Below are 288,358 nucleotides of genomic sequence, written 5' to 3' on the forward strand. Positions count from 1 at the left end.
GGTCAAATGATGTTGTTTGTAGCATGATCTCCTTCAACTTACTCTAGTCTCCTTGTTATGCTATGGCTCTGTTGAAAATAGCTGGAATGGAGGTTAGCTTCAGCTGTAGCCATTTTGTTTTTAGCAGCCATTTTAGCTAGCCATGTGCTCGCCATGTGCTTTCTCCCTCTTCACTGTTGCCTGCCCTTGTATTCTGCTTGTGTCATCTGTTACAGTTAACTCCTTCAGTACTGAGCCAGAGCCTCCAACCGTGGCCTGAGGGTACCGTATTGACGCAGTCTCCCTCATGTGAGGTTAAGGAATGCATTTTCTTTGATATTACAGCTTCCGTGCCAATCTCTTCTTTGCTGGTTTAAGGACAAGTACATCAGTGAACCCCTTAAAAAGGTTTTTTTATTCTACAGCTCGACAAAGCAGCTATTGCCAGACAATTATGTGAGCATCACTAGAGAGGGGCTTTGGCTTCACCCACATGCTCGCCCATCTGTGCCTGGCTACGCTGCGTGCCAGAAGAAATGCTCCAGTTCCCCCAGATAAACCCTGCAAATAACCTTTTCTTCGTAGCCATATAACTGTTGCTCCCACACACCTTATATTACTGCCCTCCATTTTACCTTCCAACCTGAGATTTCACACTAGTTGCCAGCATTGAACATGCAACAGACATGTATAGCCTCACGTATGACCGTAATCTGGACTCCCTGTTCCTGACAAACACGTGGATGATGGACAGCTGTGGGCCTGATAGATCCCAGATGGCTACTACACAATATACAGAAACAGAGTAGGGAGTAAAGTGAGTGCTCTGGACTCTATTGTTCCACTTAAAAGTGTTTCTGATAAACATTATTTACCTTGGCTTTGTTGTGTTCCTTAGAGCTCCAAAACTCCATTCTAATGCATTCGAGCACGACGGGAGCTCCCAGTATGACACAAGTAAACCTAAAACGTTTTATAAAAAGCTTGCTGTAAGCTCCAATTAGTTATTATGCACAAAAGATTGAATGGCATAATTATTCCTCTTGGGAAACCTTCTGTATTTTAAAAACTTTATTGATCCGACAAGGCTTCAACGAGTCTTTCACTTTTTGAAAATTCTATGATAGCTGGCAAGGGTTTGAAAAAAAAAATAGAGAAAATGCACGCCCTGTTTATGTCATCATCGGATTTGTAAGCGGTCACATGATGGAAGCTCTCTTATCATTCCCTCAGGAGCTACTCTCTCATCTTTTTTACCCCATCACGTCAATAGAAATTACGGGGCATATTAACAAGGGCAGTATTGCCGCTTTAGCTGCACTTTTTGCCGCTAATGCGGCAATATTTTTATCGCCCTCTTTACAGAGTGGTGCTAACATACATTAGCTCATGTTAGCAACCGTTTTCCCAACGCCTCGCTTTGTATCTCTAATAAGATGCAAAGTGGCATCACTGGGCGTACCCCTGACAGACTACCTTGTAAAATATCCCTAAATGTAAATCGCAATATTTACAAGGTGGCCGACACATTTCAGCAGACATTGGTTTTTGGCGAAAACTGCGGTTTAAAATGCTGACTTACCTATACCTAACAATGGGGGTGGATTATGCTGATACAACCAAGGGTCGTATCAGCAAGGTTGTCGCCAATTTCAATTGAACATTGCTGGAAAACCAACGATGTTCCATGGAAAACACCACTATCTCTGGAAAATTGTCACCATTGCGCTATGCGTTGTTAATACAGCAATAGCATGGCGATAATTGCCAGTGATAGCCGCAATAAATACGTTTTCGCTATGATCGGCCAGCGATAATTATCGCTGCCGCTTGATAATATGCCCCTACATCAGGTTAAAAGCAGGCGGGAGTGACTCTGCTCCATGCTGAGGTTGATGCTGACAGATCTTTTCAATTGTTCTTTAGTTATGACCACTGTGCCTGAGAGTTGCAAAGCAGCAGCTGTAAAACCTCTCTTTAGGAAACCTACTCACTTCAGGCCAATCAATCCATCAATCAACTTGGATTGATAGACTGCAGCTAATCATCATCATTGTAACTTTATTTCTATCACTCAGATCTTATAAGTACAACACACATAGATATGCATATAATCATATTAAAAGAGAAATCGCAGAATTGCAAATACACAGACTAGGATTGCATAGCTCCCAACATAAAAATAGACTCTCAGTATAGACACCTCACAATTACATGTGGATGTACATATGTCAGACCTCACACCCGTTTACTTTATCAACAATACAGTAGACGTTCCCCCTTAGACATAATATTTCCCTATAAGGCAACTTAAAAATCGATTGGCTCAAACCCGGGTTGCTTCCATTGCACCAGTTTACACAGAGCATCAATGAAGTGGTATCCTCTGCTGACGACACACTGCTCATCTTGTCTCTCTCAGCAGACCTCAGCACCATGAAGACAAACTTCCACAATCGTCCAAAACTGTGAGCTACGCCAAAGGCGTATTGGCTATCAGTATACACATTCACTCGTTTTCCTTTTGCCAACACACATGCTCTTGTAAGTGCAATTAACTCTGCTGCTTGCGCAGAATTGTGTGGGATACGTGCAGTTTCTACAATCGTGTGCAATGTTGTCACAGCATATGCTGCAGTTGTATCACCATTTGGCAACTTGAAGCATGAGCCATTAACCCATAAAGCATCATTACATTCAGGAAGGGGAGTATCCTGCAAGTCTACTCTCCCTTTTGTCTCTTCTTCTGTCCTAAAACAGCAATCATGTTTTTCGACCTCATCTGTATCTGCTGGAATGGGCAATAACATGGCGGGGTTGAGTGTATCGCACCTCTTTGTGTGTATGTGACTCGCTAATAGTGTCAGTACATAACTCGACAGTCGAGCACTAGTTAAGTGCTGTGTCTTTGTCCTGTTTAGCAAAATGTCTACTGCATGTGGGACCATAACGATCAGAGTGTTATTCATTACTAATCCAGCAGACTGTCGAATACAGACAGCTGCTGCAGCAGTGGCCCTCAAGCAACTTGGTAATGCCTTAGCTACAGGATCTACAGTCGCGGAAAAATACGCGCATGGACGCTGTTTGTCCCCAAAGGATTGTGTCAGGACTGATAATGCGCAACTTTCCTTCTCATGGACATATAATGTGAAAGGTTTACTGTAGTCAGGGGTGCCCAACACAGGAGCCGAACACAACGCATCACGCAACTCGTGAAAAATCTTCTGACAATCTTCAGACCAAGGCACAGGATTGGGTGTATCTTTACAGATTAGTGCCAGAAAAGGTTTAGCCAACAGTGAGAAGTTTGGTATCCATTGCCTGCAATATGATGTAATGCCCAAGAAAGCACGCACTTCTCTCTGTGTCCTTGGGACACTCAATTTTGCAATTGCCTGTATTCTCTTTGGGGTCAGTCTCCTTCCCTCCTTCAATAAGATGTGACCTAAGTAGGTCACTTCTTGTCGACAAAATTGCAATTTCGAAAGAGAGACTTTGTGCTTCATGTCACATAAATGACGCAACAACGCCAATGTGGCTTCCTTGCAAATCTCTTCAGTATCTGCAGCGACTAACAAATCGTCTACGTACTGAATAAGAGTTGCACCATCAGGTAGAACAATCGTGTCAAGTTGTGATTTCAGAGCCTGACTGAATATAGATTGACTTTCACAGTAGCCCTGAGGAGCGCGTATGAAGCGGAACCTTCGTCCTCCTAAATTGAAGCCAAAAATATCTCTGCTCTCCTCGGCAATAGGGATGCTGAAGAAAGCGTTCTTCAAATCAATCACCGAGAACCAAGTGGCTGAAGCTGGAACCATAGGTAACAGGGCAGTAATGTCAGGAACAACTGGAAATTGTGGCACAACAATCTTATTAACTTCTCTAAGATCAATCACAAATCTGTACACAGGTGGCTGAGACGGATAAGTACGCTTTAAAACTGGCAAAATAGGACTGTTACAAATCTTGCCTGTTGTCTCTTCAATGACATCTTTCTCAATCAGATCGTAAATGATAGCTAACAAAGCCTTTTCACATTTGCTAGAGATCTTGTATTGGGGAATACGTGGCAACCTAACATTAGCTCTCAAAGTTATGACATATGGCGCTATCTCCAAAAGACCCACATCATTAGAACCAGTAGCCCAAAGTATGTCTGGAAGAGATGATAATTCTGTTGGAATATTCTCCTTTGACAAATACATTGGGGAAATCACTTTCTTCCCTAAGGTAAGTTGTACTCCCGAAGGAGAACAGTACAAAGTCGCATATAATCTCTTTAACAAATCCAAACCTAACACATTTTTGCCACAACCTGTTGTAAGAATGAGGGGTGCTTCTAATTCATATGGGCCAACAGAAAGGGGCATAGGACTAGAAATCGGGTTTCTAACCGGGGCGCCAGAAAAACCTACTGAAACATTCGTTTCGCCAGACAAAGGTGCGCCAGGAAGTTTTGAGTGCATAATAGAACTTTTTGTAGCACCAGTATCCAGCAGAAAATGTTCTGACACTCCTGATGCAATCACCTCAACATAAGGTCCATTCTGATCTACTGGAACTGAAACAACTCCCTCTCTTTGTCCATGGCTGTACTAGCAATTATTACCCTCATTCTCGTTTTCTGCGTAATAGTCATCGGCATAGTACTGAGTTGTCCTAGAAGACGCATTATTCTGTTGGTCAAAGCTATTCATAGAATTTTGAGGCGGAAAAGAAGTAGCATTCTGGGGAAAATTTCCACAGCCCCTACCCCTAGGAGCCTGTTGAACACCTCTAACTTTTGCACCAGAAACACCATTTAAACGTCGCGATGAAGCTGGACAACTATTCTTGAAATGACCCTCTTCCTTGCAATACGCACACTGATTCGGACCATACGGTAAACACTGTTGAGAAGACTCATTTCTGTGTGAGTTTCTCGAATATTGCTGATGTTGCTGATAATCAGGCTGACTAGTAGTGCGAGGCGGATAGGCTTGCTGGAGAAGGATTTTAGTTTTCAAATCTTTAGTCTTTTTGTCTGCTTTATCTAGCTCGTCTTTGTGCCTATTTTCGTAGTACTGGGCTGTGGCTAAAATCTGCACTGACGTGGAAACAGCCCAAGCACTCTCTGAATCTTTCAATTTATTACACAGTTCAGGAAGCAGATTATGTACGAACTTGTCTACAAACAATCTTTGGCCACCCTCAGTAGCCATATCCTGACCACTATGATCAACGAAAGTCTCTTCAAACCTCGTGAAAAAGTCAGACACATTCTCATCTTTCTTCTGCTTGCACGCAGACAACTTGTCCCAATTTACACGTAATTCAGGCATTAAAGTCTTCATATATGTGATAATTCTACCAGGAAGTTCAGCTACTAAAGGCTCAGGCTTAGAGCCACCAACTTGTCTAGCATCAGCAGCAGTAATATTAGCCCATGTGTCACCTAATTCTTGATCATGATCTGTATGACGAATCTTACTCCATAAGGGCTGTGGAACAACATTCCCAAACAACATGTCTACATCTGCTAAATTCATTATATATGAGCTGGCAGTCTGTGATAACTCCTTATAATACCCTGCAGGATTTTTACGGGGATCAGGCAATGTCTGCTTTAACGCTAGAACTTCAGATCTCTTCCATGGAACGTGTACCCATACACACTGGAAATGCGGCGGAATCGCTGGATTCGCGTTCGCATCACCTTCCCTCCAAACCGGAGGAACTTCTCTCATGGGGTACTGTCGTGCCTTTTTCCTACCTAACATGTCATCCTCATACAGTGATCTAGAGACGTTTCCCTTACTCCTATAAGATAACAACAAATCTATTGCTCGTTCAACATCGGCACCTACAATCATGCCTTCATAGAACTTGAATCGCATACGGAATAATTCCTGCATTTTGCGTTTTGGATCATTGTCTTCCAAATCTTCGCAGAGATATACGATCATCTCTTCAAATACATATCTCTGAGTGGGCACATCCCACTGACGGAAGACTTCCATAACAGACTGAACATCATACTTTACAGTATCAGTAACCCATTTACGTGCTAACTCATTCAGCACTACTCTTTCCTCATAATCAGGCAGTTGACTACGCAACTGTCTAAGTCCTGTTTTAGGGGTCGTCTTAGGCGACCCAAAGAAAGGTGAGAACAGACCAGAGACAGTACTTGCCACTCTCTGTCGAACAGAAGGAGAAGCTTGCGGAGAGGCAGATGTGCCAGAAAAGACAGGCTGATGTAAAGAGGAAGTCGAGGCAATGGCAGAGGAAGTCGAGGCAGTGGCAGAAGTAGTATCATGATAAACAGTTGGAGCAGTAGGCAAAGTCGCAGAAACAACAGATGGAGTATGTAGCAAAGGCGGCGGCCCTTGAGAGGGCTGCGCCGGAGAAGTAGGAACCAGCTGAAGAGGAGCTGGTGTTTGTGTAAAAACTGGATTTCGTGCACCGGGGCGCGGTATAACAAAGCGCTTCGGGGGTGCAGTAGCACTTGGTGCATATGGGGGTGGTGAACTCAGTAAATGGGACATTAATGGATCCTTCTCTGATGTCTCTTTCGAACCTTGTCCTTCATGTGGTAACATTGGATAGCATTTATCTATTGCTAATTTCTTGCTTCTGAGCATTTGTTCACTCTCTTGCTCTTCCTCATTATCCCTGTATGCAATGGTGGCTTGCACCATTGACATACCTCTTTTATTTTTCTTTGCTAATTTCATTTCTTTCTGTTTGGCTTCTTTGCGCCACAAGCGAAAAGAGTCAAACATCGCTGGCCGGGCTTGCTTCTTGAACAGTTTGACATCGAGATTATATAAAATTTCTGCGTCAAAGCTACCATATTGGGGCCATTTTAAAACACCATCCTTTCTGGTGTACTTTATCCACACTTCATTATATGTGATAGGGCCTACTCCATGCTTTATATAGAGCTCATATGTTGGAGTTCCAATCGGAGGAACCGGACACGAATCCTCTAATCGGGAGTCCTTACTACAACCAAGACAAAACAAGTTTCCAAGTCTGCTAAGACCAGGCATCTTCGCTCACTAGTCTAGCTTCAAACTTCAAAGGATTATCAAATATGATATTTTTGTGAATACACGAATCCCTTGGTTTTAGCGCTTGCAAGTTCCAAACAAGGTGTATCTCAAGGATACCAAAACTAAGAATCAAACTAAGGACTGGGAGACGCTCCATTTATACTTAACTGAAGTATTGATGATCGATGACGTCACTAGAAGACTCGTCTATCATTTCGCTCTACCAAGGATCACTGGGTCCAAAACAGGGCGATAGTCAGGGCAGCAGTCCTTCGTAGCCGTCGGGACGCGGGAAACCTCGCAGCAAAGACCTTCGGAACCACGTCGACATACAGGGGTCGCTGAAGTGGCTGGCCGTCCTCTGGAATTTTCACACAAAGCTCCTCACGAACATCTGGCTTGGACCGTCACCGCTTGATACCGCCCCGAGTTGGGCGCCAACTGAGGTGCCGGGTTTTTAGGAACCCGGTGGTGCCAGGGGATAACACCCGAAGACCTCTGAGTTCTCCCTGTTCCGGACCACAGAAACACAGAGTCTTCTAGGTGAAGTCAGAGATCGAGTTTTATTGGCTGCAACCAAGTAACAAGTGTCCTAGAAGTACAACAGCACGGGATGTAGATTCTCAGGAGACTGTTCGTTTTTACAGAGCCAGCCTTCTCCTTTTATACAAAAATAACAGCTGCAGGCAAGAATTCTTCAGTTTACAATACGGTCATATACATATTTCTTTAATAATGAAAAAGCAAAGTCATGACGGCAAACCCACATTTTAGATGTCCAGTTTGTGACGGATGACCCAGCCCGGCCCAGAACTACCATCAGATATCGACGAAACCCCAATAAAATCGGGCACCTCCTCATCGTAAAACTGGCCATAAACAAGAAACATGGACAGGTGTATGTGTGTGGATAACATGGTTTGTATGTAGTGAATAGTTTATGGCATGTTGTGCCTTGATGCTATCTTACTCGGCCACTGGGCGAGGGACTGCCCGAACAGGTTTGGCTGGGGGCAGTGGAGTCAGTTCGGCCAGGTCATAGGGAAGTCAGCTAAGGTGGACGTGTCCTTTCAGATCAAACTCGGCCTTAATCAATTGACTATATGAGGGCAAGCCACAAGATGGATGTCGTTCACAAAATGGAGTCCGAGGGTTCGAAACGGAAACCATGATTTAAGGGTGATAGCATCACTCAATCACGATGCAAATGCATAGGGATAATGTCCTAATCATTACCGGTCTGTAGACACCAAATTCGTCATGATACGATGATATTTTGTGACACGAGTGTTGGGCCTCGGTACCATATTATGGCAGGGTCCAGATTTTCAGAACCACATATCCTCGATCCACTAGACGTTGAATTAGCTCTTCTGACTCGGCCATGTAGTTCTCTTTCATAGAGCAATTCCGTCTTATGCGTAGAAATTGCCCAAAGGGCAAGTTGTCACGTAGAGCTCTGGGATGGTGGCTGAAATATTGTAATAAGGAGTTCCTTTCGGCTATGACAACTAAGGCCCATTTTCGTTCCCTTTAGGTGTTCAACGATAATGAGGACCTACTGATCACCAGTAAGGTAAACCAACTCTGTTTATTCCCATTTCAAACTGTAAGATAAGAATTTTAGGACATAGACCTTACAACTAGTGTCTATATAATGTTTTTCAGGAAACTTGATTCTGAGGCAGCTCCATGATTCAAACATAAGGTAAATCTTAAGAATCATACCAGCGTTCATATAGTGTTTTCCACTAAGTACATAGTGGAGTCCGTCCCATGTTCAGAAACCAGGTATATCTAGAATATCTCCGTTCAGACTGTCTTGGATGACTTTTTTCAATCCTATTTTCTCATTTGTACTAATCAATTCTTTGACTCAGGTGACCGTGGACAGTACTCAGTCAGCTCGGGCCACATCAGACAGCAGTCTAACTCTTTTATAATCCAATTTAACATGGTCGGGCCTGTCTTGTACTGCTGTATGATGTATCACAATGTACCTCTGTGTACATTTCCCCATTAAGTGAAACTTTAATAATTTTAATAATTTTTCCTTCTAGGACATGCCCACCCCTTCCCCTTTGTCCTGAAGAAGACGCGCCATGTAAGGGGCAACATCCCTACAACTAGGGTCGGAACGTTGACTTTTATAATTGAACACATAACCAGAGTGTGATTTTGGACACGGGTTGCAATGTGATGTTATCATTATAATAATGCCAACAGATCTCTGGATGTACTCCTGTATGGCTCTTTCTAGAAGCCACTGTCTATTGTTAAAAGGAATTTATAATTGACTTGTCACTTCACCTATCTACACCTATCCCGATCACTGCACAACCCATTCCCCCCTCCTTTTATAATGGGCATGAATAAACAATAATGTTTTGTCAAATTCTTTTGCCATTGATTGTTCTTTAGAAGCTTTGTATTAATTCTAATATGGTCAGGGACCACTCTATCTATATCATATAATGACCCAGGTCCCTCTGACCCTCTGGGTTAACCCCCCTTTCTTTAACCCAGGTGTGGGACAGAGCGCATGGGGAAAGTTGTAGTGCAGGCCTCCCACCCCTAAAAACCCCTCCCAGGGAAGATGGCTACCTTCCTGTTAGTTTGTTTCATGTACTGCAATGGCTTCCAAGTGCTTCTGGGGTGGGGGGGGGAGTGCTCCATCCTGATCAGGTGTGGGACAGGGTGCATGGTGAGAGTTGTAGTGCAGACCTCCCACCCTTAAACAGCCCTCCCAGGGAAGATGCCTACCTTTCTCTTAGTTCGTTTGGTGTACTGCAATGGCTTCCAAGTGCTTCTGGGGGGGTGCTCCATCCTGCTCAGGTGTGGGACAGGGTTCATTCATGGTGGGAGTAGTAGAGCTGGCTTCCCTCCCCCAAACAGCCCTCCCAGGGAAGGTGGCTACCTAGCTGTTAGTTTGATGAAGGCAATGTGATGGCTATCACATGCTTCTGGGTGGGGTGGGGAGGTGCTCCATCCTGCTGGGGTGTGGGACAGGGTTCATGGTGGGAGTAGTAGTACAGGTCTCCCACCCCTAAACTGGCCTCCCAGGGAAGATGGCTACCTACCTGTTAGATTGATGAAGGTAATGTGATGGCTGTCACATGCTTCTAGGTCGGGTGGGGAAGTCCTCCATCCTGCTGGGGTGTGGGACAGGGGGCCTGGCGGGATTTGTAGTGCTGACTGCCTGTACATGTGCCCCCATGGTAATGTTGGTAGCTACGTTTGGGTTGAATGGGGGTGGGGGAATGTTGGACGTGTGAGACATATTTATGTGAGTTTGTGTTGCAGATGAATGGGATTTGTCCTAGGTGGTGTGGCTTTGTAGTTGAGCAAGACAGTGTATATCAGAGTGGTGGTAGTCATTTATTTGTACTTACCAGCCTCCACTCCCTCGGCTACTCCTGTGAGACTCTCTGGATGCAGTATGGCAACCACCTTTTCCTCCAATGGTGTGAATGTTTTTGGTGGAATGGGAGGGCCACCACCTCTCCTCTCAGTCAGCTCAAGGTTCTTGCTTTTTCTCTCTTTGAAAACCCTCTTCAGATCATGCCACTGCTTTATGATCTCCTTTTTTTGGATCGCAGGGTGGTCCCTACTGCATTGACCCTTTGGACTATTTTTTCCCACAACAGTGTCCTTGTGGCTAATGGTGTCAGTTGGTCCAGGCTTCCAAACAGTTGTGGTTCCACTCTGACTATCTCATTTACCATGACTGTCAACTCACTCCCTGTGAATTTGGGCATTTTTTGTTTTGACATGGTGTGTGGTGTGCAAGGTGTTTGTGGGTGCAGGGGTGTAAGTGGTGGGTGTGGTAGTGATATGTATGGTGTGTGATGTGCTGGGGTTTGCCACTTTGCCTATCCTTGGTTGTGAGGGTTGGTGGCCTTCAGTTTTGGAAAATTGCAAAGGATTTTGGTCAGGGAAGGGGCTGGTTTTATACTCTGCTATGTGGGTGTGTCCAAATGGGGTGTTCCTCTCAGGTGTGTTGTGTGTGTTGTCCTGGGAATTGTAATATTTGTTTTCCCATGAGTTTGTGTCATTGGGATGTGTTTTGTGTATTTGGGGGGGGATTGGTACTTTGCTTTGTGCACTGTTCGGCATTACTGTGTTTTTGTTGCTTCGTCCGCCATGTTTTCTATGGTTCATCCGTAGCGGTGGCTATGCTGCAGATCTTCTGCTGGCTCATTCCAGTGTGCGACCGCGGCGGTCAGAAACAGCGGAACGTACGGCTGGACCATGGGGAATATCCTAATTTCCCATGCGGTGTCTCCACTATGCCTGCGACGGGTTGGTGTTTTTCCGCAGCGTATCCTACCGCTGCGGACTGTCTTTTTACACCACTGCCCGCTACGGGCAGTTTTTCTTTGCTCGGTTCCGCTGCGGTCAGTATTTTTTGGCAGATTATCCTAATTTTACCACCGGTTTTTCCATGGTCCTGGCGGGCGGTTGTTTTACACTTCCATGGCGGTCAGGGTGGTTTTCTGACCGCCATGCTAATAGGCCCCATAGTTCTAGAGAATGATTTGTGCACAGTCTTCCACACTAATGCCTCTGCAAGCATTTTTTATCTGGTAATAAAATGTAAGCTATAGAAAGCATATTTTTTAAGCTACGTCTAGAAGAGCCAATCTAGGGAATAGAATTAAAACTGCAAACAACTCCTCTAATGAACTTTAGAAAGTGCTTAAAGATTTCACGAACCCTATTTTGGCAGCTCATCCACTCTCTCTTCCCAAACATTCTGTGATAATCTTGCAGACCATTTTGAAAAGAATAATAATATATTTATAACTTATTTCACAACAAGGACACAAAGAGACCCTCTAATACCACTGCAGCTGAGTCAGAGCACAATCGCCTGACACTAGAAATTTTCATCTCAGTTACTTCTGACCAAGTGTCAGCCCAGCTTAATAAGATCAAAGCAGGTTCATACCTATGGATCTGGCCCTAATTGCCTGTATCACCTTTCCCTAAAGACTGTCACCCTTCCACAGAAATGGAAGTCAGCACAAATTAAACCTATCCTTAAAAAACCTTCAGCCAATCCTATGGCTATGCGGAACTACAGACCTATTTCATTACTTCCCTTTTTATCTAAAATCTTAGAGTCTGTAGTGAATGACCAACTGACACACTACTTAGAGTCTAATAAACTATTAGACCCCTCTCAGTTGGGTTTCCGTGCTTCTCATAGCACAGAATCAGCTCTGAACGAAGTCACTGATACCATCAAGCTAGCCCTAGACAAGGGGACGCCATACATGTTGATGCTCCTAGACCTAAGAGAAGCACTTGATACCATCTTCTTTCAGATCTTAGTGCAAAGACTGAGGGAGTGTGGTATCTGTGGAAATGCACTAAAGTGGTTTGAAAAATTCCTATGGGAAAGTACACATGTAGCTCAGAGCCTTAACCCTGTATCCGCAATTCTGGAAGCAGCTCAAAGCTCATCTGTTCACGAAGTCCTTCAATTAACACACTAGCAGTTTGTTTTTCCTTCATCCAGCTCCCGCCCCTTTGCCCAGATCTTTTGTTAGTTGTAGTGCCATGAAACCGCTGGTGTACGTGCGCTTTATAAATAATTTTAAATTCAAATTCAAATTCATGTAGTGTAGCTGGACTCTTTCACCTCAAAGTCTATAACCCTAGACACAGTGGTACCTCAGGGTTCGATACTTAGTCCCACTCTTTTTAACATTTCTGTATCCTCCTTGACTAGGCTTGTCAAATCATGTGATTTGCATACTATTTCTTATGTGGATGACACACAAATGATAATCCCTATGCACACTGATCCTTCGATTAACAAGGTCGAATTAAAAAAATTGCATGTTCAAGATTGAGGTGTGGATGAATCAAACTTCCTCCAACACAACACAAACAAGACTGAGATTCTCTTCTTTGGAAAATCCCCCAAAGTATGGTCTTCTGACTGGTGGCACCCAGAATTGGGACCCCCACCCGATTCCTAAAAGGTGCCCAAAAAATCTAGGCATCCCATTAGATGATTGCTTATCCATGGATGATCATGCTAAAAGCATATCGGGCACATGTTTTGGCCTGATGCACATGCTTAAGAAAGTGTTTCCTTGGATTCCTCTCTCTGCAAGAAAAAACATGATTTAGGTTCTGATAGTCAGCTGCCTGGATTATGGAAACGCCTTAATGTTCAGCATGAATGAAGGCCTCTTCTCGAGGTGGTGCAAAACTCAGCATATCACCTTGCCCTCAACCTCCCTCCACGATCCCAACCTGAACATCTATTGCGTTGGCTCCACTGGCTGCCCGCAAAAAATGTGCCCTAATTAAGCTCTTATGCCTGGTCTTTAATAACTTGCAGGGAAGGGGTCCAGACCATCTGAAAAATAAACATCAGCCATATATTCCCATCAGCTACTTGGATCTAGTGGGCAGTTATTCTGTGTCCCAAACATATTAATAAAATCAGACTGAGTGGTTGCGCCTTTTCATTTCTGGCACCCCACCACTGGAGTAAGCAGCCAATTTTCATTTGCTACTGTTCTAACCTTGTTCAGTTTAGAAAGCGTCTTAAAACCTGGCTGTTCAACCTTTAACCAGACTGTGCTTGGCTAATTATTGACTGTTTCTGTGGCACGAGAGATCCCCTGAGGATGATACGTTGCACTTAATAAATGGTAATAATAATAATAATTCTAGAGCTATCCTGATGACCTTGATTAACCCCTTGCATGCTCCCGCGATTCTGCGCACGTGCGGCAGATTCCAATCGCGGGTGCGGCCATGACGGCCATAGCCATTATCAGCACACGAGCACTGTGCGCCATGATGGATCCCGGCCATCATCAGCATGCAAGGGGTTAAAGTTCTGTACTATTCTATGGAACATTTTAGATTTCTTGAGACTGTTTATCAAAACATATGACCACTGGACTATTGAATAGCCGGGCCACATGGCTTTTAAATACTACGGTAACCTACCCCTGAGACCATGCATCTGCCCACGATCACGTTTGCACTTTAGAGTAACTTTTAAGGGGATTTTATCTATTGTAGTATTAAAATGTAAATGTATCACACAAATAGCTAACCATTGTTATATTACCTGTTGTAATGATTTTATTATCAAACAATAAACATATACATTAACATTGATGGGCACAATTGGGGAGAGCTACATTTTGACCAGAACCCTTATAGCAGGTAATCACAAGAAAATGGAAAGTCTAGTCTAATAGAGTGAATTTCTAATCTCTAAGAGGCATTTCAATCAAGAGCTTAATTTTCCAAACAATAAAAATGATTATAACTTCTGCACATCGTCGAATATCAGACTGGTTTTCAAGTGGAAAATACCTTGTGAAAATTTTTGAGTTTTGTAGTTAATGGTTCATTTGTTGTATTATAAGTTTTGTAATGCTGTGTTTACGTATGTTTGTACAATGCAATAATGTGCCTACATTTTGAGGTTTCTATAGCAGTGTGTTTGTTCTTCTCGACATTCTACCACTGCCTGATAATTCTAGTTTATCAGCAAGATACCTTGGACTGTTGTAGTGCAAGGTTTTGTGTGTCATGCAAGCAATTTTTAGTTGTGTTCTTGCTTCATAAGGGAGTCAGTTCAGTACCTTTGGTTCAGGGATGATGTGGTTGTTCTTTTCGGAGCCGGTGACAAGTCTTGCAGCTGCGTTGAGGGAAAATCTTAGTGGAGCCAGATCTCAGAAAACCACATAAGGTTGTATTCTAACTGGTGGCAAGAACTCCGCTCCGCCCTGCGGAGTGTGTGGTGTTTTGCCTACTCTGCGTTCTGCGGAGTAGGCAAAACTCTGCGCACTCCGCAGCAGAGCGGAGTTGGCCCGCCGCCCGCCTCCACCCCCATATTAGATACAACTTACAAGTAAAAAAAAACAATTAAAAAACCACTTACGTTTAACTGCTTCGTCCCTGGGCTGCCCTCCACCTCCTTCTCGCCATTTGGTTCGACAGTTTAAAAAGACTGCACATGCGCGCACAACTGTGCATGCGCATTTCTTGTGAGAAATACGCATGCACGGGAGTGTGCGCATGAGCAGTCTTCTTAAGCTGCATCCAAATGACAAGAAAGAGGAGGAGGGCCGCCCGGGGAGGCCGTGGTTAGAGGAAAGTGTTTTTTAAATTGTTTACATTTTACTGTTAAGGTATATTTTAAATAGGGGGTAGCGGTGGGCGGCGTAGCAGTGCTACGTGGAGTTCCACTGAGCTTGTTGCCAACTCCATGGCACGCTATGCACACTACGCCCAGGGTTATAATCTATACCCATAGTCTATTCTGGGTATCACTAGAGCTTGCACGGCTGATTTGAGGTCATTGGTGGGGAGAAAGGATTTTAGTTTTCTAACAATGTTCATATGAAAGTTTATACCTCTGGTGGCTGTGCTGATGTGTTCCTGCATGGCAAGATTCGTGTTGAGTGTTATTCCAGAGGTCTGCGGAATCTATGGTGTGCAGTTGAAGGCTGCTAGGTGTTACATCCAATTTCCAATGTCGCTGTGTCCTTGTGGTGGGGAAATTAGGAGGAATTCAGTTTTGATCATGTTAAGTTTGAGGTGGTTTTTTGTCAGCCAGTTGAGTAGTGTTGAGTAAACAGATTTCATCCATGGATGATATTTTTAGGTATAGCTGGATATTATCCTCATACACGTGGTAATGAACATTGGAGAGTTTCGGAATTTTGGTTAAGGGCTCCATGAATAGATTGAAGAGGGTAGGTGATAAGGAGGAACCCTGAGGGACTCCCAGGGTGACCGAGTGGCAGTGGACAGCGATTGGTTGATCTCGATTCTTTGAGTTTGGTTTTTATGAAAGAGGCTAACCACTTTAGGACAGCCCCTGATAAACCCATTATGTGTTCAAGTAAGTCCAAGGGACTGTTATGTTTGACCGTATCGAAGGCAGAGGATAGGTCTAGGAGGATTAGTAGGCAGGATTTGTGTTTATCCAGTATTCTGAGCGCGTCATCGACAATGTGTGTCAGGGTTGTTTCCCTGCTAAGGTCCTGGCGGAAGCCTGATTAGAAATGGTCACTAGGGTGAACTTGAGCTACGTGGCTGCATATTTGGGAAGTTTTGCGAGGGCAGAAAAAGTGGATATTGGGTGGTAGTTATCTGGGATTGTGTATCTGGGGTATGTAAAAAGGATGAATTTAAGGTTAGGCTAAGGGTGTTAAATGTCAGGTTGAGCAGGCAGTGAAGCTTGCAGTGGCAATCCTGGGAAAGGTTTAAATGGGCTACTTTTTAATTTTTTTATTTTATTTAACGTGAACTCAACCGAAGTATCAGAGAACTTTGCATGAGCACCAGTTGTATTACAGACGGGCAAATTAATTTTTATGTACAGGGAGATTACAGTGATTTGCCAGGGATTACAGGATGTTGAGCCTCCTGCCGAGACTCAAACCCAGTGCCCCAGCTGCAAGGTTGGCTGTTGTATCCGTTACACTGCATCCTCTGGGTGATACAATCAGTGCTGCAGACCCACTAGTAGTAGTAAAACCGCCAAAACTATGCAAGTGGAGAAGTGTGGCTCACTGGTTAGAGGAGGCAGACCTGGAAGCAGAGGTCAGCCCGGGACCAGGGTTCAATTCCCAGCTCGGCGGGTTCTTGAGTCCTAAAATGTCCATGGACTCGACAATTCTCGCTCCGGTGCCAACTTGATTCACGGGTTCACACTCTGCGACTCTGGGCAATAGCTTGCTTAATCTCCAAAACGACCCCTCACGGCAGGATGCCTGGCTTTCACCTTGCGGATACCCTGCCGGGGTTATCTCACAGGGGAATACCAGGACGGATTCCCTAAGTAAGCGCTTAGAAACAGCTCGGTGATTTGCGCTATATAAATTCCTGTACAAGTACAGGAAGGACTCAAAATCACCCCGAGCGGATGTCCTTAAAACTATCTTTTTTTCTGGAGGTATTAATGCTTCCCTGCAGGCAGTCAAATGATAATACATAAGGATGATACATTTCTTTCAAACCCTCTAGAAATACAACATTTTGATATTAAATTGGATACATTTTGAACTCAAATATTAACCTATAGAGGACTATGTAAGGTTAAATGTCCTCTGGTGTTGATATCTGGTCTGAACAGGATGATGTAACATTTGAGAATGAACAAACAGCCCAGCAGTCCAGCGCTGGAAGCTAAGATGGCAAAGATTTCCACGGCCACCATGTACCTGCCTTTAGTGCTGATGTAGGCTGGGAAGAAAGAAACCCAGACACTGCAGAACACCAGCATGCTGAAGGTGATAAGCTTGGCCTCGTTGAACTTATCAGGGAGGTTCCTGGCTAAGAATGCTACTATGAAGCTGGCAAAGGCTAGGAGTCCCATGTAACCAATCACACAGTAGAAAGCAATCACCGAACCCTGGTCACACTGCAGGATCATCCTCCCAGTCTCAGACTGTGTGTCCGTGCCAGGGTGAGGTGGAGCTGTGAGCAGCCAAGACAGACAAATTGTCACTTCTCCTAGTGTGGACAAGAGGACAATAGAGCTGGACACTCGTGATCCCAGCCATCTGCTTAAACTGCTCCCCGGCCTGGTGGCATTAAAGGCAATGACAACAGTGACAGTTTTTGCTAACACACAAGACACAGCAACAGTAAAAATAATTCCAAATGCAGCTTGTTGGATCAGACAGGTCCATGCCGCAGGGCGTCCAATAAAAAGGAGGGAGCAGAGAAAGGCCAACATTAGGGCAGTGAGGAGTGCGTAGCTGAGATCCCGGTTATTGGCCTTCACTATGGGTGTGTCCTGGTGTTTGAGAAAGATTCCCAGGACTCCAGCAGTGATAGCAGAGAAGATCATGGCCACAGTGGCCAAAATCACACCAAGGATATCACTGTATGAGAGGAAAACAATGACCTTCAGGAGGCATCCAGACTTTTTGAGATTCGGCCACTGGTCCTCAGGGCACTGCATACAGTTTTCCATGTCTACAATAAAATGCAAACACAATCAGTCATTTCCACTGGTTTAAACATTTTAGAAATGTGTATTTGATTGTGCAATAATACATTTATTTCCCAACTTATTTTAAAAATATTTTACTTTTAATAGCAAGTTTGGCTATTTGGCAATTTTAGATGTAAGGTGCAGGGTTTGAGTTAAACTCTTGCTACTCAAATGCAATCACTTAATGGCCACACATTTCACCTCTCTTTGACATTAGATCATTTAAAACTAGACTATGACGAGAAACATGGATGCTGATCTATTCCATCGTATCAGTATATAATGCTGATATTGCAAGTTCTATGACCTAAATGCACCATTCCAGGAGACCAAGATCCTTAAGACAATCACCACCATTAAGTGGAGGTGAGAATATAGGCTACCATCCCTTCTGAGGACCTGAAGAATGCTAGCTGTCCACTGGATATTACATGCCCACCACCATTGCTACTGCATCAAACTAAGGGGGTACCGTGATCGAGCAGTGTGGTCAGATGAATGAAATGGGCGATGCACCCCCCAGAGACCATTCTACACAGTAATGTAGAGCAGCACCACAGCCAGAGCTGGTGCTGGGATGACACAGTGTGTGTGAAGCCTGTGCTGACTGCCATATTAAATTATGGAGTGATCAACAGTGGAGCAGTGAAGAGAAAGGCATTGCTGCTCCTCCTGCTGTAAGAGTTAGCCCATATGGAGTGTGAGGCAGTGGAGAACTGTCACTACAGATTCCAAATATACACACACCAAACACAGCAGGAATCTCCCTGCCTGCTTGCACTTTACACCGTCCAGGTCAACAACTAATTTCTATGGATAATGCTTGACAATCCTGCTGAATACAAATAATGCAACGAGCCTGTACCTAAACAGCTGGAGGTAGTGTTTATGCACAATAGGAAAATGATTCTAGGGCTGGGGATAGGGCAGATATCATGTAGATTACTTTGTCTCTGGAAGTAGACAGAGCCTACAACAACTGCTTTAAGGCACCCTGAAATGTGCCCGGCAGCAGGGCAGTGAGAGTACATCAATGTGACTCATTTTCTTGAGCGTAGACTGGCCACATGAGATTGCCACTTCTCCATAGACTACTGCACACACTTTATACTGAAACTGATATGGTCCAACCCCCACCTCACTGGCCTTGATTGCTTATTCCACTGTCAAGGCTGATGCTTAAAAGCCATAAGTGAGACCTAGCATTGGAATAAGGCCTAAAATTTTTCATCCGGTCATATACCTTCTGAAAAGAGCAGTGCACCATCCCCTCTGTGTGTATTGATGCATGAATGCATAGAGGCTTGAGTACCACTGGGACCTGATATCCTGTAGTGGAGATGAGGGCTATGTGGAATAGTGAAAAGGTGGTGGTTGGTTAGTAACATACTATCTATTCTGAGCTCTAAGTCTAAATGGGATTGACTACCATACAACTGCAAACTTAATGCCCAATGTAAAAAGATTGCAACCACATATGCTCACACATACAAACTTACTTCACTACCTGTCACATTACTGGAACTTATCCCAGCTGCAACATATGCAAGAACAGCACTTCAGCTTCTGTTTCCAGAAGCACTTCTACACAATAAGCAGGTGACTAGAAAAACATCACAAAAGATTCTTAGATTTACATGAGAATTCATCATGAAAGTAATTTCATTTTTTGTCCCAACTATGGCTAATTAAGAATAGAAAGTCACAGAAATGATGAATGAGCTGAAATTCATGGAACTGTGATTCCTGCATCAGTGCAAGAATGGACTTGGCTGAGAAATGTATGAAGGCCAACTACAATCAAATGCGTAAGGTGCTAGACTGGGGTCATGATGTCCACTTTATAAAATTTTCAATTACTGACATGGAAGACGGGTCATGCTGTAATAACATTAGGACATGTGGTGTGACTGAAACCACAGTAAAAGATGTCATGTCAAAATCCCTGACAAATTTCTTCCCCTGTGTGCTACACAAATGATTCAAACCCCCAGTGGAGTTCAGGAGGTCACTTTAGATCCAACAGAGATCTTTAAAGGCCTCAAGCAGACCACATTCCAAAACTGTCAGCTTCAATACAAGGACACTCTAAAAAACATCTAAAAACAATAATAACTAAACCTATCTCTTCAGATTGCTCTGTTGACGCCCATCACACGATATAGAAGTTCTGTGACCATAGGTCATGCAACAAGAAATGGGAAATTAATGATGGTCTCTTAGACCCGGCCGCAAAGCTTATCACAAGGATGATGAGTCATCAGAGCATCAAAGTTCAAGATAATTCGGAGTATTTTATGGTCTCTCTTGAATCTGCAATCGTCAATCCTGCACTTCCATGATAGGGCTGTTCAGATGGAAACTGTAAACTTATCCTCTGACCAGAATTGCACTGAACACCTAGATAGCATTCCCACTGAGAGTTCAGGCAGACACAATTTGCAAGAGGAAGGACTGAACAGAATCATTCAGGAACTAATTGAAGACAGAGTTAAATCTGGGCCCCATTTTTAGAACAACATTCACATTAGTCAGCAAACAGCCAGAACATCTACTCCTTCATATTCAAAACCATGCTTATTGATATTTATATAGAACTGAGAAAGCATGTCAGAGATACTTTTAACAATCAAGCACTTGTGTATGGGGCGATCGTTGAAGCATGGGCCATGACAATGTAGTTCTGATAATAACCAACAGTAAAGCAACAAACAGTAACAGCTCAGCAAGGGGGAGAGGGGAGTCCCGATTAGTTTAAAATAATATATGAAGAGGAGCAGAGTGAGATGGAGGTGGCTGTGGATACAGCCCGTAGGGACGGGGCTGTAGCGTGATATTGTACAGTTTTACCGTGTAGAATAATAATATATGAAGAGCAGCAGAGTGTGATGGAGATGACTCTGGATATGGCTCGGTGGACAGGGCTTTAGCCTGTTATTGTAAAGTATTATAGTTGTGTAGATGTGGGGCAGTGAAAGTAAGAAACCAGATCCACTTGCAGAGTGTGCAACAGGGAGATGAAGGGGGCAACTGTGTCAGGCAGCACCTCCTATTAGGTGTCTATTCCTTCATGGCAGGAGATGAATGAATGAATGAATGAATGAAAGGCGTCTTATCCTGCGCGAACTTAGCCCAATGGGCATCAAGGCGCCTATTTCAAAATACCAGCTCATATCAAAGGCGAAGCAGTTCATCCTTAATAGGCTCTTGAGAAGCACCACGTTTTTAAGGCCTTTTTGAACAGGTCCATTGAAGGTAGGGTTTTAATCTCCATTGGCACGGCGTTCCAGAGCTGAGGGGCAACGACGGAAAAAGCCCTAGCTCCCCATCTGGTCAGCCTGAAACAAGGGACAACAAGTTGGAGAAATCCCGCAGAGCAAAGGCACCTTGTTGGATAGTAGCGGGTAAGTAGAGATCTGATAGCACCCTTAGAGCCATCCTCGAGTGCTCTATACGTCGGGCACAAAATTTTAAAGTAGATTCTGTGCTGGACGGGAAGCCAGTGGAGATCTCTCCTCGCGGTGGTGGCAGATGATGTCTTAGGAAGGGCTAAGACGAACCGCGCTGCAGCATTCTGCACGATTTGCAGCCGATGTATGAGGCCCTTGTTGGACTCCATGTGTAGGGAATTACAGTAATCTGACCTGGAGCCAACAAGGGCGACTGCAATCTGCTTACGTGCCTGAAGGGAGAGATAACTACGGATTCTGTTGAGTATCCTAATCACACCCCAACAGGTGGCCACGGTCCGATTCACTTGTAGAGACATCGAGAGTGAAGTATCAAAAACCACGCCAAGATTTCTGGCAGATTGAGAGGGGGTGGGGCAGATGGCAAGAGAGGAAGGCCACCACTCACTCAAACAGACATCTTGGTCCTTCCCAAAGACCAATACCTCTGTCTTGTCACCATTCAGCTTCAGGGAGTTGATGATCATCCAGTCTGCTACATGCTGCATGCATGACCTGAAGCTGAAGGCAGATGTGGCGACAGAGGAATGAGTAAGTGACACCATGATCTGGGTGTCATCGGCGTATTATACCACCTCCATCCCCTGCGATCTTACCAGCCTAGAAAGGGGGGCCACGTGGATGTTAAACAGGGTCGGGCTTAATGCCGACCCCTGTGGCACCCCACATTGCAAAGACTTGGCAGGGGAGAGGTGGTTTCCGAGCATCACTCTCTGTTCCCTATCAAGGAGAAAAGAGTTGAGGGGACTCAGGGCCGACCCAGTGACACCTGCCTCCCTAAGCCGAGATGTTAGAATGGCGGGAGACAGGGTATCGAACGCGGCCTTGAGGTCCAGAAGCACTAGAACTGTGGTTTGACCAGCTTCCACGTTGCATCGAATGTTGTCGACCACAAAAGTGAGCGCAGATTCTGTGCTGTGATCTTTCCTAAATCCGTGTTGGGTGTTGTCAAGGTACTCAGAGGCATCCAGAAAGGTAGACAGATGAAAGTTCAGATGTGCTTTTAGTATTTTAGCAGGTGCAGGGAGTAGGGATATAGGCCTAAAATGTTTAAGGAGGCCGGGGTCAAGTGATGGTTTTTTGAGGAGAGGCTTCACAATAGCCTTCTTCCATACCGATGGAAAGGAACCCTGGGCAATCGCCTTATTCATCACCTCCAACATGGAGGGAAGAAGACTGCTTCTACACTCTTTCAGTTTTTTAAGAGGTAGAGGGTCCATAGGGGAGGAGGATTTCGTCCTGTCAAGTAGAAGATTCAGTCCTTCAAGAGACAGAGATGGAAATTCCATGAGTGAACTGGAAGCGGCTGCATCCAAAGAATTCAGAGAACTTATGCCAGGAGGGATATTCTCGTCCAGAGAATGACGTTGTACTTCTAGTGATGTATGGATGTCAAGGATTTTGTTATGAAAAAAGTCTGAGATGTCATTGCATAGATCCTGAGATTGAAAACTTGCCTGATTTTGCTGCCACCGCCACGAGAGTCAGAGGGCAGCCAGCAGCAGCAGCAGCCAGCCACCGCCAAGAGTCCCTGAACACCGGACTCCGCGCCGCCGCTCCGGGAGACCACAAATCCCGGCAGGCCTCGCGGCGGCACGTCTGCAGTGACGCGGGTCGCGCTGCGTGGGGGCGCCAGAGCCCTTCAAAGGAAGGAGAGCCCCGGCAGAGCGGGGGGATTGAAAACTTGCCTGATTTTGCCGCCACCGCCACGAGAGTCAGAGGGCAGCCAGCAGCATCAGCAGCCAGCCACCGCCAAGAGTCCCTGAACACCGGACTCCGCGCCGCCGCTCCGGGAGACCACAAATCCCGGCAGGCCTCGCGGCGGCGCGTCTGCAGTGACGCGGGTCGCGCTGCGTGGGGGCGCCAGAGCCCTTCAAAGGAAGGAGAGCCCCGGCAGAGCGGGGGGATTGAACACTTGCCTGATTTTGCCGCCACCGCCACGAGAGTCAGAGGGAAGCCAGCAGCAGCAGCAGCCAGCCACCGCCAAGAGTCCCTGAACACCGGACTCCGCGCCGCCGCTCCGGGAGACCACAAATCCCGGCAGGCCTCGCGGCGGCGCGTCTGCAGTGACGCGGGTCGCGCTGCGTGGGGGCGCCAGAGCCCTTCAAAGGAAGGAGAGCCCCGGCAGAGCGGGGGGATTTGAAAACTTGCCTGATTTTGCCGCCACCGCCACGAGAGTCAGAGGGCAGCCAGCAGCAGCAGCAGCCAGCCACCGCCAAGAGTCCCTGAACACCGGACTCCGCGCCGCCGCTCCGGGAGACCACAAATCCCGGCAGGCCTCGCGGCGGCGCGTCTGCAGTGACGCGGGTCGCGCTGCGTGGGGGCGCCAGAGCCCTTCAAAGGAAGGAGAGCCCCGCATCGCGGGACGCCCGGGGCGAAGCCCGGGCAAAGGGCGGGCCCTCTGAGGCCCTCAGAGGTCAACAGTGGTCGGGCGGGCCACCCCACCAACATTTCTCTATAAGGTTAGTCTCCCAATAGGTTGTCTACAATGGCTGACTGTACCGCTACAAGTAATAATGTTGACATCCTTACTCAGGACGCTGAGTCCCCTGTAACACTGCTAACGTCGTTCGAGGCATTGATAGACACTGCATTCAACGAGATTGTTGAGACTGAAAGGAGATTTTCTATGGGCCCAATGAGCATTAATCAACCACATGCCACGAGCAGCCTCAATGGCAATACCCATATAAACCCTGAAATAATTGTTGTAAAACCCTCACATCCCGTTGTTGAAGTACCAATTGTCTTAGACGATGATGACACTGTCACGTACATAGCACCAGAAGTGGCTCTTGGCCATGCCCCAGTAATAACATCTACAGAGGCTGCTAACAAGGTATCTGATAAAGTTGCAGCCAAGAGAAAGAGGGGCCCTGCTAAAATAACCCACAGCAAACGGAAGCAGCCACTAAGGACTGTCAACCAACCAACCCCACAAAGTATGTGGAATAAGGGGAAGAGACAGAAGTTGGTCCAACATATAGTACCTACACAGGATCAACCGCATCTGGGTGACGTGGTCGTTATAAATAACGAGGGGTCAAATTACATATCTATCTCCACCCAGACTGAGTCCCCCTACGGAACTGACAAATCCAGTCACTATTCCAAGTCAGAGGGGAACCTTATTGAGACTATTGCAGATACAATTTTAAAAAATTTGGAAGGTCAAATGATCAAACAATTTAATAATATTTTTAAAAGACTTGATAAATTGGAGAATTTAATTAAAAACGAGGATGCAAAGAGAAAAGGTATAGCGAACTTGGACAAAATGAGAGTAGAACGTCTGCTAAAAGACCTTGAATCCACTACTCGTGTCCCCACTACTGGTGACCATGGTAACATCAGGGTAGTGGAACAACAAGCCATTACTAACCCAACACAGTCTGTTACACCTAAGGTGACTAAAAGTAAGGGCATAACAGGCAGTAATCCGCCTGATCGTCAAACCAACACCCCCTTACTCCCATGTAACCCTACACATGGACATGTTACTTCGTCTAAACCCTCTGTCTCCGCTAACGATGCAAGCGGATTATCAATTAATTCTATTAAAAAGAGTAACATAGCGAAGCAGACCACCTTAGCACAGAAGGGCCCTGTTAACCCCAGCCAGCACGACAAAAAGACCACGCATGAGGACAACAGGCCTATCAAACATCAAGGTCCGGCCCTACATCTTCCACCTGAGGCTTGTCCGTATGTTCTAGTTCTGGCTGGAATCCCACCGCTCAAGGAAGGTCAAGGAGAATCATGGGTTCAACTTCACAATAAGTGTATAGACTGGTTAACAAAGCATAAGGGAGTGGGTTATGATATTTCAAAAGAGATCATAACCACACGGCGAGTAACCTGGGTCGGTCCCCTTTACAAAAACATCAATGGGGACTGTATTGTAATTAATTTTAGAAACCCGGGCACTGCAAAATTCCTGTTGAACTACAACCCTGGTCGACACGGCCCATCTACTGTGGTGACCCCTCTACCACAAAAATATTTTTACCGTCCTCCCCACAAGATGATGCAACCCCCTCCAGTTTTTCCATTACAGAATAGGTTTGGAATATTCCAGGACCTGGACACATTGGACTGACTGCCCTCTGAAAGCACCGAACTACTTCCCGTGTGCTTTGAGGCAGCTCAGTTAGTGGAACCATCTCCAGAGGCGGCCCCGTTAACACTGGAGATCTCCCCATCTAGCCCACTATGCGATCAACAGGGGCATGTTACATCTAAATCCGCCTCAAGAATTAACCAGGGTCCTTGTTTGAGGAATAATAAAAACAATAACCTAACAATTCTCAGTTGGAACATTGCGGGCCTAAAGTCCAAGATGGGAATTTCTTCATGGAGGGACTGTGTCAATTGTTATGACATATTAATGTTTCAAGAAACTTGGTGTGTTGAGGACCTATTGTTCGAGGGGTATAGTTGCCACAACAGGACTGTTCCGGTCCCTTTGGCTGGTCGTCCTAGTGGTGGATTGTCCATTTGGATAAAAATTTCTGCTGAAGCTAAAATTGACGAACTACAAACAAATTGTCCTAGTTTCATGGCACTCTCGTATACCCAGAGGATAAAACTGTGTTTAATCAACTTCTATAACAATGATTTTTTGTCCCAACCTAACCCAAGTTTTATTCTATTATTTAATTTTATTAATGAAATTATGGATGGACAGGTACACGGGAAATTTGATGGCATTTGTTTAGGGGGGGATTTTAATGCACATGTACATCCAAGAAATCCCCCATGCAAAAGAGGTATAGAACTGTTAGATTTTCTTGCTACTAGTGAACTTGTTAATTGCATGGAATATGCAGGTATGGAAAACCACGCATCCCCATTCCCCACCTTTATTGGACATGGGGGTGGTACAACAATTGACTATGTTTTCGTTTCACACGCCGTTGCAAAGGCATTAATAAGGGCAGAAGTAGTGTGTGAAATTCACAGCGATCATTACCCAATTGCCATCCATTTATCATTGCCGAAGGGTAAGTGTCCAAGACGTGAAATAGGCGCAAGGGGTCTGGAAGTCTCGACAGACAAGTTGAGGGTAATCTGGAAGGGAGCAGACAATAAGGGAATCCTGGCAGGAGTATGTAAAAAATACCCAATTTTGATCAAAGATTGTCTTACCACAGAGGACCATGGGGTTAACGTGATTAAATCATTTTCTGAACTCTGTACCGTAATTAAAGGTGAAATTTCCAGACCAGCCTCTAGTAAGGCTGAGGAAACGCCTAGATGGTTTGATGCTCCATGCTCAAAATCAAATAGGATGCTTAGAGCTGCCTTAAAAGCTGAACCGAGGGATATACCGCGAGTAAGGCTGCTCAGAGCAGAGTACAAGCGTGCTTTACGCACCAGATCAAATGAATTACTTAAAACCCACTGGGATTCCCTGGCACGATCTGCTGACCTGAAAGATACCACTGGGTTCTGGAAGGAGGTAAAGGAAATAAGATCTATTGGTTCTAATTTGACCGAAATCAATTGTAACATTACTGGTCCTACCTGGGTTGCACATTTTGGTAAAATCTACGCAACACCAGATAATCCTCCTTCGTTGTTACCCCCTCCACACCCAATGTCTATTTCTACATCTGAGGTATTTGATGCCATTTTAGAAAGTGCCGGGAATAAAGCGCCCGGATCCGATGGGCTCTCTATAGACCAATTAAAATGTGAGCCAGATTTTTGGGCCCCATTGCTATGCAATGTTTTTAATAATTTAACCGACGGGCAGATCCCGGAAACATGGTCACGTAGCATTATTGTTCCCATCTTTAAAAAGGGCGACAGGCTGGATCCTGGGTGTTACCGCCCAATTTCTTTAATAGATAACACCTTAAAAGTTTTGGGATGGATCATATTTAAAAGGATAAGAACTTGGACTGATGAGAATAACATCCTACATCCTAGCCAGTTTGGGTTCCGTAGTAGTGTCGGAACGGTGGAACAATGCTTGAATCTGAACCTGATTATGGCAAAATATAATATCGCTAAGAAATCCCCTTTATATTTTGGCTTTATGGATTTGAGCTCGGCTTTTGATTTTGTTAACCGCTCCCGGCTCTGGTCTACCCTTCTTGAATACGGTTTAGATGACCATCTGGTACATTTTTTAGCTTTTTTACATCGTGATCTTAAAGCTTGTGTACGTGTGAATCAAATGGGTGAAGTTTCTGATGATATTAGCATTGGTCGGGGGGTCAGACAAGGGTGTGTGCTGGCCCCTCTCCTGTTTATTTTGTATATTAATAAGCTAAGCGTCACTTTGAGCACCCTAACTAGTGACGTGCCCTACATTAATGGAGTCCCTATACCCACCCTTCTTTATGCAGACGATGCGGTCCTGATGGGCCGCACTCCCAAGGCACTCCGTATTTTAATCTCAGGTTTTGTCCTTTTTATGGCCGATTTAGGCCTAACAACTAATTTTAAAAAATCATTGATCATGAGTTGTGGTCCAAAAAATCACAAAATCCCCCAGATTATTTCAGGGTCAAATGTTTTAAAAAGCACCAGCACTTTTCCCTACCTAGGGCTGCTATTTTCAAACAGTGGTACGTGGCATGCACATGTTTCTTATGCCAGGAATAAGTTGGGCAAGGCCATTAACTGTGTAACCTCCTTGAGACAACCCAACCAAGCTGATGTAATAACTCCCCTGGTCAAGATATATCAAACCCAATGTATGCCAACCGGCACTTACGGCGCTGAGGTTTGGGGTTATACCAACTGCTCCCATATTCAAATAGAAGAAAATAGATTTTGTCGTAAGGTATTGGGGGGGTTATCTGTTCTCCTAACTATGTATGTCATAATGAATTAAATATTCCTTACATAGAGGATTTTGTGAGATCCAGACCAGCATTATTCTGGATAAAGATATGGAACAACACGGCTGCTACCCTGACCCGTGAAATTATTTTGGACTGCCTAAAGTGTGATAGGGGACACCATATACCATGGTTGAAAGCAGTAAAAGAGTGCCTTGCAAGTGTGGGTTTGGTTTCTCTGTTCACATCACCAAACCTAATAAATCGCTCCCATAAGACCATCATTTTAAGGGCATTGTATGACTTATATAGCGAAGAGCGTGACAGAAAGAACCTGACTAAATGCACGGTTGTAAAATATTTGGCCTACTCTGAACCACACACTAAAAAACCTGGCCCACCGTACAGATATTTGCGTTTGCATCTTGGTAGATGGGTAAGGGGTTTACTGTTTTGTTTCCGAGATGGGAGTATAGTTAATCTACTGAACTTCCCGCTGGGATATAATAAAAACCTCGAAACCTTAAACTGCCCTTGTAACCCTGACATGAAGCAAAGTCTCATGCATTTCTTGTTCTTTTGTGGTTTTTATAAAAAACTCACTGTACATTATCTTATGCCCTATTGTAAGAAAAACGGATTGACTAATTTTAAATTGGCACTTCGGTCCTTCTTGGTATTGGGATCAGATGAAGTCATTTTTAGGATGAGTTGTTTTCTCAAAGCTGCTGTTAGATCGAGAATCACCCTTAACATTGATGTATAACTATCGCACACTGCACTTTCTATTTTGCACTTTTTAGATAATTTTTAATCTACCGGTTTTATCTTTTTGTAATATAAAAAAAAAACAAAAAAAAAAAAAAAATTCATGTGTATATAGATAAAATCATGACAATGTGATGCCCATCCTTTTTTAACAATGGTTTTAAAATTGTGTTTTTAACAGTGTTTTTAAACAGCGTTCTTTAAATAATACTGTAAAATATTCTCTTCTTTTAAAAACTTAAAAATCTATCATTATGAAGGGACACATTTTGTATAGCTGTGAAATTGTAAATGGATTTTGATTGTGCTCGTTTGCCCTTGGACTATTCTCCAATTGTAACTACTGAATTGAATGTTTTTAAAATGTTTTTTGTTTGTACTTTTATGGATGTTTTTTATTCCGAATAAAGATCTTTTGACTTGACTTGACTTGACTTGATCCTGAGAGCTGACTACGGGATCTGGGAGTTGAAGGGAGCATAGCGAATCAGCCATTTTGAAAAGCTCCCTAGAAGAAGTGAGTGAGCTAGTAAGATTGGAAAAGTATTCCTGCTTTTCCAATATCACTTTCTGTTTATACTCCCGCAGAGCAGACTTATGAGCCTCCCGGTCCTTAGGATCCCAGGTTTTCCTCCATCTTCTCTCACTGCTTCTGCAGCCCTGTCTTAGTGATCTTAGATGGTCAGAGAACCATGGTGCTGTCGGCTTGCGTCGGGCTACATATCGCAGGGATGCAGGGGCAAGCTTTTCCACTGCGTTAGTGATAGAGTCCATCAGATCTTGGGCTGCCTCATCCGCGTCTTTAGGGGAGAGGACCTCGGGAGACAGAACTAGAGAGGCAAGAGCCTCATCCGTAATGTTTCTGAGGTTTCTTCTAAGAGCGAGAGAAGTTGTATCCTGCTTGGTGGAGCATGAGGCAGAGAGAGCAAGATATAATGGTACTGCAAAATGATCAGTCCAGACCAACGGCAGAGGAGAGCCGCTAGCAAGTCTCGAATCATTAGAAAATACCCCGTCGAGGATGTGACCTGCCTTGTGAGTGGGACTGGTAACAAGCTGAACAAGGTCACAGGCTCCAAGTGACTCAACCAATGACAGGGTATCCTTAGAATCAGCCTCATCAAGATGGAAATTGAGGTCGCCCAATATGGTGAGACAGGGCTTTCCAAAATAAGGTTTGAGAATTCTCAGTAAGTCAGAGGAGAAGCTGGCTCTGTGGTCAGGCGGCCTATAGATCAGTATCCCCGTGAAAGAGACCGATGGAGCACATGTGATACAGAAGTATAGAGCTTCAAAGCGATCTTGAGGCATGGATAGCGGTTTAACCGTGCAGGAAAGGGAAGATTTAAAAAGAATGGCAATTCCTCCTCCTCTACGTACAGGTCTATCCAGCTTATGAAGAGAATAGCCCCCTGGGATGGCTAAAAGAAGATCATGGCCGGAAGAGTCAGAAGCCCAGGTCTCCGTAATGAAGACCCAGTCCGGCTGTCTCTCATCCACAAAATCGTGGAAGGCTAAGTTGTGTTTGATGAGCGAACGCGCATTAATAAGAAAGCCAGTTCATACAGCGGTGAGTATGCAGTATCCCTTCAGGGGAGAAACGATGTAAACAAGGGCGCGCTGAGGGCCTAAGAGCCAAAAGTTCTCATAAGGTGTATCGCCTGGTTACCTTAACGAAAGATGGAGGTGTATGATCCAGGTCCAGCCCGTCCTGCAGCCCGTCCTCAGCGCGGACGGGCGCAGACGGGCTAAACTCTGGCGTAACTCCGGCGTCAGTCTGGCGTCCCCGCACCGCGTCACCGCTGCACGTAGGCATGGCTGGAATTTATGCTCTGCTCGCCTCCTAGAGAGAGGACTAGAGCGCGCAGACTATCCCCACAACAATGATGGCCGCCAACGAGACGTGGGCGCAGGACCCGCAAAGTGCGATGAATTATAACAATTACAGTGCGGGAGAGAGGACAGCAATGTGAGTATGGGTGGCCGGCTTTAAAAACAGGGGATAATATCAAAACCTAGAAACAAAGTAAAGGACAAAAATGGGAGCTTTAAAAACTCAAAGAGCTGCTAGTAAGGTCGCGCTGCAAGTAATGCGCCAAAGCTGATAAGAGAGAGCTGACCTGATTTGCCTGGATTTATGCTCTGCTCGCCTCCTAGAGAGAGGACTAGAGCGCGCAGACTATCCCCACAACAATGATGGCCGCCAACGAGACGTGGGCGCAGGACCCGCAAAGTGCTGTGAATTATAACAATTACAGTACGGGAGAGAGAACAGCAATGTGAGTATGCGTGACCGGCTTTAAAAACAGGGGATAATATCAAAACCTAGAAACAAAGTAAAGGACAAAAACGGGAGCTTTAAATACTCGAAGAGCTGCTAGTAAGGTCGCGCTGCAAGTAATGCGCCAAAGCTGATAAGAGCGAGATCATCATTAGAAATCATACGTTTGTGATCAATTAGCAAGGTGAACAGTATTTGGAATACGGCAGAGCCCCAGTTTCTCCTCTCTACATAAGGAGATACCCTCTTCCTGAGCCTAGGGTTGATGATCATTATCTAAGAGGACGAAGAGTGGGGAGTCAGGGATCTCCAACGCCAGGAGATAGCTCGCCCATGCCTCAACAAAGTAAGTTCCGCCCTTTCAGAGCTGGGGTAGCTGCCATGTGCGATGTCTCCAGGAGAGTGACAGAGTGGCCGCTCAGTAAGCTGTGAGTATGGAAAATGCTCCAGTCCAAAAGTATGCAAAAGAAGCATTGGTGAACGGAATGCTGGACAATACAAACATTCACTCCACTCACAAGGATCTGGGATAAATTCATCACTCTTTTGCTCACCACACCACCACAGTTTAGACCTGGCCATATGCAGATCAGTCTTGACCCTGTTCCTTGTGGGAACAGTCCAGACTGAAATGCCAAGCCAGGTTCTCCCTGGAATGGAAACAAGCATCCTGGGACTACTTTCAGGGCATCACCCTTCATCAGCCAGGCTAGCTTGAATCCAGCGGTGTAGAGTGTATGGGACCCACGTCTCGGCATACCCTTCCCACTTAGAGTGACATATGCAAAAGAAACAATTGATGGATGAAATGCTGGACGATGCAAACATTCCCCCCAGTCACAAGGATCTGGGTTAAAAATCCATCATTCTTTTGCTCACCACACCACCCTCAGGCTCAGATTGTGCAAGAACATATGAGTCCGGTGCGCTGGTGTTGTCTGGCATTGGGGGCAGTTCAGAGAGTCATTTGCAAACAGTGTGTTTAGCTTCATAGGGGGAAGATACACTATATAGAGAATGCATGTTTTGATAAAGTTAAATAGTGCATTGCAAGGTATGTGAGAGGAGTATTGAAGCATTGCAGTGGACAATGTAGTGGTTGGTCTGTAGTCGGGTATGATTGTGTGTATGGGCCTCGTGACAAAGGTTTGCCAGGTATGGCATATTGCCAGGCATATCCAGCTTTAGGGAAGGAACTCAACCACAGGGAGTCTACTTCGAGAATTTATGGTTAGGAAGTCAAGTAGGAGTCCATCTTGAAATAGATCCCTGCCATTGAGTGAGGTCAGGAGAGGAGAGAGCCATAGGGTGGGTAACAATTCTCAGCAGTGTAATTGTAAATGAATTAATCAGACATGTATGCACCCCCTCTAGCAGTGGAGTGAAGGCGGAATGGTCGCAGGCATTCAGAACTAGTACATTACACAGAACTTCTTTTAAATCAAGAATGCTGTGAAGCCCATCTCAGTTAAAGAGTATCCTGTGAGCCAATAGGCAACCATTGGAATTGTGCAGCATAGTAGGAGGCGTGACAGCCAGGTGTCCAAATGCCCCCAAGTCGATAAGAAAGAAAGGTTTGGTCATGTTAATATGGGGACACCGTATTCAAGATTATCTTGAGTGATACAGTATTGAGAGCCCGAACCGTTTTAGCAGGAACTATCACTGGTTTATGAAATGGTATAGTAAGTACCCAAGGACTGCCATCTTACAGTGGGCTATGGACCCTAGCATTGTGATAAGTAGAGAGTTCCAAAAGACTACTTAGGCCAAGATGGTGAATATCACCAAGGTTGCCCGTACAAGGTCCTCCAGAGTGGGAGAACTTTCAATCTTACGGTATTTTAAGGAGTAAGGCGCCCACTGGAGGCAATCGAGTCCACAAGTAGGTTTTGGGGAATTACACCTGGCTGCAGTGGGAAGAGGAATACTTTAGTCATGTTGACTCTGAGGATTTTTCTTCACGGTCCAGAGGAGAGCCCCCATAATTAAGTGGCTTTGAAACGCGTCGACCTTTCTGTTCTTTAGGCCAATCTGTTATTTATTTTCTTTGGAATATAAGAATATAATATGAAAATAAGTTGGATGTCCGTAGTTTTGTGATTCATACGATTCTAAGTAAAATAAATATTAAACAGTAACCCACCACCCTAAAAAAATATAGAACTAACACTTCTAGGTGAGGTACTTCCTTTTCTATTTTTCTACTTTTCTAATTCTCCGTTTTGTGAGTATGAGAGAATGACCGAGGTATGCGTATGAAAGTAACACGGAATGACTGAGCTTGAAGATGGGATAAATGGTTTTTTGGCCCTCCCTTTACTCTTCATTTCTTAAAAAAAAAAATTCTAACTTTCTCTTTTTCAAAAAAGTGTTTTGTAGATATCCCCTTTTCTAAAATAAGGACTCACTTTGTAAATAGGCTGTTTGTCCAATTTTGCTCTTTTTGTCCAAAAATCTCTTTTAAAAAAAACTTTGATAAAAATTAAAATGATTCAATTGAAATACGTAAACAGACTGAACCAGTGGTCTTTACAGAACAATTGTTTTATTCATTGTTGTGTGTGACTAGATGGCCTGCAGCGCTGGTTGTGCCACCTAACATGAGTAGCCCTGAAAAGGTAACTCAGACTTGAAAATGCAAAGTCTGCGTGCACTTTGGAACTGCCATGTCGACTTGGCAAGTGTACCAATCAATCAATCAAACATTTGTAGAGTGCACTACTCACCTCTGAGGGTCTCAAGGAGCTAAGGGGGGGGGGGGTGGAGGAGGTGCTGCTACTGCTCAAACAGCCAGGTCTTGAGAATTCTCTTGAAGGTCAGCAGGTCCTGGGTCTGTCACATGTGGATAGGGCGGGTGTTTCATGTATTGGCGGCGAGGTGGGAGAATGATCTACTGCCGGTGGTTGTTCGTGGATGCGTGGGATGGTGGTGAGGGTGCGGTCAGCGGAGCGAAGCTGGCGGTTGATAGTGTAGGAGGTGAGTCGTTTGTTGAGGTATGTTGGTCCGGTGTCGTGAAATGCTTTGTGAGCGTGGGTGAGGAGCTTGAAGGTGATCCTCTTGTTGATGGGTAAACAGTGCAGGTCTCTCGGTGGACAGAGATGTGGCTGTGGCAGGGGATGTCGAGGATGAGGCGTATGGAGGCGTTTTGTATGCGTTGAAGTCTTTTCTGGAGATTCGCCATGATTCCCGGGTAGAGAGCATTGCCGTAGTCTAACCTGCTGCTGACGAGGGCCGGGTTGACCGTCCTTCAGGTTCTGGTGGGGATCCATCTGGAGATCTTACAGAACATGTGGAGGGTGTTGAAGCAGGAGGAGGAGACGGCGTTGACTTCCTGGGTCATTGATAGTGATGAGTCCAGGATGAACCCCAGGTTGCGTACCTGGTTGGTGGGTGTCTGCGCAGCTTCCAGGGTGGCAGGCCACCAGGAGTCATCCCAGGCGGAGGGGGTGGAGCCGTGGATGAGGACCTCCATCTTGTCCGAGTTCAGTTTCAGGTGACTCTTTTTCATCCATTTAGTGGTGGCCTTCATTCCTTTGTTTAAGTTGGTTTTGGCGGTGGCTGGGTCCTTGGTGAGGGAAAGGATCAGCTGGTTGTCGTCTGCATTTGAGATGACTCTGGTGGTACGCTGCAGGTTATCTTGGTGGTATCGGATCGGAATGGAGGGAGGTGGACTTTCTGGGTTCTGCCGGTGAGGAAGGAGGTGATCCAGTCCAGGGCTTTGTTGTGGATCCTTGGAGGCCTGTGCATAAGAGTGTGGTGGCAGATGGTTTTGAAGGCGGCCGAGAAGTCTAGAAGGATGAGGGCTGCTGTTTCGCCATTGTCCAGCATGGTCCTGATGGCGTCGGTTGAGGTGTTGAGGGCAGTTTTGGTGCTGTGGTTGCTGCGGAACCCGGATTGGGACGAGACCAGGGTGTTGTTCTCTTTGAGGAAATGGGTCAGTTGCCTGTTGACAATCTTCTCAACGACTTTCACCGGGAAAGGGAGCAGGGGGATGGGCCAGGAGCTCTTGAGGTTCTTGCGAGGCCCTAACCTTCTCTTTTCTTACATGTCAGTCAACACTAAGGTAGGCCCAAGGTACCCCTGTGGTCAGGGTGCAGTGTGTGTGAAAGTTCTGACATGCCCTGGTGTGTTGTATGCCCTGACAGTGAATTACTGCCAATTTCGTTTTTCACTATTGCAAGGCTACCTGTTCCCATGGTGAAGAATGGGGAATTTGTTTATAACATCTTATAAACCTAACTACCCCTGGGAACAGGGTAGAAAAATAAAGTTTAGTATGCCCGAACTAAGAATCTAAAGATGCATCTTTTAGTAAAGGTGATTATTACATTCTGTGTTTCAAAATACCCTGTTTAGAAAGTAGGTATTTTCTTGCTTAGCCATCCTGTGTGCCTCTGTTAGGATGTGTATTGACTGTCTGTCTTTGGAGTAACTGGGGCTGGGGAGGAGCAGAGGCTCTAGAGCATCTAGATGGGTTAGAGATGGGCTGAATATACCTGGGCTGCATTCAGAGTAGTGGGAGGAGTTGTCACTTACACCTGAATAGGCTCGGCCTTCATTTAGAGTGGTGGAAGGAGATATCCCATGCACCCTGCTGGGACGCTGGACCAGAGAAGCCTAAACTGGTTTTGACTAAGCACGTACACTCTCTGCCTGAGAGGACAAAGGAATTTGGAGTTTAAATATTGGGGCCCAGACCCCAGAACTTTGGAACTAACTGTAACCAAGGAACCTGCCAAGAAGAAGAATAGCCCAAAGAGTTGCCAGAAGGAGTATTGCCACCTTTGCTGTGTTGTTCCCTTCTTGGGTTGACCTGCAGTTGCTGCTTCTGTCTTGGGCAGTGAAAGGATTCGATGGAATTTTGTTTACTTGTGCTGAGTAGCTCCAAGGGCCTGAGATCGAGCTTTCCTCCTGTTCTGGAGTTTCAGAGACTGCAAAGACTTCACCAACCTCTGGGTACGCTTCTGGAACTGCTGTTTCAGTTGCCACAGAGATGGGAACCACAACCGACTCCATCACCGACTCCGTGGCTGGCTTTGTATCCTGACTGAACCGCTGACCGCACCGCCCTCATCTTGTACCGCAACCCTGGTCTCACCGATGAGGACGACCGAAGCTGCCATCACTGGGCCACTGCTTGCACTGTGATCTGGGGGCAGCGCAGTCCGCTCCGCATCGCTTCACTTCTCTATTCTGTTCTCATCAATGCTGTTGCTGCCTCGACACCCATGACTGCATCGGGGTTGGGGGCTCTGCTCGTAAAGTTTCATAACACACTGCCTCGTCCCACACAGCCGGCTAGGCCGACTGACCCCAGCTCCCGCAAATCGGGTCTGCCACTGCACTACAACCTGCCAGCACCGCAACGCATTGAGCACCATCTTGCCCTGCACCATAAGTGTTGGTCTCATCGAAGCCATCTGGATGATCTTTACCGAGCCACTGACTGCACCACATTGAGAGGACACCACGCCCTGCACCAATTCCATTTTGCAATGCCACTGTGACAGTGAGAAGTGGGGCAATGTTCCTCCGCCTTAGCGGAAGAGCTACCCCTGTTATCACTTCCATTCTTTCAGCTTTCCCATTCTCTCCTTCTATTGTCTCTCTATTATTGCATATCTCTCATGGGGCAGCTTGAGAAATAGAGATATATTTTTCCAACTTTGTTACTTTCTGGCTGTTTTTGATAGGGTTTTTTCATGCCTTCATGCACAAGTTGCAAATAATCTTAGAGGCACATGACAAAGGAGCCAACAGGTTACAAATGGTTTAATATGGTAGCATTTTTTTCCTGAATGTGATTTACAAGGTTACATTACTTGCAGGTGAGAGAAAGTAAACAAAGCTCCCAGAGTCCACTGACTTCAATGCAATGCATTAGATTGAGCCCTGGGTAAAACCACTGATTTATTCGAGGCCGTCTTTGTTTTCAAGTGTGGGATTAGCAGGATGGCCACTGCTGCTTTGCAGAGGCTCCATTTGTCATTATCTTGTCCTCCACTGTCCCTGGCTCTTCCTTTGTCTTCAGCCAAGTCAGGTCTGTGAAGTTGCTGTTGGAGTGAGGGTGTGGGTGCCCAGTGTTAGTTGGGTGCCCATGGGAGGCTGGGTGCAGGGTCTGGGTGGATGTCAGGCCCTGTGGCCCTCCAATGCATATCTCTATTTCTCAAGCTGCCCCCTGGAGAGATATGCAATAATAGAGAGACAATAGAAGGAGAGAATGGGAAAGATACTGCAGCTGAAGCCTATCTGCAGTGGGCGTTTGGCACTCCTAGACTGTTGGGTGAAGGGCCTGATCAGATGCCAGGCCCTACTGCCAAGCCCCGCTGTACTCAAACAAACGCTGTGCACAGTGCAAGGTTGGTAACCCGTGGGAAAATGGGTGCAGGAATTACTGGAGATAAGGCCATGTCCCCTCCGGTTCTACACGGTCAAAGGTAGTGCACAACAGAGGTTGGGAGTCTATTGGCTTTGGATGCCCAGTGGGGGGATGGACACAGGATCAGGCTGGAAACTACTCATTTGTGGGCTGTATGGGTGCCCAGGAGGAGCTGAGTGCAGAGCCAGGTCAGAGGTCAGATCACAATGCTGAGCAAAGCCCTCAATGAAGTACCACCATACTGATATTGGTGCAGAAGTGTCAGTTTTAGTTTTGTGGTGCCTGAAAAGTTTTTTTTTAAATGAGATCAGCCAGGTCACAGTCTAAACAGTGTTAGCCTGTGGGAAAAATCCAGAAATGGTTTACCTGCGCCCTTACCACAGGACCCAGCGATGTCCTGATTGAGATACTGCAGCACCAGTCTTGAAACTGAGGTAGAGATATTTGTACTGTGGTGCCAAAAACATTCATAAAGAAATAGAGAAGGGTTTGCTCATAGCCTCGACTGTGTGAAAATTCAAATCTCTGAAACAAACAGTGATTCAAGTGATGTTTTAGATTGGTGTTGGGGTGAGACAAGAGAGAATGTTAAAAAAAACACTTTTAGTTTAGTGAACTAACAATATTTTCGCCCATAAGCACTGCTTATGACTTCATATATCACTTCACCAATGACATTTTAAATGGCATCATTCATGACATCTAAATCATATCTTCCAGTCAAATACTGCTTCCAATTTGCATCAAAGCTTCAATTCAGTCCCTCAATCACTGGCAACACCATAACTGTGGTTGGGCAGTAGGGGCAGGGTCTCTGGCAATGTTCAGTGGGCATTTGGATGCAGGGCCTTAAAAGGGTCTGTGATAGTTGTGGGCAAAATTCTAATTATAAAATCATAAATTGCATATTTTTGGTAATTTCTCAAAACAAAACGTTCACATAATCTACAAAGATCATGCTGTTACACCATATCTGGTAAAGATAACTTTATTCATGCAAAAATCCTAATGTGACTAGCCTTGCAACAATGTGATGGCCCCATGCAAATCGGGAAGAAGAGATTGGTGTGGACAACTCCAAGATCATCCGCATTGCAGAAGTGGAGGCCACCAGCATGGAGAGCAACATCTACATGTTTCTACATGCACCCCGTTTTGCCCTTATAAGCCCCATTTCTTAGTTTGAACTGATACTGGTGGTTGATGACTCTGATTGTGCTCAGAGCTCTGCCAACCAGGCCCAGGGTCAGTGCTCTTTTTGAAAAGTTTATGGTAATTAGATTTAATTTTCTGACTGCCTACCTGTAACTCACTAGTATATGGTAGGGCAGGTAGGGTTAGAGGCCGAGCGCGGAGTGTGATTTTGAAGATGATTATATTCTCTGACTTTATAAATTACTTGCTTACTGTTTTGGTGATAAATGTTTTACACACCTGTCTCCTACGTTAAGCATGACTGCTAAGAGTTGAGCAAGGAGTACTTGTGGTGTTATTACTAGATGTAGGTACCTACTTGCACCTACTAATAAACCACCTTCCAACAACCCCTTACACTACACCAGGACTTTCACTAAGTCTACTGTGTCTGAGGCAAGCTATGACTGATCCCATTACCAAACATCCTACCTGGAAAGATCACCATGATACCTGTAACCGCTCGGAGGACCGGCAGAAGTTTTGCAACAGAGGCTTGCCAAAACTCATGACATACGACCAGGAGACCTAATGCTTCTAAAAGATCGGTCCACGGTGAAAGTTCCAGTTTCCATTTGAGCCTCAATGGTGGTTGGTCAGCGGAGTAAAGGGGACCATGGTCATCGCAAAATGGAGACGAGAAATGGTTGCCCATAATATCCCCCAGTTTATGAGATTCAGACACACGCAACAGGTCATGACAAGGGTCCAAGCCTTGACTGCAGAAGGCCAATAGAACAAACTTGATGACTTAAGGAAGTACTTCACCCCTAACTCACTCACTCCTCAGCCCCGAAAGAGCAGAGGGGATATCACCTAGACCAATCAGGATGTATAAAGTGCAGCAAATCACTCAAGAGGGTCTCACGGCATTGGCATCGCTAGCTGCTTTGCAGAGAAAGCAGTGAAAAACAAGGTAAATACCAGGGTTCATAAAAAATGGGGGGAAAGGATGGAGAAAGCATTACAAAATGAGAAGCACTCACAAAACGTAAAAGCAGTCGGGGACAAGGGAAGGAGAAAGTAGTAAAAAAAACAAGCAAAAGTAGGAGAAAGCACTTAGAAAAGTGGGGGAAGTAAGAAGAAAGCAGTAAAAAATAAGGGCAAAGCAGAATAAATCACCCAGAAAAACAAGGAGGCGGAAGAAGAGCAGTGCAGCAGCATGAGAGAGCTGAGTCAGGGCATCACAGTCTTGCAGATACTGTTTGCGACGTGATCCAGCTAACATAACAAAAATACAAGGATTTTCTAGCAGAGTGTAGAGGACCTGAGCAGCAGAACGACTGAACCATCACTACAGTAAACGAAGATGTGCTAATGTTTGAGTTTATTTGTGTGTTTCATTTCAAGTTTTATTCAAAGGTTGAGCAGGTAATTAAATCTGTTCTTTTTTTTGTGAAATGAGAGGGATGCAGTATTGCAGGTGCTCTGGGAGATTTCATCAGTGGTAAGAGTGAAGGGCTGTAGATCAAGTACACCTCTGGGAGCATTAACTGTGGTATAGACTACAAGTGAGCTCGCATAGTAATAAAGGGCTGCTCCAACTAGGCAGAAGCAGACATAAACCAGTAAATTGTGTCCTGTGTTTTTCTCTCACCATATAACCCCTCCGCAGCACTACAGGCAGAACAAGCGTTCTGGCCGATGTTTTGACAGAGAAAAATTATATCTCAAAACTCAGTGCCTCATTTATGAGAAGTGACGCATCACCTCATGAAAGCACCGATGCGTCACTTCTCAGTGCGTCCCCCTTGCGACATGCTGGAAACGTCATATTTACAGTAAGACGCATCATGTCGCAAGGAGTTACAGATACGTCAGTATTTCTGACGTATCTGTAGGCGCAAAAGTGACGCATTGCTGGAGTGTGTCACAAAAGTGACGCAACTCCAGCAATGTGTCCTTTCACATGGGGCAAGCCCCATGTGAAAGGGCCTTCATCAGTCTTACGCCTGCTGTGAGGCAGGTGTAAGATATTGACGCTTTTACACCCTAGAAGTGGAGCAGTGAAATGTGGTAGATTTCACTGCATCACTTCTACGAGGTTTACTTATGTGGGAACACCCACCCTACATACATTATACTGGGCACAGGTATAATGTAGCGCAGGGGTTTACAAAGTGATGCATGATGCTTAGATGCATCACTTTGTAAATGGGGCGCAACAGGAGGCATGTTTTACGCCACCTGTGCGTCACAAAAAGTGACGAAACGGAAGCACAAATAGAAGGCCCCCAGAATCTACAGGGAAGCCCATGGAGACTGGCTGAGTGCATTCATCTCTAACAAAAGAGGAGAAAGAGTTTAGACGCCAAAATGGACAATGGCTTAATAGCAGCTAGAAGAGACACCTTGTTAAATAGTGTTCCAAAAACCGAAGAATCACTGTAGAAATCTCTATGGAAAACTACGGAGCTCAAATGGAAAGGAACCGGACCACTGATCCCTTTGAGAATTCTTTTCACTCAGTTCCAAACTAGGAAAATATACAACTCATTTTATGATAGAAATGATTGACTAGGTGCCTGGTTACTGCATGGATAATATAGTAGCAAAACTACAAACTCCATGCATGTCTCTTGGCCTCAAACCGTATACCTTTACAAACATCAGAAATAACACTAAAACTCAAAATCAGAGAAAAAGGCATTAAGATACATTTTATTTATTCAATTAGTTAATGCATCTCAGTATGGGTTCAATTTAAACATGTCCTTGCTGGTAAAACATAACCTTATTATTATGAACGGGAGTGAAACGACTATAAAATACATATCTTTTTACTCTGCACAAAATAGTTTATCAATCAAGCAATCTAACTCCAAGTCAGATGTTTCAAGCCACTCTGGGGCTACAGTGACATAGAAAAACATTACTTTACCTCATCAATACCTAAGGTGTGTGGGTGTATTCTGCAAGAGGCAAGATAACATTTAGACCTCCCATTGGCCTTACAATTGCCACGTTGACTTAAGAGACAGAGTACCACAATTTCTCATTTACGCACTGTTAGAAAATAAAATGAATACTTCTGGCAATATCTCAAAAACTATATAGCTAAAGGAACTATCCATCCTTCCTAATCCCCTACAGCTTCACCATTGTTTTTGTACTCAAGGCTAATGGAAAATTAGGCACCTGTATAGACAATCTTGTCTTAAACAAAATATTATTAAAAACAATTATCAACTACCACTCATTCCAGTTCTTCTGCATCAAATCAAGACAGCCGTTGGCTACACTAAACTTGACCTCAAGGGAGCGTACCACTTAGTTCAAATGAGAAAAGGAGAAGATTGGAAAACCTCTTTTAACATCAGGTAAGAATTGTTTGAATATACAATAATGCCTTTTGAGTTATGTGATGTCCCAGCTGCATCTTTCTGAATGATGTTCTGCAGGAATACTTGGATCATTTCACTATTGTTTATGTTCACAATATTTTTATATACTCATCATTGAAAGAGAACAGAAACATTCTGTATCCACAGTATTCTCCACCTTAACAACACATAATTTAGTCTGTAAGCTAAATAAGTGTGACTTTTGTGTCTCAGATGCTAGGATGCATTTTATCTCTGAAATGATTAGAGTAGCAGATAGAAAAATCCAAACAGATACAGATTGGGCAGTAGCAAAGAACACCAGAGATATTCAATGCTTCCTCAGATTCCTTAACTTCTATTGGAGATTGATTGACCATTACTCCAAAGTAGTTTCTCCAACCCTGATGAACAAAAACCCTGTAATTCCCTCAAAATATCTTTCACCTAATCCTTCATGCTTGCTCTCTCAAATTCTGAGTCATCATTTATTGTAGAACCAGATGAGTCACAATCACCAATTGGAGCAATATTATGTCAGAAACAAGAAAGGTCATCAAAATCTGCAGTTCTTGAAGTCAGCTGGAATTCCTTCTCCAAGACAATTAAGATAGACGATCCATCTCCTTTGCAGAATTCTATTTTTTTCATAACAATCCGACCAGGACTTGATACTCATAAAATACATGTTTTGACCATAAAGGTTTTCTTTATGCTTTCTCAAACGGGGTTACCACAGTCAGTCATAGATCCCTAGTGAGCGATTAATATCTTCTCAACAAAACATTTTCTAGAAATCATCAAAAATAATTTCAAAGTTTTAGATTGATAGAAATGGATCACAGAACAGAAAGGGAGTACAATTTCACATGTGTTACCCATACAAAACTCATCACTGTGTATTCCCACCAAAGCCTTACAAAGAGTAGTATTTCAATGGTGTCACAAACATATTTATGATGGACATCCAGAGCACAAGATCTATTGGAAAAACTCTTCTGGGGGCCTACTTTGGTCCAAAACATTACATAAATTACTTTTGAACGCAAAACAGCTGCCTACGCTATAACTGATCACACTAAATTTAGAGGTCTCTAGCACCCATTGTCCACCTCATCTGTTCCATGGAGTACTTAATCATCAAACTTCCTAATGACCAACGATATACTGTCATGTTTGCGGTAGTGAATAATATCACCAAACTAAGACATTTTATTGCCTGTAAAAACTCCCAATATCCAATCAAGTTGTCAATTTGGAAGCATAGTATTCTTCACTGCGCATATCCTCAGCCAAGTACAGCAATCATCATCCGCAATACATAGAATGAATGAATTCCTAACTCTCACACAGATGCTACACGGATGAAGCTTCTGAGTCTTGGGTGTATCTGCTCTGGTTGGCAGACATTTCATACAGTAATGCTCACTATGCCTTGATCAGTCCTTCACACTTTTCTTGTAATTATAGGTATCATACACAATTAATGCCTGATTAACATCCTAGAACATAAGAGAAAACACCCCTGCAATGCAAAAAAACTCCAACAGATTAAACAGACTCCTGATCATCTTCAGTTGTTCAACACAAAACAAGTTTCTACAAAAAATCAGTCTCTAAACCTTGAATCGCAGGTCTTACATGTGGGAGGTAAAGTCAAGCTATCCACTAAAAACATTATATTTTGACACAATAACTCTTCCCACCTAAAGCTATCACCCCATTCCATTCTATTGTACATCAATCTGGTTTCTTACAAGCCACAAGTTTGAGGATTCATCTAGTATTTCACAGCTCACTTTTAAAACTAATACAGTTAGTCTGCAGGGTATACAGACATAATATCATTTCCAAAACATAGAATAGAACTGATATTGAAGTCAAATTTTAGAACGTACAAAATATCGAATGGGCAGAATATAGTGGCGAAAAATATCGAATTGAAGGTAAGTAATGTAATATCGATTTTTTAAATATAGAAAGTTAAAATATCGAAGTATATAATATAGGTATTAAAATATATTGAATTTTTAATAATATCTAATTTTTTAAGTGTTTTTTAATGTTATATTATTTAATTTTAGCGTAATTCAATTCTGTAGTGGGTTGTAGGTTTATAGGGGAATAGGGTGGGAAGTAATTTAATTGTAATTAATTAAATATGTTAATTTATTTATTGGTATTAATTTTGAATTATTTGTTATTTAATTATTAATTTGTAATTAATTCATTTTTAATTGGTAATACATTTTTATCAATTGATTAATTGATAATTAAGTAAATGTTATTAATTTATTTTCCATAGCGGGTTGTGTGTTTATAGGGAAATAGGGTGGGAAGTAATTTAAGTGTAATTAAATAAATCATTTTTATTTATTTATTGGTATTTATTTTTAACCCCTTCACTGCGGCGGCTATTCCGCCGCAGTGCTAAGGGGGCGGGGCGGAAGAGCGGCGGGCGCATGCTGGTGACGGAACCGCTCCGTCACCAGAGTCGGTTGCGCTGTGGTTATGACGGAGCGGTTCCGTCATGGCCCCGCCCGCTCAATAAAATGCTCAGTGCAGGCGCGGAATTCGCGCCGCGCATGAGCGGCGGGCGGGCCATGACGGAACCGCTCTATTATCAGCACAGCGCCACCGCAGCTGATGACGGAGCAGTTCCGTGACCAGCACACAAGGGGTTCATTTATTGTTAATTAATTGTTAATTTGTAATTCATTTGAATTAAGAGGAAAATATTTTTAATAACTTATATTTATTTGTATTTTTAATTGATTCATTATTACATAATTTGAATTTGCTAATTTATTTTAATTAATATTGTATTGGTATTGATATTTAATTTATTTTTATTAATATATTAAATCTTTACTTCCCCTACTGTTAAACTCACTTGAGTGGGAATAGTAATTTTTCTCCCTACGCTATCCAACGCTTTCCCTACTGTTGCACTATCTGGAGTGGGAATAGTAATTTTTACCCCTATGCTATCAAACGCTATCCCTACTGTTGCACTCTCTGTATTGGGAATAGTAATTTTTACCCCTACGCTATCCAACGCTTTCCATACTGTTGCACTCACTGGAGTGGGAATAGTAATTTTTACCCTCCAGCTATCCAACGCTTTACCTACTGGTGCACTCTCTTGAGTGGGAATAGTAATTTTCACCCCTAGGCTATCCAACGCTTTCCCTACTGTGGCATTCACTGGAGTGGTAATAGTAAATTTTACCCTCCCGCTATCCAATGCTTTCCCTACTGCTGCACTCTCTGGAGTGGGAATAATAATTTTTTACCCCCCCCTATCCAATGCTTTCCCTACTTTTTCACTCTTTGAAGTGGGAATAGTAATTTTTACCCCTATGCTATCCAACGCTTTCCCTGCTGTTGCACTCACTGGAGTGGGAATAGTCAATTTTATTCCTATGCTATCCAACGCTTTCCCTACTGTTGCACTCTCTGGAGTGGGAATAGTAATCTTTACCCCAAAGATATTGAACGCTTTTTCTACTGTTGTACTCTCTGGAGTGGGAATAGTAATTTTTACCCCTACACTATCCAACGCTTTCCATACTGTTGCACTCACTGGAGTGGGAATAGTAATATTTACCCCTACGCTTTCCCTAATGTTCCATTCTCTGGAATGGGAATAGTCATTTTTACCCCTACACTAACGAACGCTTTCCCTACTGTTGCACCCTCTGGAGTGGGAATAGTAATTTTTACCCCTACGCTATCCAACGCTTTCCCTACTGTTGCACTCTCTGGAGTGGGAATAGTAATTTATACCCTTACGCTATCCAACGCTTTCTCTACTGTTGCACCCTCTGGAGTGGGAATAGTAATTTTTACCCCTGCGCTATCCAAAGCTTTCCATACTGTTGCACTCTCTGGAGTTGGAATAGTAATTTTTTCCCTTACGCTATCCAACACTTTTCCTACTGTTGCACTCACTGGAGTGGGAATAGTAGTTTTTACCTCTACGCTATACAACATTTACCCTACTGTTGCAGTTGCTGGAGTGGTAATAGTAAATGTTACTCTCCCACTATCCTACGGTAAAAATATTGTATATTTTTTATTAATAGTATGTTAATATATATATGTGTTAAAAAATCTAAGTGTATGTTTATTTTTTTAACTGAAATTATTTAATAATTTTAAAGGTATTTAAGTATTTTTAAGTATGTTTTAGTTAATTATAGTTATTATTTCATTAATTTTAAATTTCTTTTAAGACATTTTTAAAAAATCGATATTTTGACTACTTATATATATTTTTTTCGATATTTTTGATTCAATATTTTTGTACTTACCTGTTTGTAGATAGGACTTCCATATTTTTGCTTTCTATATTTTATCTTCGATATTTTGGGTATTCTATATTTCTGTTTTCTATATTTTGTCTAAAATTGTCAATTCAGCAAGAACTACCAAGTTGTGCCATTTCTTGGAAAGGCTTATCATGTGCCTCCATTAATAGCAAAGTTTCATGCATGACACCCTCTTTACCCTGACCTCAAAGCCCTCTTGGGAGGGGGGAGCACTGTCAGAATCTCAGCTGTCGTCTGACCGCGTTGCATCTCTAGGGCCACATTGACACAAACACATCCATCTTTTGAGGCAAGATGCATGACAATGATCGGATGGAAATAATGCGTGGGTGCCTTGTTCCTTTCATATTGTTCCATTGAGGTCCGAGGGATAACAAACCTGCTCTTATATATTAGGACTGATGCACACGGGTACTGTTGATACTTGAGGGGTCATTCCTATAAGAGTCTTTGATTTGTGCCAGGAGATGCTGAAAAGGCCTGGAGAATATGCGGATCGATCAAACATTGATGGTGTAATTAAAAGACAAGTAAAGTCAATTTTGTCTTTACTTTCACTTTCTGTCACCACAGTTCTGCAGTCAGGGAACTCGAATTCACAAGATCTGGGCACTGGATGACGGGTGTGGATCCATGAGGTGACTAGTGGTCCTGGTCTGTCGAAAGGAGTGTGTGGAGGGTAAACATGGGACAACAAAGGGCAGGTGGGATGGGTCATGGAAGGGCATACCGGGGGGCCAGGGCAGCAGGGAGACCTCAGAGGGCATCAGGGAGCGACAGGGCAGCAGAATGTCCAATGGAGGGCAGGTGGGAGGTGCTCAGAGGCAGCACACGCACCAGGGAGCACAGGCTGGGCTCCTGAGGCAGCAACTCATCTCTGGAAGTCAAGAGGGCAGCACATGGACGAGAGAGAGCAGGCCTGGATGCAGGAAGCAACAAGCCGACCTCCGAGAGCAGCAGGGAGATGCAAGGGAAACACATTGGTCCACAGATGAGAGGTAGGATCCAGGAGGTGAACCAAGGTCTGCAGCGTGCTGTGACCTCCTGCAAGGGCTGCGTTTATTCTCAAGTGAACACATGCAGAGGCTGAGCACGTTTATAAAAATTAGTAGAAATCAGCCCTCAGAATTACGACTCAACAGATCAAAAAATACAAAATCTGTGGATTTGTATCAGATTGGATAGTGTTTGTAACTAAACGTGTCTTTACAGTGTGAGTCACTGACCACTGCACCAGCTGTGTCTGGATTGTGAGGGGTTGTTCAGGCACAGCTTGGAATATTGGTGCTGGGTTCCTTTCTGCATATTTACAAAGGCATTTTTGAGTATGTAAAATAGTATTCCTGTAGGGCGCCTTTACTTACTCCTAAATGCCTTTGTGAATTGGCCCAAAGATCTAAAATGTGAATAAACTGAGAATATTCAGGGTTATTCATACAAATGTTGTAGAAATGTGTAATCAAAGAGTTGTGACTTTTAGGGAGCTGGATATTTCAGCTCCATTACACAAAGGCACAACAGGCCATATAAAAGAGAGTTTGTGTAGTACTACTTCCTGTGGAGCTTTTGTGAATCAGCCTCTTTAGTTTTAGCTTCATCTAGTAAATACTGTGTATTACCCTCATATCTCCAGTGAGCCATCCCCCACCTCACTTGAAGTGTTTGCCTTTCTGATGTGGTACTTAGATCTCCTTATCTAGTATCTTACTCATTCAGTAACTTAGTAGCATGCCTGTATTTCTAGGTTACATTATATTAGTTATACAGACATGCAATACAAGTCTCTGTCTGCCTTCTCCATGAGTCCTACAAAAGAACTGAGGTCATACACAAGTCACACTCAAACCAGAGCTGATGCAGCTTACAGTTTCTGGAGTCTGTGCGCAGTTTTGGAATCAGGGTAGCCGGGATTGTAATAAGGATGCACCTGGTTCCTGATGAATGCACTTTATACACAGAAGAGTTGAAACATGTTGAGCCGATATGAAGGTTAAATTAATCATGCTCCTGTTTTTAACCTTCTGAAATGAATTTAATGGATTTATCTATTAAAACACATTGATATCCTATACTGGTGATGATTCCGTGTTTGGGAAGATTTTGTTCTTCTAGAGTGATTATATAATCAAGATGCAGAAATACTAGCTGCACTCGCAATACTGTGATCAGTAAACATATAGTAGTGATGCTATAGTTAATACTATCCATCATGTAAGAGGGACATGCTTTTAATAAACATACACTCCTGCATACTTAGCCTATAAAGCTGAAATCACATGCTATATCCTAGTTTATTGCCTCAAGGGGCAGGTGAGTGTCTGCTCTTTTGCTTTTGTATTGCCCTCCATCCACCTTTCACTCCTTAACTGCGGCACTAATTCTGCAGCTGTGCAGGAGTTTATTAGGTGGGCGGAGCTGTGTCGGCCAACGGACGTGCAGTGCACTTCAGAGGTAGTGCTCGCAATGGCCTTTGGCTGATGCGCGCATGCAACGGGTTAAGTGCCCAAAAATGATAGCAGCGCACCTGACCCTTGACTCGGGGCAGCAGCGGGGAAAGCGTGCTAGGGACTCTCTGTCCCAGGAGCCAACAGCGCCACACCAGCCCCCCTCTCCTACCGGCGGTGAAATAGACCTCATGCCTCCCGCTCCGCGGGGGGCCCAGCGCACCGGACCCCTGACTCGGGGCAGCAGTGGGGAAAGCAGCGCTAGTAACTCTCTGTCCCAGGAGCCAACAGTGCCGCACCAGCCCCGCCCCCTCCTACTGGCTGTGAAATATACCACGCGCCTCCCGCTCCACGGGAGACGCAGCGCACCGGACCCTTATCTCGGGGCAGCAGCGGGGGAAGCAGCGCTAGGGACTCTCTGTCCCAGGAGCCAACTGCGCCACACCAGCCCCGTCCCCTCCTACCGGCGGTGTAATAGACCTCGCGCCTCCCGCTCCGCGGGAGATGCAGCGCACCAGACCCTTGACTCAGGGCAGTAGCGGGGGAACCAGCTAGGCACTCTCTGTCCCAGGAGCCAACTGCGCCACACCAGCCCCGTCCCCTCCTACCGGCGGTGAAATAGACCTCGCGCCTCCCTCTCCGCGGGAGACGCAGCGCACTGGACCCTTGACTCAGGGCAGTAGCGGGGGAAGCAGCGCTAGGCACTCTCTGTCCCAGGAGCCAACAGCGCCACATCAGCCCCGCCCCTTTATACCGGATATAACCAGCATTCTTCTTCCGCCACGCGGGACACGCGCGGGCGGCGCCGGGCTAAGCCCGGGCAAAGGGCGGGCCGTCTGTGGCCGTCAGGGGCCGAAGGAGGCCGGGCTGGGCTACCCCTCTAACCAACAAAATGGGTAAGAGAAAGCAGTTGAGTCATGGGTCTCAGGAGAAAAAAGCTAAGGTACCAAAAAAGTCAGAGTCTATCATCTCCTATTTAACATCGGCAGTGGGGGTTCTAAGCAAGGAGACTGCAAACGCCGAAAAGGAATTGGGCCTGGATCTGCCTACTCTAGTTTGTGATGACTTTGACATTTTACCAGCATTGCCTGTGCCTAATGTTCCCCTGGAACCGGTAGTAATGATTACACAGACACTTCAACCTACAACTGAGACTATAATTGTTACTGTAGTAATTGATGGTTCAGACTGCATTATTGAAGGAAATATAGAAGCCCCCCTGCCATTGAACAATCCAGGGAAAGGCAGACGTTCAAAGAAGGTTATTAAACGAGTAAAATCTGCACCATGACTAAAGGTGTTGCCCTAGGTATTCCCAAACAACTGGCCGAACTAGTAGACGATATGTTTACCGAACGATTGGAACTAGTGTTGGTCGGTATAGCCAAGGACATTGTAGACTCTCTTAACTCCTGTGTAGCTGGTCTACTGAAAAAATTTGATCATTTTGACAATTTCATTAGAGAATACAGAGGGCAAAAATCTATGGAGAGAGTGCCCGAGGAGGTTGTGAATCATGATCCTAAGTCCACTAGTCAGCTTAATGGCCCAATTAGCAATATACAACCTCTGGGAAATGGGTTCCTACCGCGAAGGGAATCGCAACGGAGGGAAGTTACTGATATTAGCAGGGATGTCCCCGCTGTGATTACATCTGGTAATATAAATTGTACATATTCACGTGGTACGACCCTTGACCTTCCTTCAGAGGCTGCTCCACTGGTAGCAGTTCTTACAGGGGTTTCCCTCTTAAATGTGGGTGCAGTAGAAACTACCCAGGATCTCCTCAGGAAGTCCAGGATTTGGTGTAGCGAACTCAGTAGTGGTGGCCAAGATATAGGCCCTAACATTATTATGGCTAGATGGGTGGGCTGGGTGGGGCGCCACCCTAAAAGTATAAGGGGAGATTGTGTTGTAGTTACTTTTAACAGGAGCAATGTGGCTGACAGACTGTTCTGGGATGCTTCAGCCATAGGAATTGGACCACTACCACTGGGTTACTTCTAAACCCCCTGCAGCGTACATGTAAATGCGTACCCGTATATCCTTTACTGCCCCTAAAGAGGAGTTCAACACTAGGTCTCAACCATATCTCCCAGGGTAATCTGATTTGTGGGTTGCCACCGAGAGAGGAGGAGGGAACTCTCTCCGCTCATGTTCATCCCACTAGCAATTTGCCGTCCCCTCAAGAAAATGATTTAGCCCTATTGAACAGTTTCTCTCCGTTAGCCAACTTGGAGGAAAACGATTGACTAACTGTCCTAGCCCCGCAGTTGAATGGTGATCCTACGGTCCCATCTGTCGCAACCACATGTACATTTGTAAGCTGAAATGTGGCAGGTACTAGACAAAAGAAAAGCAACGAGATCTGGGTAGATTTTATCACTCAATACCACATTATTGGCCTTTAGGAAACGTGGGACACATCCAAGACCTTTTCTCTGGATGTTTTCATGAGCTTTGTCGTCCCTGCAATACTGGGACTAGGGGGTAGATCAAAAGGAGGTTTAACTCTCCTTATTTCATTAGAACTGCTAGGCTCATTTAAAATGTTGTAAATGTAAATGTATTTATATAGCGCAAATCGCCCACATCGCAGGCATCTATGCGCTTGCTTAGGGAACCCGTCCTGGTATTCCCCTGTGAGATACCCCGGCAGGGTATCCACAAGGTGAAAGCCAGGCATCCCGCCGCGAGGGGCCAGTGTGGAGATTAAGCAAGCCGGGAGTCGAGTAGGCACCGGAGTGAGAATTATTGAGTCCGTGGAATTATTGAGCCCAACCCCCGTCGGGGCGGGGAATTGAACCCTGGTACAGGGCCGATCTCAGCTTCCGGGTCTGCCACCTCTAACCCCTGAGCCACACTTCTCCACTGTAGTCAGGTTCAAGTCATTTTTTAACTGTTGAATGGGTCAACCCTAATCTGTCTAATATTTTACGAATTAATTTTTACAATGCCAGTGAGAGCGAGATACCTAATCAACATTTAGGCTCCCTGGATACTTTATTAGCAGATTATAAGTACAAAAATAACACTTTATCCGAAATTATCATTATGGGCAATTTTCATGTTCACCCATGTAGATGGGATTGTGTTTTAGATAATTACCAAGGGTTTTCAGGTAACGTGGTCCCGCACTTCGAACATAGGAGGCAAGGCAAGGCATTGGAGGACCTCTCAGCCGCTAGTAACCTTTTTGAAGTAGGTATTGGTGAAGATATAGGGAGGGTCCCCACATTCAAAGGTAAAGAACCTGGTACAGTGAAAGATTATATTTTTTTCTCCCCCGGTTTGGATATCAAGGGCATATAAGGTAGTACCCTCTGGATTCAGTGACCATAATCCGGTCACTTTGGAACTGGCCATGGGGGTAGCCTTGGTCCCAAGAGCTAGGGAACATGGAGAGCTGAGGGACATTACCACAAAGGACCAGGGCAGAAGGTTAAAATGGGACAGGGTGGTCCCGGAAGACTTTTGTGATGAGCTCTTTAGTAAGGCTGATGGAAATCTGGCCTTATGTTTAGATAGTACTGTCCCCAGTAGGGTGATTATAGAGGCTTATGTTTCCATATGTGCCCAGTTTGCTGATGACCTAAAGGATAAAAGCAATGTAAGGCCACAGCGCATCCACAGATGGTTTGACACTAGCTGTACTAAAGCCCATGGTGCGTTACTTCTAGCCTTAAAGCAGAGACCAAGAGACAGGGACATTGTCGGCAGGATTAGGAAAGCATATAAATTGGCTATTACCACGCGGAAACAAGAGATTAAAGAGGAGGCATGGAACAACCTCTTATCAGTGGTTGTTCTGTGGGATAGTAGCAAGTTCTGGGCAACTAATAACCACCCTTTTTTCTCGGAGCAGGAGAACCCCATCCTGGATTGTGTATTCCCAGATGAACACTGGCTCTCTCATTTTAGTGAGATGTACGGTTATGGGGGCCAGGGACAAGGTGAAAATCAGAAGGTGTTTACTCAGCAATCACACCCCTTAACATTTTCAGTGGAAGAGGTACAAGGGGCAATAAAAGAAATGTCCAAAAATAAAGCCCCTGGACCGGATGGGGTCCCAGCGGACTTATATAATACCTATCCCAATTTCTGGGCAAAGATCCTCACAAATGTTTATAATGCTTTCAGTGAAAATGGGTTTCCGGCTTCCTGGGCCACCTCGACTATAATTCTAGTGTTTAAAAAGGGGGATAGGAGAGACCCCTCTTGCTATAGACCCATCTCTCTGATAGACTCTGCTGTTAAAATCTTGGGCAGAGTCATTTTAAGCAAATTGAGAGATTGGCTGGATGACAGAGGGGTTCTCTCCAAGCTAAATACGGCTTCAGGGAGAAGAGAAGCACTGTGGATCAATGCCTTAACTTGCACCTCCTGATAAACAAATACACATTGGTAAAAGAGGGGTCCCTGCATATGGGGTTTATGGACCTCTCTTCTGCTTTTGACCTCATTAACCGGGAAAACCTTTGGTCTATGTTGCTGGATCTAGGTATCAACCCTTCATTGGTAAATTTTTTAGCTGTCCTCCATCAGGGGCTTTTAGCTTCAGTCAGAGTCACTCAGGATGGTAGTTGCACTACTCATTTTAGTTCAGTGCGAGGAGTTAGGCAGGGCAGTATTCTGGCCCCCCTCCTTTTTACTTTATAGATTAATGCATTGGAGAAATCATTGCTGGGGGCCTGTCTGGATGTACCGCGAGCAGGAGATACGGCAATCCTGGTTCTTCTGTACGCGGATGACGCTGTCTTTTTGTCCTGTACTGGCCTCGGCCTTTAGAGGCTCTTGTAATGCTTTGGCGAATTTATGGTGTCGCTAGATTTGAAGGTTAATAGCAAAAATCACACATTATGGTGGCTAGTAAGCGCCATAGGAGTATTAAGCCTCGTCCTTTTTTCTGTAATGGAGCTGAGGTTACTAATGTCCCTGTGTTCACTTATTTAGTGGTACTTTTTGATGAGAAGGGCATCCTTGGACTCCAACAGAATTCAAAAAGTAACGCTGTTGCAAGATCCACTGTTGCACTGATGGGCTTTGCCAAACGGTTGTGGGCGAGACCGACGGAGGCGCTCTTGAATGTTTATAAAGCTAAGTGCCTCGCCATAGCCACTTATGGTGCCTCGGTTTGGGGTTACACATCACATGTAAAGATCCAAGTGGCTGTAAACAAATTCTTGAGATCGCTTCTGGCTGTATCCCAATCGACACCTACTTAATCTCTGCACATGGAACTGGTTTTGGGCTATGTCACTGACCAGCTGAAAGTTGCCCCGCTGATATGCTGGTTAAAGACTTGGCTGAATCAAGAAATCTCCTTGAACCATCAAATTCTACTTGATTGTCTTTCACTGGATATGGTTAGTAGGGTCCCGCGGTTAACCATCACGGCGTCAGCCTTAACTTCTTCACATAACGGGGGTATTGACTACGATTTTCCTCCTTTATCCACAGATAGTGATAGGAGTGACTCCCTCCCCCTGTGCCCCGATTCTCTGGACCTTCCCTAGTAGCGATGTAATTATTGGCGCTTTACTTTTTTAATTGTATGTGTGTTTCACCAAGATAATTTTTATATGTATGTCTGTCACTACGTAATTTTTAAATGTATGTGAGTCTCACTGTAAACAGCATATTTGAAAGCGCACTTGTTGCGCATTTGAGAACATGAGCCTATGCAGCCTGTACTCGACTCCTCGGTGGCGCGAGGGCCATTCGCCATAGGTGACGGCACCACCATGGCATAGACACTGGGGGCACTTAAGCTACTGAGAACACCCACCAGGCTCCACATCGCCACCGTATTAGTTCATAGCACAGGCATGGTAGCACTCACAGCATACTGTGCTCTACCCACTGTCACCTGTTTTCTTTGATAGCAGCAACCACCATGCACACCATAGAACACCTGTTGCAATATAGCGAACACACTCTTGCAGAAATCCTTTTAACGCACTGGTGTGCTTTGTCTGTTCTTCCTTCCCACAGGATTTTTTCGCTTCCCCGAAGGTGCCTGTAACCCACAGGCGTGCCTTACACCGCCTTTTTTCCACATACCTTACCGCGTGTGTTGGAGATTTATACACATGGCCTTTCCTTTTGCCACTCACTCACTGGTCCTGAAGAATGTCCCGCCCAGACTCTCCAGGGACTGAAACATGTAGGCCGTTATTAAGCCAAATTAGTAATCATAATTTTTTTACTATTAGTTGCAACACATATTTTTTAACTGACACCCTGGGCCGCCACTAATAAATTATCAGGCAAGGATTCCCAGAGGTGTATTTTAACATTCACCTTCATCCACTTCACACTATTGCACGACACCGGCTCCGCTGTAGTCAGGCGTTGAAGCACAACCAGGCGGCACTCGGCTGCCTGGTTGGACCCCGATGATGAAGCATGACACCAACCAGGTTGGTGTGTGAGGGGTTTTTAAACAAAGACTGCTTGTGCCCAGCTGACACAGCTACACTTACAGGTGACATGGAATACTAATAAGGTTCCACCACTCTAACATAGTGGGCCAGTCCTCGTTGTTTACTTGATCATACCCCAGGGGTAGGGACTCGCCCCTCATAACCCTTGCTCTCCAATTTGTTTATTCTAATGTATATTAAAGCCCTGTTCACTAAACTTGGGCGCCCCTGCGCTCTATACCTCACCGAACTCTATTACCAGGGAAGACATATGCTGGACTAAGAAAAACCTTCTTCTTATGTCGACAATGGAGAGGGAGGAGTTAGAGTTATTGAAACCATCTGTTAAGGCTAACTATGTTTTGCAACCCTCACCTTACCTCGAACCATATTTAATAATTGTCACCAGACCTTTCCATTGCCAGCTTTTAATTAGATTTTGGTTCAACCTTATCCATTTCTCCCTTGGCGTTTTTCCTATATGGTGCAAACGTGAAAATAGCGAGCCCTGTAGCTGTGACAACTCTTCTGCACCTGATACAATGCATTTTATTATGTTCTGTGATTTCTATGCGGGGATTCGTATAAAGTATTTATTGCCAATTGGCTGGCTTTACTCAAGTCAGGCCTGCTCTCATATTTCTCCAGATGCTAAGCAATACGCGTGTTATATTCTCTGTTGCTAGCTTTCTGGTGGCTGCTGTACAAATCAATAGCAAAAAATGAACTGTATAGATGTTCCCTGGCTGATTTTAATTTGATATTTTACTTGGGCTTTTTAATTGATTTTAAATTTCCTATTGTATAATGTTTTCATTATCATTAATTGAAGGATTTTATATATTAACATGAATGTTTTTATATTCTCTTCTTATGATTTTAACTAATCGAATAAAGTGTTTTGACTGACTGACTGACTGATAGCACCGTTCAATAAAACATGCACATCAAGTTGAAAAGAAAGAAAACACAGACTCCAGGGTAGGTAAGAGATGTGTTCTAAGTAAATAATCCAAGTTGCAGACCAGGTGGTAAGTTCCAAGTAGTTCCTTTATTAGTTTCAATTGTAGATATAGAAAGATGATGGTAAGATGGTAAATAAGATTGAAGTATAGCCCCACCAGGAGCAGTCTCCCTCTGCTCAGCCTCTCATCCTCAACTGACACTCTTTCCACCAGTCCACACACCAACATTCCATGACATCATACAGCATCCTCCAGCCATGCAGACTGAACAGAAGAGAGAGCGTTGATGTAAAGAAAGAAGAGGGGAATTAACCATTAAAACAAGATGCAAGGAGCAATCTGTATTAAAGACAAATTGTAAGCACAGATTGCTCCTTGCATCTCTTACCTACCACGGAGTCTCTCTTAGGTTTCTTTGCAACTTGATGTACATGTTTTAATGAACAGTCTTTTAAACATTACCTGTTGATACATTGTTTATTGTTATACACTATTTCCACCCAGGTCTCAACTGGGTATATGGGTGATATCCTGTTGGTTGATTCCAAAAATGATAGGAGGCAGCACTAGGACTAAAGGGTCTTACCTGTTTAACCTAGAGAAGTTCAAGAGATTAGGAAAATCATCTGAGCCCAGCATTATTCACCCACTAAAGAAAAAGATGGATTTACAAGTCACAGTAAATCAATCAATCAGGGTTGATAAGGCAGCAAACAGCCGTAAGGGTCTCAAGGTGCAGCAGAGGAAACATCAGGAGAAAGCAGTCAGTAAAATGGAGGGAAGGAAAGAGAAAGCATTATGAAAAGAAGCAAACTATTGAGAAAGCACTCAGAAAAACAGGGAGAGGAAGGAGAAATTAGTAAAAAAAATTAGGCAAAAAGCAGGAGAAAGCACTACAAAAACGGGAGAAAGGAAGGAGAAAGTAATAAAAAATGAGGCAGAAGAAAGCAGTATAAATGATTCAAAAACAGGAGGTAGCACTCAGAAAAATGATGGAGAGGAAGGAGAAAGTAATTAAAATGAAGACAAAAGCAGGAGAAAGCACTCAAAAAAACAGGGGCAAAGGAAGGAGAAAGCAATAACAAATGAGGCATAAGCAGAAGAAAGCACTCAGATAAACGGGGGTGATGAAGGAGAAAGCACTATAAATGATTCAAAATCAGGAGGCAGCACTCAGTAAAATGAGGGAGAGGAATGAGAAAGTAGTAAAAAGGCAGGCAAAATCAGGAGAAAGAACTAAAAAAAACAGGGGGAAAGGAAGCAGAAAGCAATAACAAATGAGGCATAAGCAGAAGAAAGAACTCAGATAAACGGGGGTGATGAAGGAGAAAGCACTATAAATGATTCAAAAACAGGAGGTAGCACTCAGTAAAATGAGGGAGAGGAATGAGAAAGTAGTAAAAAGGAAGTCAAAAGCAGGAGAAAGAACTAAAAAAAACAGGGGGAAAGGAAGGAGAAAGCAATAACAAATGAGGCATAAGCAGAAGAAAGCACTCAGATAAACGGGGGTGATGAAGGAGAAAGCACTATAAATGATTCAAAAACAGGAGGCAGCACTCAGTAAAATGAGGGAGAGGAATGAGAAAGTAGTAAAAAGGAAGGCAAAATCAGGAGAAAGAACTAAAAAAAACAGGGGGAAAGGAAGCAGAAAGCAATAACAAATGAGGCATAAGCAGAAGAAAGAACTCAGATAAACGGGGGGTGATGAAGGAGAAAGCACTATAAATGATTCAAAAACAGGAGGTAGCACTCAGTAAAATGAGGGAGAGGAATGAGAAAGTAGTAAAAAGAAAGGCAAAAGCAGGAGAAAGAACTCAAAAAAACAGGGGAAAAGAAGGGGGAAATAGTAAAAAGCAAGGCAAAAGCAGGAGAAAGCTCTCAGAAAAATAAGGGAAAGGCAGGAGAAAGCAGTAAAAATGAGTCAGAAAGCAGAGGAATGCACTCTGAAGAAAAGGGAAAAAGCAGGAAGAAGCAGTGAAACGAGGCAGAAAGTAGGAAAGCACAGGAGAGTTGGGCCTGGGACCAGTAGGATTGGCCTGAATGAAGAGATGGAATGGGAACCTTTGCAAACATTGTGATCTTGTGATTAATATTAACTATAACAAAACACAGGTCACATCCATATGTAGTCTCCCAGACTTCCTGTCCCAAGTGCTTACATTGTAATTATGGGGTCAGCCAACATTTACTTTGGAACTCACAAGTGATCTGCCATAAATGTGTATGCAAATACTATCTAAAATATACAAAGCTTCTTTGTTATTTCTTGTAAAAAGACTTGTTTTAATCCATTTTAGTACTATTTGACTGTATGCCAATAAAACGTATTAATCAGTCAGGTTCGTATGACCCCATAGGGCGTCGCAGAAAAGACACTCAAGTTTATATGAAAAGGTTGACAAAGCTAAAGTCCAGGTCTTTCTTCTCACTCCCTTCATGCTCATGACGAGCACCTTATCTGATAGGCGTGTGCATTATGACATGTTAGGTGATGGTAGGACAACCTACTAAAACAATGCCAGTCCCTAAGCAGTGCTATGTGCTTGTAAGGTAATAGATGTTTCAGACAGAACTTAAATTGAACATAGTAGGAACACTTCTAAAATTCACTTCAGGGAAGATTGTTACAGCTTAAACTTCACTACAGTGCATGGAAACATTTTCTTGCATGGAAGCATTTGGAATTCTGAAATAGGTGACATACCTCTTAAGACTTTCTCCGACCCAAACATTGAATGTTCCACTGTGGGTGGACCCCTATATCATATGATGGTGTATCCGACACATCTGCAGTCAAAATGCACACACCGGCATCGATATATTTGTGATAAATACTCACCACCAGTGCAAGATCCCTAGCTCCACACCACCCTCCCCGTGGTCAACTCGTAATACGGTGGTCTTTGGAAATTCGTAATGACTCTCTGTTTGATTTCCTCTCTTTTGAGGTTTTATGTTGCAGACACTGGTCATCTTCTGACACATAACTATTTTTAATACAAAGCTACCCCCGATGAGAGGTAGACTCCCCAGTGCACTGCGAGATGATGACACAAAGGTCTAAAGATTTAAAGCACACTTCATATCAAAGTTCAATCCACAAGGTTCAATGATTCTTCATCTCTAATGCATATACATTATGCTCCATGTATAGGTCATCATAATCCAGACATTGGTAATATATATCATCCACAAAATTATAATCCGATATTCAATGATCCCAATGCATTTCGGGCTGAAACGTAGCCCTTCCTCAGGGGATAGCTCTACAAACAAAGGAAATACCAACATAAGGCCTGATTCATACGTCAATGAAAATTACTGAATGTGCACAAATACTGAACTATCAATGTGTATCAGAAACAAACATTCAAGTAAACCAAACACGAGGTGTTAATCCATACAAAAACCAAACTTCCCAAAGTGCATGCACCAGGTAAGAAAACGTGTAGAAGGTAAAAAAGAAAACAGTCCACGTGAAGGAGTTACCGTGCATGTAAAACAATAGTGACAATGGTGCAACATCGCGGAGAGAGACCGCTAGAACCCCAGACTCCCAGCAAGCGATATGATCAAATGCGTGTAAAGAACGTTTAAAGATCCCGTTTAGGAGCGAAAGTGCACCCAAAGCTGTATGGCGCGTGGTTCAGAAAAACGGACCGTAAATGTACACCCAGCAAGATAGAAAACAGTCCCCACCAAGAGGTACTTACAGGGAACGCTGTCAGCGCGATCACACATTCAACATCGGTGGCAAAGATACAAACGCGCCGAGTGTAATGCCGGTTAATCAACACTCGTAAACATAGAAGATGGACAGTGGGGCGTCCGACTATGGGCGCCATCTTAGAATGGTGAACAATACATGGCAACACTCAAAAGACAACCCTTAGAACAACCATCCACAAAAGTGAAGACAGGAAACACTAACAATAAGAAGTGGAAAATGAACACAAGCTCGATGAAGTATAAACTGAAGGAAACAAACAGAAGAAAAAGCAACAAGATGATAGACTGTGAGTGAAAAACAGATGAACACATAACAGATAATTTAGAGATAACACAGAAATTCCATGCGATCATTGAGCCCCTGTGGCTGCATAGTCGCCATGTACAGGATCCAAAAGTTCTCCCTCTTCAATAAAGTTTTTTTGTTGTCATGTGTCACTGGTACTTGTTCCAAAATTTGATATTTCAACTGGGCAACTGTGTGGTTATGATCCAGAAAGTGTGCGGCAACAGTAGATTTTACATTGCCAGTCCTTATGTTACTCTTGTGTTCCAACAAGCGTGTCCTGACTTTCCATTCAGTGTGTCCAATGTAACACTTGCCACAAGGACACTTCAGTAGGTAGATGACGTTAGCAGAGTTGCACGTGGCATTTACACGTAGTTTGATTGGGTAACCCTTCATAGGGTGATTCACAATGTTCCCCAATATGCAATTGTGACAGTTACTGCAGTTGTAACAAGGACGAAGGCCCTTAAAAGTCGCTGGTTGACATTCAGATTTGGGTTTGCATAGCATCTCTTTAGGTTTCTTCCCCTTGTGTATGCAAACATAGGTTGTTGTGCAAAGGCTCCCTGAAAATCAGGTTCCAAGCTCAGTAGTGTCCAGTGTTTAGAAATGATGTTTTTGAATTGTTTGCTCAATACAGTCTACTTGGACACTACTACCATCCGGGTGTTTTCAGTTCTGGTACGGACCTGTAGAAGTTCATCACGAGTCATATTCCCATAACGGGTGACTGCCTTTTGAAGTGTTTGTGGCGGATAGCCACAAGCCTTAAACCTCTCAACCATATTGTTCATTTCGAGTTGACAGATCTCATCAGATGTAACGATGCGTTTAACGCGCATCAACTGTGAAAGAGGTAAGTTCTGTTTCAACCCAAATCGATGAAAACTTTGATAGTGTAACATTGAGTTACGGTCAGTAGGTTTTCGGAAAATGGTGGTGGTCACTGTACCTGCATGTCTTTCTACCTTCACATCAAGGAAATGAATGCTTGATCTATCAAAGCTCCAGGTAAATTGTATGCGATCATTGATTTGATTCCATGTATTCAGAAACTCCAAGAGAGCTTGTTCTGTACCAGACCATAACATAAAAATATCATCAATGAATCTTAGATAAAGCTTCCCACAATTGATCCAGGCAGTCTGATTCAATATGTAAGATTCTTCAAAAGATTTCATAAAAGTGTTAGCGTACGACGGCGCTGTGCAATTGCCCATGGCCGTCCCGCAGGGAGATGGAACCATTTCTCAGATACTGTGAAGTAACTATGGTACAGGGTGAAGACTAATAGTTCCATCAACAGTACCTGTAAATCCGAGTCAAGATTAGAATGGGAAAGTTCATGTTCAACAGCCATTAAGCCTAGGTCGTGAGGTATCGAGGTGTATAGCGAACATACGTCCACCGTGCATAATATCAGATCTTGATCTTCTAGCGTGCCGACGGCTTGTTGTAACTTGATCAAAAAGTCAGTTGTGTCTTTGACATGAGATCTTGTGTTCAACACGAAAGGCTGGAGATATTTGTCTAAAAACTTCCCAGTATTCTCGTGAATGCTCCCTCTGGTAGAGACGATTGGTCTCATTGGTGGCCTGGTGGGGTGCTTGTGCACTTTAGGCAACATGTATAACACAGGTGGTCTCGGGTTGATGGGTGTCAGATAATGCCTTACTCTGTCATTGATGGTGCCATTATCAAACGCCTGACCGATGATTTTCACAAGGATTGAAGCAAACTCATTGGTCGGATCAGAAGGTAAAGGAGCATATGTGTTAAGATCAGAGGTATGTATCATGATTTGTTCTGCGTAGTAAGTCGCATCCATGATCACCAGGGCGCCGCCCTTGTCAGCCGTTTGGCAGACTATCGAGGAATTGTTAGCGATTTTCTGAATGATGTTTTTTTCTGATTTGGTTAAATTCTCACGTTTGACCTTAGATTGAAAGGGCAGTTTGGCAATGTCACATTTCACTAAATTTTCAAACGTGTCTATTATTTTGTGACTCACGGGAGCCGTGAAGGTACTGTGGGGACGTAGTCCTCTCAACATGTCATCGTCTCGTGAAGGTGTAGCAATAACATTTTGAAAATAGTGTCTCAAACGTACATTGCGTAAAAGTTTAAAGATGCTCACTTTAAGTTCCAAGGTATTGGTCCTAGTGGTGGGAACAAAAGATTGTCCTTTTTGTAATACGCGAACTTCTTCCTCATTCAACTGGGTGGATGAAATGTTAATAACCAGATTCTCGTGATCACTCATTTTCGTCGGTTGCCCCTCTTTGCTTTGACCTGTTCTTTTTCGGCCTCTGCGAGTTTTGCCCCTCCTGGGTCGCTGGTTTGATCCTGATCCTGTTCTAAAAAATGAACCGCAGAGCTTGAGGTGCCAGGTTGCTGTGCTTGTTGTTCAGCAGCTGCTTTGGAGGTTTTACGTGCCGTTGTGTCACCATCCGATGACGAAGTTTCGTTCTCAGAGTAGGGATTATAAGGGCGATTCGGGCGTCGGCGGGCGTACACTTCTGCCCAAGTGTACTTAACCAAATCAGAAAAAAACATCATTCAGAAAATCGCTAACAATTCCTCGATAGTCTGCCAAACGGCTGACAAGGGCGGCGCCCTGGTGATCATGGATGCGACTTACTACGCAGAACAAATCGTGATACATACCTCTGATCTTAACACATATGCTCCTTTACCTTCTGATCCGACCAATGAGTTTGCTTCAATCCTGGTGAAAATCATCGGTCAGGCGTTTGATAATGGCACCATCAATGACAGAGTAAGGCGTTATCTGACACCCATCAACCCGAGACCACCTGTGTTATACATGTTGCCTAAAGTGCACAAGCACCCCACCAGGCCACCAATGAGACCAATCGTCTCTACCAGAGGGAGCATTCACGAGAATACTGGGAAGTTTTTAGACAAATATCTCCAGCCTTTCGTGTTGAACACAAGATCTCATGTCAAAGACACAACTGACTTTTTGATCAAGTTACAACAAGCCGTCCGCACGCTAGAAGATCAAGATCTGATATTATGCACGGTGGACGTATGTTCGCTATACACCTCGATACCTCACGACCTAGGCTTAATGGCTGTTGAACATGAACTTTCCCATTCTAATCTTGACTCGGATTTACAGGTACTGTTGATGGAACTATTGGTCTTCACCCTGTACCATAGTTACTTCACAGTATCTGAGAAATGGTTCCATCAGCTCTGCGGGACGGCCATGGGCAATTGCACAGCGCCGTCGTACGCTAACACTTTTATGAAATCTTTTGAAGAATCTTACATATTGAATCAGACTGCCTGGATCAATTGTGGGAAGCTTTATCTAAGATTCATTGATGATATTTTTATGTTATGGTCTGGTACAGAACAAGCTCTCTTGGAGTTTCTGAATACATGGAATCAAATCAATGATCGCATACAATTTACCTGGAGCTTTGATAGATCAAGCATTCATTTCCTTGATGTGAAGGTAGAAAGACATGCAGGTACAGTGACCACCACCATTTTCCGAAAACCTACTGACCGTAACTCAATGTTACACTATCAAAGTTTTCATCGATTTGGGTTGAAACAGAACTTACCTCTTTCACAGTTGATGCGCATTAAACGCATCGTTACATCTGATGAGATCTGTCAACTCGAAATGAACAATATGGTTGAGAGGTTTAAGGCTCGTGGCTATCCGCCACAAACACTTCAAAAGGCAGTCACCCGTTGTGGGAATATGACTCGTGATGAACTTCTACAGGTCCGTACCAGAACTGAAAACACCCGGATGGTAGTAGTGTCCAAGTAGACTGTATTGAGCAAACAATTCAAAAACATCATTTCTAAACACTGGACACTACTGAGCTTGGAACCTGATTTTCAGGGAGCCTTTGCACAACAACCTTTGTTTGCATACACAAGGGGAAGAAACCTGAAAGAGATGCTATGCTAACCCAAATCTGAATGTCAACCAGCGACTTTTAAGGGCCTTCGTCCTTGTTACAACTGCAGTAACTGTCACAATTGCATATTGGGGAACATTGTGAATCACCCTATGAAGGGTTACCCAATCAAACTACGTGTAAATGCCACGTGCAACTCTGCTAACGTCATCTACCTACTGAAGTGTCCTTGTGGCAAGTGTTACATTGGACACACTGAACGGAAAGTCAGGACACGCTTGTTGGAACACAAGAGTAACATAAGGACTGGCAATGTAAAATCTACTGTTGCCGCACACTTTCTGGATCATAACCACACAGTTGCCCAGTTGAAATATCAAATTTTGGAACAAGTACCAGTGACACATGACAACAAAAAAACTTTATTGAAGAGGGAGAACTTTTGGATCCGGTACATGGCGACTATGCAGCCACACGGGCTCAATGATCGCATGGAATTTCTGTGTTATCTCTGAATTATCTGTTATGTGTTCATCTGTTTTTCACTCACAGTCTATCATCTTGTTGCTTTTTCTTCTGTTTGTTTCCTTCAGTTTATACTTCATCGAGCTTGTGTTCATTTTCCACTTCTTATTGTTAGTGTTTCCTGTCTTCACTTTTGTGGATGGTTGTTCTAAGGGTTGTCTTTTGAGTGTTGCCATGTATTGTTCACCATTCTAAGATGGCGCCCATAGTCGGACGCCCCACTGTCCATCTTCTATGTTTACGAGTGTTGATTAACCGGCATTACAGTCGGCGCGTTTGTATCTTTGCCACCGATGTTGAATGTGTGATCGCGCTGACAGCGTTCCCTGTAAGTACCTCTTGGTGGGGACTGTTTTCTATCTTGCTGGGTGTACATTTACGGTCCGTTTTTCTGAACCACGCGCCATACAGCTTTGGGTGCACTTTCGCTCCTAAACGGGATCTTTAAACGTTCTTTACACGCATTTGATCATATCGCTTGCTGGGAGTCTGGGGTTCTAGCGGTCTCTCTCCGCGATGTTGCACCATTGTCACTATTGTTTTACATGCACGGTAACTCCTTCACGTGGACTGTTTTCTTTTTTACCTTCTACACGTTTTCTTACCTGGTGCATGCACTTTGGGAAGTTTGGTTTTTGTATGGATTAACACCTCGTGTTTGGTTTACTTGAATGTTTGTTTCTGATACACATTGATAGTTCAGTATTTGTGCACATTCAGTAATTTTCATTGACGTATGAATCAGGCCTTATGTTGGTATTTCCTTTGTTTGTAGAGCTATCCCCTGAGGAAGGGCTACGTTTCAGCCCGAAATGCATTGGGATCATTGAATATCGGATTATAATTTTGTGGATGATATATATTACCAATGTCTGGATTATGATGACCTATACATGGAGCATAATGTATATGCATTAAAGATGAAGAATCATTGAACCTTGTGGATTGAACGTTGATATGAAGTGTGCTTTAAATCTTTAGACCTTTGTGTCATCATCTCGCAGTGCACTGGGGAGTCTACCTCTCATTGGGGGTAGCTTTGTATTAGTCTTTGAGCATACGCTGACCGGCACAGACAGAGTTCACCCCTGGTTGCACGCAACATATCGTTACCTGTTGCACCTTTGATTACCTGCAGCTGTGCAAATACCTCCTTCCTAATCTTTGTGAGTACATAACTATTTTTCCCAGTATTGAACATCTATTTAATGTGAGTCTTTAGGGCATCAATCTTCCACATACCGGTCATGTTGGAAAACTCTCCATCTGCACACGGCACACAGTCGAAGCAGCAGACTGGCTTCCCTTCTCTTGGAGCTTTGCGGTACCCTGGGAGGCAGCTCTCACTGCAGACAGAGCGCGGAGCCTGTGAAGCCAAGTAGAAGAAAGAAGAAGCTGGGATACATTTGTTGAGTGGCAGCTGCTAGACAATGCATCATTTACCAAACACACTAACGTCCATGTGGACTCCTCTTTTAGGCACAAAGAAGTAAAATATGTTTTTTTAAATTGCATGATTTTTTTTATTGATTTTAATAAGCTTTACAATGATTTGGAGAATTTGAACATCATTGGGTGTCATCCATTTACTTTTCAGTGTTTGACTGAAACTTCAGATATGTATGTTTTAAAACTGTGGTTTAGGGGGAAATATGATAATATTTTAAATGTATTCCATGGAACATTTCATATTTAATGAGTCAAATATAATGTGATACCTCATTGTAAGGAAATTAAATATATTCCAGAATGTGCTTTTATTTTGCAGTACACTAGGGGGCTTATTAATGCACCCCTTACACGGCCGGAGCCATTATGATGCACAAGCGAGGGAAATTAGAAACTCGTATCTATGAGTCGACGCAGAGCCACTATGCGTGGGTTTTGGAATGCCTCATGGACATGGAGTACGGAAAGGCAGTGCAAACTTCTGCGTTGCCTCACCCTGCGCTCCGGAGGTGTTCCATGGGAACTGCGGGGAGCTTTCCCAACCAACACCCATAGATTTTGACTCAGTCCCAGATTTACAAGATCATGTAAACCTGGCAATGCGCCAAAACATTACCCCTCCCCATGGAAGTGCTGGAAATCACTTTATTTCTCTTTGTTTTTTCCCCTTTTCATGAGTTCTGCATTCTGCAGCAAACATGCGAAGAGGAAAAAAGCTTCCAGGAATGTGTTTGTGCAGGAGGTGTCCCTTCCTTTACAAAAACAATTCTGCAGACAACACAGGCACCCTTGCACATTTGCACACTTGCACCCTTGCACCTTTGCACCCTTGCACCTTTGCACCCTTGCACCCTTGCACCCTTGCACCCTTGCACTTTTGCACCCTTGCACCATTGCACCCTTGCACCCTTGCACCACCATGGTGCACGGTTGCACTTTGGCGTCAGGCAGCGCAGCAAAGTGACTTGCAGAACTGCCCTACGCCAAGACCTTTTAAGTGAGGCCCTAGATATAACAAGGCACATATAAAGAATGAAACTGCATGATGTGTGGACAGGGTTCTGCATTTAAAATGTTGATTCTCACACACTGTAAAGAATCATTTGTAGATAAATGTGGCTTGAACATGAAATACCTTGAGAAAAAAACAAGAAATGTGGCATTTAGCACAGCGGGAACAGTTCATTTAGTTAAACAGTGAGGACAGAAGAACAGCTACAGACATTGGGTCTGAGGGCTGTCTCAATTTACAATTGTTCTGAGATGAGTTTATATGCAGTACATTGAATGCAATAAACAATTCCAGTGACACTTTTTTGTTAAGGAATGTGAGTCGCTGTCTTTGGGGTCATAAATTAATGTATTGGAAGAGGAATCCAGGTGGGGCTCAACCTTGCATGGACACAATGGAGCCAGTTTGTAATGTGTCCAGAGTCTGCCATGAGGGCATATGACCCCTGCGTGCACTGTGTGTGCTGTGTCCTGATTGGCTTTGTGCTACTTACTTTATATCAGCAAGAAACAACTAAGGGCTGGCTCTAATCAATAAGGCTGAGCCGCAATAAATATGAAACAAACAGGGTTGCCAGTACTGATATGAGTTAATTAAAGTGAATAAATAAACGTCCTATACTAGAAGAGAAATTCCAGAAAGGGAAGTGCTAATTAATAGCTTTTTATTTTATCAAATTATAACATCAATATTTCAACACATTTCTTCAGTTTATCATACAAAAGGAGATTGTTATAAAAAAGGACACATAAGACATTAGAATAAAGCTATACATTGGTCATTCATTCAAGATTACATGCATATCACAGTCAAACATTACACATTCAAACCGTCAAGGAGAAAACGCACTGTGTATAATACAATATATATACATTCCCCTACAGAGAAAGAAGGAAAGAAAAGGCCACGGCCTGCAAAGGATTTACAAAAAAGTGAAAAAAAAAAATTAGTTTTTTGCCAAGTACATTCCTGTCTATTACATGAATTAAACAAAGCTCATTGGAATTTTTGATCCGAGGTAATGTACAACGTTGAACTGTGGAGACATTCATTAGATGACCAACAGCTCTCGCAGACCAGTGTGTGGCAGGGCCTACGCGTTTCGAATCCCACCAAGTTCTTGGGGATTCTCTTCAGGGCCTAATGTATTCTCTAAAAGAAGAATAGAGCAAAGAAAAAAGGTTTAAGAGGCATGAATTGAACAACTAGTCTATTCAGTACAGGACCAAACATCGTTGGATTATTTGCTGAGCGACTCAAGCCTACCCTCAAAGGCTTACCAATAAGTATGGAGCAATAGCATGTAGTAGAGACCGTAGGGATTGTAGGACACGTGGGCCAGGGTCTAGAAGAGAACAACGTGATAGTAAAGAGCATTCTCCTTGTCCTAATTAAAACATCTTATCTCCGCATTTTTTATTTTTTCACTTGTTACTCACCTTACGTATATAGTATAGAATCTTTATTTAATCAGTGTCCTTTCGAATTCAGCAAAAAGCCGGTTTGTGAACGTGGACCTGTTTAAAATAAAGAGTAACCCTATTAGGATTGTAGAGACAAAATTCACGTGGCGTGAATGTAGGGAAAAAAAGGAGGAATTCTCACCTCTATGTGTCAAGGATGGCGTATCAGGGTCAGGTAAGGTTCTAAAACTGTCGGGTTGCGAACGTGTGCCTGTTCGAAAGAAAGGGCACCTCTATTAATACTCTGGAGACAGAATTAATTGTCGTAGGTAAGACGGTGACAACACAAATAAATTCTCACCCCTATACGTGACGGATGGCAGTTCAAAGTTAGAAGAAGTTCAACAATAGTTCTGGGGTCTGTTCTGAGGTCTATGGAAAAAAGGGAAAAATCAAGGGAAAAATCAAGTGAGAAAGGGAGTGGGGAATCCCGGGCAGATGCCTTGTCTTATCATAGTGGGATGCATGTGTATTACCGATTTAGGAGCCTTCTCAACCTTCAGGGGCTTAAAGTTGACGATGAGTAAACAACGTCATGCTGTAAAAAGGAGGTGACACAATAGATTAGAACCGCGGAATGGGTTCAATGACGGAGAGTAGCACCCACGGTAAAGGAATTACCTTGGTAAACGAAGTCCATGCATATAGGGTGTCCAAGTTCTTAAAACTATTTAGTTTGGGGGCTCTGAAATAGAATAAAACACGGAATCAGTGATTAGGGCATGTGGAGCATAAAAGAGGCTGTAGTCGATACATGCAGCGTGTGCTTACCGCTATTAATGCCGTCAATCTCCACGGGTCCAACACAATTAAAAGGGGGGAGATAACGTCTTAAGTGAACACTGTAAAGAAGATAGTGTATACATCAATTAACCAAGTCGAGCAGGGGGAGCAGGGGAACAAAGGGAAACAGGGCGCGAAGTGACACTTACTTAGCAGTCTGACGTCCGTGCAGTTTGGTATCGTTCCAACCGGCGCTATACCGTAGCGCATGCATCCTACGGTCAGGACGAAGGAGGATGCCTTATGCCATGGGCTGCCCCTTTGCTTCGGAGCTAGCGGTACTCTTTATGTCTTTGTATGAGAATACATACATACACAACAACAACCCATTTAACCAACATGTCGGAACATGGCTTCGATTTATCGATGATGTGTTCATGGTGTGGACAGGTGACAGTGACACCTTGTCCCTGTTCCACCAATGGTTAAACTCCAAGACATCGGATATAAAATTAAGCCTTGAACAGTCAACTACCAAAATTGCATTTCTTGATGTAGAGGTGTTCCCCATAGCAGGTAAACTGACGACCACTTTATTCATAAAATCCACCACTCGACTTGGTTAATTGATGTATACACTGTCTTCTTTACAGTGTTCACTTAAGACATTATCTCCCCCCTTTTAATTGTGTTGGACCCGTGGAGATTGACGGCATTAAAAGCGGTAAGCACACGCTGCATGTATCGACTTCAGCCTCTTTTAGGCTCCACATGCCCTAATCACTGATTCCGTGTTTTATTCTATTTCAGGGACCCCAAACTAAATAGTTTCATAACTTAAATCATGAAAAATTAACATAATTTAGAAAATTTTGTGGAAAACTACATTTCCCATGATGCACTGCTTCCTGCAATAAAATGCCTTAAGCAAAAGCAAAGTGTCCAATTCTTAAAGGGGTTTAAACATGAGCTTTAGTACTATGTGTAATTACATCTTGCACACCAAGGACATGAATATGAAAATGAAAGCTATTTACAATGTACACTTACCTTGTGAAGTGCCAGCATGCTCAGGGGGGTAGTTGGTGTGTCCTTGGGAGGGCCTCCACCAGTTTTATTTGCACTATTGATCCTTGTCGCAATCCTTTCTTTTGCGCGAGAGCGTAAGTCATACCACCTTTTTTTGCAGGTTGGTGATGTCTCGGTGAGCAACCCCCACAGCATTTACCTTGGCTTGAATGGCCAGCCAATGTTTTCTTGTGACTGCTTCTGGGACCTTCAAAGACAATTTTCCAAAAAGCTCTTCCTGCCTCTGAGCAACCTCCTCTATTAATATCTGCAACTCCTGCTCACTAAACTTCATCTTCCTTTTTTTAGCATGCAGGTCTTGACTTCCACCTTCTGACTCCATTTCTCCCTCTGCAGCTCTCAAAAAACAGTCCTCCTGGTTCAGCAAACAAAGCTGTACTGACCAACTACCACTCCCTATTTCAAACTGGGTCTCAGGTGCATTCAATTAGTGTGTAGGCTTCCTGGGTGTGTCCTCAATCCAATGCATTTTGCGAATTCGCTAAATGTGAAATCGCAATTTTTTGCGAATTCGCAAAGAAAATTCGTTTTTTTTTTGCGAATTCGAGTTTTTGGCGATTCCTTAAAATAAATTAAAAAATAATGATGGATCCCGTTTTGCAATTCGCAAATTCCGATTCCTTAAAAATCGCAAATTACGAATCGCAAAACGGAACAATGATGCATGTGCCCCTTAGTGCTGGTGAGCGAGTTTGCGGAGGTGGTTGGATCCCGCATTTTTTTAACTTTACCCATATGGGGGAGTCATTGCACCTTGAGAGAATGTGCTCCTGGGTGGCGGACTACTGTATGAATGAAGGATGCGTGTATGTAGTTTTAGTTTACTAAATATGTTTTCGGTTTCAAAAGGTTAGAGCATAGGAGGGCCCACACAAGGTTTGGATTGGTCAATATGCTGCTGTGGACTTTTGAATCAAGTCAGTTCAAAGAAAAGGTCTTTTAATATGTGTGTCCATATTTGTTTTTACTTTCTTACGTAGAATTATTAATACGAGGTGGGAAGAAGCTTTATTTCCTGAAGAAAGTGGGGAGATATTACGTTGGACCCACTGAAATGTGTTGATGCTTTGTATTGGAATACATCTCAGATTAATGACGAATGCAACACGTGATTATTGATATTTCACAGGAATTGTTAGGTTCAAGTTGTGTGCATATATATATTTTATTTATCTGTTTGTCTGACCATCGTGATGTTTTCCAGATTTAAAATTATTTTTCGTGCTGCCTCTTTTTGTCTCACTTTGCGATTGTGTTTTTAAACCTGCATTGATTACTGTGATCATCTGTTTTTAAATTTGGATGACATATTTGAATTCCAAATTTGTCCCTGAAATGTATAATTTTAACTCTGTGATTAAGGTGTATATGCATTGATATTTGTAATAAATTGCAAGAACTATTTTTATTTATTGTTATATAATTTTTTGTCACTTACCGGATACTCTAGATCAGAATATATGCTTATTTGAGTAGGCCCACTTTGTCTGAATGAGAATTCTGTTTGATTTGTGTGACAAATAGTGTTGGTGTTTATATATTTGCTCCCAAGGGGATTGTTTTCTGATTTTGATCCCTGATTTCCTGACATGGGGTGTCTATGCTTTTGTTCAACCATCCCTTTTGAGTCTCATTTCTAGGGGTGAGCGGCAAACTCCACTCTGCTGGAGGCGTCCACAGAGTTTTGCCACTCAGTGCCCCTCTTGGAGCACGGAGTTCTGCAAAAACTCCACCAACTGCTGCGTGACAGAGTTTACCAGCATCCTCCCACAGTTAGTATATAAGTTGTCTTTAATTGAGCATGTTTTCAGTGTAATAGTATGTCTGCTAGATTTTAAGATGGCTGCCTTTCTTAACTTGATACTGCGCCGGATAATGTCTTTCTGACTCGTGACTTGTTTCTTAGTTTACGGTGCTGGGGCTGGAGAGTGGTTTGTGCATGTGCGCTTCTTATGTTTGGGATACATTTCACTCTTGGAAGAAGCTTTGAACTTCGCTCTACAGCAGGTCTTGAATGACTCAAGTCACTGTTTGCAAATATACTGAAATTCCCCCATGGTCTAATCCTAATTTCTTGTGTGGCACAACTCACAAAATTAAACAATTAGCCTTCAAATTAGTACAGGGACAATAATATCTTTTCTTTCGTTAGATATATTTTATTTCTTTTTTTCGTTAGTTTATCAAAATTATTTAAAATGTTTCTTTCTTTTTTTGTATCTTTTACAGAAGTAAATGACATAATTTTACATTATATCAAAGAGTACCATATGTTTTAAGAAAAATATGTGGTGTGGCTCACTGGTTAGAGGCGGCAGACCCGAGAGCAGAGAACGGCCCGGACCAGGGTTCGATTCCCCACGCGGCAGGGTCTTGGACCAGGATCAGCGGACTTGATAATTCTCGCATCGGTGCCTACTCCAACCAGAGATCACACTCGGCAACTCTGGGCATTAGCTTGCCTCATCTCCACAACGGCCCCTCACAAACGCCGGGGATGCCTGGTTTCACCTTGGAGACTCCCAGGAGGGACTATCTCACAGGGAAAGCCAGGACGGGTTCCCCAGCGGTCTATAGCGCTACGAGGCTTGCGGTGCGGGTAGAAGTGCGCTTTACAAGACACACACAATTACAATTAAATGAAGAAAAAACTAATACCCTGTCTGACACACACTATCTAACATACATACTACTCATTCATACAGATCTACAGTCTTACAAACTCCCCCAAAAATTCTAAGGTTGAGGTAACACAGATTGTGAATGTGTTATTTCCACGCGAGGTCCACGCGCGTTTCAGTGGATTCATACCACCTTCCTCAGGACCAGTTCAGAAATAGTTTTATTCTCCCCTCATCGTGTGTGTGCAGGGTACCTGAAATTACAAACACATTATAATGTACCTGTAACTAAACCTGAATTGAAGGACATTTAACTTAATTCTAAACTATTTCATTTATAGAATCATTTATACATTAACTTAGGGACATCAAATTACACCAGGAAGGAAGTAGCACCGAAAACTTAACCATTGAGACATGAACACACTGTTACCCTGTCATGATGTTCTTTGGGAACAAGTTAAGGGTTGACTCTTTTAGGATACGCCAAAACAGGTCAAATTGGGTAGCGATATCTATTGCATATTCTATTCTAGGTTCTGGGGTGGTTAGTTTTCCTTATCTTTTGATTTATGATCTCACCTTAGACTAGGTGTTGCCCAGCCGCTATAAGAACTTTTTCAAGTATAGGTAGTGTCTTTTCTTTAGAGATACATCAGCGACACCTAAATAGAAAGTATGTATATATCAGGGGCCTGTTTTAAGCCTCTGTGTATGTAGGTCGCTGTCATAAGAACAAGAAGGATTTTTCTTACCCCGAATTTATCATGAATGCATCAGTTTGGGACTACTTCTTATCTTTGTTTGCGTGACAGATTCCAACGATTGTATTGATGAGGTTCTCCTTTTGATAGCTCTTGATAAAGTAATTTTTAGATTGTATCACTTGTTCTCTAGTTCATTAGATACTAATAGGAGCCTAGTAAGGATTCTTACCTCAAATTCATAATGAATGTGCCACTTAAAGGCCAATGTTCATGAATTGATGTATACACAAGAAAAGATACAAAAAAAGAAAAAAACATTTTAAATAATTTTGATAAACTAACGAAAAAAAGAAATAAAATATATCTAACGAAAGAAAAGATATTGTTGTCCCTGTACTAATTTGAAGGCTAATTTTGTGAGCTGTGCCACACAAGAAATTAGGATTAGACCATGGGGGAATTTCAGTATATTTGCTCATAAGTGTAGTCCCCTCTTTTCCCTGGTCATTAAAGTAATCACAGAGGGGTCCCAAACTCTATGTTATTCAAGTCACTGTTTGTGCAAAAGATCAGAAACAGGAAGCTTGGAGAATGGCAGGAAATAAATGCATCAGTTAATCAGGATCTCTAAGACTGAAGTAAATGCATCAGCCCTGCCAGTGATGTCAAAGTACGGTTTACTTGCTTTAGTATTGTAGACCGCAGGTTGCGCACTGTTTTCCTCAGTGAGCAGGTTAACAGACACAATACACATTGTTATCTCACTTTGCTTGGAGCCCGTGACCTGGAAAGTAGGTCAAATATATATTTGCCGTAGGCACAGAGAGCCACATTTACAAGATTTTGCCATAGGGAGGTGCAGCACGCCTTCGTGCTGTGCTGCTCTATGACAAAAGAAAAGGGCAGAAATGTTCTGTGTCTGTCAGATACAGATAATTCATGTCCTTTTCCCTTGTGCTGGTGCAGAGCACAATGGCTGCCATGCTCCACCTGAGACACCCCTGCACTAAGGGGGTCTGTATTGCAGGGAAGGCTGTTTATGTGCAGGAAAGCACACCTTCCTGCACAAAAGCAATCCTGAGAGGCTTTTTCCTCTTTCTATGTGTGCTGCAAAATGCAGCATACATAGAAAATGTAAAAACAAGGAGAAATAAAGGTATTTATCTTGGTTGCACCTATCTGATGCTTCTTTAGGGGGGAGAAGGCTTTTGACACATTCCCAGGTTTAAGAAATCTCGCAAATCCAGGGATGTGGCAATTGACTTGCGCTGCGTTGCCTCAGTCCAAGTCTACAAGGCCATGGAAAGCCACGCAGGGATATCCGAGGACCGGCCCCTTGTATCAGTGGAAGTTCAGATAGAGTGAAAGGGGAGGAGACTACAAAATAGAACGCCCATGGCACGCCCCTTTATCATAGTGTGAGGCAACACAGCGACTTGCGCTGCTTTGCCTCAGTCCAAGTCTACAAGGCCATGGAAAGCCACGCAGGGATATCCGAGGACCGGCCCCTTGTATCAGTGGAAGTTCAGAAAGAGTGAAAGGGGTGGAGACTAGAGAATAGAACACCCATGGCATGCCTCCTTATCACAGGGCGAGGCAACGCAGCGACTTGTGCTGCGTGGCCTCAGTCCAAGTCTACAAGGCCATGGAAAGCCACGCAGGGATATCCGAGGACCGGCCCCTTGTATCAGTGGAAGTTCAGATAGAGTGAAAGGGGAGGAGACTACAAAATAGAACGCCCATGGCACGCCCCTTTATCATAGTGTGAGGCAACACAGCGACTTGCGCTGCTTTGCCTCAGTCCAAGTCTACAAGGCCATGGAAAGCCACGCAGGGATATGCGAGGACCGGCCCCTTGTATCAGTGGAAGTTCATATAGAGTGAAAGGGGAGGAGACTACAAAATAGAACGCCCATGGCACGCCCCTTTATCATAGTGTGAGGCAACACAGCGACTTGCGCTGCTTTGCCTCAGTCCAAGTCTACAAGGCCATGGAAAGCCACGCAGGGATATCCGAGGACCGGCCCCTTGTATCAGTGGAAGTTCAGAGGGAGTGAGAGGGGTAGAGAGGAGACGGTAGAGAAGTGAAAAGAGGAAGAAGTGAACTTCACAGGAGGGATGGGGCACGGGGAGAGATGAAAAGAGGCCACAGTGGTATACTGATTGAGGAAGGTGCAGAGACAGATTAAAGGAGACAGGGATATACAGGAAGAGTGTGGTGTGAAGTTTAGAAACGGAGTGGGAGCGAGAAAGATAAGACGAGGGAGAGAGAGGGAGTCCATGAAAGCTGAAAAGAGTGGCCGGAGGCATGCTGTGAGGGGGCATTGGGAGTTTTAGAGAGAGAAGAGTGCAAGAGGCAGAAAGTGCTGTTAGTTTTACCCTGGTAGGCACAGAAGGTGCAGAAAGAAATCATTTGATCTGGGCTACCAGGTGTTTAAATGGACCTTTATAGAATATTTTAACTTTGACCTTTAGCCTCCCCTAGGCCAGCTCTCTGCAGCAGTTACAAACACTTCTGACAGATAAACAGCTGAGGTGGTAAGATACACACACACACATCGGAGGCTTGATGTCTGGCAGTAGGAAATCACAACTTACAGGCTACGCCTCAAACAGCAGACGGCACATATCTTACCTGCTCAGCCTCGGACAGAAGACTATGCCTGTGTTACAGGCTCAGCATCAGACAGCATCATATCCAGGCACATCTTACACACATATGTTACAGAATAAGGCCCCAGACAGCATGACACACATATCTTACAGGCTCAGCCTCAGACAGAAGGATACACCTGTGTTACAGGCTCAACATCAGACAGCAGCATACCCACGCACATATTACACACACACCTTACAGAATAAGGCATCAGGCAGAAGGATGCACATATCTTGCAGGCTCGGCCTCAGACAGAAGGATACACCTGTGTCACAACATCAGACAGCAGATTACCCACGCACATCTTACACACACATTTTACAGACTAGGTCTCAGACATCTGGACAGACATATATTACAGGCTCAGCCTTGGACATAAGGATATGCCTGTGTTACAGGCTTAGCTTCAGACAGAAGCATACCCACGCACATCTTACACACACACCTTACAGAATAATGCCTCAGACAGCAGGATGCACATATCTTACAGGCTCAGCCTCGGGTAGAAGGATATGCCTGTGTTATACGCTCAGCCTCATATAGCGATACAGAAGGGGATGATGGACAGAGCGTTTGAGCAATCAAACACTCACCCCCAGTAAACTGATCTGGGTTTAATCAATCACTATTCTTTAGCTCACTCAGCCACCCCAGTTCAGACATGGCCATATGCAAATCAGTCTGACCATGTGCCTCATGGGAACAGTCCAGCCCGAATTGCCAAGCCATGTCTTCCCAGGACCGGAAACAAGCATCCTGGGACCGGTTTTCAAACTCATCAGCCAGGTTATCTTGAATCCAGTGGCCAAGTGAGCAAGGGACTCACGTCTGATCATACCCTGCCAACTTAGGGCAAACAAAGCGATACAAAAGGGGATGATGGACGGAGCGTTTGAGCAATCAAACACTCACCCCCAGTCAACTGATCTGGGTTTAATCCATCATCATTCTTTAGCTCACTCAGCCACCCCAGTTCAGACATGGCCGTGCCCCGTTGTCCCCTCTCCACCCTCAGTCCCACACGGAGCCCATCACTCACCGGGCTCTCCACGGGTGCTGCTCCTCCTCGCGGGGGCACAGACTGGCAGGGCTCTCTTGCTGCAGGCTTGCTTCTGCACATGTCTTCCGTACTCCACCCGGGCCCCCTCCTGGGACCCGGGATTTCTACCTAAGTTTCGCGGGGCTCTCCTCGCCCGCGGAAGCCACGCCTGGACTCCAGCAGCACTCGGGGCTCTCCTCTACCTTTGGAGGGCCCCCACCACGGAGCATAGTTTCCGTTGACTTCCGGGCTGTTTCTTCTCCTTCCGGGCTGCCACGGGCAGCGCAGCGGCCCTCAGTTAATTCCTGGGCTTTCGCAGTGAAGTGCGGCAGTAACTCGGGGTAGGCTCCCGCTAATTTAAATAAGCACCAATACGGGGTAGGCTCCCGTTAATCAGCGCAAAAGCCACGGGGTGGGCACCCGCTGGTTTTCACTAAGCAGGCAGTCTCAAAGCTTGGGGTAGGCACCCCGTGAGAAACAAAGTGTAGATGCGGGATGGGCACCCACTATGGTTAAATCAGCCAAAGAAAAGCAGCACAAATACGAGGTAGACTCCCGCCCTCTTGGTGGAATGGGGGGTAGGCTCCCGCTATTCCTAATTAGGCACAAGAGCGCAATAATGCGGGGTGGGCTCCCGTGGTTTCCATATGGAAAGAAATACTGCTACAACGCGGGGGAATCGAAATGCAGCGTCCACCAGGCGCTAGGAAGCACCAAAAGCTTCAGTGGTGATTGGGTAGCGCTCCCCCTCTGGTAATTAAGAAAATAGTGCTCCCAAGGCACTAGTCAGAATGCAGCTAGGATTGCAGCATTCACAAGCAGAGCACAGTCAATTTAAATATAGCACTCTCGTAGCACAGCGCTGCAGGTGTCAGCTCCTCACCTCCTGGGCAGTAAGGTACAGCACTCTTCTTTTCCAAGTGCTAGCCAGCAGGCAGGGCACAGTTGTAGTGCTCACGAGGGGCTAGGTAGGAGAGCGTCAGGCCCTACTGGACAAGATCAGCGATCAGTGTGCACTCATCAGTACAGGGCTGCAGTTCTTAAGAACAGTTATCCCCCATAAAGTGGCACTCCTCCTAGGTCAGTAGTCTTCACTCCAGTAAGGGGGTTCTCACTACCCCTGTGGACAGCAAAGGGGGAACAGATGGGTACAGGGGCCAGCACACAGGCCCTGGTGGAGGTGCCTCCGCCTGAGCACATGGAGGCACAGCCCCCTTATTTATTTGCCCCTCACTTCACCTACCAGACAGAGCCAGAAGCTTCTAGAAGCGCCAGGGGAAACTGGCCCTAACTGTCTAGGGGGAGGTGTCCAGCACCCTGTCTGCCAGGTTTCCCTCCAAAAGCTGGGGTTGCTGGGCAACAAACAACTAGACTGGTAACCCACCTTAGTCAAGCAGCACAAACACACAGCCATGGCATCTATTTTAAAAGTAGCATTTATTCACCACAGCACAAATAAATCTGTGCACACCATTGCGCAGCAGGTATTTTCTTCCGCATGGTCAAAGGCTAGGGGGAAAAGCAACATTTTTGGGGGGAAAAGGGCCGCGTCCAACACCAGCAATTCATTCAATGCCCCAAAAATGCGATAGATTCCATTGTGTGTCCAGTCTACTTCACCTTTTCACTCACAAGCACTGTCTGCCTCATGCACAGCGAGCACGTGCTATTAGCTTCCACCCCATCTTCTCAGCCCCCAAAGCTATTCCCCCCTTGGTCTACCACACTTTTACTAAGGTCCAGCATATTAGCCTAGATGTTAAAGGGTCCTGAAGATAAATAACTCCATATCATTTAAGCATCAATAGGCATTTCTTTCTACACAACCATTTCACTTCTAGAACCATTTTTAGGGCTCACCTAGGCAGGTGTTGCGCTGTAGACAATTCCATGCTTTGGATTTGAATTGGTGTGTGTCATATAAAATCAGGTCCTGCAAATGGCTGATGGTGGGTGCATGCCCCACCTTTTCTGACACTGCGAGCAGGGGAGGGGCGCAAGAGCGGCTGGTACCTCCTCCCAATCCAGAAACAAACCTGATAATTTATTTACTGTTTCCCCCAGCAGAAATGGCAGCTCTAATTATTCCTTTAAATAAAAAAAAAGATTGTGAGGCCATCATCTACGGGTCACATGGGTCCCGCTGCGACCCTCTGGTGTCACTAACTGAACACAAGCATTGGCAATGTCAATCAGTCCTGCCATTTGGATCCTATATGTATTTAGCTATGCAGCACATTAGCCTGGGTGCTGAATACCTTTCGCACTAGAATTTAGGGTAAGTGAGTATCGATAAGGAAGGCGCTTTTTGAGAATAACAGATTTTTTGGGGGGGTTCTTGGGTACTCCTTGGACTCTGCCCATGCCTGTCAGTGTACTTTAAAACAAGCATTTGCAATGCAATACGACTCTCGAGCAGCCCTGCCTGCCGATCACATAATCTCCCCGTGCCTGAATGTGGCCTTATTTATGCGATTTTATATAGCGCGGACTTTACCCGAAGGTGTCAGTGCGCTTCACAATAGGAACAGTAATGATACATGAGGAGAAAAATTACAAGGGAACAAATTACAAAAGCAAACGTTAAGTTACATGAATCAAAAGTGACAATAGTGAGCAACTAAAATACATGAGGTAGCAATCAGTACATTACAGAAGAAAGTGATATGTGTGCAGGTTAAAAAAGTGTACACAGTACAAGTAGAGGTATAATACTGCAATAAATGGCAGACACTCCAGCACAAGAACAAACGTTACGTAGGCAATGGTGGCACTTGTGCAAGTATCTAAAGCAAACAAAAAGTGAGAGGTAGCATACAGTGTGTTACAAGAGAAAAGTGACGTGTGCAAGTTACAAAAGGGTACCATACCCAGGTACAAGGATAATACTGCAGTAAATGGTAAACACTCAAACTTCCAGAACACACTGGGAAGGCACTTCCATTGTCATGGAGAATAGAATTTTCAATAATGGGAGGTCTTCCTTCAGATGATAGAGAGGGCGTGAATTAGATTTGGAGGTGTCTTTGGAGGAGGAGAACTTTGAGGTCCATATGGAAGGCCTGGGAGGAGGAGGTGGTCCGGAGCTGAGGCGGAAGTGAGTTCCAGATTCTCACTGCTTTGCCTGAAAAGGATTGGGCCATGGATCTTTCCTTCTTGAAAGTGGGAGGTTTAAGAAGTAGATTTTCCGCATTACGTGATGGTCTAGAGCCTCCAGACAGTTTCAGTTTATTCGACAGGTAGAGAGGAGAGGAGGCGTGCAAGGTTTAGTGGGTAATACAGGCAGTCTTGTAGATAGCTCTAGCCTCGATTGGAAGCCAGCGAAGGGTGGATAACAATGGTGTGATGTGCCTGCTGATCACATAATTTCCCCATGCCTGAATGTTCCCTTGTGTATCGTAACCAGTGCTCATGTAAAGCGCTCCAATACCTTCAGGTAGAGTTTTTGCTGTAGAAATCTGCATAACAAAAATACTGTGCCAGCCTGCCTCAAGCAGTCTGTTGTAATCTGTACCTATACTTTATATATTGTACTATCTCATAGTTGGTATCTCCCCTCCTTTTTCTGTTCCATGGTTCCTCCCCTCCTTAGAATGTTGAGAGTGAAGCTCGCCTTAGAATGTTGGTGAACTTCCGTTGCTGCTGGCGCTCGAGGATATGTTGAAGAAACAGCTCTACCTCATATCCTGTCTTTGCTTGGCGATGATTGGCTGCACGGGGCGGCTCCAGATCCTTTTCTCTCCTTCTTCGGTACCGGCTCAAGAGCCGGTTTCATCTTTCTCGAGTGAATCCACGTCCTGCAAATCTGCTGTGGGAGCGCCTGTTCGTACCATCGTGGCTTTGGCGCTGTATAATATGGTAGGATCACTCCATTAAATGAGCGGAAGCACTGGTTATGTAGCTGTGTTTTGCTCGGTAGCAACGCCGCCAACAGGCGCCATCTGGATCGGCTGTTCCTGTCAGCTCTGCTTTGAGGACGTCTCCCCCTGTTTCGCTTCTGCGAGTAATCCTGTCAGCTCTGCTTTGCTTCTGCGAGTCACTCCTGGACGTTTATCACTCTCTGGGTTGTGCCTCGAGGCTCCGCAACCGTCCCACTGACGGACACACGCAGGGCAGTGGCGGCGGGCAGTGGGAGTAAATAAAGGGTGGTGACGTGGGGAGGGGGAGGGTAAGGGTGGAGGTTAGTAATGTATGGATTACGGAGTTTTACAGGTAAGTAAATATTTAAATAAATAAAACGAATTTCGTTGCGCAAACTGCATCGCATTTTGGGTTGCAGTGTACTCAACGAAATTTGTTTTATTTACTTAACTGTTTACTTACCTGTAAAACTCTGTAATCCATACATTACTACCCCCACCCTGCACCTCCCCCTTCCCACGTCACCGCCCTGCATTTACTCCCACTGCCTGCATTGCAATTGCATGTGATGTTAATGGCATCAACCGCAGGTAGTACTTTGTGGCAGGGCTGAGGTGCGTTGGCCGAGGGGGAGATCATACAGACAGGCGAAAGTAGTCTTGCAGCATATGCGCGTGCGTAGTGAAATACGCATGCGCAGATTGTTCGGGGAAGATCATCCAGATGGGAAGATCATAACTACAGTACACCGGCCGTGGCTGACGCAGGGGTAAGGCCGTCAATCACCTGCGCGGACCGTCAGCTACGGTTGACCCTACTAGCCATTCAGAGGACGCGGGGGCTCTTTCGAGTCATACTGGCAGCATTTGTGACCACAAATCCTGTCAGATAACTCTGTTAGGAGGGCGAGGGGCACTTGCAAGTCTAGCCTGCCCCCCCCCGGCGAGTCACAGGGGGGGTTGTTTGCGTCCGCTCTCATTTATATCCCAGCCGTTCTGTCAGGAAAGGCGAAGGGGCCTTTCCAAGGTCTGTTCGCGCCCAGCCTTTTCTCACAGCAAACGAGTGTTCCTCTCCTGCAGTTCAGCACAATTACCGTAATTACAGAGGTACAAGAGCCTTTCCATATGCGCTGCTCCACAGGGTGCTCTGCTCAGCTCTTCACAATCCTTAACACTATATCCAGTCCAGTGGCGGCTGGTGAGTCTTGAAAGTGTGTGTGTGTCCTGTGTGCAGGCGCCTGTCTCCCTGCCCCTCTCTTCTTGGGTGGGGGGTGCAGGGGAAAGGTCAGCCAGCGGCTTAACCTTCTAAAGTGGGTCTGCCCCAGAGAGAGTAAAAGCACAACATGCCCCTAGCTTGTACAGTATTATTTTATAAGACGCTGCTTTCAGGAGCACGTTGTGGCAAATTGGCAATAAACCTGTTCCGCTGCACCATTTGTGAGGGCCCTGAAGAGAAAAAGAAGACATTCTCCAAGACGAGCAGTTGGGGCTGAATGCAGCAGGCAAACAACAATAATTATGACGAAAGGGCTCAAATTAAGAACCTGATGTGAAAGTTCATGAATTCACACCTATGAAGGGTAGGATCTCAATTACCAAATGACTTATAGTACATGCGTATCATTGTGTACTATTTACACAGTCAGCTCCTCATGTAGCAAGTATTTGATTGAATAGTCCTATCTGTGGATGATGACACGTTACCCTTTGTGGCTAAATGTGGATCTTTAGCAACCTTCATATACGACAGTACACCCAGATCTGTTTGTGGCAATACAAAGACTGTCCTCACTTGAACTGTATGGAGCCCTTAATCTTGGCATCTTCATACCACAATTTCCCTTAGTTGTTAACGCCGATGCAGACCAGCATTTCAACGTAAAAAAAATAATCTCATTTCAACATTCTGTACGTCGAGACAATCCTAGTCGACAATTTATTATAACAAAGTTGAAACTTGAAAGCTTTTGCACTGCAGTGCAAATGTGCAGTTCAGAGCTTCCCCCAGTGAAGTGCACAACAACATAACGTCAATGACACCAAAAACAAGCAGATCATTGTACATTCATACCCACCACATACCTCCTTCCAACTTGAGAGTGGACCTAGTTCTCCTAGTGTCCTCCTGTAGTCAGGCACTGTAAGTTGAGCATTCCCACTACTTAGCAGCAGCCACATGGCTGCACCCTGGTTCCTTGCAAGTTGCAACCAAGCACACCAATAGCACATGGGTCGGAGTGCACCCTTCCATAGACAGGACCCGTGCTGCTTCTTCTCACCCTGAGCCTGCCTTGCAGCACACAGTGACTGAACTCACACATGACCAAGTGCGGGAGGAGGCCCTTTCTGCGTGCAGGATAAAGAAGGAAGGATGACACTCGATCAGAGTAAAAGTGAAACCAGCTCTTCCACTCTACTGCGGCAGGCAGCAGAAGTATGATCTATTAGCATTATTACTAACATAGCACTGTATGCAGCCACAAGAAAAATAGGTGTTATCAATACCCAACAGTACTCCTTTCATTACCCTGAGTCAGCCTTGCCACGTTTGAACGTTTGCCCGGTCGCTAGACCCTCTCAACAATCAGCGCTTTATAAAAATGATATTCATGACTAGAGACGGAACTGCGGACACTAGAGCAGGGGTAGGTGATGTGTCCCACTCGTGAGCAGCGGGTGGGAGCAGTCACGGCCGGCATTACGGGCAGGTGGAAATCGGGTCATCGTGCAGCGGAGCGGATGGGGGAGGCCGGAGGGGTTTAAGGGAAAAAAAAGATGAAATGAAAGTAAAACTTACCTTCCTGCTTTCGATTAAGTCCCGAGACTCCCGCTGTCCTTCGTTTTGAATTCCCGCAGACAGTGCTCATCATCAGAAAGGCAGGCTGCAGGCCCTCCCCTCCACCGCGGCGTTGATTGGTGAGGCCGCTGCCCCACCTGCGTCATTTTCTCTCTGTACGCTGCAGCTTACAGAGGGAACAGGGAGAGTGGGCGGAGTTGCTGGATGGAAGGGGGAGTGGCATGCCCACTGTTGTTAATACTGTCTGTTTGGGCAGCCTCAGGCTGCCCAAACAGTCAGTAGGAACAACAGTGGACAAGCCACTCCCCCTGCCCTCGAGCAACTCCGCCCACCCTCAACCAGGAGCTTCTGCTTTCTCGCCGTGCGAGAAGGCAGAAACAAAAGGTAGTTAACTACCATTTGTTTCTGCCTTCTCACACGGGGATAAAGCATGAGGGTGGCGCCCAAATGCCCCTATGGAGGAGCCGCCACTGATCCAGTCTGCTTTGCTGAAATTTGATTGGGAGCGCCTGCCTTAGTTATTTTGTTTCCTGTTGGAATTTCATTCAGAAGGAAAGCATTTCCTTTCAGCAAAATAATCTTGAGTCAGGCCCTTCATAGGAAAATTGGTATCAGTCAAGTGTAACTGTGTGTACAATCTCATCTACAGAGTACTTTACCTTCACATTACGACCAAATGCTGAACTCATATTGTTTTGCCTGCCAGCATATTACATCACTGACAGGCACAGCTCAATCTCTTTAAGAAAACCACTCTTGTTTGTCAGTTTACACAGAAGACATTAACAAATTGTTGAACACAAATTGGTTTGCCTGCGAACCTTTTACATCGCTGACAGGACAGCTTAATCTTTTTGAGGAAACAGTTCTTGCTTGTCAGTTTACAAAGTAGGAAAATTTCATTCTATAACCCTGTCATGTCTTCGCTGACAAGCACAGCTCACATTTTCCAGTGCTCCTAACCTTTTACCAAGGCACAAAGTATTACCATTTAACTCTCAAATTGTCTATTGTATATTATTTTTACTTTATTGTCTACAATATTAGTGTTAACAACTTTATTGTATTTCCTCCCTTCTACCTTCACTTTCCCCTTTCATTCGCTTCTTCTATCGCTTCCTCCTCTTTGTCTTTTCTCCTCCTTCACCCATATGGCATCATTTGCAATGTCTCAACCTCCCCCGTTTTTGAATGAAGAAGGGTAACCACCTATTCCTTGGAAGAGATGGGTGAATCTTTTTGAATCCTATCTTATTGCACTTGGGGGAAACGGATTCTCTTCCGTTCGCAAGCACCATATTCTGTTACATAATTTGGGTAAACAGGCAAGAGAAATCTATGATGATCTCCTTGACATGGTAATTGAGGGTGAAAGCGGTAGTGAAGAGGCACATGCAGATCCTCAACATGATATCTATCAAAATATGCTAAAAAATTTGGAAAGCCAATTTGGAGAGAAAATAAATGTGGTTCTTGAACGCCACAAATTTGTTTCAAGATCACAATGGAAGAATAAAAAAGGGGTAAATTACATTGCAGTGTTAAGAGGACTAGCTTTTACATGCGAGTTTGGTACATTAACAGAATCTCTGATCAGGGATAAGTTAGTTAGGTGTACTTGTGACAAAAAGATTCAAGAGAGATTACTAGCTGATGCCCCTGAATTAAAACAAGCAATTGATATTGCTAAAAGTATTGAGCATACTGCATTTTGTATGAGTGACATGAAAGATACTGTGGAGGTCAAACAAATTAATGATAAGGATGTACTTAAGGTGACAACTAAGGATGTGAGGAACAAGTTGTCTCCTAATGACCAGGAGAAACAAAATACTGTAGTTGCTAAATTTAAATGCTTTTGTTGTGGTAACGCCAATCATTTAGCTAATAATGTAAATTGTCCAGCTAGAAATGTTATATGCAGGAAATGGAACAAATGTGGTCACTTTTCCAAAGCATGTAATAATCCAAGAAGGAATGTCACTCACATGGTTCACAGTGAAACAGTACCAGAACCAAATGAAGATATTGTATTTCAAGTAGCAGACCCTAAAGAATTATCTCACAGCAACTACCCTAAATGTGAAATTCTCCTTGACGATGTTCCTTATGTAATGTTTGCAGACTCATGTTCCCCCTATACGCTTATAAATGAAGATACATTCATGACCAACTCAGGAAGCACGGATTATGAGTTGTTACCCCCTGATGTCAATCCAGGTGGTAATAACCATGATCCAATACCCTTAGTGGGCATGCTTGTCATGCAGATCAATTTCAAAGATAGGGTTACGGTGGGGAAAGTATACATTACGAAAACATGGGTCAAATTTACTAGGGTTGAAAGGCTAGAAAGATCTGGGAATAAAATTGGATCCTAATGCGCCAGAACCTGCGTATTTGGTAGAGAGATCCAGTGTAGGAAAAGAAGTGTGTGAAAAATTTCCAGAGGTATCTTCAGAAAGATTGGGCTTACTGAAAGGGTTCTCACATAAAATCAAATTGAAGTAACAACACAAACCTATTGTCCACAAAGCTAGATGAGTCCCTTTACTCATAAGAGTCCCCTTAAGAGAGAATTGGAGAGATTAGAAACCTGCGGGCTAATTGAAAGAATAGAAATCTCGGAGTAGTTGGCTCCCATAGTGGTAGCATTTAAGGAAGGAAGGAGGGAAGGGCATCCGCCTATGTGTGGATCTTAGAGACCTTAACTCAACCATTTGGGTGGACAGACACTCCCTTCCTAACATTAACGAGATGCTTAGTGTGATAAAAGGTGCCAAGTATTTCAGTGTTCTTGACCTTTCCACAGCATACCATCAAGTTGATCTAAACCACTAACATCCTTCATCACACCCTTTGGAGCCTACCAATTTAACTGAATGCCGTTCGGCCTTGCTTCTGCCGCTGCAGTGTTCTAACGTATAATGCAGCACATTTTGAAAGGGTTGGATAAAGTGCTGTGTTTCCAGGATGACATTCTGATATATGGGGAATCAACAACGGAACACAACAAGATACTCAGAGAAGTTCTAAGTAAACTAAGCAAGGCAGGATTCACCACTCACAGAGATAAATGCAAAATAGGGGTGAAATCTGTAGTATATCTGGGCTACACCATATCTGGGGAAGGAATCAGACCTAAAACCAGCCTAGTAGACTCAGTTAAGCTAGCTCCAGCTCCCACTAACAAGGACGAACTCAGATCCTATTTGAGTCTAGTAGAGTACATGTTCAAGTTTGTAGAAAACTTTGCAGGACATGTGCACTCCCTAAGAGAGTTATTAAAGAAGGAGTCCCCCTTTAATTGGAATGAACAATGTCATAATGATTTTACTTTCATCAAACAAGCCATAATAAAAGCTCCCACAGTAGGAATGTTCGATCCCACTGCCAAGACCACTTTAACAACGGATGCAGAACCTTGAGAGAGCCTGAACGTAACTATTCCACAATTGAGAAGGAGGCCCTTGCCTGCTATTGGGCGATAAACCATTTCAAATTCTTCTTGTGGGGAATTCCCTTTATTCTTCACACAGACCACAAACCATTACTTCCCATGTTTTCCACAAAAAGCATGGAAAGAGCCACCCATGTATCACAAAATGGGTTTTAGGCTTACAAGGATTCAATTATACTAATTGTTATGTTTCAAGTGACAAGAACTTAATTGCGGATTGTTTATCAAGAATTCCCATTGCCAATGTGGATCCACAAATTAGTCCACCAGATGAAACCATTCTGATGATTGACATTCCTGCCATTAACAAAGAAGAATGGGAAAAGGGACTACAAGAGGACTCAGTACTAAAAGAGTTAAAAAACATAATCTGCAAGGGTTGGCCTAGTAACATTAAATATCTTCCTGAGGATCTCAAGCCCTACTGGTTGGAGAGAGATGAATTATCTATAATTGGGGATCATATCTAAGGAGGCAACAGAATTGTCCCGCCGACCAACATGCTAGAACGCATCATAGATATAGCACATGCGGGACATCCGGGAAGAAGTATGACCAAAAGCAAAATTAGATCAAGTTATTGGTTCCCCAACATGGACTACATGAGGAACAGAAAGTAAAGGATTGCTTAGCCTGTGGTTCGTGTGACTAATCCAAAGTCACTCGCAAAGCACCCCTCATTCCTGTGTCAGTCCCTTCCAAACCCTGGGACAAATTAGGCTTAGACATTATTGGTCCAATAAACTTACTAAATGTGTCTAAAATATTCATGTTTCTACTCATTGGTTAACATTCGCATTGGATCTCTACAAAGTTGGTTCCCTCCATCACCACTACATACCTAATTGAATTTTTGAAAGATAAGGAATACCCGGTACCTTGGTCACCCACAACGGGGTTCAGTTTAAGTCAGACAAAATGAAAATGTTCTTATTCAATTTAGTCATCTCACATGTGAAAACTCCTTTGTATTGTGCAAAGGCCAATGGACTGGTGAAAAGGGCTAATAGAACGATAAAGAACACTATTCAGTTGGCTATTACATCACAAGAACCCATTGTGGAAGCTTTGAGACGGATACTGTGGTCAAACCATACAGCTCCTAACGCCATCTCAGGGGTTTCACCATTTGTGTCTCTTAAGGGAAGGAATCCTGGTTCCAAACTCACTCCAAATTGGCTAAATGGTGGAAGCCCCGTCTGGGTAGATAGGGAATCTGTTGGAGAGAAAGTGGGCCATCATCAAGATAACTACAAGGCTAACTACGACAGGGAGTTGGGAACCACCAGGAAGGATTTGGATGTTGGCTAATGGGTAGTTGTCAAAAGACCCCAGATCGGTCAATGAAAAGTATCTTAATTTTCCAAACTTCTAAGAATCCAGCGTGTAAACAACAATACTGTAGTTTTGAGAAGACGGTAGCGGTTGAAGCATGGAAAATATTGCTCGCTGCCCCAACGTGTGTATTCCAAGGCCTAACAGGGAATACGGTCAGAATGACTCTCTTTCCAATATGCAACAGCCTAAGGAGGTCAGGACACGTCAACCCCTACAATGGCAAGAGGACTATGAAATGTGACTCATTTTCTTCCCTATTCAAAGGAAGGTGTGTTGTAATCTGTACCTATATTTTATATATTGCACTATCTCATTATTGTACTATTGCATAGTTGGTATCTCCCATACCTACCACCCCTCCTTTTCCTGTTCCATGGTTCCTCCCCTCCTTAGAATGTTGAGAGTGAAGCTCACCTTAGAATGTTGGTGAACTTCAGTTGCCAGCTGGTGCTCGAGGATCTGGTGAATAAACAGCTCTACTTCATATCTTGGCTTTGCTGTTCTTATCCAACACAATCGTCCCGAGCAGCCCCGCGTGCCGATCACATAATCTCCCTGTGCCTGAATGTACCCTTGTGCAAAGTAACCAGAGCTCATGTAAAGCACTCCAATACCTTCAGGTAGAGTTTGAGCTATAGAAATCTGCATAAAAAAAATACTGTGCCAGCCCGAATTAAGTGCTCCTCCTGAGCATGCCTGCCTGCTGCGTCACCTGACCTCAGAGAGGGGCACTGGCTGCATGTCTGCTGCTGTAGATGAGGATCACGCGCTGTAGGAAGGTGGCTACCTGACTATGGTTACCCCAGATTTTTTTGCCTTGTGTTTAGCTGGTTTTCGACTTAGTTGGCCTGGTTCCCTGCTAATCAGGGCCCCAGGCTATCTGCTCTCTCTGTAAAATGGATTCCATGTACCCTAAGTGCATAACTAGATTGGCTTGGGTCACCTTATCAGCCCCTGTACAGAGCACTATTGGTGCCCAGGGCATAGGTGCATCCAAGGCCTACCAGGGGCTGCAGCATATCTTTTGCCACCCCTGGCTGGCTATCTAAAATTGACACAACTGGCTGATCACTCAGCTGGGGCAAGGTGGTGTAATCACCCCTTGCTTAGATATAGTATGCCTATATCTAAACCTATCTGGACACATATAAACCTGTGAGCCACTCCTATGGCAGGCCTTAACAATCCTGAAGGCAGAGTGCGTGGTTTAATGTGAGATGGTGCTCTAGCATGGGCTGAGCCTGTCTGCAGCTGTCGGGACCAATTCCCTTAGCTGTTCCGCGATAATGCCAAACCATATACTATTAAGTGCATTATAATCCTCGCGGTTATATGTCAACTTTGGTTTGGCTTTATCAAAACATGTCGTGTAAGGTGTCATACGAATTGGAATACTACCCCCTCGCCAGTCCTGGTGACGGGGGTAGCATTTCACCCCTCTAGAGGGGACGACATGTTACTTTTGCTAAAACGCGGTTGATTTTTAAAAGAGCCTCAGATCCACAAAATGGATGCTTCTGCCACAGACACATGTCTGACCTCCTGCTGCTGACCGAAACTCAGAAGAGGAGGCCTGGACTAAGGCTTTCCTGTCGCAGGGAGGTGTCACACCACCCCAGACAGGAGATAGTGGATTGTAGCAGGGAGGTTTGAAAGAAACCAGACAGTGCCTGGAAAGCACCAGGCTTCCCCTTGCATAATCCGGTCAAACCGGTTCTGGGGCACACCAGCCACAGCTCCAATGTGACCTGGACAAAGGAAAGGGGGTGTAACCACCCCCTTCCTGTTTCCACCCATAGGGAGGGACCTAGCAGGAGATCCACCCCTCAGATTGGAATAAGAGTGGGAGCAGTGCCAATGCAACTGAGATCATCCTGAAGAAACATAAGAAACGAATTCTGGACCCTTCAACATCCTACTCAACGTAGAAGACTGAAGAATCTCCCTTGTGGTCAAGGAGTGACCACTCTGTGCAAACAGGCAACATCCAGCCCTCGACCCTTGCTTTGTTGCAGTTCCAGCCGGAACTCGAGCAACAGAGATCAACGAGATCAAGCTTGCCTGCCTTCTCCCAGCCCGATCCACAGTCCCTGCAGAGCTGACACCAGTGGAGGCGACCGGAAGCGCGGGGCACGCCATCTTGAAAAGGCCATGAGACGCTGACCGTGCAGCCCACAAGTGACCCTCGAAGCTGTACCCCGGGGTTTGAGAAGCCCCAACCCTGAGCTACACTTGCACCAAAGCTACCCCCTCCACACTCGACGAATGCTGCATGGGGCCCCTTCTGCTTGTGTTGGCTCGACGCGTTGGCCCAGTCACTTGCCAGCTGGCGTGTGGCCCCTGTGCCGACGAAAACTTGAATACGACTTGCTTTTCTGGTTGCTCCAGATCTGCACCAGCTCCTGTGAAAAGGAACCCCCACTCTGAGCCTCCTGGTCCGAGTGAGAAGCAATCTCCCGGTTCTGCGTGGATTGCTTTTGCCAAGTGCTGTTTGATGCAATCTTGAAGCCGACGGTGCTGACGGCGAGAGCCTGCGTGGGAAAGATCGTGAGCTGCTCCTGGACGTCGCAGATGCCCCTGAGCCCACCTGACAGCGGAGAGAAGCCTCTCGACAACCATCTGATTGCGCCCGACATTGCCTGGTTCCATCCTGGTTCCACCCTGGTCACTGCTGAGTGACCCAGACTCTGTCCCCTCTGCTTTCAGATTCATCTCGACTTCGATCCACCCTTGGATCACACCGGACACTTCTGCTTTCCATCGCCTGCAGCTTCTACAGCTCCAAGCACCAAGAACCTGCGTGTCAAAACCCGACGCCTCTTCGACCCTGTGCACCCAATTCCTGTGGGTGAGGTAACATTGCATCGCCGGTGTCCCTACACTGGTACACACCACTAGGGTCTGTGTCTTAAGTTTTGTTCCTCTAGGTTCAGCGGAAGTATCTGTAAACTAACTTTGTGTAACTTTTACGTGCCATTGACTTTGCATTGGTGCAAGCCGCACTTTACGTGCTGCACCCAAATTCCGTGGGCTACTCCCGACTTCAGCATTGCTAGTCCTGACTGCTCCCAGCGATTCTCTAGGCCCTAGGCCTAACCACTGTTCGATTGGTATCTCTTATACCACTTTCTTAGTATATGGTTTGAGTGGCCACCCGCCCTCATCCATAATTGTGCAACTTTGTATGTTATACTGTGCTTTTGATTTAACGCTTGTGCCCCTTTGCTCATAAAGAGTACTGGGGATTAATTTAGAAATAAACACATATATTTTTATAATATATACTTGTGTGGTGTCCTTTCATTTGGTATTACAGGATTGTATGTGGTAAAACGGCTCGCTTAACACAACCTCTTAAGTTAAGCCTTTAAGGCTGCTTAGTCCATGCTACCCCTAGGATAGCTTGTCTAACAAGGTTGACTTACAACCAGATACCATAAGGGATTGTTTGGACTGATACAAGGCGGTTCCAGAATTGGAAACACCACATATCAGGCCAACTTCTCACACGCGCCGACAACCACCCTATGGGGGGAACCCGGCACTCGTAAACATCTGTGCAGCTGAAAAAATATGTGTGTCCGTACACTATCGCCCGAAGTTTGCACTCAATCAACTTCTCACTCTTGGCTTAAACAAGTCACATTAAATAAAAACTCAACACTCGCACCTTCTACTTCCGCAGCTCCTTCTTACACAATGTACTGCCTTTGCCCACCCCACCCCTCCTCCACAGTTCTTTATGCACCTACTAATCCTATTAAGAAATTTACACGTAACACCACTGCCTCTACCATGCACTGCCATTTCACATGAAGTCCTGAGCCCCGAGTTTTACCCTCCTTCCCCTCTGTACCTCTGCAAACACTGATGCAGCATGATTGGAGCCACACCTCTGACTGCAACTTCCACCTCTGCTGTTGATGACAAGACCCAGGTCTAGCGCCTTGCCAAGCATGGAGGAAACGTCCTCTGCCCAGGACCACTCACAAGTTGACTGCACCTCTAGCCAGTCGCAGGCAGGCAGACAGGCTCCGCTCTCACACGATTCGCCTACCTCATAAGAACAATTGTGCGCACATATCACCAAGTTATAACATGTGGAAAAGTGTGGCTCAACGGTTAGAGGCGGCAGACCCAGAAGCAGAGGTTGGCCTGGGACCAGGGTTCAATTCCCGACGCGGCAGGGTACGGAACCAATGTCAGCAGGATCGATAAATCTCGCCTTGGTGCCTCGCTAACCATGGGTCCCACGCTGCAACTCTGGTTAATAGCTTGCTTAATCTCCACAACGGCCCCTCGATGCCGGGGATGCCTGGCTTCACCTTGGTGATGCCCAATAGGGACCATCTCACAGGAAAAGCCAGGACAGGGTCCCCAGGGTGAACGTGCGCTCTACAAATTCATACCAGCAAAACATAACAATAACCAGAACGCACTTTTTTTCTAATTTTAACACTGAGCGCCGTGTACTTTATGCGGGTGCTGCGCTCAGTGTTAAAGTTAAAAAAAAAACAGAACACTGTGTCCCTGAAGTGGACACAGTGTAAAAACACAAATAAATAAGCAAGAGGCAGAGGCAGACTTTTGGTGCGCATGCGTACGATGTCTAGCATCGAGCCCATGCAGCAGAGGTGGAAGTTGTACTAAAGTTAGGATTTTGTCTCAGTTAATCTTCAGTTTTGGTCTTAAGTTAAACTTAAGACAAACATAAATTTAACAGAGACAAAATTATAACTTTACATAAGTTTATAGTGAGCGCAATTCTTGTCACTCATAAGTCAAGGAAAGCTGCCCAGAGATGCTCTTATGACTGGTGCAACTGTGACTGCCTTTAAGATAAAAACTAAATTAATAATTTAAACAGCAGGTCTTCTCTACAAGTAAATGAGGCTGCACCGTGCTGCATCATTTTCAATCCACAAGAACGCATCGTATTAACAACAATATGACACATCTGTGTCCTTTAACCTGTGCTGATGCACAATTGGCTGCCCTTCACCAGAACAGGCGCCCTTGAGTCATTTTACAAGGGTGCCCCCACTGCAGGGATGTTTGTTTTTGTGCTGGAAGGGACCCCTTCCTCCACAAAAACAATCATTAATGGCATTTTCCTCTTTCTATATGCAAATAAAGAGTACAAAATTTGGAGTAATAACTATATTTCTCCTCCTTTAGTACAGTGGTATCTTATCAATCCACAGGAACCGTTGTTTTTCCTTGTATAACTATTACCCCGGTTCCATAGTGAGTAGGATTCCCCTGTTTTCCTTCCTTAAAAAAAATAAGTTATGCACCGGCGGCGCAATTGGCTTGTAATTAAGCCCAAGCATTTCCAGTATCTGAAGAGTATTTGCTTAGAAGCAGTGATCAATTAAAGCAGGCGGGGTCTACAGATACTCATTTATTGGGATTGACACTGATTATTTCTTTAAAACTTTAAGCCAGAGCTTAAAAGTGTGTGCGACGCTGCTTTCTCATTCATTGAGTCTTAGCGCCTAGACAAAATGTGCTTAGCAGTGTGTGTTCCTCATTTTAAATCTTTAAAGGTGGTATGACACCTCTGACATGTTGGGACATTAGTTGATCCCAAATTAAAACAGTTGAAACCGGTTCCACCTGATTGCCACTAATTGGATATCTGAAGGATATTACACTGACCTGATTCTTTTTGTCCCCACTAACACGCCACAATATGGAGCTCTGGTTGATGACAAGTTGTTGCCCTGGTTGTGCTGTGAGATCTAAATGTCCAACTTTAACAACTTTCAAGCTATTGTAGTCAGTATAAACCCAGTTCAGAATGTCATACTTTGCTGGCACTTGCCCTTTGTCATCAAAAAATATAATATGCCCAGCAGCAGTCCTAAAATGTGTCTTCTGGAGAAAACTGTTCACCTGAAACACAAAACACAAGATCAGAAGGTCACATTCAGGACTAACAGTGTGAGACCAAAATAAAGCATGACTTCACCACACAGGGTGAATTCTAGAACATATCCAAGTTGTTTCCCTACTAATAATTTAAACTTAACTGGGTCAGTAGGAAAGGCACTCCTACACATGGTAATTAGACTCTGGGCCATAGCTTCGGATACCTCATGGTATGACTAACAGATGAACAGCTTAGACTCCTAACTCTCAACATCCTCAGAGCAGGCAACAACATTATATCCAAACATCAAACAACATTCAGGAAGAATGCATGGTTCCCATTCCAAAAACATAGATGCTAAAAAACGAAATCCATAGTGATAGTTGCATTGTTTAATCCTAATTCAGGGTCACTCTGAGCACAATTACTGAATGGATCGAAACTCAGCATGAATGAGTCTAGGTCAGTTTTTCCACACCAGGTTTAAGGGGACCATATCCCATTTTGTCCAGCCGCTAATTCTGGATGGAAAAAAACATGAGGTATTAGTTCAAGTAGCAGCCAAGCCCCATTCCCTAATTTTTGTGACTAGGGGGAGCATACAATGCGCCCACCAGAAAAACAAATCTTTCACTTTTCCTCTCAGCCCCCAATCTCACCCACCAAATGAGTTTACAACCTGTTTGGAAAAGGTGACAAACATGTATTAAATCTATACTCTTAGGGCTTGTTTCACAAAGGTAAACTTGGACCAAAAGTCAAAATTTAGACCTGTAGTCTAAGGTCAGACATAAAGTTTAATTTTATGCCTAAAGTCTTACTTTGCAGGTGAAATCTAAGTTTAGACCTGACTGAAGTCTAAGTTTAGACCAAAAGTCTAGCTTAGACCAAAAGTCTAACTGTACCACATAGGGCTTGATTACGATCCTGTTCGGAATGGCTCTGAATCAGATTCGGAATTACACAAATCAGAAAGACCAATTATGATGCCTGGAAACCGTTAGGGCTGTCCAAATTGATTCCGAAAGGCATTTAGATAGGTCGAACCTTTCAGAGCCAAATCGTACAGCTCCATGGCCTTCGAGAGAGCAATTACAATGACCGAAACTTGAATCAAAATGGCTGTTGGAATCTATCTTTGGGGCCCGTAGCAGGACTCCCTTCACCCAGGGCCTTCTGAATGGGTCCCGTGGCGGTATCCATGGGTCCCATCCTCCCAGCCATGCACAGTGTGGCAGGCACCATGGGGTGCCCGCCACAGGGTGCATGATTTTCCCCAGACACCCTTTCTTCAATCACCACCCCCTTTTCTAAATCGTTTTTGGCCACTATAGGTGTGGCAGGGTATACTCAGACATGAGTCCCTTTCTCACTGCTCCATCAGGATTCAAGCAAGCCGGGCCGAAGACGGCTGAAATGCCAGAAACCGGTCCCCGGTAGCTTCCTTTCTGGTGAAGAATTGGCTTGGTAGTTTAGTCTGCCCTGTTCCCATGATGCACTGGGCCAGGGACAGACTGATTTGCATATAGCCAGGTTCTGAGCTGGGATGAGGCAGTGAGATAAATAACGGTGATGGATCAAGCCCTGATCTTTGGACTGGGTAAGAGTGGTCTGCTTAATTCAGACACTCTGTTCATCACCACCCCCTTTTCTAAATCGTTTTTGGCCACTATAGGTGTGGCAGGGTATACTCAGACATGAGTCCCTTTCTCACTGCTCCATCAGGATTCAAGCAAGCCGGGCCGAAGACGGCTGAAATGCCAGAAACCGGTCCCCGGTAGCTTGTCTCCTTTCTGGTGAAGAATTGGCTTGGTAGTTTAGTCTGCCCTGTTCCCATGATGCACTGGGCCAGGGACAGACTGATTTGCATATAGCCAGGTTCTGAGCTGGGATGGGGCAGTGAGATAAATAACGGTGATGGATCAAGCCCTGATCTTTGGACTGGGTAAGAGTGGTCTGCTTAATTCAGACACTCTGTCCATCACCACCCCCTTTTCTAAATCGTTTTTGGCCACTATAGGTGTGGCAGGGTATACTCAGACATGAGTCCCTTTCTCACTGCTCCATCAGGATTCAAGCAAGCCGGGCCGAAGACGGCTGAAATGCCAGAAACCGGTCCCCGGTAGCTTGTCTCCTTTCTGGTGAAGAATTGGCTTGGTAGTTTAGTCTGCCCTGTTCCCATGATGCACTGGGCCAGGGACAGACTGATTTGCATATAGCCAGGTTCTGAGCTGGGATGGGGCAGTGAGATAAATAACGGTGATGGATCAAGCCCTGATCTTTGGACTGGGTAAGAGTGGTCTGCTTAATTCAGACACTCTGTTCATCACCACCCCCTTTTCTAAATCGTTTTAGGCCACTATAGGTGTGGCAGGGTATACTCAGACATGAGTCCCTTTCTCACTGCTCCATCAGGATTCAAGCAAGCCGGGCCGAAGACGGCTGAAATGCCAGAAACCGGTCCCCGGTAGCTTGTCTCCTTTCTGGTGAAGAATTGGCTTGGTAGTTTAGTCTGCCCTGTTCCCATGATGCACTGGGCCAGGGACAGACTGATTTGCATATAGCCAGGTTCTGAGCTGGGATGGGGCAGTGAGATAAATAACGGTGATGGATCAAGCCCTGATCTTTGGACTGGGTAAGAGTGGTCTGCTTAATTCAGACACTCTGTTCATCACCACCCCCTTTTCTAAACCCTTTCTTCAATGGAAGCATGTTTTCACGTTCAAAACACAGACTCCCATTGAAGTCAATAGGAGTTCGACAGAATCGTATCCAGATGCATCTAAATCACTCAGTTGGACTCCCTCGATCTGTGTTGTTCGTAAAGCATTCTGGAACTGAATCAGACAGAATGCTTTCCGGACAAGATCATAATCATCCCCATTGGAGTAAACTTACCTTTGTGAATACTGGAAACTAGGAAACCTAGAATTGTAGTCTAAGTTAGACTTTAGGTCTAAACAATGGGCCCGATTCATTAAGGTAAACTGAGGAAAAAGTCTAACTTTTCAACTTTTGGTATTCACAAAGTGCATTTACGAGCAGCAAAGTTCAACTTTTTTCTCAGTTTAACTTAAGATTTGGTCTTAGTTCTAACTGAGACCAAAACATAAGTTAAACTGAGACACAAGTCTAACTTTACTTTACCACTTGCAAATGCCCTTTGTGAATACTAAAAGTTGTAAAGTTAGACGTTCAACTCAGTTTTCCTTTGTGAATCGGGCCTTTAGACTTCGGGTGTTGAGTTAGTCTTCGGGTGTAAAGTTAGTTATACTTTAGTTCTAAACTTATACTACAGGTCGAAATTTAGACGGACCCTGAGTGTATTAATAATCAGAAAGATTGGTGCAATAATTCCTCATTCCTCAATCATCTGGGAGTTTATCATTACCCTAGTGTTCTGCAACCAAGCTTTTCGGTTGTATAGCTCATGTTTTGTCCAACTGAAATAAAATCATTTAGGGTCTAGGTGGGCACCAAAAACTTTGGGAGAATTTTTTGGTTAACATTTTACCAGATTACAAAACATGCATCAACAAAGATTTAGGAGTCAGTCTGTAGGAGCACTGCATCCCTGCATGGACACAGGCTGAATTTAATCAATCAATCAATCAGGAGAATTGTAAGCGCACTACTCACCTGTAAGGGTCTCCAGGTGCTGAGGGGAGGGGGGGGCCGCAGGCCTGTTTAGCCGAAGAGCCAGGTCTTGAGGGTCTTCCTTAAGGTGTACAGGGAGAGGGGACGTCTGACGTCTGACGGTAGTTCGTTCCAGGTCATGGCTGCAATGTGAGAGAAAGATCTTCTGCCTGCTCTGGCTTCGTGCATGTGCAGAGTTTCGACCAGTGCGAGGTTGGAAGATCGGAGGTTTCTTTTGTGTACATGGAGGTTGATTCTGTCGTTGAGGTATTTGGGTCCGTTGTTTGTAGGCGTGAGTGAGGATTTTGAAGGTGACTCTTTTCGCCACAGGAGCCAGTAGAGTCTCTGAAGGTGTTTGATGATGTGCTTGTGCCTGGGGATGCCGAGGAAGAGTCTTGCGGCGGTCTACTGTATTATCTGGAGTTTGAGGAGTAGGGACTTGTTGATGCCGGTGTAGATGCATTTCCATAGTCCAGTCTGCTGGTGACGAGTGTGTGGCTGACTGTCTTAATTGACTCGGGCGGATCCATTTGAAGGTCTTGTGGAGGATACGGAGGGTGTTGAAGCAGCTGTAGGTGACGGCATTGACCTGTCGGTTCATGGTGAGTGATGAGTCGAGTACGATGCTTAGGTTTTTAGCATGGTCTGAGGGGGTAGGTGGGCTTCCAAGGGTGGTGTCCACCAGGTGCTGTCCCATGCTGAAGGGGTGGTACTGAGTACAAGGACTTCTGTCTTCTCAGCATTGAGCTTCAGGCAGCTGTTGGTCATCCAGACTGCGACGTCTTGCATTCCTTTCTGGAAGTTTAGTATGGCGGTGGTGAGGTCATTTTTCTACTCCCTAGATATGAATACAACCCTGTTCAACCACATGTGCAACCCTTTTTTCTCTGGACTCTCAGCAGTAGCGAGGTCGACCAGTCACGTCCTTCTCAGTTAAATTAGCTTGGAGGTTCTCAGGCCCAGGAATCAATCCTACTCCACAGCAGCACAATAAGATTAACATTCAGCCAGTGCTTCTCTTTGTCAAAAATGCATATTTTATTCACAGAAAATACAGGATCCCATTGCACATCACTAATGCATGATTTTCATACTTACAGGTGCAAATCTTTGTGCTTTCAGGGGCCTTTGTCGATTAATCCAGTTAGCCCTTCATCTGCTCGAGGATGCCCTTCTCTGGGCTTCTGACCCCCAAGGCTCAGATTCTGAGGTGAGGTTTATGAATGCGGCTCATTTTCCCCCTCAGTTCAGTCTTAGTACTCAGTTTCTTGGGCCTAGGTACATTCAGTCTCTCACCCAGTTCATAGGGAGCAGCACTGGAATGCATTCCTCCCTGCTAAGGCAGCGGTAACTCACCATTAGCAGGAAGCTTCCAGGCAGCACACATTAGTCTTACCAGTAGCTGTGTGACAGCAAGCTGCAAACTGCAGTGCTCGGAGGATCATTTTATGACCAGAGGCTTTAGTTGGTGGCCAGCCCAATTCCAAGTGGCTGGCTGTAGATTGTAGCTCATTTTGGCACTTCTGTGGGTACTTGATTAACAGTGTGGCTCACTCGACACTCCAGTGAGTATTGGGCACTTATCTTGAGTATGTCAGACAAGTGATGTATCTTCAGTGTGAAAGTCCTCAGGCACTATGTTAGGCACACAGTACGTTGTGGCGGTGACCTCAATGTTTCAAAAGTTCCCCCTAGAGCGCCTTTCTAGTCAGCGCTTTTCAGCCGATAACGCAGCGATATTTGCATCGCCCTATTATCAAGGCAGCATTAAGTCAATTAACGTGGCTTAAAGCCATGTTAATTGACTTAACGCTGCCTTGGTAATAGGGCCCCTTTCAAGATAAACTCATCGTGAAAGGGGGCGTGCGGTGCGTGTTGCATTGGGCATTTCAACACAACACCCATTCATTTCGAGGCTGCCACCTATTATCAGGCTTTGTGATAATAGGTGGCAGCGCCGAATTTAAGAACCGGTAAGACCTGTTCTTAAGGTGGCGAAACGAGGAGAAATGCTTCTTTTCTCCTCGTTTTTGGTTTTTTCATGTGTGCTGCCTTGTGTAGCACAAATGGAAAAAGCAAAATGCCTGGGTTTCTTTATGTACAGGAAGGTGTTCCTTCCTGTACATAAACAAACCTCTTTTTAAAAATGCCAATTTGTAACTTACATGTGTGCTGCATAAAGCAGCACACATCTAAGTTACAAAATGGCTTTTAAGGTTTGTTTATGTGCAGGAAGTAACTCCTTCCTGAACATAAACAAACCTCCCTGTTCGCTGACACCCTTGCACTCTGGTGCAAGGGTGTCTGCGCTGGCGATAAGTTGCAAAAAGTACCACCATCGCAAGGAGAAACGCTAGGTTGCACTATATCCTTGGTAATATGGTGCAGTCTAGTGTTTCTGAAGGGGCGAAGAGAGACGTTAACGCCTCTCTTTGCCACTTTGTTGGTAATATGCCCCTTGGTATTTAGGACCGCCCCAGATCAAACCGCCCACTTTTGTAGTTCTGTGGTCATGCAGTCCACTTGTGGGACACACAGGCCCCGTAGCAGGCACTTATCCCAGCCCAGTTGGGATTACCACATAGGCACAACATTTCAGATGCTTTGGTAGCAATGGCAGGGATGAATGAAGAGGACCTCACTGCCCAGTCTGGCAGTACTGAGATACACTAGGTGAGCGAGTCTCTGTTGTCGGACCCTACTCCAGGGCCAATTATGACAGTCACTTCTATGATCAGCAGCTCCTGCAGAGTTGGCACTTTATTCCATCACTGGCAAGCAGGAAGTCTTCACACCCAGCACAGTCTAATAAGTAGTCCTTCACATCAGACTCCAGGCAATGCTACTTCACTTTTGGGGGAGTTGGCTGACAGTTTCGCACCAAGTTTCGACTGCACAGCAGTTCCTGATAACTCTGTGGAACAACAAATGACAGTGGTTTTTGGGATCCCATTTTTATAATGATTTTGCAATGGTGGGTGTTTAGGGCAGGGCTGCTTCCGTGAACTTGTTTGATTCAGCTTGCACTTCCATGTATCCTGGTCAGGTCACCTTCCAGACCAGTCCTCATTATGCAAGGATGCACTGCCCAGCTGGTGTGGGTAAGCTGCACCCAGCATTTACAAAGGATCGCTGACAACATCGATGCATACAGTATTGAAACACAAAAATACCGGAAAATAAATATCGTAACAAAAATAGCAACTACCTATATAATCAAACCTATCAAACTAAGAGGCAGATTACGATGTTGGTTTCAATCCTGACCGGCTGATACAGCCGGTCGGAATTGAAACCCGCTGGTCATTCAGGCTGGCTTCCAACAGGATCAAGGAGCCCATCGGCTAGTTAGAACCAGCACATAATCTATATGGATGGCGGTTTACGTCGTTCGGATTACAATGAATGGTTTCCGGCAGAGTTTCCATGCTGACCTTTCCGCCCTGTCAGAAAGCGTGTTTGGGGGCCCCTAGCAAGACCACCTTCCCTTGCGGTCTCCGGTTGGGGGCCGAAGGGGCACCTAGGGTGCTCCCCTGTTAATTCTTGCACCTTGTTGCAGGCACCTTGAGGTACCTGCCACGGGTGCAGGGATTAACACAGTCTTCCATTTCTCAATGGAATCTTGTGGTATGGCTGTGGTATGGCTGGTTTACAGAATTTAAAAAAAAATATGTAAAAAATCTAATTACAACTAAACTGGCCAATAAAATCAAACTATAAACACCCTTACACAATCAGTTAGATATGTTAGGACTGGCATCCTTGATGTGGTTCCCCCTAACATTTTGCCTTCCGGCCTCCTGCTTTGACTGCTTGCTGACTTAAGGCCTGATTACGAGTTTGGTGCAGCAGAGCTGGTGCCACGCCACCTTTGCTGAGCCAAACCCATGCAAGAACGCCCAAGGACTGCCGATCGTATTACGAGTTGGAATGCACAACTCATAATATGGCAGCTCTTTGCTATTCTCATGGCTAAGCCTGGATAACAGGCACCGCAATGGGAACAGCAAAAAAGATCAAGTACGGCATGGACTCAGACCGATTCACAGAACTAACTTAAGACAAAATCTTAAACTTACTACTTTTGGTATTCACTGAAGCCATTTAGTAGGAGTAAAGTTAGGATTTTGTATTACGTTTGACTTAAGTTTGGCTTAAGACAGACTTAAGACAGACTTAAGACAGATTTAAGACAGACTTAGGACAGACTTAAGACAAACTTAAGACAAACTTAGGACAGACTTAAGACAGACTTAAGACAAACTTAAGACACACTTAAGACAGACTTAAGACAAAACCCTAACTTTACTACTACTAAATGCCTTCTGTGAAAACCAAAAGAAGTAAGTTTAGGGTTTTGTCTTAAGTTTGACTTAAGACAGACTTGCAGCAGGTGGGTGGTGATTAGTCCATACGATCACAAGCTCGATATCTCAGTTATTGAGCTCGCGATCGTATGAACTAATCACTACCCACCTGTTGTGAATGTATCAAGGACCCTAATTAGATATTCCCGATTTATGCCCGTACTTGGTTATAATAAATCATATCCTTATAAATGCATAAGAATCATATGCATATTAAGTCATAACCAATGCAGTCCAAATACAGCAAGGCTACTCCCATAGACTGCTAGAAAGTACAACGCGTACTTAAACAAACCAAGCCTCCATCAGCCCGGGAATTCCCCATGCTTCTGTTTTGATTTGTCCTAGAATTCCTGAGAGTCCTGAAATAACTGCCAGTTCTTAGTAGCGTCTTATGTCCAACCTTACGTCAAACTCGGCACCTTCCAGGTATAAATATACCAGCATCTGCCTTAAGCAACACACAGTGGTTTGGAGCAGATTAGCTATCTACTTGCCCAACGCCGAGCTGATGCAAGTGCCGTTGGAAGCCGACCCTCCCTGCTGATGCACTGAGAGAGACGCTGTCTTTTCTCCTGCCGAGAAAATCCAGCTCCAGTGTTTCCCTGACACCCTCGTGGGTTGCTGGGAGATCGAGTCCTGAGAGAGAGATGCAAGACCTCCTTCATTCTATACCCAAGGTACGGAGCTGATTAGACCCATAGAGAATTCTTGATTCAGACTCTTGGCAAAAAACTGTAACTCATCTACTCCTTCCCACGTACTAGGCTTAGGTTAGGTACACTTGGGTAGGCGTATCTTAGAAAGACCAGTTGAGTACGTTTAGTCATTATTTTATCATTGTATGTATTTTATCCATTTTATGTATCTTATGGCTTAGAAACCATATAAATGCTTTTATAGTATTATTTCATAATACTCCTTTTACTGTACGCACTTTACTTTATGACAAGTATTGCAACTGTGGCAATATATTTCTCTTGCATGAGAAAGAAGACTGCTCAATAAATAACCCTTTTATTGAAAACGCCCGTCTCTCTATTTCTCTGCATTTCTGGTGAAACGAAGCATGCACGATTGACTGAGTAAAATAGCTATCTATTGTTTCCGTGACTCTAGAGATATATTCCTTATTGCAGGGGGAACAAAGTTGTCATGTAAAAACGAATCCCTTCTTGTCTATTCAGGAAAGCTAAACACCTTTTTGTTTATTCAAGAAAGTTTCTAGTGACCTCTGAGCTAGCTGGCACACACAATTAAGTCTAACATATTCAATAGAGACCTAGTCGACCTCAGTCCTACGTCTAAGCTATCCTTTATGTTATTCCAATTCGCAGAGCCTATTGGGAATATAGTAACTACACTACATGGCGCCCAACGTTTGGTAAGGCGATAATTTAACGCTAGATACTGGAGTAACTCAGTCGTGCTTTTCACACAGACCCCTTTTTGCCGTAAAAACTCCAATAGACGTCTGGAGTGGGTAAAAGGCTAATATCCGCCAAAACTTAGTAGGAAGAGATTCCTATGTATTCGTTTTTGGTTTAGTCAATGTTGAAGGATACGGTGTTCCAAAATATTATGCACCTAATCTTTGTTTCCTTGAAATTTGATCTGCAAACTTTCTGTCAGCAAAATGACAGAGAGTGAAAGGCATAGAGCTAGACTAGCAGCTCATCTTTTGACGGAAGACACAAGTCTCCAACAAGATCAACCAGATGCAATACTCATCCCGATAAATGTAAGGAAAACCTTAATCATAAAGCGTATAGAAAACAGAGTATCATCAAGAGGTGGTACAGTCATTTGTCAGTTGTCGAGGCACATGAATATCGGCAGACAGAGGTATTCTATTCATGGATACATTTTCCAGCAGCAAATGCTGTAAGACACGAGTTCCACTACTACAAAGTAGGGGAACCTCCAGTGGAATACACTCCTTTCGAGTAAATTGAAATTCCAATAACTTACCAAGAGCATGAGCTCTGGTTCAATGGTGCCCTAAAACATCAAAATCACATTACCAGGCTCGGTCCACTACGTAGACCAGGAGCCACATGGCCGGTTCTAGCCAGCTATACACCACATCCTGACATTGAAAAAATGTCAAGCGAAAAACTTTTAGTTCAAATAAAAGAATTAACAAATGCATATAGGCAATTAGTTCAATTGACAATTGACGGTACAACCTACTGCCAGAAATTAAAAGCAACAGATATAGCAGATCAACCTTTTGAACTTGCCAGAATAATTGAAACATCCTATGAAGAATTAGGTAGAGATAGTTTGGTTGGGAAAACACTAAAACCACAACTAACTGAAAATCCTGAAAAGACTTTCATTAAAAATAATCTCAATTCTCAAATAAAGAAGTGGGAGGGTAATAAGCAAACAACTCCCAGAGAAAAACATTTCCAGACCAGAGGAAGGTCTCCCCAACGAAGAGATAGATCTCCAGAAGGGGGGGGCAAGTCTACACAACGGGAGCCCTCTGAAAAAAGATATAACCTTAGAAATAGGCAAAATCTGAGAAACCTGATAGATATCAAGACATTGATACACGTCTCTCTCAATCTTTTCAGACTTCCTCACAGAAATCAGAAAGAAGAGGACGGTCAGAACATAAAGAAGAGCGCGTCAAGTCCAAAGACAAAGAAGCTGCTTATCAAAGTAAAAAAATAAAATTTCCCAAAAAGAAGGTAGCCAGTATTAAAATAAAACATGCCAAGTATCCTGAGGACACAACTCAAGAACGGAGACAGCGCAGCAAAAGTGACAATAGCTCGCAAGATCCTGATGAATCTTCTGGAGACAGTGGACACGAATGAATACATTCAGGTAGAAACTGCAGACACCAGAGTTAGCATGCCCCATAAACTATATGAAATAACATTACGTATAGAGGGAGACAAAACTAGGAAAATAAGAGGTCTCTTCTGGGAAAACCTATCTAAAGGCTATGATATCCTTCTAGCAGAAAAAGACTGGCCACCAGAGTTTGTCAGGGAGTGCCCACATGGCGAAGAAATGATTATGCCTGCCTTCTCAAATCACATTCCAATACATATAAAATACACATATGCAAGAAAATGGGCAGTGGCCCAAGCTCCTGCATTATATAAAAATCATGTAGGATGGGATGAGGATTCTCCTCACCATAAAATCCAGTAAAAAAATTAACCAACTGCACAAATGCAGTATCCTGTTAAGCAAGAAGCTAAAAAAACAAGTCAGGTAGATTCATATCGTCTAGTTTTGGACTACAGACACCTAAACTCTTGTTGCAAAACCTTTGCAGTACAAAACTCACACAGTGCAGCACTAATGAATATTATCGTGCGCAAAAAATATAAAATGATATTATATATTTCAAATGTTTTTTTCTGTCAAAACATTGCACCAGAACACAGGTATTCGACCGCTTTCTCCAGCATGGGGGCCCAAAAGCAATTTTGTCGTCTCCCACAAGGATTCAAGAACAGCTCAGGATTATTTTCAGCTAGTGAAGTGAAGTGAAAAAATACTTATATAGCGCGCTACCACTCCAGGGAGTATCTTGGCGCTTAGATTTCTGAAAAGACAGAAGAGGTGTTATAAGGTGGATGAGAGATACACCTGGCTACGTAGAATATCCTAAAAACCTCATACATTCAGGGTTGGCCAATGAGTAAATCCAAGTCTTTAGCAGCTTTCTGAACTTGGGTTCTGTAGTGGCTTGACGTAGACAGGGAGGTGCCTTATTCAAGGCTTTCGCTCCAATGACCGCCATGGATTTGCCTCCTCTTGTTGCCATTTTGAACCTAGGAACATGCAGCAGGTTTGCGTTGGAGGACCTAAGTGCTCGGAGAGGTTGATAATGTCTAAAGTATTTACGCAAATAAAGTGGGCCATGATGGTAAAAGGCTCTGTGAGTAATGACGAGCACTTTAAACAGTATGCGCTTGTGTATAGGAAGCCAGTGTAGTGTGTTCAAAGCTGCGGAGGCTGAGGATTTCCTAGGTAGTCTGAGGACCCGTCTGGCAGCTGCGTGTTGGACCATTTGAAGCTTATGCAGGGCAGATTTATTGAGTCCTGCATAGGGGCTGTTGCAATAGTCCAACCTGGAATTTATGAGGGCTACAGCTACCGTGCGTCTGGCACTCAGGGGAAGGAAATCAAAGAACTTTCTCAGGCTTCTGATGATACCGAAACAAGCACCTGCTACTTCCTTAGCCTGCTGATTGAAAGTAAGGGCACTGTTAAATTTTATTCCAAGATTTCGTGCAGCAATGATAGTATTGGGGGGGGGGTTCTGCTTTTTCGGGCCACCAATCTTGGGGTGTAAAGAAGTAGTTCGGGCCGAAAGGGATGATCTCCGTCTTGGAAGAATTGCATTTTAAGTGGTTAAGAGACATCCACTTGAAGGTTGCTGACAGGCAACTAGACAGCTAGGGTCACAGAGTTACTACAAATATATGATGATGAGGCATTATCCTATGTCGATGACATCTATCTTACAGACAATGACCTGGAGACACATTTGAAAAGAGTGAACACCATCATACTTGGGTTTGCATCTGAAGGCTACAAATTTAACTTTAAAAAATCATGAATTGCCCACCAGACAGTCCTATTTTTAGGATATGAATTATCAAGTGAAGGCAAAAGCCTAGCAGACAACTTCTTAGAGAAGTGTGCAGTACTACAAGCTCCAAAAACGCTGAAAAACTTACAATCAATTCTAGGTTTCCTGAACTTTGGAAGAACTTACATTCTAAATTATGCAGAGAGGGTTAAACCACTCTAGGAATGAATAAAACCTGATTTTAAACCGACTAATTGGACTCAGAAACACACAGAAATTTTGAGATCATTACAAACAGACATGTTAACTAAAACAAAACTGCAAACATGCGCAACCGAACGCAACCTTGTAATCCGAGTCATCCCAGGAAGATGCAGATTTACATACCTGACCTCCAATGAGGGAGAAACTGTACCAATAGCTTACAAATCACAGTTGTGCACACAAGCTGAAATTAAATTCAGTTCTACTGAAAAAATTCTAACTGCTGTACAAACTGCTGTAGCAAATGAAAGAGCCCTCGCACAAGGTAAACGTATAATAATCGTTACATCTGTACCTTCTTTAGAAGCAGTAACAAGAGCAAGAATTCCAAATGCTAAAGCATTACATCCGAGGTGGATAAAATGGGTTAATTCTCTTGCTGCACCAGACGTAGTATACGAATTTGATCTTAACCTAAAAACGCTAGAACATCTAGAATACAAACAAGAATGTCCTCTGTCGATCGAAATTCTGCCTCTGGAACAGTACACCTGTGTAATATACGCAGATAGATTTCCACAACACTACGTCGTGGATAAAAAGGTTTACAATTCAGCATGTGCGATTGTTAAAGGTCGCTGGCGCTTAAGTAAATTCAGACCAATGGTCACTAAAACTGAATCAATCGGAAACTATACAGCTCAGTGAGCTGATTTACGAACATTGAAGATTGCGCTTGAAAATGCAGATCGTGAATTCCCCACAGTAATAGTGCATCGAATCTTATAATAATTCCTTGCAGACCTGGATTGAAAATGGTTATAAAGATGAAAGAGGTGGCACAATAAAACAAAAAAAACTGTGGGAACAGGTAGTTCTTTTGCAGACTACAGAAAGAACTACAAAAGACTCACGTGATACATACGCAGTGTCTTCAACGAGATGGCGATCACGTTGCAGGGAATTCATTGGCTAATAAAGCCACAGCGGCAGCTGGTCAACCGGCTTCTGTAGCTACAAAAAAGCGTTCTAAAAAACAAATAGATGGTGAAACGCTGCTTGCAGTAAAAGCCTCCATGGAAGGCAATTATACTCCGTTACCTCTGAATTATCCACTCGGAAATACATACATAATTGATGCGAACTCCTTTCCATTTGCTCAAATCCCTGGAGTGGGGGATAGAGTAATTCCAAACATGAACCGGAGAGTCTTCTTGATTCAAGAAGCACACATGGGATTGGGTCTGAGGCACCAAGAGATCCTGAAATCTCTGATAGAATTGCAATCACAATACTGGTGGCCGGGAATGAGCGTGTAAATTTATAACTTTGCACAGGATTGTCAGGACTGCAATAGAGATTGCACTCATGAACCAAACCAGGAGACTGACAATAGCACAGACAGTCCAGCCCAGACACCTCTGTTAGATAGCATTAGACTGTCTACAGGCAGGCATCCCAACGGATGTATGCGGTTCCACAACTACTAGGACAAAATTCAATTAGATTTGAGCCCAGCACTCGGCTGTCTCAAGAACTGTTATCGAATGGTCTGCAAGTCTATTATGGCATATACGCAATTGGCTTGCTACATTCTGACCAGGGTCCTGCATTTAGCTCTCGAGCTTACAAGGAGGCCATGGCCAGCATGGGCATTGCGTTGCGGTACTCTAATCCACTTCCAGCCTGAGGGTAGAACGGTAGTGGAGGGAAAAAACCAAGACATATAGCGATCTATAACAGCGAGGGTATTAGGATCGGGTGATGGGTGGGTCAAACATCTAATAAGTGTCCAACGTAGTCTTAACAATATTCCAAGAAATTCTCTGGTTGGAATCACTCTGTATGAACTTTTGTTTGGTACAAGAATGATAATCGAAGATCTTGATTGTCAGACTTCAGTGGTAGAACAAAAAGCTTTTGATATCAAAGATTGTTTGGCTGTTTTACAGGGCTTGAATGAAACATGAAGAAGTCTAAGTAACACAAAACTAAAGCCAACGACCACTGAAGAGAAACCACCTGTCCCAGCAAGACCTGTCTGGATTCCAAAGATTGGGGATCTGGTCAGAGAAAAGATTGCGGTGAAGAAGGAATTTGGGCCTTCTTACGGAAAAGCAGTACCTGTCTTAGCTATCAGCGGAACAAGATCAGTAGTACTACCGCCCCTTGCTGGTAAAAAGGAGAACCGAGTTGTATCAATCGACCTAGTAAAACCACAACCATGTGGCCAATGATAAGTAGTATGCCCAGTGGACTCCCAGAAAGTAGCAGAAGACCAAACCTGGCTACAATCCAAGACGTTCAAACTGAGAGACTAATCGCATTTGATAAACCTGCAGTGAATAAAAAAGGACTATGCAACAAAGCCATGGAACTTGTGCCTCTTGAAACCCAAATTGCAACAGTTGTCAAGAAACACCTGTCTACAATGATGTAGCCTCGGACTATTCTAATATGAAAAAGGAAGAAGCAACTACAAAGATTAATAACAATCCTGATGCCATCCAAACAATTGACAGAACTGCATCTGGCTACTTTATCAATTTCGATGACTTTTCCGATGATCCAAGTGAACATGGAGACAAGCCAGCAAACAAAATTACAGAACTCTTTCATCAACTTGGAGAAACATATCTGATTTCACCGTGGATTGAACTATGAATTGTGTTAGGTGTAATTTTCCTCCTGCTCTGGCTCATTTTAGTTTTAAGCTCAGGAAGAATGATTGATGGAAAATACAGTACAATGGACACAGCAAGTCAGAACATCAACTTGGTTGTAAAAACCTCACTGATCCTCTCATGTTGAAAAAAGAGAACTATCATCAGTGAACATCACAGCCATTCCTATACCTGGTGGTGTAGCATGGGACAACACTGATTACGAAATATATGGCCCGGTTGAACTCTTGAAATATCCACACCAGTTCAAGATTTCTTTAAGTGACTTTGTATCACCTAGTACTTTCTCTGATGATTGGGACTTTGAAAATATTAACAATATGATGTCAGATTTAGAAATGTCAGCAAAATTTACAGAACATGATTATTTACAGGCTTCATCGAATTATGAAGAAATGTATTGCTTCAATCATTTTGGGCATCAATATTTGCATAAATCTGCTAATCCTAGAAATGTGTTCAGTTATAATTAATGGGAACATTGTCCAACTCCGCCAAAAGGTAGTTCGAAAACATTTTATGAGAAATTCCCATACTTCTCAGGGTTTAATGTCACTGATCCAGAAACGTTTTATTTTAAAATTATGAATAAGACAGGAATGAAAAACATGTTGACAAATACTAAACTGATTTATTCTGAAAAATTTTATGAAAAAATGTCTACATTTGGTTTTGAATTTTGGAAAAACAACATTGAGACAAAAACTGTATGGGGTACAAAAGAATGGCAGGTACAAGGTTTAGAATTATTATTCAGAGCCTGCATGATCCCAGAACAAATAATGTTCCTGAATGACACCATTCAACAAACAACCTGTCTTGGTCTAGCCAAAATAAAAGATTTAAACAACCCGTCTATACCAAAGCCTATGCCTGATAGAAATAAAACTACAGATGAGGGGTTAGACGTGTCATATATTTTAAAACAAAACAGAACAAATCCTAATTTGAACAAATGTTTGATCTGGCCCACAGACACGATTAAGGGGCCCATTAGGATGTCGGGCGGATTGCCTCCGCCAGGCTGGCGGTGGCCACCGCCGGCCTGGCGGAGGCAATCCGCCCGACATGCATGTCCTGATTCCCCCCCCGCCAGATTAGGATGGCGGAGGGGACAGCGGCGGACGGAAAGACCGTCCGTCGCTTTACTGCCGCGGTCGCCCTGCGACCGTGGCAGTGATAGAACAATATGGTGGCGGTGTCCAATGGACACTGCCAGCCATATTATGATGGCTAAATTCAGGGGCCTTTCCGTGGCGGCAATGCTGCCATGGAAAGGCAGGTGGTGATTGCTGCGGGGCCCCCCTGTGGGGTCCCCAGATGATGCCAGTGTTGGGGGTGCACATGGAGGGTACCTATGGTACCCCCCCACATTTGAATATGCAAAGTGGCAGGCACCGCGCGGTGCCTGGCGCTTTGCATATGCAAATGCGTGCTGAAATGTTTATCATTGTGGCGGGCGGTGCTGAGTGCACCGCCCGCCACAATGATAAACATGTCGGATGTGCCCGCCACTGTGGTGGGCACATCTTAATTCCATCGACGGGACCCCCGCCCTTATGGCGGCCGGTCCCGTTCTCCGTTAGGGTTGCGGGCGAATGTGCCCCTAACTGTCAAGATAGATTCCTGAGCAAAATACAGGGGTTGAAACAGAATAGGCCAGACCCAAGATATTCCCAGAGACAACATCCAGGGATAATTACAACCTATAGTGTAGGAAAACTAAGCCTCGAATGTCCTCAGAAATCCACACTTCCCGAAATTAAGCAACTCTTGACTTTACTTAAAGAAGGTGCTGACTTGCGAGATTTCTTACTGGGACCTCGCAAACAGCGTCAAAAACGTTTAATATACGCCGGTATATACGCAGCTTACAATGAAGCTTGAAAATAACACAAATTGAAACTGCAGAAAAAATACGAGAAATTGATCGTATTAATTTGGAAAAATCACTTTCTGTAGTGGACAATTGGTTAATGACTCGGACTCTGTCCTCCAGAATTTATTCACTGGATAGCATTGTATCTTCTGCTATTGATATAATAGAAGGTGTGCAGTCTAAATATCGAGTTTTTTTATGGTCTGGACAGAATATCGACTACAGAATATCGACATTGCAGTATTATCGAGGTAAATAATATAGATGGTAATTTTATCGATTTTTAAATGTATTTAAAAATATCGAAGTATAGAATATCGAGTAGTTTATATTGAGTGTAGAAAATATCGAATTGTTGTATATGTAAAAAATATCGAATGTCAAAATATAGACTGTCAGAATATCTAAAGAGAAAATATTGACTGTTAAAATATCGATTTGTGGAATGTATAATGTTAACAATGTTGTATTTTTATTTTGTTTTACTTACATTTTGTTTATGTTTGTTATTTAATGTAATAAAATTTGTAAATAATTAAAAAAAAGAAGAAAAAAATGAAGTTTAAATATAATAAATAATTTTAGGAGCGGGTTGTGGGTTTTTTAGGGGAAAAGAGTGGGAAGTGTTTTAAAATATATAGAATTAAATTTAAATTTTTTTTATAATAATTGTAAAATATAGTACAAATGTATGTTTTAGTAGCCGGTTGTGGGTTATTAGGGGAATAGGGTGGGAAGTGTTTTGAAATAATTTAAAATTACATTTCTAATAGAATTTGAAATAATTTATTTGAAATTTGAAATTGTTTTAGAAATAATTTCGAAATTATTGCAAATTTTTTTATAGGAATTTCAAAATTAATTTGAAATTAATTTCGAAATTATTTAAAAAATAAATATTTAAATTTAGACAAATATTTGAGAATAATTACTAATTTAATGTGTTAATGTTTTTTTAAATTTAGAAAATAATTAGAAATTAAAGTAGAAAATAAATAGATTTATTGTTAAATATTTAGATAATTTTTAATAAATAATTAGGAGATAACATTTTTATATTTTCGTTAAATTTAGAAATAATTTTTTTACATAAAATAGAAAATACATGGAAATTATTATTCGAAATTTGAATATTTAATAGAAATTAATTTATACATAATTTATAAAATATTTTAAATTTTAGATAATTATTTTTTATTAAATTATAAATGTATCTGAAATTGTTATTGAATTTTTTAAATTAAAATTAAAATAATTTACAAAATAATTTAAAAAATGTAATTTATTTGTAAAATTAAAAATCTTTTATTGTATGAAATATATAAAATAATTGGAGTTTTTAAGTTATATTGTTTTAGTGTCCTGTATGTTTAATGAGTTTTTTTTCGTGGTGTGGGAATGGTCATTTGTAAGAGGTGTCTTTTCTCAGTTTATCTTTTGTGGAGTGGTAATAGTAATATATATGAGTTTACTGTCCAGCACCTTCCCTGAGTTTATACTTGGTGGAGGGGGAATAGTAATTTATATGGGTTTAATGTCCAGCGCCTTCCCAGACTTTATACTTGGTGGAGTGGGAATAGTAATTTATATGGGTTGAACGTCCAGCATCTTTTCAGAGTTTATAATTGGTGGAGTGGGAATAGTAATTTATATAGGTTTACTGTCCTACATCTTCTCCGAGTTTATAATTGGTGGAGTGGGAATAGTAATTTATATGGTTTTACTGTCCCACACCTTCTCTGAGTTTATAATTGGTGGAGTGAGAATAGTAATTTCAATGGGTTTCATGTCCAGCACCTTCTGTGAGTTTATGCTTGGTGGAGTGGGAATAGTAATTTATATGGGTTTACTGTCCAGCACTGTTCTAGAGCTTATACTTGGTGGAGTGGGAATAGTAATTTATATGGGTTTACTGCCCAGCACCGTCCCTGAGTTTATACTTGGTGGAGTGGGAATAGTAATTTATATGGGTTTACTGCCCAGCACCGTCCCTGAGTTTATACTTGGTGGAGTGGGAATAGTATTTTATATGGGTTTACTGTCCAGCACCTTCTCTGATTTTATACTTGGTGGAATGGGAATAGTAATTTATATCGGTTGAATGTATAGCACCTTCCCTGAGTTTATACTTGGTGGAGTGGGAATAGTAATTTATATGGGTGTACTGTCCAGCACCTTCTCTGAGTCTATACTTGGTGGAGTGGGAATAGTAATTTATATGGGTTTACTGCCCAGCACCGTCCCTGAGTTTATACTTGGTGGAGTGGGAATAGTATTTTATATGGGTTTACTGTCCAGCACCTTCTCTGATTTTATACTTGGTGGAATGGGAATAGTAATTTATATCGGTTGAATGTATAGCACCTTCCCTGAGTTTATACTTGGTGGAGTGGGAATAGTAATTTATATGGGTGTACTGTCCAGCACCTTCTCTGAGTCTATACTTGGTGGAGTGGGAATAGTAATTTATATGGGTTTACTGTCCAGCACCGTCCCTGAGTTTATACTTGGTGGAGTGGGAATAGTATTTTCTATGGGTTTAATGTCCAGCACCTTCTCCTATTTTATAATTGGTGGAGTGGGAATAGTAATTTATATGGGTTTACTGTCCCGCACATTCTCTAAGTTTATACTTGGTGGAGTGGGAATAGTAATTTATATGGGTTTAGTGTCCAGCACCTTCTCTGAGTTTTGTACTTGGTGGAGTGGGAATAGTAATTTAAATGGGTTTACTGTCCTACACCTTCTCTGAGTTTATACTTGGTGGAGTGGGAATAGTAATTTATATGGGTTTACTGTCCAGCACCTTCCCTGACTTTATACTTGCTGGAGTGGGAATAGTAATTTATATGGGTTTACTGTCCAGCACCTTCCCAGTTTTTATACTTGGTGCAGTGGGAATAGTAATTTATATGGGTTTACTGCTCCGCACCTTCTCTGAGTTTATACTTGGTGGAGTGGGAATAGTAATTTATATGGGTTTAGTGTCCAGCACCTTCTCTGAGTTTATACTTGGTGGAGTGGGAATAGTAATTTATATGGGTTTACTGTCCTACACCTTCTCTGAGTTTATACTTGCTGGAGTGGGAATAGTAATTTATATGGGCTTACTGTCTAGCACTGTTCTAGAGTTTATACTTAGTGGAGTGGGAATAGTAAATTATATGGGTTTACTGTCCCGCACCTTCTCAGAGTTTATTCTTGGTGGAGTAGGAATAGTAATTTATATGGGTTTACTGTCCTACACCTTCTCTGAGTTTATACTTGGTGGAGTGGGAATAGTAACTTATATGTGTTTACTGTCCTACACCTTCTCTGAGTTTATACTCGGTGGAGTGGGAATAGTAAATTATATGGGTTTACTGTCCCGCACCTTCTCAGAGTTTATACTTGGTGGAGTAGGAATAGTAATTTATATGGGTTTAGTGTCCAGCACCTTCTCTGAGTTTTTTACTTGGTGGAGTGGGAATAGTAATTTATATGGGTTTACTGTCCTACACCTTCTCTGAGTTTATACTTGGTGGAGTGGGAATAGTAATTTATATGGGTTTACTGTCCAGCACCATCCCTTTGTTTATAATTGGTGGAGTGGGAAAAGAAATTTACATGGGTTTACTGTCCAGCACCTTCCTTGAATTTATAGTTGGTGGAGTGGGAATAGTAATTTATATCGGTTGAATGTCCAGCACCTTCCCTGAGTTTATACTTGGTGGAGTTGGAATATTAATTTATATGGGTTTACTGTCCAGCACCTTCCCTGAGTTTATACTTGGTGGAGTGGGAATAGTAATGTATATGGGTTTACTGTCCTGCACCTTCCTTGAATTTATACTTGGTGGAGTGGGAATAGTAATTTACATGGGTTTACTGTCCAGCACCTTCCTTGAATTTATAGTTGGTGGAGTGGGAATAGTAATTTATATCGGTTGAATGTCCAGCACCTTCCCTGAGTTTATACTTGGTGGAGTGGGAATAGTAATTTATATGGGTTTACTGTCCTGCACCTTCCTTGAATTTATACTTGGTGGAGTGGGAATAGTAATTTATATTGGTTTACTGTCTAGCACCTTCCCTGAGTTTATACTTGGTGGAGTGGGAATAGTAATTTATATGGGTTTACTGTCCAGCACCTTCCCTGACCTTATACTTGGTGGAGTGGGAATAGAAATTTATATGGGTTTACTGTCCAGCACCTTCCTTGAATTTATATTTGGTGGAGTGAGAATAGTAATTTATATGGGTTTACTGTCCAGCACCTTCCTTGAATTTATAGTTAGTGGAGTGGGAATAGTAATTTATATCGGTTGAATGTCCAGCACTTCCCTGAGTTTATACTTGGTGGAGTGGGAATAGTAATTTATATGGGTTTACTGTCCAGCACCTTCCTTGAATTTATACTTGGTGGAGTGGGAATAGTAATTCAAACTCCAGGCGCTCACTCCACATTGTGTTCCAATTTCTCTTCTTAATGTCAATGGACCCACCACTGGCGAACCCCTTTTTTGGGCTGAGTTTTCTCCGCATATCACCCAATTTATGGATGCAAATATAATCCTCGCTGGGGATTGTAACCAACCCCTGGATACGTTTATAGACAGGAACTCTGACGCCACTTATGTCCCCACTAAGTTTCACCCAAGCCATATGCGAACAAAAACTTGTTTCCTCTTGGAGACTCTGTAATCCGACCCTAAGGGAGTTTACCTTTTACTCTCCGTTCCACCGATCCCAATCGCGGATAGACTACATATTTGTCTCTCACAATCTTGCACAAACACTCACTACAGCTTAAATTGGTCCGATCTTACTTTCGGATCATGCCCCTGTTGTAGTCAGCCTTGACGTGATCCCTAAGGTTGACGGACCTAGGAGATGGCATTTTAACAATGCCCTCCTCTTGGATCCCAAATTTTCTTCTTCCTTCACTGCCTTTTTTGATGAATTTTTTCTGTTAAATTATGTTCCGCCCATTTCGAAACACATGGTTTGGGACGCTTTAAAGGCAGCTGCGCGCGATCTCATCATTGACTATGTCGCAAAGACACGCAGGACTGCTCGCCAAATCACTAAAAATCTCCTTCATGACATTAAGCGATTGCAACACGCCTATTTCACTTCCCATTCCCAAGATAGTCTGACAGCTTTGGTCGCTGCTAAGATTAAGTATAATGAAAAGTCTACAGAAGATGCTTCCTTATATTTGCTAAAATCAAGTGCTAAGTTTTATGGTGGTAGGAATAAAGCTGGGAAAATTCTTACCAATTATTTAAAGATCAAGCATAACAAGATGAATATTTATTCTGTTTTTGACACCAATGCTCACTTACAACACAAAGATGCCGATATCCTTGCTACATTCTCCTTCTTTTATGAAACTCTATACACCTCTGATACCCAACCTTCCTTTCACTCTCTCACACATTTCTTCTCGACTATTCAAAAGCCTGCACACTTTGATCTCGATCTTTCTTCTTTAGATGCTGACCCTCATCCTGGGCTCTTCACCCTCCGCCTGGGACGACTCCTGGTGGCCTCCCGCCCTGGGCACCGCGCCCAAACCGACAGACCATGCACGAAACCTGGGCTTCATCCTGGACTCCTCCCTCTCCATGACCAGGCAAGTCAACAGCGTCTCCTCGGCGTGCTTCAACATCCTACGCATGCTACGAAAGATCTTTTGGTGGATCCCCTCAGAGACCAGGAAGACCGTCACCCAGGCCCTCGTCACCAGCCGACTGGACTACGGCAACGCCCTCTACGCCGGGACCACCGCCAAGCTCCAGAAGAGACTCCAGCGGATCCAAAACGCCTCAGCCAGACTCATCCTCGACATCCCACGATCCAGCCACATCTCCGGTCATCTGAGAGACCTTCACTGGCTCCCCATCAACAAGAGAATCACCTTCCGCCTCCTCACCCACGCACACAAAGCCCTACACGACCAAGGCCCGAGCTACCTCAACAGCCGAGTCAACTTCTACGCTCCCAAACGCCACCTCCGATCAACCAACCACGCCCTCGCCGCCGTCCCCCGCATCCGAAGAGCGACTACAGGAGGAAGGTCCTTCTCCTACCTGGCCGCCAAGACCTGGAACTCCCTCCCGTCCGACCTGCGCCTGACCCAAGACCACCTCTCCTTCAGGAAGAAGCTGAAGACCTGGCTGTTCGAGCAGTAGCGGCACCCCCCTCCCCAGCGCCTTGAGACCCTACGGGTATGTAGCGCGCTTTATAAGTGTCACTGATTGATTGATTGATTGACCTATCACAGAAAGAATTGTTTACCGCGCTCCATCGTCTCAAACTCAATAAAGCCCCTGGACCAGACGGTTTTACCATTGAGTTCTACCTTCACTTCTCCAAGCTGTTGATTCCCAAATTGCATTCCCTTCTTAATACTTTTGCTTCACTAGTTGCGTCATCCGGGACCTTTTCCGACGCACACATTTGTTTAATACCCAAACCCAGAAAAGATGTGCAGCACTGCAAAAACTACAGGCCCATTTCCCTTGTCAACATTGACTATAAACTTTTCACTATGTCATTGGCGATCAGGCTGGATCACTTACTATCTGATCTCTTAGGCGAAGAGCAATCTGGTTTTGTTAAAGGTCGTTATATCACTGATAACACCAGACTTTTATTTAACATACTGTTGAAATCATCCCACTTCCAACATTCCCTTGCAGCGATTGCCCTGGATGGCGAGAAGGCGTTTGATAGGGTTGAGTGGCCATATCTCTTCCACACTCTCGGTTGGTTTGGATTTAGCCCTAAATTTATTTCCCTTGCCTCATTATTATATTCTCACCCACAAGCAGCTGTTTATGCGAACGGTCAAATTTCTCCTTATTTTGACCCCGGTAGAGGAGTTCGCCAAGGCTGTCCCCTTTCCCCCTTCCTTTTCAATCTCGACTTTGAACCTTTCCTGTCCAAGCTTCGCCAGAACCACGACATTCACGGATTTCAGACTGCGAAGTCTTCCATTAAACTTGCTGCCTACACCGATTATATTTTGCTCTTCATCTCGAATCCCGCTGTTTCCATCCCTGCTTTCTCAGAGGAAGTCCGGAATTATTCCTTAATTTCTGGCTATAAGCTCAACAACGATAAGTGCGAAATTTTGCCCCTGTCACAGTTCACCTATAAACCTGATTTCAACGCCTCCAACTTTGCCTGGAGTCCCTCCCACATTAAGTATTTAGGATTGCACATCACCCCTTCCATCCCTGATACTATCTCTCTGTGTCTGACTAAATGTACTCAGAAAATATCTGACCTCACAACTAGGTGGCATCCTCTCTACCTGTCTTGGTGGGGACGTTTAGACACCATTTAGATAATGTTATCCTCATCATTCTCTATACAATTTCTAATATCGCTGTCCCTAACCCAACCAAATTTTTTAGGAAAATTAATTCGGTCCTTTCCTCCTTATTATGGCAGAACAAAAAACCCAGAATGTCCCTTGCTAGGCTCATTTGCCCCGCTTCTGAAGGTGGGGTCAATTTTCCGGATTTCCCAGCCTACCAGAAGGCATTTTTGTTACGTCAAGCTTCTTTTTGGCTACAGGACCCTGCTTCACCATGCCCTCTGTGGACTAAGGTTGAGCGCCTCTTTCTTTCCCCTTTCTCCTTTGCTGAATATATCTCTTTCTCACGCAAACCCTCCTCCATTCCTACTCTCATTCATAAATTCACTGTCAAACTCCTCTTATCCTCCAGTCCTCCCGCTCCTACGACTGTTGCTGATTTTCTCTCATCCACTATTTGGCATAATAAGTACCTTTTAATTTGTGGTAAACCCTTTTACTGGAAGTCTTGGAGATCCAAAGGTTTGATCTGGATTTTGCAACTCTTCTAACACTCCACCTTTTTGCCCTTTCACACCTTATGTTCCACCTTTGCTTTGCCCATGTCCTTTTTCCCAAATACCTCTTACTCAAGGTAGCGGTCATGGAGGTTTACACAAAACTCACGCAGGTATCATCCTCACTTTCCCCTATTCCTCCTGGCCTTCCTCTCCAACTTCATTCTACCTTGCACGCTGCTCCTAAAGCTTCTACTCTATACAAACACTTTCATGCACATGCAATTCCCAGGCCCAAGTCTAAGGTGGAGGAGCAGTGGGAACATGACCTTTCCATGTCTTGGCCGGTTTCCTTTTGGGACAAGATTTGGACAAAGGTCCGTAAAACATCCAGAGCGGCGTCTTTGACGCAATCCATGTTTTTCATTTACAATCGGATGCTCCTCACTCCTTCTACCCTTAACAAGTGATTCTCTGCCACTCCGGATATTTGTTGGTCTTGCTCCTTGCCTAATGCTACCCTGTGTCATATGTTATTTCTTTGCCAGCATATACATGTTTTTTGGTTACAGGTCTGGGCTCAAATTAATGTTATTTTTCATACCAGTATTCCTTTGTCTCCCACTCATCTCTTTTTGGGGATTCTTTCCCCTTGTTGGGACGTCACTGATCTCAATGTTCGTATTGTTGTTACTGGCTGTTGCGTTTCAACAGATTACTATTAACTGTAAGTCAGCCTCTACCATTTCTTTCAGGAATAATGTATGTTATAATCACAGGCTTGATACCGCTTCCATTTTTCCTGCCCAGATGGCAGCCAAACGGGTAGATCTATGGCTTCCTGTTATGCTGTATTTAGATAATTGTACAATTTGTTCATTTTGTCCATGACCTGCTCAGCAGGAGGTTTCCAAACCCCCTTGATGCCCTTGTCATTCCCTTTCTTTTTCAACATTATTACTTGCATATTCCCATTTGCATTTGCTTTGTTGTATAATTATTATGTTCCTTCTTCTTACTTATTAATGCGTTTGTTGTCCTTTCCTCAAACATAAAGTTCCTTCTGATTTTTCTTTCCCTGCTCCCCCTTCCCTCCCCGTTTTTCCCCATATTTCTTTTATTGTATTATGTATTGATGCCTTATATATTATGCTTAATAAACTTCTATTGAAGTTAAGAAAAAGGGAGAAACAACCCTAACAATGCAGGCATCACATCGCAATGCCATTACAACGCAGTCATAACAACGACTGCGTAGTAAGCAAGCACTGCCATCAGTATGCAAGTTGTTACATAGACTTGCAGGAGCCGGCGCGCTAACATTAGAAATTGTATAGTTTATTATTGCAACACCTACCCTATTGCTACGTAGGCTGGAGTAGGGATTGTAAATTATAAATTTCTAATGTCAGGGCGCCATGTACTGCAAGTCGATCGAATGACTTGCATAGTAAAGGCTTTCCGTGGTAACAACACAGTCTTTGTAATGACCATGTTGTATTGGCACGCTGAGTAATGGCTCGTGTTGTAACGAGTCATGTTCGTTGGGGGACTCTAGGGTAGTATCACCATTTTAACAATTCTCAAAATGTTAATTTTTGCAAATTCTTTGAGACAATAAATCAGGGCTAGGGGTGGCTGTTACTTTCCAATCAACTTGTCAGAGTTAGCAAAATATAGATATTTATGGTTTGGTAAAATGTCCTCAGAGTCCAGGGACTCCAGAATTCTACTGCCAACCTATACTAGTGCATATCCCGGAGATATCATCAGCAAGAGATATGAACTGCAACACTAAACTTCTGCTTAACCACATCGCTGCAGCGGCTATCCGCCGCAACGCTAAGAGGGCGGGGCGGGCGCATGCTGGTGACAGAACCGCTCCGTCACCAGCCGCCGTTGGGCTGTGCTTGTGACGGAGCGGTTCCGTCATGGCCCCGCCCGCTCAATAGAACGCGCCACGCAGGCGCGAAATCAGCGCCACGCAGGCATTGCGGCAGGGCCAAGACGGAACCGCTCCGTCATCAGCACAGCCCAACCACAGCTGATGACGGAGCGGTTCCGTCATCAGCATCGAATGGGTTAATTTTGTTCCAACCTTATCCACCTGTGCTGAATCTAGTGGAAACCATAAATCCAGTGAAAAACAATGAATGGCAAGTATTCCCACAATTAGAAGGTGTAAGAAAATCAACCACCTCAACTGACATGTCGTCTTGTGAGAGACCTAAACCTAGAACACACACACCCTTTTTCTAAATCAACATTTTATAGAGTTTGATGCACTTAGTTCCACACTTTTTGTAAAGAATATGTTTGCACGAAGGAGCTAATACAGGTCTAGATTACCATCCCTACCTCCAGTTTCTCCAACACCTGTGCACACTCACAGTGTGGTCCATTTATATCATACATGAAGTAACAGTCTGGGCCTTTTCTTCAAACAAATAAACACAAGTGCTCTGTGATAGTGAGCATAATGCCCAAGCGCTTCGTGCTAGATAGGTAAACAACCTTAGGAATCCAAATCTTACAAAATTACCTATTTATCTATGCCAAAGTGTGTGTAATTTTCTCTAGAAAATCTTGTGCAATAGTTTGTGAAACTAGTATATAATATTTGCATATTTACTTGTGTTAAAAAACAGGATGCAAGGGGTTACATTTGTGCTGTGAATCACAGTGAAGAAGCTGCTTTACCATAATAGAGTTGTTTTCCGGTGTAAAGCAATTGCAATATGTAATACGCTCTAGCTCTTATGAGTTTTTAATCTTAGAAAGAAAAACCTCTGGCCATTGAAATTTGGCATGACAAATTTCATGCTGGTCCATCAACTGAGGATAAAACAAATGGGGAGGTGGGTCCAACAAAGTACAAATAGTGCGGTTTCTCATTTTAATTCTTACAGGAAGCTGTTGACAGATATTAAAAACAGTTGAACTGTACTATATGCTTATATATAACAATGTTCTTATATATTTATTGTTTGATAATACATACAGTTATCATAATATATGTATTTTTTCTATTTATAAATTTCAATAAAAAATTGAAACACAAAAAAAAAAAAACAGTTGAACGGGATTACACCAAACCTGGCCTGAAAGTAGAATGAAATACCTTTGTTTAGTTTGGTGTAAATCCATGTAGGACGTTTTGAGAAATTAGCTTTTGAAAAGAGATTTTGTAGGCTTTAAATTGAGCCAGCAAATCTAAATAAAAAACAAATCCAATTGGCCATACAGCCTTTTCTCCCACTCTACTTTTTGAACCTACAACGTGAACAAAAATATTGCAGCAGTCCTGACAGGACATGGAGACCCAGTCCTGGCAGGCATCCTGAAGAAAAGAAAGAAGGTAGAGGACAGGAACAGCATCCCCTGACCAGCTGGTTCAGGCACAGGGTACCAAAGGGAACCCCCATGTCATACTTTTTTATTTCATTACAGCTTTGCTACAAGGTTTGCAGAAATGAGGCCGAGTTTGAGGTCATGAGGTCATCCTGTAGTGTTCTGTACCTTGGATAGATCACCAAAATACAAACATAAAGACAGAGTTGGAGATTTAAACCCTGGGTGACAATTACAGCTTCAGGTAAATACTGCTACCCTGGTGTAGCTTTATTTGCCTTCTGTTTGCCAATACATTTACAGGGAGAGCTCAGCCAGAGCCAAACTAAGGGCCTGGCTCGGATCTTACAGCCTGTGCACGAGTCAAGCTAAAAAACATTTGCTATGTAAATCACACAACAAAAGCAAATATTACAGAAAATATGATAAAGCTGTTCTAAATTTTAAAAGTGTGAAGCCACGGGACATTATAGCACTGCATTTAGAAGTATTTATTAAAAGAGTTTAGGTAAAATAAAATAAGTGCTTAAGATTACACAATTTAAGCAGGGTAGTCGCAATTTATACAGCTTTTCTGGTTTCACTTTGTACAAATCAGCCAAGAAATGGGCACGTTTCTTTAAGTGAAGGCTTTGCTGTAGTGTAGTTCCTATATTCCCAATAGGCTCTGCGCATTGGAATAATATGCACTATAGATTTGACATAGGACTGAGGGCAACTAGGTCTCTATCGAGTAAATTAAACTTAATTAAGTGTGCTGACTAACTCATAGGTCACTAGAAACTTTCTCGAATACACAAGAAGGGATTAGTTTCTGAAAACTGCATAAACATGACAACTTTGTTTCCCTAGGACTGGAACAAATATCTTCCGAGTCGTGGAAACAATAGACAACTATTTCACTCAGTCAATCGTGCATGCTCCGTTTCTACAGAGTTGCAGAGAAATAGTAAGACGGGGGTTTTCAATAAAAGGGATTTATTGAACATTATTCTTTCTCATGCAAGAGAGGTGAACTGCTACAATTGTTAGACAGAATGCAAAGTATAATGCGTACAGCATAATCAGTAATATAAAATAATAGTGTAATAGTGTTGTCTGGTTGCTATGACATATAAAAATACATACATAAATAACACAGGCTAAAATACCCCACTGGTGCTTTTAAAATATGCCTACCCCAATGTACCTAACTTTGGTCTAGTACGAGGGAAGAAGTAAGAATTGTCTTTTTAGCATAGGTTTAGTTTTGACAAGAATTGCCAAAGGTTTCTCTAGGTTCTAATCAACTCCATACATTAGAATGAGAGAGGTTGGTATCTCTTTCACAGACTTGATTTTCCAACACCCCGTAAGGGGAGTCAAAAACACAGGAGCTATATTTCTCGACAGAGGAGGACAGCTTCTAATCAGTGTGTAAGCTGGAGAGTTGGCTTCCTTCAGCACTTGCTGTAGCGAGCTGCGTCGTGCAAGTAGGTAGTCGAACTGCACCGAACCACACCGTGCTTTGCCATAGCAAGTGAATGTATATTTACACCTTGAAGGTGTTTAGGAATGCCAGTATTGACGTAAAAGTCGGGCATATGAACGTCATGAATGAACCTCTAAGGAATAGATGTTCATGCATAATAAATGAGTTCTTGGAGAAATCAATATCCAGGGGACAACACTGTACATGGGACGTAACCCGGTTCAGCAATGTATCAACATCTGTTGGCAAAACTGATGGAAGTGTCAGACAGATGTCTAGCATGCATTCTTCTCCGCATAGCAGGCAGCGTAGAACAGGTGAGATGCATCTTGCCAGATTGGTCTGAATGGCAGAAACTATGTGGTATTTAATTCTCGTAGACGAGTTAATCCAAAAATGTGGACGATGCGCTCCCGAGACACCATCTCCAATAGAGCTCTCTCTATGATTTTTGGAGTGGCGCTGGTGATTTGGCTTGCCATATTGTAGCAGAAGGAGCAGAAATATTATCCCTGAAATGAGTCCCAAAAAGAGAGGCAGTCCGCGAAACACAGAGTGCACAAATTTTGGAGATATTCCAAGGACTGCTTGAAAAGGGGCTAACAGTCCAGAACATATGTTCCTAAATAGATATACAATACCGCTCATATCGGATATGTTGAAGATACGATTTAACATTTCCGAGAACTGTATAGGGCAGTTTGTAGTTAAGAGGGCATGTATCTGGGCAGAAGTCCTTGCGACTTGTAGATCATACGTTTCTTTGGTCGAGGTCAGTGGCACAGTTTTTTGCAAAACAATGGCTTACATTCTGCTTAAAGAATCAATTTGTATAGAAGAGATGTTCAGTGAAGGCTATAAATGCGAATCCCTGCCTGTCTTGGTTTTAGGAAACAATACTTGCATACAGCAAGTGACCCTGGCTGACACAGTTTCTAGATATGGTACTCCTGTCAACATGCCACAGCAGCTGTGATTGTTCAACATGAAGTAACTTTCATTTGAATGTTGTCCAAAAATTGGATCAATCACTACAGCTGGTGAACCTTGCAGCTGGCAGGATAAATTGCTAGAGGGATGTGAGGAGGTACCGAGACATACCAGCTGGAAGGGCTCCCCGTCGCCGATTTCAGTGCACGACAAGCTCATGGACTATGATTTACACGTCCCTCTGCTGTTTCTCTACAGGATCGTGTCAATGGCTGTGACCCGGAAGTGGCACCTCTACAATCGTGAAGAGAAACCCAGGAGCCAATGAAATACGGGCCAGGACCAGGTTTGGAGGAGAGAGGAGTCGAATGCGGAAGTAGAGAAGACGCGGGACCCGACTGCATCAGAGAAGACGTGGGACCCGGTAGAGGGGGAGAAGACGCAGGACCCGACTGCACCAGAGAAGACGCGGGACCCGGTAGAGGTGGGGAAGACGCGGGACCCGGTAGAGGTGGAGAAGACGCGGGACCCGACTGCACCAGAGAAGACGCGGGACCCGGTAGAGGTGGAGAAGACATGGGACCCGACTTGCTGGACGTTAGAACAGCAGGGAATCCTGACAAAGAAGAGGAAAGCTGGTTCAAGGATTGGTGGTGTCCGGTGGTGGCTGGGGAGCGGCCGTGACTCAGGAGACTTACGGCGGGAGCCAGTGAGTACCAAAGGCTCAAGGGTTGTATTAAGAGGGGAAGGGAGGGATGACATTGACGTATTGAGGAGGGGGGGTGAAACAAGCTGATACTGCACAGCATTTATTGTAGTATTTTTCTTTGAACTTCTATTTTGCATGAGACTGTGGCATTTTCCTTTGAACTGCTATTTTGGCAGTATCCGGTCGTAGTTTCCCGGTAGGGCATTCTACTTGGGCATTATACTTCCTGACTCCGTTCTATTTTGGGACACTAATCATTTAATTGCAAACCTTTGGCTTGGGGACAGTATTCCTCCTTGCGGGCCCTAAAGAGATACCAAGAGCACAGAGGTGTGGTGAAGGGAAAACAAACCGCTTTATTATAGGATCTCATTCTTACGGTTCCTTTAATTCTCTTTCTTCACTCCTATGAGCCTCCGGGGAAACTACCCCAGTCCAGAGGAACCAGGAAGCAAAACAACACCACTGCCCACATCCGACCCATCCAGTTCACAGGATTCAACTGAAGAAGACGAGGAACCTCAAAGACAATTATCTAGCCCGTTCACAACTACTTCTATTATCAATAAACCTCTTTCTAAACCACTCCTGCAGCGTCCACGCCTGTTTATCAGACCTGCCCTCCCACAAGGAACCATCGCATGCCCCATGTAAGTTTTTACCCTGACAAAGTAGAGAACCGCTTAGTGCGTTTTCACAGTTTTTCCCGCAAAATGTCAGGATGCTTCTTTCTCCAATGACTTTGTGCGGAAGCAGAATGTTGCTATTTACCCAAATCCACCTTACCATCCCCTAGACCACGCAATCTTACTAAATGCGTGGATGCCAAGTGGACAGCAATGGGGAAAGGGGAATTGGACAGAGAAGAGACTGCTCCCGTCTTCTTCGGCTACCGTGAACCCCCTCTTGGTCTTCTGTCTTCTTATGTCTAGTTGGACTTCTTCTTTCTGGTGTCCTGGGTAGCTATAAACAAAATAAATGTTATCTTATCCTGTCTTCTCCCTGTCTACACTGAAAACCCTTCCTCCTCACTCTCTCTCTCTGTACGACCTACCCGACTTAGAGGGTGCCTGCGCTTATCTACTTTTCTTCAGCTGTTTTTTCTTTCCTGGAAGTCTTTTATTCTAAAACAAATATTAACAATGTCCTCAAGTTTATTGCCTATTACTCTCTCTAATTAATTTTATTTTGTCCCTTAGTGACTTCTCACCGGCCTCCTAGCTGAAGTCTTGTTAAAGTTGGGGTTCTGGATTTGACTGGTAAGTATATATGCTTCTTATTAATTTCCTCTTGTCTGTTTATTTAACCAGCAGTATTGTCCTTATAACTTATTCTTGAAAAATATTCTTTACTTTAGGAAGAGACTACAGCTCATCTTAACCTTGCAAGCCTTAACTCAAAATGGGAACTAACTCGCTGGTAAGTATCGAGTACACGTCGCAATTACTCTTGGACTTCGTTTTCTTCCCCAATATAAACTAAATGACCTCTTAATATGCTCTTTCCTTACACTCTGAAAGTTTTCTCAAAAACTGTCGACTGTACATTAACTTATCCCTTTACAATGAGCCTCCCACAACTCCTCACTGTGCTCAAAATTGTCCTTGGCGGATAACTTCAATTCTCCGTTACTCCGCTACAGAATTCCAACAGAAAAGCCGTTTGGCTTCTCCTCGGAAAAGGCGCGTTGAAAACAAACTCTTTCTCGCTGACTGGAAATGCACCAAAAAACTCTCCGCTGCTGCTTCTCTGATGACTCCGGTGAAGTGCGCACTTCTCAGCGCGCTTCACCTTCAAATTCTGAATTCTGTAGAACGTCTAGTGCGTTCACTGAACAGTCTCCAGAGGTCTGGTTAGCGGCCAAATTGGATTGGGTCTTAGTTTGAATTCCTCCAGCAATTTTAGCACGGGGACTAAAATGAACCCTGAAATGCATTCTCTGCCTGATCTGGGTCTGGTTCCTGACACTAAGAAACACTTCACGTCCTCTACTTCAACATCTATGTGTGTATGGTAATTCCCAGGATGTCTTGATGTATTCTTTACCCAACCTTGCATATGTGCCTGCTGGTATGTGTTTTAGGCTATACTGAAAATAGAAAATTGTAACAGGGAGAGTGATTGTTCCATGTATTATCCAGTCAATAGTTGGTTTCTCAACTACCGTAAATGACAATATTTCCAGTTTTTCAATGCTCAGCACCGTATAGTCTGCTCCCCTTTGTGCCAATTTGATCTGTTTATCAGTGAGATTGAATTCTGAGAACAGTGACGTAGTATTGATTAAACGCCAAAGCACAAAGCCTGAACAAAGGTTTTGCAACATCCAGCCCAATAGCGTGATAGAACTTAATTGCCACTGATTATGTTGCAACATGACCAAGTCCTGTTCCATGATGTCTATGGAAGAAGACACTATTCTGTCCAATGAATATATCCTGGACGACAGAGTTGTTAACCCATTGTCAACCACAGAGAGAGTTTTCTCTAAATAATACAATCAATTTCTCGTATTCTTTCTGCAGTCTCTGCTTGCGTAATCTTCCATGCTTCATTATAAGCAGCATAGATACTGGCATATATAAAATGTTTATGACACAGTGTTCTTGGTCCTAGCAAGAATTCCCTAAGATTAGTCCCATCTTTAAGTAAAGATAAGTGTTGCTTTACATCCTTAAGTGTAGATCTGTGTAGCCAATCAGGGCAGAGCTTCCCTACACTGTATGCTGTTACTATTCCAGGTTGCTGTCTTTGAACATATCTTGGATCTGTCCTATTAAATGTGAAACCATGTGTCTATCTTGACAGTTGTTTGTGTCTGTGGGCCAGATTAACCATTTGTTCCAATCTGGATTTGTTCTGTTGTGAAGCAAAATAGTATATAAGTTGACCTCCCCCTCGGAAGTGTTATCATTATCAGGTGTAGGTGTAGACGGATTGTTCATGTCTTTTATCTTGGCTAACCCAAGGCAAGACGTCTGTTGGACAGTGTCATTCAAAAATATAATTTGCTCACTTATTTTACAGGCTCTCAATAAAGCTTCTATACCCTGTACCTGCCAATCTTTTGTACCCCAGACAGTTTTTGTCTCAATTTTGACTTTCCAGAAGTCGAAACCTAGTTGAGACACTTGGGCGTAAAAGGCTGCAAAATAAATCTGTTTTATATTGGTCAACATACTTTTCATTCCTGTCTTATTTACATTTCTAAAGTAAAATAATTCTGGATTGGATACATTGAACCCTGAAAAGTACGGAAATGTTATTGTAAATGTTTTTGAGCTACCCTTTGGTGGCGTAGGACAATGTTCCCATTGGTTATACATTAATACATTTCTAGGCATTGTTGATTTGTGTAAGATACAGTGACCATAATGATTATAACAATACATCTGTTCATAGTCTGAAGAAGCTTCTAAATATTCATGATTAGTGAATACTGCAGACATTTCTAGGTCTGACATCATATTATTAACAGTCTTGAAGTCCCAATCATCAGAAAAGGTACTATATGAAACAAAGTCACTTAATGAAATCTTGAATAAGTGTGGAATCTTCAACAGCTCTGACGGGCCAAAGATGTCATAGTCTGTTTTGTCTCAAGCTATACCACCAGGTATAGGAACAGCTGTGATGTTCACTGCTGACAAGTCTCTTTGTTCACAATGGGATGATTTGTGTGGCTTGAGGAATAAGTTGATGTTCTTACTTGCTGTGTCCATTTTGACATATCTTCCATTTATCAGCATTCCCAGAGTTATCACTAGAGTCAACCAAAGTAGGAGAAAAAATACACCCAACACAATCAAAAGTTCAATCCATGGTGAAACCAGATAAGTCTTTTCCAGGTGATGAAAAAGTTCTGCTACTTGTTCTTTTTGCTGGTGTTGTTTCAGGTTCGCTGGGATCTTCAGAAAACGTATCAAAGTTAATGGAATAGCCAGAGGCAGTTCTTTCAATTGTTGGGATTGCATCAGGATTTCTTGAAATCGGTGGAACCTCAGGATCACTTGTCACATTTGTGTAGTCAGATGCTACTTCATTGTAGACAGGCGTTTCTTGACAAACTGTTATTTGGGTTTCAAGAGGTACACGTTCCATAGCTTTGTTGCTTAGGCCTTCATTTCGCACTGCAGATTCTTCAAAGTTGATGAGTCTCTCGGTTTGAACCTCTTGGATAGTAGCCAGAGCTGGGCGTCTGCTATATTGGCGGATTCCACTTGGCCTACTGCTTATGGTCAGCCACATGATGTGGCTTGACCAGGTCGATAGACACAAACCTGTTCTCCTTCTTCCCATCAAGGGGCAGCAGTAATACTGTTCTTGATCCGTGGGTTGCTAGGACAGTTACTGGTTTTCTGTAAGAAGGCCAAAATTCCTTCTGATCCACGATCTTTTCTCTGACTAGATCACCAAGCTTTCGTATCCAGACAGGCCTTAGTGGAACGGTCGGTTTTTCCTCAGTGGTGGTAGTTTTCAGGATCACGTTACTTTGTTTTGTTCTTATTTCTTTTAAGTCCTGTAAAACAGCCAAACGATCTTTAATGTCAAAATCTTTCTGGTCCACCACTGATGTCTGACAATCAAGATCCACAACCAGCATTCTAGTTCCAAATAGGATTCATATGGACTGATACCCCTAGAGAAGTTCTTGGCAAATTGTTATTATTATTATTAAATTTTTTTATAGAGCGCGTAGTCACCCTGAGGTATTCCAGCGCTAAAAATCCCTACACCAGTGGGGGCGGGGGTAAAAGAGGGGGACAGCAATTTTGAACAGAAGCAATTTTAAACAGAAGCAATTAAAAATAGAAGTGGTTAAAAGTTGTTTAAGGGAACAAGTGAGTTTTGAGTCGTTTCCTGAATCGTAGGTAGTTCGATTCTTTCCTCAGGTCTCAAGGGAGGGCGTTCCATAGGCGCGCTGTGTGGATCGAGAAACGTCTTCCACCCGTGCGGGCTTTTTTGAATCTGGGCACGGTGATGAGGGACTACTTGTCCGATCGGAGAGATCTAGGGGCTTTATAGGGTTGTATGAATTTCCTCAGAATGGGGGGGGGAGAAGGGGGGGACTACCTTGGACACTTATTTGATGTTTTACCCACCCATCACCGAACCTAATACACTGGCTGTTATAGATAGCTTTCTGTCTCTGTTTTTTCTCTCCACAACCGAATTTCCCTCAGGATGGAATGAACTAGAGTACCGCAATGCAACGCCCAAATTGGCCATGGCCTTCTTGTAAGCTCGAGAGCTAAACACAGGACCCTGGTAAGATTCAGTGATTACTACTCCTCTGAGGCGGAAGCCAGAGGACGAGACAGCCACTATTTTAATTTGTAAATTTTGTTTGTTGCACTTTTAACTTGTGAATTGTGCTATTCTTAACAAGCTCTTCACTCACCCTGACCGCCGCACTCACCGACCGCTCCTCGCCCAGACGACTAGGATCTGACGCGTTGGAGGCAGGGCTTGCCGCCATTGGGGGTTGAGTCATTCAGCGCACCTGTGCTGGGATGAGTCCCGCCCACCAGCCTACCTAATCTCTCGCCTCCCTGATTGCTTCGATTCAGTGATTACTACTCCTCTGAGGCGAAAGCCGGAGGACGAGAAAGCCACTATTTTAATTTGTAATTTTGTTTGTTGCACTTTTAACTTATGGATTGTGCTATTTTTAACAAGCTCTTCACTCACCCTGACCCCCGCACTCACCGCCCGCTCCTCGCGCAGACGACTAGGATCTGACGCGTTGGAGGCCGGGCTTGCCGCCATTGGGGGTTGAGTCATTCAGCGCACCTGTGCTGGGATGAGTCCCGCCCCCCAGCCTACTTAATCTCTCGCCTCCCTGCTCGCTTAGATTCAGTGATTACTACTCCTCTGAGGCAGAAGCCGGAGGACGAGACAGCCACTATTTTAATTTGTAATTTTGTCTGTTGCACTTTTAACTTGTGAATTGTGCTATTCTTAACAAGCTCTTCACTCACCCTGACCGCCGCACTCACCGCCCGCTCCTCGCGCAGACGACTAGGATCTGACGCGTTGGAGGCAGGGCTTGCCACCATTGGGGGTTGAGTCATTCAGCGCACCTGTGCTGGGATGAGTTCCACCCTCTCTCAACCCTATATATTTCATACCACTTTCCGCCTGCGCAGCGGGCGCGTCGATGGCGCGCCTGCGGCGCGCCAAAGGCAAGCCCGTCTGCGCCCGTCCGCTGTGCGACCGGGCCCAGGCCACCCCCTTGGTCAAATCGTCCCTCAGACCCCCAAGACCCCTGCTATGATCAAATATACCTCCTCTCAACTTCTAGAACTTAATCCTTCGTCCAACCTACCTCTATACCTTCATTTCGATATACTGACCCTTCGGTAGGTCCTCTCAAATGCCCTGCTTGCATTAACCGTATTCTCCCTGCTACTACCCCTAAACAGGTTCTGGCAGCACTCATTATTGTACACTCCCTTCCAAAATACTTCGACATCTTAGAGTTCATTGTGTCACATAACCTCGAGTAATTGTTTATCCCCCAGACTTGGGGTGACAACTCCTCTGGCCCTGACTTCAAAGCAGCCCTCCCTGAGGACTACTGCGTCCACAGATTAGATAGAACTATTAAAAAGGGTGGCGGTATAGCTATCATATATAGAAACCGCTATAAACTGAAAACCACAGCCTTTAATTACAGAGATTGCGAAGCCTTTTCCTTTTCTCTTAGCTCTCCGGTAACCAGTCATTCACAGGCACCTTGCTCTACCGCCCTCCTGGCCCTAGATCTAATTTCCTTGTTAGTCTTAGCAACTTAGTCGAAAATACAGCGGGAGCTCCTCACTACACCATATTAGGAGACTTCAATTTTCATTTAGAATCCCTCACTGACAGTGATACCATTACCCTTATCAGTGATCTTTAAGCTGTAGGACTTCATCAACTTGTTACCCTGCCTACTCACAAGGCAGGACATACCCTCAATGGGATATTCACCAACAACCCTGATATTCTGATTTCCCCTCCTATTCCCCTTACTTGGACAGATCACTCAGCAGTCTGTTTTTCTTTTAAAGCCACGTCCCCTCCATCTCAAGTCGGACCATCTTCCCCAATTTCAACACAAGACTGGAACAACATTGATATTTCTCATCTTGCATCTATGCTGACCACTGGCATCAATGCGATGGAACGGGATCCATCACTAGCATCAGGTAACTATCTCAATATACTGGACACGACGTGTTCCAAACTGGCACCTCCCAAAAACTCTCACCTCAGTAATAAATCCCCTTCCACTCCATGGTTCTCTGAATCCCTTGGTTTACAAAGACAACACTCCAGAAATCTGGACAGACACTGGCGCAGGCACTACAACCCTCTTCTACAACAATGGCCTGCTCCTGAACAGCTCGAAGGCTGAAAAAAGAAGAATTTACTCTTGTGGTAGAGGGATTGGCTACCTTCTATCCACAGTTATGCACACCGTTGCAATTTTGAGTCTGGCAATATTGCCAGGACGTGTGTTTGTATATCGGTACCACCACAGAGCTACATATATGTCCTCCCTTCCACACGTGAAAAAAAGGGGGAGGGGAGGTTGACAGTGCCTCACGGAAGCAACACCAAGGAGAGGATTGTATCAGACTGGTACTCGCCTGATTCCTCACTTCTCATCATCGGCTACTGTCAACCTTAAAGAAATGGGAGAGAAACAAACATAAAAAAAGTGCATATAGGTCAAGCAACCGTAAAGTGTTGTGTGTGCTGAGACCCGGTGTGATATATCCGTGCCCAATTAAGTGAAAAAACAACAAATATACCTCTATAAAAAGGGTGAGGCTAACTGGCAACTCGTGACTTTATTCTGTGCTGTTAGCTCACTCTGATTAAAAGTCAACCGACATGTTTCATCACTTTGCCTTACGTTACAGTGATTTCTTCAGGGTTTCTTGGTGGGTCAGCGTTTAACATGCACCTTTCATAGTCTTCCCTTATTGTACCTGTAGCGAGTGGTGGGACACAACAGACAAACACATACAAACATTAAAGTGTCTCAGCGAGTAGCACCGAGCCCGGTGCTCACTGGCAAATGACAAATTCCAGCAATATAGATTTACCAGGTGGCCTTCTGTGGTACCCGGCCCCCGTGGAAGACTGCTTCACGTGTATCGTTCCCTGTCTCAGTACTGGGACGCTCTGAACCGCCAAAAGGTCGGTATCTATGGCAAAAGACGAAGGCGGGAAAGATTTAGTTGTGATACATCGCACTTAGCTTATGCCTGTCAGTTTGCGGGCGGACGTGATTTTACCCAGTCCCCTTCTCCCTTTAGTTACAGCTCCTGCTCCCTCTATCTTTTAGCAGCCCGGTTAAAAAACTCCTTACCGCGTACGCCTGCAGGTGTGGTCTCGGCTCACCCCTCGTATTCTGTGGCGGTGCCGGCCGGCTGTTTACAAAGCCCGTTTCTGGGTCACGTGGACCAGCATGTCGAACGTGACGTAATGCATCACGTCAGTGACGGGCGCCATCTTTAGACGGGAAAGTATCTCTAAAGGTGTAACATTATCGCCAATATGAGATACACTCGGACTAATGTTCCTAGTGGGGTAAAGTGCGGGACCCGACCCCGGGGACTCGTGGACCTGAATACTTCTGTCCATCATATGAGTTGTGAAGAGAAATGGTATATTCCTAATGTTATAGTCCACCTCTCAACATGGCATACTGCCACACTTATATAGCGATTGCCATCTTGGAGTAGAACGCTTACTTCCAGGGTGTGACACCCCTGCCAGCCCGAAAATGGACAAAGGATCCTGACAAAGTGATATTATTGGGATCCAACATCAGAGGCTTGTATGGTTACTTGACTTTCGAGTAAATACTACTATTGTCACCATACCACAGATATTTATTATGCAGTAAAGATTAAGTGACTTAACAACTGGTAGTGTGAAAGCTCTACATAGGATCCCCTTTGGGTGGTGCACATTACAATGTTCATACTACATGAGGTGCCACTAATCTCAGTATTATGCTGTTTAGTCCATGTGTTATTTCATCAGGGTTGCACACTAGGTCATTGAGACCTTATTCCACTCAATAATATCATTGAGGCCTTGGTCAGCTGTTAACTCTTCATAGATCCATCGTGCCTCTTTCTTTAATAGTCTATTGCTCATATTGTGTGTATCTCCTTGCACTCTCTCTAACACGATCCAGCGGAGGTCTCTGGGTTTGTGTTTCAGGCTGTTGAAATGTTGTACCAGTTTGGTTGAGAGTTTTGCTGTTTTTAGAGTGCTAAGATGTTCCTGAATTCTCACCTTGATTTTTCTGGTGGTAAGCCCTATATAATGCAATCCACATGGACAGGTTAGTCTGTATATCACGTTACACGTGTTACAGTTACTGAAGCTGTTTAGATGCCATGTACTTCCATTGGTCCTAGTAATCTAATTAGTTTTCATAGTTAGAGGACAGATGGTACATTCTCCACATGGGTAGGAAGGGAGGACATATATGTAGCTCTGTGGTGGTACCGATATACAAACACACGTCCTGGCAATATTGCCAGACTCAAAATTGCAACGGTGTGCATAACTGTGCATAGAAGGTAGAAAATCCCTCTACCACAAGAGTAAATTCTTCTTTTTTCAGCCTTCTAGCTGTTCAGGAGCAGGCCATTGTTGTATGAGAGTAATTTGAGTGGGGGGCGGCCTGCTTCTTATCCCCCTAGGCTCCTGTTTTTTGAGACTACAACCCTCTTGACAAACTTTTGTATTAAAGCGCCCTGTCCAAGTACAAAGACCTCATTGTCTTAGAAAAGATGACTTACTACACTTCCCAAATCAATCAGGCTCACAACTCCGCAAGGAAATTGTTTAAGGTGGTTAATCATCTCTCAAATCCCCCCATTCCCCCTTCCGACACGTCTCAACCCCTCTGCTACTCGCTTGCAGATTTCTTCATGGACAAAGTCAATTCTATTTTTTCTGCTTTGCTGCACGAACCTTCTTCAACCCACAACACAGTTAACCAGCCTCCAATCATCACTTCTCCCTCTTTCTCTAAGTTTAATTCAGTCTCTGAGGAACAAGTCTCTCATCTAATCTCCAGCACCAAGTCAGGATCACCCCTGGACCCATGTCCTCCTTCCATCCTCAACCTCATCCCTGATGCCATCTCTCCTGCTTTGACCAATATTTGTAATACCATGTTCGCTACTGGTTCATATCCTACAGTTTGGAAAAAGGCCATCATCAAGCCACTTTTGAAAAATGCCACCCTTGACCGCACTTCCCCTTCCTGCTACAGACCCATTGCCTGTCTTCCTTTCCCTGCAAAAATATTTGAAAAACTAAAGAACATGCAGCTTTACAAATTCATTGATACAAATAACCTGCTAGATGACACTCAGTTTGGATTTAGGCAAGGGCACGGAACCGAGACAGCCCTAATAAAAGCGGCTGACGAAATAAGAATGACGTTAGACAAAGGCGGGGCGGCAGTATTAATACTGCTCGACCTATCCGCGGCCTTCAACACGGTCGATCACCCCACTCTGATTGACTGTGTCTCAGCAATCGGCATCCAGAATAAAGCCAAAGATCTTCTTGCTTCTTTTCTGGCCAATCGCTCACAAGCTGTAAAAATAGGCCCTTTCTTTTTCCACACGTTCTCCCTTCCTTGTGGAGTGCCGCAGGGCTCCCCGCTAAGTCTGACCCTGTTTAATATCTATGTTTCGGACTTAGCGAGGGTGATCAAGTCCTACGGCATTAGTCTCACAACCTATGCCGACGACACCCAGCTGGTTCTATCCGTATATCATGATGAACTTTCAGTTGCAGCAAACTTTCAAGAGGGAATGCTTGCTATCAGCTCCTGGATGTCTTCCAACTGTCTAAAATTAAACTCTGAAAAGACAGAGGTAATGACATTTGGGAAACTTGAACCTGCCTGGTCCCCCCATTGGTGGCCCAATGAGATGGGACCTCCACCCGAACCCGTCACTAAGGTTCATATCCTTGGAATCGTGTTTGACGACAGACTGCTCTTCCACTACCACGTCAACTCGGTAGTCTCCACCTCCTTCTTTACTTTAAAGAAGATCAAGAAGCTTCTCCCCTACCTTCCCACTTCAGCTGGTAAAACTCTGATCAGTACCCTCGTTTTCGCCAGAACGGACTACTGTAATGCCCTCCTTCTTAATGCACAGGGAAACGTTCTCAATAGGCTTCAGCTAGTGCAGAACGCCTCAGCCAGAATCTTACTGCGCATACCCAAGTTCACCTCAATCAATCAATCAGGAGTTTGTTAAAGCGCGACTACTCACCCGTAAGGGTCTCAAGGCACTAGGGGTGGGGGGGTGCAGGTTTCATTCCATCAAGGAGGGGGTCTGTCGAAGAGCCAGGTTTTGAGGTTTCTTGCGAAGATGGGGAGCGATGTTGTCTGTCTGAGGTGGAGCGGAAGAGCGTTCCATGCTTTGGCCGTGAGTGAGGCGAAGGAGCGGCCTCCCGATCTGGTCTATCTGGTGCGGGGGACCACGGCGTAGGAAAGCTGGGCTGATCGTAGGGTCCTTTGGGGTGCGTGGAATTTGAGTCGGCTGTTCAGGTGCCGTGGAGGGCCTTGTGTGCGTGGGTGAGCATCTTAAAGGTGATTCTCGCCTCGACGGGAAGCCAGTGGAGTGTGCGCAGGTGCTGGGAGATGTGGCAGTGTTTTGGCAGGTTGAGGACCAGTCTTGCAGCGGCGTTCTGGATGTTCTGTAGCTTGCGGATGAGGTTTTTGTTTATTCCGGCGTAGAGTGCGTTGCCGTAGTCGAGTCTGCTGGTGACCAGGGCGTGAGTGAATGTCTTTCGGTGTTCGAGGGGGATCCATTTGAAGGTCTTACGAAGGAGGCGGAGGGTGTGGAAGCAGGAAGATGAGACAGAGTTGATCTGGCGGTCCATTTTGAGCTCGGAGTCCAGGATGATTCCCAGGTTGCGTGCGTGGTCTGTGGGGGTTGGCGGGTTTCCGAGGGCGGTGGGCCACCAGGTGTCGCTCCAGGCGTCGGGGTTTGGGCCCATGATGAGTACTTCTGTTTTGTTGGTGTTTAGTTGAAGGCAGCTGTTTTTCATCCATTTGGCGACGGCTTCCATGCCTTCTCGAAAGTTGCGTCTGGCGGTGTTGGGCTCGTTGGATAGGGAGAGGATGAGCTCCGTTCATTCGACAGCTTCACTGGCTTCCTATCAAGAGCTGTACAAAATTTAAGGCACTGTGCATTGCTTACAAAGCTATCAACAACTCTGACCCTCAGTTTCTCAAAGATGCTCTCCGTCCTCTTGAAAACCCTAGGACCCTTCGCTCATCCTCAGCTCATCTGCTTAATGTCCAACGCACAAGGAAAGCTAACTGGGGTGACAGATGCTTTGTGATCTCCACAGCCATACAATGGAATTCACTTCCTCTTACTATTAAAACTTCCCCCCACTCTCCTTAGTTCAGGAAGAAATTAAAAACCTGGCTGTTCCCACATTAAGATTTGTTATTGTCATCATCTGATCAGTTAAGCGCTGAGACACCCCTGGGTATTTGCGCGCTATAAAAATTGCCAAAACATAAACATAGTGTAGCGTGCCGACTGCGTATGTGCCGATAAAGACTCGTAAATCTTTTATAAAAGTTCGAGCATCAGCCGAGTGCTGATGCCACCTGCAAATGAACCTTAAACACAAATCCACTGTGACCATGATATATTTATAGTTACCATCCCTTTGTAAGGGACTGCAGTGGTCCAATGGTTTAACTAAAATTAACAGGGGCGTCTGTGCAGGACGTTTCCCAGTGGAGACTTTCATCTTTTGGCATATTTCACAATCCAGAACGTAGTCTCTGGTTTGTTTCCTCATGCACGGCCACCAATATCTTTGTTTTAATAATGATACAGTTGCAGAAACACCTGCATGTGCAGAGACGAGCCCTTCATGTGCTGCTAGGCTTAGTCCTAATCTATGTTCTATGTTTGGAATTACTCTATCCCCCACTCCATGGATTCGATCAAATGGAACATTGTTCGCATCAGTTATGTATGAGTATTTGAGTGGAAACCCTTTAGGTAATGTTTTTCCGTTGTCTTTGCTAGAAGCATTGACAGCTATCATTATTTTGCTGTCTATTTTCTTTTTGAACGAGTAATTGCAGCTACGGAAGCCGTTTGCATAGCTGCCTTCGCGGCTTCATCAGCCAATGAATTCCCTTCAACGTGAATGCCATCACGTTGATGACTCAGCGTATGTATCACATGAGTGTTTTGTAGTCCTTTTTGTAACTGATCTACGTGTTCCCAAAGCGTTTTATGCTTGATTGTGCCACCTTGTGCATCTTTGAAACCGTTTTGAAGCCATTTTTGCAAACAATCATTGAAAGATTGTACATAATAGTACGAATCGCATATTATGACTGTGGGGAATTCACGGTCAGTATTCTCAAGTGCCATCTTGAATACCTGCAGTTCTGCTTGCTGAGCTGTACAGTCTCCTGCAGATTGTGTTTTAGTGACCATTGGTTGGAATTTGCCATTGTGCCAACGACCTATAACAATCCTGCATGACGCACTATAGGCTTTGTTACCGCCGCAGAGGGTTGAGCTGATCCATCAGTCTAAATTACACATTCATACTGCTCTAGAGGCAAAATGTCAGTAGGCAGAGGACATTCTTGTTCATATTGTAGAAATGCTTTTGTTATCAAATAAGGATCAAAAATGTATTCAACATCAGTTGCAGCAGGAGAAATAAACTCATTGTATCCATCTTGGATGTAAAGCTTTAGCATTAGGAATGCTCGCTTTTGCCACTGACTCTAAGGCAGGTACAGGTGTAACGACTATAATGTGCTCACCCTGTGCGAGGGCTCTCTCTTTTTCTACAGCAGTTTGAACAGCTGTAAGAATTTTTCTGTAGAAGTGAATTTCATTTCAGCTCTTGTGTACAAATGTGATTTGTAAGCTATTGGTACTTTTTCACCTTCGTTAAAAGTTAAGTATGTGAATCCGCATTGTCCTGGAATGATTTGGATCACTAAGTTGCGTACCTTTACGCGTGTTTGCAAATGTTTTGTTGCTAACATGTCTGTTTGTAGTGAACACAAAATGTTTGTGTGTTTTTGGGTCCAATTTACTGTTTTAAATCAGGTTTAATTAATGCGTAGAGAGGTGTAACCCTTTCAGCATAACTTAGAGTTTTTGGAGGTTGGAGCAGCGCACACTTTTCTAAAAAGTTGGCTGCCAGGCTCTTGCCTTCACTTGATAGTTTGTATCCTAGAAAAAGGACGTTGAGTTGGGCAATTCTCGATTTCTTAAAATTTAATTTATACCCCTCAGAGGCGAATCCAAGTATAATAGTGTTTAGCCTGTTCAAGTGCCTATCCAAGTCATCGTCTGTCAAATAGATGTCATCAACTTATAAGAGTGCCTCGTCATCATAAGTTTGTAGTAACTCTGTTACCCTTGCTGAGAATAACCCAGGACTATTCTTGAATCCCTGAGGGAGACGACAGAAGTGACACTGTGTCCCCATAATTGAGAAAGGGGTCAAATACCTACTTTCGGGTGCAATGTTTTGACAAAAGAAACCGTTAGAAATATCTAATGTCGTTTTAAACTTTTTTACACACAATGTTATTCATTAATGCCGTACTATGTGCATTTTTCACTGCAAATGTTTTGCAACAAGAATTGAGATGTCTGTAATCCAATAATAGACGGTATGTGTTGTCTGGTTTGGATACAGGAAACAAAGGATTGTTCATTCATGAGATGCATGTTTCAATCACCCCTTGGTATTCCAGCTGATCTAAGATCTCTCTGACATGTTTTTTAGCTTCTTGCTTAACTGGGTACTGCCTTTGTGCAGTTGGTTGATTTTTTAACTGTATTTTATGGTGAGAAGAATCCTCAACGCATCCTACATGATTTTTATATTATGCAGGAACCTGGGCCACTGCCCATTTTTGTGCATAAGTATATTTTAAATGAATTGGAATGTGGTTGGAGAAAGCAGGCATAATAATGGCCTCGCCATGTGGGCACTCCCTGACAAATTCTGGTCGCCAGTCTTGTTCAGCTAGAAGAATGTCATAACCCTTAGAAAGTCGCTCTCAAAAGAGTGTTATTTCATATAACTTATGTGGAGAACTAACCCTGTTATCTGCAGTTTCAACTTCAATCAATCAATCAAGGTATTTATAGAGCGTACTACTCACCCGTGAGGGTCTCAAGGCTCTATGGGGGGGTGCTGCTACTTTTCGAAGAGCCAGGTCTTGAGGTGCTTCCTAAAGCTGAGATGGTCCTGGGTCAGGTGAGTGGGGAGGGAGTTCCAGGTCTTCGCAGCCAGGTAGGAGAATGATCTTCCTCCGGAGGTGGTTCTTTGAATTCGTGGGACGATGGCGAGGGCGAGGTTTGTGGAGCGATGCTGGAGGGTTTGGGTGTAGAACGAGAGGCGGCTGTTGAAGTAGTCTGGGCCCATGTTGTGGAGCGCCTTGTGTGCGTGGGTGAGCATTCTGAACGTGATCCTTTTGTTGACGGGGAGCCAGTGGAGGTTTCTCAGGTGGGAGGTTATGTGGCTGTGGCGAGGGATGTCGAGGATGAGTTGTGCGGCAGTGTTTTGTATGCACTGGAGCCTAGTCTGGAGTTTGGCGGTGGTTCCTGCGTATAGGGCGTTCCCGTAGTCCAGTCGGCTGATGATGAGGGCCCGGGTGACTGTTCTACTGGTTTCTGTGGGGATCCACTGGAAGATCTTCCGAAGCATTCTTAGGGTGTTGAAGCATGAGGATGAGACGGCGTTGACTTGTTTGGTCATCATGAGGGAGGAATCCAGGATAAAACCCAGGTTGCGTGCGTGGTCCTTGGGTGTCGGTGCGGTTCCCAGCGCCGGGGTGTAATGGCCGGATTTTCTGCTTAGATGGGATCAGCCCCTAGGGGCCCCTCTAACCCAGCCAGAACGTAACCACATCCCTCCTCAGGACCATCTATCCAGGCACCTGGGTACCTACCTGAGGATGGGGAACTCGCAATATACAAGCTCATATTATCAGAAACACCACTAAATCTATAGGGATACTAAGAATACTCACTGATTACTAAGGATATCCATGCCTTACACCACACTCATACCTTATAGTCTCGCGGCCACTCAGACCCAGACTAATCTACCCTGGGGCAGATATGACACACAATCTGGCGTGTCTACACACGTGGGTCTGCAGCCCCAGTGCTCTCATTTTCCAAACGGTCTACAATCCGGCAGACCTACACGCTGGTAATCCCCCCCAGCGCTCTCACTTACACACGGCCCGCAATCTGGCAGACCTCCACGCTGGTAATCCTCCCCAGCGCTCTCATTAATGCCGTATATCAACGACGACAACTTTCCTATGAACACCTTCAGTTTTCTGTCTCTTCACTAAGGGTCTGCTACTACGATAATATCATGGGATAGCCGAATTACTTAGTGTCAACAATTCCCTAGCTCAAGGGCTCCCTGTTCTCCCTATTTATTCAGACTTACCGGATCAGGGGCAGCATCTGTTCTGGCTGTACATCTGACTAGGAGAAAAAGGTTACCTATGCTTTGGAACAGAAGACGCTGTTTACAGGATTATGGGATGGTGTACTAACTTTATCCCTTAGTTGCAGGTCTCCTATCTCCCTAATTATTCACTATTACTTCCCTGATCAGGGGTAGCATCTGTTCAAACAGTAATACCTGACTAGGAAAGGGGATTACCCTCACTGTATGGGGACAAAGATATACACACTATGTGATTGAGTTATTCCTTGATTTAAGCGCTCCTACTCCCTTCTGTTAGAAGACAGGCTAGCTTTATCATAAAAAAACTCATACACACTAATTCACTAATTAATGGGGAAGTTTATTGTAACAATAATAAAGTACACATACACAAAACTATGGGGTCTCTATAACTAGCAGTAACTTTAACACACCGCTGAAAGAAAAGGATTAGACATACAATTTATCTGGGGGTAACAGGAACATTTAACACACCGCTGAAAGAGAAAAGATTAGACATACAATAGCCTAGGGAATAAGAACAAGATTAAGGTGTAAGTGTAAAGGGGACTAGTTCAGACTACCTCACCTATTAGAAGGAAGATTTCTCTCTGCCTCTGGTGGGATTAGGGCTCTCTCTGTCTCTCCCTCCTTCACCACATCACCACGCCTCTGGTTCAATTGCTCCAGCTGACAGCCTTCTTTGATGCTCTCTGCACTGCTCTCTCTCCTCATCTTCAGCAATCGTCTGCCTTCTTTCTCCATTCCAGAACTGCACTCTATTCTGCAGCTCCAGCAGACATCCTGTTCTCTCTCCAAGCTGAACTGAGCTCCAAGCTGAACTGAGCTCCAAGCTGAACTGCACACAAACTGGAATGAACACTCCTCCTTTCCTGCAGCTCGCTATTATGGATTCCTCTCCCCTCATGGACATTTCCACCAAAGGGCTGCCTCCCACCGAATTCCTGTGCCAGCTCCAAGGCTTCCACGCAACCGCAGTGCGCATCTGCATGTTACGTCTGGGCCCAAGAGAAAAACACATTCCTCGGATAAGAAGCAGTCCTAACTGCATTTTCCTCTAGCACACAACAGCCTTAACTATAAACATTACCTTTACCCTTGAATTCTCTCAGCTCCATCAAGATGGAGTCCCTCTAGTTCTAGGCCTGTAGGCCTGAAAGGGATGAAATACCCCTTAGCTCTGTCAGAATACCTTCATAAACCATACCAATGTGTAATATAAAGTCAGGACCACAGGATCCAACCTCTACTATAAGAAATAATGACAGGCCAAAGCCAATAGGCAATAGATGGCCTCCTCTAGGTCTGGAAGAAAGGGCTTAAAAGGGCCAACACAAGCTAAGAATACCTATCCTAGATGTGAGCAAGATTAAAGTCTATATCACTGCTAAATAGAGCCAAAAACCCTGCCAAGACACAGGGGCCACAAAGAGTTATCCCAAGCAGATGGGGATTGTCCTAGGATGAGAACTTCCGTCTTGTCTGAGTTGAGCTTGAGACGGCTGTGCTTCATCCAGTATGCTACTTATTTCATCCCTTCCTGGAAGTTGGTTTTGGTGGTGGCTGGGTCCTTGGTGAGGGAAAGTATCAGCTGGGTGTCGTCGGCGTAGGAGATGATGCTGATGTTTTCGTGCGATGGTGGCGAGGGGGCTCATGTAGATGTTGAAGAGTGTTGGGCTGAGTGAGGATCCTTGGGGAATGCCACAGATGATTTCGGTGGCCGCAGATCGGAAGGGGGGAGGCGGACTCTCTGGGTTCTTACGGAGAGGAACGAGATGATCCATTCCAGGGCCTTCCCTTGGATTCCAGTGTTGCTGAGGCGCTGTATTGGTGTGCGTTGGCATACAGTGTCAAAGGCTGCTGAGAGGTACAGGAGGATGAGGGCAGCTGTTTCCTCATTGTCTATCAGGGTTCTGATGTCATCTGTGGCTAAGGGCGGTCTCGGTGCTGTGGTTGGCTCGGAATCCAGACTGGGAAGGGTCGAGCAAGTTGTTGTCCTCGAGGAAAGCAGTCAGCTGTTTGTTGACGGTCTTCTCGATGACTTTAGCCGGGAAGGGGAGAAGAGAGATGGGACTCTCTTGAGGTCCTTTGGGTCTGCTGTGGCTTTCTTCAGGAGGGCGTTGATCTCTGCGTGTTTCCACCTTTCAGGGAAGGTCGCTGACATGAAGGAGCTCTTTATGACGTTCCGCAGGTGGGGTGCGATGGAGGTGCCGGCTTTGTTGAAGATGTGGTGGGGGCAAGGGTCGGAGGGGGAGCCGGAGTGGATGGTGCTCATGAGGTGGGTGGTGTCCTCATTGCTGATGGGGGTCCAGGAGTTGATGGTGTTGCTGGAGGTCGTTGGTTTATTGTCCTGAAGTGGAGTTTGGGGTCCAAAGCTGTTGTGTATGTCTGCAATTTTGCGGTGGAAGAACGTAGCGAGGGAGTTGCAGAGGTCTTGTGAAGGGGTGATTTTGTTGTTGCTGGCGTTGGGGTTGGAGAGCTCTTTGATAATGCTGAAGAGTTCCTTGCTGTTATGGGTGTTGTTGTCCAGTTGCTCTTTGAACAATGTTCTCTTGGTGGTCCGGATCTGCTGATGGTATTCGCGGGTGGCGATTTTGAGGGCAGTCATGTTTTCTGTCGTTCGTTCTTGGCGCCAGGTCTTTTCGAGTGTTCGGCATGTTCTCTTTGCGATTTTGAGGGCGTCTGTGAACCCCAAGGGTTTTGTGGTGGTGGTCTTGTTGTGGGGGGGTTTCAGTGGAGTGAGGTTGTCGGCGCAGTTGTTGATCCACTGTGCGAAGTTGCGAGCTGCATTATTGGTATTGGGTGAGTTGGTGTCGGCTGGTGGGTTTTGGCTCAGAGATGTGGTGAGCTGGTCAGTGGTGACCGTGCTCCAGCATCTGTGGGGGATCCGATGCGTGAGGTGGTGAGATGTAGTCTTCTTGAATGTGAAGTGTAAGCAGCTGTGGTCGGTCCAGTGTAGTCCTGTGGAGTGGTTGAAGGCGACGTGGTTACTGGCAGAGAAGATGGCGTCGAGGGTGTGTCCAGCGAGGTGGGTGGGGGAGTCCACCAGTTGCTTGAGTCCGAGGTTGGCGAATTCATTCAAGTCTACTGTCTCCAGATGATCCTTCAGGTTCTTGCGAGCTATGGTGACTTCTGCTGCGCTGTCCAACATCGTCTGAGCCCTTTCCCCGTTCTTGAGTTGTGTCCTCAAGATCCTTGGCATGTCTGATTTTTAGACCTACAACCTTCTTTTTGGTGAATTGAGGTTTCTTGTTTTTCTGAACGTGTTGATCGTCCTTGGACTTCACACATTCTTCCTTGTTTTCTGACCGTCCTCTTCTTTCGGATTTCTGTGATGAAGTATGAAAGGTATGAGAGGAAAGTGTATCAGTGTCTTGATATCTATCAGATTTTTTCAAATTATCCTAATCCTGTGGTTATACCTCCTTTCAATGTCAGTGTCAGGTGTGTAGCCGGCTAGGGCCGACCATGTAGCTCCTGGTCTACCTAGTGGACCAAGCCTGGTAATGTGTTTTTAATGTTTTAGGGCGCCTTTAAAGCAGAGCTCATGCTCTTGGTAGGTGAGTGGAATTTCAATATCCTCGAAAGGAATGTATTCCTCTGGTGGATCATCTTCTTTGTAGAAGTGAAACATGTGTGTTATTCGATTTGCTTCAGGAAAGACTATCCATTAATAGAATAACTCTGTCTGGTGATATTCATGTGCTTAAAAAACGGCTGTACCACCTTTTGATGATACGCCATGTTTTATAAGTTTTATAGTCATGGCTTTCTTTAATTTTAGAGGTAAGGCTTAAGCATCCTGGTCGGTTTCTTGGAAAACTGTAAAGTTAAAAGCTGCATCGGCTTGATCAGCCGCAGCTCCACCGGTTTTGGTGTTGTTGCCGTTATTTGACATTGTTTAATGAAATTCTGCAGAGCTAGTTTCAAGGAAACAAAGATAAGGTGCACAATATTTCAGAACACTGTATCCTTCAACGTTGAACAAACCAAAAAGCTAATACATACCCACTCCAGATGTCTTTTGGAGTGTTACAGGAAAAGGGGTCTCTGAGAAAAAAACAACTGAGTTACTACAGTGTCTAGCGTTAAATTAGTGCCTTACATAACTGTTGGGCGCCATGTAGTGAAGTTCCTGTATTCCCAATAGGCTCTGTACATTGGAATAATATACACTATAGATTTGACATAGGACTGAGGTCAGAATGTCTCCATCAAGTATGTTAAAATTAATTAAGTGTGCTGACTAACTCAGAGGTCACGAGAAACTTTCTCAAAAACACAATAAGGGATTAGTTTTTGACAGCTAGCAAAAATATGACAACTTTGTTTCCTAGGACTGGAAAAAATATCTTCAGAGTCGTGGAAACGATAGATAACTATTTCACCCCAGTCAATCATGCATGTTTCGTGTCTACAGAGTTACAGAGAAATAGTGTGACGGGCGTTTTCAATGAAAGGGATTTATTGAACAGTCTTCTTTCTCATGCAAGGGAGGTGAACTGCTACAATTGTTAGACAGAATGAAAAGTATAATGCGTAAACAGTAATATAACATAATACGGTAATAGCATTGTCTGGTTGCTATGACATATAAAAATACATACATAAATAACACAGGCTAATATATTTAACTGGTGCTTCTTAAATACGCCTACCCCAATGTACCTAACCAGGGTTTAGTACGAGGGAAGAAGTAATTATTGTCTTTTTAGCATATGTTTAGTTATGCCAAGAATTGCCAAAGGTTTCTCTGGGTTCTAATCAGCTCCATACCTTAGAATGAGAGAGGTTGGTGTCTCTGTTATGGGCTCGATTTCCCAACACCCCACAAGGGGAGTCAGAAACACTAGAGATGGATTTCTTGGCAAAGGAGGACAGCTTCAAATCAGTGCGTCAGCTGGAGAGTTGGCTTCCTTCGGCACTCGCTGTAGCGAGCTGCGTCGTGCAAGTAGGTAGTCGAACTGCACCGAACCACACTGTGCTTTGCCATAGAAAGTGAATGTATATTTATACCTTGAAGGTGTTTAGGAATGCCAGTATTGACGTAAAAGTCGGGCATATGAACGTCATGAATGAACCCCTAAGGAATAGATGTTCATGCAAAATAAATGAGCTCTTGGAGAAATCAATATCCAGGCAAGGGGAAGTCCCTAACAGCTTAAGAGTCTGGTTTTCCAAGAAATCGTTGTGATGTAGATGGATGGATGGAAGTAGCCATGCCTGTATTTGGGTAGCGTGGGCTATGCCTAAATAAGGACTGGATTTCTATGCCTATATAAGGGGAATGCGAATTGTACCTATATAAGGGCTTGAATCGGGAAATGTATTCAGACTCTAAAATCGAATACAACATTGCTGTTACTTCTTTATTACCTCTACCCAAAGACAACATTGAAGCACTTTTAATGACAACCAGTTACATTACAAAAGATTACATTAATTGCTTATAGGTATGGGGATTTTATGGAATTCATTTGGGCTAAAATCAAAGTTTACCTGGATTGAAGAGCAGGTGGAGGCAGAGGGCTGGGCCATTAATAAAAATCAATAGTGCCTTATGATAAAAATAGTTTCTAGGAACTAAGAAAAAAAGTTCAGTAACATTTATATCATTTTGTCACAAATATTTTACTTTTGTTTGGAATATAAATTCCATCTCACATTGTTTCTGAAGTAATGGTCCCTTGGGGCACACAAGCATTGGGAAATGCTAGAAATTCCAATGTACACAATACAACTGTCTTGCTCAGTTACATTTTAAAGCAAATGTATGCATGTTATTTCCCGTTTTAGAAGTTAAGCAGAGACGAGGCACCACTGCAGTGTAGATGGGGATAGATGAGAAATATGCTAATGAGGGTCTTTTATCTGTCCCCACCAAGTCTTAAACACCTGGCAAATGGGCTGAAGGAAGTGTGACCGCAGGGGGCACAAGACACAAGAAGAAATAAAAATAATTACAACCGCTGCCACTTTCATAGGTGTTGTGATGGCTTTCAAATTACAACAGTCCAGCATACACCTTCTGAAAGGCCCTGTGTCTCCAGGAGTCTGCAGCAGCCCAGGGTACAGTGCACGAAAGGAGGGGGAAGGGGTGCTAAAGCCCTTTTTGCCCAATGGGCGTTCCACGCTAGGGGGAGTGCATTTGCCAAAAAAGTCTAGTTCACTTTTAGTCCAGCAACCTGTCAATGTTTTAAAATTGCATGCGCTTGTGTTTGGAAAAGTGCCTTGTATTCCCCCCGCTTCCAGTTCAACCTACTGCCCGTATGAAGCATGCTTTCAAAACCTAAACACACCAGAATTGCCCTTTGTGGATAAACCAATGAGTGTTTAACTCGCCCTGCAGAATTGTAAGCTACTCTTCAGTTAGAATATTGTGGTTTTGAAAGCAGTGATGCGTTGGTCTTACTTAAACTGTACAGTTGAGTTTTGAGTTAATCTTCTATCAATGGATTATTGTAGTGTGCGATAACCAGCCAAAGCAAAGTAACACCTAAACGATGTTCTCCAATATGTGCATCTCTGCAACTCCTAGGGCCAGATGTATGACTGTTTTTTGCAGCTGCAAACCGGAAATTGGCCAGCTTCCGACTGCTAAATAGGCCTGTGCAATGTACCTACCCTATTTCGTAAGTTGGTAACCTATTCCTGACTCGCAAAATAGGGTTTGAGACTGGCCATTAGACAATGGCTATATGCAAATCAGCCATGACCCTGTGCCTCATGGGAACAGTCCAGCCGGAACTACCAAGCCATGTCTTTCCTAGACCGGAATCAAGCATCCAAGGACCGGTTTCTGGCTATCAGCCTTCTTCAGCCTGGATAGCTTGACTCCAGTGATGTGGAGAGCCTGGGACTCACGTTTGAGCATTAATCCCAGCCCACTCGGGGTGAAAATTGCAAAAAACACAGTTAATGGACAGAATGCAGAACAATGTCTTACATTCACCCCAGTACAAAGATCTGGGCCTAAATCCATTGTTTTTTTGCACTCCACACCACCCTAGGTCAGACAATGGCTATATGCAAATCAGCCTTGACCCGGTGCCTCATGGGAACAGTCCAGCCCGAACTATCAAGCATCCAAGGACCAGTTTCTGGCTATCAGCCTTCTTCAGCCTGGATAGTTTGACTCCAGTGATGTGGAGAGCCTGGGACTCACGTCTGAGCATACCCAGCCCACTCGGGGTGAAAATTGCAAAAAACACAGTTGATGGACAGAATGCAGAACAATGTCTTACATTCACCCCAGTACAAAGATCTGGGCCTAAATCCATCTTTTTTGCACTCCACACCACCCTAGGTCAGACAATGGCTATATGCAAATCAGCCCTGACCCTGTGCCTCATGGGAACAGTCTAGCCCGAACTACCAAGCCATGGCTTTCCTTGACCGGAATCAAGCATCAAAGGACCGGCTTCTGGCTATCAGCCTTCTTCAGCCTGGATAGCTTGACTCCAGTGATGTGGAGAGCCTGGGACTCACGTCTGAGCATATGCAGCCCACTCGGGGTGAAAATTGCAAAAAACACAGTTGATGGACAGAATGCAGAACAATGTCTTACATTCACCCCAGTACAAAGATCTGGGCCTAAATCCATCGTTTTTTGCACTCCACACCACCCTAGGTCAGACAATGGCTATATGCAAATCAGCCCTGACCCTGTGCCTCATGGGAACAGTCTAGCCCGAACTACCAAGCCATGGCTTTCCTTGACCGGAATCAAGCATCAAAGGACCGGTTTCTGGCTATCAGCCTTCTTCAGCCTGGATAGCTTGACTCCAGTGATGTGGAGAGCCTGGGACTCACGTCTGAGCATATGCAGCCCACTCGGGGTGAAAATTGCAAAAAACACAGTTGATGGACAGAATGCAGAACAATGTCTTACATTCACCCCAGTACAAAGATCTGGGCCTAAATCCATCGTTTATTTGCACTTCACACCACCCTAAGTCAGACAATGGCTATATGCAAATCAGCCTAGGGTGGTGTGGAGTGCAAAAAAACGATGGATTTAAGCCCAGATCTTTCTACAGGGGCGTTTGCCACTCTGCCTGTGCTGCCACTCTCGACCACGGGATCTGCCACTGTCGACCCGCTTCACCAATGCCGCAAAGTGTGTATTGACCAAATTTCCATCTCCAGTGATCCACAACCTGCGTCACCTTTGTTTGCAACTGATTAGGATCAGGATTCTGAGGAAGATGTGCATGAATCTTTTAGGGCAGCACGTAGTTCATCTGATTTGGTCATCAAGTGCCAGGACTATAGCAATGATGATGAGGACCAATATTACCAGCAAGAGGAAACAACAGTTCAAGTTCCTACTGCAACTGTACCTTTGTCGCTCATATCTAATCTCCAGCATATGTTGGACGATTGTAATAGGCGTTTCCCGCCTTCTCCACAGGTACCTACACAGCCTTCTGTTTTAACGCCTGTTGCAATGCCTGCTGTGGCTCCTCCGCCGACCCAACCAACCTCTGCTCCTCAGATACAATCGTCAGTTCGGATACACACGACTGTGTATGACGACGACGAAGGTGACGTTACTCCAGACCGCGAAGATGGTGAGGTTCGAAATGATAATGATGAGGATATGGTGGAGTCGGATAAATATCAAGTTCAGACACCATCTCCCTCTCCGGTAACGCCAGGTGATTCTCCCCCAGGTGGATATTGGAAGTTTCCATCAGCTGATGGATAGAGCGCCTCAACGTTTACAGAGGGAAGAGGATTGCTTCCTCTATGATTTCAAAAACCAACAGTTAAAGCAAATCCTTACTTTGCCTATTATTGACTTTATCTGGGCTGAGGGGGTGAAGTTGATGCAGACCCCAAATTCGCTGCCGGCACAGATGCCCCGGTTGGAGAAGAAATATAAGGCGCCTGTTGGTAGTCCAGCGTACCTTATTGGACAGCGGAAACCAGATTCGGTGGTTACGCAGGCGGCTCAGCGCCATTCTCGGAATCCTTCGTCTACTGTGACTGCTCCACCAGATTGCGATGGTCGTCGTCTGGATGCGATAGGCCGAACATTTTCAACGATTGCCTCCACTACAGTGAGAGCAGCCAATGCTTTGGCTATTTTGGGGCGGTACGACCGCCAAATATGGGCAGACATGATGGCTTTCGTAGCTTTAGTTCCAGACCCTTCAAAGGCGGAAGCTTTACAACTTTTCCAAGAAGGTGAGAGAACTTCGGAGGTGATTATTGACTGTGCCCTCGATATTGCCTGTACAGGTTTCCGACAGCTCGCTGGAGCGGCTGTTCTACGCAGACAAGGTTGGTTACACTCCACATCCTTTCAGCAGGAGGTGCAGGAAAAAATACTGGATATGCCATATGATGGCGAGTCATTTTTTGGGGCACATGTCGATGAGGCATTACAATCTATTAAAAATGATACTGACACTGCCCGCTCTTTAGGATATGTACAATTTCGGAAGCAGCCCTTTCGTGGTGCACGTGGACGAGGCACCTCTTCAAATTTTCAAGGAGGAAGCAACCAATATCGTTCCTACAACCAAGGCAACCAACGCTATTCCAATAACCAACAGCAGTCTTCCCGTCAGCAGTCTTCTAAAAACTACAGGGGGGAATCTTCCTACAGAGGATCTGCTCCCAAGACACAATGACATGCCTTTGCCCAAAAGAGTTGGAGGTCAAATCTCCCTGTTTTGTTCTCAATGGTCCTCCATCACTTCGGACCGTTGGGTTCTAGACATAGTAGAGAAAGGCTATGCTCTAGAATTCATCAAATTTCCTCCTCCTACTCCACCTTCCGGCCCACCTCCAACCCACATCCAGGAACTACTCCATCAAGTTGGCCTTATGATACAGAAGGGGGCAGTCGAGGTGGTGCCCAAGTCTCAAAGGGGGAAGAGATTTTATTCCTGTTTTTTCCTTATCATCAAGAAAAACAGAGATTGGCAGCCAATATTGGACTTGCGAACACTCAACAAGTATCTCAAGTGCCAGTCCTTCCGCATGCTGACGTCAGAGATCTTACGCTTGCTCTTAATGGGAGATTTCTTGACAATTATCGATCTCCAAGACGCCTATTTCCATGTCCCTATTCTTCTGCGGCATCGGAAGTACTTGCTTTTCTGCGTGAGAAGAAAGGATTTTCAGTTCAAGGTGCTGCCTTTTGGCCTACGCCATCCCCTCGGGTCTTTTTATTAAGGTGCTAGCTCTTGTGGTCGCTTATCTGCATCTCCAGGGTGTCCAAATCTTTCCATACCTGGACGACTGTCTCCTAAAATCACAGTCTCGCACGCAGCTACTTCAGGACGCACGCCTTTGTCAGGAGGTCTTTCGCTCTCTCGGACTTTCCATCAACACCGAAAAGTCCCAGTTCCATCCCGATCTCTGCAAGAATTTTCTGGGGGCCACGTTGGATACAACTTTTGCAAAAGCTTTTGTGTCTCAGGAGCGCCAACAAAAGATACTTCAACTGGTGTCTCTTCTATGGACAAAACAGTCTGTTTCTGTCGGACTATTAAAGTCATTTCTAGGGATTGCATCATTGTGCATTGTGCTGATCCCAAATTGCAGACTATGGACACGCCCCATTCAGGAAGAACTGGATGGACAATGGCGTCAGATCACTGGTTCCTTCAACAACATAGTCTGTGTCACCGCTCGCATGAGGGCGGCTCTCAAATGGTAGACGCGGCCATCCAATCTGTCGGCAGGGATTTCGTTCCTCTCCATCACTCCGGAACTTACTCTGCCTCAGAGTGCCTGACACATCAACAGGCTGGAGTTGATGGCCATTTTTCTAGCACTCAAGTCATTTCATCCAGTGCTTCAAGGTGAGTCAGTCCTTATTCAAATGGACAACACAACCAGCATGCATTATATAAACAAGCAGGGCGGAACAAAATCTCCACTCTTGTCTCAACTGGCGCAATCGATCTGGGACTGGACTCTGAGTCACCACATCAATCTCACTGCGGTGCATCTTCCAGGTGTCTCCAACATCCTGGCGGATTCCCTCTGCAGGTCCACGTTATCGACCCACGAGTGGGAGTTACATCAACCAACATTCAAGTTGATTTTTCGGCGATGGGGTCGTCCGTCGATGGATCTCTTTGCCACACCGGAGAACCGGAAATGCCCAACTTACGCAAGCTGGCATCCCCACCGAGGGTCACAGGGCAATGCCCTTTTGATCAATTGGTGCAATCTGTTTGCTTACGCTTATCCTCCAATCCCTCTGGTGCCTCGAGTATTGTGGAAGATGCGGAGGCAGCCTTGCCACATTCTTCTGATCGCTCCAAGATGGCCTTGTCAGGCATGGTTCTTGGAGCTGCTCATTCTATCCCAGTGCGAGCCCATCCTTCTTCATCCTCAGATGGACCGCCTTACGATGGACAAGGGTCAGATTTGCTATCTGGACCCGCCACTCTCTGAGTTTGTCAGCCTGGAACCTGAGCACCTTGAATTTGCCCGTTTAACCATTCCGCCAGACTGCAGAGACATTATCGCTCAGGCCAGAGCTCCGTCAACTGTTAAAACCTTCAAGCTTAAATGGAGAAGGTTCTGCCATTGGTGCGCAGAGGCTGGTGTCCATCCCATTCGTTCCACGCCTACACAACTCCAACATTCTTTCTGCAACGGGCTCAATCCGGACTGTCTCTTTCAACTTTGAAAGTGTTTCTGCCTGCAATTTCCAGCTTCCACCAGGATGGTTCCACTTCAATTTGTTCTTCTAGGATAATACGTCAATTTTTCAAAGGATTGTTCTGCAAATTCCCACCAGTTTGGCACCCTCCTCCTTCTTGGCGCCTGTAATGGCAGAGTTTTTGGCTCTATTTAGCAGTGATATAGATCTTAGTCTTGCTCACATCTAGGATAGGTATTCTTAGCCTGTGTTGGCCCTTTTAAGCCCTTTCTTCCAGACCTAGAAGAGGATAGCTGCTTAATATGATGATAGATCCCTTATTCTTGACTCTAACCTGTCTATTGCCTATTGGCTTTGACATACTTGCTTATATTAGACACATTGGTATGGTTTATGTAGGTATTCTGACAGAGCTAAGGGGTATTTCATTCCTTTCAGGCCTACAGGCCTAGAACTAGAGGGACTCCATCTTGATGGAGCTGAGAGGCTTTTTAGAGTAAAGGTAAAGTTTACAGTAAGGCTGTTTGTGTGCTAGAGGAAGACCGGTTAGGACTGCTTCTTATCCGAGAAATGTGTTTTTCTCTTGGGCCCAGACGTAACAAGCAGATGGCCACTGCGGTTGCGTGGAAGCCTGGGAGCTGGCACAGGAATTCGGTAGGAGGCAGCCCTCTGGTGGAAATTTCCATGAGGGGAGAGGAATCCATATTAGCGAGCTGCAGGAAAGGAGGAGTGTTCATTCCAGCTTGTGTGCAGTTCAGCCTGGAGCTCAGTTCAGCTTGGAGCTCAGTTCAGCTTGGAGAGAGAGAACAGGATGTCTGCTGGAGCTGCAGAATAGAGTGCAGTTCTTGAATGGAGAAAGAAGGCAGACGATTGCTGAAGATGAGGAGAGAGAGAGCAGTGCAGAGAGCATCAAAGAAGGCTGTCAGCTGGAGCAATTGAACCAGAGGCGTGATGATGTGGTGAAGGAGGGAGAGACAGAGAGAGCCCTAATCCCACCAGAGGCAGAGAGAAATCTTCCTTCTAATAGGTGAGGTAGTCTGAACTAATCACACTTACATCTTAATCTTATCTTTATTCCCTAGGCTTTTGTATTGCTAATCCTTTTCCTTGCAGCGGTGTGTTAAAAGATCCTGTTACCCCGCAAATAAATTGTATGTTTAATCCTTTTCTTTCAGCGGTGTGTTAAAGTTACTGCTAGTTATAGAGACCCCATAGTTTTGTATATGTGTATTTTATTATTGTTACAATAAACATCCCCATAACTACAGTGCATGAGTTTTTTTATGATAAAGCTAGCCTGGCTTCTAGCCAGTTGCCGTTGAGCCACTGATGGATCAGAAGGGAGTAGGAGCGCTTAAATCAAGAAATAACTCAATCATATAGTGTGTATATCTTTGTCCCCATACAGTGAGGGTAATCTCCTTTCCTAGTAGGTATTACTGTTTGAACAGATGCTACCCCTGATCAGGTAAGTAATAGTGAATGATTAGGGAGAGAGGAGACCTGCAACTAAGGGACCAAGTTAGTACACCCTCCCATAATCCTGTAAACAGCGTCTTCTGTTCCAAAGCATAGGTAACCTTTTTCCTCCTAGTCAGATGTTACAGCCAGAACAGATGCTGCCCCTGATCCGGTAAGTCTGAATAAATAGGGAGAACAGGGAGTTCTTGAGCTAGGGAATTGTTGACACTGAGTAATTCGGCTATCCCATAATATTATTGTAGTAGCAGACCCTTAGTGAAGAGACAGAAAACTGAAGGTGTTCATAGGAATGTGGTCGTCGTTGATATGCGGCGTTAATGAGAGCGTTGGGTTGGATTACCAGCGTGTATACCCACAGGATTGTGGCTTGCGTAAGTGAGAGCGTCAGGGGGATTGACTGGCGTGTAGGTTTGCCGGATTGTAAACCGTTTGGAAAAGAGAGCATTGTGTTCTGCAGGCCCATGTGTAGACGCACCGGATTGTGTGTCATATCTGCCCTGGGGTAGATTAGTCTGGGTCTGAGTGGCCGCGAGACTATAAGGTAGGGCATGGATATCCTTAGTCATCAGTGAGTATTCTTAGTATCCCTATAGATTTAGTGGTGTTTCTGATAATATGAGCTTGTATATTGCGAGTTCCCCATCCTCAGGAAGGTAACCAGGTGCCTGGATAGATGGTCCTGAGGAGGGATGTGGTTACGTTCTGGCTGGGTTGGAGGGGCCCCTAGGGGCGGATCCCATCTAAGCAGAAAATTCGGCCATTACAGCGCCTTAAAATCATCCTAGCACAACTAATGAAGGCACCATCGAACATATACACAAGGCTGATTTGAAGTTTGTTACTTGGAAGGTTGCTCTTCTTCTTGCGTTGATGTCTTCACGTCACGTAAGTGATATTCATGCCTTCATTATAAATCCTCCTTTTCTTCAATTTCAGCCGGACTGTGTAGTGCTTCGCACTAATCCCACCTTCCTGCCTAAGGTGCCTTTGGATTTCCACATCAACGAACCTGTTTTCCTAAAGACTTTCTTTGCTAACCCGCAGTCTACAGCGGAGCAGCGCTTGCACTTCTTGGACATTAAAAGGTGCTTAAAGGTTTACATCAGCAGAACTGCTCCTGTTCGTAAAGCTGTCCAACTGTTCATAGCTTATGGACGCTTCCACAAAGGGCGCCCAGTTACCAAACCTACTATTGCTCGTTGGGTTTCCTCGGCCATCGCTTTCTGCCATCAAATGGCAGGCAAGCCTCTACAGTCTTCAGTGAGGGCCCATTCCATCAGGGCGATGTCGTCTTCAACTGACCTGTTTGCCGGTGTGCCGCTGCATCAGATCTACAGAGCTGGCACGTGGTCCAGCAGGCACACGTTTACAAAACACTACTGCCTGGGTGCCATCAATGAAGCAGATACTGCAGTGGGACAGGCTGTGCTTCGCAATCTTTTTCATTAAGGTGAGCCTCCATCTTCCCTCCTCCATTATGGTTTGCCATGTTACTTTATGACTTGCATGACTATATATGTATATAATATATATGCTTTGGTCTTATAAGTCGGTTCATTATTACTGCTTTCTATTCTATATTCAAGCATGTGAATCTATGAAAGACGCTCTAATACTGGAGAAGAACAAATGTTACTTACCTGTAAACAGGTTGTTCTCCAGTATTGGTGTCTTTCATAGATTCACATGCGACCCGCCCACCTCCCCTCAGAGGCTCTCTTCTCCTCATAGACTCTGTGGTCACTCTTGTGTTACGAAAATCTGAGGTACTGAGCTCTGAGGAGAAGGTTCTGGAGGGCTGCTGGCGCCTGATTGGCTACAGTTTGGACCAACATAATGACAGGAATAGACTACAAGTTTATTTTTCTCTCTTCATGTATTCCTATGTGGAATTATGTCTAGGCATTTACTACCTTTTTTCTAATGTGTATTTCATGTGTTATGTTTTTACCTATACTGATTATGAGTATGTTATTGCTATTTCATTTACCGTGGGACTCCCACTCTGACGACGGGGAATATTCAAGCATGTGAATCTATGAAAGACACTAATACTGGAGAACCACCTGTTTACAGGTAAGTAACAATTGTTCTTCTTCAATAACTCAAAAAGTAATGAACCGATTTATAGCAAATATTCTGGACCAAGATCTAGCTTTCTGACACATTTGGTGTAATACAGAAGAGGTTCGGGCTGTAGTTGTTTCCGAAATCCCTGAGGAAAATTGCATAGAGAACACACAGTTTGTGACCCACCCTTTTTCTTGGCTCCTGCTTGATGAATCTCGCCAAAACCTTCAAGACAGCAGCTGAAGTGAGTGGCAAAATAGTTTTGAATTTTTTGTTCAGATTCATCAATGCTATTAGCAAAACATAAAGTGCTATTCTATGGAAACTAGGACCTAACTATAACTACCTACTGGTGACTGCCAGTTGGTGATTCATGTATATATATATTCTCTTTAAAAAACATAGGTTTCAGGCACGTTATAGTTACAAATTAGCATACAACAAACCTTTGAAATTCACTGAAAAAAACCAGGTTTCAGGCACGTTTTAGTTAGGAATTAGCACATCAAACTTTCAATGATTTCTGGCAAGATGGCCGCTGACAGGCCGTAAGGAGAAGTCGCACTCTCGTTTCTCCCAAAAGAAACTTTGTTTTAGCTGTCATATCGATGATTCCTGGATGATTCCTGGCTTCAATCTCTGGCACCGGGCGAGCTGAAACGGGGTAAGTCTCCCCCTGGAGTATGAGTGGATTACGAATGAATTAATGCTTTATATAAAAGGCAGTGAAGTATGCTCCAGGCGTTTGGAGTGCCGGAGTGGAAACTACAGATACCTCGCCTTATCGCTGTAATTATCCGGCTTGCTCCGACCGGTTCAACTGCCTCAGTGGAAGGGAGGTAGCCTTGTATTCTGCGGATCTTGGAGGCGTTCAGCGGAGGCAGTAGGCAGTGCTGGTATAAACTGAGACACGCAATGGCACTGAAAACAGTAAAGGATGCCAAGGACCAAAAAGAACAAAGAGTGGAGAAAGCAGCGTCGAGCGATTCAGCTGCCTCAGCAGCCAAACGAAAACATGTTCCCACAGATTGGAGGAGAGAATAGCGTTAAGGGACACCTTAAGGGATGCCGACAGCTTAAAACGCCCGGAAAGCATTGGAAAGGCAAAGGAGAAGGAGAAGAAGGATAGACAAAAGGAGAAAGGTGCTGTAAGCAAAAAGATGAACGTGCTCTCACAGAAAGGCGATCAGGCAGTTCTAAGGCAGCCTACCTTGTTGGAGACTTTCTCCCCTGTGGCTGCTCTGATATCAGTGAAAGCACGGCTCCCTTCTCCGGCTTCAGGATCAGCTGTTGGCCTCTGTGTCTGAGAGGGAAGTGATGACGGCATGGATCCCCGAGGCGCTGCCGGTCGAGCTACGGGAGCGCAGAGGACAGAGGAAGACACCGAACAACAGATTGAAGAGGCTCCGCTGCTGACTACAGAGGCAAGTATCATACACGCACAGCCGGCGCAGCCGTCTACAATAGAAGGGAAATGTCAGGACCCTGCAGTTGCGTATGAATCTCCTCAGCCGGCACAAACACTATAAACACAGCATGTATTGCAACCAGACAATCCTAACGTAAAACAGCAGCAACTTTTTCCACATCAGCCGATGAAGAAGGTTCTGAGAATAGGGCTGATGGGGCAACTGGGACTGATCCAGCAACACAGAATTTAACTACTGCACTGATTAGTGCCCTGAATACAAAGAAGCGGGCTGCAGGGGGGCAGATATTGGATCCGCTGAAGGTGTCTCATAATATTGGGGCCATTCCTGAAGCTGCACTTAAAATTTATGATACTGCCCTAATCCCTGGCTCACCCAGCGATTACTGTTTTTTTTCCCTCAATGATGGTGAGGGTGAGTTGGAAGGGGAAGAAGAGGGCTCTGAAACAGGTTCTGGAACAGGCTCAAGATCTGCGGATGCTGAAAGTGACCTGGTGTCCTCTGGATTAGACTCAGACACCTCAGAGGTGGAAGGGGATATCATTCATAAACCCTCCCCCGTCGAAATTCAAGATACACTATGAACAGACTGTAAAATAGATCCAAAACCGCTGTAAGCCCCCCTCAACCAGAGGTGGTAAAGAGACTGGACTGGGTCTATTCGGTGACCTCACAGTTATATCAAGAGGGGGCAGGGATAAATCCACCACAAGTACAGTCACAGAGTCAAGGACAGGCCTCGGGGTTTGATCTAATGTTCTCAACTCTGAAACAGATGCAGGGGGAAGCCATATCTGAGAGCCGCAGAGCAAGGCAAGAAAGCAAAAAGATACAGGGGTCCCTGCGGAAATTGAATAAGTTGTACACAGATCTAGTGGACAGGGTCTCAGAAGTGGAGGAACGATCTGGGAAGCTGGAGGATGAAGCCAGGAAATGGCAGAAGTTTAAGCAGGATCAAGAAAGGATTACGTCAGATGTTATATGGAAGCTCGAAGATTTTGAGAACTGCCAAAGGAGGAACAATATAAGACTCTTGGGTGTGGCAGAGGGGAAGGAAGGGCAGGATGTGCGGGCCAATGTTATTGAGTTACTCAGAGGAGCACTGCCAGAGACAGTGGGGTGGGACTGGGAAACTGTAGATCCCCTTTCGCTCAAAGATAGGGCAACACTACAGATAAACCAAGAGCAATATTGATTTATGTAGGAAATTATTTGCTGAGAGAAGAAATCATGGCAAAAGCTAAGCCTCAGGCCAAATGTCATTATAAAGATGTACAGTTTTTTGCAAGGCCTGATTTTTGCCACATCACAGTGGAAAGAAGATGGCGGATGAGGGAACTAATAACTCCATTTCGCAACTTAGGGTGTGAGGCATATTTAATGTTTCCCAGTCGCCCTAAAGTGGTCAGGAATGTGCAGTTTAAGATATTTTAACCAGAGATCAAGGCTCAAGAATATTTGGTATGGCTAAAAGAGAATAGAGCTCAGTTTGGTACGGTGGCTTTGGCGACGCAAGGGAATCGAAAGACATAACAGTAGAAGGAGCGTTGTTCTTTTTTTTTTGGAAAGGGGCCAGATTTAGGCTTTAAGATGTCACTAATAAGAAATATGGTGTGGCAGCATTATAAAGAGGGAGGAATAAGGGTAAGGGAGAGGAGGGGGGAGAGACAAATCCGGGGTCACAACTGTCACATATAGGTCAGTATGGACCTATTTGCCAGTAAGGGGGGGCACGATAGGGTGGGCTCCCAGTGGAGGGGGAGGGTACAGGGCACAGCACGGGGGCACAACACATAAAACACAAAAAAGAACAAAGGAATGAATGTAGGAAGCAATTTCAGAGCGCAAATTTTATGAATGCAAATGTTAGGTTGAAGTGGTTAGGCCAGGTACCGGATTTATTTGAATGGGTATTCACATACTAACTTGGAATGTCTGGGGCTTAAATGATGGACAGAAGAGACAAAAGGCTTCCATTCTATTAAAAAATATGAGGGAGGACCTGCTGCTGCTCCAGGAGACGCACATTATGGCATCATAAATGTATCTTTTGGATCAGTTAGGGTTTTTAGTTTCAGCTTTTTCATAACAGGGCTCTAGAAATAGGGGAGTAGCTATATTATCTAGATGTTGGGATACTGTCACTAGGAAAAAACTGCAAGATACATGGGGTAGGTGGGCCCTAGTAGAGTGTTTAGTTGGTGGGGAATGGTTACTTTTGGCTCAGTCTACGGATCAACGGGGGATGACCCAGAGATTTTTGAATTTTTAGATGTTGAGTTAGCTACCTGGGCCCCTCGTATTATCCTCGCAGGGGATTTTAATATCAATGGGGTAGATGGGTTAGGTTTGGGGTCAGGGTCTCGTTCTACTTATCAATGGAGGAAAAGGAGGGTTTGTCAAGCAGTCTGTACCCTTGCAAGAAATATTGCATTAATAGATGTTTGGGATACCCTGAAGTTGGGAGAAAAGGGCTATACATACTATTCAGCGCCACATAGGGTGAGTGTACGATTAGATTTCTAGTGCTTGTCTGTTTATATCTGAAATTGAGAGGTTACCGCGCTTACTTTCTGATCATAACCCTCTAATTTAAGCTTATCTTTGGCAACAACCAACAGTGGGGTGAGAGTATGGACTTTTGAGAGAAGGCTCATGAAAGATGATAATTATATACAGCACATGACGCAGTGCATTGAAGGATTTCTGGAGATAAATAGGGGTAGTGCAGCAGTGGGCACGGTTTGGGATAGTTTCAAGGTAGGAGTGTGGGGGGAAACCTTAAGCTATAACGCTAATAAACAAAAGCAAGAACAGATGAGAAACCTGGTATTAAACAGGGCGCTATTGCAAGCTGAGGGAGAGCTTAGTGAGGAGGGTTTCGTTAAGGCAATAAGAGCACTGTATAGAGCCCCGTTAGCCTCTATCAGGGTAAACGCAGGAGTAACTTTGCCAGTACAAATTAAGAGGGGAACAAGGCAGGGGTGCCCATGCTCCCCCTTGTTGTTTGTTATGTATTTGGATCCGTTGATTCGTAGAATGGCAATGAACCAGAACATTGCTCCATTAATCACATACAGGGGGGAGTGCGGGGGGAGTGCAAGATACTCGCATATGCTGATGATGTGGCGGTCCTTACACCAAACCCCACGGAGGCTATATTATATGTGGAATTGGAGGCACAGAACTTTGGCAGAGTGTCAGGCTACTCCTTAAACACCACCAAGACACAAATAATCAAGAATACAAATGCGGTGTGTCAGGATCGTCGGGTGGTGCAGTTAGGTACATACTTAGGGATCACAATCACTTCAGACCTAGATAATTTGGTAGAATTAAATATAACCCCTATAATCACTAAAGTAAGAAGGGACTTAGACAGGCTTCATAACCTGCATTTATCTATAGTAGGTCAAACTAATATTATAAAGATGTTGGTACTGCCAAAATTCTTGTATATATTTAGGGCAATCCCGCTGTTTTTTAAAAATAGTTGGTTCAAGAATCTAAAATCTATGATTAACAGATTCATCCGGTCTAAAGGAAAAACCAGAAGGGCACTACGATGGCACTTCCAAGAGATAGAGGAGGTGGGCACTACCAGATTTAAAATTATACTACTGGGCAGCTGCCTTGCAGTACATGGTGGGCCTGATAGGTGGTGCGGAGGCAGAAGGGGAGGACGACTTAGGAACCATAGCAGTATACGGTCTGTTGCTGGGGGGGAGGCGGAAAATGTGCTGCTGAAACAATCTGATTCAAGTTACTATAAGAGAACTCGTTTTAAGACGATTATGGCAGCACACAATATTTGGAAGGCATTCAGCAAGAGATATGGGCTAGTGAAATATAACAGATATACGAGGATGATTAATAATCCGGTATTTCCACAAGATATCTTTGCAGATGCGGTCTTCAAAGAGTGGAGTAGAAAGGGAATCACGAAGATTGGTGACGTCATGGGCATACAGGGACTGTTGCAATTTGGATTCAAGACAGTTTTTTAAATACCTGCAAGTCGAAGGCCTCTCCGCGGCCTTCGACACTGTCTGCCACCGTACACTAGTGCAGCAACTCAGCAACGTGGAATCCAGGAGAAGGCACTGGAGTGGATCATCTCCTTCCTCGCCGGAAGGACACAGAGAGTCCGCCACCCACCGTTCAGATCTGAAGCCACCAAAGTCATCTGCGGTGTTCCTCAAGGCTCCTCGCGCAGTCCAACCCTCTTCAACATCTACATGAGCCCCCTCGCAGACATCGCAAGCCAGCACCACCTCAACATCATCTCCTACGCCGATGACACCCAGCTGATTCTCTCCCTCACCAACGACCCGCCACCGCCAGAGCCAACCTTCACGAAGGGATGAAAGAGGTAGCCGAATGGATGAAGAACAGCCGCCTGAAACTGAACTCGGACAAGACGGAAGTCCTCATTCTGGGATCCTCACCCTCCGCCTGGGAGGACTCCTGGTGGCCCCCCGCCCTAGGCAGCGCACCCAAACCAACAGACCACGCACGCAACCTAGGCTTCATCCTGGACTCCTCCCTCTCCATGACCAGACAAGTCAACTCCATCTCCTCGTCGTGCTTCAACATCCTGCGCAATTAAGATCTTCCGGTGGATCCCCACTGAGACCAGGAAGACGGTCACCCAGGTCCTCGTCACCAGCCGGCTGGACTACGGCAACTCCCTCTAAGCCGGAACCACCGCCAAACTCCAGAAGAGACTCCAGCAGATCCAGAACGCCTCAGCACGACTCATCCTGGACATCCCCCATCGCAGCCACATATCCGGACACCTGAGAGACATGCAATGGATCCCGGTCAACAAGAGAATCACCTTCCGACTCCTCACCCACGCACACAAAGCCCTACACAACCAAGGCCCAGGATACCTCAACAGCCGCCTCAACTTTTACGCTCCCAAACGCCAGCTTCGATCGACCGGCCACGCCCTCGCCGCCATCCCCCGCATCCGAAGAGCCACCACAGGGGGACGGTCCTTCTCCTACCTCGCCGCCAAGACATGGAACTCCCTCCCGACCCACCTCCGCCCGACCCAGGACCACCTCGCCTTCAGGAAGCAACTCAAAACCTGGTTGTTCGAGCAGTAGCGGACCCCCTCCCCCAGCGCCTTGAGACCCTCTGGGTGACTACTGAACATATTTACACCATTTAACAAAATGGCACCTTTCTGAACCAAGAGCTCCCTTTTTGCCAAATTTGGAGTAATTCCGTTCAGCAGTTTGGGCAGTAGCCGTGGCTAGAGTTTCCAATGGTATATTGCATAGGGAAACACATTTTGGGACCCCCCTTTTTCTCGGCTCCCGCTTGCTGAATCACCCCGAATCTTACAAGATAGGAGCGGACCGGAGTGCCCCACGAGTTTTGGAAAGTTTGGGAAGATTCGTCGACCGGTGCCAAAGTTATTGGAAATAGAATGTTGCGGATTTCCTATGGAAAATAGGTCCTAACTATAGCTACCTACTGGAGACCGCCAGTAGGTAATATATATATATATTCACTGAAAAAACCATAGGTTTCAGGTATGCTATAGTTAGTTGGACATTTCACTTGTACAAAACCATAGAAATTGCGCTGTTATAGATAGGAGAGCTAATTATAACTCGCGCCCCCGCAATGCACTGCTGATGACGTCACATATTACATCACACGTGACATGGTAAGTGACATCACTGATGACATCTCAAATGACATCCAGTGAATGTGTGTTTATGTAAAGTTTAAATATGTTTTATAGATATATACCACGAGGTGTATTGTAGAACCAGTGAGTGTATGACTGTCTGGATGGATGATTTAGTAGCGGCGGGACTGACTGTATAAGTGCCTGATTAAGCGTGTCTTACTTAATGCATGTGTTAGTGAGTAAACTGTGTGAATGTCTGTATCAGTCTGTCTGTTGGTGTATAAGCAATTGCATGGATTGTTGAGTTGATACACGGCCGTCTATATGGGTTTTATATTGGTTGTCTCAGTTTTTGTATGGGTGCCTGAGTGTCTGTGTGAGTGGGTGGGGGGTAGGTGACTTTGTGCTTAGATGTGTGAGTGGGTTATTGAATGGGTGTATGAGTTCAAGAGTGCATCTGTGATAGACTGAATGGGTATGTGTGTGCATGTATGGGCGTGTTGGTGAGTGAATACATGTCTCAGTGGTATATGTTTGAGTAAGTACATATGTGAAAGGAAGTATATGTGAGTGTTGGAATTTATAAATGTCTATATGTGAGAGTGAGTGATTGTGAGAGTGGCTGTATGGATTAGTGTGTGCTTGTATCAGTGATTTTGTAACAGCTTAAGTATGTGTTATTATCTATATGAGTAAGTGAGGTGGTGTGTGTATAATTGTATAGTTGAGTAAATGGGAGTGTGATTAATTCTTTGCATGACAGACTAGATGTGTGAGTAACTCTTTGGATGAGTGTTGGTGTGTGAGTGTATGTATTGGTGTATGGGTGCATATAATAGTGCTATATTGATGAGTGACTGCATGTATGAGTTACTGTATGGGTGAATAAGTAGATGTGAGTTTGTATAGAGCTAGGAATCAGTGAATGTGTTTATAGTAACTAGTATTGGTGTGTCTATGGTTTTTAAAAAGGTAGTCTGCATTATAGAGTGTGTGTATCAAAGGTTATAATAAGGTGTGAGAAGGTGCATCAGATTATCATGTGTATGATGTCATCAGTGATGTCATCAGTGATGTCACTGACCATGTCATGAATGATGTAATATGTGATGTTATCAGCAGTGCATTGCGGGTTGCGACTTATGGTTAGCTGAACTACCTATTACGGTGGAATTTCTCTGGTTTTGTACAAGTTAAATGTCCAACTAACTATAGCATTCCTGAACCCAATTTATTTTCAATGAATTTCATTGTTTCTTTAAATGATAATTTCTAACTATTATGTCCCTGCAACCTATGTTTTTTTCAGTGGATTTCAAAGGTTTTTTAGATGCTAATTTCTAACTATGCCTACAAAGGTAGGACATGTGAAGAAAGAGGAAGAAAAGCACAGAAAGAAGCAAAACAAATGCAGGAAGAGGCAACAGAAGTCTAGAAAGACGCAGAAAAGGGCAGAAAGAACCATCGGAGGAGCAGAAAGTCCTCCTGTACCCTCAACGTTTTGCTGGCGGGTACTGGTGGTAACTGACTCTGACTAAGAAGACCCAGAGCCAATGCTATGCTAAAAGACACTTAGAATACAGTGAAAACATGTGTTGGGGTACCCTGGGATAAGCATGACCTCCTCTGTATTTGCCATGAAATAGTGCCTGGACCATTCCATGAGTACATTGGTACTGACTGGATGATTAGAGAACTGCAAGGAGAGTGCATGGTAAATATATAAGCGCTTGGGTTTTGGTAGATTGATTTGATAAGTACATGGTGCTGGCTGGGTGATTGGAGGAGTGCATGGGTAGTGACAAGGAGATGGCTGGACCGCATCAGTAATACTCAGGGGATTGTAGCAGTGCATGTGTTAGTGCCTGGGCAATTGAATAAGTACATGGGTAAAGAATGGATGATTAGAGAACTACAAGGAGAGTAAATGGTAAATATATAAGTGCATGTGTTTTGGCACAGTGATTAGATAAGGACATAGAACTGGCTGGGTGATTGGAAGAGTGACAAGGAAATAGCTGGACTGCATCAGTAGTGCTCAGAGAATAGTAGCAGTGCATGTGTTAGTGCATGGGTCATTGCACGAGTACATGGGTAGTGACTAGATGATTAGAGTACTGCAAGGAGAGTGCATGGTGAATTTATAAGTGACTGTGTTTTGGTACAGTGATTAGATAAGGACATGGAACTGGCTGTGTGATTGGAGGAGTGCATGGGTAGTGACAAGGAGATGACTGGACTGCATCTTTAGTGCTCAGGGGATTGTAGCAGTGCATGTGTTAGTGCCTCGGTCATTGCATGAGTGCATGGGTAGTGACTGGATGATTAGAGTACTGCAAGGAGAGTGCATGGTGAATTTATAAGTTATTGTGTTTTGATACAGTGATTAGATAAGGACATGGAACTGGCTGGGTGATTGGTGAAGCGCTTGGTAGTGACAAGGAGATGACTGGACTGCATCAGAAGTGCTCAGGGGATAGTAGCAGTGCATGTGTTAGTGCCTCGGTCATTGCATGAGTGCATTTGTAGTGACTGGATGATTAGAATACTGCAAGGAGAGTGCATGGTGAATTTATAATGGCTTGTGTTTTGGAGGAGTGATTGGATTAATGCATGGAACTGTCTGGGTGATTGAAGGAGGGCATGGGTAGTGACAATGAGATGGCTGGACTCCATCAGTAGTGCTCTGGGGATTATAGCAGTGCATGTGTTAGTGCCTGGGTAATTTCAAAAGTACATGGGTAATGAATGGATGATTAGAGTACTGCAAGGAGAGTGCATGGTGAATTTATAAGTGATTGTGTTTTGGTACAGTGATTAGATAAGGACAGGGAACTGACTGGGTGATTGGAGGATTGCATTGGTAGTGACAAGGAGATGACTGGACTGCATCAGTAGTGCTCAGTGGATTGTAGCAGTGCATACGTTAGTGCCTCTGTCATTGCATGAGTGCATGGGTAGTGACTGGATGATTAGAGTACTGCAAGGAGAGTGCATGGTGAATTAATAAGTAATTGTGCTTTGGTACAGTGATTAGATAAGGACATGGAACTGGCTGAGTGATTGGAGGAGTGCGTGAGTATTGACAAGGAGATGACTGGACTGCATCAGTAGTGCTCAGGTGATTGCAGCAGTGCATGTGTTAGTGCCTCTGTCATTGCATGAGTGCATGGGTAGTGACTGGATGATTAGAGTACTGCAAGGAGAGTTCATGGTGAATTTATAATGGCTTCTGTTTTGGAGGGGTGATTGGATAAATACATGGAACTGGCTGGGTGATTGGAGGAGGGCAAGGGTTGTGACAAGGAGATGGCTGGTCTACATCAGTAGTGCTCTGGGGATTGTAGCAATGCATGTGTGAGTGCCTCGGTCATTGCATGAGTGCATCGGTAGTGGCTGGATGATTAGAGTACTGCAAGGAGAGTGCATGGTGAATTTACAAGTGATTGTGTTTTGGTAGAGTGAATAGATAAGGACATGGAACTGGCTAGGTGTTTGGAGGTGTGCATGGGTAGTGACAAGGAGATGACTGGACTACATCAGTAGTGCTCAGGGTATTGTAGCAGTGCATGTGTTAGTGCCTCAGTCATTGCATGAGTGCATGGGTAGTGACTGGATGATTAAAGTACTGCAAGGAGAGTGAATGGTGAATTTATAATGGCTTGTGTTTTAGAGGAGTGATTGGATAAATACATGGAACTGGCTGGGTGATTGGAGGAGGGCATGGGTAGTGACAAGGAGATGGCTGGTCTACATCAGTAGTGCTCTGGGGATTGTAGCAGTGCATGTGTTAGTGCCTGGGTCATTGCACGAGTACATGGGTAGTGACTGAATGATTAGAGTACTGCAAGTAGAGTGCATGGTGCATTTATAAGTGCTTGTGTTTTGGCACAGTGATTAGATAAGGACATGGAACTGGCTGGGTGATTGGAGGAGTGCATGGGTAGTGACAAGGAGATGACTGGACTACATCAGTAGTGCTCAGGGTATTGTAGCAGTGCATGTGTTAGTGCCTCAGTCATTGCATGAGTGCATGGGTAGTGACTGGATGATTAAACTACTGCAAGGAGAGTGCATGGTGAATTTATAATGGCTTCTGTTTTGGAGGAGTGATTGAATAAATACATGGAAGTGGCTGGGTGATTGGAGGAGGGCATGCGTAGTGACAAGGAGATGGCTGGTCTACATCAGTAGTGTTCTGGGGATTGTAGCAGTGCATGTGCTAGTGCCTCGATCATTGCATGAGTGCATGGGTAGTGACTGGATGATTAGAGTACTGCAAGGAGAGTGCATTGTGAATTTATAAGTGATTGTGTTTTGGTACAGTGAATAGATAAGGACATGGAACTGCCTGGGTGATTGGAGAAGAACATGGGTAGTGACAAGGAGATGACTGGACTGCATCAGTAGTGCTCAGGGGATTGTAGCAGTACATGTGTTAGTACCTCGGTCATTGCATGAGTGCATGGGTAGTGACTGGATGTTAAGAGTACTGCAAGGAGAGTGCATGGTGAATTTATAAGTGATTGTGTTTTGGTACAGTGAATAGATAAGGACATGGAACAGGCTGGGTGATTAGAGAAGTGCATGGGTAGTGACAAGGAGATGACTGGACTGCATCAGTAGTGCTCAGGGGAGAGTAACAGTGCATGTGTTAGTGCCTCGGTCATTGCATGAGTACATGGGTAGTGTCTGGATGATCAGAGTACTGCAAGGAGAGTGCATGGTGAATTTATAAGGGCTTGTGTTTTGGAGGAGTGATTGGATAAATACATGGAACTGGCTGGGTGATGGGAGGAGGGCATGGGTAGTGACAAGGAGATGGCATGGTGCATTTGTAAGTGCTTGTGTTTTGGCACAGTGATTAGATAAGGACATGGAACTGGCTGGGTGATTGGAGCGCAGTGATTAGATAAAGACATGGAACTGGCTAGGTGTTCATAGGTAGTGACAAGGAGATGACTGGACTGCATCAGTAGTGCTCAGGGGATTGTAGCAGTGCATGTGTTAGTGCCTCAGTCATTGCATTAGTGCATGGGTAGTGACTGGATGATTAGAGTACTGCAAGGAGAGTGCATGGTGAATTTATAATGGCTTGTGTTTTGGAGGAGTGATTGGATAAATACATGGAACTGGCTGGGTGATTGGAGGAGGGCATGGGTAGTGACAAAGAGATGGCTGGTCTACATCATTAGTGCTCTGGGGATTAAAGCAGTGCATGTGTTAGTGCCTGGGTAATTTCATAAGTACATGGGTAATGAATGGATGATTAGGGTACTGCAAGGAGAGTGCATGGTGAATTTATAAGTGATTGTGTTTTGGTACAGTGATTAGATAAGGACAGGGAACTGACTGGGTGATTGGAGGATTGCATTGGTAGTGACAAGGAGATGACTGGACTGCATCAGTAGTGCTCAGTGGATTGTAGCAGTGCATACGTTAGTGCCTCTGTCATTGCATGAGTGCATGGGTAGTGAATGGATGATTAGAGTACTGCAAGGAGAGTGCATGGTGAATTAATAAGTAATTGTGCTTTGGTATAGTGATTAGATAAGGACATGGAACTGGGGATTGTAGCAGTGCATGTGTTAGTGCCTCAGTCATTGCATTAGTGCATGGGTAGTGACTGGATGATTAGAGTACTGCAAGGAGAGTGCATGGTGAATTTATAATGGCTTGTGTTTTGGAGGAGTGATTGGATACATACATGGAACTGGCTGGGTGATTGGAGGAGGGCATGGGTAGTGACAAAGAGATGGCTGGTCTACATCAGTAGTGCTCTGGGGATTGTAGCAGTTCATGTGTTAGTGCCTGGGTCATTGCACGAGTACATGGGTATTGACTGGATGATTGGAGTACTGCAAAGAGAGTGCATGGCGCATTTATAAGTGCTTGTGTTGTGGCACAGTGATTAGATAAGGACAAAGAACTGGCTGGGTGATTGGAGGAGTGCATGGGTAGTAACAATGAGATGACTGGATTCCATCAGTAGTGCTCTGGGGATTATAGCAGTGCATGTTTTAGTGCCTGGGTAATTGCATAAGTGCATGGGTAATGCATGGATGATTAGAGAACTACAAGGAGCGTGCATGGTGAATGTATAAGTGCATGGGATTTGACGCAGTGATTAGATAAGGACATGGAACTGGCTGGGTGATTGGAGGAGTGCATAGGTAGTGACAAGGATATGGCTGGACTGCATCAGTAGTGCTCTGGGATTGTAGCAGTGTATGTGTTAGTGCCTGGGTCATTGCATAAGTACATGAGTAGTGACAGGATAATTACAGTACTTCCAGTAGAGTGCATTGTGAATTTATGAGTGCTTGTGTTTAGGCGCAGTGATTAGATAAGGACATGAACTGGCGCAGTGATTGAAGGAGTGCATGGGTAGTGACAAGGAGATGGCTGGATTGCATCAGTGGTGCTCATAGGATTGTAGCAGTGCATGTGTTAGTGCCTGGGTCATTACATGAGTACATGGGTAGTGACCGGGTGATTAGAGTACTGCAAGGAGAGTGCATGGTGATTTTATAAGTGCTGGTGTTTTGGCGCAGTGATTAGATAAAGACATGGAACTGGCCATGTGTTTGGAGGTGTGCATGGATAGTGACAAGGAGATAACTGGACTGCATCAGTAGTGCTCAGAGGAATGTAGCAGTGCATGTGTTAGTCCCTAAGTCATTGCATGAGAACAAGGGTAGTGACTGGATTATTAGAGTACTGCAAGGAGAGTGCATGGTGAACATATAAGTCCTTGTGTTTTGGTGGATTGATTGGTTTAGTAAATGGGTTGGCTGGGTGATTGGAGGAGTGCATGTGTAGTGACAAGGAGATGACTGGACTGCATCAGTAGTGCTCATGTGATTGTAGCAGTGCATGTGTTAGTGCCCCAGTCATTGCATGAGTGCATGGGGAGTGGCTGGATGATTAGAGTAAAGCAAGGAGAGTGCACGGTGAATTTATAATGGCTTCTGTTTTGGAGGAGTGATTGGATAAATACATGGAAGTGGCTGGGTGATTGGAGGAGGGCATGCGTAGTGACAAGGAGATGGCTGGTCTACATCAGTAGTGTTCTGGGGATTGTAGCAGACATGTGTTAGTGCCTCAGTCATTGCATAAGTGCATGGGTAGTGACTGTGTTTTGGTACAGTGATTAGATAAGGACAGGGAACTGACTGGGTGATTGAAGGATTGCATTGGTAGTGACAAGGAGATGACTGGACTGCATCAGTAGTGCTCAGTGGATTGTAGCAGTGCATACGTTAGTGCCTCTGTCATTGCATGAGTGCATGGGTAGTGACTGGATAATTGGAGTACTGCAAGGAGAGTGCATGGTGATTTAATACGTAATTGTGCTTTGGTATAGTGATTAGATAAGGACATGGAACTGGCTGAGTGATTGGAGGAGTGCGTGAGTATTGACAAGGAGATGACTGGACTGCATCAGTAGTGCTCAGGTGATTGTAGCAGTGCATGTGTTAGTGCCTCAGTCATTGCATGAGTGCATGGGTAGTGACTGGATGATTAAAGTACTGCAAGGAGAGTGAATGGTGAATTTATAATGGCTTGTGTTTTAGAGGAGTGATTGGATAAATACATGGAACTGGCTGGGTGATTGGAGGAGGGCATGGGTAGTGACAAGGAGATGGCTGGTCTACATCAGTAGTGTTCTGGGGATTGTAGCAGTGCATGTGTTAGTGCTTCGGTCATTGCATGAGTGCATGAGTAGTGACTGGATGATTAGAGTACTGCAAGGAGAGTGCATTATGAATTTATATGTGATTGTGTTTTGGTACAGTGAATAGATAAGGACATGGAACTGCCTGGGTGATTGGATAAGAACATGGGTAGTGACAAGGAGATGACTGGACTGCATCAGTAGTGCTCAGGGGATTGTAGCAGTACATGTGTTAGTACCTCGGTCATTGCATGAGTGCATGGGTAGTGACTGGATGTTAAGAGTACTGCAAGGAGAGTGCATGGTGAATTTATAAGTGATTGTGTTTTGGAGGAGTGATTGAATAAATACATGGAACTGGCTGGGTGATTGGAGGAGGGCATGGGTAGTGACAAGGAGATGGCATGGTGCATTTGTAAGTGCTTGTGTTTTGGCACAGTGATTAGATAAGGACATGGAACTGGCTGGGTGATTGGAGCGCAGTGATTAGATAAAGACATGGAACTGGCTAGGTGTTCATAGGTAGTGACAAGGAGATGACTGGACTGCATCAGTAGTGCTCAGGGGATTGTAGCAGTGCATGTGTTAGTGCCTCAGTCATTGCATTAGTGCATGGGTAGTGACTGGATGATTAGAGTACTGCAAAGAGAGTGCATGGTGAATTTATAATGGCTTGTGTTTTGGAGGAGTGATTGGATAAATACATGGAACTGGCTGGGTGATTGGATGAGGGCATGGGTAGTGACAAAGAGATGGCTGGTCTACATCAGTAGTGCTCTGGGGATTGTAGCAGTTCATGTGTTAGTGCCTGGGTCATTGCACAAGTACATGGGTATTGACTGGATGATTGGAGTACTGCAAAGAGAGTGCATGGTGCATTTATAAGTGCTTGTGTTTTGGCACAGTGATTAGATAAGGACAAAGAACTGGCTGGGTGAATGGAGGAGTGCATGGGTAGTAACAATGAGATGACTGGATTCCATCAGTAGTGCTCTGGGGATTATAGCAGTGCATGTTTTAGTGCCTGGGTAATTGCATAAGTGCATGGGTAATGCATGGATGATTAGAGAACTACAAAGAGCGTGCATGGTGAATGTATAAGTGCATGGGATTTGGCGCAGTGATTAGATAAGGACATGGAACTGGCTGGGTGATTGGAGGAGTGCATAGGTAGTGACAAGGATATGGCTGGACTGCATCAGTAGTGCTCTGGGATTGTAGCAGTGTATGTGTTAGTGCCTGGGTCATTGCATAAGTACATGAGTAGTGACAGGATAATTACAGTACTTCCAGTAGAGTGCATTGTGAATTTATGAGTGCTTGTGTTTAGGCGCAGTGATTAGATAAGGACATGAACTGGCGCAGTGATTGAAGGAGTGCATGGGTAGTGACAAGGAGATGGCTGGATTGCATCAGTGGTGCTCATTGGATTGTAGGAGTGCATGTGTTAGTGCCTGGGTCATTGCATGAGTACATGGGTAGTGACCGGGTGATTAGAGTACTGCAAGGAGAGTGCATGGTGATTTTATAAGTGCTGGTGTTTTGGCGCAGTGATTAGATAAAGACATGGAACTGGCTATGTGTTTGGAGGTGTGCATGGGTAGTGACAAGGAGATGACTGGACTGCATCAGTAGTGCTCAGGGGATTGTAGCAGTGCATGTGTTAGTCCCTAAGTCATTGCATGAGTACAAGGGTAGTGACTGGATTATTAGAGTACTGCAAGGAGAGTGCATGGTGAACATATAAGTCCTTGTGTTTTGGTGGATTGATTGGTTTAGTAAAGGGGGTGGGCTGGGTGATTGGAGGAGTGCATGTGTAGTGACAAGGAGATGACTGGACTGCATCAGTAGTGCTCATGTGATTGTAGCAGTGCATGTGTTAGTGCCTCAGTCATTGCATGAGTGCATGGGGAGTGGCTGGATGATTAGAGTAAAACAAGGAGAGTTCATGGTGAATTTATAATGGCTTCTGTTTTGGAGGAGTGATTGGATAAATACATGGAAGTGGCTGGGTGATTGGAGGAGGGCATGCGTAGTGACAAGGAGATGGCTGGTCTACATCAGTAGTGCTCTGGGGATTGTAGCAGACATGTGTTAGTGCCTCAGTCATTGCATGAGTGCATGGGTAGTGACTGGATGATTAGAGTACTGCAATGAGAGTGCATTGTGAATTTATAAGTGATTGTGTTTTGGTACAGTGAATAGATAAGGACATGGAACTGCCTGTGTGATTGGAGAAGTGCATGGGTAGTGACAAGGAGATGACTGGACTGCATCAGTAGTGCTCAGGGGATTGTAGCAGTGCATGTGTTTTACCTCGGTCATTGCATGAGTGCATGGGTAGTGACTGGATGTTTAGAGTACTGCAAGGAGAGTGTATGGTGAATTTATAAGTGATTGTGTTTTGGTAGAGTGAATAGATAAGGACATGGAACTGGCTGGGTGATTGTAGAAGTGCATGGGTAGTGACAAGGAGATGACTGGACTGCATCAGTAGTGCTCAGGGTATTGTCGCAGTACATGTGTTAGTGCCTCAGTCATTGCATGAGTGCATGGGTAGTGACTGGATGATTAAAGTACTGAAAGGAGAGTGCATGGTGAATTTATAATGGCTTCTGTTTTGGAGGAGTGATTGAATAAATACATGGAAGTGGCTGGGTGATTGGAGGAGGGCATGCTTAGTGACAAGGAGATGGCTGGTCTACATCAGTAGTGTTCTGGGGATTGTAGCAGTGCATGTGTTAGTGCCTCGGTCATTGCATGAGTGCATGGGTAGTGACTGGATGATTAGAGTACTGCAAGGAGAGTGCATTGTGAATTTATATGTGATTGTGTTTTGGTACAGTGAATAGATAAGGACATGGAACTGCCTGGGTGATTGGAGAAGAACATGGGTAGTGACGAGGAGATGACTGGACTGCATCAGTAGTGCTCAGGGGATAGAAACAGTGCATGTGTTAGTGCCTCGGTCATTGCATGAGTGCATGGGTAGTGTCTGGATGATCAGAGTACTGCAAGGAGAGTGCATGGTGAATTTATAATGGTTTGTGTTTTGGAGGAGTGATTGGATAAATACATGGAACTGGCTGGGTGATTGGAGGAGGGCATGGGTAGTGACATGGAGATGGCTGGTCTACATCAGTAGTGCTCTGGGGATTATAGCAGTGCATGTGTCAGTGCCTGGGTAATTTCATAAGTACATGGGTAATGAATGGATGATTAGAGTACTGCAAGGAGAGAGCATGGTGAATTTATAAGTGATTGTGTTTTGGTACAGTGATTAGATAAGGACAGGGAACTGACTGGGTGATTGGAGGATTGCATTGGTAGTGACAAGGAGATGACTGGACTGCATCAGTAGTGCTCAGTGGATTGTAGCAGTGCATACGTTAGTGCCTCTGTCATTGCATGAGTGCATGGGTAGTGACTGGATGATTAGAGTACTGCAAGGAGAGTGCATGGTGAATTAATAAGTAATTGTGCTTTGGTATAGTGATTACATAAGGACATGGAACTGGCTGAGTGATTGGAGGAGTGCGTGAGTATTGACAAGGAGATGACTGGACTGCATCAGTAGTGCTCAGGTGATTGTAGCAGTGCATGTGTTAGTGCCTCGGTCATTGCATGAGTGCATGGGTAGTGACTGGATGATTAGAGTACTGCAAGGAGAGTTCATGGTGAATTTATAGTGGCTTCTGTTTTGGAGGAGTGATTGGATAAATACATGGAACTGGCTGGGTAATTGGAGGAGGGCAAGGGTTGTGACAAGGAGATGGCTGGTCTACATCAGTAGTGCTCTGGGGATTGTAGCAATGCATGTGTGAGTGCCTCGGTCATTGCATGAGTGCATCGCTAGTGGCTGGATGATTAGAGTACTGCAAGGAGAGTGCATGGTGAATTTACAAGTGATTGTGTTTTGGTAGAGTGAATAGATAAGGACATGGAACTGGCTAGGTGTTTGGAGGTGTGCATGGGTAGGGACAAGGAGATGACTGGACTACATCAGTAGTGCTCAGGGTATTGTAGCAGTGCATGTGTTAGTGCCTCAGTCATTGCATGAGTGCATGGGTAGTGACTGGATGATTAAAGTACTGCAAGGAGAGTGAATGGTGAATTTATAATGGCTTGTGTTTTAGAGGAGTGATTCGATAAATACATGGAACTGGCTGGGTGATTGGAGGAGGGCATGGGTAGTGACAAGGAGATGGCTGGTCTATATCAGTAGTGCTCTGGGGATTGTAGCAGTGCATGTGTTAGTGCCTGGGTCATTGCACGAGTACATGGGTAGTGACTGGATGATTAGAGTACTGCAAGGAGAGTGCATGGTGCATTTATAAGTGCTTGTGTTTTGGCACAGTGATTAGATAAGGACATGGAACTGGCTGGGTGATTGGAGGAGTGCATGGGTAGTGACAAGGAGATGACTGGACTACATCAGTAGTGCTCAGGGTATTCTCGCAGTGCATGTGTTAGTGCCTCTGTCATTGCATGAGTGCATGGGTAGTGACTGGATGATTAAAGTACTGCAAGGAGAGTGCATGGTGAATTTATAATGGCTTCTGTTTTGGAGGAGTGATTGAATAAATACATGGAAGTGGCTGGGTGATTGGAGGAGGGCATGCGTAGTGACAAGGAGATGGCTGGTCTACATCAGTAGTGTTCTGGGGATTGTAGCAGTGCATGTGTTAGTGCCTCGGTCATTGCATGAGTGCATGGGTAGTGACTGGATGATTAGAGTACTGCAAGGAGAGTGCATTGTGAATTTATATGTGATTGTGTTTTGGTACAGTGAATAGATAAGGACATGGAACTGCCTGGGTGATTGGAGAAGAACATGGGTAGTGACAAGGAGATGACTGGACTGCATCAGTAGTGCTCAGGGGATTGTAGCAGTACATGTGTTAGTACCTCGGTCATTGCATGAGTGCATGGGTAGTGACTGGATGTTAAGAGTACTGCAAGGAGAGTGCATGGTGAATTTATAAGTGATTGTGTTTTGGAGGAGTGATTGGATAAATACATGGAACTGGCTGGGTGATTGGAGGAGGGCATGGGTAGTGACAAGGAGATAGCATGGTGCATTTGTAAGTGCTTGTGTTTTGTCACAGCGATTAGATAAGGACATGGAACTGGCTGGGTGATTGGAGCGCAGTGATTGGATAAATACATGGAACTGGCTGGGTGATTGGAGGAGGGCATGGGTAGTGACAAAGAGATGGCTGGTCTACATCAGTAGTGCTCTGGGGATTGTAGCAGTTCATGTGTTAGTGCCTGGGTCATTGCACGAGTACATGGGTATTGACTGGATGATTGGAGTACTGCAAAGAGAGTGCATGGTGCATTTATAAGTGCTTGTGTTTTGGCACAGTGATTAGATAAGGACATAGAACTGGCTGGGTGATTGGAGGAGTGCATGGGTAGTAACAATGAGATGACTGGATTCCATCAGTAGTGCTCTGGGGATTATAGCAGTGCATGTTTTAGTGCCTGGGTAATTGCATAAGTGCATGGGTAATGCATGGATGATTAGAGAACTACAAGGAGCGTGCATGGTGAATGTATAAGTGCATGGGATTTGACGCAGTGATTAGATAAGGACATGGAACTGGCTGGGTGATTGGAGGAGTGCATAGGTAGTGACAACGATATGGCTGGACTTCATCAGTAGTGCTCTGGGATTGTAGCAGTGAATCTGTTAGTGCCTGGGTCATTGCATAAGTACATGAGTAGTGACAGGATAATGACAGTACTTCCAGTAGAGTGCATTGTGAATTTATGAGTGCTTGTGTTTAGGCGCAGTGATTAGATAAGGACATGAACTGGCGCAGTGATTGAAGGAGTGCATGGGTAGTGACACGGAGATGGCTGGATTGCATCAGTGGTGCTCATAGGATTGTAGCAGTGCATGTGTTAGTGCCTGGGTCATTGCATGAGTACATGGGCAGTGACCGGGTGATTAGAGTACTGCAAGGAGAGTGCATGGTGATTTTATAAGTGCTGGTGTTTTGGCGCAGTGATTAGATAAATACATTGAACTGGCTATGTGTTTGGAGGTGTGCATGGGTAGTGACAAGGAGATGACTAGACTGCATCAGTAGTGCTCAGGGGATTGTAGCAGTGCATGTGTTAGTCCCTAAGTCATTGCATGAGTACAAGGGTAGTGACTGGATTATTAGAGTACTGCAAGGAGAGTGCATGGTGAACATATAAGTCCTTGTGTTATGGTGGATTGATTGGTTTAGTAAAAGGGGTTGGCTGGGTGATTGGAGGAGTGCATGTGTAGTGACAAGGAGATGATTGGACTGCATCAGTAGTGCTCATGTGATTGTAGCAGTGCATGTGTTAGTGCCTCAGTCATTGCATGAGTGCATGGGGAGTGGCTGGATGATTAGAGTAAAACAAGGAGAGTGCATGGTGAATTTATAATGGCTTCTGTTTTGGCGGAGTGATTGGATAAATACATGGAAGTGGCTGGGTGATTGGAGGAGGGCATGCGTAGTGACAAGGAGATGGCTGGTCTACATCAGTAGTGTTCTGGGGATTGTAGCAGACATGTGTTAGTGCCTCAGTCATTGCATGAGTGCATGGGTAGTGACTGGATGACTAGAGTACTGCAATGAGAGTGCATTATGAATTTATAAGTGATTGTGTTTTGGTACAGTGAATAGATAAGGACATTGAACTGCCCGGGTGATTGGAGAAGTGCATGGGTAGTGACAAGGAGATGACTGGACTGCATCAGTAGTGCTCAGGGGATTGTAGCAGTGCATGTGTTAGTACCTCGGTCATTGCATGAGTGCATGGGTAGTGACTGGATGTTTAGAGTACTGCAAGGAGAGTGCATGGTGAATTTATAAGTGATTGTGTTTTGTTATAGTGAATAGATAAGGACATGGAACTGGCTGGGTGATTGGAGAAGTGCATGGGTAGTGACAAGGAGATGACTGGACTGCATCAGTAGTGCTCAGGGGATAGTAACAGTGCATGTGTTAGTGCCTCGGTCATTGCATGAGTGCATGGGTAGTGTCTGGATGATCAGAGTACTGCAAGGAGAGTGCATGGTGAATTTATAATGACTTGTGTTTTGGAGGAGTGATTGGATAAATACATGGAACTGGCTGGGTGATTGGAGGAGGGCATGGGTAGTGACATGGAGATGGCTGGTCTACATCAGTAGTGCTCTGGGGATTGTAGCAGTGCGTGTGTTAGTGCCTGGGTCATTGCACGAGTACATGGGTAGTGACAGGATGATTAGAGTACTGCAAGGAGAGTGCACGGTGCATTTATAAGTGCTTGTGTTTTGGCACAGTGATTAGATAAGGACATGGAACTGGCTGGGTGATTGGAGGAGTGCATGGGTAGTAACAATGAGATGGCTCGACTCCTTCAGTAGTGCTCTGGGGATTGTAGCAGTGCATGCGTTAGTGCCTGGGTAATTGCATAAGTGCATGGGTAATGCATGGATGATTAGAGAACTACATGGAGCGTGCATGGTAAATGTATAAGTGCATGTGTTTTGGCGCAGTGATTAGATAAGGACATGGAACTGGCTGGGTGATTGGCGGAGTGCATGGTTAGTGACAAGGATATGGCTGGACTGCATCAGTAGTGCTCTGGGGATTGTAGCAGTGCATGTGTTAGTGCCTGGGTCATTGCATAAGTACATGAGTAGTGACGGGATGATTCCAGGTCTGCAAGGAGAGTGCATTGTGAATTTATAAGTGCTTGTGTTTATGCTAAGTGATTAGATAAGGACATTAACTGGCTGGGTGATTGAAGGAGCGCATGGGTAGTGACAAGGAGATGGCTGGATTGGATCAGTGGTGCTCATAGGATTGTGGCAAACACTTCTCAAAAAGCAGGGAGGTCTCCTTTTAAATCCAATCGCGGACAAGGAGTAGTGAACAGTATGAATACAGGGAAGTCCCTAACTTGCCAAAGAATTGGGAAAAACGTTTACTAAATCATAAGGGAAGGGCTCACAGCCCTATTTGAAAAACCATAACCATATGTATAATAAATCACAAGAATAGATCAAAAAAATCACAAGAATAGGTAAAAAAAACTATTTCAATAGTGTATAGAAAAATGTACAATTTATTCAAAGGATAATACATTCAAGTTGAGTACATGCCCCACCCAAAATTACACAGAGTATTCCTTGCAGATCTGTTCACATAGTAAGTAAAAGATTGAGTCAAAATCCTTGAAATGAAAATTAGGGATTGAGCATTACCCGTTTTTACGAAGAATTCAAACCTAATTTAATAAAGATGTGACCTTAACAAAATCCCTTCCAAAGAGGATTTATCCCCAGTTAGAGTAATTTATTGCACATTTTTCTCTAATACCGGCACCACATGTTTAATAAACAAGAAGAGGATTTGATTGTGCCAAAAAATGTATTGACTGTTTCAACTGTAATTTTGTATTTAATACTAAAAGATAATAACAGTGACTGTACCTAGGTGTATGTTTCTTTTTAAATTAGAACCCTATCCTGATGAAGGTCCTATCATAAAACCGAAACTCTGCGTCGACAACTTTGCAATAACTCCTTTTTATTGTTTCTTATGTGGATTGCCACATTTTTAACAGTTTTAAATTCCACTAAATAAATTTCTCGATGAAATAGTTTTTTAAAATTGTTTTATGAATGTATTATCCTTTGAATAAATTGTACAATTTTCTATACACTATTGAAATTGTTTTTTTACCTATTCTTGTGAATTTTTTGATCTATTCTTGTGATTTATTATACATATGGTTATGGTTTTTCAAATAGGGCTGTGAGCACTTCCATTACGATTTACTAAACAGTTTTCCCAATTCTTTGGCAAGTTGGGAACTTCCCTGTATTCATACTGCTCATAGGATTGTAGCAGTGCATATGTTAGTGCCTGGGTCATTGTATGAGTACATGGGTAGTGACTGGATGATTAGAGTACTGCATGGAGAGTGCATGGTGAGTTTATAAGTGCTTGTGTTTAGGCTCAGTGATTAGATAAAGACATGGAACTGGCTAGGTATTTGAAGGTGTGCATGGGTAGTGACAAGGAGATGGCTGGACTGCATCAGTAGTGCTCATGGGATTGTAGCAGTGCATGTGTTAGTCTCTAAGTCATTGCATGAGTACAAGGGTAGTGACTGGATGATTAGAGTACTGCAAGGAGAGTGCATGGTGAACTTATAAGTGCTTGGGTTTTGGCTGATTGATTGAATTAGTAAAAGGGGCTGGCTGGGTGACTGGAGGAGTGCATAGGTAGTGAAAAGCAGATGGCTGGTCTGCATCAGTTGTGCTCAGGGGATTGTAGCAGTGCATGTGTTAGTTTCTGGGTCATTGCATGAGTGCATGGGTAGTGACTTGATGATTAGAGTACTGCTAAGAGAGTGCATTGTGAATGTATAATTGCTTGTGTTTTGGAGAAGTGATTAGATAAGGACATGGAACTGGCTGGGCGATTGGAGGAGTGCATGGGTAGTGACAATGAGATGGCTGGACTGCATCAGTAGTGCTCAGGGGATTGTAGCAGTGCATGTGTTAGTGCCTGGGTCATTGCATGAGTGCATGGGTAGTGACTGGATGATTGGAGTGCTGAAAGGAGTCTGCATGGTAAATTTACAGGTGCTCAGGTTTTGGCAGAGTGATTGGATAAGTATATAGTGCTGACTGGGTGATTGGAGGAGTGCATAGACCTTGACACTGCGTTTGCTGTACTGAATGGGTAGTACTCAGGGGATTGTAGCAGTGCATGTGTTTGTGCCTGGATCATTGCATGAGTGCATGGGTAGTGACTGGATGATTACAGTACTGCAAGAAGAGTGCATGGTGAATTTATAAGTGCTTGGGTTTTAGCAGAGTGATTGGATAAAGAAATGGAACTGGCAGGGTGATTGGAGTAGTACATGGGTAGTGACAAGGAGATGGCTGGACTGCATCATTAGTGCTCAGGGGATTGTAGCAGTGCATTTGTACATGCATGGGTCATTGCATACGTACATGGGTAGTGACTGAATGATTACAGTACTGCAAGGAGAGTCCAAGGGGAATTTATAAGTGCTTGGGTTTTAGCAGAGTGATTGGATAAATACAGCAAACTGGCTGGGAGATTAAAGGAGTGCGTGGGTGGTGACATGGAGATGTCTATACTGCATCAGTAATGCTCAGGGGATTGTAGTAGTGCATGAATTGGTTCCTGGGTCATTGCATGAGCACATGAGTAGTGACTGGATGATTGCAGTACTGCAAGGAGAGTGCAACATGAATTTATAAGTGCTTAGGTGTTGGTGGAGTGATTGGATAAGTACATGGAAATGGCTGGGAGATTGTAGGAGTGCATTAGTAGTGACAAGTAAATGGCTGGACTGCATCGGTAGTGCTATTTGGATTATAGAAGTGCATGTGTTAGTTCCTGGGCCATTGCATAAGTTCAAGGGTAGTGACTGGATGATTAGAGTACCGCAAGGAGAGTGCATGGTGAATTTATAATTGCTTGTGTTTTGGTGCAGTGATTAGATAAGGACTTGGAACTGGCTTGGTGAAGGGAGGAGTGCATGGGTAGTGACAAGGAGATGGCTGAACTGCATCAGTAGTGCTCAGAGGAATGTAGCAGTGCATGTGTCAGTGACTGGGTGTTAGAAATGGGATCTCTGGTTGGCTAAGGCTTGCGCCAAAGCCAAACAGAGACCACCACTCTGGTCAGGGCAAGGGAGTTACACCCCAAAGATAACCCCTGCTCACCCCCTTGGTAGCTTGGCACGATCAGTCAGGCTTATGCCAGAGACAATGTGTAAAGCTTTGCGCAACACACACACACAGCAGCAACCCATTAGGCACACCACAAAAGGACTCCAAACACGGTTATATATTAATAGCCTTTGTATTATCATAAAACACATTAGATCATAATCACACAATCTAGAGAGTGCCAACTGGCACTGGGCAGTATTTACAGGGGATTATATACACCTGACAGGGCCAATTGGGCTACTGTCAGAACCATCACAAAGTGAAATTAGCAAATGTAAACATATAATAACTGTAGCACAAATTATATATGTAGAATACAAACAGTAATTACTGGCAAAACAATGACCTCAGCATTGTCACCTTAGGCATAAAAACACATCATCCTAAGCATAAAACACCTTATGCATCTCTTTAGGGCTAAACCATAATACGCCTACATCACATTGGGCATAAACCCATTATACACTGGGTCTCACCAGTATAACCACATTAGGCATCCACAATAACCCCCAGGCCAACTGACCTTTCACTGGGGCTCAAATGCCCCACTGTCCAAATAGTCAGGGCTGGGCTGCCAAATGTGGCAAACTCCAAAGGGTGCAAAGCTCAGGGCCTAAACCTTGTAGCTGCCACTAATTGCGGTACAGCTGTGAAGATAACTGTTGCCCTGGCACTTCCTGTGCCCATTGGGCCCCCTTCAAGGCTCTGCCCAACAACTCTGGCCACAAGTTGCAGCTGCCCACTGTCAGGCGGAGCAGCTGCGAGGATATGACTTGGGGACCAAGGTGCCACAGAAGACCCTAGAACAAAAATGAGCACAAACTCTACTGAACCCCCACCTTGGCTCCTAAATAACAAGTACCCCCTTGTTGCAGCTGCGAAGCCTAAGGTTTGCCCTCTGTGCTGAATCACAATGACACAACTCGGCATCAAGTACAAAGAAGCATTGGCAAAGCCAGGGCATCTGGCCATTATTGAATGAAAGAGCTTTGTGAGAGCTGCAAATTTCACCGGGAGGCTTCTGTACTGAAGCCACAAAGGCCACAACTCAGCATCAACTACCAACAAACATTGGCAAAGCCAGGTCATCTGGCGATTCTTTTTGAAAAGAAGCTACACTTTTTGTGATTCTGTATGTGTGGTCCTGCAGACTTGTTAGTTTGCCAGTTTGCCAATGCAAGAACGAGTTAAAGGTGGATGAATGCCTCAGCAAGGGCACATATAGAAATGAATCAGTAAGTTTCATGGATATAAGAATGATTGGAGGAGTGATCTTAAACTTAGATGAATGAGTGCTTTAATGAGTGAATGCATAAATAAACATGCAAGAATTATAACCTAATTCTAGTATAAAAATAGCTCAATACTTAAATACGTTCTTATGAAAGCCTGAATGAAAGAAAGACAAGTAGTTATTGTGCATACAAATCTTCTCCAAATGCAGCAGCCTTGTCATTTCAGAGGAACCGTGAATGAGTTTGGTTCATTCGCTTTTTACACGTGAACTGCTTCTCATCTGTTTTGCTTCCCCGGGAGGACGCTACCAGGGCAGGATCTGTGAACCGCAGGACTGTAAACAATCATTGGTAACAAAAACATTTGTTCCTTCAGCAACAATGCAAAACTCTTTCGGGCATATTACCAAGGGCCTTATCGCTACTTTAGCGGGAATTTTTCCCGCTAAAGCGGCGATAATTTTATCGCCCTATTTCCTAGCTGTCGCTAACACCAGTTAGCGACAGCTAGTAGGAGATAGCGATCATCTTGGGGCCCACTTTGCATGTCAGCGATATTTATCGCTAATGACATGCAAAGTGGGGTGCCAAGATGCTAGCAACTGTAAAGAGTCGCTAACATCGCTATCTCCTATTACCTACAATGGCGTACTTTTGGACATATTCACACTTAGCGCGAATATCTCCAAAAGCTAACGCCTGCCCAAAGCAGTTCTTAGCCATGTTATCCAATGGTAGGTGGATAACATGGCTAAGACCATTAGCTCGGTAATGCATGAATATCGCTGACCTTTCAGCGATATTCATGCATTTCAGCGGATTTTTATCGCTTTTGAGATAAACCTTGATAATAGCAAGGTTTATCTGCGATAAAAATCGTCGGAGCCCGGCGATAATTATATTGCCGCTAACCGTGTTAAGCGATGATAATCGCTTGATCTTGGTAATAGGCCTCTTTGTTCGTTAGAGGGAGCAACTATAAAATAAATGTACTTGATTTTTCACTTCTTCACGGCAAGTACATTTTTTTACTGAAAATAAACCAAGGAAATTATATTATTTCCCTACGAGAATTTATTATTCTAGTCAATAGATGCGCTTTAATTCCTGGAAGTCCCCGATTCTGACAAGGCACGCATTGCTATATTATATAGTTCATGCCACTGAAAGCTTCTAGGTGCTTGTTCCTTAACAGGATAAAGTGCTTCAGAGGGTGGGAGCATATCGTGTGGTCCGTGTTTCATTAATAGGGATGATGACGCTCAGCTGACTATGGGTGCTGAGCAATGAGATATGCGAATGAAGGAAGTGGTCTCAGCCCTGCTGTCTTTGCCATCAGACACCATCCCAATGCAGGCTGGGTAGCCCTGCCTTGGAGTGACTGCAGAGGGAATGGGACATAGTCTAATAAAAGTAGTGCTGTATTGGAATGGTGTCAGATCAAGGAACTAACAAGGAACTGAACAATGTGCAAATTTAAAATCTATTTTCATAATTTGCATTAGTGAATGAAACATGCTGTCAATTTATTGTCAATTACATTAATGTACAAATGTCACTTCGAACCATATTCTATTTTTGCATACAATTAAAAATGGAAAACATAGAAAACTTTTCATTTTAAGTTACTTAAATGCAGGTGCAGTGGTAATGCAGAGCTCAGCCTGACACTAACATGGCTGACAGTGCTCCCAGCCTGGCGCACAGAAAGCAGAGCTTGTACACATTGTTACCCTGTAGCGGCTTGAAGCACTCAGCTCCTTCTTCAGTGAAGCCACTCATCTGCTACTCACAGCACAAACTGCTATTGTCACCTCTATCATAATGAGAGCTATTTGTGTGCAGATGCGCACCTTGTGAATGGGCAAGTGCTGCCACTCATAGTGAAGTTGACCTATGAGTGAAAGGGGCCGGCCCGTTGCCCCATGCTTTATGCTGTGGTGGGAGGGATATACATATAAATGACACAACAACATACCAATGGATGTAGAGATCTTGTTGTATACACCTATAAATGAGGGTAAGTATGTTATATATGTAATTTTAGTAAAATCACACGTTAACATCAGAGTTAAAAGGAACGACGTTGCATCCCTGGCTCCATTTTACATGTGACACATCTTTACCTGCCACGGTTTCTGTTCCTTCATTGAGCTCCAAGCAGCACTTCCTGTTCCTACACTGGAGTCTGATGAATGCATGTTATGTAAGGCGTGTGCCAATACGTAGACAGCAGTATGAACAGTATGGATCAGACTATAGTTAATACTGCGATATTCAAACAACATTTGAAATGTCTTGTTTCCTGAGCAGTAAACATCAGTAGAACCGTCTGTGAAATTTATAATATTTCTATCCATTAAAAGACAGGCAAAATTTATCTCCCAGAGATGTTCCAGGGCTGTATCTTCTGGAAACTTCAATGGAGTGACATTATGGAGAAAATCTCTAAATCCCATTATTTCTCCTTTTTGGATTGAAAAGGTCAGACTTGCATTGAATGAATGTAAGGTGAATCCAAAGTTGACAAAATTAGAGATAGCCTCTGACAAAATCCAAATTTTAGGAGGCATTGTTCTCCATTCATAGTAGGAGAAATAGTGCATAGCGTTCACTGTACTGGAGTAGAGAATGACCACCTGTGCGGTGGAGGTCCTAACAGCGTCCATGACTGTCCGCAGGTTCAATGGGTCAGAGCTAGAAACATAAGCGGGAATCATATAAGAGAACTCGATGCAGCCTCCAACCTGACCAATCACATCCTTCAGTCCTCGCAGCGCTAGCTCTCCACTGTCATCATCCGTTGTCAGGACCCCCACCCAGGTCCATCCGAAATGTCTTAACAAATGAGCAATTCCAATATAGAAGATGAGATCATTTGGGACAGTCCGGTATAAGGATGGAAACCTCCCTCTGTCACTGAGTACAGGGTTCTGAGCCCCATAACTGATCTGCAAAGACACAAGGTAAGAAATGTGAGATGACATTTGGCAGCCCTCTGTGAATGAAAGGTGGAGGCTCAAACAAATGTTATCTTTAGTTAGAGATTATTGTAGTTGTTAAAAAAGAACATAAGGATAAACTGGGCTGAAGCCATGTATCATATCAGAATTTGCTAGATAATTTACAGCCTCATTCGGTACCGGATTTATGAAGGTAACTTTCACTTTTAAGTAAGTTTACACCTTTGGGTGACTGAATCTATGCATAAAGCCGAACACACACTCAACCCCATTTTCACCTCCAGCAACAGAATAAAATTCAGTCAAACCACAGAACTCACCAGAGCTGACCACACCATTGTACACTTCACCATCACCGGCACCCAACACACCATCACCAGGCACTAGATATCCCCCCACCGCAGCTGGAGCAGGGTCAACAAAACTCAGTTGTCATGTGCCCTAACCACCTGTCAACCCAAGGCCTCAACAGACCTTTGCAGGATGTCCAGAACTTGACCACCTAGAACCTCGACAGCAATGAGAAAGTCACCACTCTGAAACCTACTAAATCCAACACGTCCTCCAAACAGGCCAGCTGTAGACGTGAGAAGTTGGCCTGGTATATGCTGTCCACTAATTAAAATGAACACCTTGTACCAGTCCCAACAACCCATATTGATGATTAGGTCAAAGACAACCTTTAAAGAAACCTATCCTAGTGGTAGCTGTGGAAAGACGCCTTTAGGCTAAGTCTCGAAGGAATGTAAATCAGCTTGTTTTACCAGTTTATAATCTCTTGAATGACCAAACGAAAGGAGAACCACACCGGGGTTATTATAAAAACATGTATTTATTACTAAACACTCTCTACTAATCTCTTTATGAGATTAGAGCACAAGATACACAATATTCAATTACTAAATTAACAGTAAACAGCACAATACACAGTGGGCTCCACAGGGAGACCAAACAGTATACTAAGAAAGTGGTATAACAACCTTGAATTGACTAGACACAGTGTCTAGAGCATGTAGAAATGCTGGGACCCCAAGGAATCACTCAGGGTACTGACACAGGGGACCCACGGGAGACGTGTGCAGTGTGAGAACACAGCCGCAAGCTCCGTTCAGCTCTATGGGAAAGTCGCGTTTGGAATTTTAAAGTTTAAGGACACTTAGGAGAGGACTTTGAAAAAACCCTTTCTAACTTAGAAGGTTCTAAGGCCAGCACCCATGTGAGCTCTGGAGTACTAGTGTTACCTAACCCAGGGAAGCCGGATGCTTAGGTGTCAAATGGTGTTGGGAATCTTCATTATTTTCAATGGTGTGATCCTTAAAAGTACTGCTGCCATGAAGAGGAAAAGTGTCCGGGTGGATCAAAGCCTGGATGGAAGAAGTGAAGAACCCAAAAGCATAGGGGACAAAGTCTATGTCACTTAAGGGTTTTCAGGAGCTCGGTAGATGAATTCTCACCAATGTCGGGTGCTTTAGGTGAGAAGTGGTGAAGCTTGACTCTGCAGCCATGGAGACCAGGAGACGTTGAGGATGACCAAAGACTGCAGGCGAGCTGTCCCTTGAAGGATGTTGGATGAGAGGGGTCAGTGTCTGAATTGAACACCAACAAGCCTTTGCAACTGCAATCCATGCGATTAGAGGACAGCTGCTTCGTAGAAGACCAGCAAGGTCCTGGTGACTCCCCAAGAAATGGAGAGTCAGGGCACATTTGGAGCAACCAGGAAACCTCAGTGAAAGTTAAAGTTGCCTTCACAGGGACCCAGAGGCCAACGGACCAGGTATGGAAAAGGGATCTCAAGAGGAATCAGAAAATACTGGCACATGGAACACTCATGGAGTGTAGGCTGGTAATCTTCGGTGGAATCACTGCTCAGGGTCTGGACTACAAGTAGGCCAAAGCACAGCTTTAGGGGTCACAGGAACAACCCAAGAGAATAGATTCTGAAGGCTGCAGAGGGGCTCTGCTCATGCATGGGCACCCTCTCACATAAAACCTAGCACCCTGCCTTCAGGATTGATAAGGCCTGCCATAGGGGTGACTCATAGGTTTATATGTGCAGTGATAAGGTAGATATAGTGAACTTATAGCTAAGTAAGGGGTGCATGCACCACCTTACACAGGCCGCAAAAGCACCTATGTTTTACAAAAAAACAAAGCACAAAGGCTGCAATAGTACCTATGCCCTGGGTACATAGTATACCATATACTAAGGACTTATAAGGGGGCCCCAGAATCCAATCTGGAGTGTACCTGAATGTACATGCAGATATACTGGGGTCCTGATTACCAGGATCACAGTCAAACTAAGTCAAAAACCAGCAAAACACCGGGAAAAAAGTGAAGGTAACCATGCAGTCAGATTCCAGCTTCCTACAGTACACTCCAGAACTCAGGAGCACCAAGAACAACTATCACCAACTTGAGAAACAATGGCGTACAACCAAGAACACAGCAGGCTAACAAAATAGCAAACAGCCCTCAAAACCAATCGCAACACTTCAAAGAAGTCAAGAAAGCAGTCATGACCATATGCATTGCTCTGCGGCCAACCAATCAAAGGTGCTCTTAGTCAAAGTATTCTCAAACACCACTGCTACAGAGAATACTATCCACCCCGCCGAAGAACTCAGAGACACCCCTCTCACTACTCCACAGCAAGATCAGCAACATCTACAACGACTTCAGATGCCATACTCAACCCCCAATGACCTCTACAAACCAGTGATAATTCACCAAAGCATTACCACATGGTCTCCGCTCACCACCCTGACCACCTCAGTCATCATGTCTTCCATCTACTCCAGGGTGGCTATGGACCCCTGCCCCATCCCCTCTACAACCTCGCTACAAACCTGGTCAGTACACAACTCACCAGCATCCTCAACACCTGCATCTCCACAGCAACCTTCCTGGGCAAATGGAAACACTCAGACGTCAGACCCCTCCTAAAGAAAACCTCCACTGACCTCAGCAGCTCACTGAATTCCTGGAACAAAACCACCGACTGGACAAATCACAATCAGGATTCTGTGCCAAGCACTGCACTGAGACTGCACTGATTGCTGTCACAGCTGACATCAGACCCCTTCTTGACCGCGATGAAACTGCGACACTGATCCTTCAAGACCTCTTCATGGTGTTCAACAACATCTCCCACTACACCATCACCAACATACTCTACAACATAGGCATACAACAAGACACCCTCAAGTAGATTGTCTCCTTCCTTACAGGATGCACACAGAGCATCTGACTGCCTCAATTCACCTCCGCACCCAAAGATATCACATGTTGCTTACTACAAGGATCATCCTTCAGCTCAACCCTATTCATTATCTACATGACACCCCCATAGATGTCGTCAGATCCCACGGACTCAACATAATCTCTCAGATAGTTGATACTCAGCTGTTCCTCTCGCTCACCTAGGACCAAGCCAATGGCAAAATCAACTTCTGCAATGCCATGACCAATGTTAACTGCCTCCAACTCAACTCTTACAAAACTGACGTTCTGATCTCCTGGAAAAGCACATCCACTCTGGACCACAGCTAGTAGCCTACAGAACTCGGATCTACGCCAACACTGACAGACCATGCACGCAACCTCAGCATCACCCTCAACAACCAACTGATCATTAAACGACAAGTCAATGCATTCCACACACTCTGAATGGTCCACAGAATCTTCAGGTGGATCCCAACCAACACCAGAAAGACCATCATGCAGGCCTTTGTCACCAGTTGCCTTGACTACTGTAACACCCTCTATACCAGCATTTCTACCCAGCTCCTCAGAAAACTCCAGACCATACAGAACACTGCAGTCATACTCAACCGGGACCTCCCTAAATGTACCCACATCACCGCCCATGAGTGACCTCCACTAGCTCCGCAACCAGAAGAGATATCATTTTAAGATCCTCACACATGCATACAAAATCCTCCACGAAATAGGACCTGCCTACATCAACCACCGACTGAATTTCCACTAACCCTCTAGATACCTGAGCACCCCTTCCCTCACCCTGGCACACACTGCCTGCATGTATCACAGCAAGAGCTGTGGCTGCTTCTTCTCCTTCATCAGTGCCAAGACCTGGAACAACCTTCCCTTCCAGCTACGGACAGCGGAAAGAGACTCAAAACATACCTCTTCGACGGAAACTCAGTACCAATATACCTCTAAGAGTGACAGTTTAGCACTTAACAAATGCTGTTGTATTGAATTATTGATTAGTTGGTTGTCACTCTTTGCTGTATTCTAATTGGGCAGTGCTTGCCAGGTGTCACATTCTTTTCTTTCTGTGCCTCATGGACGAAGCACAGATTAATTTAGTTTGATTAGACCTCTGCTGTCTATCTACTGCTTGCACCGTGATTCAGTTATTATATATTTTATAACCAACCGTCTGTTATGCTTTTATCCCATCTTCATCCATTTTGCTTTTACCATACCTCCCTCCCATACCTGTCCCTGTATCTTCAGACTTCACGAGCCGCATCCCTATTTTCTTCGAACTGTCCCTATTTCATCCCCCCACCCACCTCCATTTAATCTCCTCCATCAGAACAGATGTAAGGAAAAAAATATTATATGACGCAGCAGCTTTATAACGCTTTGTTGCGCAGTCACAATTGAATTCACAAAAAAATTTGGAAAAATAACATTAGCACCGACTAACACCCTGAAAAACAACATTGTACCACTCGATCAGTACAAATGTCTACTGAACATTTGTCCAAAACGTTGCACTTTTAAGTTGAAATAAGAAATCAGGCATAGAATGTAATACATTAACCCCTTGGGCGCGACCACGATTCTGCGCCTGTGCGGCCGTTTTGAAGAGTGGGCGGGTTCATGACGGCCCCCACCCATCATCAGCATGACGGCTGGGGGCCATCATCAGCATGGAAGGGGTTAAAGCACATACAGATGCCTGAGAGGCTGTGACGAAGGGTGCTTAGTCAAAATATCCATGTTGAAATATCGACCTACACTAATATCGAGTTTTTTATATCGTAGGGAAAGAATATCGAAGTCAAGAATATCATTGATGAGAATATTGACCTTAAAGTAAGTAATATCGTTTTTTTTTATATCGAAGTAAGTAATATCGATGTAAGTAATATTGTTTGCAAAGATATTGTTGTAAATAATATCGATATTTGTATTAGTGTTATGGATGTTATTATGTTTTTATATGTATGTTTACCTTTTTTTATGTATTTTTATTATTTTTAAATATATATATTACATGTTTAGAAATTAGTATTTTTTTTTAAAGTCAATTTTGCATTTTGGTATTAGAACGGGTTGTGTGTTTAAAGGGGAATAGGTGGGAAGTAATTTAATTATAACTAATGTATTAATATGTTTGTATTTATTGTTATTGAATATTAATGTATTGTTAATGAATAATTAATAGGTAAATGTGTTTTAATAATTGGTTAATTCTCAATTATATTATTATAATTAATTTATTATTAGTTTTCATTTATTGTTCTTGTTAATTAATGTATTGTTAATTAATTAATAATTGACAATTAATTTGTATACATGTATCAATTGATCATTAAATCAACTGTGCTAGTTTTTATGTGGAGTAGGGTGGGAAGTAATGTAATTGTAATGAATGAGCTAATATGTTTATTTTTATTGTTATTGATTAATAATGTATTGTTAAATATTTAAATATTTATTAATTTGTAAATACTTTTTATTAATTAGTTGATTTATAGTCCAATTACTTATACTTAATGTATTATTAAATGTTAATGATTGTTCTTGTTAATTAATGTATTGTTACTTAATTATTAATTGGTAATTAATTGTTATTAATTGATTAACTGAAAATTAAATTAAATATGTGATTTTTTATGTGTAGCGACTTGAGTGTTTATAGGGGAGTAGGGTGGGAAATAATTTTATTATAATAAATTAATTAATATATCTTTTATTTATTGTTATTAGATATTAACTTATTGCTAAAAAATTTATAATGCATATTAATTTTTATTGATTGATTAATTGATAATTACATTCATTGTGTTATTTTGTATGTGTAGTCTGTTGTGTGTTTATGTGGGATAGGGTGGGAAGTAATTTAATGTTATTTAAGTAAATATCAATTTAATTTTATTGGTATATATAAATAATGTTTTTGTTAATTATTTATTAATATGTTATTTATTTTAAAATAATTATTTAATTGATATGTATGTTAACTTAACCCCTACGCTATTCTTCATTTTCCACACTGTTACACGTACTGGAGTTGGAATACTCCTTTTTACCCCTACGCTGTCCAACACTTTCCCTTCTGTTGCACTCCCTTGAGTGGGAATACTAATTTTTACCTCTACGCTATCCAACACTTTCTCTACTGTTGCACTCGTTGGAATGGGAATAGTAATTTTAATCCCTGTACTCTCCAACACTTTTCCTACTGTTGCACTCACTGGAGTGAGAATAGTAATTTTAACCCCTAGGCTATCCAACATTTTCCCTACTGTAGCATTCCCTGGAGTGGTAATAGTAATTATTACATCCACCCTATCCAACACTTTCTCTACTGTTGCACTCCCTGGAGTGGGAATAGTAATTTTTACTCCTACGCTATCCAACTCTTTCCCTACTGTTGCACTCACTGGAGTGGGAATAGTAATTTTTACCCCTACACTATCCAACACTTTCCCTACTGTTGAACTCACTGAAGTGGGAATAGTCACTTTTACCTCTACACTATCCAACACTTTCCCTACTGTTGCACTAATTGGCGTGGGAATAGTAATTTTTACCCCTACGCTATGCAACACTTTTCCTACTGTTCCAATCTGTGGAATGGGAATAGTAATTTTCAATCCTACGCAATACGACACTTTCCCTACTGTTGCACTCACCGGACTGGGAACAGTAATTTTAACTGCTATGCTATCCAACATTTTCCTTACTATTCTACTCCCTGGAGTGCGAATAGTAATTTTAATCTTGAAGCTATCCAACACTTTCCCTACTGTTGCGCATACTGGAGTTGGAATAGTTATTTTAACTGCTAGGCTATCCAACTCTTTCCTTACTGTTGCACTCCCTGGAGTGGGAATAGTAATTTTAATCCCTATGCTATCCAACACTTTCCCTACTGTTCTAATCCGTGGAGTGGGAATAGTAATTTTAACCACTACGCTATCCAACAGTTTCCCAACTGTTACACTCTCTGGAGTGTGAATTGTGATTTTTACCCCTACGCTATCCAACTCTTTCCCTACTGTTGCACTCTCTGGAGTGGGAATAGTAATATTTACCCCTACGCTATCCAACCCTTTCCCTATTCTTGCTCTCACTGGAGTGGGAATAGTCATTTTTACCGCTACGCTCTCCAACTCTTTCCCTACTGTTGGACTCCCAGGAATGGGAATAGTCATTTTTACCCCTACGTTATCCAACACTTTCCCTACTGTTGCACTCCCTGGAGTGGGAATAGTAATTTTTACCTCTACGCTATCCAACACTTTCCCTACTGTTGCACTGATTGGAGTGGGAATAGTAATTTTTACCCCTAGGATGACCCAGCGCAGACTCCCTGGGGGTGTCCGAGTTCAGAGAAGTGGGTGTATAGTTTGGTGGTAGTTTTATGGTGTATAGTTTAGTGGTAGTTTTATGGCAATGAATTTTGCTCTTGTGCTTAGTGATTCTAACTTTAACGGGCCTCATGGTCATGCCAACATACCTCTTGTCACAAGTGAAGGTCAGCATGTGGTGTTACAGTTAGTGTGTTTGATTAGCGTCCATGTAAGTGTGTCTGATAGAACTAATTGTTTGGTGTGTATGGTCTGTGGGCACACAGTACAAGAGCCGCAGTGACACTGTCCTGTCACGTGTGGGAGATACCACAGTTGCCTCTGGTTAAGGATGTTGCTCTTCTTGGGTCTAGTGTGCACCAACATATATTTCAAATTGTTGGGGCGTTTAAACGCAAACGTTGGTTTGGGTATTGACAGAGTACCCGTGGTCAGAATAGCCCAGTGGTTGTTCACTGCCTTCTTTATTAGATTGGATCTAGGTGTGTACGTTTTCACACAGGTCAAAATGTCAGTGGGGTCTTTCTCATGTACCTCTAGGAGGCTTTCACGATTATTGTTTCTTGCTCCTTTCATACAAGAGTGAACCTGTTTCTGACCTAGGAAGGCAATGTTCATGGAAGATATAGTGTGGGTGAATTTCAAGTGCTGATTTTTTGTGTTAATCCACTCGCAAAATTCAGCGCATCTCCGTATGTCACCCTGCCAAAAGATGAGGATGTCATCTGTGTACCTCTTCCACAGTCTCAGGTTAGCTCCGAATGGGTTATTTGCATGTTGAATGATCTCTTGTTAAAACGCCGCCATATACAAACATGCCACACATTGTGGCAAAGGTACTCCCCATCGAAGTACCCTGAGACTGGTGGAAGAGTTAGCTGTCAAACTCAAAAAAGTTTTCTGTTAAGGCCAGGGTGGCACATTGCTATTTTTGAATTGTTGAATAACCTTGTCAATGATACCAATTTCACGACTAGGAGCTTACTTTAACCTGAACCATGCCCACTTTCACTTTTAATGCCCTAGAGTCATGGCCTTAGCAACTACACGTTGTGCCTACAAGCCCACACCCGGCATATTTAGTTGTTCGTTTTTTCCTTTTAATAAACAGAGACACTACGTTGATTGTCCATATACTGCTCTGCTGTCTGATGAAGCAGCACTTGAATCCTTAAGAGGTGAGCTGATACATACTCACCATGATGTTCAATTACTCTAACTGGTTACACAGAGGTTTTTATATACTAAATACAAATGAAGGCACACTTGGAACGTGATATGCATGAAATTAAGTTGTTGTTATCACTTGTAGAGATTCAAAGAGGTTGTGTACGGTGAAATACACCCACTGGAATTAATTGAACCATGTACCACTATTTCCTTTTTTTTTTGTTATTCTTTTTGTTTGTACTCTAGGTTGGCTGCTTTTCGCCGGGGCAACGTCCTACCTAGAGAAGAAGTGGTATGTAGAAGACACCACACACTGTAGATAGTTTTCTTTTAGTCACTAGGTCCTGAGGAATCGCCAACTGATCCATTGGAGACATTTTGTAGGCGAGAAACATGTTGACCACTAAGGGGTGGAGCGTAATTTTTGTCAGATTAAAATAATATAGTCGCCCTCCTTCTTCTTTTTACTTTTTAATCAAGTTGTGACCTCTCCAGAATAAAAATAAATATAGAGGATTCCCTTACCTGTTTTAACCCACACAACACATCTACATCTTACCAGGCCCCTCACACCCATGGCACCTATACGGCAAGGAACAAAAGATCTCTGGTAAAGAGCCCCTTTATGGGTGCCTGTCGAGTATAGCAGCGCCGGCTCGACGAGGAGCAGACGCATATGATGAAGCATGACACCTAGCTTGCTGGGTGAGTGAGGGTCCTAGTTCCGAAAAGAGGTATTCCCCACCTCCACACCCCTCTTCTGCCTGCCATCTTAAATATGCACAGCGGGTTATCTGCAAACCTTTGGGAGCGGTCTATACAATATATATTCCACTTGTAAGGCCTGAAGGTACCTGGCAAAGTAGCCAACCACCTAATGATATAAGAGTGGTTATAGTAAATTATAGACCATTCTCGCAGCCTAAGCAATCAGTATGTTTTCAGGGTAATAAGTTCTCTCCCTTGCGGCATCTTTTGGAGGATCGGGACAGGAATACCAGACCTAGTTTCTCCTAGAACAAGGAGTCCTCTCAAAGCTGAGAATCATGAGTTGGAATATTCATGGTTTCAAACACTTGAGAAAAAGTGGGGAACTGAAAGAAAGTTTGAAAGCCTTCCTTCTGGTATTCCTTCAGGAGTCCTGCCTAGGAGAGGACCTGTCAGTAGAATGTTTTATGGCTCTGAATAGTAAAGTCCAGAACCGGGGTAAGGGGAGAGCACCTGTTGGTGTTCTAGCGTTAATGTCTACTAGGCTGATCAAGAGATCATTAGAAGGGTAAACATGACACTTCCTACTTATAAATGTCTATGTTCATGGAAAAGACCATCGGCAAATGAAATACTGGTTGGAATTATTTGAATCCCCCTTCCAGCATCTGGTAGCAAAATATCCGGAAGCAGTGATAATAATAGCAGAGGATGTTAATGCTTATCTCTTTCCCCCACAGCCGGACCTGCAGCTGGAGGAAGCTTTGGTTTGGTACAGCATTCCCCCAGCACAGTTTCCTCCCGGTACCATTTAAAAGGAGGCTAAAGTGTTGAGTCAAAGGTTGGCGAGCTATGGTCTGATTTATTTAAATGGACGATTTAAAAATGATTCGCAAGCAGCAGTAACTTTACGGCAGGGCCAGTCTTTTGGGCCCTATTTATTATATATTAACGTTTCATTGGCATTTTGACCTTTATAAGAGTTTTGAGGTGGTTGGCGCCAAGAGGAATGGCCACAGTTCCGGGAGGCTCCGCGGTAACGTAGTCACGACGGGAAGCTTTCAAGTGATCCCAATGAGTAAGGATCCTTCAAATGTGTCACTTTTCACGTCAGAACCTCTCTAGCTGGCATTGCTGTTCCTGGCGACACAGAGTCTTGCAGCTGTAGGCTTTTATTTGCTTCTGTGTCACAGCCTTCACAGCGCTGCAATCGTGGATGCCATTTTGCCGTGCCTATCGCCTCAGAGACGCCTCAGAAACGCTGCAAACACACTATAAACAGCTACCTGGTACCTTCAATTGCGAATGCCTGCATTTTTTCAAGAGGTTTTCCCTCATGATATTTACCTTTCAGGAAGGTATGGGCAAAATATCTCCAAGCTCTCTCCTACCGATTTTTTTTTTTTTTATACACCTTCTGAGGTGCTTTTTCCTCATCTCTGTTGAAAACATGTATGTTTGAACAAACTGTGATCTTGCCTGAATTTTACCAATGCTTACATGCTACAAGAAGGTGATGAAAACTCTTTTTGGCGCTATATGACTTTGAGGCAAATATTGAATTCCAGTTTGGTTATTTCGCGGTTAAGCGCTATTACCAATGTAGGTCTGTGACGAACATTTTTCTTTTGAACTCTTTCATGCTCTGAACTGAACACTTATCTTCACAAAATTAGTTTTCTTCTCATTTTGTGTATGAAGATGACTTATTACGCCTACTGCACTTGGCTAACCTGTATATTTCATCCTTTTTGATGGCGTCAACAAGACAAAATAAGAGCTCCAATCCACAAGTTAAGACAGCCAGTCATTCTTTAGAGGATACTAATCCCTTCAGCGTATTACAAGCACTATGGAGGACGCGAATACTGACTCTCCCTCAATGAAAAATTCCTCCCCTCAATCCTCTCGCTCAAATACAAAAAATACTTCTAAACTACCGTCTGCGTCTACCTGTAACACTGGGAAGCGAATTAAAATGAACCAAGCTTCTCCAATTAACTCATCCTCTTCCATCTCTATGGAACTTCTTCTGGATAAAATTCGTTCTCTTAAGCCTTTCATGGTGGAGATTCGCTCCCTCAAGCCTTACATGGCGGACACAAATGCTCGACTTCAAAACCTCGAAGTCAATTGGTCACACACTGAACAAAAAGTAGATCAGCTTGAGAAAGCGGTTTCCTCAGTCCAGATGCTCACGGATCAAGTTCCAGGAATTCACAAGGAAATACAAAATCTCAGACAACAGGTGGAAAATGTGGAAAATTGAAATAGACACAATAATCTACGCATTTATGGTCTGGCTGTGGGTCGTGAGGGGTCAAATCCCATCTCCTGCTTTCAGAACTTTTTGCCTCCACTTCTGGGTTTACCGATTTCCCCACCTTTAAATATCCAACGTGCTCATCGCTTAGGTCCTCCTTCTGGTATCTCTTTGCCATCATCTTCTACAGTTAAACTCAGAGGTGTTATTCTATATTTTTTGGAATATACTGATTTACTTAAAGTTCTCCAGGCTGCCAAAAAAAAGGAAAGAAAAAAGGAAAGGTTACTTGGGAAGGTTCAAACGTCTTCTTTGCTCAAGATCATGCCAAAAGTACTGCAGACCGACGCAAAAAAATTCTGGAAATGAGACCTGCTCTACGCTCGTTAAATGCCCGCTATGGATTATTCCATCCATGTCTCTTTAAAGTGACTTATAACAACAAGACGACGTCTTACTAAGACCCGGTTATGTTTCAACGATTTCTGGACTCATGCACCATTGTTTCTATGGACATTTCTCGGCCATGAATTCTTTGTATGCGCTCCTCGCATGTTGAAATGATGACGCGTCTTGACGTCCTTTATTAATTTCTCTCCCCCTTGTATTTTGATTTTTGTATTTAACCCCTATTTTATGTAACCTTTTTTGTGCATTGTATCATCTTCATGATGTAATGTTCCTTTTGTTAACACCTTTTCTTTCACCTTCTTCCAGATGCAGCTCTGTGATCCTGTGGAAATATAAATTTTATAGTCAAGATGTGTTCCCTAGCGCGTACCCCACCGTCTCCATGTACGAGTTAAAGTGCATGTAACTTCCCTCCTGTACCAGCTATGAAGACGCAAATACATTTGCGTCCACCGTTAACATGTCCTCTTTCAGACCCACCATGAATGGGTTGAATGGTCCGTCCCTAAGTATGCTATGCCAACGTCTCTTTGTAGTGTACTTCTACGTTTTTCAGCTCTGGCTAAGTAGGCCCTGAATCTCTGCCACCGAGCCTCTTTTCTGGCTTCTGACTACGAGGGCCTCTGCCCAGGCTGCCTCTGTACCCGTGAACTCTGACTTACTTTCAGCGCGGCCCCTCGCGCTCAGCTCAGCCTGCTGCCTGCCAAGATCGACTATAACCTTCGAGTTATCTGTTTCCCTCCCCGAAAATACATTCCTGCCTGTTAGCTTCAGTAAACATCCTTCCTCAGCTGCAGAGCCAAAGGGCCGGCCTGTCTCTATGCAAGTAATTCAAGTAATTCATAGCCCTTGTTGCCATGCTTCCATGGAAGGCCCATGCCCCCACGCTTCTCATACAGACACTCAGGCGCTTATACACGCACTCACAGCAAGTATAGAATAGCTTCTGCCCTAGAGACCTTTCCGCCCAGATAGCTTAGTTCCTAAACATCAGATACCAGATATGATAGAAGTACAAGTTGATCTGACATGCCAGACTTCTGTCTCTTTCCGTCAGTGTAAATGTCAAGTCCCCTGCACCCTCCAGCTTCACGTCAATCACACGTCATGCAGCTGCGCGCGCATCCAAGTTTCCGATTTCTGCTGACATTGCAACATTCCTGTTAGTGCCACCCCTTTGGTGACACCTACCCGTGACGTTTCTAGCACACACCTCTAGTTCACGCCTCTTGATTACGCACTTGTACCACGTGTATACTGTTATCTTGTCTTCTCTCAGCTGTTACGCCTTCTATACTGTTTCCAATGGTGTAAATTAAGTATATAAACTATGTACTGTTAATAAAATGTAGCGCTCTATCCCTTCTGACACCCCTGTGGTGGTCAGAACATGATATCCTGGCCATGACCATTCCTTTTTAAGGAATAAAACCCCTAAGAACTCTAACACCACGGACTCTGTCTCTTTCTTCCGATCTGAGTTATTGTTGATTAAGTACTTACCTGTATAGAAATTAAGAGAGTAAATTAATTATTTACGTCATTTGGCGCCTGAATAGGGACCCCTCCCCCACCTCACGCGCCGGTTGGCGCATTGCAAGCTCTGTCCCCTGCCATCAGTTAGATGGACCATACGCGTACCGGCAGGATTTCCTGCATCTCCCTCTGACCCACGGAGGTGACGAAGACTGCGATCAGTGCCCAGACGAGGCGGTGAGGAGTGCGGAGGATCCCGACCAGAGCCTAGCCGAAAGAAACAAGGTCCGAGGTGTCAAGAGGCCCACCAGGTTTCCGAAGTTTTCCGAAGTTTCCCGAAGTTTTTCCGAAGTTTCGAGTCGAGTCCAGTCGAGTTTTCCGAGGCCTTCTGTTTCCGTGCTTCCCGGTGAGTACCATTGCTGGGACGTATCTAGACGGGTTTGGGTACACAAGTCCGGTCTGCACTGTTTTTAGGCAGTGTATCTGTACTGTTTAGCAGTATATCTAGTATTCCGAATTTCTGAATTTCTGCACTGTTACACCAGTGTATCTGTACTGTTTAGCAGTACATCCGGTATAGGAGGTATTCATCTATGTTTCAAATGTCTTTTCATGTGATTAATGTCGTGGTATGAATGTGACTGTTTTATGTGCATTATTGTGTTCTCTTGTATAACTAGTTATATTCAGAATTTAGTATCAAAGATCGCGCATTCAGTACTAAGTAGGCAAAATGCCGTTTTTCAACAAATTAAAGCAGATAGGAACTAGGAAAGGGATACTAGAGGAAGAAATTCCCATCCCCCCTAGGGACACTCCAGGTAACTTTATGTATAACAAGCATGGCATAGATGCCATATTGTATCTAGAATTATGGACCGATTATACAAAGCACCTAGACGAAAGACACCGATGGCCAGCTAATGGAACATGGGATGCCGAGTGCATCGTGAAGGTAGAAGAGGCATTACGGAAAAAGAAAGCCAGACAATCTCAGAAAGACGCCATAGAATTTTGGCGTAAGGAATCACATAAACGTGCTGAAAGAGCACTCCGTAGAGAAGACAGACTTAAAGAATCAGAGAAAGCACGGGAAAATGAACTAGTTACTGAAGGAATCCGAGTAAAAGCAGAACAAATAGATCGCATCCGAAGTAGCCAAGTAAACGGCATGTATCTTATGGCCGAGGGTACACCTGACGCCATTTCTGAAATACCGAAAAATCTGCCGCCACCACTGGGTCCAACTAAAGTAACTCATAGGGCCACTAAAGATATATTCCTGAATTCCTATCTAGAAGATGTAGCTCCAGCTTACACCAATCTGCGTGTTCGTGCCCTGCCTACTGACAGGGACGGGGGTGGCACCCCGCCCCCAGATCATGCTTCGCCAGTACCACGACAGACTTCCCCTGTTCCGCCAGCCCCGCCGCTTCCTGCACTTAAAACAGACCTACCGAAACCATGTCTACCAGATCCTACTAAAGGACAAATTCAAATACAGACTCCACGTAGAGATGATGCCCAAGCCTCCGCTTCAGGAGGTGCGACCGCGGGTCTTCAGACCCCGCCCTTAACGCACAGAATATCCCTAGGGGACATGCGGAGTCCCACTATGTACAAATCACCCCGTCTTGATGTACTCAAAGGACAACTTACAGTTTGCAGATATGATCCAGTACCCGGAAAAGAGGATAGAATGATGATGGCATCATTGCGGTTACGAGCCGCTACTGATTTTCTGTTAATGTTTTCAGGTATGAAAGAACACCTAGACAGAATCTACCGGTTTATACAGACTGGAAAAGATCCCGAAAGCATTAAAGATGCCTTGGAGCATCAGAAAGTTGACACTCAAGCATATATATTACGTTTTTTCATAAATTGTCTAATAAGAGAACGAGACAGGCCTGAGACAGATCGGGATGAAATAGAGGCACTCCACAAGTGGGGTCAAAATATATCGGAAGGTAAACATGATAGACAAAATTGCATAGCTAGTATGTACAAGAAAATAAGAAAGACAGTAATAGAGATACACGAGAAAGAGAAAGACAAAGCTTCCTCTGAGGAGGAAGACGAATCTGAAGAACCAGAAAAGACTACAGGTACCATAGCATATGTAGGTAAGGGAACCTACCTTAGGAAGGGCGTCCGTCCAGAAAGCAAGAGAGTTTTCTTCTCTGCCTTGACAAATCCGAATTCTGCTGAACATCAGTTCCAGGAAACTGATAAAAGGCTTCGAGATCGAGTTGGGTACCACGTACTCAACTCTATGGATGAACAAGAACTAGCCCGATCAGCTGTATCATGGGCCGAAAATGCAGACATATATAATGATGACACAGTGGCACAGACATTTCTGAACCTCTCCCCCGACGAACAGAAATTAGCAAGTGTATACATGATTCAGCACCTCCTCATCAAATACAGAAAACATTATTCTGATCCAGGTCCCTTACACGAAACACTAGAAGCACTACTCATGGATAGATGGAGAGGCTTAAGCACCAAATTAATTCAAATAATTCTAGAACAACGACACAGATATAATACTTTTGTAAGCTCTGAATATGTTCCCGCCCCGGCCCCAGAAAGGAAAATGTATCACATGCAATGCGGGGGTGGCATTGAAAGTCAGAACCCCTTACGAGAAGTGCACCCTGTTATGGGTGAGGATCGTGTCTTGAAACGCGTGTATGTACACACGCCTCTGACTAAATTAGAACTGTTAGAAATGAAGAAACTAGTCCCGTGTCACGATAAAGACCCTGCAGGTTTTCACAGAGAGCTTAAAGACATGTTACTGATGGGGGATTACACATATGATGACATTATGAAAATGTTAAAAGTACTATTACCCACGGGTATCTTCGAGAAATTAAAGGAGAAGGAATGGGAGGTGGGGGACACAAAGATTGCATGGGCAGAAATAGAGGACGAAGAAAAGAAACGGATCCCAGGGTTAGGCCTTGGGGACAAAACTAAAGCATTACCAGGTTTGATAGTACAGGTTCTGCCCAGATTATTGACAACTAGAAAGGAAGATTGGGACGCCATCTCGTCCTGTAAACAGAAGCATGATGAAGATACTAGTGACTTCTATTCAAGATTCGAGAAATGTTTTATTATCAATAGTGGCCTCAAACCAAGTAGCGAGTCGTACCCGCATCTTTTTGTATCAAAGTTAGTGGAGAATTCTCTACCGTTAGTTAAAAACCGTGTATACAAGGTCGAGAGTACATGGCAAGCAAACACGCCATCACAGATGTTACAGATGTTACAATACCATCAGAATAGAATTAGAGAAGAACAAGATCAGGAACAGAAACGTATGAAAGACACGAAGATGAAAATGTTAGTAGCTCAAACGGTCCCAGCCGACGGTCACAGAAAGGGTACGACCCAGACAGGTCACACCGCAGCTCCCGTTAAAGGGACATGCAATTATTGCAAACAGCCAGGCCATTATGTACATGAATGTCCAGTCCTGAAACATAACATAGCGACAGGTAAAACTAAAGAAAGACCGCATCCGCCTAGACAAGACCATGACCAGCATCAGTCTTCACAGAATACACAGAATACACAGCTTATGCATGCTTCTCCGACTCCAGCACAGACAGTAGCGATACCACAGCCACAGCCCATTGCCGCATCTCAGCAGGTTTCACAACAGATGTACCAGTATGCCCAGTCCGCTTATCCCGAATATTCCCGATATACATGAAACAGCCTAGAGAGGGAAGGTGGCTTGCCTCTTATTGAGATTCCTGTAGATCAAGAAGGTCCTTATGTACACAGTCAAGTATTGGGAAAAGACAGAAAGTTTTTAATTGACACAGGGGCAAGTCGCACTACGATCAGTCATGATGAAGTCCCAGGGGCACCCCTCTCAGGCTCACAGAATGTTTCCCTTGGTTTTTCAGGACAGCCTATTGTAAATGAGGTATCAGAACCAGTTCCCCTGGCTGTGGGTCCGTTATCACGTGTTACAGACTTGTTACTTACAAAATCATGTCCAGAAAATCTGTTAGGAATTAAAACATTGAAGGCTCTAGGAGCTATAATATGCTGTTCCCCGGAGGGAGTTAGACTCTTTCCACGGGATTTCAAGGGTCATTATGTTTTGCGAGAATTCGATGTCAGATTGAAAAATGTACCAGATTACTTGTGGGCAAAAGGCCCAACAGATGTAGGCTGTATGCACATTACACCATACCGTGTTACACTCAAGGCAGGTGTTGTATTACCCCGAATCAGACAATACAAGTTACCACCCGATGCTGTAGTGGCTTTACTGAAAATCATTGACGAGCTCATTGCCCAAGGAGTGGTCGTCGAGACCGACTCCAATGTCTGTAATTCACCCATCATTCCGATTCTTAAACGTACTGATCCCAATGCACCGCCAGTATATCGACTGGTAATTGATCTTCGAGAATTAAATAAATGCATTATACCACAGTTCCCTGTGGTCCCCGATATCTCATCCCTATTGACTGCTATTGATTCAGAAGCAACGTTCTTTACTGTAATTGATCTCAAGAACGCCTTCTTCAGCGTGCCTATTGATCCAGAGAGCCAATATCTCTTCGGATTCAGTTTAAATGGACACAGCTTCAAATTTTCACGCGCACCTCAAGGATTCACAGAAAGCCCCAGCATCTATAGTCAAGCACTGAAAAGACAACTAGATTGTATTCAAATGCCCGTTAACACCGCTTTACTGCAATACGTCGATGATCTGTTGATCACCGCACAAAGTGAGCCCGAATGTGAACAAGCATCACTGACAGTTTTACACTTTCTGGCCGACAAGGGACACAAGGTGTCCCCTTCGAAGCTACAATTCTGTGTTCAGCAAGTTGTGTACTTGGGTCACTTGCTGTCCAAAGTGGGGAGACAGCTCACTCCCGATCGCATTCAGTTAATTGTAAATATGCCGCAACCCCAGACACAGAAGGAAGTGCAGGCCTTCATAGGCCTCACCTCGTACTGCAGACAATGGATTCCTCAGTATGCATTTCTAGCTAAACCACTCATCCAGTTAACGACACAGGAGGCAGCGACTTCGACTGCCCTCCCTTGGACTCAGGAACACACACAAGCTTTTGAAGAATTAAAGAAAGCATTATGCCAAGCACCAGTTTTAGCAACACCATGTTACAGCAAACCGTTTACACTTTTTGTTACAGAACGTGATGGTACAGCGTTGTCTGTCCTCACTCAAGATCAAGCAGGTTCACATAAGCCTTGCGCTTATTTCTCAAGTACATTGGATTCAGTAGCTCAGGCACTCCCTGCATGTTTGAAGTCAGTAGCAGCAACAGCGTTAGCAATCAGACAAAGTGATTCAATTGTTTTAGGTCATCAGTTAACAGTTCAAGTACCACACTCTGTAGAGGTTTTGTTAAACAGAACCCAGACTCAGCACTTAACTATAGCACGATTGACAGGTTATGAATTAACACTATTCCAGCCACACATAGAAATCAGACGCTGCAGTATCCTGAACCCAGCAACACTGTTACCTACAATTATGACAGATTCAGTTCCGCATGATTGTATAGAGATCATTAATGCAGTAACAAAGCCACAACGAGACTTAACAGATGTTCCACTGACAAATCCAGACCTGACACTTTATGTGGACGGTTCATGCATGAGAACAAGTACAGGAGAATTAGTGGCCGCGTATGCCGTGACCACTGAAACTGAAGTTAAAGAAACACATCGTATTGATACACTGTCTGCTCAAGCAGCAGAGCTTATCGCTCTGACCCGAGCTTGTATTCTAGCCAAAAACAGAAATGTTAACATATACACTGACTCCCGTTATGCATTCGGAGTTGTACACGACTTCGGAGTCCTCTGGCAAGAACGAGGTTTCCTGACCTCTCATGGGGCCAAGATCCAACATGGTCCCCTCATTCAAGCACTGTTAGAAGCAATACATTTGCCCTCGGGCATATCAGTCATGAAGTGTAAAGCACATACTAAAGTTACAGATTCTGTTTCCCAGGGTAACGACCTGGCAGACCAGACAGCAAAACATACAGCACTGACTCACACCCAGATTACTGATGTGACAAAGACAATAGTACCGACAAAGTGTATGGCAGTTAGAGATCCCACCCTAGACGTAATCGATATCCAGACACACGCTACTCCTGATGAAATAAAGAAATGGATTGAACTAGGAGGGATCCAGACAGATCAAGGTTGGATGACGAAGGGAAAATCTACATGGTTTCTCCCTGACTCTATGGTTCAAGTCATGATTAATACAGCACATAGCCCGGCACATCTAGGAGAGAAAGCGATGTTAGACAGTTTACAAAATCTCTGGAGCAATAAACACTTACGAGCAGCAGCAAAACAGAAAGTGCGTACTTGCATGATCTGTTGTCAGTTCAATCCAGGTAAAAGCGTCCCTGTAGAGCAAGGTGGATTTCATCCTCCCGATCACCCTTTTGAAGTCCTCCAGATGGATTATATCCAGATGAACAGTTGTCGAGGATTCAAGTATGTCCTTGTAATTGTTTGTGCTCTGTCCCGTTGGACCGAAGCATACCCAGTTCCAGACTATACTGCTCCGACCACTGCCAGACAGTTGGTTCGTGAATTCTTCCCACGGTACGGTTTGCCCCGTGTCGTGTATTCAGATAATGGACAGCCATTCTCCTCCGAGTTAATGAAGCAGGTTTCTTTACTGTTAGGTTACCAGTGGAAATTCCATTGTGTCCGACATCCTGAAGCAGCAGGCCTTGTAGAAAGGCATAACCAGACACTAAAAATCCGCCTTGCAAAGATATGTCAGGAGAAAGGGGTCGACTGGATAGTCGCCCTGCCCGTGGCACTATTCTACATGAGAATGGTCGCCCACTCAAGATCAGGGCTATCCCCGTACGAAGTGGTCTTTGGCAGACCACCGAATATGTGGGGGACGCCCATTCCGAAGAAAATCACTGATGTCGATTGTAATATGTTGACAGATTACCTTGCCTCCTTGATGTCTGCACTCCAATCATGTCGTTCACAGGTTGCCGCAGCCTTCCCTGACAACACTGATGTAAAGCCGCACGAGGTCCGTCCTGGGGACCTGGTACTCGTCCGGAATTTCGACCGGAAAAATCGGTTGGAGCCCCGCTGGAAATCTCCGAAGACCGTCCTTCTCACCACGAGGACCGCCGTGAAGATAGAGGGGAGAAAGGGGTGGGTCCACACGAGTCATGTGAAAAAATTTTCTGGACTGAAACCTGATCGAGACTCGTCCACCCCCACCAAAGACTGTGTTGAGGAAAAAGACTTTACTGTTACCAAACGAGAAAAGACTCCCCAAGAAGAATACCGTATGAAACTCCGATCTAGCAAGTCAGACAGTTTAATTGTTTAAGTCCTCCCCTAGGTGAATCGGTTAAATAGTTTCTGACATGTATCCCCTAGATCGAGATAGAGAGAGAGAGAGACAAGTCAAAAGAAATACATACTGCAAATCACTGCGTAGTCACTGTATAGTGACGTTATTAATAATGTTTTTTCTAAGTATTTTAGTTATTGTTGCCAGTATTCTGCTACCTATCTACTGGCCTATTTTCAGGCGTGAACAATCTGTTTACAATGTCTCTGCTGAACACACTTTTAGTGAATTACCTGCACACGAACTCTCTTACAGACTTGCGCTGCGCAACAATACATTCATTAGTATGTTACACCACTCCCATCAGACGAACAATGCTACAGACTGCTGGATATGTGGCCGACTCCCTCCCTACCAGAACTACAAGGGAGCTCTGCCCCTCTTTCCGTACCCGTTCACTCACAATGGCTCCTGTGGGGCATGGTTTAAAATAATTAATTCCTTAGATCCGGATATTGCTGTTTTCGATGGGGGCTGGGTTTGGGGAAACTTGAACTTAGTCCTGCTCGACGTCTGTTACCCTGATAAGGAGGGACTCCCTACTCGAATAGGAACTGATCTAGAAAATGAAGTATATGGATTAGGTAACTACACAATTAGCCTTATGATCCTTACTGTTGAATTAGAAGCTACTCCAGTTCTGCCCCATATGCTAGTATTACCAGTCACTGGTGAATTATGTGTCCGAAAGAAAGGTTCAGTACACTTAGGTCATAGTAAATGCACTACTGTGGTCGAATTCAGTGACCATGGTAAATCGTCTTTCAAAGCTATCAGTCATTCCTATTTTGTTTGTGGTCATACCGCATACATACGTTTGCCTCCAGATTGGGATGGTACCTGTTATATTGCATTCCTTCTGCCACCTGTTTTTCTAGCTCCCCCGGATTACCATAGAAATACGAATCTAGTAAAGAATAGACCCAGAAGAGATATCCCACTTGTCGACTACACGGAAACGGCATGGGAACAGTACACTGATTTTAATAAAGGATTCTTTTTCTTTCTAGGACCTGTCCAAAACAGTAAATTAATACGTAGATTAACTAGAACACTTGAAGCTGTAGTACATGAAACTGCCTCCGCCTTAGGTAACTTAACAGAGGAGCAATCTGCTATGCGGGTTGTTGTCCTTCAAAATCGTCTTGTTATTGACGTCATCTTGGCAGATAGAGGTGGAGCCTGTAAGGTCATCGGGTCAAGTTGCTGCGTTTTCATCCCACAAAATGCACCATCTGTCTATCAAGCTATTACCCGTCTGCATAAAATTGCAAATCAGATACATCAGAATCCAGGCACCTGGACTTGGTCCGGTTGGTTCTGGACAACGTTAACAGCCTGGGGATGGAAGATCCTATCCTTCCTAGGTTTCGGCCTTGTCATAGTATTCAGCTGCTGCCTGTGCCTACAGTGTGGGCCGGCGATATGTGGACTGTGTGCCACATCATGCATTGAACATTCCAGTTTTCTCTCAAACCGTCAAAGAAAGAAAGATGAGCAAATGATGTTGCAAGAACAAACTGACCAAATTATGATGATTAATATATCATGAAGGGTCCCTAGGGAACAAGGAGGGAATGAGGAAATATAAATTTTATAGTCAAGATGTGTTCCCTAGCGCGTACCCCACCGTCTCCATGTACGAGTTAAAGTGCATGTAACTTCCCTCCTGTACCAGCTATGAAGACGCAAATACATTTGCGTCCACCGTTAACATGTCCTCTTTCAGACCCACCATGAATGGGTTGAATGGTCCGTCCCTAAGTATGCTATGCCAACGTCTCTTTGTAGTGTACTTCTACGTTTTTCAGCTCTGGCTGAGTAGGCCCTGAATCTCTGCCACCGAGCCTCTTTTCTGGCTTCTGACTACGAGGGCCTCTGCCCAGGCTGCCTCTGTACCCGTGAACTCTGACTTACTTTCAGCGCGGCCCCTCGCGCTCAGCTCAGCCTGCTGCCTGCCAAGATCGACTATAACCTTCGAGTTATCTGTTTCCCTCCCCGAAAATACATTCCTGCCTGTTAGCTTCAGTAAACATCCTTCCTCAGCTGCAGAGCCAAAGGGCCGGCCTGTCTCTATGCAAGTAATTCAAGTAATTCATAGCCCTTGTTGCCATGCTTCCATGGAAGGCCCATGCCCCCACGCTTCTCATACAGACACTCAGGCGCTTATACACGCACTCACAGCAAGTATAGAATAGCTTCTGCCCTAGAGACCTTTCCGCCCAGATAGCTTAGTTCCTAAACATCAGATACCAGATATGATAGAAGTACAAGTTGATCTGACATGCCAGACTTCTGTCTCTTTCCGTCAGTGTAAATGTCAAGTCCCCTGCACCCTCCAGCTTCACGTCAATCACACGTCATGCAGCTGCGCGCGCATCCAAGTTTCCGATTTCTGCTGACATTGCAACATTCCTGTTAGTGCCACCCCTTTGGTGACACCTACCCGTGACGTTTCTAGCACACACCTCTAGTTCACGCCTCTTGATTACGCACTTGTACCACGTGTATACTGTTATCTTGTCTTCTCTCAGCTGTTACGCCTTCTATACTGTTTCCAATGGTGTAAATTAAGTATATAAGCTATGTACTGTTAATAAAATGTAGCGCTCTATCCCTTCTGACACCCCTGTGGTGGTCAGAACATGATATCCTGGCCATGACCATTCCTTTTTAAGGAATAAAACCCCTAAGAACTCTAACACCACGGACTCTGTCTCTTTCTTCCGATCTGAGTTATTGTTGATTAAGTACTTACCTGTATAGAAATTAAGAGAGTAAATTAATTAATATGTTCCTTTTATCCACTCGGAAGTCCTTCTCCCTGTGCGCGTTCCAGTGTTTTTTTCCCTGCTCCGGTGTGCTGTTCTCCTCATGTGGCTCCACCACCTCCAGTCTCATTGTTTTAGTGTGGTACGTCCCCTCAATGTTTTTCTTCATCAATTGTTTTTAATATTTCTGATTTCTACTCTTCGCTTCTTTCCTTCTTAGTCTCTCCTTTTCTCATACCTACCTCTTCTTTTTCCCTCTCTCTCTCTTTTTCCCCCTTGCACTTTTCGCTTTATTCGTTCATTGCTGTGAAGTGAAGTAGTGTGGCTCACTGGTTAGAGGCGGCAGACCCGAGAGCAGAGGACGGCCCGGGACCAGGGTTCGATTCCCGGCGCGGCAGGTTTCTGGACCAGGGTCAGCGGACTCGATAATTCTCTCGCCTCGGTGCCCACTCTGATCAGCGATCACACTCGGCAACTCTGGGCATTAGCTTGCCTCATCTTCACTAACGGCCCCACCAGACCGCCGGGGATGCCTGGTCTCACCCTGGAGATACCCATTAAGGGACCATCTCTCAGGGAAGCCAGGAAGGGTTTCGCAGCGGTCGAAGCGCCTTGGGACCCTACGGGTAAGTAGTGCGCTATATAAATGCCAATACATTTACATACATTTACATACATTGCTTCACCGTTTCTTATTTCTCTACTTTTTTCATACTCACTATCCTCCTTTCTCCCTGATATGATTCTGCATTGTTACACTGTTGATATTTTAATCGTTCCAAATTTTGATGATATTTCCTCTTCTTATATTTTTCTAAGAAGTTTTCATGCTCTTTTTTATGATACACCTGTAGTTTTTTATACAGATTGCAACCTTGTGTTTAATTTATTTACACTATTTCATAGATGTTATACTGCCAATGTTTTTAATATTCCTTGTGCATGTTCATTTTTTATGATTCAAATTTAGAGTCTTAACTTGGAATGTTAAGGGAGTTCATAATACTATAAAGCGACAACAAGTTTTAACCCATATATCTAGATTAAATGTAGATATTGGCTTTATTCAGGAAACTCACCTCTCAGATATTGAAGCACCGAAATTGAAAAGAGGTTGGGTGGGTCATGTTTTCTCCTCCCCAGCCTTTGGAAAGAAAAATGGCCTATCAATTTTGTGTCATAAAAAACATCAATTTAGAATTGCCCATCAAGAAAATGATTTCGAAGGTCACTTATTAATCAAATCCCCTTGGTGTTGTTTAATGTCTATGCACCTGTTAATGTAGATAATATTTTCTGGAATCAGATTTCCGAAAAACTCCTATTGTTTGCTGATGATTACATTATCTTTGGGGGTGACTGTAACCAAGTATTCAACCCTATCCTCGATAGACATTCCTCTGTCAGGTTTACAAATACTAAAATGCATTCTCAGTTCTCTTCCGCTATTCGTCGTAAGGCCCTAACTGATATTTGGAGACTCTGTAATCCAGACTTGCAAGAGTATAATTTTCATTCCCATCCTTACAACTCACAATCCAGAATACACTACCTTTTCTTTAGTAAGCCCTTATCCCAACGTGTTACTCATGCTGAAGTCGAATCCATTCTATTTTCAGATCATGCACCAGTTTTTGTAGACTTTGATCTTTTACATTTAACTCCCAATAAGAGTAAATGGCGTTTTAATAATTCTCTATTATTGGACCCTACATTCACAGGCCAATTCACCTCTTTTAAGTCTGAATTCTTCTCTATAAATTCTACTCCAGAATCCTCTCCTGTTATGATTTGGGACTCTTTTAAAGCAAAGTTTTTCATAAGTTTTGTTTCCAAGAAAAAGAAATTCTTTGAAGCCAAAAACGCATGGTTGTTAGCTGATATTAAAAACCTTGAATATTCTTATTACCGGTCTAATTCTGAATCCTCATTGAAACGTCTCATTGATACAAACATTTCCTTTAATAAGTCATCTACGGAAGCTGCATCTTCCTATCTATTAAAAAGTAGTGCCAGATACTATGGAGGACAAAATAAGATGGGCAAATTGCTTGCAAATTATTTAAGAATTCGTCGTGAGCTTCCAAAAATTTAATCTATTCATAATACGGCTGGTGCTTCATTATTTAAAGACAGGGACATTTTAAATGAATTTGTCTCCTTTTATAAAAATGTGTACACACCGGAAAGTTACCCATCTTCTGAGGCTCTTTCTTCTTTCTTTCACTCGTTGCCCCCTCCATCCATAGCGGGTACTGATTATGCCTCACTAGAATTGGATATCACCTTGTCTGAAATTACTCAAGCGGTGTCCAAACTTAAACGAGGTAAGGCACCTGGCCCCGACGGCTTTCCCATTGAATTTTACGCTCATTTTTCCTCTTTACTTCTCCCCCATCTTTTATCGCTGTACCAGTATTTTATAAAACAAGGTTCTTCTGCAGGCTCTTTTCAAGAAGCTGTGATCTGCTTAATTCCCAAAGAAAATAAAGATCCCTCACTTCTTAAGAATTACCGTCCGATATCCTTAGTTAATTTAGATTTTTGCAAAAATACATGCTCTCCGTTTAGACCCTATTCTCCCAAACATTATTGGTCCAGAGCAATCTGGCTTTGTCAAAGGTCGTCTTTCATCCGATATTTCTAGAGTTTTCTTAAATATTTTAAGTAAATCCACCTCTCTTGACTATCCAATTGCAGCCGTAGCATTAGATGCCGAAAAGGCGTTCAATAGAATTGGATGGGATTTTATGTTTCAGGCACTTAAATGGATGGGTTTCCCTGCCAAACTAATCTCTCTAATTTCTTTATTGTATTCTAATCCTAAAGCCTCTATTTTTGTTAATGGTGTTTCCTCTGAGTATTTCTCTCTTTCTAGAGGTGTCCGTCAGGGATGTCCTATATCTCCTCTATTATTTATTATTGCCTTAGAACCTTTTTTAACGAAAATTTGACTCGATGACAAAATCTCCGGCTTTCAACTAGACTCTTCCCATGTTAAAATGTCTGTCTATGCTGATGATATTCTTTTATATTGCTCCAATCCTTCTATTTCTATGCCAGCTTTCCTCTCTCAGGTTGATACTTTCTCACAGTTGTCCGGATATCGCCTTAACACAGATAAATGTGAAGTCCTTCCTTAAAAAATGTTCCTTGTTTAAAACAAGACTACCTTACCTCGGGATTCTCCTGGAAGACTTCTAAAATTAAATATTTAGGTTTATGGTTTACATCCTCTATCCCTGATACCTTGAAGGTAAATGTTGCTACTCTTTTTAAATCTCTCTCTACATCTATTGATCAATGGCATCCACTTTTTCTTTCCTGGTGGGGCGGACTAGATTCTGTTAAAATGATGCTTTCTCCGCTAGTCCTGTATCTTCTTTCTATGATTCCAGTTCACATTCCCACTTTTTATTTTAGAAAAATTGATTCTATTTTGAATAAGTTCCTCTGGAAGATTAAATATCCTCGAATAGCCCTTGCTGCTCTTAAAGCTGATAAGTCCTCTGGAGGCCTTACATTTCCTTGACTTCAAATCATATCACCTTGCATTCTCTTAAAACAATCCTCTCATTTGCTGGATCAAGATCAAGGTATTCACCCTCCTCTTTGGTTGAAAATAGAACAACATTTCATAGCCCCCTTCCAATTTCGTGAATCTCTAACCTTTACTAATAATTAAGGGTGGGCGGGTTTTCAGTAAAGGAAATAAAGGCTGTAATCGAGAAAGTAAAGCTCTCCCGAGCCGCTGGTCCGATAACATCTCAGCTGTAACATCCAAGACAAATAGTGTCTGTGGGGCAACGGTTTACTCCTCCTGGTTTAGTTGGATTGCTACGTCCGGTCTTTACCCTTTTTCTTGGAAAGGGTCCATATTGAAACCTATTTAAAAAAATGGAGGGGTACAGTCCCCATATATTATAGGCTTATTAGCCTCCTGGATATCTCACGAAATAACTTTTCAAAGATTATTTTAGCCAAACTTGAGGACTGGGCTATTTAAACTAAGAGAATCCCAATAGAGCAGGATTTTTTTTGTGAGGGTCACTCAACTATAGACCACTGTTTTGTTTTATGGGCCATCAGTCGAAGGGCCCTGGACTGAAATCATAGGCTGTGCTGTTGTTTTGTAGAATTCTGGCCAGCCTTTGAGACTGTGGATAGGAATATCCTGTGTGGGAAACTTTCCGCTTGGGACCTCCCACCAGACCTCCTTCGCGCACTTCAATCCTTGCACTCCGGTAATTGGGCTCAGGTGGAGTTAGATCAGTCAGGTCGATTATCACTAAAAATTCCTATTGACAATGGACTGCCCCAGGGATGCGTTTTAGCACCCCTGCTTTTTAGCCTATTTCTGGCTGACATTCCGACCTTTATCCCCAAATCTAAGTTGTTTCCTTCTAAAATCGGGAAGCAGCACATCGTCTGTATGCTTTATGCAGAAAATCTGGTATTACTGGATTATACCCGTATTGGCATGCAGAAGGAACTAAATACCCTGGTAAGTTACATCAAGCAGAACCAACTCCACATTAATTTGGAAAAGACCGAGATCTTCATTTTCGGAAAAAAAGTAAAGAGTTTCACAAGACATTTAGATACATGGTAGTGGAGCAAGATGATCAATATAAATACTTGGGCTCAACCTTCAGTATAAATCTGAATTGGGGCTCACACTGGGATGGCAGTGACACCAAGCAGAAGGCCCTATTACAGGCTAGTGGTCTGTCAAGATTTAATGGTAGATTCAGGGGGGCTACCCCATATTCCATTATTAAGGGCTTATGAAGGGAAGATATATGGTCTAAATGGAGGAGAGGTTTTTCCCTTGATCCTACATATCATTGATACAAATTAGAAGGGGTAGTGCTTAAAAGACTCTTAACACTCCCCCAAGGCACTATGGTTCAGGCCATAAGGAGAGAGGGTAATCTGGTCTCCTGGAACCTGGTAGCTCCTACTCGGGCTCTAAGATACTTTAACACATTTTTGGAGGATGAAGAGGTGGTTAAAGTTTCCAAATTGTGCTGGGAAGAGATCCGAAGCAGTGAAAGGATGTGTGCAAGACCGTAAGACTAATTACACTTGGGAACCTCCATTCAGATAGTGGTACAATTACATCTTGGTTCCCCTTCCCAGGCAAGCATGCATTGAGAGCATCTGTTGCTCTGGTGTCTGAATCAATTGACCAATTGTATCTAAGGAATAAACCATCCATTAGATTTTCAATCTCTAACCTGGGCCAGGACAATGTTTTCTCTTATTTATCGCACTTACCAGACCCAGGATTGAGAAATGAAATATTAAGGGTTAGGGTGGGATGTAATCCAATCTATTGATCCCGCCCACACAATACCAGGGGGCAGAATAATACATTATTTGCCCCTGTCCCTTGAAAGTTGAATGCCTCCTTATGCATATATGTTAGAATTGGGGGTCTCTGGTTGGCGCAAGTTTTCACTTGTGACAAGCAAGGACCCTCTCCTCTACGTCAAGGCGAAGGATGACCCCTTAGAATTACCCTTGCTCACCCTCTAGGTGCGTGGAGTGAGCAGCCAAGGCTATTCTTCAGGCGCTAGTTAGTTAAGCATTTGTAACAACACACACAGTAACATGTACCAATCCCCCCACAAATGGACACCAGGCTGTAAGTATATGTAAAAATACGATCTCTTTATGTAAAAATATATATATACCTAGGTATGACTTATCACAAGACTAATAACGTTTCTGTATGCCCACAGGTTGTAAATAGGCAAGCTTTTCTTCTGTTGCAGTTTAAATGCTCTTTTTCAGTTCAATTTACTTTTCAAAGGGTTTTCTTATAAAATCACTTCTTTACATTTCTCTTAATTTCAGATGCTTCCAAAGCACCTCTTTGCACCAGTTCGGGGGATCTCAGACTCGCCCTGGGCCTCTGGTGCGCTTCGCAGCGCTTCCCTCGCTCTCCGTGAGGAAACTGACCGGGCCCCTACCGCGGCTCATGCATTCGGCTTGAGCACGCCGACGCCGCGTACGGCTCTTCCCACTGGCTCGGAGACAGAGCTAGACGCGAGCCGGCTCAGCAGTGTGGCTTGCAGTGTGGTCAGGTAGGGAGGCGGGGAACTGGGAGGCCGGGTGTGCTAGGCTGCACAGACACTGTACTTACGGTGGTCGAAGCGAGCGGAGCGCAGGAGGGGAAATAAAACTTTGCGGACCCCTAGCCCGGGTAGACCTCAGGAATGGTGCAGTTTCTTTGCAGATTGGACGAGTAGTACACAGCAGTGTGGCTCGTTCAGGTCAGGGGTGCCTTCGGATCCTCAAGTCAGCGGGTGTGGGCACACAAGTAGGCGCGGCCCTCGACCCTTGCAGTACGACGGTACTGGGGGTCTACACGAGGGGGGCGGCGCGACTTGTAGACACTCAGGGATAGCGAAGCAGGGGCGACAGGGCACGGTCCGTGCGGGCTGCGGGTCCCGGCGTGGATCACTATCGCCACGGGAATTCCGGCGGGAGGGGCGAGAGCGCTCCAGTGCGCTCCTATTGGCAGGCCAAGGGCAGAGGAGCAGGCAGCCCAGCCCGGGGACAGAGAGTGACTCCGATCGGAACGAGGCTCTCACGGGGTTAAAGGCAGGCCAGCTCCTGAGTGCCACAGCCCTAGGAGGGGGCAGTCTTCCTCCGGCGGGAGGCACACATGGCTCGAAGTTGGAGGGCGAGCAAAGGTACCAACAACCCACTAGTCCTGGGGTTCAGATCAGGGGGCAAGCTCCATCAAGCCCTTGGAGAAAAGTTTCATGCACAAGTCAGTAAAGTCTTTTAGAAATGTCTTCTCCTCTCCTTCCTCAGCAAGGCAAGCAGCAGGCCATTCCTTCCAGCGTCTTCTTCTCCTTCTAGTCGGGCAGAGGTTCTTTGTGGGAAACAGGATTCTGATTTACAAGGAAGAGGGCTCCTACTTTTATACACCATTTCTTTTGTCTTTTCAGGCCAGGGGGACCTTTGCATTGCTTCATTCAGTCTCTGAGCACTTGTTGGGTGTGCTTCTGGCTTCTGCTTTCAGTGTGAGGGGCAGGCACATCAGACGCTCCACAGGAGGAGGAGCCAGCATTGTGTGGACAGGGGCGGCCAGGAGTATCTTGATGACAGTGCTTTGCCCTTCCTGGGCCAGGTGCCGGCTGAGTCATCAGTTGCTCCCCAGGGGGCGGAGCCAGCATTGTGGTGGCAGAGCACAGCCTGATTAAGAGTCCAGGGGCACTCCTACCTCCCACTAAGGTGTAATCCTTGCATTCACCACCTGTCATCCCCCAGCCCTGTCACTCACACAACCCAGACAGTCAGATACACATCCAAGCAGAGGCGGGCTGGAATGGTTAGGCAAGCAAATACTAACTTTCTAAAAGTAGCATTTGCAAACACAGGATATTAAAATAAACTTTACTAAAAGATGTATTTTATTATTCTGAGTTCAGGCATACTAAACATGACTCTCTACCATGTTCCCTGGGCCTGCTGGGATTATAGAGTGTAATAATTCCAGCAGCCCATCTGGCCTAAAGGAGCAGGTAGCCTTACAATAGTGAAAAACGAATTTGGCTGTAATTCACTATTAGGACATGCCATACACATCAGGGCTTGTCCTACCTTACACTTACAATGCACCCTGCCCTAGGGCCTACCATAGGGGTGACTAATATGAAGTTAAGGGAAGGTTTAGAGGCTGGCAAGTGTGTCCACTTGCCCAGCCAGCATGACAGTACCCGACTGCATGCAGGTTCTGCAATGGCAGACCCTAGACACATTTTTTAAAGGCTGCTTCTGTGGGTGGCGCAACCAGCGCTGCAGGCCCACTAGCAGTGTTGGCATTTACTAGCCCTGGCACTCCTGGTGCACTTTATTGGGGACTGACAGTAAATCCAATGAACCAATCAGGAACATCAATCACAGTTACACTTGACATAGGGAGCACTTGCACTGCGGCACGGATTGGCCATGGCGCAGTGCCCTGAGCGGCGGACACCAGCAAAAACAGCAAAAACATCTGAGGCACATCAGCAAAAAGTGGAAGGGAAACTCACGCCAAGGTGCCAGGTCTAACAATATACTAATGGACTGTGTCTTTTATCTTGCCAATTGAATTACGTTTTTAAGACTTGTTTTTTAAATATGATGCTCTCCATAGTAGGAAAGCTGTGAAGCTATTGTCAGAAATGTGCAATTTAGATGTGGCAGTTGGAATTTATTGTTTTATAGGGTCTGGTAAACAGAATTTTAATGATGAAATGTAGTGAGTAGGGGATGTGGGTAGTTAGGAGGGGGGTCCTTTTATGATTTTTTATTGTCAATTGAGTTTTTTAGAAAGTTTTATGGACAATTGTCTAAATAAACTTGTTTTCCTACCTAACATGGTGTACTGTTTTCCTTGCTTATTAGAAACAACTCCTAATGTTTTATACATAACACTGCAGCACAGGTGAAGCTTTCCAACACAGTAGTTCTTAACATATAACCTGGATCATGTCCCATTGGTGGCAGAGAATAGAATTCTGTCAGAGAGACTGGTCCTGGAACGCGCGCCTACAGATTTTGTCATGCTGCCTGCGTAAATTGAGTTACGCGTAAATTGAGTTACACCCATGTCTGTTGCTAGTCCTAATACATTTCACTTTGCTTAGGCAGCACGGATATGCCTAGACAGTTAAATACTTTGCCGTGGTGGGGATGTTTATTTTATACATCCTAATGCGAATTACTTTGTTTAGTTTCATCTGCCTATTAATTGCAGCACATCTGCTTCATAATTAGGGCTCCTGGTTTTATGGTATTTATTTTTTGGACAATTCCGTCTGTATTCATCCATATTTATTTTGTGCCCATTCTTTCTGTATTTATCCATTTTTTATTTTAGGTTTTCTAAACAAAGAATCTGCAATGGGTATTTTTCCACATTTATTTGACTGATAAATGTATACCCACATTTAAATGTCAAAATGGGTTCAACAGTACACAGTGCAATAGCGTTATCTGAAAACACTTGCATTGTAGAATAGCATCAATAACTATTGATCTGCACTTAATTGAGATATCTATTGTCTTTTTTCATCTCGCCTACCTCTCAATCTGTCACTCATGATGGACTGTAGAAACAGATCACCCATAGAATACCTATTTTCCGTATTGTTCTGTATTTAAAAATAAATACAGATAGGAAAATAAATAGTTTTCTGTCTGTATTTATGTGTAAAAATCAGGAAAACAGGAAGCCCTATTTATAATAGACAATAGTTTCAATAAATATATTGTAAACTTTCTTTGTGTCTTTCTTTTGTTTACCATGGGCACACATGAGTGAGTGACGAAAGAATATGATCTTATCTGTTTCAACAGTTCCCTTAGGGACTAGAGGGTCATGTTCTAAGTTGACAAATTCACCTGTTACTCTAGGAAGGTTAGCAGTCCAGGTGAGGCAATGTAAGCGAGTCAGTATTTGGGGTGACAGGTGCATGTGCTGTAGATAGTTCATGAACTGTAAATAGTGCATGCACTGCAGGTAGTGCAAGTGCTTTGGATAGTTCACAGGCTGTACATCATGCAGGCTCTGCAGTTAGTACATGTGCAGTAATTAATGCATGCACTGTACTTATAGCATGCGCTTTAGTTAGTGTATGCTCTGCAGTTAGTGCATGTGCTGTAGATAGTACATTGATTGTAGATAGTGCACGCTAAGCATGGGAGAATTTTGGGAATCTGGCGTTCGCGAATATGCGTATTTGCGAACTCGCAATCCGCAAAATCCGCGAATTCTCACGAATTTGCGGATTTTTTTGTTTTTATAGTGTTTGCAAGGGTTTCTGCCAGTTCGCAAGGATTTTGTACCAGTTCGCAATTGCGAACTTACTTGTCGGCATGCAACGGTCGCGACTATGTTGTTTATACGTCTGGTTCATCATCACAGGTTCACAGCACCCTCTGTTTCAACACTGCCACCCTCTGTTTCACCCATGCCACCCTCTGGTACATCAATGCCACCCTCTGGTTCATCATCATCACTGTAGATTATGGGGGGAAAAAGCAAGCACACCTGCCCTGCTTCAACTGACATGAAATAATTTGGGATTGATTTAATAATGTGTCACTGTTTTAAAATTCCAGTCTGGCACCTGCTTCCTTATCTGTAATTTGCTTTCTGTTGCAGTGCAATTGTTTTTCCAGGACCTTTGTGGCCTACTTTTAGCTATTCTATGAACCGGCTGTGAGGGTCAGAGTAGGGTCATACAATTGTTGCAACTAGCAACTGAACTCTGGGGGGGCCCCAGTCAGGAAGCACTACAGGGAATGGTTACTAATGATGAATTTCAACTTTTGCACCTGCTGAGTGCTTTCAGTTTAGCAAAACTCGTTTTTCTGCAGAACAGCAAATGTAATGCCTCAAACAAACTTACTTGTGAAAGTTGATTTCTAATCCAAAAGTGATCCAAAGAAAGTCAAAAGGCCTCAAATCCATTAAAGGGCAGGCAAATGTCAACCTGAGGAGTTATTCTGATAAAAATCATCATTTTCAGTTGGTCTATGCTGCTTGCTACTGGATTTCCTGTGCAGAATTGCAAATTTTGTAATTTCGCGAGTGTGAGATTGTTGCTGCCCGCCGCACCTACATGTTCGCAATTGCGAACTTACGCCACACGCCGCAAAATTGTATCACCAAGAAAAAAAAATCCGCTGCGGGCGAATTTGCGGATTTTCGGTAAATTCGTGAGCGTTCGCGGGTCGCGAATTTACCGAAAATCCGCAAAATCCGCGAGCGGAACGGATTTTCCGCCCATGCTTAGTGCACGCACTGCAGTTAGTGTTTGCGCTATAGATAGTGAATCTGCTGTAGTTAGTGCATGCTCAGTAGTTAGAGCATGCATTATGTAAATATAATATGATGCAGAATCTCAAAGGACATCTCAGTGAGGCCTGTAAGGTGGCCCCTGGTGCCTTAAGAAAAAATCTGAAAGATTGGAAGTAAGACGGCCACCTACCTGCGGATACTTGTAAAGTGCCAGGAGTTGGGCCATGGAGTAGGTCGTTGAGGAGGACAGATCGCCAATGAATCCCACCAGGCTGCTATTGCTCTGGCACCTGTAGTTTGGCACTGGCTCGCTTTGCTGGGACATGATGCTCAGGGTGCTCTGAAGAGCTTTCATCTCACTAGCACAGGAGTCAAATAAATGGTACCCCAGTGTGAGGTTTGGTAAAAGTTCAGAGTTTCTGTTAATCTCTTCCACGGCATAGATGAAGGCCAGGCCATGCAGAATATGCTGAAATGAACCCCTAAAGAGCAGGAAACACATGAGAAAAGTACAGCGGTGTTATTGCTTTAAACATAAGAAGAGATCCAAGAATATGGAGAAATAAACTGTGGGTAAGAGGCACTTGATTTTGTGTTGTAAGAAGCTGATCATTACAAGAGTAGTGCTAAAGCGTTGTCTGGTCTTATTGCTTCATCCTAGGTTCTGATGAGCTAGATGTGCTGGCTTCTACCCACTACATGCAGCAGCAGATCACCTCAAAATCCCCCTTTCCATATCAGAGATGCTGGGAGGAATCTGCCCATGCGCCACCAGTGCACCACCCTGCCTCACAAAAACCGAAATCATCTTTGGAATGTGCAAAATAAGGAACCACAACATCACCACAATTGAAAGAAGACTGGTTAAAACATCCACCACTGTGATAACTACGACCATGGAAAAGGAACCTGCCAGTTATGCTGGACCTCTACACATGGTATTGAACCGGTCTATCACCAACCTCCACATGTGTGAACATGCTTTGAAAGTGGTCCTTTAACTTCACTACTGAGAATGGTCCTGGGTTGGAGCATATCCAGTACCATCAATAGTACCAACATCAGTATCAACACCTGCGTCAATATTAACACAAATACCAGCAGAAATATCAATACCTGCAACAAAACCAACAAATATGCCAAAACAAACTCCAAGACCAGCAACAACACCAAAACAAACACCTGTACAAAAACTAGCACCAGCCCCAAAATCAGTGACAACACCATCAACAACACCAACCATAACACCGCATCAACATCTCCACCAAAACTAAAACCTGCACCATAACTAACCTCAACACCAGCACTACCACAAGCAACAGCACCAACAACCACACCAACATCAACACCAACTCCCACACTTGCACTAAAACCCACAAGAACAGAACAAGCATCAGCGCTGGAAATACAGCCAGTGCCAACTGTTGAAACCCATACACACTGTAACAAGGAGCACAAAACCTAGAACTGTAAAATGATGTGTCTCAAGGCAAAGGGAAGATTGTCTGCAGAGAAAATGTCTACTGGTAATTGAGATGAATCGTTTAGAAACAAAAATATGAATATATCTATCAAATTTTACTGGGTTGGCTGTATGCTGTACACCTTTTTGATTAAAAATAGCAATTAAAACACAAGCATTGACAAAGTCAAAAAGTCTGACCTTCTGGTAGTCTATCCCTGGATATTTTTCTATGTAGCTTATACTCAAACGGCAACGTATCAGTGATCTTATATATAAAAGCAAAATCCATTTATAGGTGGCCACCTTAGTATAGCACAGTCAGCCATCTTTGAATGGTTTGGCATATTTTATCATAGGTCTACTCTTCCCGGATAGACACCATGTTTATTACCACAGTCAAGAAAAGGCCAGGTCAAGGTTAAAAAAGATTTGGCCTTTTAAAATGAAAAATGCTTCTTTTGTATGTGTTGTTTTGTTGACAGGTGAGTGGTTAATTTCATAACATGTGAAATTTTGACTAAAACATGCATAAGTCAGTACATGAATGAATGAATGAGGGTGTGAAAATGAGCACGGATGAGCGCTTGAATGCCTGGATGAAAGATTGTAATGAATGTGTGAGTGACTGAGGAGAGATGATGTAAGAGAGAGGCTTCTGAGTAAATAACTGGGTGGAGATAGAAGGAATGAGTACATGCATAAGAATTCAGAGGAAAAAAGCAGAGATGAGACCCAAGAGTGCACATATGGGGGCATGTGGTGTAGAACAGAAGCAGTGGGATAGATGCAATGTGATGACACAGGTGGGGCTGGTCCTGGAGAACAGAAGCTGTGGGATACAAAGAGTGGGATAACACTGATAGGGGCATGTGGTTGAGAACAGAAAAAGTGAGAAACTTACAGTGGGATGAGATGGATGGGGCATGTGCTGAACAACAGAGGCAGTAGGATAGATAGAGGGGGATGAGACAGATGGGGGCCATTTGGTTGGGAAGAGAAGCAGTGGAATACATACAGTGGAATGACCCATGTGGTACCATGTGATGTAGAACAGAAGCAGAGGGATACATACCGTAGGATGACAGATGTAGCAGAGAAAAGAAGCAGTGTCATAGAGATATTGGGAAGACACAGATGAGGCATGTGGTTCAGAACAGAATAAGTGGAATACAAACAGAGGGATGAGCAAAATGGGACATGTGATTGCCTGTAGAAACAGTAGGATACATACAGTCGGATGACACAGATGGTGGCATTTTCGGGAGAACAAAAGGAGTCGGATACATACAGTGGGCTAGCACAGATGGGGCATGTGGTTTGGAATAAACAAAGTGGAATACATACAGTGGGAAGACAGAGATGGGGGCATTTGGTGGAGAACAGAAAGTGGGTACTTACAGTGGGGTGACACAGATGGGGCATGTGGTTGACAACAGAAGTAGTGGGATACATACAAGGTGATGACACAGTTGGGGGTGTATGGTAGAAAACAGAAGCAGTGGGAACCATACAGTGAGATGACAGAGAGGGGGGCATGAGGTGAAGAACAAAATCAGTTGGATAAATATAGTGTGATGAGACAGATTAAGGCATGTGGTGGAGAAAAAAAAGCAGTGGGATTTATATAATTGAATGACACAGATGTGGCATGTGGTTAACTACATATGCAGTGAGATACATACTGTGCGATGACAGATGGGGTCAAGTGGTTGTGAGCAGAAGAAGGGGGAAACATACAGTGGGATGACACAGATTGAGGCATGTGGTAGAGAAAAAAAGCAGTGGGATACAAACGGTGGGATGAGAAAGATAGGGACATGTGGTGGAGAACAGAAGCAGTGGGAAACATGCATGGAGATGACACAGGTGGAGGTGTGTAGTGGAGATCAAAAGCAGTGGGTACATACAGTGGGATGACACAGTTGGAGGCATGTGGTGTGACACAATTGGGGCATGTGCTAGAAATACAGAAGTAGTGGTATACATACATTGGGACGACACAGACGTGGGCATGTGGTGGAGAAAAGAAGCAGTGGGATATATACAGTGGGATGGCAGATGGGAGCAAGTGGTTGAGAACAGAAGCATTGGGATACAGGCATGAAGATGACGCAGATGGGGGCATGTGGTGAAAAAACAGAAGTATTTGGATGCATACAATGGGGTGACACAGATGGGGCATGTGGCGGAGAACAGTAGCAGAGGGAAAAATACAATGGGAAGAAACAGAAAGGGGTATATGCTAGTAAACGGAAATAGTGGGATAAAGACAGTTGGATGACCTATATGAGGTATATAGTTCCGGGGCATTAGCAGTGAGATATATACCGTCGGATTACACATGGGGGTATTTGGTTTAAAACAGAAGCAGTAGGAAACATACAGTGGGAGGTCATTTGTTGGAGAACAAAAACAGTGTGATACATACAGTGAGATGGCAGAGGGGACATGTGGGGGAGAACAGACACAGTGGGTTAGATAGTGTGATCGGACAGAGATGGGGTATATGGTTTAGGACAGAAGCAGTGGGATACATACAGTGGGATGCCACAGATAGGGACATGTGGTTGAAAACAGAAGCTGCGGATATCTACAGTGGAATGATAGATGGGGGAATGAGGTTGAGAACAGAATCAGTGGGGTGCATACAGTGAGACAACACAGATGGGAGCATGTGGAAGAGAACAAGAGCAGTGGGACACACACAGTGGGATGACACAGATGAAGCATGTGGTTGAGAACAAAAGCCTTGAGATACATATGTGGTGATGACACCGTAGGCAACGTATGTTGGAGAACAGAAGAAGTGGGATGCATTCAGTGGGATGACACAGAGGGATAATGTGGTGGAAAACAGGCACAGTGGGATACATACAGTGGGATGACACAGATGTGTCATGTGGTAGAGAGCAGAAGCATTGGGATACATACAGTGGGACAACAAAGATGTGGTCATGGTGAAGAACAGTAGCAGTTAGATACATACAGTGGGATGACAGATGAGGGCATGTGAATGGGAACAGAAGATGTGGGAATCATACAATGGGATGACACAGATGGGACACATGGTGAAGAGCAGAAGCAGTGGGATACATATAGTTGGATGACACGGCTGGGGGCAGGTGGTAGAGAACAGAAGCAGTGAGATACATACAGTGGGATGACTGATAAGGGCATTGTTTTTGGGAACAAGAGAAGTAGGAAACATACAGTGGGATAACACAAATGGGGGTACGTGGTGAAGAACAAAATCAGTGGGATACATATAGTTCGATAACACAGATTTCGGCATTTAGTGGAGGGCACAAGCAGTCGGTTAGAGAGAGTAGGATGAGAACGATTGGGACATGTGGGAACATGTGGCGGAGAACAGAATCAGTGGGATACATACAGTGGGATGACACATATAGGAGCATGTTGTGGAGAACAGAAGCTTAGGGATACATACAGTCGAACAACACAGATGGGGGCATGCAGTGGGGAGAAAAAGCAGTGGAATACATACAGTGGGATGACAGAGATGGGGCACGTGGTTGGGAAAAAAAGCAGTGGTATACATACAGTGAGATGACACAAATGGGGGCATGTTGTAGAGAACAGAAGCAGTTGGATAGACACGGCTGGATGACACAAATGGGGCATATGCTGGAGAACTGAAACACTTGGATACACAAGGCTGGATGACAGATGGGGCATGCGCTGGAGAACAGAAACACTTGGATACACAAGGCTGGATGACACAGATGGGGCATGCGCTGGAGAACAGAAACACTTGGATACACAAGGCTGGATGACACAGATGGGGCATATGCTGGAGAAGAAAAGCAGTGGGATATATACAGTGGGATGATAAATGGGGACATGTGGTATAGAAAAGAAGCATCTCGGTACATACAATTGGATGACAGATGGGCCAAGTGGTCAACAACAGAAGCAGTAGAATACATACAGTGGGATGACACCGAGGGTGGCATGTGGTGGAGAACAGAAGCAGTGGGATACATAGAGTGGGATTACACCGATGGGGTATGTGGTTGGGAACATAAGCAGCAAGATAAAGACAGTGGGATGGCACATGGGGGTTTATGGTTTGGAACAGTAGCAGTGGGAAACATACAGTGGGATGACACAGATGGGACATGTGGTGGAGAACAGGCACAGTGAGATACATGCAGTGGGATTACATAGATGGGGAATGTGGTGGAGAACTGAAGCATTGGGATACGTACAGTTGGACAACACTGATGGGGGCATGATGTTGTGAACATAAGCAGTGGGTTAAATGTAAGTATGGGATGAAAATCTTTTTGGCAAATTCGCGGTCCGTGAATCGTGCAAATTTGCCCAAAAATCTGCAATTCGCAAGCTGGCGGATTTTTTTGCTTGGTCGTGCTTGAAAAATACACTCTCCAGCGTGCAGCCTTGCATTACCGGTTGTGAGAAAGAACCAGTACTCACCCAGAGATGAGGGGGAATACGGCCATCACGATCCCATTTATCTTCGCAGAGCAGGCCCGATACAGAGGAAGGACGAGAGAGCGCTGTACACATACAAGACCCGGAAGTTCCGCCCCCGTGCCCCGGAAGAGTTGAACAAGGACCAATTAAGGACGCGCAGGGTCAGCGATCGGAGAGAGTGAGAGCGGAAGATGGAGCAGGACGCCGAAGCACCGAGGACGAGGGAGGAGAAGACGCGGGACCCGGTTGGCCTGAAGACGCGGGACCCGGTAGGAGTGACGACGCGGGATCTGGAGAGACTGAAGACGCGGGACCCTGTTCGGAGGACCCCAGACCTGAAGAAGAAGAGGAAAGCTGGTTGGAGGACTGGTGGTGTCCGGAGGAGGATGGAAGGCGGCCGTGACTCAGGAGAGTTACGGCGGGAGCCGGTGAGTATAACTGGTTTGGGGACATTAATGTAAGAAAGGGAGGGGGTTGGAGTGTAAAACAAAGGGAGGGCAGTATACTGATAGCTTTTATCGGACATCCTGTTCCCTGCACGATTTTTATACCGAGTATCCTTAAAGTTCCCTGCACGATTTCTACACCGAGTACCCTTAAAGTTCCCTGCACGTTTCTATATAAGAGTACTTTGAAGTTTCTGCACGTTTTGCCTGGATTATTCTGATACTGATAAGTTCATACCTGAAACTACACGTTCCTTATCAGCCATAGTCACTTAAAAGAACGGCATATTCCTGACACCTTTATTAGAATCACGACAACTCTATCCCTGTAGGTAAACTGGTCAATATAAAGAAATCACAACGGTGTGGTGATGGGAAAGAAACCCCTAACCTATTAAAACATCATTCTGCCGGTTCCCATATTATTTCTTTCACTCTTCTATGAACCTCCAGAGAGACCACTCCAGTACGGAAGAACAAGCAAGACCACAAACATCTCTACCACCCCTTGTTTCCAGTTCATCACAAGAGTCATCTGAAGAGGAAGAAGAACCAACCCTTAATCAAACCGTTTCATCTCATTCTGTTACCAATAAACCCCTTTCTAAACCCTTATTGCAGCCTCCACGCCTGTTTATCAAACCTGCACTCCCACACCAGTATTCTGAGTTCGCCAAGTTGTTTTTCCACCCGGTTTCCGTGTGCATTTTGGATCTTGCTGCGTGATCGCGCAAGAGTTTTTCGACTGCCAGTACGTCATCGCGGCCCGCCATCTTGCACAGCAAGAGTTTGACAACGCGAATACGTCTTAAGGGCCCACGATCACGCATCGCGGGAGAAAACAATTGTGAACACATAGATTCGGCACGCAGCTGACTTGCGGCGGGAGATTTGAACAGCTTGCTTTCATGAACTTGCAAAAATTGCAATTCTGCACTAGAAATCCACCACAGGCAGCATAAACCTTCTGAAAATGATGATTTTGATCAGAATAACGTTTGATTGACATTTGGCTGCACTTTTTCGTGCAAAGAGTCCATTTTTGGAGGGGTGGGAGGAAGGAAGTGCCCCAGAGTCTCCAACTTCCTGTAGCCGTCCAGCATGCTCCTCCCAGTGCTTTGTCCATGTCCTGGTCATTTTTCATTTGGATCTGGAGCTGGAAGGATTACTTTTTGTGGCTGCTGCTGGATATTTGTATTTGAGGACTTTTTGGACTTTGGATCACTTTTGGTTTTGAGATTTTACAGGTAAGTTTGTGTTGTTTGTTGGGGCATTGCAGTTGCTGCAACTACAATTTTAAAACTTTTTCACAACTTAAAAAACTATATATTGTGGGTAGCCACAGTATTCAGTAGGGCCCAGGGTTAGTCATGGGTGCATGGCACAACAGTTTCTGTGAGTTTTGTTGTACTTAAATCTCATTTATGTCATGGAATTTTAGCTCACTGTTATATGTGGATTTTTTTTATTTTAGGGTGCCTGTAAAGCCACACTAGCCAGTAGGGCCAGGGGTAGTGAGTGGTGCATGGACCACATCTTTCTGTGGGGTATCTTGAATTTAAAGATCATTGAGGGCATGGATGGCTTTGGATTGTGGTGATTTGTGTGTGTTTTTTACTTTTCGGGGTGTTGTTGGGGCCTGGCCATGTGGGTGGGGGGCATTTTAAGGACTGGTCCAGGCAGAGCCTGGCCATGTGGCTGGGGGTCTAGGGGCCATTTTGAAGCCAGGCAGTGTGCTCAGGCCTGCACCCAGTTTGCCTTGCTTTCATCCATTATGCCCAGGGGTAGTCAGTGGTGCATGGACTAAGTCTGCCTGTGGGGTGTCTTGAATTTATACATCATTTACGGCATGGATGGCATTGGATTGTGGTGATTTGTGTGTGTTTTTTTTACTTTTCGGGGTGTTGCTGGGGCCTGTCCATGTGGGTGGGGCCATTTTGAGGCCTGGTCCAGGCAGGGCCTGGCCATGTGGATGGGGGTTAAGGGGCCATTTTGAAGCCAGGCTGTGTGGTTTGTCCCATAGGCCTGTTGTACCCTGTATGCCTTGCTTTCATCCATTATGCCCAGGTGTAGTCAGTGGTTCATGGACCAAGTCTTTCTGTGGGGTGTTTTGAATTTAAACATAATTGATGGCATTGGATTGGGGTGATTTTTTTGTGTGTTTTTCTCTTTTTTGGGGTATTGTTGGGGCCTGGCCGTGTGGGTGGGGCCATTTTAAGGCCTGGTCCCTCCAGGCAGGGCCTGGCCATGTGGGTGGGGGTCAAGGAAGGGTCCATTTTGAAGCCAGGCAGTGTTCTTTGAGTCATAGGCCTGCACCCAGTATGCCTTGCTTTCATCCATTATGCCCAGGGGTACTCAGTGGTGCATGAAACAACTCTCTCTGTGTGGTCTCTCTTCTATTAAAGTAAACAACTAAACATCCATTTTTTATTAGAAATAAATGTACAATTTTTATTTTTGGTCTTTCAGTTTTTGGGTGTGTTGTAATTAAGCATTGGCTGAAAATTCGTTCCGTTCGCGAAATTTGCGGATTTTCCGCGTTTTCGCGATCCACGAATCACGCAAAATCGCTGTAAAATCTGCGAATCAGCGGGGACACATTTTCAGCCAAGCACTTACAGGGTTACAGCAGCAGGTGCAAAAGTTGAAGCTAATTTTTTGTACCTTTTACAAAAGGGTTACAAAGAAATTAACTTCAACTTGGGCACCTGCTGCTATAAGCCTGTAAGTGCTTCCTGGCGCCTCATTGCCTAATTGCAACTATTATCTGACCCTGCTCTAACCCTTGAAGCAGGGTCAGAGAATAGTTACAAGTAGGCAATGAGGCGCCTGTCACGAAAATTAAACCTCAACAGGAAGCACTGACAGATATAAAACAAGCATTTGCAATGTTATTAAGTTTAAGTTTTAAGTTTAAAAAGTTTCATAAAGCGCTCGTACACCTAGCGGTTTCTTGGCGCTACCTGGCTACTGCTACTCAGGGGGCAAGAAGGTTGGGGAGTGCGAACATTCTGTTTCAGTTTCAGTTTCATCAACTTTTATTCGATTATCAGTTTGAATAATCATAAAAAGTACATACTAAAGATTATGAACACATGAGTGAGATAAAATAAGTCAGATAAAAAGATACTTAGGTAGAAAAATAGGTTTTACAGTTCTATACAGTTCTGGTTTAACTAGAAACATTACGACGTATTGTTAAGACTGCTTTAAGAAAAGTCACTATAAGTTTAGCTTCATGTAACGATTTCAGAGATTGCAAGTAAAGAAATGCAGGATAGCATTGTCTGTATCCACTGGTTCGGAGAATCGGGATAATCCACGTTTTCCTTGGTAGTTTATAGTATTTGCAGAATAGAAAAACGTGGATCGTAGATTGTGGGGAGGTTCCGCCACAGGGACAGTTCATCAAGTTGCGCGACCAGTTATGCGTTTCCGGAAATGAAACTAAATGGAAAAAGATGTTAAAGCGTAGTCTTGTTAATAAGAACTTTTCATGATTAGATAAAAAGTATGTCAGATAAGGCTGTATGCATTTCCCAGTCTCTTGGGCACAAATTTTTTCGTTTAGTGGTTTTGTGATCTCTGCCTGGTTCCGTATATCCCTCAAATGGCCCATACACGTTAACTTTAACTGTTTCCTGGAAATGTCTTCCACTGAAGGAGGCTCTTCAAAATAGGACTCGCGATCCAGGTCTTTAAAGAAGTTACATATATAAGTTAGCCATGGGATTTTTCGCCATTTTGTCAGGGCTAAACAGTCAGTGATGAGGGAGCAAGTTAGGTGACATTCGGGGTTGCACCACATTCGATGCCACAGTAGGATAGGCTGGCATCGGATGGTGTCAATGATGTATTCCATGCCGAGCTCCCGGTGTGAAGCTAGTATCCGGGAACTTTGAGGGAGGGCTAAAATGTATTTTATAAAGGCATTTTCAGTGACCTGTAGCTGGTCGATACGTCTGTGACCCCAGATTCCAGCCCCATAGGTGGCCACACTATGGCACTTTGCATAGTATATAGTCAGGAGTTCAGGTGGCGCAGGTTTCCCCAATTTCCTCGAAAAGGAGGTTAGTGCCGATGTTGCACAACGAAAGTGGAGATTCCTGGCTTCAATTGCCTTTCGCCAATTCATTGCATCGTCGAACTAGGATTCCCAGGTATGGGTAGACTGGGGTTTTTTCCAGTTTGTTGTTATCAACCATTATTGGTTTGGGGTTTTTAATCCTGGGACCGATGCGCATTGTGAAAGTTTTCTTGATGTTTATTTTGAGTCCAAGTGAGTCCATGAATGCTGCATATTTATTGATTTGTATCTGGAGTTGGTTTAAGGTCCGTGCTAAAATGACTGAATCGTCAGCATACAACAGTGTGGGTATCGGGCGATGATTTATCTGGGGTAGGTCCTGACTCCCTTCCAGCATGGCCTGTTCAAGCCCGTTTGTATAAAGGTTGAACAGGAAGGGAGCCAGTACACATCCCTGTCTTACTCCCTTCGTTATTTGGAATGGACGGGACAGTTCGCCGCTGGTACCGAATCTTACTCGGCCTACAGCATTGGAGTAGAGTTCTCATAGGAAGGTTATTATCCCTTCTGGAAACCATATTGCAGGTCGGTTATGATGTTATTCTCCCGGGCCCAAGATTGTAATCGGTCCAGGAGTACTCGACCTGCAATCTTACCCATGGAGTCCAGAAGGGAGATTGGTCTGTAGCAAGCGGGATTGTTGCGGTCGCCTTTTTTGAAAATGGGTAAGAGGATTAATGTTGACCATGAATGGAAAAGGCAGACAGAAGTTACTGCTGACATGACCCGGGTGATTATCTGCGACCAAAAGTCTACATCATGGAGGAACAAGTCCATTGGAACACCGTCAGGGCCAGGGGCCTTGCCAGTTTTAGAAGCCCTGATTGCTTTTGTGATTTCGTTAAGGTGGAAGTATATCTTAATCGGATAGGTGTTGTTTCTCGTTGGCTGGACCTCGTGTGTTGGATTATCTACTGCGGAGTCTGAGGGTGTTCCAAAGATTTTGGCAAAGTGGGAAACCCAGTCTTCCTTGGTTATTGCCACATCAAGATGTTCGGTTTCTGTGCTATTGGCCAAGAAAGGAGATCTTATGACTTGCCAGAATGAGGTGCTGTCTTTTCTTCGGGCACTGTCGTGTAATCGTAGCCAAAGATCTTGTTTAATTTGTTTTTTGCAGTCTTTCCTGGCAGAGTTGTATGTTTTTCTTAGGTAAGAGATTTCCTGGGGGTCTCTCGTAGGTTTATGCAGGGCTTCTTTAAGAGATGAAAGTGCCTTCCGACAAGCGGTGTCGAACCATCTCGTGGTAGGGGACTTAATCTTGTTTTTTAAGTTGACAAATAGCTCATCCCTTATTGTTTCCTGGATACTTTGGAAACAACTGACGATTATTTGGGGTGGTGCCTCCAGAGACATGCATTTGGATAGCCATTGTTCGGTTTTTTCAAGGACCCTCTGTTTCACCTCTTCCGGGTCGATCTTGGCCCATTTAACTGTATACCCATTCAGTTTGTTCATGGACAGTGTTTGCTGGTTAAGGGAGCTCGACTTTACAGGGTGGACTCTTGCCAGTTTGATGTTGATTTTTATACTGAGCGGATAGTGGTCACTTGTTGGATTTGACCCAATTTCAAAGTTTGCTAGTTGCCCTTTGAGTGAATGTGAGGCTATTATGTAGTCTATGGTTGTAGAGTAGCCTCGCCCATGGAAAGTAGGTAAAAAATCCTGCTGCGGGTCAACCAATTCATTCACGTAGTCCAGGTCTAAGGAAAATAGGATATCGTTGAGTTTGTTTCCACATATCGAGTGGGCGAAGTGGGGTATAGGGTTACCAAGTTCGTTTTGGAGTCCACAGTTTCCGTTTTTGTGATTTGGGCACAAAGGGAAGTTGAAATCGCCACCCCAGATTATATGAGTTGTAGATGTATTGTTATCGTTTTGAAACGAAGATAGACATGTGGCGATCTCTTCTAGGTTTGACCAGCAGTCCGAGGTACCATAGTTGTTGTAGTAATTTATGAAAATATAGTTATTGTCTTTGGATGCTGTTATCTGCATAATTTGCATAATTTGGAATGTTGGGGACTCCTTTAGTAATTTCACTCTGAGGGGGAGGGTATTAGCAACATAAGTCGTGAGCCCCCCCTTTGGTCTGCCCATATTTCCCTGCACTGCTGGGGTGAAGAGAGTTTTATATCCCACAAGGTGTAATGGGATTGTGCACCATGTTTCTTGAAGGCACAGTATCTGATGTTCCCTGGCTGTGTCGAGCCATAACCCCAGTGTTATCTTTGAGGACAAGCCTGCAATGTTCCAGTATGCAGTGGAGAAACTCAGGTTTGTGGGGTCTGTAGAGGAGTGAGGTGTAACTAACGAGGTATTCGCAGTCTGGGTTTCTGTCGGTTGGTGTATTTGGACCTGTGGGGGGTTAGAAGAAGCTTTAAGAATTATGATTTGCTGGTGGTGTGAGCCAGTAGTGATTCCGTCTGGATCTGTGGAGGTTGTGTGGATAACATTGTTAGAGGTACTAGGGGAGACAATTAAAGTTTCCGGGAATGGGTTTTTTTGGTTGCAGGGTATAGGCTCCGAGGGTACTCGCTGCTGGATTGGATTTATTTGTTGTGGTGTGGTAATGGTGTTTATATTCCTAGGTTCAACCCTGAATGGTCAATCGACCATCTCAAGGCAGTCGAAGCGGTTTTGCGTTGGAAAGCCCTGCCAGCCTTCATATGATTGAAGGGGTCTATCTTGCCAGTATTGCCTTGGCCAATCTCTCGGGGCATTTCTGCTTTCGTGGTCATAGGTATAGCCCATCTGCTTCCATGGTTCTTTAGGGGTCTGGTGCCAGTTCCAGGGTGGGGTATAGCGATGTTGTCTCGCTGGAGGATAAAAGAAAGAGAGATGCCGAGCATCAATTCCCCCCTTTTTTTCCAGCGCGGGCCAAGCGCAGATATAATCCACTGTGGAGGGGTCTCTGCATGTTACTATAATACAGTCTCCGCGGGTCGTTTTTGTTGTTTTGCCTACCCATACTACCCTGCGGACTGTGGAGATCCCTCCCGAGTGATGGGATTCTAGTGGCCTGTTGATACTTAGCCATTGCATGACCTTGTTCTTAAGTGACCATGCAGTTTCAGGTGTATCGTCGGTTAGTTCTGGTACACCGGTAAGTACTATTGTGTATGGGGTGGCTTCTGGAGGCAGGTAAGCTGGGCGTCTGGATGCTGGTGTTTTTTTGGGGATATTTTTGGGAGAAGGCTGGGGGACCGCTGATTTTGGTGGGAGTGGTGTTGGGTTTTTTATAGAGTGAGGTTTGCTAGGATTATTTGTCGCGAGTCCTGGAGTAACTAGGGTAACCGAGCCTGTATTAGATGTTTGTTGGTTCGGTACCACAGTGTTTTTACTCTACTGTGGTCGGGGCGTTGTATTTTGTGAACTTTGGTTCGTAGTATTTTGTTTTTGGTTTTTTGGGGGTAGGGTGGTCGGATTTGGTCGTTTTGTTACTTTGGGTGGTTGTGGTTGAGAATAAGTTTTGGAAGACTGCGGGACATTTCGCTGCCCCTTTTTTTCTATGCATGTATTGGTCTCAAGAAGTGTTGCAGAAAGTATGGCCAGCTGTGCTTCCAGGTTTCTGATGCTTAGTTGGATAGGTTTCAGATACTGGAACAGGAGGTCTTTTGTTGTGGTTAGAACTTGTGAGGTAACTTTGCATGTTCTGCAGAGGTTGTCAGTAGCCTCAATGGGGATTGTAGAAGGAGGGAAGTTAGCTACAGGAGGGAGTAGTGTATTTTGTTGCAGGGATTGTGGTGTGTGGTTTAGGTGGTCTATGACATGACCTGAACCTGAACAAGGAGCCATAGCTGCTACATTATCAATGGGTTTTGTGCTGCCTAGTTTTGGAATGGCTCCTTCCCTTTCTCCTCGGAGGTGTAAATTTGAGTTGGTCTGGGATTCTTCCTGAGTTTGACAGGCCGCCAAATCAGGGGTTGCCTCTAAATTGTCTGAAGTTAATGATAGGTCAGACTCAGACTGTGTTACGGATAGATCTACTATGGATGGAACTGTGTTAATGTCGGGAGCAGACACGGTCACGGGAAGGGAACAATTTTGGGAGTCAAGGTGAATGGGGGAAGTGGCGGTTGCTAAGGTACCTAGGGACGATCATTTCACATTCATGAGGTCCAGTGACACTCTCTTTTCGAGAAGTGAGATGCTCTGATTGATTACCTCGTGTGTCCGTGAAATGAATAAGTCAATAGGCACAGTTATTTGTGCTACCTCCTGGGCGTTCTTGGATTTGGTCTTTGTGGTACTCCTGGTTTTCGGCGGCATGATTGTGGTCTACTGGCTGGGGTTTCCGGAATGAAAGGAGGGTGGCCCGGTCCGGTCTCTACCGGTCACTAACGGGCAACAACGGGCCCGCCCTTGGCCCGGGCTTCACCCGGGCAGCGACCCGCGCGCGTCCCGCGTTGCGTGGTGTGCTCTCTCTTTAGTAGCTATTGAGACAGAGGGGGCGTGGCACTGGGAGGGGGCGCGGCTCACTCGGGAAGAGGACCAGCTGTTGGTGTTGCTTGCTGGTCCTCGCAGTCCCGGGGCAGCACCTCTCACCTCCTCTGCGGCCTCGCTCACACACGGCTCCTCGCGCTGGTGACTGAAGAGCCTGGAAAGGGCTGGAAAGCAAGTAAGCTGCTCCTGCAGCGCCGGACAAAGTTCAAGGATGCAAAAACCTCTATGCGAGCGGCACCATTCAAGATGGGAAGGATTGGGTGAAGAGAAAAGTCTTCAGGCCTTTACGGAACAAAGGGTACTGGGTGCAGGTTCTCAGGAAGGTTGGGAGGGAATTCCAAAAAGCTGGGTCTGTGGTCGAAAACTTGGATCCCCCCCACTTCTTCCGTTTGAAACGGGGGACCACAAGGAGGTGGTGGGAAGAAGATCGGAGATCTCTCGAGGGAATGTAGTTTTGAATGGCTGAGTTAATGAAGGAAGGGGCAGAGCCTGTCCGGGCTTTAAAGATGGTACAGCCCAGCTTGAATAATGCACGCTGCCGGACAGGGAGCCAATGCAGGGAGAGGAGGAGAGGTGTTACGTGATGTGATTTTGGTGAGTTAAAAAACAGCCGAGCAGCTTGGTTTTGGACCAATTGAAGATGCCTCATGAGGTAGTCGGGCATGCCATGATAGAGGGCATTGCCGTAATCTAGGCGAGATGTTACCATGGCCAGAAGTATCAGCTTGAGCGCATCGGAGGAGAAGAATCGTGAGACTCTGCGTATTGTCCTGAGGGAGAGGAAGGCTGAAGATACCACGGCGGAGACTTGAGAGGGTAAGGAACGTTGATTGTTAATTTTGAACCCAAGAATTTTAACGGAAGATGCAGGAGGAGGTGGGGAGCCTAGGGAAGGGGGCCAAAAAGAAGGGGACCAGGGACTGGAACAACCACCTGTCAACACCAACTCCATTTTATCGGGATTGAGTTTCAGGTGGTTGAAATTCATCCAGTCCTGGATGAAAGTCATGATGGACTGAAAATTAGATATTGAGTCGGGGGAGGAAGAGAGGGAAAAGATGAGCTGGAGATCGTCTGCGTAGTTGTACACAGAGACCTCCAGGTGCTGTAAAGCAATAAGTGTTCTCGCATTAGGAAAGTTTGAGCCATTGGTCTTGTAAATGACAATTTTTTTTATTTATGTGTTGGTTTTGAAAATAGCTAAATTAATAGCTTAGTCATTTACAATGCCAATAGTTATAACTTTCGCAAATGTGACACATATAGCATTTGTAATGCAACATGTTTTGTATTTACGTGACTTAGATGTATTGATATTACAAATTACAATGGCTTTTAATTTTTTTAAATAATTAATACTTAAATAAAAGTGATTTTAATTTATAATGGCAATAGCTTAAACTTTTGTAAATAGTACTTCTACTGGATCTTCACCAATTTTGCTACTTGCTAAACCTGCAATGAATGGCAATGAACCAATAATGTCTGCTAGAAGTGTAGGGTAGAGCACCGCTTTTTCTACCAAAGGTTTTTCGATGTTTTCGTGCCTCCGGGGCTCTCTCCCCGTCTGGAGAGATATTAATCACAAACTCCGATAGCAGCTATACCTAGTTGGGTATAGCTGACCCCCCGGGCACCGATGTGTGCTGAATCAGCTCTAGGTTTACCTGTTGCTCAGGTACCAAATTTTTCTTAACGTGTATTTCTAAATAAAACAATTATTCCATTGGTTCTGAATATTTCATTTATTCTTCATGAAATTATTTTCTTTTCCAAAGTACTATTTTCCGTTATTTCACATGAAAATCCAATGCATTTCGGCAGTATGATCTGCCTTCATCAGGGAAATAATAAATCTACAAATTAAAAAAACACATTTTCAATTTTGCGTACTATACAATATATTGCATCATTATTTAACTTAACTCTTTCAATTTTACTCAAATTTCATTTTGATTTCATCAGCGGACTTTCTATTTCAAATCCATGAGAACCTCTCATTTCTATTGGGGCTTTGAGATTATAAAAAGGTGGGTATAACTAAATCTTACTCCGCTTCCTAAATCAGTTACATGCACTGAGCTCGGTTTATGTCTTTGTTTACTGCCGTCTATGGAGCGGGTTTTACAAATGAAACTACAAGCCTCGCGTTACGCGCTGGCAATAATAATTTCTAAACGCGTACGCGTTGACAAGAGTTATACTTTAACTGTTGCTAACTCGGGTATGAAAGAGGGTAGCATTCGTGTATTACGCGCTTTAAACTGTCTAAGTTGGTTGCTAGTCGGCTTACCACGGCGTTTCTGTTCCTCGCGCCATTCCTCTACGGACAGGTTCTGCTCCCTTCCAAAGTTACGCCCCTTGCGCCTGCGCTCTATTAGGCTCCCGCTGACCCGTTTTTTTAGGATGTTCGTTATCACGTTAACTTTATTGTTTTCTGTTCTAGGGGATCTATACCAGTACACGTTACCACTATGTATGTAGGCTGCTAATGCGCTTGCACAGTATTAGTAAAAACTGATGAGGTTATGCTCAGTGGTTATTACTATGACAATTATGTTATTTGTGTTATGCTGTTACCGATTAACTACAAGGATTATAAATAACAAAGGAATTCTGTTCTTTCATTGAGTCCTCCGGGCTTTAAACTTCCCAGATTGTAAATCCAGTAATTCTCTTGTTTCAACAATTTATTTTTGTTCATGGAACCTTCCATTCTAGGCAGTGTTTCCAGTACACATACTCGTAGTTGACTGACATTGTGTTGCATCTGCGTGAAATGTTCCGCCACACTAGTTTTCTTTGATTTGAGTCTAATTGTGCTTTTGTGTTCGTTTATGCGAACTTTCAGTTTGCGTTCCGTGTGTCCTACGTAAACGTCTCCACAAGGACATTTGATCATATAAATTAGGTTACTTGAGTCGCATGTTGCATTCACTTTTAATGTTATGGGGTAACCCTTTTGTGGGTGTGTTATACTTGATCCTTTGATGATGTTGTTGCACGTGTTACAATTATAACACGGGATTGTACCCCGGAATGTTGTGGCGATTTGTTTTTCATCTTGTGGTTTTAAGAAATCTGCTAAATTTTTTGCTCGAGTATGTGCAAAGATTGGTTCCTCTGAAAAAATTCCTTTAAAGTCTGCTTCCATTGAGAGCATTGGCCAATGCTTCTTAATAATCTGTTTGAATTGGGTGCTAACTGTAGAGAATTTGCTCACGCATGTAATCCGGTTGCTAGATACTGGTGTTTTCCGAACTAATAACTCTTGTCTGGATTTCTGTTGGGCTCGTATTAGTGCCGTTTGGGTGATGTCTGGAGGGTACCCTCTTTCAATGAATCTTTGTTTCATTTCATTCATTTGCTCTCTGCATTTTGGGGCCTCTGAGACCACTCTCTTTACCCGTAGCATTTGGGAATATGGGAGATGTTTTTTGAGTGCTGGGGGATGGTGACTGTTGAATAACAACAGGTTATTTCTGTCTGTTTGTTTGCGGTATAAGTTTGTTGAAAATTTATCCGCTTCTTTGGTTATTTCGACATCGAGATATTGAATTGTAGTTTCTTGGATGTTCCATGTAAATCCAATTTGGTCTATTTTCGAATCCATTGTTTGTAATTGATGTTCCAGTTGATTATGGGAGCCTTTCCATATCAAAAAAATGTCATCTATGAATCTTACATACATGACTATGTTGTTGGTCCAAATCGTGTCTTGAAATACATGTGCTTCCTCGAATGCTGCCATGAACAAATTTGCGTACGCCGGGGCGGCGCAATTTCCCATAGATGTTCCGCTTTGCTGCATGAACCATTTCTTGTTTTCTTCAAAATAACTGTTTTGTAAAGTAAACTGCATTAGTTCTAAAAGAAATACTTGTAGTTCTTGTGGGTAATCGCTTTCTAGGAGGGCGCTTTCAATAGCTTCCAAGCCTTGCTGATGTGGTATCGAGGTGTATAAGGCTTTGACATCGACTGTTACCATGATCATACTTTCTTCTGGTTGGATGGAAGATAATTTTAAGAGGAAGTCTGTGGTGTCTTTTAGGTAGGATCTGGTTTTCAAGACTAGTGGTTATAGGTATCTATCCAAGTATTTCCCTACTGGTTCATGTATGCTTTGTTTGGTGGACACAATTGGTCTGCATGGAGGTTTCCATAGGTCTTTGTGAACTTTAGGAACTAAGTACATCGTTGGAGTTCTTTGGTGTTCTTGCGTTAGGTATTTGAGTGTTTTTTCCGTGATCGTTCCTTGGTCAAGTGCTTTCTGAACTATGCTCTGTAAAACTTTTTTAATTTCTGTTGTGGGGTTGGTTTCAATCTCCATATATAAGTTCAGATCTCTAAGATGTTCTGACATAGTCTCCTGATAGTACGTTTTATTGAGGATAACTGTAGCACCTCCTTTATCTGCTTTTTGGCATATGACCTTTTGATTCCCAGCTATCGATTTGAGGATTCCAAATTCTTTCTTGGTGATGTTCATTCTGTGCGGTTTTTGTTTGGTGTTTAGTTGTTTTAGGTCCTTGCTGCACAGTTGTTCATACAAGTCTATTGTTTTGTGGCTTATGGGGGGCATGTATGTGCTTCTAGTTTTTAGTCCTCTTAATTCATCTGTTTCCATTGTGGGCTGTTTTTCCACGATGTTTTCAAAGAAATGTCTGAGACGCAGTTTTCTGGTAAGTTTGAATAGGCTTACTTCCAACTCTAGAGTATTAGTGTGGGCTGTTGGGACAAAAGATAATCCTTTTTGTAATGTCGCTATTTGGATTTTGCTGAAGGTGTAGTCTGATATGTTCAACACTAGGCTTTGCTGATCTGTTGTTGTTTCTTCTTCTCTTTCTTGGTTAGTGTGGACCGTGTCTGCGGTTGGTTGAGACCTGTTTCTTTTTCTACGTCCCCTCCGGAGTCTTCTGTTTCTATCCGGCCTTCCTCTAAAAAAGGTACCGCTGTCGATGTGGTTGCTTGTTCTGTTGGCTGTGCTGTTTTTTGTGGTTTGCTTTTTGTTAGAGTCGTACTTTCGCTATCTGTAGAAGAAGTATCAGTATGGGAAGTATATCCTTTGGATTGTCTTTTTCTTGCATATACTTCTGCCCATGTATAGACCTCTTGTAATTTGTAATCCAAAGTGTCCCGCTTATACTTGCGTAGCCAAACAAACAAAAACCGCACAGAATGAACATCACCAAGAAAGAATTTGGAATCCTCAAATCGATAGCTGGGAATCAAAAGGTCATATGCCAAAAAGCAGATAAAGGAGGTGCTACAGTTATCCTCAATAAAACGTACTATCAGGAGACTATGTCAGAACATCTTAGAGATCTGAACTTATATATGGAGATTGAAACCAACCCCACAACAGAAATTAAAAAAGTTTTACAGAGCATAGTTCAGAAAGCACTTGACCAAGGAACGATCACGGAAAAAACACTCAAATACCTAACGCAAGAACACCAAAGAACTCCAACGATGTACTTAGTTCCTAAAGTTCACAAAGACCTATGGAAACCTCCATGCAGACCAATTGTGTCCACCAAACAAAGCATACATGAACCAGTAGGGAAATACTTGGATAGATACCTACAACCACTAGTCTTGAAAACCAGATCCTACCTAAAAGACACCACAGACTTCCTCTTAAAATTATCTTCCATCCAACCAGAAGAAAGTATGATCATGGTAACAGTCGATGTCAAAGCCTTATACACCTCGATACCACATCAGCAAGGCTTGGAAGCTATTGAAAGCGCCCTCCTAGAAAGCGATTACCCACAAGAACTACAAGTATTTCTTTTAGAACTAATGCAGTTTACTTTACAAAACAGTTATTTTGAAGAAAACAAGAAATGGTTCATGCAGCAAAGCGGAACATCTATGGGAAATTGCGCCGCCCCGGCGTACGCAAATTTGTTCATGGCAGCATTCGAGGAAGCACATGTATTTCAAGACACGATTTGGACCAACAACATAGTCATGTATGTAAGATTCATAGATGACATTTTTTTGATATGGAAAGGCTCCCATAATCAACTGGAACATCAATTACAAACAATGGATTCGAAAATAGACCAAATTGGATTTACATGGAACATCCAAGAAACTACAATTCAATATCTCGATGTCGAAATAACCAAAGAAGCGGATAAATTTTCAACAAACTTATACCGCAAACAAACAGACAGAAATAACCTGTTGTTATTCAACAGTCACCATCCCCCAGCACTCAAAAAACATCTCCCATATTCCCAAATGCTACGGGTAAAGAGAGTGGTCTCAGAGGCCCCAAAATGCAGAGAGCAAATGAATGAAATGAAACAAAGATTCATTGAAAGAGGGTACCCTCCAGACATCACCCAAACGGCACTAATACGAGCCCAACAGAAATCCAGACAAGAGTTATTAGTTCGGAAAACACCAGTATCTAGCAACCGGATTACATGCGTGAGCAAATTCTCTACAGTTAGCACCCAATTCAAACAGATTATTAAGAAGCATTGGCCAATGCTCTCAATGGAACCAGACTTTAAAGGAATTTTTTCAGAGGAACCAATCTTTGCACATACTCGAGCAAAAAATTTAGCAGATTTCTTAAAACCACAAGATGAAAAACAAATCGCCACAACATTCCGGGGCACAATCCCGTGTTATAATTGTAACACGTGCAACAACATCATCAAAGGATCAAGTATAACACACCCACAAAAGGGTTACCCCATAACATTAAAAGTGAATGCAACATGCGACTCAAGTAACCTAATTTATATGATCAAATGTCCTTGTGGAGACGTTTACGTAGGACACACGGAACGCAAACTGAAAGTTCGCATAAACGAACACAAAAGCACAATTAGACTCAAATCAAAGAAAACTAGTGTGGCGGAACATTTCACGCAGATGCAACACAATGTCAGTCAACTACGAGTATGTGTACTGGAAACACTGCCTAGAATGGAAGGTTCCATGAACAAAAATAAATTGTTGAAACAAGAGAATTACTGGATTTACAATCTGGGAAGTTTAAAGCCCGGAGGACTCAATGAAAGAACAGAATTCCTTTGTTATTTATAATCCTTGTAGTTAATCGGTAACAGCATAACACAAATAACATAATTGTCATAGTAATAACCACTGAGCATAACCTCATCAGTTTTTACTAATACTGTGCAAGCGCATTAGCAGCCTACATACATAGTGGTAACGTGTACTGGTATAGATCCCCTAGAACAGAAAACAATAAAGTTAACGTGATAACGAACATCCTAAAAAAACGGGTCAGCGGGAGCCTAATAGAGCGCAGGCGCAAGGGGCGTAACTTTGGAAGGGAGCAGAACCTGTCCGTAGAGGAATGGCGCGAGGAACAGAAACGCCGTGGTAAGCCGACTAGCAACCAACTTAGACAGTTTAAAGCGCGTAATACACGAATGCTACCCTCTTTCATACCCGAGTTAGCAACAGTTAAAGTATAACTCTTGTCAACGCGTACGCGTTTAGAAATTATTATTGCCAGCGCGTAACGCGAGGCTTGTAGTTTCATTTGTAAAACCCGCTCCATAGACGGCAGTAAACAAAGACATAAACCGAGCTCAGTGCATGTAACTGATTTAGGAAGCGGAGTAAGATTTAGTTATACCCACCTTTTTATAATCTCAAAGCCCCAATAGAAATGAGAGGTTCTCATGGATTTGAAATAGAAAGTCCGCTGATGAAATCAAAATGAAATTTGAGTAAAATTGAAAGAGTTAAGTTAAATAATGATGCAATATATTGTATAGTACGCAAAATTGAAAATGTGTTTTTTTAATTTGTAGATTTATTATTTCCCTGATGAAGGCAGATCATACTGCCGAAATGCATTGGATTTTCATGTGAAATAACGGAAAATAGTACTTTGGAAAAGAAAATAATTTCATGAAGAATAAATGAAATATTCAGAACCAATGGAATAATTGTTTTATTTAGAAATACACGTTAAGAAAAATTTGGTACCTGAGCAACAGGTAAACCTAGAGCTGATTCAGCACACATCGGTGCCCGGGGGGTCAGCTATACCCAACTAGGTATAGTTGCTATCGGAGTTTGCCAATAATGTCTGCTACATTAGATACCAGGTCTCTACCTGGTCCATGTCTAGGTTCAATCATGGAGTTAACTACTGATACTATTACGGATACTATTACTGGACTAATGGATAAAGCCAATGAGTCTGAATATGCAGGTTCAGATGGTAAATTTTACTCTATGTCCGATTTAACGGTAGCGTCAGATAAAGAACATGATGCTGATAAAGATAGCTTTAGCAACCCCGGTGAATGGGGGGATTTACCAAATGATGAAGAAGCAGTGGAGTATGAGCAATCTTCCCCCCATAAAACCGTAAGAAAGGGGGTGTGTGAAGGGTTAGAGCATGATCGGACTCTTCCTTTAACTCAGCTTAATTTAGAGGAAGATTTGGAAGAGAACTCAATCACCCTTAGCTGTATTTACAAAAGTATAATGGCACACAATAGTGAGACCAAGGCTGAAGGGTTACGTACACAAGGGGCTGTTAGGAAGCTCCAGAATACAGTACGACGATTGGTCAAGACATGCGCTGAAGTTACTACCCGGGTGGGAGAGGTAGAGGAGAGAGTGTCCTCAGCAGAAGACAGTTTGGCCAAGCAACAATCGGCTATCGAGACTTTACAAAAATCTAAATCAGATGTGGAGTGGAATCTTATGGATTTACAGAACCGGGCACGCCGTAACAATCTGCACGTGTTAGGCATAGCCGAGTCATAGGAAGGATCAGATCCACCGAAATTTATTGTTCAGCTATTTAAGGAAGCCTTCCCAGAACTTATTGCCTGGGATTGGGAAACGGAAGTGATACAGGGCACATAGGTTCCCTTTTGTGCTACGACAACGTGGAAAGGAGAGACAAGCTGATGCAAACTCATACCCCAGGGCAATTCTAATTTGTTTGAACAATTACTTACTCCGGGAAGCATTTTATGACCTGGCACGTCCTGAGAAAAAGCGGTCCGGCATGGGGTGTGAGTTCTTTGTGCGCCCTCATTTTTGCCCTGCAACTGTGCATGAACGATGGCAACTCAGGAAATTAATTGCTCCTCTCCAAGCTAAGGGGGCTCAAGTTTTTTTGCTCAACCCTGGTAAATTAAAGATTATCTTTAGAGGTCAAACAAGATACTTTATGTCAGCGGTGTCAGCGCAGGAATACATGAATGACACGGATAAGAGCCCGAAACGCTAAATGACATTGAGATTATTACATTGGTTCAATAAGCTTTTTGTGTGGTGATAGTAGTATGTTTAACAGCTGCATCTAGGAGTGAAATGTGTAACTCTGGTTTATGCCGTTATAGGTTATTGTGGCTCTCTCTTTATTATTTACAGATACTCTATGATTGAATATGTGTTTTTATGAGTTTTTCTCTTACTCCAGCTAATGTTGATTTATTTTTAGGCAGCCCCTTATAATAGGGGTCAAAATATATATGCTTTTCTGAAATTTGAGTGAAAAAGTTGTAATTTGGACTTTAGTGCAAGGGGGCATACATATTTGCGCTAGTTGGCTTTAACTGGAGTTCTGTCAATGGATATCTAAGCCAATATTAGGCTGTATGATTCAATCAGGAGAGAGAGAAATAAAGGGTGGGGGCAGGGGAGTCAATTGGGGGGGCACGTGGGGAAAAGCACTTCTACATCAATGAGGACATGGTCCTTAATGTCAGGGCCTTGGTTTCTTAAGCCCCCCTTGAGTTTCTCAGGAGCATCACCCTAAAACCTACTATGTACTGGAACACTGGTACTTTCCCCGTTTCCCTTGGAGCAACAAATAATACTCTATAGAAGGAGAACAAGAGTGACTTTCCACCATGTAATCTTTATGTTTATATTTTGTAAGTTAGTTGGCGTTAATTGGTACAGACATTAAATAACAACATGTATTACTGGTTAAGTCATAGACTCATTAAAGGTATTAACACAAGCACAATTGTTATTTAGTACACATAGAAAAATGTCTCACAGTAAAACACGCATTTAAGTTCTCTTTCACTGACCACAGATTGATTCACAGCAGTATGAAATGACCTCAAGAACTAACCACTGTTCTATTCACAGCATTTGTTCATTACAAAAAGTTTCTGATACAAAGGAACCAAGATGAGACCCAAAAGAAACCAGAACTGAATCAACGACTAAAGCTTTCAGCCGAGAGCTTTTGATTAAGCGGTTTTAACACAGAATCGTCAGAGGCCGAAGAAGTGTTTGGCAAGCCCACAACCATGAGCAAAGGTCCAGAAACAAGTTCGATTAACCAAGTCCAGAAAACAACCAAGGAAACGCCCCTCGCGTTTCTTCTTACGAGCCTCTTGACAGTTTCACCAGCCGGCAAACCGAAATAGGTTAAATCCTACCTGCGTTTTCTGCAAGCGGATTTTCGTGGTAGTTTACTACCATTGAACAGGAAACTGGGCTTCTTGGAACATCAGCGAAGTCCTCCGTCATTGGAAGCGAAGACCGGACTGAAAGCAGGAGACCTCCGATCACAGGAACCAGGAAGGAATAATCCGCGCGGTGTTTTGGGCGTGGCCGCTTTTATAGTCCCAAACTAAGGTACAGAGACTGCAGAGGGAAAAAAGACCTCAGCAGCAAAACTCGAAATAGGAACTCCAGAAGCACAAGATAACACGCATTGGTAACTGGCAAAGCAACGTGCTACAAGCATTGGTAACTGGCAAAACAATGCGCTTTGACAACAAGCATTGGTAACGAGTGCAAGCATTGGTAACAGAGTACAAAAGGTCTACAAAGCCTAGGAGGTCAAAACGAACATAGTGCACATACATTTGCAAAAAGCAGAGCAAGGATCCTGACAAGTGAGCAAAGGCAAAAAGCAGAGCAAGGCAAGGATCCTGACAAGTGAGCAAAGAGCAAGAATCCTGACAGTGCCCCCCAACAAAAATGGAGGCACCCCCCCCCCAGGGCCTCAGAATTCAGAGATCGGGTGCCAGGCATGAAAAGAGCGCACCAAACGGGGAGCATGAACATTAGCCTCAGAGACCCATGAGTCTTCCTCAGGGCCATAGCCCTTCCAGGAGAGTAGGTACCATAGCTTTCCCCTAACACGTTTACAGTCTTTAACACAACGCACCTCGTACTCGTCCTGACCTTTCACAGGAAGAGCCGGAGGACGAGGCCTCCGTTTGATAGCTGCCTTTTTCAGCAGCGAAACATGGAACACAGGGTAAATCTTCATACTCTTAGGAAGGAGGAGCTTGTAAGTCACAGGATTCACACACTGAACAATTTTATATGGACCAATGAATTTAGGATGGAACTTGTAACGTTTCCTGAACTGAAAGTTCCTGGTAGAAAGCCAAACCACATCACCTACATGAAGATCTGGACCCTTTTGTCGCTTTCTGTCTGCAAACTTTTTGTATGTGGCTTTGGCTTTCAATACATTTGTTCGTAGGGCTTTAGTAATGCGTTCCATTTCTCTGAAATGTGAATCCAAAGAAGGTATATGGGTTTTATGATGAGCCAGAAGCAAGGGCGAGAAATGAGGATGTCGGCAATAGACAGCAAAAAAGGGCGACAGACCCGTAGAGGCATTCTGCAGGTTATTGTATGCGAACTCGGCTTCCCATAAGAGAGCTAACCAGGAACCTTGCTTTTTGAACAGGAAACACCTTAGGTATTGTTTCAGAACCTGATTAACTCGTTCGGTTTGCCCGTCTGACTCCGGATGGAAGCTAGTGGAGGTGTTACATGTAATGTGAAGAGCTTTACACCAGGCCTTCCAGAACTGCGAGATAAACTGTGAACCTCGATCCGAAGTAATGGACCTAGGAAGGCTGTGTAGACGGACCACATGTTCCAGTAGTAATTGGACCAATTGAGAAGAGGTTGGAAGCCTAGGGCAAGGAATAAAGTGGGCCATCTTAGATAAACGATCCACCACCACAAGTATAGTGTTCATACCTTTCTCTTCCGGCAAATCAGTTATAAAGTCCATAGCAATGTCCTCCCAGATCTGTGTTGGGGTGGAAAGCGGAAGAAGAAGACCTTTCTTTCGACCACGTTCCGTTTTAGCTTGGGCACAAACATCACAGTTTTGTATGAACGATTGAACATCCTTATTCCAAGTTGGCCACCAGAAGTTTCTCTGTAGCAATTCTTTGGTTTTTGTGATTCCAGGATGACCAGCCAATTGACTAACATGACACCACTGTAAAACCTGTGTTTGCAATTTCTTTGTTGGAACAAATAAGAGATTGGAGAAGAAGGGTAGATTTTGATGAATTGTTCTATTAGACTCTTCTCGAACCCAGGTTAGAAGTTTGGGTATAGGCATTGCTTGTCTAATTTGTTGAAAGAAAACATCGGACATTGTGGCACCTATGATTTGTTTTTCGGAGAGCATACTTGTAGGTCTGGGATTTGAAAGAATATCATCTGGTTTGTGATCATATCGTGACAGAGAATCTGCTTTGTTATTCTTTGTTCCAGGTCTAAAAGTTATGATGAAGTCAAATTCTGCAAAGAATAATGTCCAACGGAGTTGTCTAGGAGTTAAGGCTTTTGCACATCTTAGGAATTGCAGATTCCGATGGTCTGTGTATACAGTTACTGTGTGTCTAGCTCCTAGTAAATAGTGACGCCATTCTTTGAAGGCGTAACGAATGGCCAGGAGTTCTTTCTCTGCAATGGTATAGTTGGTTTCTGCAGGCAAAAATTTTCTGGACAAGAAAGCAATGGGATGCAGCTCATTGGTTTCTTGGTCTTTTTGTGAAAGAATTGCTCCAACTGCAAAGTCAGAAGCATCCGCTTCTACAATAAAAGGCAAGTCCGAATCAGGATGTCGTAAAACAGGTGCTTGCGTAAAAGTTCTTTTAAGGGTTTGAAAGGAGGAATCAGTGTCTAGAGGACCAAGTGAATTTAACATTCTTCCTTAACAGCTGAGTTAAGGGTGTGGCCAAGGTTGAAAAACCTTTGATAAAACGGCGGTAGAAATTAGCAAACCCAAGAAAACGTTGGATATCTTTCACTGAAGTTGGGGTAGGCCAATCAAGGATTGCTTGGATTTTTCTTGGAGCCATAGTGATTCCAGATGGAGAAAGAATAAAGCCAAGGAATTCAACCTTGGTGGTATGGAACTCACACTTAGACAACTTACAGAACAAACCATGAGATCGTAGGGTGTTTAAGATAATCTTAACATGTCGAATGTGTTCCTCCGTTGAAGATGAAAAAATTAAAAGATCGTCAATATAGGCTATGACGAACCTATCTAAGAAGTCCCGAAGGACGTCATTAATAAAAAATTGGAAGGCTGCCGGAGCGTTGCATAAGCCAAAAGGCATTACACAATACTCAAACAAACCAAAACGAGTTCGGAAAGCAGTTTTCCACTCATCACCTGGTCTAATACGGACCAAGTGGTAGGCGCCTCGCAAGTCGAGCTTCGTAAAAATTGTGGCTGAGCGCACCTGATCAAGAAGCACCGGAATCAAAGGTAGAGGATATCTATTCTTGATAGTGATGTTATTAAGTGCTCTGTAATCGATACAGGTGCGCAACTCTCCATTGCTTTTAGGTACAAAAAAGAGCGGAGAAGCTGCGGGAGATTTGGAGGGCCGGATGAAACCATTTTTTAAAAATTTATCAAGATATTCCCGAAGGTGGTTATTCTCCAGGTCAGTCAAGGCGTAGATTCTACTACAGGGTATCTTGGCTCCAGGCACTAGATCTATGGCACAGTCATAGTCCCTGTGTGGTGGTAGGGTTTCTGCCTTTTGTTCACAGAAAACATCCGTATATTCCTCATAGATGGGAGGTAGAACTATGTCTTGTTCAGCAGCTGTGGAGACATAAAGGGCAGATGCAGTATGTAAAAAGGAACTTGGGGAGTTCTTAGAGTCTTTTACCGGTCCCCCACAGCATCCCTGTTTACACCAAGAAGAAGTGAAGTCGATTGAACGTTCAGCCCAATTGATACTAGGATTATGCATCGTTAACCAGGGGATGCCCAAGATTACTCCGAATTGGGGTGCGTCAATTACATCAAAAGATATTGTTTCTTGGTGTTGTTCGGAACCCACATCACAAACCATTACTATGGGAGAGGTACAGTGAGTGATCATCCCTGAAGTTAATTGAGTCCCATCAACTGCGTAGACTATTTCAGGTTTTTCCTTCACAATAATGGGTATACTTGTTTTAGCAATGAACTTGGAATCTATGAAATTTCCGGTGGCACCAGAGTCAATCATTGCTGCCACCAAAATATGTTTCAGATTGGGTACCCTAAAAGAAACATTCAAAGTGAGATGAGGCACCGTTAACTGTAGGGTGTTTGCGATAATTTGTTCAGGAGGGGATTGCCAACTCAAAAAAGTCTCCTGATCCAATTTCGAGTTCTCTAGTTTTCCGACTTAGTTTCCTTTTTGTCTCGAGACCAAGAGTTCTTAGGTTTGAGCGAACATTCTCTAACGAAATGTCCCTTTTTTCCACAATAAAGACAAAGACCATTCTTTCGCCGAGTTTCTTTTTCTTCAAAGGTTAAAGGTTTCCTCAAACTTCCTATTTCCATAGGCTCTGTTGATTCCTGAGCACTGGGAAGCGATCTATCCTTAGCTCTAGAAAAGATTCTGACATCAGTTCTTTTTTTATCTCCTTTGCGGTCAGCAACTCGATGGTCCAGACGAAGACTGAGTGCTATAAGATCTGCACATGTTCGAGGTTGAGGATCGATTGGTGCAATAAGGTCTTTTAGCTCTTCTTTTAGCCCTTGATAATAAAGAGATGCCCTCTTAGCTTCTGGCCAGTCAGTCTCTGCAATTAGACGGTTGAATTGGGTAAGATAGTGTACTAGTTCCTTGTTTCCCTGTCTTAGTTCTAATAGTTCTCGATCTGCAGATCCAGTTATTGTTCGTCTATCGAAAATTCTCTCAAACTCTCGCTTAAACTGCACCCAGTTGTATAATATTGGATCATCAGACTGGACCAGGGGAACTGCCCACATAGCTGCGTCACCACTCAAAAAGGAAATCAAAAAGGCAGTTCGTGATTGAGGATTCGGGAACGAAGCTGGTTTAACCATGAAATGCAACTGGACCTGCGTTAAAAAGGTTTGGAACTTATTCGGTTCCCCACCAAATCTCTCTGGCTGGGCCAACGGAACGGTAGTAGGAACAGTAACTGAAACAGTGGGCGATGAACCTGATGCATTAGCTTGATGTTGACCTGTAGATGGAGCTGAGTCCAAGCGTGATTGCAAGTGAATTACCTTATTGGCTAAAGCTGCTGTTTCAGTTCTACTAACTGTTAATTCAGTTTGTAAATTCCCAATCATTGCACACAGATCATCCATGGTGGCGTTCATTTGGCTTTTGCTCAGGAGAAACAAAATTCGTGGGCGGATTATTCTGTCAGGGCCTTGGTTTCTTAAGCCCCCCTTGAGTTTCTCAGGAGCATCACCCTAAAACCTACTATGTACTGGAACACTGGTACTTTCCCTGTTTCCCTTGGAGCAACAAATAATACTCTATAGAAGGAGAACAAGAGTGACTTTCCACCATGTAATCTTTATGTTTATATTTTGTAAGTTAATTGGCGTTAATTGGCACAGACATTAAATAACAACATGTATTACTGGTTAAGTCATAGACTCATTAAAGGTATTAACACAAGCACAATTGTTATTTAGTACACATAGAAAAATGTCTCACAGTAAAACACGCATTTAAGTTCTCTTTCACTGACCACAGATTGATTCACAGCAGTATGAAATGACCTCAAGAACTAACCACTGTTCTATTCACAGCATTTGTTCATTACAAAAAGTTTCTGATACAAAGGAACCAAGATGAGACCCAAAAGAAACCAGAACTGAATCAACGACTAAAGCTTTCAGCCGAGAGCTTTTGATTAAGCGGTTTTAACACAGAATCGTCAGAGGCCGAATAAGTGTTTGGCAAGCCCACAACCATGAGCAAAGGTCCAGAAACAAGTTTGATTAACCAAGTCCAGAAAACAACCAAGGAAACGCCCCTCGCGTTTCTTCTTATGAGCCTCTTGACAGTTTCACCAGCCGGCAAACCGAAATAGGTTAAATCCTACCTGCGTTTTCTGCAAGCGGATTTTCGTGGTAGTTTACTACCATTGAACAGGAAACTGGGCTTCTTGGAACATCAGCGAAGTCCTCCGTCGTTGGAAGCGAAGACCGGACTGAAAGCAGGAGACCTCCGATCACAGGAACCAGGAAGGAATAATCCGTGCGGTGTTTTGGGCGTGGCCGCTTTTATAGTCCCAAACTAAGGTACAGAGGCTGCAGAGGGAAAAAAGACCTCAGCAGCAAAACTCGAAATAGGAACTCCAGAAGCACAAGATAACAAGCATTGGTAACTGGCAAAGCAACGCGCTACAAGCATTGGTAACTGGCAAAACAATGCGCTTTGACAACAAGCATTGGTAACGAGTGCAAGCATTGGTAACAGAGTACAAAAGGTCTACAAAGCCTAGGAGGTCAAAACGAACATAGTGCACATACATTTGCAAAAAGCAGAGCAAGGATCCTGACAAGTGAGCAAAGGCAAAAAGCAGAGCAAGGCAAGGATCCTGACAAGTGAGCAAAGAGCAAGAATCCTGACACTTAAGCCTTGTTGGGTGGTGGGGGGATGGGTTGGAATGGGGTGTGGGGTGGGGTGGGGTGGGAGATGTGGTAAAAAACCAAAAATAATACATGAGTAAAATAGGGAAATGAGTTTTTCTGTGGTAGGTTCTGTATTTTTTCAGGTCGTTTGTGGAGTTAAACGATTGAGATATCATGCAAGTAAATGGTGGGTAGGGGTATTCGGATAGATACATTGAATGTGAGGGGGCTGAATTCACTGGAAAAAAGACGGCGGGTGGCGCTAGAATTGCGTGCCTTATATTGTGATATAATTTGTCTTCAAAAGACTCATATGGTTTGGGCGAAGCGTCATCTACTTATGGAGTTGGGATTTAATCTTTTAGCCTCTACTGAATTTTCAGATTCGGCTACACGTGTTGCAATGTTGGGAAAACAGCATATAGGCAACACAGGTAGAGTTTTAACTGATGGACTGGGCAGGTGGGTAATTATAGAATGCATTGTAGGTCACACAATTTTTACGATCTGTTCAGTATATGGGGCAAATCTAGACGAGGCAGATGCTCTAGAGATTCTAAATTTGGAATTGGCATCTTGGCCCACTCCAGTGATCCTGTGTGGGGATTTAAATATAAATTTGATACCCAATATTATATGCAATGAGAAGGCAAAATATACCAGTAGGAAAACAAGTGTATTCAAGGCGTTACATGCATTATTGATAGCCCACGGGTTGGTGGATGTGCGGGCTTATTTAAGAGGATCGATTCCAGGATATACCTTTTTTTCCTTTCCACATCGTAAGTTAGTCCGACTCGATTATTTTTTTGTTGCAAAGTCATTATTAAATCAAGCGGAGATCCAGGTGTATCCAAGATATACATCTGATCATGGGCCGGTAGTCTTATAAATACCTGGCATAACACTAGTTATAATGCCCAGAGGTTTTTCTTTTGATCGTAAACTTTTATTAGAGCAGCAATTTACTGAAAACATGCTACAATGGATCACTAATTTTTTCTACGAAAATCGCGGGACTAGCCATGTGGGATATGTGTGGGATAGTTTCAAGTCGGTGTTTAGAGGAGAAGTTTTGAGCTTTGGTTTATACAACCAAAAAAAACAGGTAGCTAAGTTTCAATAGCTATACCATGGATTGATGAAGGCTGAGGAGTTACTCGTTCAGGTTATTCAGACTGGTGAGGATATAACTGAATCAATTACGTTTGTGGCTCAGTGTAAAGCAAGATTAAACCTTTACTGGTCTAACGAAACAGCAAAAAAGCTTTGTATTGAACAGCAATTACATTATGAATATGGCGAGGCAAGTGGCAGATGCCTCGCCCAAAGGTTAAGAGTCAGGGAAGTATCTCAAAGGATAGATAACATTCTGGGGCCTCATTTATGAGGCCCCTTCCGTCATCGGAACTTCACTTTTCATGAAGTTCCGTGGCGCAGAAGCCTGCGTGGTATTTATCAGGCAGCAGTACGCCAGTTTTTGTGGCGTACTGCTGCCTGATAAATATCAGTCCCTTTAACGCAGTGTTCTGCGTTAAAGGGGCGTGCAATGGGTGTTGCTGGGGGCGTTCCCAGCAACATCCATGGCCTTTTGACACTGCCTCAGATTTACGAGAAATCGTAACTCTGAAGCAGTGCCAAAAGCTTACGCCTCCCCAGGGGAGGCGTAAGGGAGGCGCAACAGGGAGAAATGTCTTTATTTCTCCTCGTATTTCCTTTTTCTATGTGTGCTGCAATCTACAGCACACATAGAAAGAGGAAAAGCCTCTTGTGATTATTTTTGTACAGAAAGGTTTCCCTTCCGGTACAAAAATAATCTTCCCCGCAACGCAGACACCCTTGCACCATTGTGCAATGGTGCCTGCGCTAGCGCAGGCAGCCCATTCTGCGCCGGCACAGGGGAAAAGGACAGGAATGCGCCGTATCTTATAGATACGGCGCATTTCTGCCCTTTTCTTTTGCCGTAGGGAAGCGCAGCAGGAAGGCCTGCTGCGCTTCCCTACGGCAAAAAGTCATAAATGAGGCCCCTGGATTCTAATGGTAACTCTGTTGAAAATGGTACTGGCATTTTAGAGGTGTTTAGGCAATACTATAAGAAATTATACTCTAGGGATGAGTGTGATAGTGATGTGGCCGCCACTCTTATTAATCAGTATTGCATGTCTGATCTGCCTATAGAGGAATCAGCAGTTTTAGAGGCCCCTATTTCTTTAGTAGAGTTGGAATTAGCAGTATATGGACTTGCAAGTGGTAAGGCAGGAGAACCCGATAAACTTCTGGTCGAAATATACAAAACTTTTTTCTCTGTTTTTAAAGAAGATCTCCTAATAACAATGCATATGGCCCAGAAAGGGGCCCCCCCAAGGAGTTGGAGTGAAGCTTGTATAGTTGTATTTCATAAAAAAGGTAAGGCGGTGAATATGCCTGGTTCTTTTTGTCCCATTTCGCTTTTAAATGCGGATGGGAAGATCTATTCCAAGATTTTAGCCAACAGGCTATCATCTGTTATCACTCCGTTAGTTTCTACTATACAGCACGGGTTTATCCCACATCGAGGTACGGTGAACCATGTTCGGCGTGTGATAACTATGTTTGATTATGTTAATGTAACCCGGGATCCATTAAGTTTAATTTTGTTAGACGCAGAGAAGGCTTTTGACCGGGTCTCATGGTGCTTTTTATGGGACGTTATGAGGCGTCGTGGGTTTGGTCAAGAATTCATAACATCTTTGCAAACATTGTTTCACCAACCGACCGCCCGCAGCAGCACCATGTGACTCGTGTCAGAGGTGGTTCGAATACAAAGGGGAACTAGGCAAGGTTGCTCCCCTCTTTTATTTTCATTATATATTGAGACGTTTTTAAGAATGTTAACAGTTAGTGCTAAGATTAAACTGGTCACAATACAAACCTATCAATTTAAGGTCCTTGCTTTCGCGGACGATGTTGTCATCTTCACACCGTCTCCAATTGCAGCGATGCAGGAGATTGGAGAGTTAGCCTTAAATTTTGGTCTGGTCTCTGGCTATAAGTTGAATGCTGCTAAGACCCAATTGTTATGTGCTAATATGCCGAAGTATTCAGACCCAAGGGTATGCCAGGAGGTTATTTATTTGGGGATTAAGTTAAGGGTCTCTACAACTGCCTTGGTCAAATCCAATTGGGTGGGGCTCATTTCGGGGGTAAAGAAACGACAAGATCAGGCAGAATGTTTGCATCTTTCCTTAGTGGGGCGATGCAATCTGTTAAAAATGATGATACTCCCGAAAATACTTTATTTTTTAGATGTGTTCCTCTTGAAATCCCAGAGCAACCTTGATACAGCTCCAAACTATCTGTATGCGCTTTATTTGGGCTGGTGGCAAGGCCCGCAGGGCGGTACGATACATGTTCCTATCAAGAAAATTAGGTGGCTGGTCTGTACCAGACTTTACGTTATATTATTACGCTTGTATGTTACAAGGAATGAATGTTTTGGGTGAGGGAGGAGCAAGATGGTGTCAGCGTAAGCCTGTGTACGCGGCCGCCGCCACGCCAATCTAGCTACCGGAACGACAGGTAATCGGCTACCTGCCCTGTGAATCGGTGATGCTGGGTTCCCAGGACCATCGTGCACACCGAGTGTCGAGACAGCGGAGCTCTCAGCGGAGCGCGAACGGAGCTGCGCTCGGGATACTCGACAGAGCGCTGGAGAGACGAAACAAGATTTGCCTCAAGGTCCTGTTTGCTTTTCCCGCAGCTAATTTTAAAACACTACATTGGACTGAGGTCTTTGCTCGCTCTTGCCAAGGAGCCGGAGCCAAGACACGGACACAGACACCTGGTGAGCACTCTGAGAGTCGGTTAAAGAGACATCGCTTGGAAAGACAAGAAGTGCTTTCTTGGAGCTTTTACTGTCTATAGCTGGTGTGGGCAGCTTATTTAGCATTGTTTGAATTCTGGGAGCAGCAAAGCGCATTGGAGAGATCTGGTACAGGCGAAGGGATCAGAAGGAAAGAAAGGAGCTATTGTGGCAAAAGGGCTTAAAAGTAAAGACACCCACCATAGGAAAGGATTCCTCGGCGGGAGATGATGCCCGCAAGATCAAGTCCAGACAGGTCAGTGGGACTATTGGGGCAAAACAAAACACTGGTCCAACAGGGGCAGGGGCAGGGGTCTCCAGTAAAGAACTTAAAGACAATAAAGACAATAATGCTACCCTAGTACATCCTCTTCCAGCCAAAATCTTTCTAGTGGCCAAGAGCCAGGCTACCAATGCTAAAAACAACACAAAGAATGTGCAATGTCTTAATAGAGCTGAAGACTCTTCTCAACAGAATTGCGATAATAGTGACATCAATCGAGTACCCGCTGCTAGTACGGAATCCAGTAACGCCCCTTCCAGACCAGAAGTTATCCCCACCTTGACCTGCAACCTGGAACACTCAGCGGAATCTTCTCTACCATTGCCTACTTCAATTGAAGAACATGACTATACACTTGACCCCTCTATGCCCCCTATTCCTCTTTTTACCCCACTCCTTAAAGAGGGTAAACACCTAGAACCTGATGAAGGAAACATTGGCAATACCTTATGTACTCACTTTGAGAACCTGAATACCAGGTATTATCCCACAAAGACGGAAGATGCCATCCGAAACCTGGAAGTTCCTCCTGGCTCTACCACCCCTAGGACCCCAGAAGTTGGTCAAGAGGACTTTTACTCGGTATCAGACAGTACTCCGAGCTCATCAGGGGAAGAGGAGACTGAGGAAGATGAAGGCAACACTAACAGCACCAGTGAAGAGGAAAGTGAGGCTTCCTGTGATAACACTGGTACAATTGTTCGCCCTAAAAAACCAAGAAATAAGATCAAACGGAGGAGCCAGCTTAAATGGGATTATTCAGACCCGCAGATGTCATACCACGTAGAAGAAGAGGAACTAACCATGCCACAATCAATACCACAAGGATGCAGCCCAAGAAGATTGCAAGCTAAAACTAGCGAGACATTGGAGCCCTCACTTGCTCCCATTCTCGCCTCGATCAAAGATTTTCAGGAGGAGGTAAGAAGCGAAAATAGGGCAGCTAAAACGCAGCAAAGAAACTACAGGGTGGTCTCAGACGACTAAATAAGACCTGTACAGACATCAGCGAGAGAGTGGGCACGGTTGAGGCCAGGACTGAACATTTGGAAACTGAAGCAGTGGCAACCAAACAGGCCACTGACTCCAATTCTGCTTGCCTCATGGATCTAATGGTGAAAATTGAAGAAAATGAAAACCGACAACGCCGGAATAACTTGCGCCTGCTGGGGATTCCAGAAGGAAACGAGGGGGAAGACCCTAGACAGTTCATTATCAAGCTACTGCAAGACTCTTTTCCAGAAAATACTGAATGGGACTGGGGCCCGCGAAGTACAGCGAGCTCACAGGTTTCCCTTCTTAAAAAAAACAATACAAAAATGGTAACTTGACTGAAGGAAAGCCCCGGGTTTTCCTTGTTTACTTTGGCAATTTCCTCCTGAGACAATTGGTCTACGACAAGGCCCGCCCCAACTCAAAAAAAGGGGCTCATGGAATTACCTTTTTTTCCAAACCGGATTTCTGCCATCAGACTATTGAGCGCAGATGGCATCTGCGGCAACTGATCTCTCCCCTACAACAACTAGGTGCAGAGGTGTACCTCATGAACCCGGCTAGGTTAAAGGTTATTCTACAAGGCACCACCAAGGTCTTTACATCTGAGATTAAAGCCAAAGAGTACCTGGAAGAGATCAGACTCAAGAGGGGACATAGAGAAGCAAATTGAAAAATGGGGGGGGGGAAATGACGCTATTTTCTATCTTATAGAGGGATGGGGGGAAGAGAAACTTACTGAAAGATAATTGTTACTCTCTCTCTTGTCCTTTTTCCCTATTTATCCTCTAGTACCCCTCAGAATATGATTTGAAATATTTTTATTGAGCACACTTACTTTTCTTAGGCGCTTGGCGTGGTTGGGGGTCGTGGCTTATGACTGACCACCATCATTCAGGCTCTGCCTGATTGCTCACACAAAGGGGGGGTGGGTGGGTGGGTGGAGGGGGGACCTTGGGGGGGAGGGTGGGAAGGGTGGGTAGGGTCACAAAAGGCACAGACAAGCACTAACCATACATATACACATCAAATCTTGTTGACTAATTTTGTCTTCTTTCCTTTTTTGGAATGTAGATGGGTGCTGCTATACCCTTTAGATGGCTAGGATAGAACCATTACGAATTGTCTCTGTTAATGTTTGTGGTTTGAATGATGCAGCAAAGAGACAAAAAGTGGCGATGGGCCTACCAACACTTCAGGGAAACATCATATGTCTACAAGAAACCCATGTAGAACAGTCAGAAACACATTTACTACACACATTAGGGTTTAAAGTAGTGGGTGCTACTACGCAAGGAGCTAAGACAAAGGGTGTAGGAATCTTAACTGATAGAAAATTTGCTATTAGCAATCCACGAACCAAATCAGATTCACTAGGAAGGTGGGTCATCACTCAGATTCAACTCCCTAATAACATTTCTTTCACTCTCTGCTCACTATATGGTAGCAATGTTGATGATCCCGGGGTCATTAACCAAGTTTCTAGTGAATTAGTATATTGGCCCACCCCGATAGTCCTATGAGGAGATTTTAACATACACCTACCTAGCAACTGGGATGCCAACACAACCTGGAGATACAAAGGAAGGAAACCCCAAGTCTTTCTAGCTTTAACTAACCTTATTCAAACTCACGGTCTAATAGAAGGCTGGGCGAGCTGAAACCCGTCACTTTCTGGGTACACTTTTTACTCAGCCCCGCACCAAGTTTTGGTTAGATTAGATTATTTTTTTGTTTCCCCATCACTGGCCCTCAGCTTCTCTATAGATAGCGCTCCCCGTTTCATGTCCGACCATAACCCTATTATTCTCACCATAGGGGGATTTGGGCAACCCAGAGAGGCTTCCAGATGGAGCTTTGAAAAAGCTTTATTATACGACCCTAGCTATATAAATCACATGCAAGGATGGATCCAGGTGTTCTTAGAAATAAACATTGGTTCCGCCTCCCAAAAGACAGTCCGGGATATCCTAAAGGCAGGGATCAGAGGCGAGACCCTTAGGTTCTCTGTACAAAAAAATAAAGCGGACAAAAACCCAGATCAAAGATCTTGAAGAAAAACTAGGAAAAAACGAAATTAAACTAACCCAAACAATTCACGCAGGGCTAGATTGTCAGCCAATTCAACAAGAAGCAATTTTGGTTGTGGCAGAAATAGGGGCGGTGAGTGTGGGCAAAATAGCGGCTAAGTGGGCAGCAGCAAAGGAGAAGACGTATGAGTGTAGTGACAGCATTGGACATCATTTAGCTGTCAGGACGAGACAACAAACTACCTCTAGTGAAATCCACAAAATCAGACTTGCTTCAGGAACAGAGGTTACGGATACTAGCCGTATTCAGCATGAGTTTCAGGAGTTTTATGCTAGGCTGTACAAGGAAGAAATTTGCTGCACGGCCAACGCACTAGACAGAGAGATCTCTGAATATCTCAGCGAGACAGAACTAAGCAAATTGAGCCTAGGAGATAGCGAACTGTTAGATCTTACTCCTACATGGGAAGAAATCCTGGATGCCCTTAATAGCCTCCCAGACGGGAAGGCTTCTGGCCCTGATGGCATCCCTGTTGAGTTTTTTAAAAATCTTTGCTAGTCAAATCAAAGTCATATTTACAGAGGTGATTACATCCATCTTGAATGGTACCTCCCCCCAGCCTCTTGGTCTAGTGCCAGGATTTCTATTTTTCCAAAAAAGGATAAATCCCCATTAGAAATGAGCTCTTATAGACTAATAACTCTTATCAACTGCGATTCCAAAATATTTTCTAAGGTATTAGCCTCCAGAATATCCCGAGTAGTGGAACCCCTTGTCTCAAAATGGCAACATTGTTTTATACCTAAGAAAGGGACTAGTGAACATGTCAGGACTCTGTTTGATGCTGCCCAAGTAGCCGGAGACCCAATGTCACTCATATTACTCAATGCCGAGAAGGATTTTGACCGGGTCTCATGGCGATTTCTTTGGAAGGTAATGAACAGTATGGGGTTCAGTGGTAGATTTATGCAGGCAACACAGGCACAAATATCATAATCCAACTGCTAGTGTCACCATAAATGGACAACTGACGGAACCCCTTAAAATATCACAAGGCACCAGGCAGGGATGCCCCTGCTCTCCGTTGTTGTTCGCCCCTTACTTAGATCCCCTTATCAAACAAATAGAGAAGAATCACAACATTTCTCCACTAACATACTTTCAAACAGCTGTAAAATCTTTGCTTACGCTGACGACCTTGCTATTACCACTCCAGACCCTGTCAATTCTATACTGGCACTAGAGGATGAAGCCCACAAATTTGGGAGATTATCTGGATATGCCCTAAATAAAAACAAAACAAAGATATTAATAAATAGCAAAATCATCTGGATTGACACCCGAGTTGTACCACAAACTAAATACTTGGGCATCCTAGTTTCACCTAGACTAGAGGAAATAGTTGCAGTTAATTTAGCTCCCCTTGCTGTCCAGACAAAGAAGGCATTAAACAAAATCGATAATTTGCATCTAACATTGGTCGGTAGGTGCAATGTCATTAAAATGACTTATTTTCCCAAATTACTTTATTTTTTTCGTTGCATTCCCCTTGAGTTTAGTAAAAAAGACTTACTTAAATTCCAAACAAATTTTTACTCAATTCATTTGGGCATATGCTCAGCCCAGACGTGTATTAAAACATCTCACATTACCAAAAGACAGAGGGGGATGGGCTTTTCCTAACATTACCCTATATTACTGGGCGGCAGTCCTGCAATATAGCTCAGTTCTGCTAAGAGATTCCAACTTTTGAACTGAATCATCTTTACCCTCACCCTTTTGGTCTCTGGTAGGGGAACCATTTTGGGGCTGCCTACTCCGAGAAACAGCTTATGGATGCTACAATCATGTTAAATTTAAGACGCTAATGAATTCATACAAAGATTTTCGCCATGTCCTGAGAATTTTGGGACTTGGTAGATATAACTTTTACTCCCCTATAACTAATAACAACAACTTACCGGCTATATTTACTTCATCTTATTTATCTGAATGGCACAGAGCAGGGGTAACAAAACTGGGAGATATTATAACAACCAGGGGGATCAAATCCTTTTCAAATTTACAGACTAGATTTAAACTAAAAAGTCAAGAATTATTTAAATATATGCCCATTCATAATTACTTATCTAGGAAGGTGGGAGGAGCCAACGGATCTGCTGAGGTTGAGCTTATGAACACCCTCTGGAAAGTAACCTCTGCTCGCATTGGGACTATTTATCAAATAATAAATACGGAAACCCCAGATAACTTAGACACCATTGCCTCCAAATGGCATATTAAACTTGATTCCCCCAAAAGTATATTTTACAACTCCCTGCGATTATCACAACATATTTTAATTTCTGCTAAACTCCAAGCACAACATTTCAAAACGATATTTTTTTTGTATATGACACCTAGCAAAATAGTTAAATGGGGATCTGGGAGAGGAACATTATGCCCACGCTGCTCTGAAGTAGGGGCAGACTCTATACATATATTTGCAACATGTCCAACTATCAATTCCACCCTACTCAGAATTCAGAATTTACTTTGCGAAATAACTAACCAATCAATACTCCTAAACCCCACGACCATTCTTTTGGGAACACAATCTGACTCTTTAGGGGTAAAGGAGGAAGGGCTGATTTTTGTTGCAATGGCAGTATGGAGGATATGTGTCTCCTCCGGCTGGTTAGATTCTGAGTCCCCCTGCTAAGCACAATGGCTGGCTAGATTAGTCGCTACATACCATTTAGAAAAATCTGTTAATGCCAAGAAAGGACGAAGGAAAAGGAGGATGGGGATTGAAATCTGGGGAGTATTTTCTAAATGGATAGATCAACAAGGGCAAGTGGACCCAGAGACATAATAGGGTTACTAGGCACCCATAATATCTTCTTTGCCTTACTTCTTTGTTATGATATTATTATTTCTATTTTTGCTCATCATGTATGTTTACTTGTAACTGTATTATTGGTTTTCAATACATATGAGAGACGGGAGGAGGGTGGGGGGGGTCTTGAATTTTCTTTCTTTTGTAACTCTGTTTGAAATTCTGTTTGTGAAAAATAAAAAAAAAATTTTTTTTAAAAAAAAGGAATACATGTTTTGTTAACAGGGGCTCTTCCTTTGGACATCGCTGAATACCCAGATATATATCAGATGCTTCTAGGGGTGAACGCGAGAAACTGTTTGTTCCTGCATCATGAGTGGAGCTATTACAAACGCACGAGATTTAAGACTTTGGCTGCAGTATATAAAATTTGGTGGGTTGTACGGAATATGTTTGGTTTTGGGAAAAATTTGTGGTATACTCCCTTGGTGTCCTCTATATTTTGTGCCTTTGGACTTTTGGGATCGGGTGGTCCACCACTGGAGGGGAAAAGGTATAAGGTTGGTGGGGGATTTATATGGCGACGGGTGTTTGAAGTCTTTCGAACAATTGAGGGAACAATATCAACTCCCTAGAGACCAGTTTGCTAAGTATTTACAAATCAGAAAACATTTGGAGAATTGTGGTGGTATTTATCAAGCTAACGATTTGATAGAAGACATTGGGAAAAATGCAAGGATTGGCGTATTATATGGTCATATGTTAAGTATGAAAGCGAATGACATTGAGCAACAAAACCTTAAATGGGGGACACAATTAGGTAGACATGATATTCAGATTGAAAATTCTTTGGAAATGGCCAAAAACTTGTTCCTCTCTGCAAGGTTATCTGCACAGCATTTTAAGTCACTTTTCAATTTATACTACACACCTGACAAGATCTCAAAATGGACGGGAGATGCAATTGGTAAATGTTTTCGGTGTGGATATCCATCTGCAGATGATTTAAATGTTTTTTTTAGTTGTTCAAAGTTAGCACCGTTATTACTACAGGTGGAGAAAGGCTTATCAGACATTACTGAGACCCCACTACAATTGACAGCCACGCAAATTCTTTTAGGGGTAGAAATGGGAGCAGTTGAGACTCTCATACCCAGACAACATGTGTATCTAATATTTTTAGCTACTGCTGTATATAGACTTAGTGTTGCATCTTTCTGGCTGCAGCAGAAACCCCCCTCCTTTGAAATGTGGAGGGCACGTTTTTTCACAATATTTAACATGGAATATATTTTATATGCCCTGAAGGGTCATCGTAAGAGAAAGCTGGGTGAAAAAATATGGGGATATGTGAGACGGCACTTAGAGCTTGAAATCTAAATTTTGATCTTTTTTATTTATGTATTATGTATTCTAAAATGCTCGCATTTCTCATGTTTTTTTCCTTTTTTTTCTTAAGACTATGCTTCTTTTTCTTTGGCTCCACACGACAATCACAATTATAATTGATGACAGTTTTTCTTACTTAGTCATATAATATAATTTGCGTTATGTATTATAAAGGTTTTTTGCTATTTTCTATTTGATTTGATGGATCAGATATTGATTCTGTACAGTGAAATGAATGACTGCAATTTCATACTTATATTTGTATAAATGACTCATACCGATTGTCTCATGTATTACGCAGAAATAAATAAAATAAAAAAAATTTAAAAACTTTTGTAAATAACTTTTGTGAAGATTATATTCAGTGTATTTTATTGTGACGAAAATCCAAAAACAGAAGTGAAATATTAACATCTTTTTGTGACATTTGTAGTAAAGCTTGAAACATTGAGAAAACATATTTGAACCAGTTGTTGTTGAATGGTTGCGCAGATTGATGCTGTGGTAGCGCTGAGTGGTGCTGTGGTGGTGCTGAGTGGTGCTGTGGTGATGCTGAGTGGTGCTGTGGTGGTGCTGAGTGATACTGGGATGGTGCTGATTGATGCTGGGGTGGTGCTGAGTGGTGTTGTGGTGGTGCTGAGTGATGCTGTGGTGGTGCTGAGTGATGCTGTGATGGTGCTGAGTGGTGCTGTAGTGGTGCTTAGTGATAATGTGGTGGTGCTGGGTGATGCTGTGGTGGTGCTGAGTGGTGCTGTGGTGGTGCTGAGTGATGCTGTGGTGCTGCTGTGGTGGTGCTGAGTGATAATGTGGTGGCGCTGAGTGATGCTGTGGTAGCGCTGAGTGATTCTGTGGTGGCACTGAGTGGTGCTGTGGTGGTGCTGAGTGGTGCTGAGTGATACTGTGGTGGTGCTGAGTGGTGCTGTGGTGGTGCTGAGTGATGCTGTGGTGGTGCTGAGTGATGCTGTGGTGGTGCAGAGTGATAATGGGGTGGTGCTGAGTGATAATGTGGTGGTGCTGAGTGATGCTGGGGTAGCGCTGAGTGGTGGTGCAGAGGGCAGAAAGGCACAAAAAACAGTCTAACAAAGGGCAGAAGGGCAGAAAAACATGGGAAAAACGAGTCTAACAGAGGGCAGAAGGGTACAAAAAACGAGTCTAACAGGGGGCAGAAAGGCATAAAAACGAGTCTAACAGATGGCAGAAGGGCACAAAAAACGAGTCTAACAGAGGGAAGAAGGGCAGAAAAACAAGGGAATAACGAGTCTAACGGAGGGCAGAAGGGTACAAAAAACGAGTCTAACAGGGGGCAGAAAGGCACAAAAACGAGTCTAACATATGGCAGAAGGGCACAAAAAACGAGTCTAACAGAGAGCAGAAGGGCAAAAAAACAAGGGAATAACAGAGAGCTGAAGGGCACAAAAACGAGTCTAACAGAGGGCAGAAGGGCAGAAAAACAAGGAAAATTATCCTAACAGAGGGCAGAAGGGCACATTAAACGAGTCTAACAGGGGGCAGAAGGGCAGAAAAACAAGGGAAAATGAGTCTAACAGAGGGCAGAAGGGCACAAAAACAAGGGAAAAACGAGTCTAATAGAGGGCAGAAAGGAACAAAAAACGAGTCTAACAGGGGGCAGAATGAATCCCGTCCTGCGTGTTTGTCCATGAAGATGCCACCGTTTTGTGCAATACCTCTACTAAACTGGAGTACTTTCTACTGTCTAATCAGTAAGTGCTCCCTCATTGGCTAAATGTATAGGGGCAGATTTACAATAATCGGCGCATCCCCAGGGATGCGCCAGTTATTGTGCGCCGCAGCTCCGTCACCCATGGTCCGCCGCATGTACAATGCGGCGCACTGTGTGGAAAAACGGCACAGATGCGTCACGCATCTGTGCCGTAAAAGCAGCGCATTGCAGAAGCTGCGTGAAGCCTTGTGCCTGCTTCAAGCAGGCGCAGGGTTTTGACACAGCATTGGCCTAAAAGTGACTGAGTGAAATCTTGCAGATTTCCCTCATCCACTGCGCCGGAACGCCTCCTGATGGAGCAGGGCTTTACAACCTGACGCATCTCTCAGATGCGTCACATTGTTAATACCCAGCACCATGGCACATCTTTTGTGCTGCCGCTGCTTCACAAAAGTGACGCAACTGCGGCGCAAAAGAGGCACAGGCAGCTTGTAAATCTGCCCCATAGTGCTTTTACTACACTGTAGCTGCATAAAGGGCCAGAAGATGTGTCTCCAGTGACCATTTGTGCCTCTGCCTGTGTTACAGGCACACATGGTCACTGGAGACACGTCTTCTGGCCCTTTACGCAGCTGCAGTGTAGTAAAAGCACTATACATTTACCCAATGAGGGAGCACTTACTGGATTAGCCAGTAGAAAGTACTCCAGGGCAAATCGCAAAAAAATCCACGATTTCGCTGGAATATTTACGAATTTGCTGATTTTTTTTGCGATTTTGCGGGGAAATCTGCAAATTTGTGGAACGCGAATTCGCAAATTTCACCCATGCTTAGTTGTAATAATAATAAATGCCTAGTTGCAAACTATTAATTGAAGCACGACATATGCAACATTTATTTAACTGATGTTCCTCTGGCTTTGTTTGCTTTTAGTTCCACAAAAAGAACCACAAATCAGCCTGTTCGTTCATCATCAGAGCCAGGATGAAGTCCTGCTGCTGTGTGTGCAGCACAACGTCACGTGACATCACGTGTGGCCACAGACAACTCTGCAACTCGTGCAACTGCGGCCTGCTGTTATGACATATGAAGAAGATGGGCCCAAAAAAAGATGGCCATAGCTCCTCTACCAAGAAAGTTGCCAGTGCCACTGCCAGTAAGAAGGAGCAGAAGAAGCAAGTGGCGCCACTTACCAAGGAGACTGGTGTGCAGACCAACACTTTTTTGGGGAAAAAAAAACTACACCTGCAGCAGAGGGGTCCGCCGGGGACCAGACTTGGAGCAGCACCTCTGCTTCATTAGGTTCAGTGCCACCTCGGCAAGTTAGGTCCAAGGCCATGAGTGCTGCAGAAGCATCCACTTTAATTGCTCAATCACCATCGACCAGTGATGTTGGCTCATCGCAAGAAAGTAGCATCCAATCAATGCAGGGTGTAACTCATCTGACGAGTGTTCAACAACCACAGCCGCAACAACAACCACAGGTGCAACTAGTACAAGTGCAAGTACATGCGCAAGGAGAGGCGCAAGTAGAGGAGCAAGTATAGGCGCAAGTAGAGGCGCAAGGAGAGGCGCAAGGAGAGTCGCAAGTAGAAGAGCAAGGAGAGGCGCAAGGAGAGGCGCAAGGAGAGAAGCATGGAGAGGCGCATGGAGAGGCGCGAGGAGAGACGCATGGAGAGGCGCAACTAGAGGCGCATGGAGTGGCACAACTGCCCACAATACTTGTTCCTCCAGAAGTAGGGGCACATCAGGAAATCGAGATTCAAGCGGAGGTATCATCCGAGGAAGCCACTCCTCCTGATGATGATCCATTGTCTTCCAGATCCCCAGCAAGAAAAAGGTCAAGGAGGGCTACTACAAGTTCTTCTTCAAGCCCCCTTCCTTCTGATGATCTTGTTTTTGATTGGAACCCACCAATGCAGTCTGAGAGTGAGGCACGCCATGAGCCGACAAAGGTAGCTAAGCCTAAAAGGAAGGTTCCCGCAAGGCTTTCACTTAAGAGTGATGAAGATGAACAAGAAGTGGTGTATTCTGCTGCTGATGAACAGTCTGACGATGAACCAGTCATCACAGTCATCACTCGAGCCCCAGCGGGCATGCAGCAGACAGACATTTTTACCCTATCCCGAATTGCTGCTGAGCAGAATGTGGGTAGCGTGGCACTGGTACCACCACCAACACAGGTAACTACCACAGCAACACAACCTACTACAGCTGCCATATTTTCTCTTCAGAAGGGTCGGCAGGGACCTCCAGACAGCACTACCTCCATTACCTCAAGTTGTGGTGCTGTAACTGTAAGGGCATACCAGAGTCAAATTCCGCCACGCCCATCCTCCACTTCATCTGGCATTGAAAGTAGCACCTCCACCACCAGAAATCTCCAGTCCCCAGTTTGGGACTTCTTTAGTATTAGCAAAAAGGCGTAAAACCTAGTTGTTTTTTCGATTTGTAAACAAGTAGTTAGTCGGGGTAAGCTTGGTACCAACTTTGGTACCGGAGGCCAGAGAGGTCATCTCCAAAACCACCACATCATCCAGTGGGAGGCGCACCTAAGTAACATCAGGAAAGCCAAAATACAAATACAAATGTATCCATTGATATTGCATCTTCTGATGATGATGAGCAGATTTTGCAGGGGGGAGTTGAAGAATCAGAAGCGAGCAGAATTTTTTCTGGTACACATAGTACCCCTGGCAGCATCACTGCAGTGGTAGCGCCCACACCCTCTACCCCAGTAACATCTATGAGGTACACTAAGAGTCTGGGAGAGACACCAAAGCGAAAAAGTAGTACATCAATGAGCCTAACTGGGTTGAAGAAGTCTGGATCCTCATCATCACGTAAAATGGTCCAGACCACCATTAAATGCATGTTTTGGTCGGAGGTGCCATTTGAACGCAACCACCCAACGGCACACATTTATATTTAAGCATGGGCTGAAAATTCGTTCCGCTCGTGAAATTTGTGGATTTTTGGCAATTTCGCGATCCGCGAATCGCACTAAATTGCCAAACAATCTGCAATTCGCAAGTTCGTGAATTTTTTTTGCTAGTTCGCGCTTCAAAATTACAATCTCGCGCGCACTGCGTTGACTTACCTTGAATCTGAGTTTGCCGAGTTGTTTTCCTCCCGCTAAAAAGATGACTGCGCCCAAAAATGACCGCATGAGTAAGTTCGCAGTAGCAGCGCTGAAAAAAAAACCCGCGAACACGCCAAAATAAAAAAATTCGCAAGTTCACACAAATTCGGGGATTTTGCGGTTCGCGACCGCGAATTCGCAAATTTTGCCCATACTTATTTATAATGTGATGCTGGCTAAAATGTTAGCGCTGGACCTTCTCCCTTTTTCTTTCGTGGAAGGGGTGGGTTTTCAAGAATTTGTGGCAACAGTCTGCCCTAAATGGAAGGTTCCTAGCTGGTCCTATTTTGCCAGAGTTGCGGCTCCAGCACTACATCAAGATGTGCTGGAGGTGATTGGGGCAGCTTTGCAGAAGAGTGCTGTTCACACTATCCACCTGACAACAGGCATGTGGAACAGTTGCCAAGCCCTTGATTATATGTGCATCACTGCACACTGGGTCTCTTTTGCAGGGGTTAGAGACAAGTTATATGCAGTTGTTGACAGTGACATAGTTTTTCAAGCTAGTCGGAAACATGCAACAGTAGCCATGTTTGCCATGGAGAAATCTCATACTGCAGAAAACATTTTGAAGGAGTTTCAAAGTAAGGTCTTTCAATGACCGCATCCAAGAAAGCGCATGATTGGGTATGTTTCCACGGATAATGGCAGTAATATAGTTAAGGCCATGCATGATGGTAACTACTTCAGAGTGCCGTGTTTGGCGCACAGTATTAACATTGTGGTGCAAGATTTCTTGAAAAAAGAAAACACAGTCAGCAAGTTACTGACCACCTGCCGAGGAATCTGCACACATTTAAGCCATTCTTTTAAGGCCCGGAAGCAGCTGAGGAACATTCAACGTGAACGTAAAGTGCCAGTCAGAGGACTCATCCAGGAGGTGGTAACATGTTGGAACTCAGCGTTCTACATGCTTGAACATCTGTCTGAGCAATGCATGGAAATCAATGAGTATGTCTTTCAACGGGGTTCCACTATGAAAGACATGAGGCTAGATTTGGATGAATCGGACCTAGTTAAAAGCCTGACAGACATGCTTCGTCCTTTTGAGGTCGTCACACGTGAAGTCAGCAGGGAGGACTGTATTTTGGGCAAAGCTATCCCATTGTTGTGCATGTTAGAGCACCAACTGAAGGCGGTGTCTTCAATTTTCAAAGATGATACTTACAAGCAAGAAGCATATCCGTTGGCGAAGAGCTTATTAACCCGCCTAGTTGACAATGAAAGGCTTAAAAAAATACATACAGAACAACATTACATTTGTGCCACTATTCTGGATCCACGGTACAAAAAGGCACTGGCCAGCAAAGCGTTCATTCCTTTTACTGAAGCAGATGTTTCAAAGTACAGACATTGGCTAGCTCTGTCAGCCACTCGGTTCGAACAAGAGCATCAGGAAATTGAAGGAACCTGCACAAGTACGACTGAATCAGCAGGCCATCTGGCGTCAAGGTCCACTCCTGTGGCTGAAGGCAGTCACTTTCCCTCAGAGCCATTACTGACACTAGCAACCATATCATGATCATCACCTGCACCAGGCCCAGCCATAATATTGTCGGAAGTGGATTGGGTAACTCATCAAGGGTTTTTTCTTTTTGTTCCAGTGTTGATGCAAAGCCTAAGGCAACAGATGGTATGCAAAGTGGAACAACCATGGAGGACCTTGAGCGAATGTTGCAGACCTATCTGGATGACCCAGCAGAGGTCTTGATTGATCACAACCCATTGCGGTATTGGAATGGGAAAGGGGGTCAATGGCCACAGATCACCAAGCTAGCTCTAAATTATTTGTCTTGCAAACTCGCAAGTGTGTCTTCTGAACGTGTTTTCAGTGCTGCTGGTGCCATTGTAACTTCAAAAAGGACCCGCCTCTCACCCAAAAATGTGGAGAGGTTAACAATGATCAAGATGAATCAGCACTTCATACCACCAGATTACAAAATATATGAATCCACGCAGGAAGAAGAGGATACTGACTACTCCTGTCTCAATTCACAGAGTTTGAGGACGAGCTCTACTTCCCTGACACCGAGGGCTGAAAATTACTTCCTTTTTTTTCTTCCTTATTCACTTTTATTCCTGTGTGTCTTTCTTTGTTTTGCAACTTTTACCACAACAAAACTCTAATAACAACACATTCATCAGCAGCACTGTCTTCATCTTATTTCCTTATTGATTTGAAGGTGCCGCTGTCTGCATTCCTGAGGTTCACAAGTTCAGTCATGCTCCTCTATCCTCCTCCTCCAGACTCCCCCCTATCCATTTCCCTCAAGGCAGATGGCTGGATTACGCAGAATCAAGAAACTTTTGCTTCGTAGACGAGTCCCCTCAAGTGGGACTGGAATTACTGACTACATGCTGATTGCAGACAGTTACTTCTGAAATTGACAGGAGAGGCTGCCCTATCGGCCTTCACTTTCAGAACAAGATGCGGAAAAAAAGTGAAACAGGTATTGAATAATGAGAAGATGGCATGCAGGGGACAGCAATGGCTGTCTGGCTCTGATGAAAGCAATTGCTGTTTGTTTGTTGTGCATGAAATTAATCATATGTCTTCGGTTATTATTTAATCTTTTACACACTAAATGTAACTCAAGTCTACTCTGTTTTTTTTTACCTTGTTTAATTCAAATTGTACTTCAACTGCAGGGGCCACTACGTTGCATTTTCCAATATGCAAAATTTCCTTGGACTCACTGTTTGCCAATATACCATGATGATGATGAATGTTGATGATAAAAGTTAAATATTATATCTTTTTTACTTTACAGTCACTCACTGGGAAGGATGGATCATCATCGTCGGTTTATGGAAGAACTATGGCCAATTCGTGAGTGGCAAACAGGTAAATCACTACTACAACAGAACTAAATGTCTGTCTAGTCATGTAATGGAGTGGTTGAGCCAGTGTAGTGTTGTTATGCCAGAGTCCAGACAGCAGTTCATTTAAAATTGCGGCTATGTGGCTTGCTGGATACAATTAGATATGCTTTGTCTGTCTGTGTCAAAGACGTATGCTACATCAGGTTGCTTCACTCAGTGGTGCCTGTCTTGACCATCTGCATGGCCCTGACCTGCTGTGTGCTAATTACTATCCTTGAAAAGGAGACTCAGAGTACGCACTTTAGATTCTATTGTATGTAATACTGTCGCCTCTGAAACTGAAAGTGTTATTTTTGCACTACACAGCGTACCTTATATTTTTTTCTCCGTGGTGTTTTAATATCACTTCCTGGTTTTCCCTCAACAATTACAGGCCGGCTTTTACCCTGTGCGATGGGAAAAACTATTAACTCAGGCTTACCATTACCGATCCGCAATTCCGCATCCGCCAGGCAGGCAGTGGACAGTGTGTCTGGTCACCAAGATTGATCGACGGATCATCAGATGGAATGGAGGAGTACCGCGAATAAGAGGTATGGCTGGATGCATGCAACTTCCCAAATTCAATAGGACAACAACAACATACAGTTACAGTATCCTCTTCACCCCTCCTTATCTTGTAAATAATGGTATTGTTGTGAACTTCTATGAGTGTGACACTGTGCATTTGTTAGGTCTCTGCTTCAAATTCATCCCTCCAGCCATTGTATACGTTTTTCTTTGCTACTTTTAAAACTAATTTAATGTACTAAGTGTTTATTCTCTCTGAGGGCAGATAGGCAAGTGAAATTGCGTTATTGCTGCAGCCCTGTACTGTCACATTGTTTCTTCATAGTTAGTAAGTTGCAGAAAGTACTACTAAGTTTTTAGTAACCTAACCATCCATTTAGCAAACAACTTCATGCATGCACTTCCTTTATGTCCCTTAAGAGATTTATGGATATCTTCCTATCCAAAGAATTGTTTATCTCCATTTGTTGTTTGTCCATGCTATGTTTTTTTTCCTCTCTCCATAAAACTTTCCCAAAAACCCCCATTCCCATCCAATTTTCAAACCCTAACCCTCTTCCCCCAGGCTGTGTGGTTTTCATTGAGGTGTGACTAAATGACAACAATAATTCCACACACTTGCTGGGGAGGATAAGGTCAAAGCAACAGAAAAATCATTCGAATCAGAATTTCATGTGCGCCATCGATGATTGATCATCAACAACATCCTCCTCCTACACGTGACAAATCGAATGCTTAATGCTTATGCTGCTGTGTCCGCCTTCAATACTATTTCTTATAGTAGCCATACTCCACGCAACCAGTACTTATATTTTGAATACTTTAGCACTGCTTAGGCTACAATTTATGGCACTGTTCTCTACCGTAATATCTATCGTACTGTTCTAATGCTTTGCTCAGGCAACTCAATGTTTCATTTCCTTTTTTTCATATGCTGCTACTGCCAGTGTGTACCACTACTACTACCAGCACAACAGTGACATTTCATCCGTCCAGGATTCCATACCCAACCTTAATTGCCATTTGCCAAGCAGCCAGTTCTGTGCCTAGCCCTATTCTCAAACACGAATCACAGGTAAGATAAGCATTTTGGGGAGGTAGAATAATGGGCTAGGAATCGGAGGAGAGGAGAGACTGACAGTAGTACTCGTAAAGTACTAGTAGGGCAATTGAATTCACTAACTCTGTTAGTGGCACTTTTGTACATTTTTGGACGTTTAGATAATACATGCTGTTAAGTTTGAGGAAACCAAACATACAGTAACCCCCGCCCACCACCACACAAAATAATATGAACGTGTATACTATGTTTAAGTATGTAAAACAAATGAATAAATATATTTACCCCTAAAAAAAATAAACTATTCAAAAGACCCAACTCACCCCCTTCCTAATCCCAACCAATGTCCAAATGTCCTGTAAAACTCCCTTTGAATCCCCAACGCCCAATTCCCCCCCCCAACAGTCTTTAAAAAAGGGGCAAGGGACAGTCAGTTCTTCCGGTGGTGTCCTGTGGACAGGTGGTCCCGCATCTCTTTGTGGTAGTCAGGCGTAGCCTGGCAGAGCCCCTGATGTCAGTGGACCCTTCCAAGGTGGGACCCAGCCTGGAGCAGGTAACCTGCCCCTCTCTACCCTGCCTCAGTCATCCCAGGGCTGTAGAGGTCGGGGAGGCCAGTGGACCACAAAGGGCCCACTGTCCACAGGAACACCCTCATAAGCAGATTAGGGGCACCAAAGCTATCAGCCCTAGCAAGGTGAAAATTCCCAAAATTCCTGAGGGATCTCCCTTACCCCTAGTTAGGAACCTCCCCCAGATGGACTCTGTTGGGCACAGCCAAACCTGGGACCTAAGGGCCCAAAACCTGACCTGTCCCTTCAGTGAGCCAATAAAAGGGACCCAGCCTTCAGCTGTAGGTAGCCAGAGGTTGACCCTGGGAGCACAGTGCAACTCAGTCAAAGAAAGAAAGGCCTACATGGTGGAAAGTGATTGGAGGAAGCTGAGCCCTAAATTAGAGGAACCTCACTTCAGTACTCCATCTCAACGCCAGCCTTTTACTTTGCCAAAGCACACCACCCACAGGTAGAGATTCCCCATGGTGGAGAACCTATGATACCCTTAGGGTAAGGAATTGCTTAGTGGACCATGAGACAGGGGGTAACCATGCTAGTGCATGTATTTCCTTATATGGCCACTTAGGCAATATAGACTTACCTGGTCAAGGATAGCCTTTTCTCCCTTCGTTTGGGGGGGTTTTGTAGAAAGGTAGATATCTGACTATATGGTTACCCCAACTCTTTGCCTAGTGTTTAGCTGGTTTTCGACTTATTTGGCCTGGGATCCTGATAATCAGGGCCCCAGGCTATCTGCTGTCACTGTAAAATGAACTCAATGTAATTTAGGTACATCTCCAATTGGATATTGTGTCACCTTATAAGCCCCTGTATAGTTTACCTTAGGTACCCAGGGCATAGGTGCATCCAAGGCCTACCAGGGGCTGCAGCATGTATTATGCCACCCCTGGCTGGCCATCCAAATTGACACAACTGGCTGATCACTCAGCTGGGGCAAGGTCGTGTAATCACCCCTTGCTTAGATATAGTATTCCTATATCTAACCTTATATATAGACACATATGCACCTATAAGTCACTCCTATGGCAGGCCGTAACAATCCTGAAGGCAGAGTGCTTGGTTTTATGTGAGATGGTTCTCTAGCATGAGCGGAGCCTGTCTGCAGCTTTTGGAACCATGTCCTTATAGCTGTTCTATGATATAGCCATACCATATACTCTTAACTGAATTATAATCCTTGCGGTGAATGCTAACTTTGGTTTGGCGTTATCAAAACATGCCGTGTAAGGTGTCATACACTTTGGAATATTACCTCCTCGCCAGTTCAGGCAACGGGGGTAGCATTCCACCGTTCTAGAGGGAGAAGACATGTTATTCCTGTTAAACCCGGTTAAAATTAAAGAGAGCTTCAGCATCACAAAATGGATACTGCTGCCACAGACACAAGTCTGACCTCCTGCAGCTGGGAGACCTTCCATCAAGGCAGGCTGTGACAATAGGTTTCCTGTCTTGGGAGGTGCTAGCACCACCCCAGACAGGCCATAGTGTATTGGGGCAGGGAGGGCTGAATGAAATGAGACACTGCCTGGGGCACACAAGGTGTCCCATGCATAGCCCGGTTAAAAACAGTTGCTGGGGCACTCCAGCCCCAGCTCTGGCATGAAACTGGACAAAGGGAAAGAGGTGTAACTACCCCCTTCCCTGGTCCCACCCATAGGAGGGATCTAGTAGGTAATCCAGCCCCCAAATCAGTATATAGGTAGGAGCTGAGTCTAGAGACTTTAGATTACCCTTGAAGAAACTCTGTTTCTGTACTCTTGGACCTTCGACATTCTACACGATAAAAGACTGAAGAAATCTCCTTTGGGGTCAAGGAGTGACCACCCTGTGCAAACAGGCACCAACTAGTGTATTGCCGGTTTGCTCTGCCGCCGCTCCTGAAGGATCCCGACGACTCTGCTTAACAGGAACTGGACTCCCAGACTTCCCCGACCTCGACCCACATCTGCAGCAAAGCTGAGACCCGTGGTGGGCTTGAGATACGTGGGACCGGATGCCCTGGCCAGCTTGCTCTTTGCTAACAGCGCAGCTCCTGAGGCCTCCTCGAAGTTGTGCATTGGGGACCGAGAAACCCCAGTCCCGAGCACTATCTGTACTGAAGATCAGCCCCCCACACTCCACTTGTTCTGCGTGGGGCCCTTCTGCATTTTCCTGCTTGTCGCGTCTTCCCAATTGCTAGCCCATTGGCTAGTGAGCCCTCTGAAGATGTAATCCTGAAACTACTTTGCTTGCCTGGTTGCTCCTGTCTTGCTCCAGCTTCCCTGAAAAGGGAAGTTCCACAGACCTTGCTGATCTGTTCTGAAGCGAATCTTCACTTCCTGCGTGGGTTGAGGTTGCCAAGGCTTGTTGGGTCGAATCCGGATACAGACGCCGCAGACATCCAGATCCTTTGTGGGACAGCTCGAGTCCAGCTCCTTTGTCGTCAACACCTCCTGGTCCACGTGGCTGCAGAGGCTAACTTCACCTTCTTCACCTGAAGCAATCAACATTGTCTGGTTCCTTAGTGGTTCCATCCTGGTCACTGGCTAGTGACCCAGACTCTGTCCCCTCTGCTTTCAGGTTCTTCACAGCTCTGATCTACCCTTGGATCCACCCGGACACTTCTCTCCTGGTCGCCTGCAGCACTTTTCTTTGCAGCTCTCCATAGGAAACAGCAAGGAAACCTGACACGAATTGACACCTATGCACACAGCTTCCCTGGGTGAGGTAACTCAAGAATTCCAGTGCTCCCGTGGGTATTGACTACCCTAGTGTCCTAGTTTAACTGTGTTTTCTCCTAGCTGAACCGGAAGTGTCCTGAATCTACTACTTCATAACTTTTACGTTGCCATGCAAAGTCTCTGAGAACCTGCATGTGTGGTTAGACACTGCACACGCCTCCCGTGGGCCTCCTACTTCCTAACTACTGGTTGTTTACTGTAGCCCCAGCGATTCCCTAGGCCTTGTCTGTATTTCTGTTGTGGTACTTATACAACTTTCTTAGTATATGGTTTGCTTGGCCCCTAGGCCAAAACTGTATTTGTGCAACGTAATGCATGCTATTTAATAACTTGTATTGTGCTTAGACCTCTGACCTCATAAAGAGTTCAGAGGGTATGTGTTTAGAATAAATACATCTATATTTGATAAATATCTTGTGTAGTGTCCTTTCATTTGGTATTCAAGGGATTGTATTGGTAAAACAGCTGGCATCACATGCCCTCTTGAGTTTAGCCTAAGACTGCTTTGTCCCTGCTACCACTAGGATAACTGGTCTATACAGTTGACTTTACAACCATCACCATAAGGGTTGTTTGGACTGATACAGGGTGCCCACTAGAATAGTGGAAATCACAGATCAGGCCAACTTCTCATAACTTCTTCGACTTGTTGTTAACCTCTCTTGGGCAACCCAAGAGACTGATCCTCGATGGCCAAAAGTTGCAACCGGGTCTTGTGGACCCAGAAGAGTCATCTGAGTCCAGGCACCTCCGGACCATCACCTCACTTCATGAATTCCAAATGGCCCTCAAAACCTGACTGTTCGAATAAGCCTCTGGTGCTTGCAAGTGCTTGGAGCCCGTATCAGGTGATTAGTTGTGCTTTATTAATAGTGCTTGATTGATTGATTGATTGATTGATTGATTGATTGATTGACTGATTGGTCACCAAAGACTCAAAGAGGAATTTGAGGGACACTGACCCCTGTGGCCACAGTCACTCCACCTTACCCTTGGAATGAGAAAAAAAGCAAAAACACCCCCGTGACCCCACTGCACCTAGGGTATCATTAAGCATACTCAGCATCCTGAATCCCGAGCATCTGGACCACTAAATTGAGACCTATGGCAGTCCACTCCAGTAGAGTTTGCTCACCTTGATTTCTGAAAATTCATAAAAAATATTATAAGTTTTTATAAATTGGTGTCAGCTTTCTTTTGTGGTGTATGACTTTCTTATTTTGTTGTTGTATGCTTCTAAATGCTTTACACTAGTTCCTTTGTTAAGACTAGGTACTTGAAGCTACAGCTAACCAGTGTTGAGCTAAATTGTTTATAAGTGAGCCCAACTGGACCCAAGCCAGGTTTACAAGTGTTGCACACAGTAAGGTTGCACAACTGTACTATAAAATACACCTCAATCCTTACAATAGATCAACAGGAGGATGGAGAGTTTATATGGAGGGGAAGATAGGATATATTGAGGGTAGGCACATCTGTAGGTAAGCAAATGTAGAGATGGCTTTCGGAAAGGGTGAGAAGAATAAATTGAGGTTGAGTCTACATGTGCAGCTTGGAAAGTGGATTTGAAGAGGAGACATACAAGGTGGGGAGGAGACATGCAAGGTGGGGAGGAGACATGCAAGGTGGAGAGGAGACATGCAAGGTGGAGAGGAGACATGCAAGGTGGGGAGGAGACATACACGGTGGAGAGGAGACATGCACGGTGGGGAGGAGACATGCAAGGTGGAGAGGAGACATACACGGTGGGGAGGAGACATGCAAGGTGGGGAGGAGACATACACGGTGGAGAGGAGACATGCACGGTGGTGAGGAGACATGCAAGGTGGGGAGGAGACATGCAAGGTGGAGAAGAGACATGCAAGGTGGGGAGGAGACATTCAAGGTGGGGAGGAGACATGCAAGGTGGGGAGGAGACATACAAGGTGGGGAGGAGACATGCAGGGTGGGGAGGAGACATGCAAGGTGGGGAGGAGACATGCAAGGTGGGGAGGACACATGCAAAGTGGGGAGGAGACATGCAAGGTGGGGAGGAGACATAAAAGGTGGGGAGGAGACATGCAAGGTGGGGGGGAGACATGCAAGGTGGGGAGGAGACATGCAAGGTGGGGTGGAGACATGCAAGGTGGACAAGAGACATGCAAGGTGGAGAGGAGACATGCAAGGTGGGGAGGAGCCATGCAAGGTGGGGTGGAGACATGCAAGGTGGACAAGAGACATGAACGGTGGACAAGAGACATGCAAGGTGGAGAGGAGACATGCAAAGTGGGGAGGAGACATGCAAGGTGTGGAGGAGACATGCAAGGTGGGGAGGAGACATGCAAGGTGTGGAAGAGACATGCAAGGCGGGGAGGAGACATGCAAGGTGGGGAGGAGACATGCAAGGTGGGGTGGAGACATGCAAGGTGCAGAAGAGACATGCAAGGTGGGGAGGAGACATGCAAGGTAGGGAGGAGACATGCAAGATGGGGAGGAGACATGCAAGGTGGGGAGGAGACATGCAAGGTGGGGAGGAGACATGCAAGGTGGAGAGGAGACATACAAGGTGGAGAAGAGACATGCAAGGTGGGGAGGAGACATGCAAGGTGGAGAGGAGACATGCAAGGTGGGGAGGAGACATGCAAGGTGGGGAGGAGACATTCAAGGTGGGAGGAGACATGCAAGGTGGGGAGGAGACATGAAAGGTGGGGAGGAGACATACAAGGTGGGGAGGAGACATTCACAGTGGGGAGGAGACATGCAAGGTGGGGAGGAGACATACACGGTGGAGAGGAGACATGCACGGTGGGGAGGAGACATGCAAGGTGGGGTGGAGACATGCAAGGTGGAGAAGAGACATGCAAGGCGGGGAGAAGACATTCAAGGTGGGGAGGAGACATGCAAGGTGGGGAGGAGACATGCAAGGTGGGGAGGAGACATGAAAGGTGGGGAGGATACATGCAAGGTGGGGAGGAGACATGCAAGGTGGGGAGGAGACATGCAAGGTGGAGAGGAGACATACACGGTGGAGAGGAGACATGCACGGTGGGGAGGAGACATGCACGGTGGGGAGGAGACATGCAAGGTGGAGAGGAGACATACACGGTGGGGAGGAGACATGCAAGGTGGGGAGGAGACATGCAAGGTGGGAAGGAGACATGCAAGGTGGGGAGGAGACATGAAAGGTGGGGAGGAGACATGCAAGGTGGGAAGGAGACATGCAAGGTGGGGAGGAGACATGAAAGGTGGGGAGGATACATGCAAGGTGGGGAGGAGACATGCAAGGTGGGGAGGGGACATGCAAGGTGGAGAGGAGACATGCAAGGTGGGGAGGAGACATGCAATGTGGAGAGGAGACATGCAAGGTGGGGAGGAGACATACACGGTGGAGAGGAGACATGCACGGTGGGGAGGAGACATGCAAGGTGGAGAGGAGACATACACGGTGGGGAGGAGACATGCAAGGTGGGGAGGAGACATGCAAGGTGGGAAGGAGACATGCAAGGTGGGGAGGAGACATGAAAGGTGGGGAGGATACATGCAAGGTGGGGAGGAGACATGCAAGGTGGGGAGGGGACATGCAAGGTGGAGAGGAGACATGCAAGGTGGGGAGGAGACATGCAATGTGGAGAGGAGACATGCAAGGTGGGGAGGAGACATACACGGTGGAGAGGAGACATGCACGGTGGAGAGGAGACATACACGGTGGGGAGGATACATGCAAGGTGGGGAGGAGACATGCATGGTGGGGAGGAGACATGCAAGGTGGGGAGGAGACATGCAAGGTGGAGAGGAGACATACAAGGTGGAGAGGAGACATGCAAGGTGGAGAGGAGACATGCAAGGTGGGGAGGAGACATGCAAGGTGGGAGGAGACATGCAAGGTGGGGAGGAGACATGAAAGGTGGGGAGGAGACATGCAAGGTGGGGAGGAGACATGCAAGGTGGGGAGGAGACATGCAAGGTGGGGAGGAGACATGCAAGGTGGAGAGGAGACATGCAAGGTGGGCAGGAGACATACACGGTGGGGAGGAGTCATTCAAGGTGGGGAGGAGACATACAAGGTGGAGAGGAGACATGCACGGGGGGGAGGAGACATGCAAGGTGGGGTGGAGACATACACGGTGGAGAGGAGACATGCACGGTGGGGAGGAGACATGCAAGGTGGGGTGGAGACATGCAAGGTGGAGAAGAGACATGCATGGTGGGGAGGAGACATGCAAGGTGGGGAGGAGACATGCAAGGTGGAGAGGAGACATACAAGGTGGAGAGGAGACATGCAAGGTGGAGAGGAGACATGCAAGGTGGGGAGGAGACATGCAAGGTGGGGAGGGGACATGCAAGGTGGAGAGGAGACATGCAAGGTGGGGAGGAGACATGCAATGTGGAGAGGAGACATGCAAGGTGGGGAGGAGACATACACGGTGGAGAGGAGACATGCACGGTGGAGAGGAGACATACACGGTGGGGAGGATACATGCAAGGTGGGGAGGAGACATGCATGGTGGGGAGGAGACATGCAAGGTGGGGAGGAGACATGCAAGGTGGAGAGGAGACATACAAGGTGGAGAGGAGACATGCAAGGTGGAGAGGAGACATGCAAGGTGGGGAGGAGACATGCAAGGTGGGAGGAGACATGCAAGGTGGGGAGGAGACATGAAAGGTGGGGAGGAGACATGCAAGGTGGGGAGGAGACATGCAAGGTGGGGAGGAGACATGCAAGGTGGAGAGGAGACATGCAAGGTGGGCAGGAGACATACACGGTGGGGAGGAGTCATTCAAGGTGGGGAGGAGACATACAAGGTGGAGAGGAGACATGCACGGGGGGAGGAGACATGCAAGGTGGGGTGGAGACATACACGGTGGAGAGGAGACATGCACGGTGGGGAGGAGACATGCAAGGTGGGGTGGAGACATGCAAGGTGGAGAAGAGACATGCAAGGCGGGGAGGAGACATACACGGTGGAGAGGAGACATGCACGGTGGGGAGGAGACATGCACGGTGGGGAGGAGACATGCAAGGTGGAGAGGAGACATACACGGTGGGGAGGAGACATGCAAGGTGGGGAGGAGACATGCAAGGTGGGAAGGAGACATGCAAGGTGGGGAGGAGACATGAAAGGTGGGGAGGAGACATGCAAGGTGGGAAGGAGACATGCAAGGTGGGGAGGAGACATGAAAGGTGGGGAGGATACATGCAAGGTGGGGAGGAGACATGCAAGGTGGGGAGGGGACATGCAAGGTGGAGAGGAGACATGCAAGGTGGGGAGGAGACATGCAATGTGGAGAGGAGACATGCAAGGTGGGGAGGAGACATACACGGTGGAGAGGAGACATGCACGGTGGGGAGGAGACATGCAAGGTGGAGAGGAGACATACACGGTGGGGAGGAGACATGCAAAGTGGGGAGGAGACATGCAAGGTGGGAAGGAGACATGCAAGGTGGGGAGGAGACATGAAAGGTGGGGAGGATACATGCAAGGTGGGGAGGAGACATGCAAGGTGGGAAGGGGACATGCAAGGTGGAGAGGAGACATGCAAGGTGGGGAGGAGACATGCAATGTGGAGAGGAGACATGCAAGGTGGGGAGGAGACATACACGGTGGAGAGGAGACATGCACGGTGGAGAGGAGACATACACGGTGGGGAGGATACATGCAAGGTGGGGAGGAGACATGCATGGTGGGGAGGAGACATGCAAGGTGGGGAGGAGACATGCAAGGTGGAGAGGAGACATACAAGGTGGAGAGGAGACATGCAAGGTGGAGAGGAGACATGCAAGGTGGGAGGAGACATGCAAGGTGGGGAGGAGACATGAAAGGTGGGGAGGAGACATGCAAGGTGGGGAGGAGACATGCAAGGTGGGGAGGAGACATGCAAGGTGGGGAGGAGACATGCAAGGTGGAGAGGAGACATGCAAGGTGGGCAGGAGACATACACGGTGGGGAGGAGTCATGCAAGGTGGGGAGGAGACATACAAGGTGGAGAGGAGACATGCACGGGGGGGAGGAGACATGCAAGGTGGGGTGGAGACATGCAAGGTGGAGAAGAGACATGCAAGGTGGGAAGGAGACATACACGGTGGAGAGGAGACATGCACGGGGGGAGGAGACATGCAAGGTGGGGAGGAGACATGCAAGGTGGGGAGGAGACATGCAAGGTGGGGAGGAGACATGAAAGGTGGGGAGGATACATGCAAGGTGGGGAGGAGAAATGCAAGGTGGGGAGGAGACATGCAAGGTGGAGAGGAGACATGCAAGGTGGGGAGGAGACATGCAAGGTGGGGAGGAGACATGCAAGGTGGGGAGGAGACATGCAAGGTGGGGAGGAGACATGCAAGGTGGAGAGGAGACATGCAAGGTGGGCAGGAGACATACACGGTGGGGAGGAGTCATGCAAGGTGGGGAGGAGACATACAAGGTGGAGAGGAGACATGCACGGGGGGGAGGAGACATGCAAGGTGGGGTGGAGACATGCAAGGTGGAGAAGAGACATGCAAGGTGGGAAGGAGACATACACGGTGGAGAGGAGACATGCACGGGGGGAGGAGACATGCAAGGTGGGGAGGAGACATGCAAGGTGGGGAGGAGACATGCAAGGTGGGGAGGAGACATGAAAGGTGGGGAGGATACATGCAAGGTGGGGAGGAGAAATGCAAGGTGGGGAGGAGACATGCAAGGTGGAGAGGAGACATGCAAGGTGGGGAGGAGACATGCAAGGTGGAGAGGAGACATGCAAGGTGGAGAGGAGACATGCAAGGTGGGGAGGAGACATACACGGTGGAGAGGAGACATGAACGGTGGGGAGGTATACATGCAAGGTGGAGAGGAGACATACACGGTAGGGAGGAGACATGCAAGGTGGGGAGGAGACATACACGGTGGAGAGGAGACATGCACGGTGGTGAGGAGACATGCAAGGTGGGGAGGAGACATGCAAGGTGGAGAAGAGACATTCAAGGTGGGGAGGAGACATGCAAGGTGGGGAGGAGACATACAAGGTGGGGAGGAGACATGCAAGGTGGGGAGGAGACATGCAAGGTGGGGAGGAGACATGCAAGGTGGGGAGGAGACATGCAAGGTGGGGAGGACACATGCAAAGTGGGGAGGAGACATGCAAGGTGGGGAGGAGACATACAAGGTGGGGAGGAGACATGCAAGGTGGGGTGGAGACATGCAAGGTGGACAAGAGGCATGCAAGGTGGGGTGGAGACATGCAAGGTGGACAAGAGACATGCAAGGTGGAGAGGAGACATGCAAGGTGGGGAGGAGACATGCAAGGTGGGGTGGAGACATGCAAGGTGGACAAGAGACATGCAAGGTGGACAAGAGACATGCAAGGTGGAGAGGAGACATGCAAAGAGGGGAGGAGACATGCAAGGTGTGGAGGAGACATGCAAGGTGGGGAGGAGACATGCAAGGTGTGGAAGAGACATGCAAGGCGGGGAGGAGACATGCAAGGTGGGGAGGAGACATGCAAGGTGGGGGGGAGACATGCAAGGTGCAGAAGAGACATGCAAGGTGGGGAGGAGACATGCAAGGTGGGGAGGAGACATGCAAGGTGGGGAGGAGACATGCAAGATGGGGAGGAGACATGCAAGGTGGGGAGGAGACATGCAATGTGGAGAGGAGACATGCAAGGTGGGGAGGAGACATACACGGTGGAGAGGAGACATGCACGGTGGGGAGGAGACATGCAAGGAGGAGAGGAGACATACACTGTGGGGAGGAGACATGCAAGGTGGGGAGGAGACATACACGGTGGAGAGGAGACATGCCCGGTGGTGAGGAGACATGCAAGCTGGGGAGGAGACATGCAAGGTGGAGAGGAGACATGTAAGGTGGGGAGGAGACATGAAAGGTGGGGAGGATACATGCAAGGTGGGGAGGAGACATGCAAGGTTGGGAGGAGACATGCAAGGTGGAGAGGAGACATGCAAGGTGGGGAGGAGACATGCAAGGTGGAGAGGAGACATGCAAGGGGGGGAGGAGACATACACGGTGGAGAGGAGACATGCACTTTGGGGAGGAGACATGCAAGTTAGGGAGGAGACATACAAGGTGGGGAGGAGACATGCAAGGTGGAGAGGAGACATACAAGGTGGAGAAGAGACATGCAAGGTGGGGAGGAGACATGCAAGGTGGAGAGGAGACATGCAAGGTGGGTAGGAGACATGCAAGGTGGGGAGAAGAACTGCAAGGTGGGAGGAGACATGCAAGGTGGGGAGGAGACATGAAAGGTGGGGAGGAGACATGCAAGGTGGGGAGGAGACATGCAAGGTGGGGAGGAGACATGCAAGGTGGGGAGGAGACATGCAAGGTGGAGAGGAGACATGCAAGGTGGGGAGGAGACATACACGGTGGGGAGGAGACATGCAAGGTGGGGAGGAGACATACACGGTGGAGAGGAGACATGCACGGTGGGGAGGAGACATGCAAGGTGGGGTGGAGACATGCAAGGTGGAGAAGAGACATGCACGGTGGGGAGAAGACATTCAAGGTGGGGAGGAGACATGCAAGGTGGGGAGGAGACATGTAAGGTGGGGAGGAGACATGAAAGGTGGGGAGGATACATGCAAGGTGGGGAGGAGACATGCAAGGTGGGGAGGAGACATGCAAGGTGGAGAGGAGACATGCAAGGTGGGGAGGAGACATTCAAGGTAGAGAGGAGACATGCAAGGTGGGGAGGAGACATACACGGTGGGGAGGAGACATGCACGGTGGGGAGGAGACATGCAAGTTAGGGAGGAGACATACACGGTGGGGAGGAGACATGCAAGTTGGGGAGGAGACATACACGGTGGAGAGGAGACATGCACGGTGGTGAGGAGACATGCAAGGTGGGGAGGAGACATGCAAAGTGGGGAGGAGACATGCAAGGTGGGGAGGAGACATACAAGGTGGGGAGGAGACATGCAGGGTGGGGAGGAGACATGCAAGGTGGGGAGGAGACATGCAAGGTGGGGAGGAGACATGCAAGGTGGGGTGCAGACATGCAAGGTGGACAAGAGACATGCAAGGTCGAGAGGAGACATGCAAGGTGGGGAGGAGACATGCAAGGTGGGGTGGAGACATGCAAGGTTGACAAGAGACATGCAAGGTGGAGAGGAGACATGCAAAGTGGGGAGGAGACATGCAAGGTGTGGAGGAGACATGCAAGGTGGGGAGGAGACATGCAAGGTGTGAAGCAGACATGCAAGGTGGGGAGGAGACATGCAAGGTGGGGAGGAGACATGCAAGGTGGGGAGGAGACATGCAAGGTGCAGAAGAGACATGCAAGGTGGGGAGGAGACATGCAAGGTGGGGAGGAGACATGCAAGGTGGGGAGGAGACATGCAAGGTGGGGAGGAGACATGCAAGGTGGGGAGGAGACATGCAAGGTGGAGAGGAGACATGCAAGGTGGGCAGGAGACATACACGGTGGGGAGGAGTCATGCAAGGTGGGGAGGAGACATACAAGGTGGAGAGGAGACATGCACGGGGGGCGAGACATGCAAGGTGGGGTGGAGACATGCAAGGTGGAGAAGAGACATGCAAGGTGGGAAGGAGACATACACGGTGGAGAGGAGACATGCACGGGGGGAGGAGACATGCAAGGTGGGGAGGAGACATGCAAGGTGGGGAGGAGACATGCAAGGTGGGGAGGAGACATGAAAGGTGGGGAGGATACATGCAAGGTGGGGAGGAGAAATGCAAGGTGGGGAGGAGACATGCAAGGTGGAGAGGAGACATGCAAGGTGGGGAGGAGACATGCAAGGTGGAGAGGAGACATGCAAGGTGGAGAGGAGACATGCAAGGTGGGGAGTAGACATACACGGTGGAGAGGAGACATGAACGGTGGGGAGGAGACATGCAAGGTGGAGAGGAGACATACACGGTAGGGAGGAGACATGCAAGGTGGGGAGGAGACATACACGGTGGAGAGGAGACATGCACAGTGGTGAGGAGACATGCAAGGTGGGGAGGAGACATGCAAGGTGGAGAAGAGACATTCAAGGTGGGGAGGAGACATGCAAGGTGGGGAGGAGACATACAAGGTGGGGAGGAGACATGCAAGGTGGGGAGGAGACATGCAAGGTGGGGAGGAGACATGCAAGGTGGGGAGGACACATGCAAAGTGGGGAGGAGACATGCAAGGTGGGGAGGAGACATACAAGGTGGGGAGGAGACATGCAAGGTGGGGTGGAGACATGCAAGGTGGACAAGAGGCATGCAAGGTGGGGTGGAGACATGCAAGGTGGACAAGAGACATGCAAGGTGGAGAGGAGACATGCAAGGTGGGGAGGAGACATGCAAGGTGGGGTGGAGACATGCA

General features: G+C 44.5%; 1 protein-coding gene across 1 annotated transcript; it reads right to left on the reverse strand.

Annotated features, from left to right (window-relative positions):
- Positions 1-17,091: 17,091 nt before the first annotated feature.
- On the reverse strand, positions 17,092-223,550 carry LOC147725257 (vomeronasal type-2 receptor 26-like). Its single transcript, XM_086918224.1, has 8 exons — positions 223,543-223,550; positions 222,771-223,062; positions 187,135-187,959; positions 94,722-94,958; positions 89,475-89,702; positions 70,722-70,937; positions 66,089-66,212; positions 17,092-17,996 (listed from the first exon to the last, which is right to left on the reverse strand). The coding sequence occupies exons 1-8, from the start codon at positions 223,548-223,550 to the stop codon at positions 17,092-17,094; spliced, it is 2,835 nt and encodes a 944-aa protein (XP_086774350.1).
- Positions 223,551-288,358: the final 64,808 nt, after the last annotated feature.

The sequence above is a fragment of the Lissotriton vulgaris genome, chromosome 4_1 (assembly GCF_964263255.1).
Source record: "Lissotriton vulgaris chromosome 4_1, aLisVul1.2, whole genome shotgun sequence".
Taxonomy (NCBI): Eukaryota; Metazoa; Chordata; class Amphibia; order Caudata; family Salamandridae; genus Lissotriton; species Lissotriton vulgaris.

Excerpts from the sequence above, each read along its gene's own strand:
- LOC147725257 (XM_086918224.1), bottom strand. Across the intron at positions 70,938-89,474 it reads AAGTTCACCAACATTCTAAG|GAGGACTGTTTTTTGAGAGC; the intron begins GTGAGCTTCACT and ends TTGCTGAACCAG. Across the intron at positions 66,213-70,721 it reads GGCTGGCCATTCAAGCCAAG|GCTCCGCGCTCTGTCTGCAG; the intron begins GTAAATGCTGTG and ends TTGGCTTCACAG.